Consider the following 260000-nt stretch of genomic DNA (forward strand, 5'->3'; position numbering starts at 1 on the left):
GCAAGGAGTCCAGGCTGTATAAGGATTCTCTTTCTCAAGGTCTTTCATAGCTTCAGAAACATGCAGCCATCTTGGAATGCCACCCACCGGAAGTCCACAACAATTATTTTAATAAATTACCGTTTCCTCTAAATATATAACTTGTATTAGGTATTGTTGGTATTATCACACAGGCTATCCTTCCAAATACAATAACTTTGTGTGCATCCTTGAAATTGCTTCAATATAATGAAATTGAACACAATACAAAATAAAGGAAACTCAAGTCTGGAAAATGTAACTTGTTAACTTAAAAACTAACATATTGAAATCAATTTTTACCTGAATATAATGTTGTTAAATGCCAATGTAAATATGTCCTTATTTTGTTTATAATAGTTCTTCCATCCTGATTTTTAGCATGTAGTTGCCAACATTGCACTCAACAGAACATTAAGAGTTCCCTATAACACAAGCTGCTGTATCACAGATTTGTGAATCTTTGCCCCCGTTTACATCGGTCTACAATTGAGTGCAATTGTGGCAGAACACGTCACGGCTAGGGGCAGGACCTAACAGGTATGTAAACCTGGGTGTACATGTCTTAGCCAATCTTTGAGAAAGCACCAGACATGAGCGAAATGCGTCAGATGACAGCTCCTAGCTAACCGCTACTCTGTGAGTTTATCCGTTTTTTTATGTATATCAATAATGATTTTTACTGAGGCTGTGCATGGCATGTTGCTTAAATAGACTTATGTCTTGCTACTGAAGTTTACTACCAAAGTTTATTACCTTGTTCAGGAGTTCCCCCTGTTTCTTTGTACTTTTTATACAACGCCGGCAAACCTCTTTACAGCAAATGTGGAAGCCATGGAGGTGGTTGTGGCTTGGAGGGACGAGATGCCTACTCCGCTAATACAAGGAAATATCTGCATTGATAAACTCCTACTGTACTGTGTATCCTGTACTGTGTATCCGGTGCCGTCCAGTGCACATCTTTTACACATGCTACTGAGATTAGCAAGAAAACTAAGCAACATTAAAAATAAAGTAAATTGTACATTTTCTGAATATTACATACTGTATTCAGCTGATTTAAAGGGACAGTCTACTCCAATGTTTTTATTGTTTAAAAAGATAATCCCTTTATTACCATTTCCCAGTTTTGCACAACCAACACGATTATATTTATATTATTTTTACCTCTGTGATTACCTTGTATCTAAGCCTCTGCAGACTGCCTCCTTATTTCAGTGCTATTTACAGACTTGCTTTTTAGCTAATTAGTGCTGACTCATGAATAACTCCACGGGAGTGAGCACAATATTTTCTATATGGCACACATAACCAAGCAATGCATTGATGTGAAAAACTATAAAAACAAATGCTGAGATAAAGGACCCTACAGCGGCTTAGAAACAGGAAGAAATTTAGAGATTTAAAAGTTATAAAGTATATTAATATAATATTGTTGGTTGTGCAAAGCTTGGGAATGGATAGTAAATGCGTTATCCATCTCTTTAAACAATAACAATTTTGGAGTAGACTGACCCTTTAAGTTTAATTTTGAAATATGAAATAGAAAATACCTATAAGTGAACTAAATATAATATTTGTAAATTGGTGCACACCCTTTTTAACTAAATCAAATTATATACTAAAAAATTGTAGAAATCAAAGCTATTCAAATGATTTCTCAAGAAAGGGAATTCAACATTCTTTTATGAAAAAAAATTGTGTGTCCTATGCTCTGACTGGATAATTGTTTGCTTTAAAGGGACAGTCTACACCAGAATTGTTATTGTTTTAAAAGATAGATAATCCCTTTTTTACCCATTCCCTAGTTTTGCATAACCAACACAGTTATATTTATATATTTTTTACCTCTGTGATTATCTTGTATCTAAGCCTCTGCAGACTGCCCCTTTATTTCAGTTCTTTGACAGACTTGCAGTTTAGCCAATCAGTGATGGCTCCCAGGTAACTTCACATGCACGAGCACAGTGTTATCTATATGAAAAACACGAACTAACACCCTCTACTGGTGAAAAACTTGTAAAATGCATTCTTAAGAGGCGGCCTTCAAGGTCTAAGAAATTAGCATATGAACCTCCTAGGTTAATCTTTCAACTAAGAATACCAAGAGAACAAAGAAAAATTGGTGATAAAAGTAAACTGGAAAATTGTTTAAAATTACATGCCCTATCTGAATCATGAAAGTTTTTTTTTGGACTAGACTGTCCCTTTAAAAGGCTGCAGCCTGAATAACTGTCTAATTATATGGATCCATACAGAATTGCAACAACAGAGTGCTGCTTTCTTAAAGCAATGAAATATTTATATGAATTGTGATTGATAAACTTTGTTTTGGGATAAACCCCATAAGAAAGATTTTTCTGATAGAGGTTTCTTATATATGCTATAGTGGAAGCTTCTTTGTTTTTAGTGGAATCATTTCTTGATTAAATGGGAATAGGTCTTGATATGCATTGAAAATTTGGAAATGTTATAAAATGGTTATGTAATAATTATTTCTTTCATGTAATTAGCAAGAGTCCATAAGCTAGTGACGTATGGGATATACATTCCTACCAGGAGGGGCAAAGTTTCCCAAACCTTAAAATGCCTATAAATACACCCCTCACCACACCCACAAATCAGTTTTACAAACTTTGCCTCCTATGGAGGTGGTGAAGTAAGTTTGTGCTAGATTCTACGTTGATATGCGCTCCGCAGCAGGTTGGAGCCCGGTTTTCCTCTCAGCGTGCAGTGAATGTCAGAGGGATGTGAGGAGAGTATTGCCTATTTGAATTCAATGATCTCCTTCTACGGGGTCTATTTCATAGGTTCTCTGTTATCGGTCGTAGAGATTCATCTCTTACCTCCCTTTTCAGATCGACGATATACTCTTATATATATACCATTACCTCTACTGATTTTCGTTTCAGTACTGGTTTGGCTTTCTACAACTTGTAGATGAGTGTCCTGGGGTAAGTAAGTCTTATTTTCTGTGACACTCTAAGCTATGGTTGGGCACTTTGTTTATAAAGTTCTAAATATATGTATTCAAACATTTATTTGCCTTGACTCAGGATGTTCAACGTTCCTTATTTCAGACAGTCAGTTTCATATTTGGGATAATGCATATGAATAAATCAATTTTTTCTTACCTTAAAATTTGACTTTTTTTCCCTGTGGGCTGTTAGGCTCGCGGGGGCTGAAAATGCTTCATTTTATTGCGTCATTCTTGGCGCTGACTTTTATTGCGCAAAAAAAATTTCTGTTTCCGGTGGCATACGTGTCGCCGGAAGTTGCGTCATTTTTGACGGGTTTTTGCGCCAAAAGTGTCTGCGTTCCGGATGTGGCGTCATTTTTGGCGCCAAAAGCATTTAGGCGCCAAATAATATGGGCGTCACTATTGTCTCCACATTATTTAAGTCTCATTATTTATTGCTTCTGGTTGCTAGAAGCTTGTTCACTGGCATTTTTTCCCATTCCTGAAAATGTAATTTAAGGAATTTGATCAATTTTGCTTTATATGTTGTTTTTTCTATTACATATTGCAAGATGTCCCACGTTGAAGCCGAGTCAGAAGATACTTCTGGAAAATTGCTGCCTGGTGCTGGATCTACCAAAGCTAAGTGTATCTGCTGTAAACTTATGGTATTTGTTCCTCCAGCTGTTGTTTGTACTGATTGTCATGACAAACTTGTTAATGCAGATAATATTTCCTTTAAGTACTGTTACATTACCTGTTGCTGTTCCGTCAATATCTAATGCTCAGAGTGTTCCTGATAACATAAGAGATTTTGTTTCTAAATCCATTAAGAAGGCTATGTCTGTTATTCCTCCTAGTAAACGTAAAAAGTCTTTTAAAACTTCTCATTTTTCAGATTAATTTTTAAATGAACATCATCATTCTGATTCTGATAATGGTTTTTCTGGTTCAGAGGATTCTGTCTCAGAGGTTGATGCTGATAAATCTTCATATTTATTTAAAATGGAATTCGTTCTTTACTTAAAGAAGTCCTAATTGCATTAGAAATAGAGGATTCTAGTCCTCTTGATACTAAATCTAAACGTTTGGATAAGGTTTTTAAATCTCCTGTAGTTATTCCAGAAGTTTTTCCTGTCCCTGATGCTATTTCTGAAGTAATTTCCAGGGAATGGAATAATTTGGGTAATTCATTTACTCCTTCTAAACGTTTTAAGCAATTATATCCTGTGCCATCTGACAGATTAGAGTTTTGGGACAAAATCCCTAAGGTTGATGGGGCTGTCTCTACTCTTGCTAAGCGTACTACTATTCCTACGGCAGATGGTACTTCCTTTAAGGATCCTTTAGATAGGAAAATTGAATCCTTTCTAAGAAAAGCTTACTTGTGTTCAGGTAATCTTCTTAGACCTGCTATATCTTTAGCGGATGTTGCTGCAGCTTCAACTTTTTGGTTAGAAGCTTTAGCGCAACAAGTAACAGATCATAATTCTCATAGCATTATTAATCTTCTTCAACATGCTAATAATTTTATTTGTGATGCCATCTTTGATATCATTAGAGTTGATGTCAGGTATATGTCTCTAGCTATTTTAGCTAGAAGAGCTTTATGGCTTAAAACTTGGAATGCTGATATGGCTTCTAAGTCTACTCTGCTTTCCCTTTCTTTCCAGGGTAATACATTATTTGGTTCTCAGTTAGATTCTATTATCTCAACTGTTACTGGAGGGAAAGGAACTTTTTTACCACAGGATAAAAAATCTAAAGGTAAATTTAGGTCTAATAATCGTTTTCGTTCCTTTCGTCACAACAAGGAACAAAAGCCTGATCCTTCATCCTCAGGAGCGGTATCAGTTTGGAAACCATCTCCAGTCTGGAATAAATCCAAGCCTTTTAGAAAACCAAAGCCAGCTCCTAAGTCCACATGAAGGTGCGGCCCTCATTCCAGCTCAGCTCCTGCAAAGAGATTTTTTCTTTTCCCGTGTCCCAGTAAACCCAGCGAAGGCTCAAGCATTTCTGAATTGTGTTTCAGATCTAGAGTTGGCTGGAGTAATTATGCCAGTTCCAGTTCTGGAACAGGGGCTGGGGTTTTATTCAAATCTCTTCATTGTACCAAAGAAGGAGAATTCCTTCAGACCAGTTCTGGATCTAAAAATATTGAATCGTTATGTAAGGATACCAACATTCAAAATGGTAACTGTAAGGACTATCCTGCCTTTTGTTCAGCAAGGGCATTATATGTCTACAATAGATTTACAGGATGCATATCTGCATATTCCGATTCATCCAGATCATTATCAGTTTCTGAGATTCTCTTTCCTAGACAAGCATTACCAGTTTGTGGCTCTACCGTTTGGCCTAGCAACAGCTCCAAGAATTTTTACAAAGGTTCTCGGTGCCCTTCTGTCTGTAATCAGAGAACAGGGTATTGTGGTATTTCCTTATTTGGACGATATCTTGGTACTTGCTCAGTCTTTACATTTAGCAGAATCTCATTCGAATCGACTTGTGTTGTTTCTTCAAGATCATGGTTGGAGGATCAATTTACCAAAAAGTTAATTGATTCCTCAGACAAGGGTAACCTTTTTAGGTTTCCAGATAGATTCAGTGTCCATGACTCTGTCTTTGACAGACAAGAGACGTCTAAAATTGATATCAGCTTGTCGAAACCTTCAGTCACAATCATTCCCTTCGGTAGCCTTATGCATGGAAATTCTAGGTCTTATGACTGCTGCATCGGACGCGATCCCCTTTGCTCGTTTTCACATGCGACCTCTGCAGCTCTGTATGCTGAACCAGTGGTGCAGGGATTACACAAAGATATCTCAATTAATATCTTGAAAACCGATTGTACGACACTCTCTGATAGATCACCATTGTTTAGTTCAGGGGGCTTCTTTTGTTCTTCCGACCTGGACTGTAATTTCAACAGATGCAAGTCTTACAGGTTGGGAAGCTGTGTGGGGGTCTCTGACAGCACAAGGGGTTTGGGAATCTCAGGAGGTGAGATTACCGATCAATATTTTGGAACTCCGTGCAATTTTCAGAGATCTTCAGTCTTGGCCTCTTCTAAAGAGAGAATCGTTCATTTGTTTTCAGAGAGACAATGTCACAACTGTGGCATACATCAATCATCAAGGAGGGACTCACAGTACACTGGCTATGAAAGAAGTATCTCGAATTCTGGTATGGGCGGAATCCAGCTCCTGTCTAGTTTCTGCGGTTCATATCCCAGGTATAGACAATTGGGAAGCGGATTATCTCAGTCGCCAAACGTTACATCCGGGTGAATGGTCTCTTCACCCAGAGGTATTTCTTCAGATAGTTCAAATGTGGGGACTTCCAGAAATAGATCTGATGGCCTCTCATCTAAACAAGAAACTTCCCAAGTATCTGTCCAGATCCAGGGATCCTCAAGCGGAAGCAGTGGATGCATTGTCACTTCCTTGGAAGTATCATCCTGCCTATATCTTTCCGCCTCTAGTTCTTCTTCCAAGAGTAATCTCCAAGATTCTGAAGGAATGCTCGTTTGTTCTGCTGGTAGCTCCAGCATGGCCTCACAGATTTTGGTATGCGGATCTTGTCCGGATGGCCTCTTGCCAACCGTGGACTCTTCCGTTAAGACCAGACCTTCTGTCGCAAGGTCCTTTTTTCCATCAGGATCTCAAATCCTTAAATTTAAAGGTGTGGAGATTGAACGCTTGATTCTTAGTCAAAGAGGTTTCTCTGACTCTGTGATTAATACTATGTTACAGGCTCGTAAATCCGTATCTAGGGAGATATATTATAGAGTCTGGAAGACTTATATTTCTTGGTGTCTTTCTCATCATTTTTCCTGGCATTCTTTTAGAATTCCGAGAATTTTACAGTTTTTTCAGGATGGTTTGGATAAAGGTTTGTCTGCAAATTCCTTGAAAGGACAAATCTCTGCTCTTTCTGTTCTTTTTCACAGAAAGATTGCTAATCTTCCTGATATTCATTGTTTTGTACAAGCTTTGGTTCGTATAAAACCTGTCATTAAGTCAATTTCTCCTCCTTGGAGTTTGAATTTGGTTCTGGGGGCTCTTCAAGCTCCTCCGTTTGAACCTATGCATTCATTGGACATTAAATTACTTTCTTGGAAAGTTTTGTTCCTTTTGGCCATCTCTTCTGCCAGAAGAGTTTCTGAATTATCTGCTCTTTCTTGTGAGTCTCCTTTTCTGATTTTTCACCAGGATAAGGCGGTGTTGCGAACTTCTTTTACATTTTTCCTAAGGTTGTGAATTCTAACAACATTAGTAGAGAAATAGTGGTTCCTTCTTTATGTCCTAATCCTAAGAATTCTAAGGAGAAATCATTGCGTTCTTTGGATGTAGTTAGAGCTTTGAAATATTATGTTGAAGCTACTAAGAATTTCAGAAAGACTTCTAGTCTATTTGTTTTCTTTTCCGGTTCTAGGAAAGGTCAGAAGGCCTCTGCCATTTCTTTGGCATCTTGGTTGAAATCTTTAATTCATCATGCTTATGTCGAGTCGGGTAAAACTCTGCCTCAAAGGATTACAGCTCATTCTACTAGGTCAGTTTCTACTTCCTGGGCGTTTAGGAATGAAGCTTCAGTTGATCAGATTTGCAAAGCAGCAACTTGGTCTTCTTTGCATACTTTTACTAAATTCTACCATTTTGATGTGTTTTCTTCTTCTGAAGCTGTTTTTGGTAGAAAAGTACTTCAGGCAGCTGTTTCAGTTTGAATCTTCTGCTTATATTTTCAGTTTTTTTCTTTATAAGATTTAAACTTTATTTTTGGGTGTGGATTTTTTTCAGCGGAATTGGCTGTCTTTATTTTATCCCTCCCTCTCTAGTGACACTTGCGTGGAAGATCCACATCTTGGGTAGTCATTATCCCATACGTCACTAGCTCATGGACTCTTGCTAATTACATGAAAGAAAACATAATTTATGTAAAAACTTACCTGATAAATTCATTTCTTTCATATTAGCAAGAGTCCATGAGGCCCACCCTTTTTTGTGGTGGTTTTGATTTTTTTGTATAAAGCACAATTATTCCAATTCCTTATATTTATGCTTCGCACTTTTTTCTTATCACCCCACTTCTTGGCTATTCGTTAAACTGATTTGTGGGTGTGGTGAGGGGTGTATTTATAGGCATTTTGAGGTTTGGGAAACTTTGCCCCTCCTGGTAGGAATGTATATCCCATACGTCACTAGCTCATGGACTCTTGCTAATATGAAAGAAATGAATTTATCAGGTAAGTTCTTACATAAATTATGTTTTTCTATTTTTTCCATAAAAGTGCTGAATTCCCTGTATTTTGAAAAATCATATGAAATGGTTTGATTTCTACTACTTTTTCCTATATAATTTGATTTAAGTTTAATTTTGACTTTACTGTCCCTTTAAAGGAACAGTAAACCCCAAAATGTTATTTTATGATTCAGATAGAACATACAATTTTAAACAACTTTCCCTATTTAATTCTATTATCAAATTTTCTTCATTCTCATGTTATTCATTGCTGAAGGGACAGCATTGCACTACTGACAGGAAGCTGAAAATATCTATTTAGCCAATCACAAGAGACAAATGTGTGCAGGCACCAATTAGCAGCAGCTCCCACTAGTGTATGATATGTGCATATTCATTTTTTAACAAGGGATACTAAGGGCTAGATTTATCAAAGCCATTCTCCTTTAATTCCGTCCAAAATAGCTCATACAAACTGATCGACATATTCATCAAAGCACTCTGCGCCTATAATTGCGCAAATCTGAAAGAAACTTTGCACTCAGCGTGCATTCGCCTAGGCGCACAGGCGCGTTCCTGAGTGCTACAATTTACATTAGTAATAGGCGTAATTTAACAGCCCGACCTACAAATACGCCTGGTTTCTTATTTATTATTGCTTTGCGCCGATAGGGAACTGCAATTTCGGCTTCAATTGCCTGTTGTATATTTCGCCATGCAGACTGAGGCGAACACCATTACAATACATGCTTTTACATCTTGTGGTGCAGTACTTTCTTCTTTTAACTAATTTTTCAAAGGCTCAGCGCCAAGAAGAGACTGTTATTGCCAGAAATGTGCGCTTCCACTGGCGCATATGGGTACCAACAGTTTATATATATATATATATATATATATATATATATATATATATATATATATATATATATATATATATATATATATATATTTTAATATATTTATTTTTGCAATCTTAAGTTATCAACATATATAAAAAACAGCACAGAAACATTATATAATATAAATATAAGCTAAATATTAACTTAAAAACACTTTTTTAATAATCAAAACATGGCGGCGTAAATATTTATAGGGATGTACTGTGATAAATTGGGAGTAAATAGGGAGTAAATTTCGTTTCCGACAGGCGAAATTTATCATTATTACGCCCCAGCTCGCCTGCACAAAGTTACCTCTATTTTTATGATAAATTCAGGCGCACATGTGCGCTTCCTTGGAGGCGAGCTTGGGCGCAGTCACAGGCGAAGCACATACAGAATTCGCCTAGCCTTTGATAAATCTAGCCCTAAGAGACCGAAGCACATTTGAAAATAGAAGTGAATTTAAAAGTGTCTTAAAATTACATGCTCTAACTCATGCAAGTTTAATTCTTTCCTATCCCTTTAAGGCTTACAGTGTGTCATGTCTTCTGTGAATTGTTTTCTAATAACTTTTTTAATTGTTTTCTAATAATTTAAAAGTACATTGAGACATTAAACTGTATAAATTTCAATTAAAAAAAATGGAACATCAAGGTGTTCTAAAACTTTTGACCGGTAGTGTAAGTTTATGAGAACCTCGCCACACACTGCAAGTGTTGCCACATCAAAGTCCTAACCTACCCATACCTTTTGCAACAGGAGCACTTCAAGCATTGTAAATTTAGTCAGATTTTAGTTACACAGATGCTTGAAAGGCAATAATCAAGGGTGATTATTATTTTTGTTTGCTATTTGTCCTTTGAAAGGCTATTTTAGTCTAAAAATTACATGCTCTAATGCAGGGCTTGACAAACCCAGGGACCAATTGGCTCATAGAATTTTACCCATTACTCCTAACTTTTTGGGCTGTTCTCCATTTATCTACACAAATACTACTGCCTGGCTTCTAAAATTATTTCTGGCTCCCAAATAAACTTATTTAATTATTTCTGAATCCTAACTTTTAAACAATTTTTCGACCCCTGCTCTAATTCACTAGAGCATGTAATTTTAAGAATAGCGACCCTGCACTTCTGTGTGTTTAACCCCCCACAAAGAAAGTGCGATGCGCTGAGGGTCTCGTGCAGAAATTGCCACTACGCTATTTGCACAACCCAGCTGTGTAACTAACACTGCTGATTGTATTGAAGACTAGAGCATGTAATTTTAAACACTATGGACCCTTTAAAGTGATTATTATATTAAACATACTTTTGTCACTGGCTTCCATAAAACATAACACACCTAAGGAAGATTCTGGAATATGCAAAAAAAAAAAAAAAAAAGGCTCTGGAGGACAAAGATAGAACGTCATACCCAGAGTGTGTTTGTAAACAGGAAATTGACTAAGTATATTTTTAATGCATGGCTTAATGTCATAGTTCCTATAATTTTACTTCTAGCTCCTTTCTGGATCTGTTCTTTACATATATCTTTATTATAGCAAACTTGTATTGCTCCTAAATTTAAAATAGATCTGGTACCACCTGTGTTCTTGTATTCTGAAAAATAATTTAGCATTCTCTTCCTTTCAAAAGAACAATTTTACTGGGTGATATCCAACCTACATTTTTAAACTTCACAATAAGCAGGTTCTTTTGACAACCAGAAATAAAAAATAAATAAATATATATATATATATATATATATATATATATATATATATATATATATATATATATATATATTTTTAAATAATTTGCATCACAAATATGTCTGCATACAAGATGGAAAAATAAACAAAATGGGATCTTTAGCACCATACTTACAAATGTAAACAGATATGGCTACATACTGTCACACAAAGGTCACATTACATTACAAGCAACATGTATCTTACTCAATACTGTGAAAAAAGCAGGAAGTATAACAAGTGCTCAAAGTCAGGTAATAGAAAGATTACTGTGTTTCCCTGACAGCAATACAAAATAATAACTTACTGCTTGACAGAAAAAAGTAACCAGTCACTTATTGAAAGTTTATATAAAACAAAGAATTCCACATGCACATTATAAAAAATAAAAAAAACACTGAAGTAGCCAACATCAGCCCTATCACACTACATTTGACTAATTACAGAGGCTGTTCTCATAACATTCCCTTCTTTTGTTTGATTAGAAGCCCCCAAAGCTAAAATATATACAATATATATATATATATATATATATATATATATATATATATATATATATATATATACACACACACATATACACACACACACACACACACATATATATATACATACATACACACACAGAATGGACATATAAAGAATAGGAAGAAACAATGATGCAGTGATTAACCCCTTGAAGAAAACAAAACACACTGAAACACAAATTCGGATACGATTGAAGTAGAGATAAGCAAATACGACACATTTAGCAGCAGAAAGTATATCAACTCTATACACACGCATTTATTTTGCTGACTCACGACTTTCCGGAGTGCCACTAATATCATCATATACACAGCACATATCAGTAAAATAATTATGTGCTGGAGCAAACGAAGGGTCTGCAATAGGCCAGATTTTCCCCACCCTCTTACCCTGCTATGAGTGATCTGGGGGCCCGGAGATAGCTGAGGATGTGCCGTGAGCCCTGCAGCATGGCCCGGCACCGCAAACAGGAGGAATAGGGGACGGCCGAACAACAACTAGAATAAGCAAAGCCCTCCTCTCTTCACCCGATCACAACCTATGGAACCGGTGAAAGCGCCGAGATCCCCGCCTCCAGTTACAGCTTGCAACAATTATAGAGGGTGTACAGCGATACCTTACCAGACTTGGTTTCCAGAGAGATCCCTTGTCTCTCGCTGTTATCCCCCACAACCGAAAAGGGGTATCAAGACAACAACCGGATTCCCCGGTGTTTCCCAACCAAGAGGCCCCGCTGGCTGACTAGTTCTGGGGGTATTGCGTTTTACCACATTCCCAGGCTTTAGGCCTCATAAGGCCTTATCGCTCTTATTCTCACCTAATTGTATAATTTAGTAAAGCAGAACTTTCGCCGGGTTGATTATATATTACAAATGAAATCTGTACGGACTTTTCCTCTTCAGAGCTCAGCACAAGCAGAGAGCAGGCAGGATACACAAGGACTAAGATTTAGCTCCGTCATATGTTGATTAGTCATATTTAGCTATCAGATTTGCTCGCACCTTACCTGTCACAAGGACCGATCTCCGCTGTGAAGCTGTTAAATATCCCCCGGGCAAGCAGACCTTTTCTATATTTATAGCGCTCTCTGAGCTCTGGTAAATAAACAGCAACAGGATTTGCATACTGTGCGTTTTAATATAAATGGTGATAAGTCTTATGCTCAACCAGGGACATGCAAAGAAAAAAATAAGCTGACATCATTCGCATCATCGCATATGATGTTTTCAGTAAAGGGAAACAAACTCATGTAACTGTTCCATCTTATCCATCGATAATAGTTTAAAAAAATCGTGTTTATTTGCAAAAAAAAAAAAACATGTAACAAATCATCCTGTCACCATGTTTGTTGTGAAATCATGCTAGTTCATATATCATGACAACTGCTGAAAGAAAACTTTTAGTTAAATCCAGCTCCATTCTTCAAAGAAAAGATAGATGTAGCTCTTCCTTAGCAAACTATACCTATTTTTCCCATGAACTTCAAGGAAAAAAACAAAATTATTGCATTCAGTAATTGAAGGCATAATTACTGACAACACTAGTGATCTTGCATATTATAGGGGTCTACCAACAAAGGTGCTAGACTTTAAAGGGACAGTACACTGTAAAATTGTTTTAATATTAATGTATTTTCAATGACTTGTAATACTAGCTGCAGAGTATAACATGTATGAGAAATTGCATTTTCAGGTTTATTTGTGTATATAAAGTAGCTGATTTTGTGCTTTTAAACAAAAGCCTATTACAGTGGTTGAGCTTTGGGTAATATTATATCTCATTATGTTATCACTTTGTGTACACACACTTGCTTTGTTATCTTATATTTGTCTGGAAAACTAAAGCTCAATACATAGAGAGAACATACTATCATGTACCCCACTGGGAGTGTAATTTCTTCTGCTGGCTGTGTTCACTTAGGCTATTCAATAGCTGAGACTCCAGTATCAAAACTTTCAGTATAGATTAGGAAACCACAAGCTAAATCAGCTATTTCAAAGGCCAAAATAGGGGTAATGGAGCTACTTGTAAACAATTTAATACTCTCCAGCTGCTAAAATGGATAATTGAGAACAATTTAAATGGGAGGACATTTTTTAGGTGAACTGTCCCTTTAAGAATGATGATTCATTTGCAAAGTTATCCTTTTTAATTGACTTACATACCTCTAGTTGGCTTTGTCAGAAAAAAACAGACTTACTAGCAAAATATAGAAAGAGGACTACTTACACTACAATGTCTTGTAAATGACTTGTCAAATCAAGGTGACAAGGCTAAACATAAAAATATTATCAGCCCAAGTAGACTTTTTTTAATTCTTTCCATTGGAGACATTATTTTGATTACAGCGGAACAGTAACAAACAAGTGAAACATACATTTCAAAGAGAGCACTTGTCAGAAATTAAATACCATGTGATCAGATACATTTTATAAGCACATATTAAAGCTCCTGTCAGGTGTGTGTGCTCCCAGAAGCAGAGGCAGCTCTTGCGTTAGTGAGGCCTTAGGCAAGGCTCAAATATGAGGCCCCTCCACAAAATGCAAAAATGAACCAAACAAACTAAATATGAATAGAGAGAGAGGAGGAGATAGGGAAAATGGAAAGGAGGGAGCAAACATGAAAGAAATTAGAGAGTGGAGGAAGTGGACAGAGAGAATGATAGAGAAGGAAAACAGACAGAAAATAGAGCAATTGAAGGGAGAAAAGATGAAAGGAGAAAAATAGAAGTTAAGTGAAAGAGGAGAGAAAGAGTAGAGAGAAAATGTAGAGTAAATAGAGAGGGTAAAGAAAAGAGGAAGCAAGATATGAGGTTGATTGGGGTAAGAAGAAGAATGAAAAGAGAGGATAAAGTATAGTGAAAGATAGATAGAGAAAATAAGTGTGACAGAGAATTTATAGGAAGAAGAGAAAGAAAATAGAGGCAAAAGTTAAGAGGAGGGAGAGAAAAAGCAGTGAGAGAAAGAAGATAGTAAAGAGAGAAAGAAAAAAAGGAAAGCAACAATGGGAAAGTGAAGAGGAAAATAATAAAGAGAAGAGTGAACAGAAAATATAAGCAGAGAGAGAAAGGAGGAGACAAAGGAAATATATTGTACAAACACAGAAAAAAACAGAGTGGAGAGAAAGAGGGGCCGAATTATAGTGTACAAACACAGAGAACAGAGTGGAGAGAAAGAGGGGCCGAATTATAGTGTACAAACACACAAAGAGAACAGAGTGGAGAGAAAGAGGGGCCGAATTATAGTGTACAAATACACAAAGAGAACAGAGTGGAGAGAAAGAGGGGCCGAATTATAGTGTACAAATACACAAAGAGAACAGAGTGGAGAGAAAGAGGGGCCGAATTATAGTGTACAAATACACAAAGAGAACAGAGTGGAGAGAAAGAGGGGCCGAATTATAGTGTACAAACACACAAAGAGAACAGAGTGGAGAGAAAGAGGGGCTGAATTATAGTGTACAAATACACAAAGAGAACAGAGTGGAGAGAAAGAGGGGCCGAATTATAGTGTACAAACACACAAAGAGAACAGAGTGGAGAGAAAGAGGGGCTGAATTATAGTGTACAAATACACAAAGAGAACAGAGTGGAGAGAAAGAGGGGCCGAATTATAGTGTACAAACACACAAAGAGAACAGAGTGGAGAGAAAGAGGGGCCGAATTATAGTGTACAAACACAGAAAGAGAACAGAGTGGAGAGAAAGAGGGGCCGAATTATAGTGTACAAACACACAAAGAGAACAGAGTGGAGAGAAAGAGGGGCTGAATTATAGTGTACAAACACACAAAGAGAACAGAGTGGAGAGAAAGAGGGGCTGAATTATAGTGTACAAACACACAAAGAGAACAGAGTGGAGAGAAAGAGGGGCCGAATTATAGTGTACAAACACACAAAGAGAACAGAGTGGAGAGAAAGAGGGGCCAAATTATAGTGTACAAACACACAAAGAGAACAGAGTGGAGAGAGAGGGGCCTTCAGGCTCGCTGGAAACAGTAGTTATGAAGCAGTGGTCTAAAGTCTGCTGCTCCATAACTTTTCCGCTGCCTCTGAGGCTACGGTCTTCAATTTGCCCGATCCTATACGATCGGGCTGATTGACACCCCCTGCTAGCGGCCGATTGGCCGCAAATCTGCAGGGGGCAGCATTGCACAAGCAGTTCACTAGAACTGCTTGTGCAATGATAAATGCCGACAGCGTATGCTTTCAGCATTTATCGATGTGCGGCGGACATGATACGCTACATCGTATTATGTCCGTCCTCACTTTAGTAAATCGACCCCAGAGAGTAAAGAGAGAGACAGAGAGATAGCGAATACAAAGAGTGAGAATATAGAGGTAGAGAGAAAAGAAGAAAACAAGGAAAAGGGTCAGAAAAAGAGAGAACAAAGTGATAGAGCAAGGAGAGAAAAGGATCATTATCAGCATTACAGGCAGGATTATCCTCTGGAGCTCCCTCAAACAGGCTATCCCATGTTCCCTGCTTCTCTTCAAGCAGTGTGTGGCTAATTCTCACATACTTAGGTTCTTCAGATGATCACGCTAATCTCTACTCTCCTCCTTTAAATAACACCTGCATATGTCTACGCACTGTGTGCGATTCATACGGTGAACCATAACTGCCCTGCATGGTACTTATGTTTTTAGACACTAAGGAGACAACAGGGGGGACATTTAGATATGCAGGATAGGAGGTTGAGTAATATAACCCCTCAGTACTGCATTTTGGAGCATGTAGTCCCCGGGTAAACAGTAGTAATTGTCAGAATGTTAGGCACTTCCTATGCTTCTATGTAAATTAGCCAACAGTGTTATTTCACCTATCCACATGCCATGCACTTGCCACACATAAAAAAATCCCCATATGGGGGGGCGTGTCCAAGTAGCGACTCTGAGCAGTCGCATTTTTCTAGTGCTCTGGGAGAAGAGCTTATAACCTGCCAGTTATTGCTTGATTTACACAGCATCAAGAGCTCACACGACTGGATTTGTGAATATAAAAGAACATTAACACTAAATATACCAGATTGCTGTATTAATGACCCCAGGGACGGAAAAGGACACCTGAGGCCTGTAGTGGCGGCACACTCACAGGCGGCGACTCTCCCCCGGATTCTCTGGGGTGTACGGCCAGAGCTGTTTGCATTACTGCTTATTGTCGACACACAAGATTGCTTGCAATTTCATACAACGTTGCTGTTGAAAGCGGAACCCTACGCAACACAATAGAAATTAGAAAGGACACCGATTCTCACAGCTGCCATGCGAGGTAATCCCCTTCCCGACAAATGGGACGTGTTTCTCATCAGACTAGAGGGACTATTTCAACCACTCATAGAGAAAGCGCTGTCTGAGAGTGAACTACAACTCCTTATAAACAGAATACCTATAGTTACAACTCCGGCGCAAACTACGCAGCAAACTATGGGCCAGAGATCCGAATCTCACACAAAGCCCATGAAAATTGTAACATTCAACACACAGATAAAAGGAGAGTCTCCACTGCGAGTTGATACCCTACTACCTATGCTCATACCAACTGAACAGAACAAGTGGGCAGACGGTGCTTACCAGAATACTCCTAACACAGAGTACCTTTCCCCAACGCAGAGAGATGTGCTGCAGCAGCGTAACCATGAAATTAAGATGGTGCCCGAAAAAATGGAAACATTAAAACACAGTATTAAAGGACACAAAGAAGGTGTGAGAGAAACATATTGCCATCACCTGAAGTTAGCACGCCTGCTTTACCTGAGCGGGCACAAGTTGGGGCCAGCGGAACTGTCTTGGGGCCTAGGGAGGAGCTCCGGGGGGACCGTGATCCCCGATGTCTCAAGTTCCCCACTTTTTGGCGATCCTCCAGAAATCTCCAAGACTTGGATCCCGCAAAGTGAGGTAGCGCACAGTGGACCCGGAGCCTGCTTCAAAAAAAAATCCTCAAAGATAATGGAGCAAGATCGAGCAGGACTAGCAGGAAAACGCTCCAGCCCAGCTTTGACTGCACCGGGTTCAAAATCTAAGACAGGACACCTATCGTGGGTGTCTGCTGTTACCTAGCAAAAACCATATTAGACATACAGAGCGGAGAACCCTAGGACTCTAGCTAAGTACCATAATCTTGCCATATTTTAAGTACAAAAAAAAAAAAAAGTTTTGTTCTGTCTTGGAATGTTGTTCCCTATGCACATAGGGTTTAAGAATTGTTCATGTGGCATTGTCTGTTAAATATTATTTACCTCAATTTTTATGTACATAAATTTATTATAGTACCATATGCACAATAGATGGGTAGAAAAAAGCAGAATCTCCAGTAGGGTGATTGCAACACACACATTTATCTTAACTGAAGTTCTCAACTAGCATGTATATACAGTCGTTTGGCGAAGTGCCCTCATCCTCCTTCAAACTATGTAAACAGATGTGTGCTCTGGGGGTTAGTGAGGGGGCCCTAAGTAAACACTACTGAAGCTATACAGAAGGTGGGACATTAGAACTCACGAAAATCCAAATCAGACGGTGGTGTAGACACATGAATGCTGTCTTGTCTGGCGGTCTGCGGCCGGGACTGTGAGATAGATACAGCACGTACAGTATACTGCACTTATGTCACTATTGCCAACTTTTGGTATATATATATAATTTATTAAGATAGCAATTCACCCATAGTTAACCACCCTTTTCCTTTTAGCTTATTTTTATAAATATGGTAAACCAACCTACACTCTCAAATTGAGCCCATAGATCAGCTTGCATAAATGGGAAGTCTGTCATTCCCAAGGGGTTATGTACTACTTTTCTAAAAATACAGCATGCGTAGTTTCTTATTTTATACTACTAAGTCACAACAGTGAGTTTTATTAATCTATATTACAATTGTTCAATGGTCAATAGACCGTGTTAAGACGTTATGTATATACACTATGTTCAGCTCTGGTCTTAGTATCTGGACCATAACTTGTTCATCTCACACCTAAAATGATCTCATCTATTTAAGATACTTTTTTGTTTTTTGTGTTATAACATCCCCTGGACTTTAAAGGGACAGTCAACACCAGAATTTTTGTTGTTTAAAAAGAAAGATAATCCCTTTATTACCCATTCCCCAGTTTTGCATAACCAACACAGTTATAATAATACACGTTTTACCTCTGTAATTATCTTGTATCTAAGCTTCTGCTGACTGCCCCCTTATTTCAGTTCTTTTGACAGACATGCAGTTTAGCCAATCAGTGCTCACTCCTAGGTCACTTTACGTGCATGAGCTCAATGTTATAATTGGAAGATATTATCTTGTACACTGTCTATAAATGTTGTATACTTTTTATCCTCAATAAAAAATATAAAAAAAAAAAAATCCTCATATGAAGATGGTGACACACTGTGAGGCCCCTGTGTAAGCGAGGCCTTAGGTGACCGCCTATTTGGCTTCATGCTAGAGCCGCCTATGCCCAGAAGTAACATCAACATGTTCATATCCATTAGCAGTCAAGGAATGTTGAATATGTATCTCATTTCTAATTCAAGAGGACCGAGTCACAATGTCATGTCAAACAGAACGTCTCCATTATAAAAGGACAAAAGAAAATAGAACAAGAAAATACTCATAATATAACATTCAACAAATTTAACAAACAAATAGTAACTTCTCTTAGGTCAAGATAAAGTAATAATGCTCCTGTTACAAAAATATACTGTCCATAAAATTAGTGAATAGGGGTTACCAGCCGACGGATGGGAAAAAAAAGAGACCTCCAATTCCCAGGGACTTCCCCACCACCCGCCCGCTCCCCCAAATATTATATATTCTCTAAGGTCGAGGCAGTGATTCTCTATCTGTATCATCCAGATTATCACATAAGAAATTCCATTCTCCCTATAGAGAGGCCAAAAGGATTTCTGTATGTGTAAAGGGTGACTTCATTTGTCTTTGCAGACCTTTGCAAACATTTCAATCTATGAGATACGTCAAATTTGGCATCATATTGTTCCACACATAATTGTCTTAATAACTTCTTTTTCAGATGGAGGATAGTTGACGTTTCACTAACTGTCCACAAATTAAGAATAAACTACCTAACGGCTAGATTACAAATGTTGTGGTACGGCTTTTAAATGCTAAAAAATAGCAATTCCAGTGTAATGGCCAGGAACGCATATTACGAGTTGTGTCGGCATAGCTGTAACGCAAGCATTTTAGCCTGTTTTTAAAAGCAGATATCTAGCTATTATGATAGTAATATCAATATACATTCCCTCTTTGTATTTTGCAATTTTTGGGAGCAAAAAAAATACATGTTCTGGTTCAATTTTAACGTCCTTTTTAATAATTTTAGATGTCAGCTTATTTTATTCCAAAATTGGACTATATATGGGCAGTCCCAAAAAAATGTAGTATATCTGCTTTGGCACCATTACATTAAATACATTTGTCGACCACTTTTTTACTCTATTTAGATAACACTGCTGGAGTCAAGTAGATTTGGTACAATATGTTTAAATGCGATTCTCAGAAATAACTATATTTAGCTATATTCTCCACTCTCGAAATACTTGACTGTATTCTTTCAGTGTTAATTCCTGCGAACCCTTTAATATGCCATTTTAATGCTATGTAGTGTAAATTATCTCTACCTTCTTTATCTATTAATGTAGAAAACCAATTCTTAATTGAATAGTTCCCCTTTTTATATCTATTCAGATTATCCATAATTAGTGACCAACTCCAGTCATCCTCATTTACTTGTCATAATTTATTCGCTAAACTCCTTAGTTGGAGGTAAGCGAACAAATCCTTTCTATGAAGACCAAATTCATTGCTAAGAACATCAAATGTTTTTATTATAAATCTATCATCAAAAATTTGAATGATATAAATCAGACCCTTTCTTTTCCATCTGGGGAATACTTCCGAGCTTAGCGCCTCGGTGAAAACCGGAAACCCAGTGATCGTAATAAATTTTGAAACTGAATAGTTCAGCCCAATTATTTTACAAATTTTTTGGCAGGCCTGTATAATCCCCTGCATCGAATACATCTTTTTTATTTCTATAGACATATGCTTCCTGTCTGTATGTAGATGGCCTTTGAGGGCAAACGGTTTCACCACGTCATACTCCAATATCCTAGGGGTATAATATTCGACATCTACTAACCATTCAACTGCAAGTTTCACTAGAAATGCAATATTATATTTCTCTAGATCTGGTAGTGCAAATCCGCCATATTTTTTTAACTTGAGAAAGTTTCTTCAAGGAATATTTCTTTCTCTTGTCTCCCCAAAACAGTGTTGCGGTACAGCTTTTAACGCAAAAAAAATGGCAATTCCAGCATGATGGCCAGGAACACATATTACGATTCGTGTCAGTATAGCTGTAACGCAAGTATTTTAGCCTGTAACGCAACGTCCATTCGGCACTCAAAAGAATGACGTTTCTGTGGGGGATTTTCATAGCGCCAGTATTACAGGTTGTTCGTTCAGGCTAAAAAGCATGCATTACAGCCTATACCGACACGATCCATATCGCCATCTGAGAGCAGTAGTTTTGGATTTTGCAAAACAAAAATGTTTCACAAAACTCATAACTAAAGTGTTACTAAGTACACTAACACCCATAAACTACCTATTAACCCCTTAACCGCCACCCCCCGCATTGCAAACACTATATTAAACCTATTAACCCCTAATCTGCTGCCCACCCACATCACGACTATTAAATAAACCTATTAACCCCTATTCTGCCGCCCACCCACATCGCCAACAGTATTCTAATATATTGACCCCTAAACCGCCGCTCCCCGACATCGCCAACACTATAATAAAGTTTTTAACCCTAAACCTCCGGCCTCCCACATCGCCGCCACTAAATAAACCTATTAACCCCTAAACCTCTGGCTCCCCACATCGCCGCCACTAAATAAACCTATTAACCTCTAAACCTCTGGCCCCCCACATCGCCAACGCTATAATAAAGTTTTAACCCCTAAACCTCCAGCCCCTCACATAGTAACTACAAAACTAAACTTATTAACCCTAGACTGTGGCCCCCCCCCTATTGCAAAACACTAAATTTAACTATTAACCCCTAAACCTAACACCCCCTAACTTTAACCCCTTAATGACAAGTGACGTACCAGGTACGTCCTGCAAAAACTTGCAGTTAGTGACAATGGACGTACCTGGTACGTCACTTGTCTAAGAGAGTGCTGGAAGCGATCGCAATCGCTTCCAGCAGCTCTCAGGGTATTGCAGTGATGCCTCGATATTGAGGCATCCTGCAATACCCTTAGAAAGCATCCGATGCAGAGAGAGCCACTCTGTGGCCCTCTCTGCACCGGTAGCGATGCGGCCGGTTCGTTGGTGGGTGGGAGCGCAACTGGGAGGCGGGTGGGCGGCCCATCGCTACCCGGCATCCGGCTCCTGTTAGTGCAATGTGCACGCCGGGTGCCGGGAGCGTGCGGGGGCGCGCGTGCGCGTGCGCGCGCACGCCCGCGATCACCTACCCACACTGACACCAATGAGTGGGAAGAGGGGGGGAAATATATATATATGAGGATCTGGGAGGGGGAGGGGGTTGGGGTATTGTGGGGGGCTGCTACACTACAGAAAAAAATAAATTAGTAATAAAAAATAATAATTAAAAACACTTTTTTGGGGGGCAAATTGGGTACTGGCAGACAGCTGCCAGTACCCAAGATGGCGGCAATTAGGTAGGGGAGAGGGTTAGATTGCTGGGGGGGGGGGATCATGGAGGTTGGGGCTAAGGCAGGAGTCCATCACAGCTAAAACATTTTATTTTTTTTTATTAAAAAAAATAAAAACTCCTTTTATTTAGTACTGGCAGACTTTCTGCCAGTACTTAAGATGGCGGGGACAATTGTGGGGTGGGGGAGGGAAGAGAACTGTTTGGGAGGGATCAGGGGGTGGGATGTGTCAGGTGGGAGGCTGATCTCTACCCTAAAGCTAAAATTAACCCTGCAAGCTCCCTACAAGCTACCTAATTTAACCCCTTAACTGCTGGGCATAATTTACGTGTGGTGCGCAGCAGCATTTAGCGGCCTTCTACTTACCAAAAAGCAACCACAAAGCCATATAAGTCTGCTATTTCTGAACAAAGGGGATCCCAAAGAAGCATTTACAACCATTTGTGCCTTAATTGCAGAAGCTGTTTGTAAATAATTTCAGTGGGAAACCTAAAGTTTGTGACAAAATTTGTGAAAAAGTGAACTTTTTTTTTTATTTGATGACATTTGGCGGTGAAATGGTGGCATGAAATATACCAAAATGGGCCTAGATCAATACTTTGGGTTGTCTTCTAAAAAAAAATATATACATGTCAAGGGATATTCAGGTATTCCTGACAGATATCAGGGTTCCAATGTAACTAGCGCTAATTTTGAAAAAAAGTTGTTTGGAAATAGCAAAGTGCTACTTGTATTTATGGCCCTATAACTTGCAAAAAAAGTAAAGAACATGTAAACATTGGGTATTTCTAAACTCAGGACAAAATTTAGAAACTATTTAGCATGGGTGTTTTTTGGTGATTGTAGATGTGTAACAGATTTTGGGGGTCAAAGTTAGAAAAAGTGTGTTTTTTTCAATTTTTTCCTCATATTTTATATTTTTTTTTATAGGAAATTATAAGATATGATGAAAATAATGGTATCCTTAGAAAGTCCATTTAATGGCGAGAAAAACGGTATATAATATGTGTGGGTACAGTAAATGAGTAAGAGGAAAATTACAGCTAAACACAAACACTGCAGAAATGTAAAAATAGCCATTGTCATTAAGGGTAAGAAAATTGAAAAATGGTCCGGTCATTAAGGGGTTAAATTAAAACTACAATATAACTATCTTTAAAAAATAAAAAACTTACCTGTGAAATAAAAATAAACCTAACATTAAACTATAAATTAACCTAACATGACGATTCTAACAAAATAAAAAAATGCTACCATTTAAAAACCTAAATTACAAATTTAAAAAAACACTACGAAAAAAATTAAAAAATCTAAAATTACAAAAAATAATAAACACTAAATTACAAAAAATAAAAAACACTAAGCTTGCAAAAACTAATAAACAAAATTATCAAAAATAAAAACAATTACACCTAATCTAATAGCTCTATATACATAAAAAAAGCCCCCCAAAAATAAAAACACCCCTAACCTACAATAAACTACCAATGTTTAAATCAGCCAATAGGCTTTCAGTAGCTCTCATCCTATTGGCTGTTTTGAACAACCAATAGGATTTCAGAAGCTCTAATCCTATTGGCTGATTTGAATTTGAAGAATCAAATCGGCCAATAGGAATGCAAGGTACACCATTTTGAAACCTTGCATTCAACTTCAGTGTACGGCTGTGACCTATGAAGAGGACGCTCCGCGCAGGATGTCTTCGGCTTCCAGGATAGCTCCGCTACGCCGGGATGAAGAAAGAAGACGTCCCTAAGATGGATGAAAGTGCCTCCGCCTGGATGAAGACTTCTCGCCGCCTGGATGGAGATGGATGTCCGGACTTCAGGAACCGTGAGTAGATATTCTGTGGTTAGTGTTAGGTTTTTTAAAAAAAAATTGGGTGGGTTTTTATTTAAGATTAGGGATAGGCACTTGGAAACATAACTTTTTTTCCCCCATAGACATCAATTAGGTTGCATTACGGAGATTTTTCATTTCACACTTCAGGTGTTAGTTTTTACTAACACTCTCTTCCCATTGATGTCTATGGGGGAAAGCGTGCACGGGCACGTCAAAGCAGCCCTTGGATTTTGTGCGGTATGGAGCTTAACGCCACCATATCGCACGCACAAGGAGGCTTTTCAGTAACTTGTAATGGCAGCACTATGGAGAGTGAAATAATGCAACTTTTTTGGCGTTAGTTTCGCACCCTGTTTAGCACAAAACTCGTAATCTAGGTGTATAAGAACAATTATGGTAAGTATAGAATTTAGTTTAGCCAATGTCTTGTCCTAGTCTTGAAAACAAATCTAAACCAATTTGGTATATAACTGTGTGTATATAAGCTCTGATGAACTGCCCCTGAGGCAGGAAACGTGTCAGCTGTATTTTCTGCTTAGCTGTGTCCTTTTTCTCGATTTTTAACCTGATGTAATAAATGGAACTTTTTAATTAATAAACCTCTCTCCTTGCTTATTCCGGTGAGATCGCTACAGTATTTTGGTGCCTTTGAAAACAAATCTGTAAGATCCCTAAAGCGACATTTATGGAAAATGATTTATACACAGAACAGTTCTGTAATTTGCACCAAAAATATTGATATTGGGAACATAGAATAAAATAATGTAAAAAGTCTGGATTTTCTAACCTACATTTAACAAAGGCATTGCTGCAATTAACTCGCCATTTAGAGAGTATAAAAAGGGTGTTATATAATTCCTATGGAGCATTCTCATTGTGATTCTCTGAGTGACATGGAAAGTGTTGACCTTCTACAAGTTCCATACTCTCCATTATGTGACGAGGCATCATGCCCCAGCAACGTCCACACCCCTTCCACCAGCCTTGTCTAAGCCTTCAGCTCCCCTTTGTGTAAAATTATCTTATAAAGCTCAGAAATAAAGAAAGCCCCCATTTTGAAGGCTATTTGGGATGTTACAAAAATGGAAGTGTTTGCAATTCTCTAAAGGATTTGACCTCATGTTCTAATTGATCCAGAATGTGCCCAAACGCTTTCAAACCATGTTGGCTCCAGATTCCAAAGGGACCCATATCTATACCTGCAGTAAAATATTTATTTCCCACTAAGGGAATAAATTTGGGTTATAGCTGTGTACGATCCATATACTTATGAGCTAAGCGCCAAGCCTTTAACGCATCTTAATAAAGGAAATGAGACTTGATATCCGTGGGTAAATTCCCGGAAGCTGCATAAGGAAGAAAAGAAGGTTCCCAATCTACCAGGACCTCTCCAGGCCAAGCAAACAAAAATAATTAGTTTCAAGTTGCCAGTCCAAGACAATATGCACCAGAGCTGCCCAGTTGAATAATTTGAAGTTTGGAAGGTCTAAACTCCCACTTGTATAAGAGGCGTAACGCTTTCTGAGTGCAATACACAGTTTCTTCCCTTTCCAAATAAAATGCATTGTCGCTCGATTTAGACACCCTCTTGGTGAAAAGAAAGGAGTAGATTTATCATGATGTGAATGCCCCTGCTTGTGGTGTGTGTTGTGGGTTTAATCTGGTGGAAGTGAGGTACCACCAAAAAGCTAATTTTATATAGTTTTCTTGCAAGTTAGTGCCCAGTGAGAAGGACGCTCCCCTTTAAATCTGATTCCCCTTTAACCACATAATGCAGCTTCAATGATCGATTTGAAGATTTAAGGATAGGCTATAAACCTGCAATGGCTCCCTTGACCCTCTTTATTGCTAAGCATAGGTCTAAGTATTTGTGAGGGCTAAGGTTGTGTGAAACTCAGAATGCAGGAACAGAAACACAGAACAGATTAAAATCTTTTTGAAAGCTTTACTGTTTGATAAATAAAAGGAACAGTAGGTAGTATGCAAGTCACTAAAGTCCTTTAACAGAAACAAAGTCAATGTTTGATTAGAGCAGTAAAAGGTGAGAGTAACACAGAATACCTATTAGGTACAGCAGGCACCGCTGATCTGAAGAAGGTAAGTTTGCTTAGTCTCAGGAACAAGGTAAGTGAGCAATAACTCAGCCCTGGGTGATGGGCTGGGTGAGCTTTTATAGGAACACCTGGGTCCTCCAGGTAGGAGTTCCTATTATCAGAGGATTGCCCTTTAAATCTAGGCAGCGTACGGCCGCACGCTCCTAGAGTGCTTTAGCCACATCTGCTACACAGACGGATCTCAGCATCCCTCTACGTTGTCCAGAAGGAGCGCAGCACCCTCAGTGTTTGCCGACACCAGTAAAGCTAAGGTAAAGCTAAGGACTCCGACAGTATGTTCGATTTATTTTGGTATTGTTTTGTATTTAATCTTAGATCGTAACTGGAAATATTGGAACCATGAGGAGGAAGGTTAAAGGTATAGTAAAGGCAATTTTTATCATTAGAATATCCTGTAGTCAAATCTATAATCATTAAATGCTCCAATACTGTGCTTTGCCACTTTTCTGCAGCTTTGCCAATATCCTGCCTGTAATATTGGCTCCTTTCCAAACCCACTGTGAGGCTAATTTGCATTAGCCAATCATGGTGGGCAACCTGAGTGCATGTACCAGCGCATGTGCTGAAAATGCCGAATCTGCTGCCTATGCGCATATTGAAAACATATACAACAGTATAACACTTCATTAAATATGAACATTGCATAAATATGCTTATATTTATATATATATATATATATATATATATATATATATATATATATATATACTGTATATATATATCTATATATGTATACACATGTATTTATGTGTTTATATGTGTATATATGTCTGAAAATACACATATAAATATATATGTAAACATTCACTGATAAGCCACATTAAAAAAACCCTGCCTAATATTGTGTAGGTCCCCCTCGTGCTGCCAAAACAGCTCTGATGCGTTGAGGCATGGACTCCACAAGACCTCTAAAAGTGTCCTGTGGTATCTGGCACCAAGATAATAGCAGCAGATCCTTTAAATCCTGCAGTGTGGGGCCTCCATGGATCGGATTTTCAACATATCCCACAGATGCTCAATCGGATTAAAATCTGGGAAATTTGGAGGCCAAGGCAACACCTTGAAATCTTTGTCATGTTCCTCAAACCATTCCTAAAACATTTTTTTTCAGTGTGGTGCATTATCCTGCTAAAAGAGGCCCCTGCCATCAGGGAACAATATTGCCATGAAGGGGTGTACGTGGTCTGCAACAATATCTAGGTAGGTGGTATATGTCAAAGTAACATCCATATGAATGCCAGGACCCAAGGTTTCCCAGCAGAACATTGCCCAGAGTATAACACTGACTCCGCTGCTCTGCCTTCTCCCCTTGGTGCATCTGATCAGGGGAATCAAGTAACTAATGTTGTTGCTCTGGATGTGTTTTCATTAAAGGGATATGAAACTCAATTTTTTTTTTCATGATTCGTATAGAGCATGTGATTTCAAGCAACTTTTTAATTTACTTTTTAATTTCAATTTTTCTTCATTGTCTTGGTTTTTTGTTGAAAAGCAGGGACATATGCATAGGAGCCGGACTATTTCTAAAGCACTATATGGCAGCAGTTTTGCAAGAACGTTAAAATGGAATGCTCTGACAAAATCACAAAATATTTTTTTTAGGTTTCATATCACTTTAAAGGGCCATGATACCCAAATGTTGAAACACTTGAAAGTGATGCAGCATAGCTGTAAAAAGCTGACTAGAAAATATGACATCTCTACATCATACATCTCTATGTAAAAAAAAAAAAAAGATATTTTACCTCAAAGTGTCCTAAGTATTAACACCCCATTGTAAAGGATTTCAAGCAGCAAATCAGTATTCCTGTCCTGGGTCCTCCAAGGGAGTGAGCCTCATGCACACTGCTGTTATTTCCCTATTCAGTTTAAGGAAGTTTACTATGAAATATCATGAGATCACAGTAAAAGAGTTCATGACCGCAGCACTGCTGATGCTGATTAGCTGCTGTTCATTTCTTCCTTCTTTTTATTTTACCTGCAGCTGGACAGTAACTGAAAGATAACTTTTTACACAGCACTTACTCTGGTTAGCTGAGGAAATTGTGAGGTAAAATATCTTCCTTTTTTACATAGAGATTCTCAGGTGATACTTTCCTGTCAGCTTTTTACAGTTATGCTGCATCACACTCAAGTGATTTAGCATATGAGTATTATGTTCCTTTAAGTGTGAATCAAGCAGTTAATGTGTCCTACATAAAAAAATAGTATTTGATAGCAACTTAAGTCTTATATTCTGGGGTCTTTTATTTTTTTGTGTCTATAAAAGCTTTAAGATGGTTTTAATATGGACTGTAACCCCTTCCATTTGAACTTAATCAATGATAAAATTAGTATTATGCCACAGTATAGTCTGAGCTAGGTCTGGTATGCCCATTCTATCTCCTTTATTATGTTTAAACATAGTTGCCCTTGGTCTTTTATTGTTCCAGATGAAAGATAAATTCTCTGTTGTATGTGTAATTCCTCCACTCTGACTGGAATTGGAAGGGATCTAAAAAGATATAATATCCTTGGTAAGATGGACATCTTGGAATCTACCACCCGTCCCAAAAAATAAATATTGGAGCTTATCTATTTAGCCATATCTTTTGCTAATTAAACTAGTAATCGGGTATTATGGTGAAATATTTATCCCAAGATATCAAATAGCTTTCCTTGCCCATGAGAAATTAACATTTCTAGTAGTTTTTTAAATGCTCTGTTAACCCCACAGCCAGAGCCTTGTGTTTACTACCATTAATCTAAGATCTCTCCTAAATTATTTAATATATCATAAACATTAGAGGGCTGATTTATCAAAGCGTCAATCTCTGTGCATTCGCTGGCATCAATACGCTCGCCAGAAATCGCTACCGCAAATCTACATACGACACCCTTATTTATTAAAAACTCTGTCAAAAACACGCGCGTCAAGTACGGAGCGATGAACATTGGATTGTTGATAAATAAGAGTCATTGATGTCGCGGATATTCTGTTTTTTTCCAACGTTATTTATACCATTTCATTACTGTCCATGAACAAGCACATTTCTCTGAAGCTAATCTTTTATTTTTCATCTGTTAATGTCAAAGAAATAGCTAGATTTATACCTGAACAAACAATAATATCTCTTAGATAGTTATTTTCTATGTATTTGTTATAAAAAAAAACTGATATGATATTTTCACATAAATTAATGTATATTTATATTTCTAGAAATCATGATATACATATTTCATGTTTTTTAATTTTTTTAAATTATTATTAATGCTATAATTTGTACATATATCTTTGCACATACTTGTGTGTGTGTGTGTGTATATATATATATATATATATATATATATATATATATATATATATATATATGTGTGTGTGTGTTATGTCAGAAATCTTTTGCAAACATATTTACATGTCCCTAAATTTCTTTTTTTTGTTCTAAACAATGTTGTCTTTCATATCTCTGTGTTTATTTATACTGCTATATGTATATAGTGTAAATATATTATTATTCTGAACAAGAATAAATGTGAATATAACATTAGAGTATCATATGTATTTATTTGCATTTAAAGGATATTTTAAGAGCTGGGTCAGTTTTCTCTCTGCACCTGTGCAACCCCTTCCTGATTGCAGTCTAGTTTTAAACACCAACCCTACACAGGTGTTATAAAATAGGCTGGCATTTAATATGACATTTCTTAATGAAAATTAAATTCAAGAGAAGGAAGAAGAATACTGAAAATAGCATGACAGTAAAAAGGTGATTTTAATTTCTGCTGTATCAGATTCATGAAAGTTTAATGTGAGGTAGACTATCCCTTTGAGCTATCAGTTTAAGATTATATTGAATCAAACATCATTCCATTTTAAAATCATTGTCAGAAATATTACACTGTGTGCCCTAATGTCATCATCAATGTTTAACTTTAATACTAATTTTACATATACATACTTTCAAATTATAATACACAATGTAACAAATCGCACTTACAAGTTCTGATGAGTGATCAATGACACAAGTATCGAGCAATTAGATTTGTTAGTAATAGTATAAAATGTATATATATTTAAATCAGATTGGCTGATGTCATAAATCATGTGATTATGCATATCCCAATCAAAAGTGTTGGAAAACTTCACTAGTTTGTGGGTTGTTTATGAGTTTGTGTCAAATTTGGTTTGAAAAGTATTGCGTCAAATTTGGTGCAAAGTGGAGAGTGGGAATTGTATTACATGCGATAAACACAGTGCAAATAGATTTATCCAAAAAAGGAAGTTAGCTATATTATGTAATGTATTTATTTCATTTGTATCCCTATATCTACTAGTGCACAAAATTTGAAGCAATAATATTGTGCCCTTGCTTTATACTGAGAGACAAATATGTAACATAATCCATAAGTACTTTTATTATGTAATATGCTTCATTCTCTTGCAGCATCGAAAATAACCTTCCTCATTTTCAGACTCCCATTGATTTCTATGGCATTCACGGCCTCTAGTGTGGCAGTTTGAACGATAGGTATGCTGTGTCGGAATTGACGCAAGCGTACCTATTGAATGTTTGATAAATTGGGAAGAGGGTCAAATAGAGTCGAATGTAAATTTTAAACATCTAGAATGACGCAAGCATCGATCTGCGTCGGATTGATATCGCTGGAGCGTATATTACGTCACACATTTCAACATTTGACGATCTTGACGCTTTGATAATTATGGCGGATTCCATCATATTATCAGTTGAAGCTTTGATAAATCGGCCCCTTGGGAAGGAAATAAATAGTTTGGTAATAGCAATTTTGTGCACATTCTCACCAATTTTTACAACAGGGACATCCATACTCTGTTTTATGGTTGCAGCTAGGGGTTTTGTCCATACTGTAAATATGATTGGGGATACAGGGTCACCCCTGTCATGTACCATTTCGGGATGATTGACACCCCCTGCTAGCGGCCGATTGGCTGCGAATGTGCAGGGGGCGGAATTGCACAAGCATTTCAACAGAAATGCTTGTGCAATGATAATTGCAAACAGCGTGTGCTGTCGGCATTTATCGATATTGGGCAGACATGATCTACCACATTATGTTATTGCTTCAACCATTTTACTGTGTCCACACAATCCCATATCACACATACTTGTCATCAGTTGAATTAGCACAATGTGGTTTTACTCTAGTGTCAGTAACACATTTGCCCATTCAACTAATAAGTAAAGTTAATAATAAGTAAGTAACGTCTTAGTGTGATTAGGTAGGACAAGGTATGTACTGGTAGAAGTACTAGTAGGTTTAGTAGGTTAGTTAATGTTTAGTACAAGTTTGTAAGAGTAGACTGATGATGAGATGAAGGACTAATGGTTTGTTATTGGTTATGGGTAATGTTAAGGTGGTTGAATGAACGATCAAGTAAGTATAGTAGCAAGAAATTAAAATAATGTAAGGATAGGAATAGGAAGGTTATGTTAATTTTGAAAATTAAGATGAAAAGGGATTAGTAGTAAAACATGCCTGGGCTTAAAGGGACAGTATACACCAATTTTCATATAACTGCATGTAATACACACTACTATAAAGAATAAGATGCACAGATACTGATATAAAATTCCAGTATAAAACTGTTTAAAAACTTACTTAGAAGCTTTCGGTTTAGCTCTGTTAAAAAGGCAGTTGGAAAGCCCAATGCAAGTAAAATTATTATGACGGGGGGAGAGAGCAGAGGGATAAGGGGGGGGAGAGCAGAGGGATAAGAGGGGGGAGAGCAGAGGGATAAAGGGGGGGGTATTGACACCTGCAAATGCATTATAGTTGACGCTTTGATACATATCCCCCTTTTGGATGGTTGCATCTGCAGTATTTAAAGGGACAGTCAACACTGAAAATAATTAGACATACTAGCATTCAGGTGAAACAGGAACTCTCTTTATTGTAAAACATACACTCCTTTTATACACACAACTCATCTTGATAAGACCCTGGACAATCCCACAATTCAGATCCGTGGCCGCGATGTTTGGCAAGCGTATTGACACCTGCGAATGCATTATAGTTGACGATTTGATACATATCCCCCTTTGGATGGTTGCGTCTGCAGTATTTAAAGGGACAGTCAACACTGAAAATAATTTTACCTAAAGAATTTAATTGCCCCCATACGAAACGAAGCGTATCACTGGAGATTTTAACTACCCTGATATAAACTGGGCCAATGAAACTAGTAATTCAGCTAAGGGGGATAGATTTTTAAATGTTCTCAGAGATAACTTCTTGTCACAATTAATAGAGGAGCCAACTAGGAGTAAAGCTATATTGGATTTAGTGCTATCAAACAATACAGATATAATATCAAACATAGAAGTTAAAGAACATTTCGGTAACAGTGATCATAACATGGTCACATTTGAAATCTATTTTCAAATGCAGTGTTTTAAAGGCTTAACTAAGACTTTTAATTTCAAGAAAGCAAAATTCAACGATTTAAGGAAATCATTAAATAATATAAATTGGAACAATGTATTTTCTAATAAAAATACAGAGAATAAATGGATAATATTTAAAAATGTGTTAAATAAATATACATATCAACACATACCATATGGTTATAAAAATAAAAATAAAAAAACAAAGCCGTTATGGCTAAATAAAAATGTGTTAAGAGAAATTAGGAAAAAACGTAGGGCATTTAAATTATTAAAAGAAAATAGTACAGACTCAGCATACAATATTTATAAGGAATGTAACAAAGCATGCAAAAAAGCAATCAAATTAGCCAAAATTGAAAATGAAAAATTAATTGCCAAGGATTCTAAGTCTAACCCTAAAAGGTTCTTTAAGTACATAAATAGCAAAAAATCTAAGAAGGATAATATAGGTACATTAAAATGCGTGGAGGGTAGCATGATAAATAATGACAGGGAGAAGGCTGAGGTACTAAACCAGTTTTTTTCTTCAGTATACACAAGAGAGGAACCATTGAATGCTACTTTGGAACAGAATAGAACATGCCAGTCCATACCACTAACTGGGTTTTGTTTAGAGGATATCAGGAAAAAAATGGAAAATATTAAGGTAAATAAAACTCCAGGCCCAGATGGAATACACCCAAGGGTGTTAAGGGAACTTAGCACTGTTATAGACAAACCTTTAATCTTAATTTTTCAAGACTCATTATCCTCAGGCATGGTACCCCAGGATTGGCGTAAAGCTGATGTGGTGCCACTCTTCAAAAAGGGAAGCAGGGATGATCCAGGAAGCTATAGACCAGTTAGTCTGACATCAATAGTGGGGAAGATATTTGAAGGGATTATAAGGGATTATATTGATGAGCATATTCGTGTAAACAAGATTATGAGTTCTAATCAGCATGGCTTTAGGAGAAATAGATCATGTCAAACTAATCTAATTAGATTCTACGAGGAAGTAAGTAAAAATATAGATAAAGGGGAATCAGTTGATGTGATATACTTAGATTTTGCAAAGGCATTTGATACAGTGTCACATGAGAGATTAATGCACAAAACTAAGGGACTGGGAATAGCTGAAAATGTTAGCTCATGGATAAATAACTGGATAAAAGATAGGGAGCAACGAGTAGTAGTAAATGGATCATACTCAGATTGGACAAAGGTAATCACTGGCTTCCCCTAGGGATCAGTACTGGGCCCTGTTCTTTTTAATATTTTTATAAATGACTTGGAGCAAGGATTAAATAGCGACATCTCTATTTTTGCAGATGATACTAAGTTAAGTAAGGTCATAAGGTCAGAGCAGGACGAACTCTCTTTACAAAGGGATTTGCTAAAATTAGAACTATGGGCAAGTGAATGGAAAATGAGATTTAATACGGAAAAATGCAAGGTTCTACATTTTGGAAGTAAAAATAAGCAGGCTACGTATTTTTTAAATGGGACAAGACTTAGCCAAACACAGGAGGAAAGGGATTTGGGAGTAGTAATAGATAACAAGCTAAAGATGGGTGCACAATGCAGGGCAGCGGCTTCAAAGGCTAATAAGATACTAGCATGTATTAAAAGAGGCATTGATTCAAGGGAGGAAAGCATAATTCTGTCATTATATAAAGCCCTGGTAAGACCTCACCTTGAGTTTGGAGTGCAGTTCTGGGGACCAATTGCTAAAAAAGATATTGCAGAACTAGAAAAAGTTCAGAGAAGGGCCACAAAGCTAATAAGGGGATTGGAGAAATTAACCTATGAGGAGAGGCTAGCCAAACTGGGTCTGTTTTCTTTAGAAAAAAGGCGCTTGAGAGGTGACATGATTACTTTATATAAATATATTCAAGGCCCATATACAGAGATGGCAGAAGCTCTGTTTATTCCAAGAAAATTGTTTCTGACAAGAGGTCATAATTTAAGGTTGGAGGAAAGGAGATTTAATCTCCTGCAACGGAAACGTTTTTTCACTGTAAGAGCAATTAAATTGTGGAACTCATTACCAAAGGAGGTAGTGAATGCCAATACCATAGATACATTTAAAAATAGTCTGGATAAATTTCTGTATATAAACAAAATTCATGGATATGATTGCTAGTATTAAATGGGTCACATTTTAATGGGGTTATTTAAGCTTAACTGGAGCTTTTTGTAAGTATTTTAGATTTGTATAGGTTGAACTCGATGGACTTCAGTCTTTTTTCAACCTTATCTACTATGTTACTATGTTACTATGTTACTGCTTCACAATTCAGACTCCATCTTCTGTAACTTATCCTGCAATTGAAAGTGTATTGTGACCGTTAAAATGGCCGTAAATCTCCTCCCCATCATTACTTCTCCAATCCTAGTATTCGATCACAGCCAATCAAATCCGTCTCCACTGTAAAATTGATGTGAACGCGTCCACCGATTGCGCATGTGCGTCCGTAAATGCGCATGCGCTTTTTCTCACAGGTGTGCTTCCTAAAACTTTCCCCTGCATTTTCTTTTTCAAGCAGTGAGTATAGCGATACTGTGCATGCGCATTCGACACTCACCGGCATAGTGAAGTCACGCTCAATATCGTGCACGAACTCAGGATGAAAAAAAATTATTTGAATGAAGGAAGAGAGGGGAAGGAGTTTGGAGGCCATTTGTATTTGAAAAAAGACGAATAACAGTGAGATGTTTCAACGGTAACACATAAGGATGGGTAAGCATAGCAGGCTGAGATTTAAATTATACATTAGTTTGTAATTGATTCAATGATTATTAGTGTTGACTTTCCCTTTAAAAAATAAAGAAAATGCCATTTACTTTATTTTCTTTAATTTTGCCGAAAACAAATTCACATCCCTAGTATCAACCAATAATGTATCTCTAACGATCGCTTCTGGTATCATGTACCAAGCACAATAATCTGATAAACATGACGTCTCCAAGTCACGCTGTGTCCGTCACTCAGAAATAAACTAAACTATTCCTATAAGTTTTAATTTTTGGCCTAAGAGGACAGATACGTGTACTTACTCCCCAAGAGGTGTGTGTGTCATTTGACGTATGACTTGGGCGGACTTGGACGTGATAGTGAATGTAAAATATAAATAATGACAAACAACAATAATCAGTATAAAAGGAATACTTGTGAAATGAAATAATTAAACATCTACAAAGATGCGTAAAAAATATGTGAAGCCCTACATGTGATAAAATAATGGATCAATGTGGTGGTGTGTGTGAAGTGATGTAGGGGAATCATTAAAGGGACACTCAAGTCAAAATAAACTTTTATGATTCAGAAAGAGCAGGCAGTTTTAAGACACTTTCCAATTTACTTCCATTATCAAATGTTTCAGGCTTTTTATATTCACACTTTCTGGGGAACAAGATCCTACTGAGCATGTGCACAAGCTCCCAGGGTATATGTATACTAGTTTGTGATTGGCTGATATCTGTCACATGAAAAACGGAGCCGGAAAATGTGAGAAAAAAATAAATATGTTAAAAAAAAATTAACTGCTTATTTGAAATTCAGAGTAAGAATAAGTGCTATTGAATTGTCTTTTTACTATGTACTTGTAAGTGAATGTAAGTTGACCAAAGTTGGTCCGGTCATAGGCAAGACTTTTGAAAATTAGACAGAGTTTCATTCATCAAATCGATAGTATTTAATTCAGTAATCAAATTTTTACCTTTTATTGATCACAATATTAGCGCCGTTCTTCCGCCCGCCATATTGTTATCGTGATTGACAGATGACGATTCTGCAATCCACAAATCAATGTTGCCCCCCCAGGAAGTCGTGCCCCTTTCCAGAAACGTCACAAATTTAATCTGCGCATGCGATAAAGCTGAAAAGGTTATGAGACGCGCATGCTCTATTGGCCGCATCACTTGTATAGTACTCAATTAATTTAGTCACTCATTGAATACTATTGGGGTCAATGAACAGAGAGCGGAGATTAGCGCATGTTTAAAACCACTGGTTATCAGGAGTGTGCTTTAGAGCTACTTATAGAGCGGGTGGGACCGTTCTACTCGTCACACACTGGAGAACCAGGAAGTATCGTTTGGGAGGAGTTGGCACAGAAACAGTACGAAATTTTAAATTTATATATAACATAAACCATCCTTGTGATCTTGTCAGGATGCCAGGAATCAGACTGAGACGAGAAGTGCAAAAATAATCCCACCTTTATTAATAGCAAAAAATAATAAAAAGTCCACAAGTCAAATAACAAGCCAGGAATCAAAACCAGAGCTGGTAGTCAGACGAGCCGAGTCAGGAGCCAAAGCGAATAGTCAGACGAGCCGAGTCAGGAGTCAAAGCGAGTAGTCAGATGAGCCACAATCAGGAACAAGGAGAACAACAGAGTCAGGAACAAGCCAGGGATCAGGAACCAGGAGGGACGTCAGACAGCCAGGTAAACACAGGAGCTCTCACAAACAGGTCTGAGACAACGCAAGGGCAAAGCATACTGAACAGAGGCCCTTTAAATAATAAGTGATGACATCACAATTCTGAGACTGCATCCTGTCTCACACGGATGATGTACACCAGTCTGGACATAAAAGGAAGTGCAGGAAATGAGCAGCATCACACAGTATGCACAAGAGTCAGCAAGAGAGGTGAGTAAAATTACTGCCAGCAGCACATGGCAAACAAAACAGGGAAAAATCCCTGACAGATCTAAAAAAATAACTTGCGACTACATTTAGGGACACTAAATATTTGTTTAGCGGTGTTCCAGTATTGATAACTTTACATTCACTCTAATTATGTAATTGCACTGCATTGAGTGGTCCTTTAAGTAATCAGAAATGACCAAAATGGGCGTTAGGTAATGACCTCCTCCCAAAAAAAGATAAGGAAGCAATGAGTGGTGTTGTATGAGTGGTATGTAAGAGGTGTATGAATACACAACCAAGCAAATTACAAAATAGAGTGATGAAAAAAATGAATAACATAATCATGAAAGGAACAAAAATGATAGGCCCATATGGGGCATGAGAATATAATAAAAGAGAAGTGTACTTGTGTAATAACGTTAATAAGTCATCTATAAAATAGTGAGTGATAGAAAAATGGGCTGAGTAATCTAGATGAGAATAGAGTGTGAATTAAAAAATAAATGATTCATACTAATCTTATTAAATCCCATAACAAAGGTATAGAAGTACTTTTTGTGGTTTCACATACAAGAAACTAAGAGTGATTATATTCATAATAACAATTAATTTGCTAAATGTTCATAGGAGAAAAAAAACATCCAGGGATTTTCTTGAAGACAGAAAGGCAATGACACCACACTTTCAGTCTAAAAGCCAACATACAGGAATTGCCTATAATTGTGAATTATTTAATGGCTTTTATATGTAAACATTCATTCAAACCTTCAGGAAGCAGAGAATGTAATTTGTAAATCCAATATGTTTTATCTGCGCCTTAACAACATGTGTGAATTATTTGCGTGTATTATTATTTGCGTGAATTATTTTGTGTATGAGATTTTGTGTGTGTGTATGAGATTTTGTGTGTGTGTATGAGATCATGGGGCATATTTAACATAGTGCGAGCGGACATGATACGATGTAGCGTATCATGTCCACTGCACATCAATAAATGCCGACAGCAAACGCTATCGGCATTTATCATTGCACCAGCAGTTCTTGTGAACTGCTGGTACAATGTTGCCCCCTGCAGATGCATAGCCAATCAGCTGCTAGCAGGGGGTGTCAATCAACCCGATCGTATTCGATCAGGTTGATTTCTGTCCGTGGCCTCAGAGTGGGCGGACAGGTTATCGGAGCTTGATAAATCGGCCCCTTTGTGTGTGTATGTAGGGGATTGTGTGTGTGTGTGTGTGTGTGTGTGTGTATGTAGGGGATTGTGTGTGTGTGTGTGTGTGTGTGTATGTAGGGGATTGTGTGTGTGTGTGTGTGTATGTAGGGGATTGTGTGTGTGTGTGTGTGTGTGTGTGTATGTAGGGGATTGTGTGTGTGTGTGTGTATGTAGGGGATTGTGTGTGTGTGTGTGTGTATGTAGGGGATTGTGTGTGTGTGTGTGTGTGTATATGTAGGGGATTGTGTGTGTGTGTGTATGTAGGGGATTGTGTGTGTGTGTGTGTGTGTATGTAGGGGATTGTGTGTGTGTGTGTGTATGTAGGGGATTGTGTGTGTGTGTGTATGTGTATTTTCTGCAATTTTAAGAAATACATTAGAAGCATTGCAAAGCACACAGTTTTAAAAAAAAAGTATTAACATCTATTGCAGTGGTGGTGGGGTGCTCATTTTGAACATTTTTCCAAAGGGGAAGCCCACTGTCTTAGACTTTGAAAACCTCTGATCTAAATTAATCTGACTTGTCTGAGAGTGGCAATAATGTCAGTCCAGCATAGAAAATAAATTGCCTCTGATCAATAAAAATGACTGAAGCATGATTTTAAAAATCCAGCAAATTTTACTAAAAAAGAATGTAGGGCCACTTCAGTGACTCAAAGAAATTCTCTTTTTTTATATAAAAAGAAAGAAGTGCTCAACCTGGGTACGAACAATAGCATAATAGCTTGTTCTATGGCCAGTTTCCACTCTAGCAGCAGCCTCTTTTTGCTCAACATGTACTTTTCACAGAGAAGAACTTTCCTGTTGTATATTAGTCTGATCATGACTAAACACTGCTGTCCAGTCACAAAATACCAGGCAATCCCCTCTTTGAATGAGAGAAATCATAAAACCCCAGATGTATATTTCGGCCTAGTGTGGACCTCGTCAGTGAGGTGCAGCCATATCCCTCTAGGCACACTAAGCAATGAGACCACATCTGGTTTCCCGCATCACCCTTAGGCAGTGGCGTCACTAGGGTTGGTGTCACCGGTGCGGTAACTCATGGTGTCACCCGCCCCCCCCCCCCCCCCCCACAGTAATGTTTTTTTTTTAGTAATGTTACTTGTAAATCATAACTCCCATATATATATATATATATGTCCCAAAAGAGTGCACTCTCACCATCTTTTTATCCATCAGGGTGCAGGCAAATTAAATGTACAAAATTTTCATATGTGCTTTATTTTGCACCATATATCAAACATGTTTGATATTTGTGCAAAATAAAACGCATTTGAAAATTTTCAGTGAGTGCACGCCTGTTATAGATATTGTATGTGTGTATATATGTGTGTGTGTGTATATATGTGTGTGTGTATGTATGTGTGTGTGTGTGTGTGTGTGTGTGTGTATATATATATATATATATATATATATATACACACAGTTTATCACAAAAGTGAGTATACCCCTCACATTTTTGTAAATATTTTATTATATCTTTTTAAGTGACAAAACTGAAGAAATTACACTTTGCTATAATGTAAAGTAGTGAGTGTACAGCCTGTATAACAGTGTACATTTGCTGTCCCGTCAAAATAACTCAACACACAGCCATTAAGGTCTAAACCGTTGGCAACAAAAGTGAGTACACCCCTAAGTGGAAAAGTCCAAATTGGGCCCAAAGTGTCAATATTTTGAGTGGCCACCATTATTTTCCAGCACTGCCTTAACCCTCTTGGGCATGGAGTTCACCAGAGCTTCACAGGTTGCCACTGGAGTCCTCTTCCACTCCTCCATGACAAAATCACGGAGCTGGTGGATGTTAGAGACCTTGCGCTCCCCCACCTTCCATTTGAGGATGCCCCACAGATGTTCAATAGGGCTTAGGTCTGGAGACATGCTTGGCCAGTCCATCACCTTTACCCTCAGCTTCTTTAGCAAGGCAGTGGTCATCTTGGAGGTGTGTTTGAGGTCATTATCATGTTGGAATACTGCCCTGAGGCCCAGTCTCCGAAGGGAGGGGATCAGGCTCTACTTCAGTATGTCACAGTACATGTTGGCATTCATGGTTGCTTCAATGAGCTGTAGCTCCCCAGTGCCCACACCATAACACTCCCACGAACATGCTTGACTGTAGGCAAGACACACTTGTCTTTGTACTTCTAACCTGGTTGTCGCCACACACGCTTGACACCATCTGAATAAGTTTATCTTGGTCTCATCGGACCACAGGACATGGTTCTAGTAATCCATGTCCTTAGTCTGCTTGTCTTCAGCAAACTGTTTGCGGGCTTTCTTGTGCATCATCTTTAGAAGAGGCTTCCTTCTGGGACGACAGTCATGCAGACCAATTTGATGCAGTGTGCAGTGTATGATCTGAGCACTGACAGGCTGACCCCCCACCCCTTCAACCTCTGCAGCAATGCTGGCAGCACTCATACATCTATTTCCCAAAGACAACCTCTGGCTATGACGCTGAGCACGTGCACTCAACTTCTTTGGTCGACCATGGCGAGGCCTGTTCTCAGTGGAACATGTCCTGTGAAACTGCTGTATGGTCTTGCCAACCGTGCTGCAGCTCAATTTCAGGGTCTTGTAAGTCTTCTTATAGCCTAGGCCATCTTTATGTAGAGCAACAATTCTTTTTTCAGATCCTCAGAGAGTTCTTTGCCATAAGGTGCCATGTTGAACTTCCAGTGACCAGTATGAGAAAGTGTGAAAGTGATAACACCAAATTTAACACACCTGCTCCCTATTCACACCTGAGACCTTGTAACACTAACGAGTCACATGACACCGGGGAAGGAAAATGACTAATTGGGCCCAATTTGGACATTTCCACTTAGGAATGTACTCACTTTTGTTTACTATATATATATATATATATATATATATATATATATATATATATATATATATATATATAGGACTGTATATTACATGTCATGTGAGCCCAGTCTCAGGTTCTTAATCCATTAGGTGCCCTGGGGGGAACAATTTCTATTTACTGATCCCTGATGTGCCAAGGAGAGGGGGCTGCAGTTCAGTTCCCTAACCCATAGGTGCCAAGGAGGCAATGTCTGGTAGGTACCAAAGGGGGGAACTTCAAGTCTTTAATCACTCAGACTGATGCCAGAGGGGTAACATCAAGTACTTAAGCCTTTTGGTGTTTAGGTGAAACTAACTGAAGAGTCTGCTTCTCCCCAGGACAGGACCCCCATACATCTACAGGTGTCTCATGTCCCTAGGGTCCTCATTCAAGTAGTGCAGGACCACGTACCCCCTCTGCGGATAAAGCTGAGATTTCCAAGGCAGTGACAATTTTTAAAACAATAAGGGCCAGAATTATAAAATATTTACATTTTTATATATAAAAAACACACCTGCTGACACACTCAGACATACAGACACTCTCACAACCTGACACACTCAGACATACAGACACTCTCGCAACCTGACACACTCAGACATTGACTTACACACACTCTCACAACCTGACACAACCAGACATACAGACACTGTTACACCCAGACATACAGAAACTGTCACCTCCTGATAAACTCTGATATACAGACAAACAATAGTTTGTTAATAGTGCTTGGGCACCTGTCAAGGATTTAAGGACAAGTTATGTTCGAAACACCAATAATAATGTATTTTATACCACACTCCTGGTTAATGCATATAACCACACTACTAAGGAAGTCAGGAGAGTCCCCCCAATTCAGGGATAAAAATGGCATTACAACAGTATCATTAGAAAAATCAATACCACAACTAAGCTTAGAAAAAAAACATACTAAGGCTAAGCCAGGGAGTGTGCTCTATGTCTATGCAACCTAACAGTCAGGATAAGTATAGACAGTTTCAGTCTTGTAAATAGGTCAGGGGAAACGGCTGGCGGAACACAGTTACAACCAGCAAATGAATAAGTCACAGGACTCCTACCTACCTGGTAATTCTCTTAATTCCCGGCCATTAGCAACAACATCCACTCCACCATGGCAGCCAACTCCCCGCCAACTTCCAAAAGGAAGAGCACCCACACTGCCGGTCCTGGGTGAGTTTCTCCAGGCAGGTAAACACTAAATAATCTTTGCAATTCGTTTCAGACTGAACACTGCTGTGGTAGTTTCTGCTCAATTTCCGTGTCCCAGCCAATCCAGAGCCGGCCCCTGACCATGTGATCCACAATATCCAAACGAATGCACAGAGAAATATAAAGTAAACCAATATTAAATTACCTTAGGGGAGAGCTGCGTTAATTCTAATCCTTCTTCATAGAACCCCAGGACTTTTAGCACAGGCGTTGGGCTGGGACGTGCTAAGCTTCCTATTAGCGCAGAGGATCCTAAGGCCTCCGCTAAAGGCAAAGGTATTTCAGTGCAGACACTAGGATCTGCCATACTAAGCCTCCTATTAACTTTTTCACCTTTAGCAAAGGAACAAAAACAAATATAAATGTTCCACGAATATTCAATATTTTGTTTAAATTGAGACAAATACCGAATAGCAAGGGAATTCAATATTTGTTACTAAAGATACAGCTGTACCAAAAATGTTTGCCCGTGCACAACTCTAGTGATAAGTGATATTTCTAGTTCAAAACCTGTTTTGTGTTTTTACATTGCTTAAAGGGCCATTATATTGAAAAAAATGACATGCTTATTTGTTAGAGCATGCAATTTTATTGCTCTCTACCCTGCAAATCATTAGTAAAGTACTGCTTGATGACCCAATCAGCAGTGCAAGTTGCACAACCCAGCTGGTCAACTAAAGCTGCATATTGGGTCAGTGGCAGTTTCCACTCAGAACAGGCTTTGCAGCTGCCATATAGTTCTTTAAAGGGACCCTGTACCCAAAAATGTAATTTCGTGATTCAGATTGAGCATGAAATTTTATGCAAATTTCGAATTTACTCCTATTATCAAATTTTCTTCATTCTCTTGGTATCTTTATTTGAAATGCAAGAATGTAAGTTTAGATGCCGGCCCGTTTTTGGTGAACAACCTGGGTTGTCCTTGCTGATTGGTGGATAAATTCATCCACCAATAAAAAAGTGCTGTCCAGAGTATTGAAACAAAAAAAAAGCTTAGATGCCTTCTTTTTCAAATAATGATAGCAAGAGAACGAAGAAAAATTGATAATATGAGTAAATTAGAAAGTTGCTTAAAATTGCATGCTCTTTCTGAATTACAAATGAACAAATTTGGGTTCAGTGTCCCTTTAACTTTGTGTATAACTATAACTTCTTTGCGAGGGTTAAACACATTGGGTTAGATTACAAATAGAGCGATGTTTATTGCTTCCGCTCGTGCATTAACTCCGCTAGAAGTAAGCTTTTTGCACGTGTCAGGTAGTGCGCGTATTACAAGTAAAAAGTTTTTCACACACACTAACTCGACTTGTGCAAAACGCCAAAGTTAGAATATTGCAACCGTTTTAACATATTCCCCCCCATAAAAGTCAATGGAGCGCAAAATGTGGAAAAAACCTAACATACTCGCGCGGAAACCCAATCGCATTTTCTCAATTTGCACTAACCCGACACATTCCAGTGTTCTTCACGTAGCATAATATATTCTGTTTATTCATTAATACATATATATATACAGTTGTACTCATAAGTTTACATACCCTGGCAGAATTTATGATTTCTTGGCCATTTTTCAGAGAATATGAATGATAACACAAAAACTTTTCTTTCATTCATGGTTAGTGTTTGGCTGAAGCCATTTATTATCAATCAACTGTGTTTACTCTTTTTAAACCATAATGACAACAGAAACTACCCTAATGACCCTGATCAAAAGTTTACATACCCTGGTGATTTTGGCCTGATAACATTCACACAAGTTGACACAAAGGGGTTTGAATGACTATTAAAGGTAACCATCCTCACCTGTGATCTGTTTGCTTGTAATTAGTGTGTGTGTATAAAAGGTCAATGAGTTGCTGGACTCCTGACAGACCCTTGCATCTTTCATCCAGTGCTGCACTGACGTTTCTGGATTCTGAGTCATGGGGAAAGCAAAAGAATTGTCAAAATATCTGCGGGAAAAGGTAGTTGAACTGTATAAAACAGGAAAGGGATATAAAAAGATATACAAGGAATTGAGAATGCCAATCAGCAATCAAACTCTAATCAAGAAGTGGAAAATGAGGGGTTCTGTTGAAACCAAACCACGGTCAGGTAGACCAACTAAAATTTCAGCCACAACTGCCAGGAAAATTGTTTGGAATGCAAAGAAAAACCCACAAATAACTTCAGGTGAAATACAGGACTCTCTGAAAACATGTGGTGTGGCTGTTTTAAGATGCACAATAAGGAGGCACTTGAAGAAAGATGGGCTGCATGGTCGAGTCACCAGAAGAAAGCCATTACTACGCAAATGCAGTGGCGTCACTAGGGGGTGCGGGGGGTGCGGGCCGCACCTGGGTGACACCCTCCAGGGGGTGACACCAAAAAAATTATTATTATTTTTTTTTTTTAATTTTATTGAAATTCAAAGAAATACAATGTTGAGATGCATAGATTTTTTTATTAGAGGGGCTGGTATTTGTGAACATTAGTGGGACTGGGGAAGTTGTAGACACACAATTGTTTTGCCCCTTGAGCCAGTGCTGCAATTTCAACAAATAGTTTTCCCGGCTGTTTTGCTTGTTTGTACTTTACTTCTCCCCTGCCCAATTTCTCTATGAATGTTGTGGGCATGCCGTGGGGCTTGCAAAGTTGCGCTGCTAGCCTAAACCTGCCTGCCTATCTGTGCTCACTGCTCAGTGACATGTGAAGCAGTCACTGCTGTGCTGTCTCTCTAAATGGGAACTGGGAAATCGTGAGGGGATGCCTGGCACCTGACCGCATGACTGTTTGACACTGTCTCTAAAGTGAAGGAGCCGCGTATGATGCCCACCAGACCTTTACGGTTACGGTACACTAAGTGCACACTGAACAGGTAGGAGGGCGGGCGGGGGTCTGGGGGTGGGCAGAGTGCAGAGGTGATTGGCCATAAGAAGCGGTAGGCACGCGGCCCGGGGCTGTGCACTGACAGACTTGGAACAGAGTCAGAGAGCAGAATTTTCATAGTTTGCGCACCTAAACCTTTTCTTCAGTGATTTATTTTAGAGTGCTCTGTTTATCTTTCATTTGATGCTCTGCTGAGCCAGGGAGCAGCTCTAGGCATGAGCTTTATAATTAATGCAGTGCAGTTTACATATTTTGTATGTGTGTGTCTGAGTTTTTGTGTGTGCGTGTGTCTCAGTGTTTTTGTGTGTGTGTGTGTCTCAGTGTTTTTGTGTGTGTGTTTTTATGTGTATGTCTGAGTGTGTTTCCGAGTGTTTGTGTGTGCATCTGAGTATGTTTTTAAATGTGTCTGAGTGTTTGTATGTGTGTGTGCCTGTGTTTTTCTGTGTGTCTGCTTTCTGGGGGGGTGACACCATAACTTACCGCACCGGGTGACACCAACCCTAGTGACGCCACTGCGCAAATGCCACAAAGTATCCCGCTTACAATACGCCAAACAGCACAGAGACAAGACTCAAACCTTCTGGCACAAAATCATTTGGAGTGATGAGACCAAAATTGAGCTTTTTGGCCACAAGCATAAATGCTATATTTGGAGAGGAGTCAAAAAGGCACCATTCCTACTGTGAAACACGAAGGTGGATTGCCGATGTTTTGGGGATGTGTGAGCTACAAAGGCACAGGAAATTTGGTCAGAATTGATGGCAAGATGAATGCAGTATGTTATAAAAAATACTGGAGGAAAATTTGCATTCATCACCGGGAAGCTGCGCATGGGACGTACATGGACATTTCAACATGACAATGATCCTAAGGCCAAGTCGACCTGTCATTGACTACAGCAGAATAGAGTGAAAGTTCTGGAGTGGCCATCTCATTCTCCTGACCTCAATATCATTGAGCCACTCTGGGGAGATCTCAAACGTGCAGTTCATGCAAGACAGCCCAAGAATTTACAGGTACTGGAGGCTTTTTGCTAAGAAGAATGGGCAGCTTTACCATCTGAGAAGATAAAGAGCCTCATCCACAAATACTACAAAAGACTTCAAGCTGTCATAGATGTTAAAGGGGGCAATACACGGTATTAAGAACTGGGGTATGTAAACTTTTGATCAGGGTCATTTGGGTAGTTTCTGTTGTCATTATGATTTAAAAAGCGTAAATACAGTTGATTGATAATAAATGGCTTCAGCCAAACACTAACCATGAGTAAAAGAAAAGTTTTTGTGTTATCATTCATATTCTCTGAAAAATGGCCAAAAAACATAAATTCTGCCAGGGTATGTAAACTTATGAGCACAACTGTATATATATATATACACAATGTAAAGTAGTGAGTGTACAGCCTGTATAACAGTGTAAATTTTCTTTTCCTTCAAAATGACTCAACACACAGCCATTAATGTCTAAACCGTTGGCAACAAAAGTGAGTGGAAATGTCCTAAGAGGAAATGTCCAAACTGGGCCCAATTAGCCATTCCCCCCCCCCCCCCCGGTGTCATGATGTGTCTCATTAGTGTTACAAGGTCTCAGGTGGGAATAGGGAGCAGGTGTGTTAAATTTGGTGTTATCGCTCTCACACTCTCTCATACTGGTCACTGTAAGTTCAACATGGCACCTCATAGCAAAGAACTCTCTGAGGATCTGAAAAAAAGAATTGTTGCTTTACATAAAGATGGCCTAGGCTAAAAGAAGATTACCAAGACCCTGAAACTGAGCTGCAGCACGGTGGGCAAGACCATACAGCGGTTTGCCAGGACATGTTCCACTCAGAACAGGCCTCGCCATGGTCGACCAAAGAAGTTGAGTGCACGTGCTCAGTGTCATATCCAGAGGTTGTCTTTGGGAAATAGACGTATGAGTGCTGCCAGCATTGCTGCAGAGGTTAAAGGGGCGGGGGGTCAGCCTGTCAGTACGCAGACCATACGCCGCACACTGCATTAAATTGGTCTGCATGGCTGTCGTCTCAGAAGGAAGCCTCTTCTAAAGATGATAAACAAGAAAGCCTGCAAACAGTTTGCTGAAGACAAGCAGACTAAGGACATGGATTACTGGAACCATGCCCTGTGGTCCGATGAGACCAAGATAAACTTATATGGTTCAGATGGTGTCACGCGTGTGTGGCAGCAACCACGTGAGGAGTACAAAGACAAGTGTGTCTTGCCTACAGTCAAGCATGGCGGTGGGAGTGTCATAGTTTGGGCCTGCATGAGTGCTGTCGGCACTGGGGAGCTACAGTTCATTGAGGGAACCATGAATGCCAACTTGTACTGTGACATAATGAAGCAGAGCATGATCCCCTCCCTTTGGAGACTGGGCCGCAGGGCAGTATTCTACGATGATAACGAGCCCAAACACACCTCCAAGACGACCACTGACTTGCTAAAGAAGCTGAGGGTAAAGGTGATGGACTGGCCAAGCATGTCTCCAGACCTAAACCCTATTGAGCATCTGTGGGGCATCCTCAAACGGAATGTGGGGGAGCGCAAGGTCTCTAACATCCACCAGCTCTGTGATGTCGTCATGGAGTAGTGGAAGAGGACTCCAGTGGCAACCTGTGAAGCTCTGGTGAACTCCATGGCCAAGAAGGCTAAGGCAGTGCTGGAAAATAATGGTGGCCATACAAAATATTGACACTTTGGGCCCAATTTGGACATTTCCACTTAGGGGTGTACTCACTTTTGTTGCCAACGGTTAAGACATTAATGGCTGTGTGTTGAGTTATTTTGAGGGGACAGAAAATGTACACTGTTATACAGGCTGTATACTCACTTCTTTACATTGTAGCAAAGTGTAATTTTTCCAGTGTTGCAGACATCCCAACTCTCCCGGAAGTTCCGGGAGTCTCCCGCGTTGTAATAGCGGCTTCCTGATGCCCGCAAATTAAATGAAATACCCCGGAAACTCCTTTCATCACACTAAAACGTCAAACATGGCACAGGCAGCATGTACAGGCCAAACATTGTGTAAGCATAAGCATAAATTATTATGCTAACTCTACAATAAAGGCATTCATTCATCCTGGCTTGACACTTCCTATTGGCAAAAGACGTTTAGGTAATTCAACTGACAACCAATCACAGAAAGCAAGGGGTGTGACCCCGTGCACGTTTTACCAGGTAACTCTATGCATGGTGTTTAAGCTTGCACATATGCCCTGAATGATAACGGTAAGCATCTGTAGGCGTGGTCTTTCACAAAGTGCCCGGTTGGGTGAGCCTGAGTATGGCTCTCGCTGTTTGATTTGGTGGATGCAGTGTTTGTGTGCTATTCATATCTGGATAAGCGGTGACCCGGGGAAAGGTGAGTGTGTGCAGCGCATCTTACAGATGACAGAACTAAATTTATAAATAGTCTACCTTACAGTAACGTGTGTGTATAATGTTATATAGGGGCTTACTCTATTTAGTTTAGTCAAGCCAAAAAAAAAATAAAGTGCAGGTTGGGATGCCTGGTGTTGTCACATGGAAAAATATAATAAAATATTTACAAAAATGTGAGGGGTGTAATCACTTTTGTGAGATACTGTATCTATACCTTTAAATATAGTTTTCATACATGTAAAACTACACTCAGGAAAGAAGCCCAAACTATAACAGTAAAATTATGAAAAAAAAATTACTTCTATAAAAAAATATTATGGCACCAAACGTATTAAAATGTTTGTATACTTATTTTATTATTTTTAATATTTTACAAGGCAATAATCTTAGTTGACACCAGTAAAATTGTGATCACAATATTATTTCTGATAACAGGGTGCATATATTATACATAACATTTTCTGCAAATAAAAAGCTATAAAGTAACATAAGAAAACAGTTCAAACTATGAATGCTCTCTCCGTATATTATACATATAAAGCTGTCAAGTGACGTTTCTCCAGCCTCGTTTCCGCCTTGCTATATGAGCTAGGCATTTACAGTAACACCCTCTAAGCAGCCCTGAGCAAGATAACTTTTAAATATGGTCACGTGGTAGGTGCGCTCTACCCAATCCGTATCAGGCAGAATGTTTTGATTGGTCAGAAGCGCGATTTTCAAATATCTTAACTCCAAAAACCCCTCTGGTTTTTGTTTTAACGCTTTGTCAGTCAGAGAACTTGGCTCAATATTACAAGAGGGACAGCGGTGAAAGGAGGAAATATTTATTTTTATCGAAAGGTAAGAACCGGTGTTTTTTCATTCAATACTGTAAAATGACGGTTAAATGCGGATTTTAATCACGGTTATTGAGACCCATGCGTTACGTAGATAATAAATTTAGTGCACGCTCTACAGACTGACACCGAGTCTGTATGTAATTATACTCTATGCACAAGTATACAGAAACCGTATAGTAAAACTAGGCCCTCGTGTGTTCTTTCCTTATATACAGATTGTGTGTTGCTGTCGGTTTAAAGTTTTGTTGATATCTGCATAGATTTCAATATCTTTGTTGTAAGCTGCGTTCTGATCGGTATAATGCTATACAAAAAAACTTATGGCTGTGAATTAAACCCCATCATTCTAGATAAGATATATGAACCACTCAAATTCCTATCCCAGTGTGCGAATATTCTTTAAAATATGAAAGCAGACCCCACAGCTTTTGGTATTTTGTTCAGTTATTGACCCCCCCGTTTTGACTGTTCTTTAAAGACCTTATTGCCTAGAACTTGACTTTGCATTATGGTGAAAAAGTCATTGAGTTACTGTATATACAGCAGAGAGGACCAGCTGTCAGCCCATAAGCCACATGTAGCCCTCTGTGCTAGTTTTTGCTGCCCCATAAAAAAAAGTAGTACTGATAATTTGTGCTATAGTTTTTATTGTGGTCACAGGAAAGAGCAGATAAAAATGTGCTATTGGGTCCCCTGTAACATGAGATAAAACTGTCAGTCTGGTACTGGACATTCTTGGGAAATATATTATTTGTGTATTTAATATCTATTAATATACAGTTTTTAACACTTCTAAAATATTGATCTGCTACCCCTATGTGTTTTTAGGAAGTTGGTCCTCCCTGATTTACAGTAACTGAGACATTTCTTCAAACTCAAGTCTTGTTTGCTATTGTTGTGCAAATATTCATTATATAAAATCATTTCTTCACTCCTAGAAACTTTATACAGTATATTGGTGGCTCATAAGTATTCTAGATGACACCTACATTTAAAAATAAAGGGCCATAATCCAGAAAAGCATGCAATTTTAACACTATTCATCCAATAGTACTATGTGTTTAACCCCTGAGCGGAGGCTGTCACTGATCCAATTCACAGTGCTAATCACACGGCTCTGATGTTCAGCTAGCGCTTATGATTGGATCAGTGGTGGTTTCCGCTCAGTACCAGCAGTGCCTTACAGGTTCTGAACGGCACTTCTACTGTGTGTTTAACTCATTTGCTGGAGTTATACACACAGTAGTGTAGGGTCCATATGTTCTCTAACAAATTAAAGCATGTAACTCTTTGATTATTATGGCAGAACGCTATTTGTCAATTAGGTGATGTTAGCCAATAGCATGCTAGCCATACAGCATAATGCCAACTGGGGAGCATGACTATTGGCTAAGAGGTGGAAACGTCCCCTCTTTAAAATAAAAAAATAAATAAAGTGTTCTGCTGGGGGGGAGGGGGGCGACGACATGTTGTGCTGAGACAGTCAGCACAACATACGCTACAGACATATAAAGGAACTTTCAGCATGAAGTATTTTATACTTCATGACTGAAAGTCCCCTTTATTTGTAGCATTGGTAAATCCTAGGATTTACCATCACTTTAAGTATAATTTAAACAATTTATATAAAAAACTTTTTTTTTTTCTTTCTTTTCAAGGTATGTTTTTCACCAGGTCAAAAAAAGGATTTGCTCTGCTTTATTGCAGAAGGATGCAAAATATTGAAGCCAAAAAGGAATGCTATATTTTTTTATCTAAATGATTATTGTAAAGTATTCCATAGTATGCTTTAGGGGAGGGAACTTCAATCTTTTTTTTTTTCTCAAGACCCAGTGCCACGAAACCACATACCTTTGCAACCATAATTTTATGCTTGGTCTGAAAATTTCTGAACTAATATACAAGATAGCTGCAATTTCTGTGACTAAAAGTGTACTTTATTCCTGATTGTAGTCAAACTTGAACGTGTTTTAAAAGGTGATAACACATATACTCTCACTCTTGCTACATGCACATGGTGTTGCAACCCAGTAATGTGTCCTGACCTGTGGTTTGAAAAACCCTGCTTTAGAGAGTTAACCTACTGTGTGTGGCACATGCCGGTTGTCTTCTAAATATTGTACGTAAGACTTGCTGTCCGTGAAGCAAGATTAACAGTATATCCTTGTTTTTAGTGTTTGATAATGAGCAATCTATACCGTTTCTTTACTGCTGCACATACTACAAAATACTATTACAGTAGACCATTGAGGAATTTATAAATTACTCAACAAGGCAGCTACAGTTGCACCTATTAAATGGTTACACACTGTTATGTGTAGCATTTTTGTATATAACTTGCAGATATTTTTTTCAATATTATGATTGGAACATTTAAATTTTTCTAAGGGCTATAATAGTTGAACAATTACATGCTCTAATTTGTTAGGGCATGTCATTTTAAGACTATCAATCTTACACTAATCTGTGTTTAAGCACACAGTAGAAGTGCCTGGAGCACTGCTGATTCTGAGTGGAACCCGCCACTCATCTAATCAGCATCACTAGTCTCATGACTTAGATGAGCAACTAGCTCTGCTGATTGTGTTAGTGCTGGTTTATGCTTACGACCTGCAGTGCACTGCGAGTCCCGAGCCACACCTCTTTATGGGGGTTAAACACACAGCAGTGCAGGGTTGATCGTCTTAAAGGGACATTATACACTAGATTTTTCTTTGCATAAATGTTTTGTAGATGATCCATTTACATAGCCCATACAGGAGTGTGTGTTTTTTTTTTTTTTTTCTTGGTAAAAAAATTATAGTTTTGCTTATTTTTAAATAACAACATTGTGCTGATTTTCAGACTCCCAACCAAGCCCCAAAGTTTTAGAAGTAGACTGTCTACCTACTCCAACTTGCTCCTGTTTGTGTAAAGGGTCTTTTCATATGCAGGGGAGGGGGTGTCTGCTCTTTTTGCTTTCCCTGTACAGGGAGAGGGTAATCGTTTTTGCAGTACAAGTTAGGTGCATAAATATTACCTTTTGTTTGTGGTCAATCAGTAGCCTAATAACGGGTTAACCAGGGGCTAATGCTTTTTCTATGGGCTTGACGCTGGCAGCACAGTATTTATTCGCTTTGACAACTGTTGTGTGATTATGTGAAGGGGCACATTGGTGATTCGTGGTACTATTATGAGAACTGACCTGTTTTATTTCCCATGCGGTGCTTGCTATAACCAGGGATGTTAGTTTCGCCCACGAGGGGCGGGGCTCGATATTCGTGCGCTCAGTCGCGCATTTTGTTTCCGGATCTGGTCTTGGAGCTGTATCTAGGCTCCGGTGTGGCCTAAGTCGCTTGTGCTTAAAAACTCAAACGACTTTAGGAGCGCAGTCCACGACTATTCTGTGTTTCGGTTTGGAGCAGGTAGGCGCCACAGCAGAGCTGTGGCGAGGTGCAAGGGGCCAATTTAGTCTTAAATTACTTAATATTTGACAGTATACGTTCGTTATATTTTTTAGGTTGTTTTTCACAATTGTCTGTAGACCAGATAGAGGCGTTTTTACGTTGTGTAAAAGACCTCTCCACTATCGGAGTAATTCGTCCCGTTCCAAAACAGGGGCAGGGATTTTACTCAAATCTTTTTGTGGTTCCCAAAAAAGAGGGAACGTTCCGACCCATTTTAGATCTCAAGAGTCTAAACAAATTTCTCAGAGTTCCATCCTTCAAGATGGAGACCATTCGGACATTTCTTCCGTTGATCCAGGAGGGTCAATATATGACTACCATGGACTTAAAGGATGCATATCTTCATATTCCTATCCACAGAGATAGGACAAACATTTTCAGTTTGTGGCACTTCCCTTCGGGCTGGCCACGGCACCCAGGATCTTTACGAAGGTTCTAGGGGCTCTGCTAGCGGTTCTCAGGCCGCGGGGCATTGCAGCGGCGCCTTATCTAGACGATATTCTGATCCAGGCGGTGTCATATCAACTGACAAAATCTCATACCGACTTGGTTCTATCCTGTTACGGTTGCCTCCAGGCTGGCTGGAGGTTGGACCGTAGAAAAGGATGCTCCTAGCGCTCACCAAAGGAGCAGCAGCACCGTAGACACTATAACTACTGCGTAGCCACCATACGTAATGCAGACTCTACGAACCACCGCTGCTGGGCTGGTATCTCGCCATCTGCTCCGCGCCCTGGACCTACGACCAGGCTCCAGTAGGTGAACCTCTTCCTTCTTTAGAGCGAAGCAGGATCAGGAACAAGAGCTCTTACAGGAGCTCAGTAGCTAAGGGAGTATGAAGAGCATAGCAATCCCTGTAGTGAGTATAGCTGTCCCCTACAAACATGAGTCAAATCTGCAAGTTAGAGGGTCAGAATAGGTCTGATGTGCTGGAACACACAGCCTGCTTTTTATTGAGGTTACATGCAAAAAAAGACACTCTCAGGGGGAGGCATAAAATCCCCAATCACACATTTGATACATTTAGATAGAGAGGCGACGCCCTTTGACAGGCCATAGTAGAATTACATTTCTTCAGCAGATAACAAGTTACACACAATAAAACAATGCAGTCCACCTTATCACTAGCAGTCTGATTAGACAATGGGAAAGTTTATCACTAAACTTAATTAGAGCTGATCCCAGCAAACTTGTATTTAGAATTGAACAAAATTAACTCTTAATGGCACACAATGAAAACCAATGCCTTTGCAATAGTGCTCCCCCTCTGTGGAACACTCTGCCTGTGTGGCACTTGGTTCAGTAAGCCCTATCCACTGAACCAAGTGGGAGAAAGCCAGGGACAAGTCATTTCACAGGTCTGGGGACATAGTCTTAAAGGGGCATTGTTCACCAAAGTCACAATATGTCCCCAGACGGTTCTCAAAGGGCCACACACACCCAACAAAAGTTAACATGTTTTCAGGGGCACAATCTTCCAGGGGCCATAGTCATGAGGAAGGAGGCTGGAAAATAGGCTTCTCCACGATCCATGGAAGCAGGGCAACTTTTTTCATTTAAAGGGCCAGTTACAAATAGCAGTTTGTAACATATCTCCCCTTTTGGAGGGAGACTAACCAGGCACCTGACCTTCTGTCGGTCAGTGCCTAAGTTAGTCTCGCAACCCACCCACAAATAAACATTAGCAGCAAAGTAGCCCCCCCACAATAAGTATTACTGGCCTGTAGGTTCCAGGTTGTAGGATGAAAGTGTAGCATCCTCGGCCTTCCTGGCGCAGCTGGGCAAATAGCTGATGGTACTTGGGGGGGGCAGAGGCCAGCAGCACTCTGCCCTGGTGCCAGCGCTTCTGCTGGGGTGAGGGGTTTGCAGGCCAGTCCTGTAACAAGGGGGTCTGTAGGGCAGAGGCCAGCAGTGCTCTGTCCTGATGCCAGTTCTTCTGCTGGGGGAATTGAGGCATAGTCCTGCCCGGTGGCAAAGGGAACGTGGGGGTTAACATCTCCACTGTTAACTGGAGCAAGAAAGGAAAAGAATACACTTGGAAGCACTCACAGGTCACTTATTGAGTCATTTTAATAACGAGAGATCAAAAAATGAAATCCAAGAATGGAAGAGACATACACTTGACTATAATTAAAATTTAACTTTTATTGGGGTTCGAAAATAAAATAGGAAAAAACTTTAAAAACACACTTATGTACCGATTGTAGTCTATTTGGCTATGTCGTGTCACTGTACAGAATACTTGAATTACTTCTGCAAATACTCCTATATATAATATATAATTTGGGTTGCAGTTAATTAACCTGCTAACTATTCGCTGTTGTCTGTGTATACTATACTTATGTATACCTTAAATTGAGTGTAAGTGTTACCGGTTAAGTTGGATATATTACCAGGTTTAACCACCTACAGAGAAAGAGCAGTTATAAAAATATAGTCTTTCTTCGCTCGATTGTCTGAGAGGTTGATTGTATCTCTCTTCCCACATATGTATGTGTTTCAGTCTGAGTATTAAATAATGAAACAGTGTCTCAACTACACTGTTGTATAATAATAATGCACAAGACTGTTTATGTATTAGTGTGTGCTGATGTCACACCCACAAGCATATCAAACATAAACTAAATATTTGTTCCCACGCGTATACCTATTTCAGTCAAATTATTAAATATTGATGCAGTGTTTCAAATACACTGTTAAGTATTAGTGGTTCGCAAGACTGTTTGTGTATTGGCGTGTACTGGTGTCACTCTTACATGCATAACACAATCCAAATATTTCTCATTTGCTCTGTTATATATTAATAATTCAGCAGAGTGTTTTAGCATTAGACTGTGCCTGTATTCGCTGCTTATAGTGTGTAATAAACTTGTATATATCTCAATTTAAGCAATATAATTTGTCGTTAAATTAGGTATATTACCAGCTTCAACCCTCTTATAAATTATACAAGGCAGTTTATCAGTGTACTGTGTTTATTCAGTTGTCTGAAAGGTTAACTGTGTCTCAGTTTTTACACTCTTATACAAATTTCGGTCTAGAGAGTTTTAATAAAAATCACAGTAGCTTATGTCCTGTCATGTAATAGTGATTCACAGGATCTTATTTGCCTGCTCAATTTTGTAAGAGGTTAGCTGTGTCTATCTTTTTACACACACTTGTGTCTAATAGTTTCAATCTTAAATAATGTTGCAACGACCTAACTGCACATTCGTGACTGTTTATGCATTAGCGTATACTGACATTTGCGGCTATTTTTCTAAAAAATTGATATGCTTATATAAATCACAGTTTGGTACATACATGTAATCCGTGATATTAGGTATACTGACTAAATTTACAGCTGTAACCGTTAACTGTCTGGGAGAGTAATATGCTCTCCAGCGTTCTCGGGTGCTAGGTTAATTAGTACAACATGATTGTCAGTGACACTTGGCTAGCCGGATCAAATGTAAATATTGAACCATTCCTAGCTCTCAGTAGACTTCGAATAAATTGAGTGAAAAAGACTACAGTAATTGAATCGGTAGCTTAAGGCTTGCTAAAAACACAGGAGCTCCAAAGGACCTTTGAAAAAGCCACGTTACGTGGCGAAACATGTCAGGGACGTTAGGGCAATGGTGAGGAGTCCTAGGAGCTCCTGTGTTTTTAGCAAGCCTTAAGCTACCGATTCAATTACTGTAGTCTTTTTCACTCAATTTATTCGAAGTCTACTGAGAGCTAGGAATGGTTCAATATTTACATTTGATCCGGCTAGCCAAGTGTCACTGACAATCATGTTGTACTAATTAACCTAGCACCCGAGAACGCTGGAGAGCATATTACTCTCCCAGACAGTTAACGGTTACAGCTGTAAATTTAGTCAGTATACCTAATATCACGGATTACATGTATGTACCAAACTGTGATTTATATAAGCATATCAATTTTTTAGAAAAATAGCCGCAAATGTCAGTATACGCTAATGCATAAACAGTCACGAATGTGCAGTTAGGTCGTTGCAACATTATTTAAGATTGAAACTATTAGACACAAGTGTGTGTAAAAAGATAGACACAGCTAACCTCTTACAAAATTGAGCAGGCAAATAAGATCCTGTGAATCACTATTACATGACAGGACATAAGCTACTGTGATTTTTATTAAAACTCTCTAGACCGAAATTTGTATAAGAGTGTAAAAACTGAGACACAGTTAACCTTTCAGACAACTGAATAAACACAGTACACTGATAAACTGCCTTGTATAATTTATAAGAGGGTTGAAGCTGGTAATATACCTAATTTAACGACAAATTATATTGCTTAAATTGAGATATATACAAGTTTATTACACACTATAAGCAGCGAATACAGGCACAGTCTAATGCTAAAACACTCTGCTGAATTATTAATATATAACAGAGCAAATGAGAAATATTTGGATTGTGTTATGCATGTAAGAGTGACACCAGTACACGCCAATACACAAACAGTCTTGCGAACCACTAATACTTAACAGTGTATTTGAAACACTGCATCAATATTTAATAATTTGACTGAAATAGGTATACGCGTGGGAACAAATATTTAGTTTATGTTTGATATGCTTGTGGGTGTGACATCAGCACACACTAATACATAAACAGTCTTGTGCATTATTATTATACAACAGTGTAGTTGAGACACTGTTTCATTATTTAATACTCAGACTGAAACACATACATATGTGGGAAGAGAGATACAATCAACCTCTCAGACAATCGAGCGAAGAAAGACTATATTTTTATAACTGCTCTTTCTCTGTAGGTGGTTAAACCTGGTAATATATCCAACTTAACCGGTAACACTTACACTCAATTTAAGGTATACATAAGTATAGTATACACAGACAACAGCGAATAGTTAGCAGGTTAATTAACTGCAACCCAAATTATATATTATATATAGGAGTATTTGCAGAAGTAATTCAAGTATTCTGTACAGTGACACGACATAGCCAAATAGACTACAATCGGTACATAAGTGTGTTTTTAAAGTTTTTTCCTATTTTATTTTCGAACCCCAATAAAAGTTAAATTTTAATTATAGTCAAGTGTATGTCTCTTCCATTCTTGGATTTCATTTTTTGATCTCTCGTTATTAAAATGACTCAATAAGTGACCTGTGAGTGCTTCCAAGTGTATTCTTTTCCTTTCTTGCTCCAGAAATCAGTATTATACACATAGCACCAAATCTAGCCACACAGTTGGCTGACAACACAAAGGCCCCACTAGTTGGCCAGACATTTAAATAAAACAGGTCCTATTTATACCTGTAGTGCCATTGGTAATCCCTTTTTTCACAATCTCCACTGTTAACCCTGGGCCCAAGTTAGGAGTTAGCTGGGGAGGGGGAAATTGGCTTACCTCCTCCTCCTGATACTCCGGCGGCCGCTGGGAAGGGAGGTCGATGCTCTCCGCTTCCTGTGGAACATGATGCGGCTGGGGAGAGAGACCGGTTGTCTCCTCTCCCTGGAAGGCACACTCCGGCTGGGGAGGGAGGTCGATGCTCTCCCCTCCCTGTAGCTGGGTCTGTTGCTGGGGATCTGGGCCGCCTGCCCAGCATCCCTGTAGGGCCGGTAGAGAGACTGCGGTCCCATCTCCACCTGCCTGCTGGGGGTCCTCCCAGGACCAGTCTATGAGGCCTGCTGCCTCGGGTATCTCTGGTTGGGGTTGGGGAAGGAGACCGGTTGTCTCTTCCCTCTGCACGGTATACTGCCGCTGGGGAGGGAGGTCGCTGCTCTCCTCTCCCTGTGGAACATGCTGCGGCTGGGGAGAGAGACCAGGTGTCCATACCCTCAAACTCCACAGTTGGCGCTCAAAGGCTCGTGCCGCTTCGTTCTCCGTATCCAATTCCCGGATGATGCGACTGACTACCTCCTGCGCAGGTTCTGGACCATATCGGACTAGCCGGCTCTTTACCTCTGGAACGAAATCCGCGCCCTCATAGCGACGGATCCGGTTGAGGTGCTCTTCACAGGGTTCTGACCAGTATCTTGTCAGCTCCATGCTGCTGTAGGTAGGGACGCTGCGCAGTGGCTAGCGTTGCCCTCAATAACTCTCCTACGATACCAGTGCTGTTGGGGTGCTGCTCCTTGCGCTAGGATGCCATCCCACCGCTGCCGCCAAATGTTACGGTTGCCTCCAGGCTGGCTGGAGGTTGGACCGTAGAAAAGGATTCTCCTAGCGCTCACTAAAGGAGCAGCAGCACCGTAGACACTATAACTACTGCGTAGCCACCATACGTAATGCAGACTCTACGAACCACCGCTGCTGGGCTGGTATCTCGCCATCTGCTCTGCGCCCTGGACCTACGACCAGGCTCCAGTAGGTGAACCTCTTCCTTCTTTAGAGCGAAGCAGGATCAGGAACAAGAGCTCTTACAGGAGCTCAGTAGCTAAGGGAGTATGAAGAGCATAGCAATCCCTGTAGTGAGTATAGCTGTCCCCTACAAACATGAGTCAAAGCTGCAAGTTAGAGGGTCAGAATAGGTCTGATGTGCTGGAACACACAGCCTGCTTTTTATTGAGGTTACATGCAAAAAAAGACTCTCAGGGGGGAGGCATAAAATCCCCAATCACACATTTGATACATTTAGATAGAGAGGCGACGCCCTTTGACAGGCCATAGTAGAATTACATTTCTTCAGCAGATAACAAGTTACACACAATAAAACAATGCAGTCCACCTTATCATTAGCAGTCTGATTAGACAATGGGAAAGTTTATCACTAAACTTAATTAGAGCTGATCCCAGCAAACTTGTATTTAGAATTGAACAAAATTAACTCTTAATGGCACACAATGAAAACCAATGCCTTTGCAATAGTGCTCCCCCTCTGTGGAACACTCTGCCTGTGTGGCACTTGGTTCAGTAAGCCCTATCCACTGAACCAAGTGGGAGAAAGCCAGGGACAAGTCATTTCACAGGTCTGGGGACATAGTCTTAAAGGGGCATTGTTCACCAAAGTCACAATATGTCCCCAGACGGTTCTCAAAGGGCCACACACACCCAACAAAAGTTAACATGTTTTCAGGGGCACAATCTTCCAGGGGCCATAGTCATGAGGAAGGAGGCTGGAAAATAGGCTTCTCCACGATCCATGGAAGCAGGGCAACTTTTCATTTAAAGGGCCAGTTACAAATAGCAGTTTGTAACATATCCTTTCTAAGGACTCACGGGTGGAAGGTGAATCTTGAAAAAAGTTAACTAATTCCACAGATGAGGGTTCCTTTCCTGGGAACTCTAATAGACTCTATGTCTATGAAAATCTTCTTGACGGAAGTCAGAAAGTTAAAGATTCTGAATACATGCCGATCCCTTCAGTCCAATCCTCAGCCATCAGTGGCTCAGTGCATGGAGGTAATTGGATTGATGGTGGCGGCAATGGACATCATTCAGTTTGCTCGTTTTCATCTCAGACCTCCTACAGCTGAGCATGCTCAGTCAGTGGAATGGCGATTATGCAAATTTGTCTCCTCAGATAGATCTGGAGACAAGAGACTCTCTTCTTTGGTGGTTGTCGCAGGATCATCTGTCCCAAGGGACGTGCTTCTGCAGACCCTCGTGGGTGATAGTGACAACAGACGCCAGTCTCCTAGGATGGGGAGCAGTCTGGAATTCCCTGAAGGCTCAGGGTGTGTGGACTCTGTCGGAGTCTCAACTTACAACAAATATTCTAGAGTTGAGGGCAATCTTCAACGCGCTTCATCCGTTTTTCAGTCGGACAACATCACGACTGTGGCTTATATCAATAATCAGGGAGGAGCAAGGAGTTCTTTGGCGACGTTTCATCCGGGGGAATGGGAACTCCATCCGGAGGTCTTTGCCACTCTGATTCTCAGATGGGGCAGACCAGAGCTGGATCTTATGGCATCTCGTCAGAATGGCAAGCTCCTGAGATACGAATCCAGGTCCAGGGACCCTCAGGCCGAACTGATGGATGCCTTGTCAGTGCCTTGGTCGTTCAACCTAGCTTATGTGTTTCCACCGTTTGCTCTTCTTCCCCGGGTGATTGCTCGGATCAAGCAGGAGAGGGCTTCAGTGATTCTCATCGCTCCTGTGTGGCCTCGCAGGACTTGGTATGCCGATCTAGTGGACATGTCCTCTCTGCCACCGTGGAAGCTTCCATTGAGGCAGGACCTTCTCATTCAGGGACCCTTCCATCATCCGAAACTAATTTCTCTACAGCTGACTGCTTGGAGATTGAACGCTTGATTTTATCTAACCGAGGGTTTTCTGATCTGGTCATTGATACCTTGATTCAGGCACGTAAGCCTGTTACTAGAAAGATTTACCATAAGATATAGCGTAAATATCTTTATTGGTGCGAATCCAAGAGTTACTCATGGAGTAAGATTCCTAGGATTTTGTCCTTTCTCCAAGTCGGATTGGAAAAGGGGTTATCAGCAAGTTCCTTAAAGGGACAGATTTCTGCTTTATCTATTTTGCTGCACAAACGTCTGGCAGATATTCCGTATGTTCAATCCTTTTGTCAGGCTCTGACTAGGATCAGGCCTGTGTTTAGACCTGTTAGACCTCCTTGGAGTTTGAATTTAGTTCTTAAGGTTCTTCAAGGGGTTCCGTTTGAACCTATGCATTCCATAGTTATTAAGTTATCTTGGAAGGTTTTATTTTTGGTTGCTATTTCTTCTGCTCGCAGAGTTTCTGAGCTTTTGGCTCTACAATGTGATTCTCCTTGCCTTATTTTTCATTCTGATAAGGTAGTGTTGCGTACCAAACCTGGTTTTCTTCCTAAGGTTGTTTCCAACAAAATATTAATCAGGAAATTATTGTTCCTTCATTGTGTCCCAATCCTCCTAAGAAGGAGCGTCTGTTACATAACTTGGATGTGGTCCGTGCCCTGAAGTTTTACTTGCAGGCGACTAAAGTATTTTGTCAATCATCTTTTTTTTTTATTGTTTTTTCCGGAAAACGTACGGGCCAGAAAGCTACGGCTACCTCCCTTTCTTTTTGGCTGAAGAGTATTATCCGTTTTGCATATGAGACTGCTGGACAGCAGCTTCCTGAAAGAATTACGGCTCATTCTACTAGGGTTGTGGCTTCCTCATGGGCATTTAAAAATGATGATTCTGTTGAACAGATTTGAAAGGCTGCAACTTGGTCGTCTCTTCACACTTTTTCCAAATTTAACAAATTTGATACTTTTGCCTCGTCTTAGGCTGTTTTTGGGAGAACGGTTCTTCAAGCAGTGGTGCCTTCTGTTTAGGTTCCTGTCTTGTCACTCCCTTTCATCCGTGTCCTATAGCTTTCGTATTGTGTCCCATAAGTAAGGATGAAATCCGTGGACTCTTCATATCTTGTAAAAGAAAAGGAAATTTATGCTTACCTGATACATTTATTTCTTTTAAGATATGACGAGTCCACGGCCCACCCTGTCATTTTCTAAGACGGGTCTTTGTTTTGTTAATCTTCAGTCACCTCTGCACCGTGGCTTTTCTTTCTCTTCCTAACTTCGGTCGAATGACTTGGAGTGGGAGGGAAGGGAGGAACTATATATACAGCTCTACTATGGTGCTCTTTGCCTCCTCCTGCTGACCAGGAGGCGATATCCCATAAGTAAGGATGAAATCCGTGGACTCGTCATATCGTAAAATAAATAAATTTATCAGGTAAGCATAAATTTCCTTTTTTCTTTCTGACAAATGTAAATGTTAGTTACATTTCTTTCATGTAATTGGCATGAGTCCATGAGCTAGTGACGTATGGGATATACAATCCTACCAGGAGGGGCAAAGTTTCCCAAACCTCAAAATGCCTATAAATACACCCCTCACCACACCCACAATTCAGTTTTACAAATTTTGCCTCCTGTGGAGGTGGTGAAGTAAGTTTGTGCTAAGATTCCTACGTTGATATGCGCTTCTCAGCATTGTTGAAGCCCGATTCCTCTCAGAGTACAGCGAATGTCAGAGGGACGTGAAGGGAGTATCACCTATTGAATACAATGATTTCCCTAACGGGGGTCTATTTCATAGGTTCTCTGTTATCGGTCGTAGAGATTCATTTCCTACCTCCCTTTTCAGATCGACGATATACTCTCAATTTACCATTACCTCTACTAATAACTGTTTTAGTACTGGTTTGGCTATCTGCTACATGTGGATGGGTGTCTTGGTAAGTATGTTTTTTATTACTTAAGACACTCTCTGCTATGGTTTGGCACTTTATGCATTTATATAAAGTTCTAAATATATGTATTGTACTTATATTTGCCATGAGTCAGGTTCATGTATTTCCTTCTGCAGACTGTCGGTTTCATATTTGGGGAATATAAACATATTTTTTTTTTATTTTATTTTATTTTATTTTTTTTTTAAAGAAATTTGTTTCTTACCTGGGGTTTAGTTTTTTTTTTTTTTTTTCAATTGACTACTTCTTGCAAATTGCGGGCGGTATTAGGCCCGCGGGTGCGTCAAATGCTAAACTTTATTGCGTCATTCTTGGCGCGAAAATATTATTGGTGCGAAAAAATACGTCTGACGCAACTTCGTCATTTCCGGCGTCTTACTTGACGCCGAGACCTTTCACACGGTTGCGTCATTAGTGACGCGAGTGTGTCATTTCCGGTTATTTTTTGCGCCAAAAACGTTTTCATTATTTCAATACCCCATTGATGTTTGCCTCTTGCCTTTTTCTCTATCAGAGGGCTATGCTATTTGCATTTTTTTCTCATTCCTGAAACTGTCATATAAGGAAATAGATAATTTTGCTTTATATGTTGTTTTTTCTCTTACATTTTACAAGATGTCTCAATCTGATCCTGCCTCAGAAGGTTCTGCTGGAACACTGCTACCTGACATCGGTTCTACCAAAGCTAAGTGCATTTGTTGCAAAATTGTAGAAATTATTTTGCCGAATGTCATTTGTAATAGTTGTCTTGATAAACTTTTACATGCAGATAGTGTATCCATCAGTAATATTACATTGCCAGTTGCAGTTCCTTCAACTTCTAATGTGCATGATATACCTGTAAATTTTAAAGAATTTGTTTCTGATTCTATCCTGAAGGCTTTGTTCTCATTTCCACCTTCTAATAAACGTAAAAGGTCTTTTAAAACTTCTTATTTATTTAATGAAATTTCAAATGACCAACAACATAACAATTTATCCTCTTCTGATGAGGATCTATCTGATACAGAAGATCCTTCCTCGGACATTGACACTGACAAATCTACTTATTTATTTAAAATAGAGTATATGCGTTCTTTATTAAAAGAAGTGTTAATTACTTTGGATATTGAGGTAACCAGTCCTCTTGACGTTCAGTCTAATAAACGTTTAAATGCTGTTTTTAAACCTCCTGTGGTTTCTCCAGGGGTTTTTCCTATTCCTGAGGCTATTTCTGATATGATTTCTAAGGAATGGAATAAGCCAGGTACTTCTTTTATTCCTTCTTCAAGGTTTAAAAAGTTGTATCCTTTACCAGCAAAATCTATAGAGTTTTGGGAAAAAATCCCCAAAGTTGATGGGGCTATTTCTACTCTTGCTAAACGTACCACTATTCCTATGGAAGATAGTACTTCCTTTAAGGATCCTTTAGATAGGAAGCTTGAATCTTATCTAAGGAAGGCCTATTTATATTCAGGTCATCTTCTCAGACCTGCAATTTTCTTTGGCTGATGTTGCGGCTGCATCAACTTTCTGGTTGGAGAATTTAGCGCAACAGGATTTGGATTCTGACTTATCTAGCATTATTCGCTTACTGCAATATGCTAATAATTTTATTTGTGATGCCATTTTTGATATTATCAAAATTGATGTTAGATCCATGTCCTTAGCTATATTAGCTAGAAGAGCTTTGTGGCTTAAATCTTGGAATGCTGATATGACATCTAAATTTAGAAGATTACTATCTCTTTCTTTCCCAGGCAATAATTTATTTGGTTCTTAATTGGATTCTATTTCAATTCTATTTCAACTGGGGGAAAGGGAGTTTTTCTGCCTCAGGATAAAAAACCTAAGGGTAAATCTAAGGCTTCTAACCGTTTTCGTTCCTTTCGTCAGAATAAGTAACAAAAACTCAATCCTCCCCCCAAGGAATCTGCTTCCAATTGGAAGCCTTCCTCAAATTGGAATAAATCCAAGCCATTTAGGAAACCAAAGTCAGCCCCTAAGTCCGCATGAAGGTGCGGCCCTCATTCCAGCTCAGCTGGTAGGGGGCAGATTAAGGTTTTTCAAGGATATTTGGATAAAATCTGTCCAAAATCAATGGATTCAGAGCATTGTCTCTCAAGGGTATCGAATAGGATTCAGAGTAAGACCTCCTGTGAGAAGATTTTTTTTCCCACGTATCCCAGCAAATCCAGTAAAAGTCAGGCTTTCCTGAAGTGTGTTTCATACCTGGAGTCTTCAGGGGTAATCATGCCAGTTCCTCTTCAGGAACAAGGTTTGGGGTTTTATTCAAATCTATTCATTGTCCCAAAAAGGAAAATTTATTTTGACCAGTTCTGGATCTGAAAATTTAGAATCGTTATTTAAGAGTACCAACTATCAAGATGGTGACTATAAGGACTATTCTGCCTTTTTGTTCAGCGAGGACATTATATGTCCACAATAGAGTTGCAGGATGCATACCTTCATATTCCGATTCATCCAGAACATTATCAGTTTCTGAGATTCTCTTTTCTAGACAAGCATTACCAATTTGTTGCTCTTCCATTTGGCCTAGCAACAGCTCCAAGAATCTTTTCAAAGGTTCTGGGTGCCCTACTCTCTGTAATCAGAGAACAGGGTATTGCAGTGTTTCCTTATTTGGACGAAATCTTGGTACTAGCTCAGTCTTTACGTATTGCAGAATCTCACACGAATCAACTAGTGGTGGTGGTGTTGTTGTTGTTTCTTCGGAAACATGGTTGGAGGATCAATTTACCAAAAAGTTTCTTGATTGCTCAGACAAGGGTCACCTTTTTAGGCTTCCAGATAGATTCAGTGTCCATGACTCTGTCTTTAACAGACAAGAGACGTTTAAAATTGGTTGCAGCCTGCCGGCACTTTCAGTCTCAGTCATTCCCTTCAGTGGCTATGTGCATGGAAGTTTTAGGTCTCATGACTGCAGCATCGGACGCAATCTCCTTTGCTAGTTTTCACATGAGACCTCTACAGCTTTGTATGCTGAACCAATGGTGCAGGGATTATACTAAGATATCACAATTAATATCCTTAAATCCCAATGTACGACACTCTCTGATGTGGTGGATAGATCACCATTGTTTAGTTCAAGGGGCTTCTTTTGTTCGGCCAACCTGGACTGTGATCATAACAAATGCAAGTGTTTCAGGTTGGGGAGCTGTTTGGGGATCTCTGACAGCACAAGGGGTTTGGAAATATCAAGAGGCGAGATAACCAATAAATATTTTAGAACTTCGTGCAATTGTCAGAGCTCTTCAGTTTTGGCCTCTGTTAAAGAGAGAACCGTTCATTTGTTTTTTAGACAGACAATATCACAACAGTGGCATATGTCAATCATCAGGGTGGGACTCACAGTCCCCAAGCTATGAAAGAAGTATCTCGGATACTTGCTTGGGCGGAATCCAGCTCCTGTCTAATCTCTGCGGTGCATTTGGCAGGTGTAGACAATTGGGAGGCGGATTATCTCAGCCGCCAGACTTTACATCCAGGGGAGTGGTCTCTCCATCCAGATGTGTTTTCTCAGATTGTTCAGTTGTGGGGTCTTCCAGAGAGAGATCTCGTGGCCTCTCATCTAAACAAGAAACTTCCCAGATACCTGTCTAGGTCCAGGGATGTTCAGGCGGAAGCAGTGGGTGCGCTGACACTTCCTTGGTGTTCTCATCCTGCTTACATTTTCCTGCCTCTAGTTCTTCTTCCAAGAGTAATCTCCAAAATCATTATGGAACAATCGTTTGTGTTGCTGGTGGCTCCAGCATGGCCACACAGGTTTTGGTATGCAGATCTGGTTCGGATGTCCAGTTGCCCGCCTTGGCCACTTCCGTTATGGCCAGACCTACTATCTCAAGGTCCGTTTTTCCATCAGGATCTCAAATCATTAAATTTGAATGTATGGAAATTGAACGCTTAGTACTAAGTCATAGAGTTTTCTCTGACTCAGTGATTAATACTATGTTACAAGCTCGTAAATCTGTCTCTAGGAAGATTTATTATAGAGTTTGGAAGACTTACATTTCATGGTGTTCTTCTCATAAATTCTACTGGCATTCTTTTAAAATTCCTAGAATTTTACAGTTTCTTCAGGATGGTTTGGATAAGGGTTTGTCTGCAAGTTCCTTGAAAGGTCAAATCTCCGCTCTTTCTGTTTTATTTCACTGAAAGATTGCCATACTTCCTGATATACACTGTTTTGTACAGGCTTTAGTTCGTATTAAGCCTGTCATTAAATCAATTTCTCCTCCTTGGAGTCTTAATTTGGTTCTGAAGGCTTTACAGGCTCCTCCATTTGAACCTATGCATTCTTTGGACATTAAACTACTTTCTTGGAAAGTGTTGCTCCTTTTGGCCATCTCTTCTGCTAGAAGAGTTTCTGAGCTATCTGCTCTTTCTTGTGAGTCTCCTTTTCTGATTTTTCATCAGGATAAGGCAGTTTTGCGGACTTCTTTTCAATTTTTACTTAAGGTTGTGAATTCTAACAACATTAATAGAGAAATTGTTGTCCCTTCCTTATGTCCTAATCCTAAGAATTCTTTGGAGAGATCCTTGCATTCTTTGGATATGGTAAGAGCTTTGAAATATTATGTGGAAGCTACTAAAGATTTTAGGAAGACTTCCAGTCTATTTGTTTTATTTTCTGGTCCTAGGAAAGGTCAGAAGGCTTCTGCTATTTCCTTGGCTTCTTGGTTGAAACCTTTGATTCATCAAGCTTATTTTGAGTCGGGTCAGGCCCCGCCACAGAGAATTACAGCTCATTCTACTAGATCAGTCTCCACTTCGTGGGCTTTTAAGAATGAAGCTTCAGTTGATCAGATTTGCAAAGCGGCAACTTGGTCCTCTTTGCATACATTTACTAAATTCTACCGTTTTGATGTATTTGCTTCTTCGGAAGCAGTTTTTGGTAGAAAAGTTCTTCAGGCAGCTGTTTCAGTTTGATTCTTCTGCTTTTGATTTAAGTTTTTTTCTTTCAATTATGAAAATAAACTTATTCTTTTTTTGGGTTGTGGATTAATTTTTTTCTGCGGAAAATGGCTGTTTTTATTTTATTCCCTCCCTCTCTAGTGACTATTGAGTGGAGATCCACATCTTGGGTATTGCTATCCCATACGTCACTAGCTTATGTTTTCTTTCATGTAATTGGCAAGAGTCCATAATTTATGTAAGAACCTACCTGATAAATTTCTTTCATATTGGCAAGAGTCCATGAGGCCCACCCTTTTTATGATGGTTATGATTTTTTGTATAAAGCACAATTATTTCCAAATTTCTTTTGTTGACGCTTTCTACTCCTTTGTTTATCACCCCACTGCTTGGCTATTCGTTAAACTGAATTGTGGGTGTGGTGAGGGGTGTATTTATAGGCATTTTGAGGTTTGGGAAACTTTGCCCCTCCTGGTAGGATTGTATATTCCATACGTCACTAGCTCATGGACTCTTGCCAGTATGAAAGAAATGAATTTATCAGGTAAGTTCTTACATAAATTATGTTTTTCCTTCCTTATGCATCATGTGACAGCCATCAGCCAATCTCAAATTTCATATGAGTTTATCCTGTGAATCTTACACATGCTCAGTATGACCTGGTGCCTCAGTGTGCATATACAAAAACTGCTCATTTAGATAATTAAAGTTAATTTGAAAGTTGTTTAAAAATCTATCTAAATCATTAAAAGTTTAATTTGAAAGTTGTCTCTCTCCCTTTTTTTAAAATGACTGCTCAAATTTTTTTTTAATGTTCAAAATTTAGGAACCAGGTATTTATCTAGGCATTTATTATGTGTGTGTGTGTGTGTGTGTGTATGTAGATTGAAGTAAATTGGAAAGTTGTTTAAAAATGTATGCTCTTTCTGAATCGTGGAAAAAAAATAAAGAAATTGTGGTTTATGTCCCTTTTTGAATGAGCCACTCTTTTTATCCCATTAAGGATGACTATTTTGGGTTGCTAACATTCCAATATTTCCTAATGATGTTTAAACCATTTGGTTTTTTGTGTGAGGAATTATGTATCTACTGTATATATCTATATAGATATGTCCTTGGACTAGCAATATAATCTACACAGCTCTCAAACGTAATTTTTTTTTTTTTTTTTTTTAGGTCACCTTTAAATGACGACAATGTCTTCCCAGCCTTTGATCACAGCCAACAAAAAAGAAGAGAAAGGGAAAAATATCCAGGTGGTTGTAAGATGTCGGTATGTATTGAGTAACCTCACCTTGAAGGAATCTGAGATATTGAAAACCAATTCCTCTTCTTTCTCCCTTTTTTTTTTTTTTTTTTTAAATAAATCTTACTTATATTTTATCCTTAAAGGTTAATTGTATAAGTGGTTTGCCATTAATGTGTTCCCAAATGATTTGTTATAGCAGCTGCAGAGTATGTACTTTTATCCCTTTTTTAAATGGCCAATTAAAGGGACAAAAGTGTGTGTGTATTTGTATGTATATTTGACACACACACACACACACACACAATGAATGTTCTAAATTGTAATTTGTTAGCTGAATTTCTATCCTTTGCTGTGGTCAATTAGATAGATATATATATATATATATATATATATATATATATATATATATATATATATATATATATATATATATATATATATATATATATATATATATATATATATATATATATATATATATATATATATATATATATATATATATATATATATATATATATATATATATATATACAAATACAAAATTGGGTTTTTTAGCACACCTTACAAAAAGTTTAAATCAACATCTGGGAGTGCTGCCAATATGACCCAGTAATTACACAAACAAAGAGGTATCAGCGCACATCCATTTTCAAAAGCACAACATATTTTTTACTGCTGCAAAAAAATTGCCTGCATATACATCAAGAGACAACTATCTTTTTTTAAATAATATTGGGAACTTAGTCACACAATATGGCCATATTTTGCTTAGCCAGTCACCGCTTACAAGGTGCCCCAATTCGACTGGTCCTACTCTAAATCCTTTTGCCACAGAGGGCTGAAACATTCCTGCTTTTACTCTTCATAATAGAATGAGACTCCCTGGCTTTTTATTCACAACTCTTTAACACTGTAATGAGCACACCTGAACTTGGGTGGGGTGCTTAAACCAATGGGAGATGGTCAGTCTCCCTGGTAATTTTAAATACAAATACAAAATTGGGTTTTTTTAGCACACCTTACAAAAAGTTTAAATCAACATCTGGGAGTGCTGCCAATATGACCCAGTAATTACACAAACAAAGAGGTATCAGCGCACATCCATTTTCAAAAGCACAACATATTTTTTACTGCTGCAAAAAAATTGCCTGCATATACATCAAGAGACAACTATCTTTTTTTAAATAATATTGGGAACTTAGTCACACAATATGGCCATATTTTGCTTAGCCAGTCACCGCTTACAAGGTGCCCCAATTCGACTGGTCCTACTCTAAATCCTTTTGCCACAGAGGGCTGAAACATTCCTGCTTTTACTCTTCATAATAGAATGAGACTCCCTGGCTTTTTATTCACAACTCTTTAACACTGTAATGAGCACACCTGAACTTGGGTGGGGTGCTTAAACCAATGGGAGATGGTCAGTCTCCCTGGTAATTTTAAATACAAATACAAAATTGGGTTTTTTAGCACACCTTACAAAAAGTTTAAATCAACATCTGGGAGTGCTGCCAATATGACCCAGTAATTACACAAACAAAGAGGTATCAGCGCACATCCATTTTCAAAAGCACAACATATTTTTTACTGCTGCAAAAAAATTGCCTGCATATACATCAAGAGACAACTATCTTTTTTTAAATAATATTGGGAACTTAGTCACACAATATGGCCATATTTTGCTTAGCCAGTCACCGCTTACAAGGTGCCCCAATTCGACTGGTCCTACTCTAAATCCTTTTGCCACAGAGGGCTGAAACATTCCTGCTTTTACTCTTCATAATAGAATGAGACTCCCTGGCTTTTTATTCACAACTCTTTAACACTGTAATGAGCACACCTGAACTTGGGTGGGGTGCTTAAACCAATGGGAGATGGTCAGTCTCCCTGGTAATTTTAAATACAAATACAAAATTGGGTTTTTTAGCACACCTTACAAAAAGTTTAAATCAACATCTGGGAGTGCTGCCAATATGACCCAGTAATTACACAAACAAAGAGGTATCAGCGCACATCCATTTTCAAAAGCACAACATATTTTTTACTGCTGCAAAAAAATTGCCTGCATATACATCAAGAGACAACTATCTTTTTTTAAATAATATTGGGAACTTAGTCACACAATATGGCCATATTTTGCTTAGCCAGTCACCGCTTACAAGGTGCCCCAATTCGACTGGTCCTACTCTAAATCCTTATATTCTTATATATTCTTATATATTCTTATTATAATATTCTATCCACCAATCACTGTGCAGCATTTAGGAGTGTCATGGTTCTGAATTCCATGGAACCCACTGTAGCGTCTAGGGAAGTAGCAAAACGACACTTTCCAGAATTAATTTTGGGAAGATACAGGCACATTGACTAATGAGTTAATGTATAATTAAACCCTTTTGGGGAGATAGCTTTTTGAGTTTAATGTCCATTTAGATCAATTGCAGACAATTTGATGTAAATTATGGAGGCCAGAAGTTTATTTGTAGAACAATCCCAAAAAATAGAGGGTTTCCCAGGCTTTAAGAGATGATATAGGTGGCATGAGCGCCGTATTGGTCGCTCCTTTCAAACTAATTATTTTTAGCTCCAAGCATATAATATGTTAAGTGTTTTCAAGAGATCACCACAGTATGAGTACTAAAAAAACAACCATTATTTAAAAAGAAGTTAAAACCAGGGCAACCGCTCAAGTGAACAAGTGCTCTACATCCTGACCAATTTTCTGTCCTCAGAACATACTCCTAGACCATCATGCTTGACAAACTCATGCACCAGCACACCAGTGAATCATTAACAGCTGTACCTGGCACCTTGATTTGCACTTTAAAGTGTGTGTTGTTCATTAGATGGGGTGGTAAAATGCCCAGGCTGCAGTTATCAATCTTTGGGCGGATGAGGCGCTCATGTCTTTGAGGCCTCCGGAGCAGTATTGGCTGCCATAATTTAAGGTTACCCAAGTGATCGCTCTTGCAACTCCACCCCTGCTCTCACACAAGCTATTGTAAGAGAGCAGCACTTGTCGGTCATCCTGAATAATTGGGTCCGGGTTGTCGGACATCTGCAACCTCTGAGATTATAGATGCAGTAAGAAGCAGCGGTCAAACAGATGGTGCTTATCTTTTGGTTGCAATTTTGCATGAGGTAGCCTGCACCAAAATGGCTCTGTAGCTTCATAAATGGGAGGTCTACTGCATCTTCTCTTGGCTGTGTCTGAGGACCTAACTAACCCATCATGCTGCTGTACATGGTTGAGCTCTAGAAGCAGGTAGACCTATCCAAGAGTATCTGAGAACTGGATTTATTTTCTTATCTGCTGAGGAAAACCCTGTTAGATAATTTAGCATTGTCATGTTCCCCTCAGCCATTGTTTGCACTGTTCAGTGTTTGGACACTTTATTGTCTTTTTTTAGATCTCTCCCTAATTGCATATGAGGGATTTAATTGGAAGATGAGATTTCAGTATGGAGGTGACGATTACTTTATAGAAACTAAAAGTTTACACTTATTTCTTAAATGTTTTAAAAATACATCTGTGTATTATTCTCAGTCTAATCTTTACTTTTACATCCTTCTAGCTAGAAGTCTAATGTCCCTTTTTTTATAAACATGATTTCCAAGCATACAGGGTGACAAAGTGGTGCAGGATTGTTTTGCTAGAGTGTGGCATATATTTGATTTGATGCTTTAAATTTAGGACCTGCGTATCCTCTGTGGTAGCAGTTTACAGGTTAGAAAATCTCGCAAAACATGGTTTCTGCTCACTATCACCTGATTGCTTCAGAAAATAAATTAACTCATCTGTGCGTGTGGCTGTAATGACCTTCCTGATTTTTCAACTAGTAAATAGTTTCATAATATTTGATTATAACATTGCCATTTTAGGCTTGTGGTGAAATCTGCATATTAACAAACATGACGTGAATAAGACACAGACATATGACTTAAAGGCAATGCATAAACATAGAAGGGAAAGCGTTTATAATTAAAATATGCATGGGTGAATTTCAATTTTAATTATACGTATTTTTGCCATATACTTCTGTTAGTAACAATTTTTACTAGAAGCATTTCTGCTGTTTTATCTGCGGCATACTCACATATGCTATGAGGGCTCGTGCACCAGTATTCAAACGCCTTCTCAGAGAGTCAGCAGTGACTTATATGACACAAATTAAGATGTGATTCTGTTTTGCTGTACTTGTAAATGTTTTGTCATGATAATGGAGAATTTGGATTTTCAAAGCTTAGGTGATACTATATATTTTTTTTACATTCTACAGACCGTTCAATCAATTGGAAAGGAAGGCAAGCTCAACCTCCGTACTGGAATGTGATAACCAAAGGAGAGAGGTTGCTGTGCGCACTGGAGGAATAAATGATAAACTGGGAAAGAAAAACTATACATTTGACATGGTAAAAAGCAATTTTATAGGGCAAGTAATAATACAATAGGCACACAAACATTTAATATCCATGTAAATGTCCTTAAAGGGATATTAAACACTAAATACATGTTATAAGCCTTGTATTGAATCATTTTCCCACCTCCCTCTAGTCATAGGTGCTGCAATGTTTAAAGGGACATAAAATACACATTTTTTCATTTATGATTCAGATAGAGCATACAATTTTAAACAATGTTCCAATTTACTTCTATTAAATTTGTTTTCTTAGTATCCTTTGTTAAAAAAAAAAGAATACTTGGGTAGGCTCAGAAGCTGCCTATTGGTACCTGCACATTGTATGCCTTGTGTTATTGGCTCACTCATGTACATTGCTGTTTTTCAACAAAGGGCAGCAAGAGAATAAAGCAGTTTAGACAATCATAGTAAACTGGAAAGTAGTGTAAAATTGTGTTCTTTATCTGAATCGTGAAATAGTAAACATTTGGGTTTCATGTCCCTTGTTAAATAGAGCTTTCATTGCATTCCAGGGCTGACCTTATTGCACATGAGCAGGAACCCTCCTTCGGGTACCTGCAGTCTAGGTTTTGAAAAGTCAGCACCCATAATTAGTGGATAGTGTTTGAAATGTGTTTAACTTACCTCCTAAAATTCTTTCTTTTATGTTTTTTGTTTTTTTTTAAGGTTTTTGGCCCTTCTGCCAAACAAATTGAAGTGTACAGAAGTGTTGTGTGTCCAATATTGGATGAAGTTATCATGGGATATAACTGTACAGTGTTTGCGTGAGTAATATCTGGATTTAAATATCACTTTAATTTAAAATTTGTCCTTTCAGATCTTTGTTTTGAAAGTTGTAAGTATCGTTGCTAGAAAATTTGTTTTTCATTTTAAAGGTATGGGCAAACTGGCACAGGAAAAACCTTTACCATGGAAGGAGAAAGATCAGCTGATGGAGAGTTTACCTGGGAGGAGGTGTGTGTGTTTATTTTTTAGACATTGTAATGTAGAATTCTGTTTTACATAAAGAACACTACATAAGGAACATAAAGATTTCTCAAGATAAAATTTGTGTTTCTAAAGATTTTTTTTTTTTAAGGGCCTTGCCATACCGATGAGACTTCTTATAATATCTCTCCTTAGCTGCAAGGTTTTGAATATCAGGCCCTATTTAAGACACACGTGATGCACAGCAGTGTTAAAGTACCTCTTGAGAGCTTCAGAGCGTTCAACAGTTACAGCATGTCATTTTGGCAGTATTAACGCTGCTTTGGATCAGACCATGACATTGAGCTAGAATGTGATTTTAACCCCCAATGTGACTACTGCTCTCCCTAACCCATCGGAAGTTCTGTGTACAGTATGGGCTAGAATATTTTGCAGCTAACAGTGGACCAGTGAATAACAGGAATGATCATAACCAAGTGAGCTTGAGTCCTATCATTAAATTGATACAAGTTATTGCAGATATGGCCACACACTTGTTTTGCGATAGTAGTCTTTGGCAGGGTTCCCTCTAAGGCCAGTTTTGTGTGCAGCCCAGCAGTGGTATATAGTCTCTACGCTAATGGGTATAGGCTCTTATAGCTAATGGAAGCTTCCTCTGGGTATTTTTAGGGAAAAAGATTTAGAGAAAAAGAACGCTAAAAAAAGCTAATAATATATCCTAATATTGTGTAAAGAAGATGAATGTTACACAAATACTTTTCTCATATATATATTATTTATTTCTCCACATGAACTCTTAAGATAAACTTTTAAGATTGACCTTTTTAATATGAATCTTTTATGAATGTCTCAAGACAAATATTGCATTTTACCATTACTTTGGATTTGTTCCCTGCTTTACTTTTTATCTTCTTAGCTTGAAGTTGATGTCTGAACTATAATGAAATTTTAATTTTTGATTTTTATATTTTAAAAGGAAAAGCATTGCTTATGAAGTTTGTATAAGTACTTAAAGAACATAAAAGGTTGGCCAACCTACTACAATCATTGTGTTTATTAACAATCAATTAATTTGATATATATATATTAATCAGTATGTTTGAGAAAAGTATTTGTACAACATTTATCTTCTTTACACAATATTAGGATATATTATTGAATGTAAAAAAGTCAATAGATGCCAGTAATAATAAAATTATCTTCTATTTTAAAACCCATCGTATCACACGAAAAATGTCTATTTTATTAGCGCTCTTTTTCTATAATAAGGAAACCTTACCTTGCTGTCTGCATTATGTAGTGTTTGCTAATTGTTGTGCCTCTCACAAAACTGACCTTAGAGGGAACACTGGTGTTTGGTACAGCCCTTGTCATGTTAATATTCTGTTGTTGCAGGATCCCCTAGCTGGTATAATTCCTAGAACTCTCCATCAGATATTTGAAAAACTTTCAGACAGTGGTACAGAATTTTCAGTAAAAGTCTCTTTGCTGGAAATCTACAATGAGGAGTTATTTGATCTGCTGAGCCCTTCTTCCGATGTCAGTGAGAGGCTTCAGATGTTTGATGATCCTAGAAACAAGGTACGTTTTCTTATAATTTCTAAAGCATTATTTGATTCAGGGCACTTTAGTTTGTTATTCCTCAGACACCATTTCAAGCGGTTATCTCCTCTGAGAAAGGGACATGAAACCCCTTTGTAGTGTGTGTTGCATAAAAACAAATTATTTTTTTAAGTGGAGTAATGCAACCCAAAAAACTAATTCATCATTTAGATATAACATACAATTTTAAACAACTTTTCAGTTTACTTCTATTCTTCCTTCTCTTGTTATCATTTGCTGAAGGAGCAGCAATGCACTACTGGTTGCTAACTGAACATATGGACATGGGTGAGCCAATGACAATCGGTATGTGGGTGTGTAAATACATACATCTAGAACCTAGGTCCTTTTTAAAACAATAAAAATTCTGGTGTAGACTGTCCCTTTAACCCCTTAAGGACAAGGCCATTTTTCAATTTCTTACCCTTAAAGGGACACAAAACCCGAAATGGTTTTTGTCATGATTCAGGTAGAGAATACAATTTTAAACATTCCAATTTGCTTCATTCTTTAGATATCCTTTGTTGAAGATATAGTAATGCACATGGGTGAGCCAATCGCACAAAGCATCTATGTGCAGCAACCAATTAGCAACTACTGATGCTATCTAGATATGCTTTTCAGCAAAGGATATCAAGATAACGAAGCAAATTAGATAATAGAAGTAAATTAGAAAGTTGTTTAAAATTACATGCTCTTTCTGAAGTGTATTTTTTATATTTTTGCTGTTTATTTAGCTGTAATTTTCCTCTTACTCATTTACTGTACCCACGCATATTATATACAGTTTTTCTCGCCATTAAATTGACTTTTTAAAGATACCATTATTTTCATCATATCTTTATAATTTACTAATTTTTTTAATAAAATATGATGGGAAAAAATGGGAAAAAACACTTTTACTAACTTTGACCCTCAAAATCTGTTACACATCTACAACCACCAAAAACAACCACGCTAAATAGTTTCTAAATTTAATTTTTTTTTTTTTTTTAAAGGGACAGTCAGCACCCAAAAAACACTTACTTTGTAATAGTTTCCACTCAATTAGTCTATCCATTGTTATTCACAGGAGTAGTCCACACAGAATAGCTACTTTTTTTTTTTTTTTTTTGTAAAAGTTTAATGCAGTTTTGAAAAAAAACATGGATCCCAAACGCCTACATCTGTCACTTTGATCCTGATTTTCTCCGCAAATCTCCTGAGTGTCGGCCACAACGACGACTCCTTGTTCACAGTCAATTGTGCATGCGCAGTTTGTTCAAATCGTCGCTTTGTCTTTTTATGCACGGAACTATGGAAAGGTTCTCATTGTATGACAAAAAGCGAAGAGAATGCGCATGCGTTAAGCTAAAAGCTCGGCCTCCTGATGTCATTAGCTTTGCCAGGCATGAGAGCATTTAAAAAAAAAAAAAAAAAGCGAAAGAAGCTATGGTGAAGAAGACGATGAGGAGGAGTTTGGGATCCATGTTTTTTTCAAAACGGCACTAAACTTTTACAAAAAAGTAACTATTCCATGTGGACTACGCCTGTGAATAACGATGTATAGACTAATCGGGTGGCAACTACTATAATAAAGTGTATTTTGGGTGTTGACTGTCCCTTTAACTGTGTCCTTCCTTATTTGCTTCAGTCTCTTATCAGCTGTTACCTTACTGTTACTATGGAGCAAGCTAGTGCATCTCATGCCTCTGGCCTGTCAGCTGATCCTTTAGAAGGACTCTCTGAAAAGTTAACCCCTTCCAGCTTGTGTGTTTAATTTTGTAAGGATTCTCAGGTATCCCTGCTCAGCTATGTAAACTGTGCTGAGTCTGTTTCTAATAATAAGCAGGTTTTTGCTATGCTGCCTTCATTTCAGAGTGTTCCAGGGTCTCTGGCTTATCATGGTTACACCCAGGAGGGTTCTTCTGAACCTTCTCAAAAATGTAAGGAATATATTCTCTGCTATTAATTAAGTCTTAGCTGTTATTCCTCCTGCTGTTAAGGGCAGGTACATGCAAGGATTGCAGGGTGATCCTCGTTTGGCTAATCAGGGGCTTCCTTTAGGAGCAGCCCATTTCGCTTCCCCATAACTGATAGGCGTGCTTATGATTCTGAGGATTCATCCTTCAAGAATAGACTGCAAATCTTAGGACTTTGCTATGACCTTTAAAGGGATACTGAACCCAATTTTTTTTTCTTTCATGATTCAGACAGAGCATGCAACTTTCTATTTTACTCCTGTTACCAATTTTTCTTCATTCTCTTGGTAGCTTTTTTTAAAAAACAATGTAAGCTTATAAACCCGCCCATTTTTGGTTCAGCACCCTGGATAGCGCTTGCTAATTGGCTACATTTAGCCATCAGTCAGCTAGCACTACCCAGGTGCTGAAACAAAGATACGGATATTTTCAATAGGAAATAGTGGTTTCTTTTTGTCTTGCTCCTGAAAACTTAGATGTTAAACCTCTCATGGTTTATGGAAGCTGCAAAGGATTTTTTTTGTCAATTTTTCTGGGACTCGCAAAGGTCTGAAAGCTATGTCGGTTACTTTTAGCTGCTTGACTTAGTGATGGTAAATCTAAACGTTTAAACGCTAGGATTTACCATCACTACAAATTTGTAGTTTGTCATCAGTTATTAAAAAAAAAAAAAAAAAAAGTAGCTCCGACCGCCCACAGCACATTGCTTTTTACCAATAAGGTGATGTTTCCACCTCTAAACCAATAGTCATGCTAGGATGTCAGATGACGCTCACAGCTATTGGTTTAGAGGTTGAAACGTCAACTCATTAAAGAAGAGTGCTGTGCTGTGGGCTGCTGGAGCTGCATAGTAAATCCTATGTTTCTCCAACATAGGTGTGTCCGGTCCACGGCGTCATCCTTACTTGTGGGATATTCTCTTCCCCAACAGGAAATGGCAAAGAGCCCAGCAAAGCTGGTCACATGATCCCTCCCAGGCTCCGCCTACCCCAGTCATTCTCTTTGCCGTTGTACAGGCAACATCTCCACGGAGATGGCTTAGAGTTTTTTAGTGTTTAACTGTAGTTTTTCATTATTCAATCAAGAGTTTGTTATTTTCAAATAGTGCTGGTACGTACTATTTACTCAGAAACAGAAAAGAGATGAAGAATTCTGTTTGTATGAGGAAAATGATTTTAGCAACCGTAACTAAAATCCATGGCTGTTCCACACAGGACTGTTGAGAGCAATTAACTTCAGTTGGGGGAACAGTTTGCAGTCCCTTGCTGCTTGAGGTATGACACATTCTAACAAGACGATGTAATGCTGGAAGCTGTCATTTTCCCTATGGGATCCGGTAAGCCATGTTTATTACGATTGTAAATAAGGGCTTCACAAGGGCTTATTTAAACTGTAGACTTTTTCTGGGCTAAATCGATTGATTATTAACACATATTTAGCCTTGAGGAATCATTTTATCTGGGTATTTTGATATAATAATATCGGCAGGCACTGTTTTAGACACCTTATTCTTTAGGGGCTTTCCCAAAGCATAGGCAGAGTCTCATTTTCGCGCCGGTGTTGCGCACTTGTTTTTGAGAGGCATGGCATGCAGTCGCATGTGAGAGGAGCTCTGATACTTATAAAAGACTTCTGAAGGCGTCATTTGGTATCGTATTCCCCTTTGGGTTTGGTTGGGTCTCAGCAAAGCAGATACCAGGGACTGTAAAGGGGTTTAAAGCTTAAAACGGCTCCGGTTCCGTTATTTTAAGGGTTAAAGCTTCCAAAATTGGTGTGCAATATTTTCAAGGCTTTAAGACGCTGTGGTGAAAATTTGGTGAATTTTGAACAATTCCTTCATGTTTTTTCGCAATTGCAGTAATAAAGTGTGTTCAGTTTAAAATTTAAAGTGACAGTAACGGTTTTATTTTTAAAACGTTTTTTTGTACTTTCTGATCAAGTTTATGCCTGTTTAACATGTCTGAACTACCAGATAGACTGTGTTCTGAATGTGGGGAAGCCAGAATTCCTATTCATTTAAATAAATGTGATTTATGTGATAATGACAATGATGCCCAAGATGATTCCTCAAGTGAGGGGAGTAAGCATGGTACTGCATCATTCCCTCCTTCGTCTACACGAGTCTTGCCCACTCAGGAGGCCCCTAGTACATCTAGCGCGCCAATACTCCTTACTATGCAACAATTAACGGCTGTAATGGATAATTCTGTCAAAAACATTTTAGCCAAAATTAACCCTAGTCAGCGTAAGCGTGGCTGCTCTGTTTTAGTTACTGAAGAGCATGACGACGCTGATATTAATATCTCTGAAGGGCCCCTAACCCAATCTGAGGGGGCCAGGGAGGTTTTGTCTGAGGGAGAAATTACTGATTTAGGGAACATTTCTCAGCAGGCTGAATCTGATGTGATTACATTTAAATTTAAATTGGAACATCTCCGCATTTTGCTTAAGGAGGTATTATCCACTCTGGATGATTGTGAAAATTTAGTCATCCCAGAGAAACTATGTAAAATGGACAAGTTCCTAGAGGTGCCGGGGCTCCCAGAAGCTTTTCCTATACCCAAGCGGGTGGCGGACATTGTTAATAAAGAATGGGAAAGGCCCGGTATTCCTTTCGTCCCTCCCCCCATATTTAAAAAAATTGTTTCCTATGGTCGACCCCAGAAAGGACTTATGGCAGTCAGTCCCCAAGGTCGAGGGAGCGGTTTCTACTTTAAAACAAACGCACCACTATTCCCATAGAGGATAGTTGTGCTTTCAAAGATCCTATGGATAAAAAATTAGAAGGTTTGCTTAAAAAGATGTTTGTTCAGCAGGGTTACCTTCTACAACCCATTTCATGCATTGTCCCTGTCACTACTGCCGCATATTTCTGGTTTGATGAACTGCTTAAGGTGCTCGATAGTGACTCTCCTCCTTATGAGGAGATTATGGACAGAATCAATGCTCTCAAATTGGCTAATTCTTTCACTCTAGACGCCTCTTTGCAATTGGCTAAGTTAGCGGCTAAGAACTCTGGGTTTGCTATTGTGGCGCGCAGAGCGCTTTGGTTGAAATCTTGGTCGGCTGATGCGTCTTCCAAGAACAAGCTACTAAACATTCCTTTCAAGGGGAAAACGCTGTTTGGTCCTGACTTGAAAGAGATTATCTCTGATATCTCTGGGGGTAAGGGCCACGCCCTTCCTCAGGATCGGCCCTTCAAGGCAAAAAATAGACCTAATTTTCGTCCCTTTCGTAAAAACGGACCAGCCCAAGGTGCTACGTCCTCTAAGCAAGAGGGTAATACTTCTCAGGCCAAGCCAGCTTGGAGACCAATGCAAGGCTGGAACAAGGGAAAGCAGGCCTAGAAACCTGCCACTGCTACCAAGACAGCATGAAATATTGGCCCCCGATCCGGGACCGGATCTGGTGGGGGGCAGACTCTCTCTCTTCGCTCAGGCTTGGGCAAGAGATGTTCTGGATCCTTGGGCGCTAGAAATAGTCTCCCAGGGTTATCTTCTGGAATTCAAGGGACTTCCCCCAAGGGGGAGGTTCCACAGGTCGCAGTTGTCTTCAGACCACATAAAAAGACAGGCGTTCTTACATTGTGTAGAAGACCTGTTAAAAATGGGAGTGATTCATCCTGTTCCATAAGAGAACAAGGGATGGGGTTCTACTCCAATCTGTTCATAGTTCCCAAAAAAGAGGGAACGTTCAGACCAATCCTAGATCTCAAGATCTTAAACAAATTTCTCAAGGTCCCATCGTTCAAGATGGAAACCATTCGAACTATCCTTCCTTCCATCCAGGAAGGTCAATTCATGACCACGGTGGATTTAAAGGATGCGTATCTACATATTCCTATCCACAAGGAACATCATCGGTTCCTAAGGTTTGCATTCCTGGACAAACATTACCAGTTCGTGGCGCTTCCTTTCGGATTAGCCACTGCTCCAAGGATTTTCACAAAGGTACTAGGGTCCCTTCTAGCGGTGCTAAGACCAAGGGGCATTGCAGTAGTACCTTACCTGGACGACATTCTGATTCAAGCGTCGTCCCTTCCCTCAAGCAAAGGCTCACACGGACATTGTCCTGGCCTTTCTCAGATCTCACGGCTGGAAAGTGAACGTGGAAAAGAGTTCTCTATCCCCGTCAACAAGGGTTCCCTTCTTGGGAACAATTATAGACTCCTTAGAAATGAGGATCTTTCTAACAGAGGACCAGAAAAACAAAGCTTCTGGACTCTTGTCGGATACTTCATTCCGTTCCTCTTCCTTCCATAGCTCAGTGCATGGAAGTGATCGGGTTGATGGTGGCGGCGATGGACATAGTTCCTTTTGCGCGCATTCATCTAAGACCATTACAACTGTGCATGCTCAGTCAGTGGAATGGGGACTATACAGACTTGTCTCCGAAGATACAAGTAAATCAGAGAACCAGAGACTCACTCCGTTGGTGGCTGTCCCTGGACAATCTGTCTCAAGGGATGATGTTCCACAGACCAGAGTGGGTCATTGTCACGACCGACGCCAGTCTGATAGGCTGGGGCGCGGTCTGGGGATCCCTGAAAGCTCAGGGTCTTTGGTCTCGGGAAGAATCTCTTCTACCGATAAATATTCTGGAACTGAGAGCGATATTCAATGCTCTCCAGGCCTGGCCCCAGCTTGCGAGGACCAGGTTCATACGGTTTCAATCAGACAACATGACGACTGTTGCGTACATCAACCATCAGGGGGGAACAAGGAGTTCCCTAGCGATGGAAGAAGTAACCAAAATTATTCTTTGGGCGGAGTCTCACTCCTGCCACCTGTCTGCTATCCACATCCCAGGAGTGGAAAATTGGGAAGCGGATTTTCTGAGTCGGCAGACATTGCATCCGGGGGAGTGGGAACTCCATCCGGAAATCTTTGCCCAAGTCACTCACCTGTGGGGCATTCCAGACATGGATCTGATGGCCTCTCGTCAGAACTTCAAAGTTCCTTGCTACGGGGCCAGATCCAGGGATCCCAAGGCGGCTCTAGTGGATGCACTAGTAGCACCTTGGACCTTCAAACTAGCTTATGTGTTCCCGCCATTTCCTCTCATCCCCAGGCTGATAGCCAGGATCAAGCAGGAGAGGGCGTCGGTGATCTTGATAGCTCCTGCGTGGCCACGCAGGACTTGGTATGCAGATCTGGTGAATATGTCATCGGCTCCACCTTGGAAGCTACCTTTGAGACGAGACCTTCTTGTTCAGGGTCCGTTCGAACATCCGAATCTGGTTTCACTCCAGCTGACTGCTTGGAGATTGAACGCTTGATTTTATCAAAGCGAGGATTCTCAGATTCTGTTATCGATACTCTTGTTCAGGCCAGAAAGCCTGTGACTAGAAAGATTTACCATAAAATTTGGAAAAAATATATCTGTTGGTGTGAATCTAAAGGATTCCCTTGGGACAAGGTTAAGATTCCTAGGATTCTATCCTTCCTTCAAGAAGGATTGGAAAAAGGATTATCTGCAAGTTCCCTGAAGGGACAGATTTCTGCCTTGTCGGTATTACTTCACAAAAAGCTGGCAGCTGTGCCAGATGTTCAAGCCTTTGTTCAGGCTCTGGTTAGAATCAAGCCTGTTTACAAACCTTTGACTCCTCCTTGGAGTCTCAATTTAGTTCTTTCAGTTCTTCAGGGGGTTCCGTTTGAACCCTTACATTCCGTTGATATTAAGTTATTATCTTGGAAAGTTTTGTTTTTAGTTGCGATTTCTTCTGCTAGAAGAGTCTCAGAATTATCTGCTCTGCAGTGTTCTCCTCCTTATCTGGTGTTCCATGCAGATAAGGTGGTTTTACGTACTAAACCTGGTTTTCTTCCAAAAGTTGTTTCTAACAAAAACATTAACCAGGAGATTATCGTACCTTCTCTGTGTCCAAAACCAGTTTCAAAGAAGGAACGTTTGTTGCACAATTTGGATGTTGTTCGCGCTCTAAAATTCTATTTAGATGCTACAAAGGATTTTAGACAAACATCTTCCTTGTTTGTTGTTTATTCAGGTAAAAGGAGAGGTCAAAAAGCAACTTCTACCTCTCTCTCTTTTTGGATTAAAAGCATCATCAGATTGGCTTACGAGACTGCCGGACGGCAGCCTCCCGAAAGAATCACAGCTCATTCCACTAGGGCTGTGGCTTCCACATGGGCCTTCAAGAACGAGGCTTCTGTTGATCAGATATGTAGGGCAGCGACTTGGTCTTCACTGCACACTTTTACCAAATTTTACAAGTTTGATACTTTTGCTTCTTCTGAGGCTATTTTTGGGAGAAAGGTTTTGCAAGCCGTGGTGCCTTCCATTTAGGTGACCTGATTTGCTCCCTCCCTTCATCCGTGTCCTAAAGCTTTGGTATTGGTTCCCACAAGTAAGGATGACGCCGTGGACCGGACACACCAATGTTGGAGAAAACAGAAATTATGTTTACCTGATAAATTTCTTTCTCCAACGGTGTGTCCGGTCCACGGCCCGCCCTGGTTTTTTTAATCAGGTCTGATATTTTATTTTCTTTAACTACAGTCACCACGGTACCATATGGTTTCTCCTATGCAAATATTCCTCCTTAACGTCGGTCGAATGACTGGGGTAGGCGGAGCCTGGGAGGGATCATGTGACCAGCTTTGCTGGGCTCTTTGCCATTTCCTGTTGGGGAAGAGAATATCCCACAAGTAAGGATGACGCCGTGGACCGGACACACCGTTGGAGAAAGAAATTTATCAGGTAAACATAAATTCTGTTTTTTCTTTTTTTTAATGCTCAGATTTACCATCACTTAAGACTTTAATTTGTAAGGCGCATGTGTGTTGCTTCTTCTGAAGGTTGCTTTTGTCAGGAAAGTTCTGCTGGCTGTAGTATCTTATCAGTAATGTCCCTGCCTTTTGTTTGTATGCTTACCTGATTAAATTAATGTCCTTCATGATGATGAGACTCCATGAACTTGCCCTTTTTTTTTTTTTTTTTTTTTTTTTTTAATATAATTGACGTCCCCAGTTTTTCTTCTTTTGGTATCAGGGATGTAAGCTTAGGAGCCAGTCCATTTCTAGGGCACTATATGGCAGCAGTTTTACAAGAATGTTATCAGTTTGCAAGAGCACTAGTTGGCAGCACTATTTCCTGCCATGTAGTGCTTCAGATGCCTACCTAGGTATCTCTTCAACAAAGAATATTGTGGGAATGGGGCAAATGTTACAATAGAAGTAAATTGGTAACTTTTTTTAATAATGGTATGTTCTGAATCACAAAAAATTATAAATAAATGAGTTTCATATCAGTTTAATGATCTGGTATATTGGTATGCGTTTAACGCCACCTATTAATCGGGAGGGTAATTCATGTATGTGTGTATCTCTCTCCTCAGTAGAGAATATACTGGACTGAAAGCAATGCAAACTTTATGTATGACTTATTTTGCATGTAGACCTTTAGTAATGTTTTAAATTGAACATTTTCAGTCCCTTCAGTAGCAGCAACCCCCCCTCCCCCCATTTATAAATAATTTCTCTGCCTTATAAAATTTGTATTTCTTGCTCTAGTTCAATTCCAGTAAGCCCATATCTTTAATTAAATGTTACATAGGACAGTAGTTTTATTGTTGTACATGCTATATTGATCATGAGATTGTGAGTAATCTTTCTCTTTCGCTATTTCTCATTCTCAGCGAGGTGTGATCATTAAGGGATTAGAGGAAATAACTGTACATAACAAGTATGAAGTTTATCAAATCTTGGAAAGAGGTGCAGCGAAGAGGACAACCGCTTCTACCCTTATGAACACATACTCCAGGTCTGCTTATCATTTTCTATTCGAACATGTTATGGTACAATGTGGCTTATCTCATTTTGATTAAATTGTGACTCCTCATTCTATAATTTCTAGGATTCCAGTAATGGAAGAACTTTTCTTAATTTCAAGAATTTAGATTACATTTTTTTTTTTTTACTTTAGTGATAGCGCACTATGTATGTATGTTGAGAACTTCAGGGCTGTCAGGTTTAGTTAAAATAAACTTTTTGTCATTAATGGTGATAACTGGCATGCATTCCATGTACACTCTTGGGCAAAAGTTTTTTTTTAAACATCCATACTTTACAGAAAAGAAACTATAAATTGTGATTTTCCTTTTTAATATAAGGAGAGTCCACAATATCATTCCTTACTGTTGGGGAAATACTGAACCTGGCCACCAGAGGAGGCAAAGATACCCCAGCCAAAGGCTTAAATGCCTTTCCCACTTCCCCCATCCCCCAGTCATTTATTATTTGCCTTTCATCACAGATCCGTCTAAAACCGTTACAACTGTGCATGCTGAGGCAGTGGAACAGCGATCATTCGGATCTGTTTCAACAGTTTTCTCAGGACAACCGGTCGAGAGAATCGCTCTCTTGGTGGCTCTGTCCAGATCATCTGTTGAGTGACATCCTTCTTAAGACCATCCTGGGAGATTGTGACTACGGACGCATGTCTATCAGGATGGGGAGCTGTTTGGGGTGGCAAAAAGCCACAGTGCCTGTGGACTCTGGATGAATGCTCTCTCCCGATCAACATTCTTGAACTTCGGGCAATCTTCAACGCTCTGAAGGCTTGGCCCCTTCTGTGTTCGTCCGTTTATCAGATTCCAATCAGACAATATTACCTCGGTGGCTTACATCAACCATCGGGGGTAACGAGAAGCTCCCTAACAATGAGGGAAGTATCTCGGATTCTGGAGTGGGCAGAGGCCCACAGCTGTTTGCTGTCAGCGATCCACATTCCGAGTGTGGACAACTGGGAAGCTGATTTTCTCAGCAGACAATCCTTTCAATTTGGGAAACCGGTCTCTCAACCCTGAAGTGTTTGCTGAGATATGCAACAGGTGGAGGATGCCACAGAGGGATTTCATGGCGTCCTGTCTCAATACCAAGCAAGCCAGTTATGGGTCGAGGTCCAGGGATCCTCAGCCGGAGCTAATAGATGCTTTAGCAGTGCTTTGGAGGTTGTCTCATTTTACCTTTTCCCGCCGTTACCACTCCTTCCTCATGTAGTAGCCCGCATCAGTGATACTGATTGCTCTATAGTGGCCGCAAAGGATGTTGTTTGCGGATATGGTGGGGATGTCTATCTCCTCCGTGGAAGTTACCTTGTCGCAGGGATCTGGTGGAACCAAGGTCCTTTTTGTTCACCAAAATCTAGATTCCCTGAGGCTGACTGTGAGGACATCGAATGCTTAGTCCTAGCCAAGAGAGGTTTCTCTGAGAGGATTATTGATACTCTCATTCACGCTCGTAAACCGGTTATTCTGGTGTGAAGAGCGTGGATTTTCTGGCATAAAGTTAAGGTTCCCGGGATCCTATCTGTTCTCCAGGATGGACTGGAGAAGGGCCTTTCTGCCAGTTCCCTGAGGGGACAGATTTCGGTCCTGTCTGTTTTAATGCACAAGAGGCTCGTGGAACTTCCAGATGTACAGTCCTTTTGTTAAGGCTCTGACTAGGATCAGACCTGTGTTTAGATCTAATGCTCCTCCTTGGAGTCTAAATCATGTTCTTAAGGTTTTGCAACGAGCTCCGTTTGAGCCTATGCATGAACTTGACATTTAAATTGTTGTCCTGGAAAGTTCTTTTTCTACTGGCTATTGCTTCTGGGCGCAGAGTATCTGAGATTGCTGCCTTGCAATGTGAGCCTCCTTATCTGGTGGTCCATTCTGATAAGGCTGTCCTACGTGCTAAGTTAGGTCTTCTTCCTAAGATCGTGTCAGACCGCAACATCAATCAAGAGATTTTTTTTTTTTCCTTCCTTGTGCTCCTATCATTCTTCAAAGGAATGTTTGCTTCATAATTTGGATGTAGTTCGCGCCTTGAAGTTCTATATTCAGGCTGCTAAGGATTTTAGACAAATTCTGCCTTGATTGTTGTCTATTCCGGGAAGCGTAAGGGTCAGAAGGTCTCTTCGACTTCCTTATCTTTTTGGTTAAGCATGTTATCCGCTTAGCTTATGAGACAAAGGGACATAAACCTCCTCAGAGGATTACGGCTCATTCTACTAGAGCAGTGGTTCCTCTTGGGCTTTTAAGAACGAGGCCTCTATTGATCAGATTTGTAAGGCAGCTACCTGGTCCTCCTTACATACGTTTTCAAAATTTTACAAGTTTGATGCTTTCTTTTTAAAGACACGATGAGTCCACGAATCATCTTCATTACTTATGGGATATTCACCTCCTGGTCAGCAGGAGGCGGCAAAGAGCACCACAGCTCCTCCCTTCCCTCCCACTCCAGTCATTCTCTTTGCCTACGTTAGTGGTAGGAAGAGGTAAAGTTAGGTGTTAGAAAAGATTCTTCAATCAAGAGTTTATTATTTTTAAAGTAGTACAAGATTGTGCTGCTTTGTTCTAGGGTGTAGCCGTAGTCTATATCAGTCTCTTCAGTAGAGCTTTTGGTGGCTTTAAAGCAATGGGAACTTGTGGGACACAATTCTCACTGCGCCTCCCATACATTTATGCTGCCCTTATCCTGATGGCCTAAGCAATCTTACTCAGGCTTTATCATTTTCCACAGGGCTATGGGAGGGAAAGGACCTCTTAAACCTGCTGGACTGTCTTGCTGTCGGACAGCATTAAGCTAAGTGCTGACTTTTTTTTAAGCTGGGAGGAACACAAAACTCAGAGGAAAGTGGGCACTTTAATTATATACTTAAACATTTAAGGCTCAGTCACAGGGCTCTTTTATGTTGGGACATCATGCTCTCTGTGTATGGAGAGTCTTGGGACAGCATATGTACTGGGGCTGGTAGCTAAGCTTGTATTTCATTACGGTTAATTTCCCTAACAGTTTATTTTCTCTGTGAAGCCGCTCGGGTTGCGTGTTTTAGTAACGCCTATGATGGGCGGGGCTATCGTTTTTGCGTGCTTTCTGTGAGCTGAGCAATATTCAGACGTGTCTGGTGTGAGGGTCGCTCTATAACCGCATGGTTTTTAACTATATAGAGCAAGCGGTTTTAGTGTTATTGGAGCCCCTATCATCCGGATCGTTAAAGGGACACTGAACACAATTCTTTTTCTTTTGTGATTCAGATAGAGCATGCAACTTTCTAATTTACTCCTATTATCTTTTCTTCGTTCTCTTGCTTTTGCTATGTGAAAAAGAAGGCATCTAAGCTTTTTTTGGGGGGTTCAGAACTCTGGACAGCACTTTTCTTCTGTTATGTGTGATCAGTCCACGGGTCATCATTACTTCTGGGATATAACTCCTCCCCAACAGGAAATGCAAGAGGATTCACCCAGCAGAGCTGCATATAGCTCCTCCCCTCTACGTCAGTCCCAGTCATTCTCTTGCACCCAACGACTAGATAGGATGTGTGAGAGGACTATGGTGATTATACTTAGTTTTTATGACTTCAATCAAAAGTTTGTTATTTTAAAATAGCACCGGAGCGTGTTATTACTTCTCTGGCAGAGTTTGAGGAAGAATCTGTCAGAGTTTTTTACTATGATTTTAACCGGAGTAGTTAAGATCATATTGCTGTTCTCGGCCATCTGAGGGAGGTAAAGGCTTCAGATCAGGGGACAGCGGGCAGATGAATCTGCATTGAGGTATGTAGCAGTTTTTATTTCTGAATGGAATTGATGAGAAAATCCTGCATACCGTTAAAATGACATGTATGTATACACTTCAGTATTCTGGGGATGGTATTTCACCGGAACTACTCTGTTAAAGGTCACTAATCCTTTTTAATAACTATTTATCATGTTAAACGTTTTTGCTGGAATGTAGAATCGTTTACATTGCTGAGGTACTGTGTGAATAAATATTTGGGCATTATTTTCCACTTGGCAGTTTTTTTGCTTTAATTGTGACAGTTTCGTTTCTCTTCACTGCTGTGTGGGAGAGGGAGGGGCCGTTTTTGGCGCTCTTTGCTACGCATCAAAAAATACCAGTCAGTTACTTTTATATTTCCTGCATGATCCGGTTCATATTTGATAGATCTCAGGGGTCTTCAAACTTCTTTGAAGGGAGGTAAATTCTCTCAGCAGAGCTGTGAGAATTCTTATAGTGACTGTGAATAAAAACGTTGCTTTGTATTTTTTATGTCAAATTTAATTATTGTTATTTTACTAATGGGAACAAACCTTTGCTAAAAGTTTTGTTGTTTTAAAGTTTGATGCTATAACTGTTTTTCAGTTCATTATTTCAACTGTCATTTAATCGTTAGTACCTCTTTGAGGCACAGTACGTTTTTTGCTAAAAAAGATTATAACCAAGTTGTAAGTTTTTTTGCTAGTGTGTTAAACATGTCTGACTCAGAGGAAGATATCTGTGTCATTTGTTCCAATGCCAAGGTGGAGCCCAATAGAAATTTATGTACTAACTGTATTGATGCTACTTTAAATAAAAGTCAATCTGTACAATGTGAACAAATTTCACCAAACAGCGAGGGGAGAGTTATGCCGACTAACTCGCCTCACGCGGCAGTACCTGCATCTCCCGCCCGGGAGGTGCGTGATATTTTGGCGCCTAGTACATCTGGGCGGCCATTACAGATAACATTACAAGATATGGCTACTGTTATGACTGAAGTTTTGTCTAAATTACCAGAACTAAGAGGCAAGCGTGATCACTCTGGGGTGAGAACAGAGTGCGCTGACAATGCTAGGGCCATGTCTGATACTGCGTCACAGCTTGCAGAGCATGAGGACGGAGAGCTTCATTCTGTGGGTGACGGTTCTGATCCAAACAGATTGGACTCAGATATTTCAAATTTTAAATTTAAATTGGAGAACCTCCGTGTATTACTAGGGGAGGTCTTAGCAGCTCTCAACGATTGTAACACCGTTGCAATACCAGAGAAACTGTGTAGGTTGGATAAATACTTTGCGGTACCGGCGAGTACTGACGTTTTTCCTATACCTAAGAGACTAACTGAAATTGTTACTAAGGAGTGGGATAGACCCGGTGTGCCGTTCTCACCCCCTCCAATATTTAGAAAGATGTTTCCAATAGACGCCACCACTCGGGACTTATGGCAAACGGTCCCCAAGGTGGAGGGAGCAGTTTCTACTTTAGCTAAGCGTACCACTATCCCGGTGGAGGATAGCTGTGCTTTCTCAGATCCAATGGATAAAAAATTAGAGGGTTACCTTAAGAAAATGTTTGTTCAACAAGGTTTTATATTACAACCCCTTGCATGTATCGCGCCGATTACGGCTGCGGCAGCATTTTGGATTGAGTCGCTTGAAGAGAACCTTAGTTCATCTACGCTAGACGACATTACGGACAGGCTTAGAGTCCTTAAACTAGCTAATTCCTTCATTTCAGAGGCCGTAGTACATTTAACCAAACTTACGGCTAAGAACTCAGGATTCGCCATACAGGCACGTAGGGCGCTGTGGCTAAAATCCTGGTCAGCTGATGTTACTTCTAAGTCCAAATTACTTAATATACCTTTCAAGGGGCAGTCTTTATTTGGGCCCGGTTTGAAAGAGATTATCGCTGACATTACAGGAGGTAAGGGCCACGCCCTACCTCAAGACAAAGCCAAAGCTAAGGCTAGACAGTCTAATTTTCGTCCCTTTCGGAACTTCAAAACAGGAGCAGCATCAACCTCCACTGCACCAAAACAGGAAGGAGCTGTTGCTCGTTACAGGCAAGGCTGGAAGCCTAACCAGTCCTGGAACAAGAGCAAGCAGGCCAGGAAACCTGCTGCTGCCCCCAAAGACAGCATGAACCGAGAGCCCCCGATCCGGGACCGGATCTAGTGGGGGGCAGACTCTCTCTCTTCGCCCAGGCCTGGGCAAGAGATGTTCAGGATCCCTGGGCACTAGAGATCATATCTCAGGGATACCTTCTAGACTTCAAATTATCTCCCCCAAGAGGGAGATTTCATCTGTCAAGGTTGTCAACAAACCAGATAAAGAAAGAAGCGTTTCTACGCTGCGTACAAGATCTGTTAATAATGGGAGTGATCCATCCGGTTCCGCGGTCGGAACAAGGACAAGGGTTCTATTCAAACCTGTTTGTGGTTCCCAAAAAAGAGGGAACTTTCAGGCCAATCTTAGATTTAAAGATTCTAAACAAATTCCTAAGAGTTCCATCGTTCAAAATGGAAACTATTCGGACAATCTTACCCATGATCCAAGAGGGTCAGTACATGACCACAGTGGATTTAAAGGATGCTTACCTTCACATACCGATCCACAAAGATCATCACCGGTATCTAAGGTTTGCCTTCTTAGACAGGCACTACCAGTTTGTAGCTCTTCCATTCGGATTGGCTACGGCTCCAAGAATCTTCACAAAGGTTCTGGGTGCCCTTCTGGCGGTACTAAGACCGCGAGGGATTTCGGTAGCTCCATACCTAGACGACATTCTAATTCAAGCTTCAAGCTTTCAAACTGCCAAGTCTCATACAGAGTTAGTTCTGGCATTTCTAAGGTCGCATGGATGGAAAGTGAACGAAAAGAAGAGTTCTCTTTTTCCTCTCACAAGAGTTCCATTCTTGGGGACTCTTATAGATTCTGTAGAAATGAAGATTTACCTGACAGAGGACAGGTTAACAAAGCTTCAAAATGCATGCCGTGTCCTTCATTCCATTCAACTCCCGTCAGTAGCTCAATGCATGGAGGTGATCGGCTTAATGGTAGCGGCAATGGACATAGTACCTTTTGCACGCCTACACCTCAGACCTCTGCAATTATGCATGCTAAGTCAGTGGAATGGGGATTACTCAGATTTGTCCCCTACTCTGAATCTGAATCAAGAGACCAGAAATTCTCTTCTATGGTGGCTTCATCGGCCACACCTGTCCAGGGGGATGCCATTCAGCAGGCCAGACTGGACAATTGTAACAACAGACGCCAGCCTACTAGGTTGGGGCGCTGTCTGGAATTCTCTGAAGGCTCAGGGACTATGGAATCAGGAGGAGAGTCTCCTTCCAATAAACATTCTGGAATTGAGGGCAGTTCTCAATGCCCTTCTAGCTTGGCCCCAATTAACAACTCGGGGGTTCATCAGGTTTCAGTCGGACAACATCACGACTGTAGCTTACATCAACCATCAGGGAGGGACAAGAAGCTCCCTAGCAATGGTGGAAGTATCAAAGATAATTCGCTGGGCAGAGTCTCACTCTTGCCACCTGTCAGCAATCCACATCCCGGGAGTGGAGAACTGGGAGGCGGATTTCTTGAGTCGCCAGACTTTTCATCCGGGGGAGTGGGAACTTCATCCGGAGGTCTTTGCCCAAATACTTCAACGTTGGGGCAAACCAGAGATAGATCTCATGGCGTCTCGCCAGAACGCCAAACTTCCTCGCTACGGGTCCAGATCCAGGGATCCGGGAGCGGTTCTGATAGATGCTTTGACAGCACCTTGGAACTTCGGGATGGCTTATGTGTTTCCACCCTTTCCGCTGCTTCCTCGATTGATTGCCAAAATCAAGCAGGAGAGAGCATCAGTGATTCTAATAGCGCCTGCATGGCCACGCAGGACTTGGTATGCAGATCTAGTGGACATGTCATCCTGTCCGCCTTGGTCTCTACCTCTAAGACAGGACCTTCTGATACAGGGTCCATTCAAACATCAAAATCTAACTTCTCTGAAGCTGACTGCTTGGAAATTGAACGTTTGATTTTATCAAAACGTGGTTTTTCTGAGTCGGTTATTGATACCCTGATACAGGCTAGGAAGCCTGTTACCAGAAAGATTTACCATAAAATATGGCGTAAATACCTATACTGGTGCGAATCCAAACATTACTCCTGGAGTAAGGTTAGGATCTCTAGAATATTGTCTTTTCTACAAGAAGGGTTAGAAAAGGGTTTATCAGCTAGTTCATTAAAGGGACAGATTTCAGCTCTGTCCATCTTGTTACACAGGCGTCTGTCAGAAAATCCAGACGTCCAGGCTTTTTGTCAGGCTTTAGCTAGGATCAAGCCTGTGTTTAAAGCTGTTGCTCCGCCATGGAGTTTAAACTTAGTTCTTAACGTTTTACAGGGTGTTCCATTTGAACCCCTTCATTCCATTGATATAAAATTGTTATCTTGGAAAGTTCTGTTTTTAATGGCTATTTCCTCGGCTCGAAGAGTCTCTGAGTTATCAGCCTTACATTGTGATTCTCCTTATCTGATTTTTCACTCAGACAAGGTAGTTCTGCGTACTAAACCTGGGTTCTTACCTAAGGTGGTCACTAACAGGAATATCAATCAAGAGATTGTTGTTCCATCCTTGTGTCCAAATCCTTCTTCAAAGAAGGAACGTCTTCTACACAATCTGGATGTAGTTCGTGCCCTCAAGTTCTACTTGCAGGCAACTAAAGATTTTCGCCAAACTTCTTCCCTGTTTGTCGTTTATTCTGGACAGAGGAGAGGTCAAAAAGCTTCTGCTACCTCTCTCTCTTTTTGGCTTCGTAGCATAATACGTTTAGCCTATGAGACTGCTGGTCAGCAGCCTCCTGAAAGAATTACAGCTCACTCCACTAGAGCTGTGGCTTCCACTTGGGCCTTTAAGAATGAGGCCTCTGTTGAACAGATTTGCAAGGCTGCAACTTGGTCTTCGCTTCATACTTTTTCCAAATTTTACAAATTTGACACTTTTGCTTCTTCGGAGGCTATTTTTGGGAGAAAGGTTCTTCAGGCAGTGGTTCCTTCTGTATAATGAGCCTGCCTATCCCTCCCGTCATCCGTGTACTTTTGCTTTGGTATTGGTATCCCAGAAGTAATGATGACCCGTGGACTGATCACACATAACAGAAGAAAACATAATTTATGCTTACCTGATAAATTCCTTTCTTCTGTTGTGTGATCAGTCCACGGCCCGCCCTGTTTTTAAGGCAGGTAAATATCTTTTAAATTATACTCCAGTCACCACTTCACCCTTGGTTACTCCTTTCTCGTTGATTCTTGGTCGAATGACTGGGACTGACGTAGAGGGGAGGAGCTATATGCAGCTCTGCTGGGTGAATCCTCTTGCATTTCCTGTTGGGGAGGAGTTATATCCCAGAAGTAATGATGACCCGTGGACTGATCACACAACAGAAGAAAGGAATTTATCAGGTAAGCATAAATTATGTTTTTTATTGGTGGATGAATATATCCACCAATCGGCAAGAACAACCCAGGTTGTTCACCAAATATGGGCCGGCATCTAAACTTACATTCTTTCACCTCAAATAAAGATACCAAGAGAATGACGAAAATTTGATAATAGGAGTAAATTAGAAAGTTGCTTAAAGGGACAGTCTAGGCCAAAATAAGCTTTCATGATTCAGATAGAGCATGTAATTTTAAACAATTTTCCAATTTACTTTTATTACCAATTTTGCTTTGTTCTCTTGATATTCTTAGTTGAAAGCTTAACCTAGGAGGTTCATATGCTAATTTCTTAGACCTTGAAGCCCACCTCTTTCATATTGCATTTTAACAGTTTTTCACCACTAGAGGGTGTTAGTTCACGTATTTCATATAGATAACTTCTCGTGCACGAGCACAGTGTTATCTGGGAGCAGGCACTGATTGGCTAGACTGCAAGTCTGTCAAAAGAACCGAAAAAGGGGCAGTTTGCAGAGGCTTAGACACAAGATAATCACAGAGGTTAAAAGTATATTATTATAACTGTGTTGGTTATGCAAAACTGGGAAATGGGTAATAAAGGGATTATCTATCTTTTAAAACAATAAAAATTCTGGTGTAGACTGTCCCTTTAAAATTGCATGCTCTATCTGAATCACAAAAGAAAAAATTTGGGTTCAGTGTCCCTTTAAGAATATTGCAGTGACCCCGGTTGGCAGGTAGGCACCTCAGCAGAGTTGCTGAGGTGTTTGGGTGTCTGATTTTTCTTTAACGGGGTATGTGTTTGTTGTTTTTTTTGTTTGTTTTTTCGCTGCAAAAAAAAATAAAAAAGTAGTTATCTTTTTAAAATTTAGACACAGATAACAGTAAAGGTTTAAGTGATCAAATGTTTTTTTTGGAGATATAAAGTAATTTATCTAATAATTTTTTGGAACACTTTTTTTCTAAATGTAGTAAAAAAAAGTTTCATTGTATATTTTAAAGAGACAGTAACAATTTAGTATTACATTTTTTTTATTTTTATTTTACATTGTCAGCTTATTGTGTTTCAGTATGGACTTAGGAGCCGTGCAGAATGTTACTTGCTCCATGTGTTTAAATGCAAATGTGGAACCACCAATCCCTTTTTGTCCCTAGTATTGAGAGGGCATTATGTTAGAAGTAAAGATTTTGCATGAGCTGCGCTTATGTCTTCTACAATTTCCGATGCGTTGTCTGCTTTTCCTATGCTACAAGGCAAACGTAAGAGGAAAGACAACCATGCGATCAATGGTGGCAATCTCGGATGTACCCTCCCAGGGAACTGAGATGGAGGGTATTGAGGTTCCATTGGAAGGCGAAATTTCAGACTCGGAAAGTTCATTGCCTTTGACTGATTAAGAGGTTGTATCTTTCAGGTTTAAACTAGAACACCTCCGCCTGTTACTCAGGGAGGTTTTGGTTACTTTCGTTTAGACGACTGATTCCACAGTAGTGGTCGCTCCTGTGAAGTCGAGTAAATTGGACAGATATTTTGAAGTTCCTTCTTACTCAGACGTTTTTCCAGTGCCGAAGCGAGCTTCAGAGAATGTGTCTAAGGAATGAGAGAGACCAGGTATTCCCTTTTTTTTTTTTCTTTTCACTGTACTTTTTCCTGTAAATAACCTGTATTTGTTTTATTTGTAATTCTGCATAAAGTTCAGAATTCTTTACTGTGGTGAATGTAAATTTTGATGCTAAAGTGCCTGGTTTTTAAAAATTTGATTAAAAACAGGGGCACTTTATCAAAATTTACATTTCACTCGTTTTGTGAAAAAATACTTGCCTTTTAATCTTGACAGCCGCTCCAGCTTCCTCCGCCCGTCGCAAAGCCTCTTCCTGGGTGTAAAATGAGGAATCCGGCTTCCTCCAATCACAGCGTTGAATCAGATACTGATTCCCCCGGGGAGGAAGCCGTGATTGGAGGATGACTCATCCGTTTCTGATGTGAAATAAATGTGATAACAAAAATCATAAAAGGAAAACCAAATAAAGTTCTGAATAAAGGATATGTCTGTGTCCTCTGGATGAGTTTTTCAGCTTGTTAGCATTCCTCAGTGAGATCCCATAAAAAAGGAAACAGAAAATTGCAACATAGTGTGAATCTGTAATGGCACTTTGAGGAAGTAGTTGTTTTGTAACAAATGACTACTCACATTTGTTGGAGCTTTCCACTAAGCTCAAGGATATGCGCACTCCCACTTTATACTGATGGGAAAACAGTACACTAGGCAAAACTTGGATACAAATTTATTTTAAAATATATAAAAGCGTCACATAAGCCTTGATAACACCACAATGTAAGGGTACAAAAGCAGATATGCTGTAATAAATGCTTCAAATCGCCAAACTTGCAAAGAGGTAAATGGATCAGCAGGAGTGTGACCGCCGAAACCAAAACCTCTTTAGTAGCAAGACAGTAGCGCTAAGCCCCCAGGTGTCCTGGCTAGTGTAGAGACGTGATAAAACTCAATATAGAACAGTTCAGTTCCGACGTACGTTTCGCAGGTATGCTTTGTCAAGGATTGTACTTCTTTTAAGAATCCTATGGACAAAAAAATGGAGTCCATTCACAGAAAGGCTTTTCATCAAGCAGATTTTTTCCTCAGGCCAGATGTTAGTATAGCCTGTGTTGCAGCAGCCTCTACTCTTTGGTGTGACAGATTTCAGATGACACTCTGGATGATAATTTCCAACATTGTCTAGATCTTATTAGGTCAGCCAATGCATTCATCTGTGATGCAATCATTTGACATCAGGATTAACGCCAAGAACATGTTTTTTTAGCTGTTCTTACAAGAAGGGCTTTGTGGCTGAAATCATTGTCGGCTGACATGGTTTCTAAGACCAGACTTTTGACTCTTCCTTTTCATGGAAATAGTTTTTGGTCCTGGTCTCAATGCAATTATTTCTACCGTGACTGGAGGTAAAGGAGTCTTTCTCCCTTAGGACAAAAAAGTCCAAGGGTAAAAGAAGGGCTCCTAATGCTTTTATTTCCTTTTTTTCAATCTAGGAACCAAATATCCTCATCCTAAAATAATGACTCTTCCAGAACTTCCTGGACGTCCTCTTTCACTTGGAACAAGTCCAAACTGTCAAAAAAAGCCCTCCTTTTCTACCAAGTCAAAATGAAGGTACGGTCCTCGATCTGGATCCTCTTCTGGTAGGTGGCAGATTATGCCTTTTTTCAGAAAGACTGGGCTCAATCAGTTTGAGATTGCTGGGTTTTAAACAATATTTCCCAGGGATACAGAATAGGCTTCATATTAAGGCCCCCCCCTCCCCAAGAAAAGTTTCTTCTATCCAATATTTCAAAGAACCCTGTAAAGGCACAAGTCTCATATTTCAGTGTGTTTAGGATCTAGAAATGATGAGGTAATAATTTGAAGGACCAGTAAATACAGTTGATTTGCATAATCAACAAATGCATGATAAAGACAATGCAATAGCACTTAGTCCGAACTTCAAATCATGTATCACGTGACAGCCATCAGCCAATCACAAATGTATATTCTGTGAATTCTTCACATGCTGGAATGTAAATATAAAGACACATTTTGTTAATGGAAGCAAACTGGAAAGTTGTTTAAAATTGCAAGCTCTATTTGAATCGTGAAATTTAATTTTGACTTGAATGTCCCTTTTTTAAGTCACTATGCCAAAACAAGTACCAGGTTAAAGGGATACTAAACCCACATTTTTTTTCATTCATGATTCAGATAGAGCATGCAATTTTAAACAACTTTCTAATTTACTCCTATGTGTGCAGTGTCCCTATTCAAGATCTAAAAACCTTGAACAACATTTTAAGGATTCCAACTTTCAAAATGGAAACTATCTGTGCTATCCTTCCTTGTTCAACAAGGCAAATACATGTCCACCATAGATTTGAAGGATACTTGCTCTTCGTGGATAGAGATATAAAGGCATTATTATCTCAGATTTGTTTTTCTGGACAAACTTTTTCAGTAGTGGCTCTGTTTGTTCTGGCTACAGCTCCCACAATGTTCACAAAAGTTCTGGGAACCCTTTTGCCTGTATTTAGAGCTCAGGATATTTTTCTTGCTCTACACTTGGACAGTATCTTGGTTCTGGCTCCATCTTTACCTTTTTAACAATTTTTCATACCAACAATCCTTTTGTTTCTTCAACAACATGGTTGGAATATCAATCCTGGGAGTTCTCATAGACTCTACATAGACTATCTTTAAAGGGACATTAAACACTAAATACAAATTTATAGCCAAGGGTGTTACCATTTTGAAATCTACCTTTCACATAATTCCAGTGCTGATGTGTTTGCACATGTGCAGGAACGCTCCTTTAGATACTTGCAGTGTTATCTGTTTGTGATGGCAGCATTCATAATTAGAGGTCCCTTTAACAGATCAGAGGAAGCTAAAGTTACAGACAACTTGTGCAAAACTCCAGTCACTGTCCACCCCTACAATAGCTCTCTGTATGGAGGTGCTAGGTCTGATGATTGCAGCACAAGATACCATTCCATTTGCTAGTTTTCACATGAGACCTCTTCAACTTTGCATGCTGAGTCAATGGTGCAAGGATTTACATGCAACTTTCCCAAAGCATCTTTTTTGAATCCTGTAACAGGGCAATCTATCGTGGTGGATAGATCATCAGTTCATTTCTCTGGGGGCTTCTTTTCTGTCCAACTTAGACAATAAACAAAAGTGCAAGTTTCTCAGATTGGGGTGCAGTATGGAGGTCCAGGAGAGCTCTGGGGGTTCCAGGTAAGGTTACCAATAAATGTATTAGAACTACGTGCAATCTTTGGGGCTCTTCAGAACTGGCCTCTTCTGAAGGAGTAGACTTATCTGCATTTTCAATCAGACAATGTCACAGCGGTGGCATAGCAATCGTCAAGGGGGAACGCACCTTTCCCTAGCACTGAGAGGTTTCTCAATTTTTTTTTTAAATTGGGCAGAAAACCTATTTCTGCCTCATATCTGCACATTATATTCCAGACATGAACAACTGGGAAGCATTTTGTTTAAATAAGAAGCCATCAGCGCTATCTGACTCTGATGGCTTCATATGGTGGCTCTCGCCACCTTATGAAAGCCCCCCTTTTTTTTTTTCTCTCTCCCCCTCATGGTAATGAGACCCAACATCGCTGCCCAATTAATATAATTTTCTTTTTTCTTGAGGCGGTTCCAGTTTTGCACCCCCATTTGTCTGCTGCCCTTTCTGACCTTTACTACCTTTCTACTTCTCCTTGCTTGGCTATACGTAAGACTGGCTTGAGTGGGTGGGAGGGATTGAGTACTCCTGGAGTTTTTGGAAATCTTTGCCGCCTCCTAGTGGCCAGGAGTTGAATGCCAAAAGTAATGATCTTGTGGACTTTCACCACCATGAAATTAATTTACAAGGTAAGCATAGATTTTGTTTTCAAGATAGAGCATGCAGTTTTAAACAACCTTCTAATTTAATTCTATTTTTACACTTTATTTGTTGTTTTGGTTTCCTTTGTTGAAAAGCAGGAGGTAAGCTCAAGAGTATGCTTGTGTCTGCAGGAATTTTACAAGAATGGTATTACATTAGCAAGAGCACTAGATGGCAGCCATTTTTTTGCCATCTAGTTCTCTAGACATGTGCACACTAACTACCTATGTATCTCTTCAAACAAGAATACCATGAGAATTTAGCAAATTTCATAATAGAAGTATATTGGAGACTTTTTCAAACTGTGTGAATTTCTCTGAATCCCGAAAGAAAATAATTTGTTTCATGTCCTTTTAATTTAGTATCTGTTTCTTTGTCATCTATTAGAAATAATGTTTGACCTTAAAAACTTCTTTTTTTTTTTTTTTAACGCCACAACTGTCCAATTGTTATCTTGCTTTAAAAAGTTGCAAGAACGTGAATGACTAATTTCTTACAGAATTAGTTGAAATTTGTAGTTCATTTTACAAACCAGTAGGAAAACGTTTGCACTTGTTAAGTGATTACATTTTTTTTTTTTTTATAATTTAATTTTATACAAGGTTGGCTTGGTGTATGGTATAATCCTTCATTCTAATTACTTTTTTTTTTCTCTTCTTTAAATCCGACCACCACTGTAGTCGATCACATTCTGTTTTTTCTGTCACAATTCATATGAAAGAAACTACAATGGATGGGGAAGAACTTGTTAAGATTGGGAAACTGAATTTGGTAAGTTTCTTTGCATCATTAAATATTCATTTTAATGTAACCTGTTCACTAAGTGTAAATTTATATGTATTAAAGGGGCAATAACGTCAGAATTTAAATTTCCCTGCTTCAGCATGCAGTTTTAGGATAGATACTAACTTCCATTATCCGATTGTGCAGTCTTTTTTATTTGCACACTTTCTGAGGCACCAGCTACTTCTGAACATGTGAAGGAGTTCAGTGTTTATGTGTGAGTCTTTGATTAGCTGATGGCTGTCACATGATACAGGGCGCCAGCAAATTCAAGGAAATTTGTTTGAATTTTGTTTGAATTTTTAATGAGCAATAGATTTTTATTTTCTCAGTAAGTGCTGTTGCATGGTCTCTTTATTATGCATATGTTGATTATGCAATTTTACTATATTTCATGGTCCGTGTGTATATGTGTGTATGTATATAATATATATTTGTATGTGTGTGTATGTATATGTATGTATGTGTACATGTGTACAATGGTATTGTGCAAACATTTTTATTATTTAAAAAAAAAAAAAAAAATTCAATTTTTTTTGCATAATCTTAGTTGCAGTAGATCATCAGATTAAAGCAGCTGGTGCTGTGCAACTGACCACCTAATTGATAATGAGATTTGTTGACAACTTTTTTTATGATCAAACTTACCGATTAGTTGTTGCAGCACTAATATGTGTGTGTGTGTATATGTGTGTGTATGTATGTATGTATGTACGCACGAGCAGTGTATATAAATATCAATTTTATTTTTTACAAATCATGTGTAGAAACAAAGTTGAATGTTAGTGAATGTCCTAAATAGTGACATGAGTAATTTTTTATTTTGTAATAATCTACATGGGTTATTAACACGTTCTACATATGTCTGTCATCTTGTGAAATTGGGGTCTCTTGGTACTAAATTCTAGAGTGTACATACTGTAATCTCTAAATATATATATGTAAAATATTAAAGAAACAAAATCTGTTAATCATGGTTCCTAGGTTGTCTCATACCATGGGCTAAACACATTTATATATAACTAGTTGATAAGCCTGCCCAGAGGGCAGTATATGTATTACAAATGCAACCCCCCAAGGTATAAAAAATAGAAATACAGAAAAAATAAACACATTGACCAAAATAAAAAAAATTAAACCTAATCCCTATAAAAATAAGAGCCCCCCCTACTCTAATTCTAAACTACAATAGGGCATTCAGCTCTTTTGAGATTTGCCCAAAAAAAGAAACTAATGTAAACCCCCTATCCCCACCCCCTCCGAAACACTAAAGCCCCAAATAGGTACTCACGGTTTCAGAAGTCTGGCGGAGAAGGTAGTCTTCCAGGCGGGTACATCATCTTCATCCACAGCAAAGACGGAGCAGAGGTCCGGAGCAGTCTTCCCAGATGTGGCGGTCGTCGTCCTCGGTATACTGAATATTGAATGCAAGGTACTGCAATCAATTTGGGGTACCGTGCATTCCTATTGGTGTAATTTTTCAAAACAGCCAATAGGATTAGAGCTACTAAAATCCTATTGGCTGTTCAAATAAGCCAATAAGATTTCAGTAGCTCTCATCCTATTGGCCGATTTTGAAAATTTCAGCCAATAGGAATTCAAGGTACCTCAATAAATATGGGGTACCTTGAATTATTCTTCAGTGGACAATCGCTTGAAGAGGAACCTCTACGCCGAGGAGCGCCACTTCTGGGAAGACCGCTCCGGACCTCCGCGCCGCCTTTGCTGTGGATGAAGATGATGGACCCGTCTGGAAGATGACCTTCTCCGCCAGCCTTCTGAAATCGTGAGTACCTATTTGGGGCTTTAGTGTTTATAGATTATTTTTTTTTTAACTTTTTTTGGGCACTTTGAAAAAAGAGCTCAATGCCCTTTTTAAGGGCAATGCCCATACAAATGCCCTTTTCAGGGCAATGGGTAGATGAGGTTTATTAGTGTAAGTTTTTATTTTGGGGGCGTTTGGTGGTTGGGGGGTTTTACTGTTAGGGGGGCACTTGGTTTATTTTTAATGTAAAAGAGCTGTTTAACTTGGGGCAATGCCCTACTAAAAGCCCTTTTAAGGGCTATTGGTAGTTTAGCATTAGATTAGGGGGTATTTTTATTTTGGGGGGGGGGGCTTTTTTATTTTCATAAGAATAAGGTTTAATTCTTTTATTTTGGATAATGTTATTTTTTTTGTAATGTTAGCATTTGTATTTTTTGTAATTAGATTAATCTAATGTAATTTTTTTTTTTTTTTTTTATTGTAATGTAGTTTATTTTTATTGTAATTAAGGGGTTAATATAGGGGGTGTTAGGTTAGGGGGCTTAGTCATTAAATTAGTTTTTTGCGTTGTGGGGGTTGGCGGTGTAGGCGTTAATATGTAAATTAGGTTTAATGCGTTGTGGGGGTTGGCGATTTAGGGGTTAATAGATGTGTTTGGTAGTTTGCAATGTCGGGGTTTGCGGATTTAGGGGTTAATAATTTTATTTGGCAGTTGTTTTTTTTCTTAATACTTCGTTCAGGCGTTTTTTTTTTTTTTTTTTAAATACTTATTGCGTGCGGTTAGTTTTTTTTTTTTTTTCATACTATTTTTTTTGTAATGCTCAGTTTGCCTTCGCTGCACCCCGGTGGATTATTTTGGCTTCGCGTGCAGCCAATATTTTGTTGGCTGCCTTGCACTGGCAACATTCCTTTGAGGATGCGTGCGCAACTGCTGACGGCGACTGACATTACAAACACAATTATAGTATAGATGTAATACTATTTAGGATACGTTACTATTTTAACACCAACAGTAAAGAAACCCAACTTAACATTTTTGTTTTAAAATGTCATACTTTGAATTGCTTTATGAATTGCCTTTTTTATTTTATATATTGTTTTATTATTTTATCATCATAATTGGTGGTTTTATTTATTTTAAGGTGGATCTGGCAGGAAGTGAAAACATTGGTCGCTCTGGTGCAGTGGACAAAAGAGCCCGGGAAGCTGGGAATATCAACCAGTCTCTTCTGACTTTGGGCCGGGTGATTACTGCTCTTGTTGAGAGAGCACCACACATTCCATACAGAGAATCTAAACTCACAAGGATCCTGCAAGATTCTCTTGGAGGAAGAACAAAAACTTCTATAATTGCCACGGTTTCCCCTGCATCTATTAACCTGGAGGTTAGTGAATTTTATGGGGGTGGAATGAAGTTGTTGAGTATTGTGTCAAAGGGACATAAAATTAAGTTTGTAGTGTAAATAAAATCTGTATTGGCTGGTAATATATGGTTACAAACAATAGAAAGCACTTACTTTTGAAAAAGGTTCTTTGTGCCAAAAAAATTAAATGGTTTTCTTTTTTGAAGCTCTTTGACAGCACTCTAGATAATCCATTCCCTTTTTTTATATTTTATGTGAAATTTCCTACAGTACCATTATCCTGCATATTTATGCTGTTCAGGCTCTTGCAAGTAGACACATTTGTTCAATTAAATTATCAAGCATTACCTTTATAGTGTACAAAATTTTAAATGGGTCTATCCATGGGGAGTGCTGGTGCATATCCTTAACTCAGAATTATAACTGAGCCAAAATAGAAAAATGGCTTAAAGGGACACTACACTATATTTTTCTTTTTAAAGACACGAGTCCACGGATCATCTTCTTTACTTATGGGATATTCACCTCCTGGTCAGCAGGAGGAGGCAAAGAGCACCACAGCAGAGCTGTTAAATAGCTCCTCCCTTCCCTCCCACTCCAGTCATTCTCTTTGCCTACGTTAGTGATGGGAAGAGGTAAAGTGAGGTGTTAGATTAGATTCTTATATCAAGAGTTTTTTTTTATTTTTAAAGTAGTACAAGATTGTGCTGCTTTGTTCTAGGGTGTAGCCGTAGTCCAGATCAGACTCTTCAGTAGAGCTTTTGGTGGCTTTAAAGCGATGGGAACTGGTGGGACATAAATTCTCACTGCGCCTCCCATATATTTATGCTGCCCTAATCCTGATAGCCTAAGCAATTGTTAACTCAGGCTTCGTCATCTTCCACAGGGCTATGAGAGGGAGAGGACCTCTTAAACCTGCTGGACTGTCTTGCTGTCGGACAGCATTAAGGTAAGTTCTGACTTTTCTTTTTATTCTGGAGAGAAACAAACAGAAAGAAAAAGACAGAGAAAAGTGGGCACTTTAAATTAATTCACATAAGGCTCAGTAGCATGGGTTGCTTTATGTTGGGACATTAACTCTTTGTTAGAGTTTTATTGGAGACAGCACAAGTACAGGAGCACTGGGGCTGGGAGATAAGCTGTATATTTGTTAAGGTGGTTGTTTGTTACGGCTTGTTTTTTCTATGTAGCCGGTTGAGGTATGTTTAGTGACGCCCACGATGGGCGGGGCTACTGTTTTTGCGTGTGTCTCTGACCTGCTCAACACTCAGCCTTGTCTTGTGCATAGAGGACCGACTGAGCTACGTCGCACTTGAACCGCTTGGTTTTTGCAAAAATTAAGCAAGCGGTTGGTGCACTATACAGCCCTTTGTATCCGGATCTCTTCAGAATAGCAGGGAGTTCGGTTGTCAGGTAGGCGCCTCAGCAGAGCTACTGAGGTGTAAGGTGGGGGGGTCTGAACTTTATTCATTTTCCTGTAAATACTTTTCAGTATTTCTTTCTACTTGTTAACAGTAAAATAGTGGACGTTTTTAAAATTTAAAGCTACAGTAGCGTTTATTTTATAAAGATACTTAGAAGTTTGATTTGGGAGACGTTGTTTTTTTTTTTTCTTCTTCCTGCAAGTAAGAAAGTTTCTTTTTAAAGTGACAGTAACGTTTTTTTTGTTAATTTTTTTTTGTGTGAAAGGTTTTTTTTATTTTTTATTTCACTGTCATTTTATTGTAATCGGTATGGACATTTTAGCCGTGGAAAATGTTACGTGCTCCATGTGTTTGGATGCCAATGTGGAACCACCAATTCCTTTTTGTCCCTCGTATTGAGAGGGCTTTAAGTTATAGAGAAAAAAAATTTCATGATCAAGATTTTTCTAAAGAGGATGCTTCTTAGGAGTCTACTGACAAGAATCAGAGTATGCCGCAGCTTTCTCCCCAAGTGTCTCAAACTTTAATGCCCGCTCAAGCAGTGCCCTGTACTTCTACTCTAGCTCCTGCTGGAGTTACTTTAAAAGACATAGCTGCGCTTATGTCTTCCACAATTTCTGATGCGTAGTCTGCTTTTACTATGCTACAAGGCAAACGTAAGAAGAAAGACAACCATGTGGTCAGTGAGGTTTCTGATGCCATGGTGGCAATCTCGGATGTACCCTCCCAGGGAACTGAGATGGAGGGTATAGAGGTTCTATCAGAAGGCGAAATTTCAGATTCAGGTTCATTGCCTTTGACTGATTAAGAGGTTGTATCTTTCAGGTTTAAACTAGAAAACCTCCGCCTGTTACTCAGGGAGGTTTTGGTTACTTTAGTTTAGACGAATGTGATTCCACAGTAGTGGTCGCTCCTGCAAAGTTGAGTAAATTGGACAGATATTTCGAAGTTCCTTCTTACTCAGATGTTTTCCCGGTGCCTAAGTGAGCTTCGGAGAGTGTTTCTAAGGAATGGGAGAGACCAGGTATTCCCTTCTCTCCTTCTCCTATTTTCAAAAAGATGTTTCCTATAGCTGACGCTGTCAGGGAAGCTTGGCAAACAGTTCCTAAGGTGGAAGGGGCTATTTCCACCTTAGCCAAGCGAACTACTATTCCCATTGAGGATAGTTGTGCATTTAAAGACCCCATGGACAAGAAGTTGGAGTGTCTACTTAAGAAGATTTATGTTCACCAAGGTCTGCTATTGCAGCCAGCTGTGTGCATTGCTACTGTCACTAGTGCGGCAGCTTATTGGTTTGAAGCTCTGTCTGAGTCTTTCAAGTCTGAGACTTCCTTAGAGGAGATCCAAGATAGGATTAAAGCTCTGAAGTTAGCTAATGCTTTTATTACGGATGCTTCCCTGCAAATTACTAAATTGACAGCCAAGAGTTCGGGGTTCTCCATCCTAGCCTGCAGATCCTTATGGTTAAAGCCTTGGTCTGCGGACGTGTCATTTAAGTCTAAGCTTCTAGAGATTCCTTACAAGGGGAAGACCTTGTTTGGACCTGGCCTGACGGAAATTATCTCTGATATCACGGGGGGTAAGGGTCATCTCCTTCTTCAGGATAAGAGAAACAAGCAAAAAGGACGAAAGAGTAATTTCCGTTCCTTTCAAAATTTCAAGGGAAATTCTTTCTCTTCCTCCTCTAAACCAGAACAATCTAAGCCTACTTGGAGACCCAACCAGTCTTGGAACAAGGGTAAATGATCCAAAAAGCCTGCTGTGTAATCCAAGACAGCATGAAGGGCATGCCCCCGATCCGGGACCGGATCTGGTAGGGGGCAGATTGTCTTTCTTCGTTCAGGCTTGCATTCCAGACGTTCAGGATCCCTGGGCTATAGAAATAGTGTCTCAGGGATACAAACTGGAATTCAAAAATTTTCCTCCCCCGAGGAAGATTTCTTCTTTCAAGATTATCTGCAAACCAGATAATAAAAAAAAAGGCGTCCTTACATTGTGTAAGAGACCTCTCTTCCCTGGGCGTGATTATTCCCGTTCCATTACAGGGGCAGGGTTTTTATTCAAATCTGTTTGTAGTTCCCAAAAAGGAGGGAACCTTCAGAGCTATCTTAGACCTCAAGAGTCTAAACAAGTTTCTCAGAGTTCCATCATTCAAGATGGAAACTATTTGTACCATTTTTCCTTTGATCCAGGAGGTTCAATTTATGACAGTGGATTTAAAGGATGCATATCTTCACGTTCCGATCCACAGAGATCACAGGTTCCTGAGGTTTGCCTTTCTGGACAAACACTTTCAGTTTGTGGCTCTTCCTTTCGGTTTGGCCACAGATCCCAGAATTTTCACAAAGGTTCTGGGGTCTCTGCTGGCGGTTGTAAGACGGAGGGGCATTGCATTGGCACCTTATCTGGACGATATTCTAATCCAGGCGCCATCTTGTCAAGAAGCAAGATCTCATACTGACGTTGTACTATCCTTCCTGAGAACTCGCGGGTGGAAGGTAAATCTGTAAAAGAGTTCCTTAATCCCGAAGACAAGGGTGACTTTCTTGGGAACTCTAATAGATTCTATATCTATGTGGATTTTTCTGACAGAGGTCAGGAAATCAAAGATTCTATATACCTGTCAAACCCTTCAGTCCACTCCTCGGCCGTCAGTGGCTCAGTGCATGGAAGTAATCGGACTGATGGTGGCAGCAATGGACATCATCCTGTTTGCTCGGTTCCACCTCAGGCCTCTGCAGTTAAACATGCTCAGGCAGTGGAATGGAGATTATGCAGACTTGTCTCCTCGAATATCTCTGGAACAGGAAACGAGGGACTCTCTTCTATGGTGGTTGTCTCTGGATCATCTATCCCAGGGAACCTGCTTTCGGAGACTCCTGGGTGATTTTGACAACAGATGCCAGCCTTCTAGGGTGGGGAGCTGTCTGGGTTTCCCTAAAGTCTCTGATTATGGACTCAGATGGAGTCTGTTCTTCCTATAAACATTCTGGAACTAAGAGCGATCTTCAGTGCTCTTCTAGCCTGACCTCAGTTTGCTTCGGCTCATTTTATCAGATTCCAGTCGGACAACATAACGTCAGTGGTCTACATCAATCATCAGGGAGGAACGAGGAGTTCCTTAGTGATGACCAAGGTAGCCAAGATAATCCGGTGGGTGGAGGCCCATTCTTGCCATCTGTCAGCGATACACATTCCAGGAGTGGACAACTTGGAGGTGGACTTTCTGAGCAGACAGACTTTTCATCTGGGAGAGTGGGAACTCCATCCAGAAGTGTTCTCCAACCTGATTCTCAAATGGGGTCGGCCGGAGTTGTATCTCATGGCATCTCGTCAGAATGCCAAGCTCCCGAGATACGGGTCGAGGTCCAGGGATCCCCAGGGGGAACTAATAGATGCTCTGGCGGTTCCTTTGTCCTTCAATCTTGCATACCTAGTTTATTTTATTTTTTATGTTATTGCATATTGTGTATTTTATTTAATTATATCTTAACCTCACTGGATTAAGTAGCTAGCATTTTTATATCCATTTGCACTCACTCACTACTTGATTGTATCTATACAATTATTTTGCTACCCCCCTTTTTTTGCACTGCAGTGCATTTTTCTATTTTTTGGAACACTATTTTTGTAACACTAATTTTGAACACTATTGTTTGTATTATTGTTTATTAGTTTTTTGCTTGATGCACTTGCTACAGTTGCACTTAGGCTAATTCTGTTTTATCAGTATACACTCTTATTCTGGTGTACCACTCACACTGATCACCTGTTATTACCTCTGTTTTTATTGTAATTATCAGCTTTGGCCCTTTGAGCCGCTTCTGTAAGATATTCCTGTATTTGTAATTTTATTTATATGTGCTTTTTACATTTTTTATATATAGTCTTTTATTACTGATGCTTTTTAACATGGTTCATTAAATAATCTTCTTTTATCTCTCTGTGAGTATATTTATCCCTTGGCCTCTTGTTGGCGCTGTATTCACTTCTTACTACTTTTGCATACCTAGTCCCTCCGTTTGTGTTTCTTCCACGGGTCATTGCTCGAATCAAACAGGAGAAGGCATCGGTGATCCTCATTGCCCCTGCTTGGCCTCGCAGGATTTGGTATGCAGATCTGGTGGACATGTCATCTCTGCCACCTTGGAGACTTCTATTGAGGGAGGACCTTCTAATTCAAGGACCCTTCCTTCACCCAAATCTAGTTTCTCTGAAGCTGACTGCTTGGAGATTGAAGCTTAATCTTATCCAAGCAGGGTTTTTCTGATTCGGTCATAGACCATGATTCAGGCTCGTAAGCCTGTATCTAGAAAGATTTACCATAAGATATGGCGTATATAGCTGTATTGGTGCAAATCCAAGGGCTACTCATGGAGTAGAGTTAGGATTCCCAGAATTTTATCTTTTATCCAAGAAGGTTTGGAGAAGGGTTTATCGACAAGTTCCCTAAAGGGTCAGATCTCTGCCTTATCTATTTTGCTACATAAATGTCTGGCAGTTGTCCCAGATGTACAATCTTTTTGTCAGGCCTTGGTTAGGATCAGGCCTGTGTTCAAACCAGTTACTCCTCCATGGAGTTTGAATTTAGTTCTCAAGGTTCTTCAAGGGGCTCAGTTTGAGCCTATACATTCCTTAGATATTAAGTTATCTTGGAAAGTTTTATTTCTTGTTGCTATTTCTTCAGCTCGTAGAGTGTCTGAGCTCTCGGTGTTGCAATACACTTCGCCTTATCTTATTTTTCATTCAGATAAGGTAGTTTTACGTACTAAATTAGGTTTTCTTCCTAAGGTTGTTTCAATAGGAACATTAATCAGGAGATTGTTGTTCCTTCCTTGTATCCTAATCCTTCTCAGAAGGAACGTCTTCTGCACAATTTGGACGTAGTTTGTGCTTTGAAATTTTATTTACAAGTGACTAAGGACTTTCGTCAGTCTACTTTGTTTGTAATTTTTTCTGGAAAACGTAAGGGTCAGAAAGCTATGGCTACCTCTTTCTTTTTGGCTGAAGAGTATCATCCGTTTTGCATATGAGACTGCTGGACAGCAGCCTCCCGACAGGGTTACGGCTCATTCCACTAGGGCTGTTGCTTCCTCATGGGCATTCAAAAATGAAGCTTCTGTAGAACAGATTTGCACGGCTGCAATTTGATCCTCTCTTCACACTTTTTCTGAATTTTATAAATTTGATACCTTTGCCTAGGCTGAGGCTGCTTTTGGGAGAAAGGTTCTTCAAGCAGTGGTGCCTTCCGTTTAGGTTCCCTGTCTTGTCCCTCCCGTATCATCTGTGTCCTCTAGCTTGGGTATTGTATCCCATAAGTAATGAAGATGATCCGTGGACTCATCATGTCTTTAAAAATAAACAAATTTATCAGGGAAGCATACATTTTCTTTTCTGACACGATGAGTCCACGGCCCGCCCTGTTCTTTTAAGGCAGGTTGTTATTTTTTGTAAACTTCAGACACCTCTGCACCTTGGCTTTTCCTTTCTCTTCCTAACTTCGGTCGAATGACTGGAGTGGGAGGGAAGGGAGGAGCTGTGGTGCTCTTTGCCGCCTCCTGCTCACCAGGAGGTGAATATCCCATAAGTAATGAAGATGATCTGTGGACTCAGTGTCTAAAAAGAAACAAATTTATCAGGTAAGCATACATTTTCTTTTCTTTGCATAAATGTTTTGTAGATTAGCCATTTTATATATCCGATCTAGGAGTGTTTTTGTAACAGAGTATAGGTTTGCTTATTAAAAATAACGTGCTGATTTTCCTAACCAAGCCCCAAGGTATCCGAGGTAGACCAAAGTCTACAAACTCCTGCTTGCTAATGTTTGTTATGGACCTTTTCATATGCAGGGAAGGGGGAGGGTCTGCCCTTCCTGCTTTCTCGGCCCCTTTCAGTGGGTGTCCAGCTTAACCTTTTCAACCGTGCTAAACTGGGAGTTTGTAACAGTTTTTTTTTTTTTTTTTAAAAGGTTTCATACTGGATTTTTAGATCAGTATCTTGCATATTCTTCTCTATAGTAGTGTCTATTACATGCAGTTATGACTATTGGTGTATGCTGTCTGTTTGAGGAAATACAAATTGGCAATACAAACGCATGTGATATCTCAACTAAAGGAATGAAATTGTTCAAAAGTAACCAGTTTATAAAAAAAAATGCCATCAAATTTTAAAAAGTTGTGGTCTCCTTTAGTTGAAAACAGGTAAAAAAAATGTGTTTGTTTTTTTAGCAAAGTGCTTAAGTATCAAGTGAAGAAACTGAATACTTTTCTTCACTATACATTTAACCAAACATTTTTCAATGCAGCCCCCTGAATATGTAATCTTTTATAATAAATGTAAGCCAAACGTACATTAAAGAAAAACACAATTTATGCTTACCTAATAAATTTCTTTCTTTCCGGGCATGGAGAGTCCACTACGTCATTCCAGTTACTAGTGGGATATTCAACTCCTGGCCAGCCGGAGGAGGCAAAGAGCACCCCAGCAAAACTGTTAAGCGTAACTTCCCTTACCCATAATCCCCTGTCATTCAACCGAAGGAAAATGAAGAAACACAAGGGTACAGAGACAGAGGTGCCTGAGGTTTACTCAAAAGAAACAAAAAACCTGCCGAATTTTAATTAAGAGGGCGGGGTCGTGGACTTCATGCCCGGAAAGAAATGTATCAGGTTAGCATGAATTTTGTTTTCTTTCCTTTTGCATGGAGAGTCCACGACTTCATTCCAATTACTAGTGAGAACCAATACCCAAGCTAGAGTACACAAAATGAAAAGGGAGGGAGAACAAGGCAGGATGACCTAAACCGAAGGCACCACCGCTTTGAAGAACCTTTCTCCCAAAAGAGGCCTCAGCCGAGGCAAAAGTATCAAATTTGTAGAATTTGGGAAAAGTATGCAGAGAGGACCATGTTGCCGCCTTGCAAATCTGTTCCACAGAAGCTTCATTTTTTAAAGCCCAAGATGAGGAGACAGCCCTAGTGGAATGAGCCGTAATTCTCTCAGGAGGCTGCTATCCAGCTTTCTCATAAGCAAAACGAATTATACTTTTAACCAGAGGGAAAGAGTAGAAGCAGTGGCCTTCTGACCCTTACGCTTTCCATAAAAAAACAACAAACAAGGCAGAAGATTGCCGAAAGTCTTTAGTAGCTTGTAGGTAAAAAAATTTAGAGCACGCACAACATGCAAGTTATGCAAAAGACATTCCTTTAGAAAAGGAGGATTAGGACAAAAAGAGAGAACAACAATTTCCTGATTAATGTTACAATCCAACCCCACCTTAGGGAGAAACTCCAATTTAGTACGAAGGACTGCATTATCTGCATGAAAGATAAAGTACGGGGAATCGCACTGCAGAGCTGAAAGCTCAAACTCTGCGAGCGGAAGAAATAGCGAGTAGAAACAAAACCTTCCAAGACAACATGCATCGGCTCAAATGAAACCTGCTGCAAAACTTTAAGAACTAGGTTAAGGCTCCAAGGAGGAGCACCAGGTTTAAACATATGCCTGATTCTGACCAGGGCCTGAACAAAAGCTTGAATATCTGGTTAATCTACCAGACTTTTGTGCAGAAATCTGACCCTTCTACTGACTATCAAACCTTTCTCCAGGCCATCCTGAAGAAAAGATTAAAATTTGGGGAATCCTCACCCGGTGCCAGGAGAAACCCTTAGATTTGCACAAAAAAATTATTTCTGGCATACTTTATGGTAAATCCTGCAAGTAACAGGTTTACGAGCCTGAAGCATAGTATCAGTGACAGCTTCTGAAAAACCACGTCTAGACCAGACTAGGCGTTCAATCTCCAAGCAGTCAGCTTCAGAGAATCTAGATTTGGATGGAGGAATGGACCCTGAATTAGAAGGTCCTTCCTCAGAAGTAACCTCCAAGGTGGAAGAGATGACATGCGAACCAGATCCTGCAAGGCCAGGCAGGAGCTATTAGAATCACATAAGCTGTTTGGAAGGAAAGCAAACGGAGGAAACGTGTATGCTAGACCGAAATTCCAACTAACTGCCAGAGCATATATCAGAGTGGCCTGAGGATCTCATGATCTTGATCCGTACTTTGGAAGCTTGGCCTTTTGACAAGACGCCATCAGATCCAACTCCAGGACCCCTTACCTGAGGGTTATCTGAGAAAACCGTTCCGGATGGAGAGCCCACTCCTTCGGGATATGTCTGTCTGCTCAGAAAATCCGACTCCCAATCCGACTCCTGGAATGTGGATGGCGGATAGGAGACAATCGTGAGCTTCTGCCCACTGCAGAATGCGAGTCACCTCCTTCATGGCCAAGGAACTCAAGAGTCCCTCCTTGGTGGTTGATATAAGCCATTGAGGCGATATTGTCCGACTTGAATCTGATAAACTGGACTAAAGATAATTAAGGCCAAGCTGTCAAGGCATTGAAGATCGCTCTCAACTCCAAGAAATTTATGGGAAGAGAAGACTCTTCCCAAGAACACAAGCTCTGAGCTTTTAGAGAACCCCAAACAGCTCCCCAGCCTAACAGGCTGGTGTCCGTTGTCACAATCACCCAGGAAGATCTCAGGAAGCAAGTCCCCCGAGACAGATGTTCCTGTGAAATCCACTACGAGAGAGTCTCTTGTTAGGGGGTCCAGATCTATCCTCTGCAAGAGATCTGAATGGTCTCTGTTCCACTGACTGAGCATGCTTAGCTGCAGAGGTAATGATGTCCATGGAAGCGACCATCAAACCAATTACCTCCATGCATTGAGCCACTGATAGACGAATAGCAGACTGGAAAAACTGGAGTGTCTGGAGAAAAAAGGCATGAATTAAAGTTTTCATGGACAGGGAATCCGATTCCCTTTCCATCTGTGGGTATGTAGAAGACATCTCTGTTTGAGATTTTGCTAGATGAAAAGATGACACCTGAACCAAGATGTCATCTAGGTAGGGCACCACAGCAATTCCTTTGGATCTGACCACTGCCAAAAGAGCCTCCATAACCTTTGTGAATATTCTGGAAGCTGTGGCAAGACCAAAAGGAAGTGCAAAGAATTGGAAATGTTTGTCCAGAAAGGCAAACCTTAGAAACTGGTGATGATCCCTGTGAATAGGAACATGAAGATATGTGTCCTTCAGGTCTATGGTTGTCATGAACTGATCTTCATGAACCAAGGGAAGGATGGAACCCGTAGGAATTTGTTGAGGCACTTTAGGTCTAGGATTGGACAGAAGGTTCCCTCCTTTTTGGGAGCCACAAAGAGATTTGAGTAGAATCCTAGTCCCTCTTCTCTCACAGGAACTGGAACAATTACTCCCAGAAAGGATCGCTCTGGCTTGGAAGAAGGGGAAGACTTCTGTCCTGTCCTTTTTTTTTTTTTTTTTAAGTTGCGAAAGAAGTGAAAATTAGAATTCTGACTACCTTTAGGTCTATTTTTCTTGTCCTGAGGTAGGAAAGATCCCTCTCCACACGTACTTTAAGCAATGATTTCTGCCAGACCAGGCCCAAACAGGGTTTTACCCTTTTATAATGTAAAGCCAAAAGCTTGGCCTTTGAAGATACATCAGCCGACCAGGATTTTAACCACAGAGCTCTGCGAGCTAGAACAGTGAAGCTAGACATCTTAGCTGCCAGTCTAATTACCTTCATGTTTGCATTTAAGATAGTTATTGACCAGTTTAATAGCTTTGATACTATCTTGGATCTCCTGTATTGTTGTCACTTCTGATATCAAATCAAACAGGGCATTGCACCAATAAAATGCTGCTCCCCCAATTGTAGCAATACTTGCCACGGGTTGCCACTGTAAACCTTGATGGATGTACATCATTTTAAGTAAACCTCTAGCTTCTTATCCATGGGATCCTTAAAGGAACAACTATCCTCTCTATAGGAATTGGTGGTTCTTTCAGCAAGAGTAGAGAGAGCTCATATTACTTTAGGCACAGTGCGCCATGAGTCACGAATGGAGTCAGCAACAGGAAACACTTTTTTAAAAACAGGGGAAGGAGAAAAGGGAACCCCTGGCTTATTCCATTCCTGAGCTATAATTTCAGACATCTTGTCTGGAACAGAAAAAAACATCCACAGAAGAGAGAGAATCATAAACTCTATTAAGTTTAGTAGACTTTTTAGGGTTGACAGCAACCGAAGGTTCAGAGTCATCCAAAGTAGCTAGAGCCTCCTTCAGAAGCAACCTCAGATGTTCACGCTTAAATCTGAAATTTCACTTATTCAGAAGATTTTTCCCCCCCATTGTTTGTCTGATGATGATACTTCAGTAGCTTCTGAAGGTGAGATTTCAGACATTTGGGAAAGGTTGACAAGCGCGGATTTAGCGTCAGAAACCTTACTAGCAAACAAAAGTTAAGATTTCCTCTTACGCTTAACCGAAGTAGGGAAATCGGATAAAGTGGCAGATACTGCAGAAGTTATCTGTGCAGCAAAATCCCCATGTAAATAAACACCCCCAGGAGGTTGAGAGGAAACAGAAGGCGCAGCATGAGAAACAATTGAGGCTTGGGATATTTGTGGAGAAAGCTGAGGCATGTCATGCACAGCATTATCCTTAGACACTTGACGCAGAAGGGAGTAACTTGTCTTTTTATATTTTAAAGTTTTAGATAAGCACGAGGAACAAAATTGCATAGGCAGGACAATTTGGGCCTCTAAACATAGCAAGCATTTATCCATAAAAATTAACTAATCCTGTTTTGAGTCCATAGCTACAGAAATCAGATCCCACTTAGAATTTAAATTGTACCAATTTAGTTTACTTTTATTACATAAACAAGACTAAAAATACTGAGGGCAAAAGAAACTATCACCCTAAAAAACAACCTTAGACAATCGGCTCTGTTGCCTGTGGCTCCTACCGTGATGGGATTAATACCCCACTATAGCTAGAGGAAGCGAGAAACTCTGCCGCGATCTTCTCCTCTGGGCAGATTATCCGTTCGTCAAGAACAAGTTACAAGCCAACACTGTTAAGCTCACTAAGCTCTGCTCCGATACAGCGGAAGGTGCGAAGTCACGTGAGCGGCCGAAAAAGAAACTCTGCCACATAACAAGCGCACGAAAAATACAAACGGCCTTGATAAAGTAAAAAGTCTATTAGACATTAAAATACTTCTTAGCCCCTAAATCTCTTTGAAGTTAAAGGGACATTCCGGTCAAAATTTAAACGCACATCGATGAATTACATCTTTGAATAGAAAGGGTACATGTATTGTCAAAAATGCTTCTAATAAGTTATCGCTGTTTTAGTGTTAACATTTTTCTCTGCACGTTCCTAATAGATGTATATTACAAAAATGCTTCTTTTTAAAAATCAAATGCATCGATGCAAATTACAATTTTGGCTGGAATGACCCTTTAAGCTAAGCAAAAATAAGGGGAAGGTAAAAGTCCCTTAACAAAACCCCTCTGCCAAGTTTAGTGTGTCTTGCTGTCTCAACATATAAAGTGCCAGTAAAGCTGCCCATAATATGTACCCTTATCAATAAGGATAACTAAGTCCCAAAATATAGATCCATTTGAGGGATAACCTTAAAAGTGCTGTCCTTCAGTACCTATAGGGCAAAGGCACTTACCTGTGGATCCAGCTGCAGGGCAGATAACAGCTACTTAGGTGTGACCGGTACTCCACTCCCTGTCAGGGACCTGTAGTAAAAGAAAGAACCGAGTAAGCAATCCTGGCTTTCTGCAAATGGGTAGCAAAGTGTTAGAAGTAAAGCAAAGACTACCTCGCCGCCTTATAACTTTTAAAGCCACCACTACTCTTACTAAAGAGATTGACGTGGACACAGCTAGCAGGGAAAAGTACCCATTAAAAGGATTAAAATCTTCAGACACCGACTTTGCATATCCTCCATTGACAAAGGCAATGAGAATGACTGGGGATTATGGGTAAAGGAAGTTATACTTAACAGCTTTGCTGGGGTGCTCTTTGTCTCCTCCTACTGGTCAGGAGTTGAATAGCCCACTAGTAATTGGAATGACGTTGTGGACTCTCCATGCCATAGGACAGAATACATTTTGATGTGTATGGATGAGCAGCATTTTTTTTTACACGGGGTGAAGTCCTGTAATTTGAAATCCAAACTAGAATTGCAGGATTTATTTTGTAATACCTGCTAATCCTCATCGGCTGAATAGGACAACTCCTGTATCTCTTGGTGGAGAGGAACATGCATTTAAAGGGGTGTTAAATCCTAGCTTTTGTGAAACACTTGGATTTACCATTGGAACAAATTAAGGGGACTTTCATTCATTAAGTATAAAATACATGCTTAAAATTCCTTTATTTGTTTCAAGCGCTCGCTGCACTGAGCACCTCAGACAGCCTACAGCAGAACGCTAATTTGCTGAGAGATGTTTCCACCTCTTAGCGAATAGCCATGGGGGCTCTCTGGCTTGGCGGCAGTTGGAGCCAACGGCTATTTGCTAAGAGGTGGAAACAGCGCCTCTCGGCAAAATACTGTTCTGCCGCTAAATATAGACCATATTATAAAATATCCAATTTTGAATGAAACTCATTGTCTATAATGTTCCTCTAATATAATAAAGATGCTGACAGCTGCTATAGCTTTACACATTTATTAATAACATATATTCCTAAATTATTCTTATGTTCTCCGTTTGCATGTTTATCTACAGGAAACTGTGAGCACTTTAGAATATGCCCACAGAGCAAAGAATATTATGAACAAACCTGAAGTTAATCAGAAACTTACCAAACGGGCCCTTATTAAGGTAAATTTGATGTTTAAGTTATTAGACACTCAAGCTGGTAAAATGTTCATTTTGTTTTCTACAACCTTGTGCTATATACATCATATTATAGTTCAATTTAAGTTAGCTCATTCAAATGTTTAACAGTCATGTTTTCTTGTCTTTTTTTTCCTCAAATTTGCTTTGTTCTCCTATCCTTAGTTGAAGACTAAACCTATTTAGCTCATAGGAGCTCAGGAGTGTGCACGTGTCTTTAGTATAGCATTCTTTTGCAGCAGTGTTTAACATTACTAAACAAATTGTTGCAAAGTTGTGCAGTGTCCTGAGCTATGAGCCTTCCTTTGCTTACGCTTCAAGAAAGGATACAGGGAGAAAAAGTTAATTTGATAATGAAAGTAAATTGGAAAGTTTGTTTAAAACTACATGAGAGTTTAATTTCTTCTGTTATGTGTGATCAGTCCACGGGTCATCATTACTTCTGGGATATAACTCCTCCCCAACAGGAAATGCAAGAGGATTCACCCAGCAGAGCTGCATATAGCTCCTCCCCTCTACGTCAGTCCCAGTCATTCTCTTGCACCCAACGACTAGATAGGATGTGTGAGAGGACTATGGTGATTATACTTAGTTTTTATGACTTCAATCAAAAGTTTGTTATTTTAAAATAGCACCGGAGCGTGTTATTACTTCTCTGGCAGAGTTTGAGGAAGAATCTGTCAGAGTTTTTTTACTATGATTTTAACCGGAGTAGTTAAGATCATATTGCTGTTCTCGGCCATCTGAGGGAGGTAAAGGCTTCAGATCAGGGGACAGCGGGCAGATGAATCTGCATTGAGGTATGTAGCAGTTTTTATTTTCTGAATGGAATTGATGAGAAAATCCTGCCATACCGTTAAAATGACATGTATGTATACACTTCAGTATTCTGGGGATGGTATTTCACCGGAACTACTCTGTTAAAGGTCACTAATCCTTTTTAATAACTATTTATCATGTTAAACGTTTTTGCTGGAATGTAGAATCGTTTACATTGCTGAGGTACTGTGTGAATAAATATTTGGGCATTATTTTCCACTTGGCAGTTTTTTTTTTTTTTTTTTTTGCTTTAATTGTGACAGTTTCGTTTCTCTTCACTGCTGTGTGGGAGAGGGAGGGGCCGTTTTTGGCGCTCTTTGCTACGCATCAAAAAATACCAGTCAGTTACTTTTATATTTCCTGCATGATCCGGTTCATCTCTGATAGATCTCAGGGGTCTTCAAACTTCTTTGAAGGGAGGTAAATTCTCTCAGCAGAGCTGTGAGAATTCTTATAGTGACTGTGAATAAAAACGTTGCTTTGTATTTTTTATGTCAAATTTAATTATTGTTATTTTACTAATGGGAACAAACCTTTGCTAAAAGTTTTGTTGTTTTAAAGTTTGATGCGATAACTGTTTTTCAGTTCACTATTTCAACTGTCATTTAATCGTTAGTACCTCTTTGAGGCACAGTACGTTTTTTGCTAAAAAAGATTATAACAAACTTACGGCTAAAAACTCAGGATTCGCCATACAGGCACGTAGGGCGCTGTGGCTAAAATCCTGGTCAGCTGATGTTACTTCTAAGTCCAAATTACTTAATATACCTTTCAAGGGGCAGTCTTTATTTGGGCCCGGTTTGAAAGAGATTATCGCTGACATTACAGGAGGTAAGGGCCACGCCCTACCTCAAGACAAAGCCAAAGCTAAGGCTAGACAGTCTAATTTTCGTCCCTTTCGGAACTTTAAAACAGGAGCAGCATCAACCTCCACTGCACCAAAACAGGAAGGAGCTGTTGCTCGTTACAGGCAAGGCTGGAAGCCTAACCAGTCCTGGAACAAGAGCAAGCAGGCCAGGAAACCTGCTGCTGCCCCAAAGACAGCATGAACCGAGAGCCCCCGATCCGGGACCGGATCTAGTGGGGGGCAGACTCTCTCTCTTCGCCCAGGCCTGGGCAAGAGATGTTCAGGATCCCTGGGCACTAGAGATCATATCTCAGGGATACCTTCTAGACTTCAAATTATCTCCCCCAAGAGGGAGATTTCATCTGTCAAGGTTGTCAACAAACCAGATAAAGAAAGAAGCGTTTCTACGCTGCGTACAGGATCTGTTAATAATGGGAGTGATCCATCCGGTTCCGCGGTCGGAACAAGGACAAGGGTTCTACTCAAACCTGTTTGTGGTTCCCAAAAAAGAGGGAACTTTCAGGCCAATCTTAGATTTAAAGATTCTAAACAAATTCCTAAGAGTTCCATCGTTCAAAATGGAAACTATTCGGACAATCTTACCCATGATCCAAGAGGGTCAGTACATGACCACAGTGGATTTAAAGGATGCTTACCTTCACATACCGATCCACAAAGATCATCACCGGTATCTAAGGTTTGCCTTCTTAGACAGGCACTACCAGTTTGTAGCTCTTCCATTCGGATTGGCTACGGCTCCAAGAATCTTCACAAAGGTTCTGGGTGCCCTTCTGGCGGTACTAAGACCGCGAGGGATTTCGGTAGCTCCATACCTAGACGACATTCTAATACAAGCTTCAAGCTTTCAAATTGACAAGTCTCATACAGAGTTAGTTCTGGCATTTCTAAGGTCGCATGGATGGAAAGTGAACGAAAAGAAGAGTTCTCTTTTTCCTCTCACAAGAGTTCCATTCTTGGGGACTCTTATAGATTCTGTAGAAATGAAGATTTACCTGACAGAGGACAGGTTAACAAAGCTTCAAAATGCATGCCGTGTCCTTCATTCCATTCAACACCCGTCAGTAGCTCAATGCATGGAGGTGATCGGCTTAATGGTAGCGGCAATGGACATAGTACCTTTTGCACGCCTACACCTCAGACCTCTGCAATTATGCATGCTAAGTCAGTGGAATGGGGATTACTCAGATTTGTCCCCTACTCTGAATCTGAATCAAGAGACCAGAAATTCTCTTCTATGGTGGCTTCATCGGCCACACCTGTCCAGGGGGATGCCATTCAGCAGGCCAGACTGGACAATTGTAACAACAGACGCCAGCCTACTAGGTTGGGGCGCTGTCTGGAATTCTCTGAAGGCTCAGGGACTATGGAATCAGGAGGAGAGTCTCCTTCCAATAAACATTCTGGAATTGAGGGCAGTTCTCAATGCCCTTCTAGCTTGGCCCCAATTAACAACTCGGGGGTTCATCAGGTTTCAGTCGGACAACATCACGACTGTAGCTTACATCAACCATCAGGGAGGGACAAGAAGCTCCCTAGCAATGGTGGAAGTATCAAAGATAATTCGCTGGGCAGAGTCTCACTCTTGCCACCTGTCAGCAATCCACATCCCGGGAGTGGAGAACTGGGAGGCGGATTTCTTGAGTCGCCAGACTTTTCATCCGGGGGAGTGGGAACTTCATCCGGAGGTCTTTGCCCAAATACTTCGACGTTGGGGCAAACCAGAGATAGATCTCATGGCGTCTCGCCAGAACGCCAAACTTCCTCGCTACGGGTCCAGATCCAGGGATCCGGGAGCGGTTCTGATAGATGCCTTGACAGCACCTTGGAACTTCGGGATGGCTTATGTGTTTCCACCCTTTCCGCTGCTTCCTCGATTGATTGCCAAAATCAAGCAGGAGAGAGCATCAGTGATTCTAATAGCGCCTGCATGGCCACGCAGGACTTGGTATGCAGATCTAGTGGACATGTCATCCTGTCCGCCTTGGTCTCTACCTCTAAGACAGGACCTTCTGATACAGGGTCCATTCAAACATCAAAATCTAACTTCTCTGAAGCTGACTGCTTGGAAATTGAACGTTTGATTTTATCAAAACGTGGTTTTTCTGAGTCGGTTATTGATACCCTGATACAGGCTAGGAAGCCTGTTACCAGAAAGATTTACCATAAAATATGGCGTAAATACCTATACTGGTGCGAATCCAAACATTACTCCTGGAGTAAGGTTAGGATCTCTAGGATATTGTCTTTTCTACAAGAAGGATTAGAAAAGGGTTTATCAGCTAGTTCATTAAAGGGACAGATTTCAGCTCTGTCCATCTTGTTACACAGGCGTCTGTCAGAAAATCCAGACGTCCAGGCTTTTTGTCAGGCTTTAGCTAGGATCAAGCCTGTGTTTAAAGCTGTTGCTCCGCCATGGAGTTTAAACTTAGTTCTTAACGTTTTACAGGGTGTTCCATTTGAACCCCTTCATTCCATTGATATAAAATTGTTATCTTGGAAAGTTCTGTTTTTAATGGCTATTTCCTCGGCTCGAAGAGTCTCTGAGTTATCAGCCTTACATTGTGATTCTCCTTATCTGATTTTTCACTCAGACAAGGTAGTTCTGCGTACTAAACCTGGGTTCTTACCTAAGGTGGTCTCTAACAGGAATATCAATCAAGAGATTGTTGTTCCATCCTTGTGTCCAAATCCTTCTTCAAAGAAGGAACGTCTTCTACACAATCTGGATGTAGTTCGTGCCCTCAAGTTCTACTTGCAGGCAACTAAAGATTTTCGCCAAACTTCTTCCCTGTTTGTCGTTTATTCTGGACAGAGGAGAGGTCAAAAAGCTTCTGCTACCTCTCTCTCTTTTTGGCTTCGTAGCATAATACGTTTAGCCTATGAGACTGCTGGTCAGCAGCCTCCTGAAAGAATTACAGCTCACTCCACTAGAGCTGTGGCTTCCACTTGGGCCTTTAAGAATGAGGCCTCTGTTGAACAGATTTGCAAGGCTGCAACTTGGTCTTCGCTTCATACTTTTTCCAAATTTTACAAATTTGACACTTTTGCTTCTTCGGAGGCTATTTTTGGGAGAAAGGTTCTTCAGGCAGTGGTTCCTTCTATATAATGAGCCTGCCTATCCCTCCCGTCATCCGTGTACTTTTGCTTTGGTATTGGTATCCCAGAAGTAATGATGACCCGTGGACTGATCACACATAACAGAAGAAAACATAATTTATGCTTACCTGATAAATTCCTTTCTTCTGTTGTGTGATCAGTCCACGGCCCGCCCTGTTTTAAGGCAGGTAAATATCTTTTAAATTATACTCCAGTCACCACTTCACCCTTGGTTACTCCTTTCTCGTTGATTCTTGGTCGAATGACTGGGACTGACGTAGAGGGGAGGAGCTATATGCAGCTCTGCTGGGTGAATCCTCTTGCATTTCCTGTTGGGGAGGAGTTATATCCCAGAAGTAATGATGACCCGTGGACTGATCACACAACAGAAGAAAGGAATTTATCAGGTAAGCATAAATTATGTTTTTGGCTCTACAATCCCTTTAATAAACAATGTGCTGCATTTTTTGTTTTGCCTTTTATGTTTTACAATGTTGTGAGCTCAATCCTACTTTTGCTCTTGACTAAGGTTTGATTTGTTATTCCTACCCACATAGCCAATGTTTTAACAGTTAACTGGAAAGGCAACTTCGTTGTATAAAACCAAAAACACAAGCGCAGACTCCTCCAAGTGTAGTATCTAAAATCAGCATCTTAAAGTTAAATAATAAGTAACACACAAGGTATGAAATAGGCGCAGCAATCGATTATCTCCCAACAGTCACAGGTAATGTAATACAGTACCACGCTCAGAGGCTGCCCACAAAATTCAATTCAGCCCTGGACTTACCAGGTACTTCCCACAGTGTGCAATAACACTAAACCGGAACGCTATGACATTTGTAGTGAAAGCAATTGGTTCTTTCTGAGGCAGCAGGGCTGAATTGAGAAAGTAAGGTGTTCCCTTCAAAACGCGTAAGGCATTGCCCAGTATACAGAGCTGCAACATGGACTCTGTCTCCAGAGCCGGCTAACGGCGATGCCAAAGTTTGGAGTGGTTTGCATCTGTGTTGTGGTAACAATTGAAGTACCCAGTTTTACCCTTTAGAAAGACTGTGGTTGTTGCGATCAGACTGATCTTGGTCACAGGTAATGTTACCTTATGACACTACCTGTGACTGTTGGGAGAGGTTTGCTGTCCCTATTTCATACCTCATGTGTTGAGGTTATATTGAGTGACTGTGCTACTTTTTATAAACATTAAAGATTGTGATTTTAGATACTTATAGGAGTCTGTGGTGTGTTTTTTTTTTTTTTTTTTTTTTTTTTTTTATTGCAACCAGTATCTGAATCATGATTGTTTAAAGGGACACTAAACTGCTTGTTGGAATTACAATAGTGCAGTAATTACTTACTTGCCTGTAACTCTTAAGAGAACATCTGTGTGTCTCATATCACTTTAAAGAGACTGTTGCTTACATAGAACTCCTACAAAGTGATTCCCTTTTGCTTTTATAGAACACATAAGAGCATTTTCTTTCATTCTAATACAAATTGCTTGATCTGGCAATATGCCCCATCAGTACATCTGTTTTATCTCTTGCAGGAATACACTGAAGAGATTGAGCGGCTGAAAAGAGATCTTGCTGCAGCTAGAGAAAAGAATGGCGTCTTCCTGTCTGTTGAAAACTATGAGTGAGTCTCTCTTTTCATAGATATTTATGCATCAAGTAATCATTTGTACCTTCCATTACTCAACATTCTGTTTTTTTTTTCCCCAGGCAAATGCAGGGAAAAATTATGTGCCAAGAAGAGCAAATTGCTGAGTTTACGGATAAGATTGCAGCTATGGAAGAAGAGCTGAAGCGGGTAAGGGTTCCTAGCTGACCCTGGGTACACACTTGTGTTTGCAGTATCCCTCTTGTTTCTAATAGATCTGTATGATAAGCATGAGGTTTTCTAAGCCTTTTTAATTCAATAGATCACAGAATTGTTCACAGACCGTAAGAAAGAGCTGGAAGAATGCACCACCGTACTGCAGTGTAAGGAGAAGGAGTTAGAGGAAACACAGAAGAACCTGCACGAATCAAAGGTGCAGCTAGCTGAGGAGGCATTTGTAGTGTCTGTCTTAGAAACAACAGAGAAGAAGTTGCACAACACCGCCAGCAAGGTAACCCCATATTGACTGGAGCCTTGTAATATACGTGTGTGTGTGTTTATATAGGTATGTTTATGTATGTGTGTATATGGGTATATGTATGTATAGCGGTATAGGTATATAAATGTGTGTGTTTATAATATAAAAAGGTGCAACCCATGCTCCTTCTCTCATTGGTAGGTAAAGCAGGGCTTAAGTGTTTAAAGGGACGGTAATGTAAAACTTAAACTTTCAGGATTTGGATAGAGCACTGGTTTTCAAACCTGTCCTCAGGCTTCCCCAACAGTCCAGGTTTTCCGGATTACCTTGGGTGAGAGCAGATAAAATAACCATGTTTACTAATTGGCTGATTATTTCACCTGTGCTTCAGATGTCCTCAAAATGTGTCCTGTTAGGGAGGTCTGAGGACAGGTTTAAAAACCAGTGAGAGAGCATGACATTTTAAACAACTTTCCAATTAACTTCTGAACTCAAATGTGCTTACTTCTCTTGGTATCTTTTATTGAAGAGTAAAACTAGGTAGGTTCATGGCGTGTGCACATGTCTTGTACTAAAGACACATGCACACTCCTGAGCTCTTATGAGCCTACCTAGTTTTACTCTCCATCAAAAGATACCCAGCAAAAAAAGCAGATTTGATCAAATACATTTGAAAGCTGTTTAAAATTGCACGCTCTATTTGAATCAGGAAAGGTTGTTTTTTTGTGTTTTGTTTTTTAATTTTGACTTTACTGTCCCTTTTAAGTTTTTTGCATGGGCTGAACACACAGCTTGAATTAGTAATGCAAACGTTATATGCTTTGAGTTAGAATGAGAAGGTTGCATTGTGCAGTTTTGAAAATGAACCAAAATAAATGTCTATCTTTTACCTTGCAAATGATTGAATTAATATTAAAGTGATGGTAAATGATATGTTTATGCAAAGAGAATATTGATTGTATAATACTAACCCGATCCAGACAATAAATATAGATATCTAGATAAACTTTTTTCTTTTACAAGATATGACGAGTCCACAGATTTCATTTTTACTTATGGGATATCGCCTCCTGGTCAGCAGGAGGAGGCAAAGAGCTCCACAGCAGAGCTGCATAAATAGCTCCTCCCTTCCCCCCCCCAACCCAGTAATTCTCTTTGCCTGTGTTAGTGATAGGAGTGAGGTAAAGTGAGGTGTTAGTTTAGATTCTACAATCAAGAGTTTTTTTTATTTTTAAATTGTACCAAAGTGTGCTATTTTACACAGAGCAGCTTCTGGATAGTCTTTTCTTTCATGTAATTAGCAAGAGTCCATGAGCTAGTGACGTATGGGATATACATTCCTACCAGGAGGGGCAAAGTTTCCCAAACCTTAAAATGCCTATAAATACACCCCTCACCACACCCACAATTCAGTTTTACAAACTTTGCCTCCGATGGAGGTGGTGAAGTAAGTTTGTGCTAGATTCTACGTTGATATGCGCTCCGCAGCAAGTTGGAGCCCGGTTTTCCTCTCAGCGTGCAGTGAATGTCAGAGGGATGTGAGGAGAGTATTGCCTATTTGAATGCAGTGATCTCCTTCTAAGGGGTCTATTTCATAGGTTCTCTGTTATCGGTCGTAGAGATTCATCTCTTACCTCCCTTTTCAGATCGACGATATACTCTTATATATACCATTACCTCTGCTGATTCTCGTTTCAGTACTGGTTTGGCTATCTGCTATATGTAGATGAGTGTCCTGGGGTAAGTAAGTCTTATTTTCTGTGACACTCCTAGCTATGGTTGGGCACTTTGTTTATAAAGTTCTAAATATATGTATTCAAACATTTATTTGCCTTGACTCAGAATGTTCAACTTTCCTTATTTTTCAGACAGTCAGTTTCATATTTGGGATAATGCATTTTAATTTAACATTTTTTACCTTAAAATTTGACTTTTTCCCTGTGGGCTGTTAGGCTCGCGGGGGCTGAAAATGCTTCATTTTATTGCGTCATTCTTGGCGCGGACTTTTTTGGCGCAAAAATTCTATTTCCGTTTCCGGCGTCATACGTGTCGCCGGAAGTTGCGTCATTCTTTGACGTTATTTTGCGCCAAAGATGTCGGCGTTCCGGATGTGGCGTCATTTTTGGCGCCAAAAAGCATTTAGGCGCCAAATAATGTGGGCGTCTTATTTGGCGCGAAAAAATATGGGCGTCACTTTTGTCTCCACATTATTTAAGTCTCATTTTTTATTGCTTCTGGTTGCTAGAAGCTTGTTCTTTGGCATTTTTTCCCATTCCTGAAACTGTCATTTAAGGAATTTGATCAATTTTGCTTTATATGTTGTTTTTTTCTTTTACATATTGCAAGATGTTCCACGTTGCAACTGAGTCAGAAGTTACTTCAGGAAAGTCACTGCACAGTGCTGGAGCTACCAAGCTAAGTGTATCTGCTATAAACTTTTGGTATCTGTTTCTCCAGCTGTTATTTGTATTGCATGTCATGTCAAACTTATTAATGCAGATAAAATTTCCTTTAGTACTGTTACATTACCTGTTGCTGTTCCGTCAACATCTAATTTTCAGAGTGTTCCTGATAACATAAGAGATTTTATTTTTTAAATCCATTAAGAAGGCTATGTCTGTTATTTCTCCTTCTAGTATACATAAAAGTCTTTTAAAACTTCTCTTTTTTCAGATGAATTTTTAAATGAACATCATCATTCTGATACTGATAATGGTTCTTCTGGTTCAGAGGTTTCTGTCTCAGAGGTTGATGCTGATAAATCTTTGTATTTGTTCAAGATGGAATTTATTCGTTCTTTACTTAAAGAAGTGTTATTTGCATTAGAAATAGAGGATTCTGGTCCTCTTGATTCTAAATGTAAACGTTTAAATAAGGTTTTTAAATCTCCTGTAGTTATTCCAGAAGTGTTTTATCTCCCTGATGCTATTTCTGAAGTAATTTCCAGGGAATGGAATAATTTGGGTAATTTATTTACTCCTTCTAGACGTTTAAGCAAATTATATCCTGTGCCATCTGACAGATTAGAGTTTTTTGAGACAAAAATCCCTAAGGTTATGGGGCTATCTCTACTCCTGCTAATGTACTACTATTCCTACGGCAGATAGTACTTCATTTAAGGATCCTTTAGATAGGAAAATTGAATCCTTTCTAAGAAAAGCTTAATTATGTTCAGGTAATCTTCTTAGACCTGCTATATTTTTAGCGGATGTTGCTGCAGCTTCAACTTTTTGATTAGAAGCTTTAGAGCAACAAGTAACAGATCATAATTTTATAGCATTATTATTATTCTATAACATGCTAATAATTTTATTGGTGATACCATCTTTTTTAGAGTTGATGTCAGGTATATGTCTCTAGCTATTTTAGCTAGAGAAGCTTTATGGATTAAACTTGGAATGCTGACATGTCTTCTAAGTCATCTTTGCTTTCCCTTTCTTTCCAGGGTAAATAATCATTTTAGTTCCTTTCCTTACAAGGAACAAAAGCCTGATCCTTCATCCTCAGGAGCGGTATCAGTTTGGAAACTATTTCCAGTTTGGAATATATCCAAGCCTTATAGAAACCTATAGCCAGCTCCTAAGTACCTATGAAGGTGCGGCCCTTATTCCAGCTCAGCTGGTATGGGGCAGATTACGTTTTCTTCAAAGAAATTTGGATCAATTCCGTTCTTAATCTCTGGTTTCAGAAACATTGTTTCAGAAAGGTACAGAATTGGCTTCAAGTTAAGGCCTCCTGCTAAGAGATTCTTTTCTTTCCCGTGTCCCAGTTAACACAGCAAAGGCTCAGCATTTCTGTAATGTGTTTCAGATCTAGAGTTGGCTGGAGTATTTATGCCAGTTCCAGTTCTGGAACAGGGGCTGGGGTTTTATTTTATCTCTTCATTTGTACCAAAGAAGGTCAATTCCTTCAGACCAGTTCCGGATCTGTCATTATTGAATCGTTATGTTAGGATACCAACATTCAAGATGGTTACTGTAGGACTATCCTGCCTTTTGTTTAGCAAGGGCATTATATGTCTACAATAGATTTACAGGATGTGTATCTGCATATTCCGATTCATCCAGATCACTTTTAGTGTCTGAGATTCTCTTTTTAGACAAGCATTACCAGTTTTGTGGCTCTACCGTTTGGCCTAGCCTCAGTTCCAAGAATTTTTTTCAAAGGTTCTCGGTGCCCCTTTTTTCTGTAATCAGAGAATAGGGTTTTGGTATTTCCTTATTTGGACGATATCTTGGTACTTGCTCAGTCTTCTCATTTTCGTAGAATCTCATACGAATCGACTTGTGTTGTTTCTTCAATTTCATGGTTGGAGGATCAATTTACCATTCAGTTCATTGATTCCTCAGACAAGGGTAACCTTTTTAGGTTTCTAGATAAATTCAGTGTCTATGACTCTGTCCTTGTCAGACAAGAGAAGTTTAACATTGATATCAGCTTGTCAAAACCTTCAGTCACAATCATTCCCTTTGGTAGCCTTATGCATGGAAATGTTGGGTCTTAGGACTGCCGCATCAGATGCGATCTCCTTTGCTCGTTTTCACATGCGACCTCTTCAGCTCTGTATGCTGACCCAATGGTGCAGGGATTACTCAAAGATATCTCAATTAATATCTTTAAACCGATTTTACAACACTCTCTGACATGGTGGACAGATCACCATCGTTTAGTTCAGGGGGCTTCTTTGTTCTTCCGACCTGGACTATAATCTCAACAGATGCAAGTCTTACAGGTTGGGGAGCTGTGTGGGGGTATCTGACGGCACAAGGGGTTTGGGAATCTCAGGAGGTGAGATTTCCGATCAATATTTTGGAACTCCGTGCAATTTTCAGAGCTCTTCAGTCTTGGCCTCTTCTCAAGAGAGAGTTGTTCATTTGTTTTCAGATAGACAATGTCACAACTGTGGCATACATCAATCATCAAGGAGGGACTCACAGTCCTCTGGCTATGAAAGAAGTATCTCGAATTTTGGTTTGGGTGGAATCCAGCTCCTGTCTAATCTCTGCGGTTCATATCCCAGGTATGGACAATTGGAAAGCGGATTATCTCAGTCGCCAAACGTTGCATCCGGGCGAATGGTCTCTTCACCCAGAGGTATTTCTTCAGATTGTTCAAATGTGGGAACTTCCAGAAATAGATCTGATGGCTTCTCATCTAATCAAGAAACTTCCCAGGTATCTGTCCAGATCCCGGGATCCTCAGGCGGAGGCAGTGGATGCATTATCACTTCCTTGGAAGTATCATCCTGCCTATATCTTTCCGCCTCTAGTTCTTCTTCCAAGAGTAATCTCCAAGATTCTGAAGGAATGCTCGTTTGTTCTGCTGGTAGCTCCGGCATGGCCTCACAGGTTTTGGTATGCGGATCTTGTCCGGATGGCCTCTTGCCAACCGTGGACTCTTCCGTTAAGACCAGACCTTTTGTCTCAAGGTCCTTTTTTCCATCAGGATCTGAAATCCTTAAATTTAAAGGTATGGAGATTGAACGCTTGATTCTTGGTCAAAGAGGTTTCTCTGACTCTGTGATTAATACTATGTTACAGGCTCGTAAAACTGTATCCAGAGAGATATATTATAGAGTCTGGAAGACTTATATTTCTTGGTGTCTTTCTCATCATTTTTCTTGGCATTCTTTTAGAATACCGAGAATATTACAGTTTCTTCAGGATGGTTTAGATAAGGGTTTGTCCGCAAGTTCCTTGAAAGGTCAAATCTCTGCTCTTTCTGTTCTTTTTCACAGACAGATTGCTATTCTTCCTGATATTCATTGTTTTGTACAAGCTTTGGTTCGTATAAAGCCTGTCATTAAGTCAATTTCTCCTCCTTGGAGTTTGAATTTGGTTCTGGGGGCTCTTCAAGCTCCTCCATTTGAACCTATGCATTCATTGGATATTAAATTACTTTCTTGGAAAGTTTTGTTCCTTTTGGCCATCTCTTCTGCCAGAAGAGTTTCTGAATTATCTGCTCTTTCTTGTGAGTCTCCTTTTCTGATTTTTCATCAGGATAAGGCGGTGTTGCGAACTTCTTTTGAATTTTTACCTAAGTTGTGAATTCCAACAACATTAGTAGAGACATTGTGGTTCCTTCATTATGTCTTAATCCTAAGAATTCTAAGGAGAAATCGTTGCATTCTTTGGATGTTATTAGAGCTTTGAAATATTATGTTGAAGCTACTAAGTCTTTCCGAAAGACTTCAAGTTTATTTGTTATCTTTTCCGGTTTTAGAAAGGCCAGAAAACTTCTGCCATTTCTTTGGCATCTTGGTTGAAATCTTTAATTCATCTTGCCTATGTTGAGTCGGGTAAGACTCCGCCTCATAGGATTACAGCTCATTCTACTAGGTCAGTTTCTACTTCCTGGGCGTTTAGGAATGAAGCTTCGGTTGATCAGATTTGTAAAGCGGCAACTTGGTCCTCTTTGCATACTTTTACCAAATTCTACCATTTTGTTGTATTTTCTTCTTCTGAAGCAGTTTTTGGTAGAAAAGTACTTCAGGCAGCGTTTTCAGTTTGAATCTTCTGCTTATGTTTTTTCATTAAACTTTATTTTGGGTGTGGATTATTTTCAGCAGGAATTGGCTGTCTTTATTTTATCCCTCCCTCTCTAGTGACTCTTGTGTGGAAAGATCCACATCTTGGGTAGTCATTATCCCATACGTCACTAGCTCATGGACTCTTGCTAATTACATGAAAGAAAACATAATTTATGTAAGAACTTACCTGATAAATTCATTTCTTTCATATTAGCAAGAGTCCATGAGGCCCGCCCTTTTTTTGTGGTGGTTATGATTTTTTTGTATAAAGCACAATTATTCCAATTCCTTATTTTATATGCTTTCGCACTTTTTTCTTATCACCCCACTTCTTGGCTATTCGTTAAACTGAATTGTGGGTGTGGTGAGGGGTGTATTTATAGGCATTTTAAGGTTTGGGAAACTTTGCCCCTCCTGGTAGGAATGTATATCCCATACGTCACTAGCTCATGGACTCTTGCTAATATGAAAGAAATGAATTTATCAGGTAAGTTCTTACATAAATTATGTTTTTGGACTATAGGAACTGGTGGATTTTTGTCTCCACTGCGTCTCTCATGACTGTGCTGCTTTTCTCCAACATTGCATACCAAGTCCTGCGCAGCCACGCAGGAGCTATCAGAATCACCGAGGCCTTCTCCTGTTTGATCCTGGCTACCACATACTCTTAACCATCTCCGTGGAGATGCTACTTGTTCAGAGCGGCAAAGAGAATGACTGGGGGGGCGGAGCCTGAGGAGGGGCAATATGGACAGCTTTTGCTGTGCTCTTTGCCATTTCCTGTTGGGGAAGAGAATATTCCCACAAGTAATGGATGACGCCGTGGACCGGACACACCGTTGGAGAAAGTAATTTATCAGGTAAGCATAAATTCTGTTTTTCTGTATATGGTCTTTAAAGTTGTGACTAAGACCTTTCTGCCTTCACAGGACCTCAGGAGGAAGAGTGGACCACTTGACACTGTGAAATTGTCATGCTGTTCCTCAGCATGGCGGTAAGTGCAGTTTTTTTATTCTGGGGCGCTCCATTATCTTAGAACTGTACTTGCACTGTTATGTTGGTAGACGTTGGGGCTTCCCTTTAACAGGGGGTGTAATTCTCAGACATTCTGACATACTAGTAGTCTAGAAGCGCTGGGACATATGTAGAACGTCGACATTGCTTTATTTAACCAGACTTTACAGCGCAGTTCCGGTTAACATCTCCTCACGGCCCCTACGTTTGCTTGTGGTGATATTTTAGCTGCGCTGTGTTTGAGAAGTTAAGTGGGGTCATGTGGAGGCAGGCAGGAGCCGCTGCGGTGAGGTGACTGTGTAATTTTTCAAAGGTGTTTTTTTTTTTCAGGCACTTGTGCAGGGAGTGTGCTATATGCTTTTTGCCATTTATTTAAAGGTTTAATTCAGACAGCCTTCCTTAAATATACAGTACTCCACAATTTTTTATTACTAGACTGTTTATTTGCAAGACATCTTATCAGTGATTGTGACCAAGATTGCATTTGTTTAGGTTATCATGGATGACCTTGAACAAAGTACATGCCCTATGTGTTTGTATGCCATTGTGGAAACCCCCCCAGTTACACTTTGTCCCCCATGTATTTAGAGGGCTTTACAGTGTAAAGAGCAAATTTTCTTTAATAAGGATATGTCTAATGAATGTCCTCAGACTGAGGTTGAGGGTATGCCGCTTCTTTCTCCCCAAGCATCACAGCCTTTTACGCCCGCATAAGCGACGCCATGTTCTTCAACGGCGTCTGCGTCATTTACTCTGCAGGATATGGCTGCAGTCATGTCATCCACTCTAACAGAAGTTTTATCTAAGTTGCCAGTGCTACAAGGCAAACACAGCAGGACAGAGGCCCACATGGTCCCTGCAACTTCTGATGCTTTAATAGCTATCTCCGATATACCTTCCCAGGGCTCTGAATTGGGGGGTAGGGAGGCCCTGTCTGAGGGGGTACTGTCTGATTCAGGTAGTGCATTACCCCAGACAGATTCGGATGTCATGTCCTTCAGATTTAAACTTGAACACCTTTTGCCTTTTGCTACGAGAGGTTTTTGTGACTCTGGACGACTGTGACTCTATTGTGGTTGAGAAATTGAGTAAGATGGACAAATACTTAGAGGTCCCTTCTTATTCCGATGTGTTTCCGGTTCCTAAGAGAATTTCGGAAATTATTTCAAGGGAATGGGAGAGACCGGGTATTCCGTTCTCTCCTTCCCCTAATTTTAGGAAAATGTACCCTATAGCTGACACCATTCGGGATTCTTGGCAGGCGGTCCCTAAGGTGGAGGGAGCTATTTCTACCCTGGCTGAAAGCACAACTGTCCTCAATAGGGATAGTCGTACGCTTAAAGACCCTATGGATAAAAAGTTGGAGGGTCTTCTAAAGAAACTATATATTCATCAAGGGTTTCTATTACAACCAACGGCCTGCATTGTAACAGTCACAACTGCAGCTGCCTTTTGGTTTGACACTCCCTTAAGACTGAGACTCCTTTAGAAGAAATAATAGAATTAAGGCCCTTAAGCTGGCTAATTCATTTATTACGGATGCCGCCTTTCAGATTGCCAAATTGGCGGCTAAGAATTCATGTTTTTCCATTATAGCGCGCAGAGCCTTATGGTTAAAATCTTGGTCTGAGGATGTGTCCTCTAAATCAAAGCTGTTGGCGATTCCATTCAAGGGTAAGACCCTTTTTGGGCCTGACTTGAAGGAGATCATTTCTGACATTACAGGAGGTAAGGGTCACCTCCTTCCTCAGGACAAAACAGCTAAACAAAGGGGACAACAGAATAATTTTCGTTCCTTTTGAAACTTCAAGGGAATCCCCTCTTCCTCTTCTGTTAAACAGGAAAGGAATTTATTCTCAAGCCAAACCCACCTGGAAACCTAACCAGGGTTGGAACAAGGGTAAACAACGCAAGAAACCTGCCGCTGCTACCAAGACAGCATGAAGGGGCGGCCCCCGATCCGGGACCGGATCTAATAGGGGGCAGACTTTGTCTCTTTGTCCAGGCTTGGATGAGAGACGTTCAGGATCCCTGGACACTAGAAATCGTGTCTCAAGGGTATCAGTTGGAGTTCAAAAATTCCTTCCCAAGGGGAAGGTTTCTTCTTTCACGATTGTCTGTAGACCAGATAAAGAGAGGCGTTCTTACGTTGTGTAGAAGACTTCTCCACCATGGGAGTAATTTGTCCCGTTCCAATACAGGAACAGGGGCAGGGGTTTTACTCAAATCTTTTTGTGGTTCCCAAAAAAGAAGGAACGTTCCGACCCATTTTAGATCTCAAGAGTCTGAACAAGTTTCTCAGAGTACCATCCTTCAAGATGGAGACTATTCGGACAATTCTTCCATTGATCCAGGAGGGTCAATATGACTACCGTGGACTTAAAGGATGCATATCTTCATATTCCTATCCACAAAGATCACCAGTTCCTAAGGTTTGCCTTCCTGGACAAACATTTTCTGTTCGTGGCTCTTCCTTTCGGGCTGGCCACGGCACCCAGGATCTTCACGAAGGTTCTAGGGCCTTTGCTAGCGGTTCTCAGACCACGGGGCATTGCAGTGGCGCCTTATATGGACGATATTCTGATCCAGGCGTCTTATCAGCTGACAGTCTCATACCGATATGGTTCTGTCCTTTCTAAGGACTCACGGGTGGAAGGTGAATCTAGACAAGGGTCCCTTTCCTGGGAACTCTAATAGATTCCATATACATGAAAATCTTCCTGACGGATGTCATAAAGTTAAAGATTCTGAATACATGCCGAGCCCTTTAGTCTATTCCTCAGCCATCAGTGGCTCAGTGCATGGAGGTAATTGGACTGATGGTGGCGGCAATGGACATCATTCCGTTTGCTTGTTTTCATTGCAGACCTCTACAACTGAGCATGCTCAGGCAGTGGAATGGAGATTATGCAAATTTGTCTCCTCGGATAGATCTGTATCAAGAGATAAGAGACTCTCTCTTCTTTGGTGGTTGTCACAGGATCATCTGTCACAAGGGACGTGCTTCCGCAGACCCTCCTGGGTGATAGTGACAACGGACGCCAGTCTTCTAGGATGGGGTGCAGTCTTGAATTCCCTGAAGGCTCAAGGTGTGTGGACTCGGTCGGAGTCTCTACTTCCAATCAATATTCTGGAGTTGAGGGCAATATTCAATGCTCTTCAGGCTTGGCCTCAGTTGGCTTCGGCAAAGTTCATCCATTTTCAGTCAGACAACATCACGACTGTGGCTTACATCAATCATCTGGGAGGCACAAGGAGTTCCTTGGCGATGACAGAAGAATCCAAGATAATTCGGTGGGCGGAAGCTCACTCTTGTTATCTGTCAGCAATCTACATCCCAGGAGTAGACAACTGGGAAGCAGATTTTTTGAGCAGACAGACGTTTCATCCGGGGGAGTGGGAACTCTTCCCGGAGGTATTTGCCGCCCTGATTCTCAGATGGGGCGCACCGGAGCTGGATCTTATGGCATCTCGTCAGAATGCCTAGCTCCCGAGATACGGATCCAGGTCCAGGGATCCTCAGGCCGAACTGATAGATGTCTTGGAAGTACCTTGGTCGTTCAACCTAGCTTATGTGTTTCCACCGTTTGCTCTCCTTCCCCGGGTGATTGCTCGGATCAAACAGGAGAGGGCTTCGGTGATTCTCATCGCTCCTGCGTGGCCTCGCAGGACTTGGTATGCCGATCTGGTGGACATGTCCTGTCTGCCACCGTGGAAGCTTCTATTGAGGCAGGACCTTCTCATTCAGGGACCCTTCCATCATCCGAATCTAATTTCTCTGCAGCTGACTGCTTAGAGATTGATTGCTTGATTTTATCTAAGTGAGGGTTCTCTGATCCGGTCATTGATACCTTGATTCAGGCACGTAGGCCTGTTACTAGAAAAATTTACCATAAGATATGGCGTAAATATCTTTATTGGTGTGAATCCAAGGGCTACTCATGGAGTAAGTTAGGTTAGGATTTCCAGGATTTTAGCTTTTTTCCATGAAGGATTGGAGAAAGGGTTGTCAACTAGTTCCTTAAAGGGACAGCTTTCTGCTTTGTCTATTTTGTTACACAAGCGTCTGGCAGATGTTCCAGATGTTCAATCTTTTTGTCAGGCTCTGACTAGAATCAGGCCTGTATTTAGACCAATTTCTCCTCCTTGGAGTTTGAATTTAGTTCTTCAATGGGTTCCGTTTGAACCTATGCATTCCATAGACATTAAATTTGTTATCTTGGAAAGTCTTGTCTTTGGTTGCTATTTCTTCTGCTCGCAGAGTTTCGGAGCTTTCAGCGTTACAATGTGATTCTCCTTATCTTATTTTCCATTCTTAAAAGGTGGTGTTACGTACTAAACCTGATTTTCTTCCTAAGGTTGTTTCTAACAAGAATATTGATCAGGAAATTGTTGTTCCTTCCTTGTGTCCTAACCCTTCTTCTAAGAAGGAACGTATGTTACATAATTTGGACATAGTCCGTGCCTTGAAGTTCTACTTGCAGGCGACTAAGGATTTTCGTCAAACATCTTCATTATTTGTTGTTTTTGCTGGGAAACGTAGGTGGTCAGAAAGCTACGGCTACCTCTTTCTTTTTGGCTGAAGAGTATCATCCGTGTTGCATATGAGACTGCTGGACAGCAGCCTCCAGAACGAATTACGGCTCATTCTTCTAGAGCTGTGGCTTCCTCATGGGCATTTAAAAATGATGCTTCGGTTGAACAGATTTGCAAGGCTGCAACTTGGTCGTCTCTTCACACTTTTTTTCCAAATTTTCCAAATTTTGATACTTTTGCCTCGTCTGAGGCTGTTTTTGGGAGAAAGGTTCTTCAAGCAGTGGTACCTTCCATTTAGGTTCCTGTCTTGTCCCTCCCTTTCATCCGTGTCCTATAGCTTTGGTATTGTATCCCATAAGTAAGGATGAAATCCGTGGACTCGTCATATCTTGTAAAAGAAAACAAAATGTATGCTTACCTGATAAATTTATTTCTTTTAAGATATGACAAGTCCACGGCCCACCCTGTAGTTTTTTTCTAAAGACAGGATTTATTTTTGTTAAACTTGTCACCTCTGCTCCTTGGCTTTTCCTTACTCTTAACTTCGGTTGAATGACTGGGTTGGGGGGGAAGGGAGTAGCTATTTATGCAGCTCTGCTGTGGAGCTCTTTGCCTCCTCCTGCTGACCAGGAGGCGATATCCCATAAGTAAGGATGAAATCTGTGGACTAGTCATATCGTAAAATAAATAAATTTATCAGGTAAGCATAAATTCTATTTTTTTTTATATATATTTAAATTGCTTTAATTTTAAAAAATGATTTTAAATGTTGTCCAACATGACTTTTCCTGATCCTTTCCCTCTGCCCCTTCTATTTTTTGTTCTGCGTTGCAATGATGTATAGAGGTCCCACCTGCTCTATGCGTATTACTTTACACTTCCTCCCGAGTGGCAGTAAAACTTTGCATGTGCATACCTTCAGAATAAATCTTACTATGATAACAAATGAATATGAAGAGTCCCAGCTAAACAATAGCTGGCATGTATCCAGGTAAACAGTTTATCGGAACATAAGTTACACTTTACTATGTACTGCACAACTTGTGCACATGCCCGGTGTTTAACACTAATATTGTTTGCCCTCTAAAGCGCATGTGCGTTATCCCTGCTGACCGACTGCATCATTTTCATTGTTTTCAGTTTTTAGATGCCGAAAAAAAGAAAAGAAAATGGTAGCAAACTGGGCAGACAGTTGATTGCGAGTGACATAAGCAGATGGCCTTAATTATGATATACTTAGATACTTCAGATTTTTTTTTTTTTTTTTTTTTAAATTTCTATGTGGGACTCTCTGACTCTGTCTAAACTCTGACTTTACAATCACTTTAATGCATCACTTCCATTAACTTTTAGCCTTTTAGTGCTCAGTTTATTGTTATTGCCAACCTGAAGGATTCATTTACTTTTTATTTATTTCTGTTAGTTACTAAGCACCATTCAAGAGACCACAAAAGACGTGTCTGGTCTGCATGAAAAGTTAGATCGCAAGAGGTCTCTTGAGCAGTACAATGCAGAAGTACAAGAATCCTTTGCAGGCCAAATGGATAAAATGTTCAACAACATTAACAAGTCTGTGAATGAATATGAAGAAAAGCAGCAGGGAATGCTTGACTTATACAGAACGTCTTTCAGTAAGAGCATTTTGTTCTATTTATTTCTTTTTGCTGAAACCAAGTTCATGAAATACATTGGCTTTAGGTGTCAGGGGTGCATAGCATTTGTTAGGAATATATTGGAACTTGCTTCGACAGCCATTTGCATGTTTCTTATTAACCATCTTATTACTGGAGATTAATTGCTGCCATCCATATAAAAAATAAATCTTCATTACTGTAGGAATTATTGTTACTACACTGAGAGTGAGGCAAAACTAAAGATAATAATACAAAAAATAAAAATATGTGTGAATCATTTTCATTATTATTTTAGGTGATCTTCTGTCTGCCAGTTCTTCTTCATTAAAAGCCACTGCTACCACTGTTGAAACATCCTTTGCGTCTGTTAAGGAGACTGTTGGCAGAGAAGTTACTCGAACTGTTGGTGAAATATTAAAGCAAGAATCTTTGTCTACCCAGGTTAAAGTTGATCTGCAAAAGTTGATGGTGGGTACTTTGCCATTTAACATCTATGACCATATACTTATTTGTAGACTGTAAGTAAACCATAATCTGTATCTTGGTTAATTATGAAGTAAAGGTGTCAGTCGGAACGGTAGATATGGATATTACGTTTTTAATTAGACATTCCCAAGCATAATAGGTCACATTTATAATTATATATATATATATATATATATATATATATATATATATATATATATATATATATATATATATATTGCTCAACTAGGCGGTTAATGTCCTTGACACACATTTAATATAAATATATATATATTTATATATATATATATATATATTTTTTTTTTTATTAATGTGTGTCAAGGACATTAACCGCCTAGTTGAGCAATCGGTGAAAGGGTTTTCTAGTAATATAATTATTTTTTTTATATGTAGGGTGTTTGCACCAGTTTATAATATGTGGCATGAAGGTAGCCAGCTTATAGTTAAATATGGTTAGGCACCCCAACGCCAACTCTTTCCTTAGTACTATGTAGTATGTGTCTAGCCACTTTGTGATTTGCCCTGCCAAAAGTTGTTAATAGTAATTTTTAATATTTTAAGAAATGTCAAAGCTAAAGGAATGGGAAGGTCTGAAACATATCTAGAATTTGTAGAAGGGCCATCATGTTAAATGACTGTATCCTTTCCGAACTATGAGAGGTTTCTGGTGCTACATTTGCAAGTCATGTTGAATTGTTTGAATGCAAGTGTTTGAAGTTTGTTGACATTTTTAAATGGGAAACAGTTTCGTAATTTCTGAAAATCCTGCGCAAGAATTTTAAAATCTGATTTAGTGTAGCTAATTTTATAATTGGGGTGTACGTAAACATCTATAACCTGAGTAACAACCTCATCTAGGGAGCGGAGAGAAGGCTGTTAAAAGTATGTCAAACGCTTGTCCAAACATGAGAGAAACCTTTTAAAATGTTAATTTAACTTTAACTTGGCTCTCGGCCATCTTAAACATTGGAATGTATCAGCTGCGTACCAATGAACAAGGGAATGTCTTAAAGTACCACTAAACACCATAGAATAGCATAATCAATACATGCATGATTAAAATTCAAACTAAGTGTTTTTGCTTTTTGTTTAATTGGTAGATTTCTTTCTTACAGTTTTTAGTTCTATTTTCATCCCACTGCATTATGTGGCAGCCATCCGCTAATCACAGTGCAGATACATATACTGTGAATTTTTGCACATGCTCAGTAGGAGCTGGTGCCTCTTGAAATAAAGATTGTGTACATTTAGATAATGGAAGTGAATTGGAACATTGTTTAAAGTCAAAATTAAACTTTCATGTTTCAGATAGAGCATGACATTTTTAAACCACTTTCTTATTTACAATTACCTAATTTGCTTTGTTCTCTTGATACCCTTTGTTGAAATGCAATGGTGGCTGCACATATAGGCCTCTTGTCGTTGCCTCACTTATACGTTCAGCTTGCTTCCAGTAGTGCATTGATGCTCCTTTATCAAAGGATACCAAGAATGAAGCAATTTTGATTATTGAAGTACATTGAACAGTTCTTCAAAAAAAAAAATTCTGTTTCATGCCTCTTTAAGGGAAATAACTGACTCCCTGTTTGCTTGTTGACTACTTGTGTAACGTGTCATTTTTCCCAACAGGCGGAGCACAGGTCTGCTTTGAACAAAGCTTTGAAAGATGATCTAATGCCCATTGTGACATCTGTTTTGGACTTAAATTCTCGCTTAAGCTGCTCTTTGCAGAATTTTTCACTTGTTGCTGACAAGGTTATCACACTTTTATACTTTTATTTACTACTTACTATAGCATCCTATTCCTTATGCAATTAATACAAATATTTATTTTATTTATTTTTTAAATTGTATTCAGTCCATTTCACCCATCGTTTCAACCTTCAAATGCTCCTTCCTCCGCTAAGTGGGTATCAGTTTTAAGTTGTTTTATTCACCTAGACAGCAGGGGTCAGCAACCTTGGCTCTCAATGTTTTAGAACTACATTTCTTTTACAAGATATGACAAGTCCACGGATTTCATCCTTACTTATGGGATATCGCCTCCTGGTCAGCAGGAGGAGGCAAAGAGCACCACAGCAGAGCTGTATATATAACTCCTCCCTTCCCTCCCACCCCAGTCATTCTCTCTGCCTGTGTTAGTGATAGGAAGAGGTAAAGGGAGGTGTTAGTTTAGAATCTTCAATCAAGAGTTTATTATTTTTTAAAGTAGTGCCGCTGAGTGCTACTTTGTGCTGGGCTGTAGCCTAGACCAGTTCAGTCTCTTCTATACAAAAAGAGAAGCATTAAGTGGCTTGAAGCAATAGGAACTGGTGGGACAAAATTCTCACTGCGCCTCCTATACATATTTGCTGCCCCAATCTAGATAGCCTAAAAACTCTTAACTCAGGCTGACCTTTGTCCACAGGGCTATGAGAGGGAGAGGACCTCTGCATACCTGCTGGACTGCCATGCTGTCGCACAGCTTCCCAGGTAAGTGCTAACTTTTTATTCTGGCTGGATCTCAGAGAAATGGAGCACTTATTTATGTGGTCAGGATCCTACATGTGAACGGTGGGACTGCAAATTCTTAGCGGGGGCTAGCAATTCCGGTAGTTAACGTTCCTGGACAGTCATATATGCAGGAGCTGAGTAATGGAGTCCGCATGAGAACAGGACTCTTACTGTAATGGGACACGTCACCTCTCCTAGTAGGAGAGGTTTATGACAGTATTTCTGCTGACACGGTAGTTAATGTCAGTTTGACGTTTCTATACGTCCAGGAGCTGGCTCCATTAAGGTTAATGTTATGTGAGGCTATAACGTTTATTGGCATGGTGTATGGGTCACATCGGTTTGTTTTTGTTCCAGCCATGCATATTGGGCTTTCCTATATGGTACAGCTTGAGCCCCCGATCTGTATTTTACACATTTTCACCAGCTCCCGGTAGCCTATCTAGAATGGCGGCTGGGAGATTGTTTGCTATTCACGCCCATGATGGGCGGAGTTGTTAGTTTATGCCGCTTTCGGGCGCTTCCTCTGTTCCCAGGGCATATTCAGACATATGCCGGGAGTTGAAGAGTCTTCCCGCCCACGATAGGCGGCGTTGCGAAGTGCGCCACTTTCAAGGACGCTTTCTCTGTCTTCTAGACTAGTAACAGGAGTTAGTGTCTTAACGCCCACGAGGGGCAGAGCTCTGTGACGCCTGTTTGTATACCGGGGACAGAACCTCTCACACAGTCCAGTGTGGCTATCCTTTGCAGAAGGGTTTAACACGCTGTGAGAGTGCGGTTGAACTGCTTTTATATGTCTCGTTATTTCTCAGTTGTGTATGGAGAGAGATGCTTTCACAGATAGAAATAAGGGGTTAATATTAGGATATTTGCCTTTGGTTACTTCAACATGATTTCTGAGAGTACACAGGAGATTTCTTGTTAATCAATACAACCCATGCATGTTGAAGAAAAGTTACTGTTTATTATTTAAAGAGACTACCGTTTTTTTATGTTATCTTTATTGCATAAATTCAGCTGTTTGTTATTTCCTCCTTTGTGTCTATAGGATGGAACAACTACACAAAAAGGGACAGATTCTTTCAAGATTTAAAGAGACAGTACAGTTTTTTATGTTATTTTTATTACTTAAATTCAGCTGTTTATTTGTTCTTTCCTCCTGTGTGTCTATAGGATGGAACAACTGCACAAAAAGGGACAGTTTTTCTTTCAAGATTTAAAGAGACAGTACAGTTTTTTTATGTTATTTTTATTACATAAATTCAGCTGTTTATTTGTTCTTTCCTCCTGTGTGTCTATAGGATGGAACAACTGCACAAAAAGACAGTTTCTTTCGAGAATTAAAGAGACACTAATGTCTTATGTGAAAGTTTTTTATCAAGGAATTTCTGTTTCTTTGTTCATTCATCCCTTGGAATTTGGGATGCAACAAAAGTGTACATAATGAAACTGTTTTCATTTTTTGTTTGTACCTACTCGCTCTAAGGAAATGGCTATTAGAAACAGGTTGATCATGGTCAAGTTATGCCATTCTTTTCTCGAATAAGTGTTCCTTGGAAATCTATGACCCACATCAGTGCCCTGCGCTTCCTTTACACTCCGTGCAGAGTTATGGTATTTCCACGAGGTGAGAATCATTCCTAGAGGAAGTTTGTCAGTAATTTCTATTTCCAATGCTTCCTCCATATTATGAAGGAGGGAGATGCTTTGGGTTTTTCCGAATTCTTGGAGATGTCCCTGATAGCTGACGCTGTTAGGGACTCCGGACGGCTCCTAAGGTGGACCATTTTGGCTAAGCAATCTACTATTCCTGTTGAGGATAGTTGGGCCTTCTAAGACCCTATGAACAAGCGGTTGGAGGGTCTGCTTTTTAAGGTTTGCCATCGCATCTGGCTGCGTGAACACCTGTGCGGCAGTACATTGATATAAAGGGCATCCAGATGCATTTTCTCAATGAGAGGTATTCTTACATTGTGAATGAGCTCTCTTTTCTTTGGGATTCCTGTGTTCCGTTCCTTCACAGGAACAGGGACTGTATCAGGTCTGTTTGTAGTTCTTAGGAAAAAGGGAACTTTCAGACCTATTGTCAGGATTCCATTTCATGTTTTACTTCTCTCACTTCTCATCACATGGTTCTCTCACTTTCATGTTACTTAAGGCTCCACCTGTCAGCAAACAGGTGCTTAGTTATTTTCATTAGCAGGAGTAACAGCTTACACACAGTCTCTGAGCTGCATTGTTTTTCTCAAACCAACTGCTTTCACAAAGGACTGTTTGCTTGGATTACTCTGGACTATTTTCTACAAGGATTACATCCCCTGAAATATCCTGTTTGCATCCTTGGACTTACAGCTAAGTTACCTCTTAATTTTATTCCTTGCATACTATTTGAGAACTTAACTGCTGAATTCAGTGACGTGCAGTGACGTCAGAGGCTGGTGAGGCAGTGGCTAGGATACGCCTTCATTCTTTAGATATCCTTTGTTGAAGAAATAGCAATGCACATGGGTGAGCCAATCACATGTGGTATCTATGTGCAGCCACCAATCAGCAGCTACTGAGCATATTTAGATATGATTTTCAACAAAGGATATCAAAAGAATGAAAAAAAAATAGATATTAGATGTAAATTGGAAAGTTATTTAAATTTGCATATGGGATTGATATGGGTTTCTTGTCCCTTTTTAAATGGTTTCTTGGAAAACTGGTCAACTTAGTAAACATCTGATTTTAGTCTAAAAGGATTGTAACAGAAACTCTTGCCAGATAACACAAGGCTTGCTCTGATTATGAGATCTAGAAATCCATGCCCATTAAAATATGTTTAAAACATACTTTTTACTTTAATGCTGCAAATTATGCTTATAGATTCTTTCATTATGCAGTAAATATAAAAATGTCTTGATCCAGTGGCGGTTGGTGAAATCTAAAGATGGTGGGGCGCTTGGCCACACCATCAGGTGGCACTATCAATTCATTAATTAAATAAAAGGTAGACCGAAACAGAGAAGCATTCGGGGGGAGAGGGAGAGACAGACGGGGGAGAGAGACACAATCACACACAGAGGGGTTAGAGAGAGAAAGAGAGACACAATCACACACAGAGGGGTTAGAGAGAGAAAGAGAGACACAATCACACACAGAGGGGTTAGAGAGAGAAAGAGAGAGAGACACAATCACACACAGAGAGGTTAGAGAGAGAGAGAAAGAGAGAGAGACACAATCACACACAGAGGGTTAGAGAGAGAGAGACACACACAATCACACACAGAGGGTTAGAGAGAGAGAAATAAAGAGAGAGAGAGAAAATCACACACAGAGGGTTAGAGAGAGAGAAAGAGAGAGAGACACAATGATTCAATCACATACAGAGGGTTAGAGAGAGACACAATCACACACAGAGGGTTAGAGAGAGAGAGAAAGAGAGACACAATCACACACAGAGGGTTAGAGAGAGAAAGAGAGAGACACAATCGCACACAGAGGGTTAGAGAGAGCGCGAGAGACACAATCACACACAGAGGGTTAGAGAGAGCGAGAGACACAATCACACACAGAGGGTTAGAGAGAGAGAGAGAAAGAGAGAGACACAATCACACACACAGGGTTAGAGAGAGACACAATCACACACACAGGGTTAGAGAGAGAGACACAATCACACACACAGGGTTAGAGAGAGACACAATCACACACACAGGGTTAGAGAGAGAGACACAATCACACACAGAGGGTTAGAGAGAGACACAATCACACACAGAGGGTTAGAGAGAGACACAATCACACACAGAGGGTTAGAGAGAGCGCGAGAGACACAATCACACACAGAGGGTTAGAGAGAGAGCGAGAAAGAGAGAGACACAATCACACACACAGGGTTAGAGAGAGACACAATCACACACAGAGGGTTAGAGAGAGAGAGACACAATCACACACAGAGGGTTAGAGAGAGAAAGAAAGAGAGAGAGAGAGAGACACAATCACATACAGAGGGTTAGAGAGACACAATCACACACAGAGGGTTAGAGAGAGCGCGAGAGACACAATCACACACAGAGGGTTAGAGAGAGAGCGAGAGACACAATCACACACAGAGGGTTAGAGAGAGAGAAAGAGAGAGACACAATCACACAGAGGGTTAGAGAGAGACACAATCACACACAGAGGGTTAGAGAGAGAGAGAGACACAATCACACACAGAGGTTTAGAGAGAAAGAAAGAGAGAGACACAATCACACACAGAGGTTTAGAGAGAGAGAAAGAAAGAGAGACACACAATCACACACAGAGGGTTAGAGAGAGAGCGAGAGACACAATCACACACAGAGGGTTAGAGAGAGAGAAAGAGAGACACAATCACACAGAGGGTTAGAGAGAGACACAATCACACACAGAGGGTTAGAGAGAAAGAGAGAGAGAGACACAATCACACACAGAGGTTTAGAGAGAGAGAAAGAAAGAGACACACAATCACACACAGAGGGTTAGAGAGAGAGAGAGAGAGAGACACAATCACACAGAGGGTTAGAGAGAGAGCGAGAGACACAATCACACACAGAGGGTTAGAGAGAGAGAAAGAGAGAGACACAATCACACAGAGGGTTAGAGAGAGACACAATCACACACAGAGGGTTAGAGAGAAAGAGAGAGAGAGACACAATCACACACAGAGGTTTAGAGAGAGAGAAAGAAAGAGACACACAATCACACACAGAGGGTTAGAGAGAGAGAGAGAGAGACACAATCACACAGAGGGTTAGAGAGAGACACAATCACACACAGAGGGTTAGAGATAGAGAGAGAGAGACACAATCACACACAGAGGGTTAGAGAGAGACACAATCACACACAGAGGGTTAGAGAGAGAGAAAGAGAGAGAGAGACACAATCACACACAGAGGGTTAGAGAGAGAAAGAAAGAGAGAGAGAGAGACACACAATCACACACAGAGGGTTAGAGATAGAGAGAGAGAGACACAATCACACACAGAGGGTTAGAGATAGATAGAGAGAGAGAGACACACAATCACACACAGAGGGTTAGAGATAGAGAGAGACAATCACACACAGAGGGTTAGAGAGAAAGAGAGAGAGAGACACAATCACACACAGAGGGTTAGAGAGAGACACAATCACACACAGAGGGTTAGAGACACAATCACACACAGAGGGTTAGAGAGAGACACAAACACACACAGAGGGTTAGAGAGAGAGACAATCACACACAGAGGGTTAGAGAGAGACACAATCACACACAGAGGGTTAGAGAGACACATAAGGGATGAGAGAGTCTGAGGGGGAGGAAGAGAGACAGAGAGAGAAAGAGACCATGGGGGAGAACAACACATAAGGAGAGAGATGGATAGAGAGAGAGACACACACACACATACAAGGGGGAGGGGAGAGGGACCACTGCATTTTTAAGTAATAAAACAGCAAAGCTACAGAGACTAAGTGAGACTATATAACTAAATGAGACCATACATTAGTGTGCAGTACAGAGGCAAGCTGCTAAGTTAGTGGGTGTAAAGTTTGAGTAAACAAAATACAAAAACGATCCTTTGCTGTAAAAGAGTAAAAAAAACACTAAACCACATTCATTGAATTATCATTTTCACTAACAGAATCCTTTGCAGTAAAATCTTACTTTAATAAGATGGGGCTGAAACAGTGCTCTCTGTGCCTCTCTCTCTTCCTGCTCTGTAAGGATTCAGGAAGTGACAGTGGCACATTCCACTGCACTTAGAGGGGAAGAACAGAACTCTCTTTTTCACTTTAGCAAAGCTAGCAGGTTCACAGGACAGCAACAAAATAAATGAAAGTTGTTTTTTTCCGTTTTTGTTTTATTTTATATCATTTAACATCCAGCCCCAACCCTAAGTTCCATTTACTAATGCCTCTCACTGGATTGGTTCAGCCCAAATAGGACTGCCTCAAATAAGCAGTTAATGGGCCATGCAATGATCTTAACCACTTTCATCCAGTAGATGGCGCAGCATGTTGTGTAATGGTGGGCAGACCTGCTTGTGCCTCTTCATTGCACAACATATAGCTGTGAGAAAAAAAAATGCTGGGGAAAAAAAATACAATTTTCTTCTGTTATGTGTGATCAGTCCACGGGTCATCATTACTTCTGGGATATAACTCCTCCCCAACAGGAAATGCAAGAGGATTCACCCAGCAGAGCTGCATATAGCTCCTCCCCTCTACGTCAGTCCCAGTCATTCTCTTGCACCCAACGACTAGATAGGATGTGTGAGAGGACTATGGTGATTATACTTAGTTTTTATGACTTCAATCAAAAGTTTGTTATTTTACAATAGCACCGGAGCGTGTTATTACTTCTCTGGCAGAGTTTGAGGAAGAATCTGCCAGAGTTTTTTACTATGATTTTAACCGGAGTAGTTAAGATCATATTGCTGTTCTCGGCCATCTGAGGGAGGTAAAGGCTTCAGATCAGGGGACAGCGGGCAGATGAATCTGCATTGAGGTATGTAGCAGTTTTTATTTTCTGAATGGAATTGATGAGAAAATCCTGCCATACCGTTAAAATGACATGTATGTATACACTTCAGTATTCTGGGGATGGTATTTCACCGGAACTACTCTGCTAAAGGTCACTAATACTTTTAATAACTATTTATCATGTTAAACGTTTTTGCTGGAATGTAGAATCGTTTACATTGCTGAGGTACTGTGTGAATAGATATTTGGGCATTATTTTCCACTTGGCAGTTTTTTGCTTGTAATTGTGACAGTTTCGTTTCTCTTCACTGCTGTGTGGGAGAGGGAGGGGCCGTTTTTGGCGCTCTTTACTACGCATCAAAAAATTCCAGTCAGTCACTTTTATTTTTCCTGCATGATCCGGTTCATCTCTGACAGATCTCAGGGGTCTTCAAACTTCTTTGAAGGGAGGTAACTTCTCTCAGCAGAGCTGTGAGAATTCTTATAGTGACTGTGCATAAAAACGTTGCTTTGTACTTTTTATGTCAAATTTAATTATTGTTATTTTACTAATGGGAACAAACCTTTGCTAAGAGTTGTGTTGTTTTAAAGTTTGATGCTATAACTGTTTTTCAGTTCATTATTCAACTGTTATTTAATCGTTTAGTACCTCTTTGAGGCACAGTATTTTTTTGCTAAAAAAGATTATAACCAAGTTGTAAGTTTTTTGCTAGTGTGTTAAACATGTCTGACTCAGAGGAAGATATCTGTGTCATTTGTTCCAATGCCAAGGTGGAGCCCAATAGAAATTTATGTACTAACTGTATTGATGCTACTTTAAATAAAAGTCAATCTGTACAATGTGAACAAATTTCACCAAACAGCGAGGGGAGAGTTATGCCGACTAACTCGCCTCACGCGGCAGTACCTGCATCTCCCGCCCGGGAGGTGCGTGATATTATGGCGCCTAGTACATCTGGGCGGCCATTACAGATAACATTACAAGATATGGCTACTGTTATGACTGAAGTTTTGTCTAAATTACCAGAACTAAGAGGCAAGCGTGATCACTCTGGGGTGAGAACAGAGTGCGCTGACAATGCTAGGGCCATGTCTGATACTGCGTCACAGCTCGCAGAGCATGAGGACGGAGAGCTTCATTCTGTGGGTGACGGTTCTGATCCAAACAAATTGGACTCAGATATTTCAAATTTTAAATTTAAATTGGAGAACCTCCGTGTATTACTAGGGGAGGTCTTAGCAGCTCTTAACGATTGTAACACCGTTGCAATACCAGAGAAACTGTGTAGGTTGGATAAATACTTTGCGGTACCGGCGAGTACTGACGTTTTTCCTATACCTAAGAGACTAACTGAAATTGTTACTAAGGAGTGGGATAGACCCGGTGTGCCGTTCTCACCCCCTCCAATATTTAGAAAGATGTTTCCAATAGACGCCACCACACGGGACTTATGGCAAACGGTCCCTAAGGTGGAGGGAGCAGTTTCTACTTTAGCTAAGCGTACCACTATCCCGGTGGAGGATAGCTGTGCTTTTTCAGATCCAATGGATAAAAAGTTAGAGGGTTACCTTAAGAAAATGTTTGTTCAACAAGGTTTTATATTACAACCCCTTGCATGTATCGCGCCGATTACGGCTGCGGCAGCATTTTGGATTGAGTCGCTGGAAGAGAACCTTAGTTCATCTACGCTAGACGACATTACGGACAGGCTTAGAGTCCTTAAACTAGCTAATTCCTTCATTTCGGAGGCCGTAGTACATTTAACTAAACTCACGGCTAAGAACTCAGGATTCGCCATACAGGCACGTAGGGCGCTGTGGCTAAAATCCTGGTCAGCTGATGTGACTTCTAAGTCCAAATTACTTAATATACCTTTCAAGGGGCAGTCTTTATTTGGGCCCGGTTTGAAAGAAATTATCGCTGACATTACAGGTGGTAAGGGCCACGCCCTACCTCAAGACAAAGCCAAAGCTAAGGCTAGACAGTCTAATTTTCGTCCCTTTCGGAATTTCAAAACAGGAGCAGCATCAACCTCCACTGCACCAAAACAGGAAGGAGCTGTTGCTCGTTACAGGCAAGGCTGGAAGCCTAACCAGTCCTGGAACAAGAGCAAGCAGGCCAGGAAACCTGCTGCTGCCCCAAAGACAGCATGAACCGAGAGCCCCCGATCCGGGACCGGATCTAGTGGGGGGCAGACTCTCTCTCTTTGCCCAGGCCTGGGCAAGAGATGTTCAGGATCCCTGGGCTCTAGAGATCATATCTCAGGGATACCTTCTAGACTTCAAATTATCTCCCCCAAGAGGGAGATTTCATCTGTCAAGGTTGTCAACAAACCAGATAAAGAAAGAAGCGTTTCTACGCTGCGTACAAGATCTGTTATTAATGGGAGTGATCCATCCGGTTCCACGGTCGGAACAAGGACAAGGGTTCTACTCAAACCTGTTTGTGGTTCCCAAAAAAGAGGGAACTTTCAGGCCAATCTTAGATTTAAAGATTCTAAACAAATTCCTAAGAGTTCCATCGTTCAAAATGGAAACTATTCGGACAATCTTACCCATGATCCAAGAGGGTCAGTACATGACCACAGTGGATTTAAAGGATGCTTACCTTCACATACCGATCCACAAAGATCATCACCGGTACCTAAGGTTTGCCTTCTTAGACAGGCACTACCAGTTTGTAGCTCTTCCATTCGGACTGGCTACGGCTCCAAGAATCTTCACAAAGGTTCTGGGTGCCCTTCTAGCGGTACTAAGACCGCGAGGGATTTCGGTAGCTCCGTACCTAGACGACATTCTAATACAAGCTTCAAGCTTTCAAACTGCCAAGTCTCATACAGAGTTAGTTCTGGCATTTCTAAGGTCGCATGGATGGAAGGTGAACGAAAAGAAGAGTTCTCTTTTTCCTCTCACAAGAGTTCCATTCTTGGGGACTCTTATAGATTCTGTAGAAATGAAGATTTACCTGACAGAAGACAGGTTAACAAAGCTTCAAAATGCATGCCGCGTCCTTCATTCCATTCAACACCCGTCAGTAGCTCAATGCATGGAGGTGATCGGCTTAATGGTAGCGGCAATGGACATAGTACCTTTTGCACGTCTACACCTCAGACCGCTGCAATTATGCATGCTAAGTCAGTGGAATGGAGATTACTCAGATTTGTCCCCTACTCTGAATCTGAATCAAGAGACCAGAAATTCTCTTCTATGGTGGCTTCATCGGCCACACCTGTCCAGGGGGATGCCATTCAGCAGGCCAGACTGGACAATTGTAACAACAGACGCCAGCCTACTAGGTTGGGGCGCTGTCTGGAATTCTCTGAAGGCTCAGGGACTATGGAATCAGGAGGAGAGTCTCCTTCCAATAAACATTCTGGAATTGAGAGCAGTTCTCAATGCCCTTCTGGCTTGGCCCCAGTTAACAACTCGGGGGTTCATCAGGTTTCAGTCGGACAACATCACGACTGTAGCTTACATCAACCATCAGGGAGGGACAAGAAGCTCCCTAGCAATGATGGAAGTATCAAAGATAATTCGCTGGGCAGAGTCTCACTCTTGCCACCTGTCAGCAATCCACATCCCGGGAGTGGAGAACTGGGAGGCGGATTTCTTGAGTCGCCAGACTTTTCATCCGGGGGAGTGGGAACTTCATCCGGAGATCTTTGCCCAAATACTTCGACGTTGGGGCAAACCAGAGATAGATCTCATGGCGTCTCGCCAGAACGCCAAACTTCCTCGCTACGGGTCCAGATCCAGGGATCCGGGAGCAGTTCTGATAGATGCTTTGACAGCACCTTGGAACTTCAGGATGGCTTATGTGTTTCCACCCTTCCCGCTGCTTCCTCGATTGATTGCCAAAATCAAACAGGAGAGAGCATCAGTAATTCTAATAGCACCTGCATGGCCACGCAGGACTTGGTATGCAGATCTGGTGGACATGTCATCCTGTCCGCCTTGGTCTCTACCTCTAAGACGGGACCTTCTGATACAGGGTCCATTCAAACATCAAAATCTAACTTCTCTGAAGCTGACTGCTTGGAAATTGAACGCTTGATTTTATCAAAACGTGGTTTTTCTGAGTCGGTTATTGATACCCTGATTCAGGCTAGGAAGCCTGTTACCAGAAGGATTTACCATAAAATATGGCGGAAATACCTATACTGGTGCGAATCCAAAGGTTACTCCTGGAGTAAGGTTAGGATCGCTAGGATATTGTCTTTTCTACAAGAAGGTTTAGAAAAGGGTTTATCAGCTAGTTCATTAAAGGGACAGATTTCAGCTCTGTCCATCTTGTTACACAGACGTCTGTCAGAAAATCCAGACGTCCAGTCCTTTTGTCAGGCTTTAGCTAGGATCAAGCCTGTATTTAAAGCTGTTGCTCCACCATGGAGTTTAAACTTAGTTCTTAACGTTTTACAGGGTGTTCCGTTTGAACCCCTTCATTCCATTGATATAAAAATGTTATCTTGGAAAGTTCTGTTTTTAATGGCTATTTCCTCGGCTCGAAGAGTCTCTGAGTTATCAGCCTTACATTGTGATTCCCCTTATCTGATTTTTCACTCAGACAAGGTAGTTCTGCGTACTAAACCTGGGTTCTTACCTAAGGTAGTCACTAACAGGAACATCAATCAAGAGATTGTTGTACCATCCTTGTGTCCAAATCCTTCTTCAAAGAAGGAACGTCTTCTACACAATCTGGATGTAGTTCGTGCCCTCAAGTTCTACTTGCAGGCAACTAAAGATTTTCGCCAAACTTCTTCCTTGTTTGTCGTTTACTCTGGACAGAGGAGAGGTCAAAAAGCTTCTGCTACCTCTCTCTCTTTTTGGCTTCGTAGCATAATACGTTTAGCCTATGAGACTGCTGGACAGCAGCCTCCTGAAAGAATTACAGCTCACTCCACTAGAGCTGTGGCTTCCACTTGGGCCTTTAAGAATGAGGCCTCTGTTGAACAGATTTGCAAGGCTGCAACTTGGTCTTCGCTTCATACTTTTTCCAAATTTTACAAATTTGACACTTTTGCTTCTTCGGAGGCTATTTTTGGGAGAAAGGTTCTTCAGGCAGTGGTTCCTTCTATATAATGAGCCTGCCTATCCCTCCCGTCATCCGTGTACTTTTGCTTTGGTATTGGTATCCCAGAAGTAATGATGACCCGTGGACTGATCACACATAACAGAAGAAAACATAATTTATGCTTACCTGATAAATTCCTTTCTTCTGTTGTGTGATCAGTCCACGGCCCGCCCTGTTTTAAGGCAGGTAGATATCTTTTAAATTATACTCCAGTCACCACTTCACCCTTGGTTACTCCTTTCTCGTTGATTCTTGGTCGAATGACTGGGACTGACGTAGAGGGGAGGAGCTATATGCAGCTCTGCTGGGTGAATCCTCTTGCATTTCCTGTTGGGGAGGAGTTATATCCCAGAAGTAATGATGACCCGTGGACTGATCACACAACAGAAGAAAGGAATTTATCAGGTAAGCATAAATTATGTTTTTTTTTTTTTTTTTTTAAAGTCAATAAAAAAAATATATATTTTTGCCCATATGAGAGGTGAAGCACTGCCTCACCTGCCTCTAGTGACTGCACATCACTGGCTGAATTGTTATTGTACACTTACAGCATCACTCTTAATTTAACTGGAGCTGACAGGCACTGCAGTTTTCTAAATTACTCTGCACACTATTTCATACTGGGGAATCACTGTCTCCTTTCTCACTTCATAATATATATGCTGCTTTAAGAACAAGACTTTGAGCTCTAAGTTTACAAGCTTGAACTGAAGAGGATTTAACTATTTCAAAATAAAAACTGTTACTTGGTTTTGCAACTGCAAGTCTGGGCGTCTTGCCAAATTCCTCTCTTACTCTGCAGCAGCTGCTCTCAATAAACACAGTTACAAAGCAGCAGCTACAAGACAACTGAAGCATTCTCTGTGACTTGTTAAAAGTATATCTCTTGCAAAACAAGCTTACTTCTTACAAGGATTAACAAACTCTCTCCTGCATTACATGTTTTTATTTAATGTAAGCTTAAAAAAGAATTTTGTTCTCTCAAGTTCTTTAAATTAGAAGCATATTTTTCTTCTATCATTTTTTCATTATTTTTTCCATATTGTGCCAGTCTAGCAGTATTGGAAATATTGTGCTTAGAAGGATTCATGTTGTGATAGTACTAACAGCATTGAACCTCTTACTTAATAATTCACCAATTCATCTGATTCTAGTCGGACAACATCACGACTCTAGCTTACATCTATCATCAGAGAGGAACAAGGAGTTCCTTGAAGATGACAGAAGTAGCCAAGATATTTCAGTGGGGGGAGGCTCACTCTTATCTGTCTGCAATCTACATCCCAGGAGTGGACAACTGGGAATCGGATTTTTTGAGCAGACAGACGTTTCATCCGGGGGAATGGGAACTCCATCCGGAGGTCTTTGCCACACTGATTCTCGGATGGGGCAGACCGGAGCTGGATCTTATCGCATCTCGTCAGAATGCCAAGCTCCCGAGATATGGATCCTGATCCAGGGATCCTCAGGCTGAACTGATAGATGCCTTGGCAGTGCCTTGGTCGTTCAACCTAGCTTATGTGTTTCCATTGTTTGCTCTCCTTCCCCGGGTGATTGCTCGGATCAAACATTAGAGTGCTTCGGTGATTCTCATCGCTCCTGCGTGGCCTCGCAGGACTTGGTATGCCGATCTGGTGGACATGTCCTCTATGCCACCGTGGAAGCTTCCATTGAGGCAGGAACTTCTCATTCAGGGACCCTTCCATCATCCGAATCTAATTTCTCTGCAGCTGACTGCTTGGAGATTGAACGCTTGATTTTATCTAAGCGAGGGTTCTTTGATTCGGTTCTTGATACCATGATCCAGGCACCTAAGCCTGTTACTAGAAAGATTTACCATAAGATATGGTGTAAATATCTTTAATAGTGCGAATCCAAGGGCTACTCATTGAGTAAGATAGGATTCCTAGGATTTTATGTTTTCTCCAAGAAGGATTGGAGAAAGGGTTGACAGCAAGTTTCTTAAAGGGACAGATTTCTGCTTTATCTGTTTTGCTACACAAACGTCTGGCAGATATTCCGGATGTTCAATCCTTTTGTCAGGCTCGGACTAGGATCAGGCCTGTGTTTAGACCTATTGCTCCTCCTTGGAGTTTGAATTTAGTTCTTAAGGATCTTCAAGGGGTTCCGTTTGAACCTATGCATTCAATAGATATTAAATTGTTATCTTGGAAAGTTTTACCGTATTGCTCCGCATATAGGCCACACTTTTTTCCCTTGATTTCTACCTTTAAAGTTGCAGTGCGGCCTAATATGCGGGGCGCGGCCTATAATCGGTATTTTTTGTGTTTTTTTTTTTTTTTTGGCCTAATATTGCCAATTATAGTAAATACCGGGTAAGGAATGTAACGGTAACAGACCAAGCCCCTATGAAATGAGCATTTCTATAATCATCCTATAATCACCCTCCTTGTACCGGTACTTGTATCAACTACGGACTCTGCATGCCTTTCTGTTCAGCACACAGCTCCTACTGTGATGACATCATCATCTACAGCCACATCTGCCGCTCCGTCCCTGCAGACTGCAACGCCTGTGAAAGAAGCATTTAGCAACGTCTTTGGTTCACTCCTAGAAGGCTGATAATGCTTAGTCGCAGGTATTGGTAACATTAGCAGTCTTCTAGGAGTGAACTAAAGACGTTGCTAAATGCTTCTTTCACAGGCGTTGCAGTCTGCAGGGACGGAGTGGCAGATGTGGCTGTAGATGATGTCATCACAGTAGGAGCTGTGTGCTGTACGGAAAGGCATGTAGGGTCCGTAGTTGATAAAAGTACCGGTACAAGGAGGATGATTATAGGGTGATTATAGGAATGTGCAGAAAGGCAGTATGCAAGGTATGCTAAGGTATGGTAACTAAGGATGTTAAGAAGGAGGTCCTTATAAGGAGAGGGGGCCTTATGGGTATTGTAGTGTGGGTAGGGAGGAAGTGGGCAGAGCACAGGATGTCCCATGTTAGTCAGTTTTGCCTCTGATATTGGTAAGAGACTTTTTTTTCCCCCCCCCTCACATCATACCTGATAAAAAATACTGTACTATTAGGGTAAATAAAAAATTGTAGCTTTAATACTGGTCTGTTAAAATAAAACAAAGGAAAGATGCTGAACTCCTTAGTATGGTCATTTCAAATGTGAAAAAGCCTTTATTTAGCCATTATAGCTTTAATGCCTGAATAATGTTTTTTTTTCACATTTGAAATTAGGTACCATACTAAGGAGTGCAGCATCTTTCCTTTGTTTTATTCTATACTCTTGGGGAAGTGGAAAAGGACCCCCCTGTTCTATTAATGTGTGTATTTTCTTTAAAATTTTAATTTCTTTAAAATGGCACCAAACTTTAAGGGTGCGGCCTATATTCAGGTGCGGCCTATATGCGAAACAATACGGTATTTTTGGTTGCTATTTCTTCTGCTCGCAGAGTTTCTGAGCTTTGGGCATTACAATGTTATTCTCCTTACCTTATTTTTCATTCCGATAAGGTAGTGTTACGTACCAAACCTGGTTTTCTTCCTAAGGTTGTTTCCAACAAAAATATTAATCAGGAAATTATTGTTCCTTCATTGTGTCCTAATCCTCCTCCTAAGAAGGAGCGTCTGTTACATAACTTGGACGTGGTCCGTGCCCTGAAGTTTTACTTGCAGGCGACTAAAGAATTTCTTCAATCATCTTCATTATTTGTTGTTTTTTCTGGTAAACGTAGGGGCCAGAAAGCTACGGCTACATCTTTCTTTTTGGCTGAAGAGTATCATCCGTTTAGCATATGAGACTGCTGGACAGCAGCCTCCTGAAAGAATTACGGCTCATTCTACTAGGGCTGTGGCTTCCTCATGGGCATTTAAAAATGATTCTTCTGTTGTCTCTTCACACTTTTGCCAAATTTTTACAATTTTGATACTTTTGCCTCGTCTGAGGCTGTTTTTGGGAGAACGGTTCTTCAAGCAGTGGTGCCTTCCGTTTAGGTTCTGGTCTTGTCCCTCCCTTTCATCTGTGTCCTATAGCTTTGGTATTGTATCCCATAAGTAAGAATGAAATCTGTGGACTTGCCATATCTTGTAAAAGAAAAGGAAATGTATGCTTGCCTGATAAATGTATTTCTTTTACGATATGACGAGTCCACGGCCCACCCTGTCTTTTTCTAAGACAGGTCTTTATTTTGTTAATCTTCAGTCACCTCTGCACCTTGGCTTTTCCTTTCTCTTCCTAACTTCGGTCGAATGACTGGAGTGGGAGGGAAGGGAGGAGCTATATATACAGCTCTGCTGTGGTGCTCTTTGCCTCCTCCTGCTGATCAGGAGGTGATATCCCATAGGTAAGGATGAAATCCGTGGACTCGTCATATCGTAAAAGAAATAAATTTATCAGGTAAGCATAAATTTCCTTTTCCCATGATGCTTAGGCAGCTTAAAGACACTTAAGCATCATGGGAAATGTAGTTCTAAAACATCTGGACAGCCAAGGTTGCTGTTGTCCTAGAGCTATGTTGGGTGGCTGAAATGTGCTCCTTAAAGGGACACTGAACCCAAATGTTTTCTTTTGTGATTCAGATAGAGCATTCAACTTTCTAATTTACTCCTCTTATCAATTTTTCTTCATTCTCTTGGTATCTTTATTTGAAAAGCAAGAATGTCAGTTTAGATGCCGGCCCATTTTTGGTGATCCTGGGTTGTCCTTGCTGATTGGACAGCACCAATAAGCAAGTGCTGTCCATGGTACTGAACTAAAAATGTGCTTGCTCCTTGGCTTAGATGACTTCTTTTTCAAATAAAAATAGCAAGAGAATGAAGAAAAATTGATAATAGGAGTAAATTAGAAAGTTGCTTAAAATTGCATGCTCTTTCTGAATCATGAAAGAAAAATTTTGGGTTCGGTGTCCCTTTAATTGCCTCTTTTTAGTTTTATAGTGGAGCTAATGGTTAAAGTGAATGTGAAGTTGAATGAATGAGTGCCCGGTTTTTAAAAATACTATTAAAAACATGGGCACTTTCATTCATTAAACTTTACATTGAAGCTTTTTTTTGTTAATACTTCCCTTTTTCTTTAGCAAAACCAGACCGGCGACCATCCACCCGCACCTCCTCTGTACTTAGCATATTGATGACTAATCCAGCTTTCTCTAATCGTTGCATGGCCTTACGAGCTGGATGCCTTGGGGTGCTCGCAATGATTGGAGGAGGTCGGTTTCGTCATTGTTGTGCTTAGTACAGCAGGAGCTGCGGGCGGAGGGTCGCTGGTCTGGTTTTCCTATAGAAAAAGGGTAAGTAATTTTTATTAAAACGCTTCAATGTAAAGTTTAATGAATGAAATTTAGTAGGTTGTCAAGAGATTTTTATTTTTTTTAATCTGTGTATCTTTTTTTTACTTTAAATTATTTTAGATTGAATCCCATAAAGAAGAATTGAATTCTTTTTTCGCTGGGCACTCCATGATGTTACATCAGCTACGTTTGGATTCTAAAAATGCTCTAACAAGCATGTCTCTGGAGTATGAGAAAATTAAAGAAGACCTAATAACGGCTCAAACTGCTAATGCACAGGTAATCACTTACTGATCACTGGGCATATTATCTCTAGATGATCTTAGGACTACAGAGTTCAAACATTCTAAAGTTAGACTTGAATCTATGTGGAATTAAGATTGGGGTTTCTCAGCAGAACTGCTTAAAGGACCACTCAATACAATACCGTTGTGTAATTAACAAGTACATATTAAAAGATAAGGCAATAACACTTATTCTAAATTTCAAATAAGCAGTAGATTTTTTTCTTTTTCTTTCTGACACTTATTTTTCTCTCCCATTTTCTGGTCCCTGCATCATATGAAACATTAGCCAATCACAGACTAGTATACTTATACCCTGTCAGCTTGTGCACATGCTCAGTAGGATCTTGTTCCCAGAAATTGTGCATAAAATAGAAGTAAATTGGAAATTGTCTTAAAACTGCATGCTCTATCTGAATCATAAACTTATTTCTTTCCAAAATAAAGAGTCCACATATCCATTCAAATTCAACTCCTGGCCACCAGGAGAAGGCAAAGAACACCCCAGTAGAGCTTTAAAGGGACATTATACACTAGATTTTTCTTTGCAAAAAAGTTTTGTAGATGATCCATTTATATAACCTATACAGCCATTTTTTTAAAAAAAATTTAAATGTCAAAGTTTTGCTTATTTCTTTAAGACACGAGTCCACGGATCATCTTAATTACTAATGGGATATTCACCTCCTGGTCAGCAGGAGGAGGCAAAGAGCACCACAGCGGAGCTGTTAAATAGCTCCTCCCTTCCCTCCCACTTAAGTCATTCTCTTTGTGATAGGAAGAGGTAAAGTGAGGTGTTAGATTAGATTCTTCAATCAAGAGTTTTTTTATTTTTAAAGTAGTGCCAGAGTGTGCTGCTTTGTTCTTGGGTGTAGCCGTAGTCCATATCAGTCTCTACAGTAGAGCTTTTGGTGGCTTTAGAGCAATGGGAACTGGTGGGACATAATTCTCACTGTACTTCCCATATATTGTTGCTGCCCTGCCTCTGGAAAACCTGAGAGATTCTAACTCAGGACTTTCTCTTCATTATCAGGTCCATGGGAGGAATAGGACCTCTTAAACCTGGAGTATGCATTCCATAGATATCTTGGAAAGTTTTTTTCTTTCTACTTTCTTCTGCTTAGAGAGTTCTGGACTCTCGGCTTGGCAGTGTGGTTCTCCTTATCTCTTATGTCTAACAGATAAGGCAATTCTCCGTACCAACTTTGGTTTTCTTTCTAGGTTCCTTTTCGGACAGAAGTTTTTATTCAGGAAATTGTTGTTCTTTTTCCCTCTCCTATTCCTTCTTTTCATGAAAATAGTCTGTTGCACATCCTAGATGTTGTGCGGGCCCAAACATTTTATTTCAATCTCAGGACTTTTGTTGGTTTTCTGCATTGTTTTAGTTTTTCTGGATAAACATAAATGCCGGAAAGCTTCTTCCACTTTTCTTCTCTGGTTGCGAAGTGTTAATCGTAGGGCTAATAAGTCTGCTGGACAGCAGCCTCCTCAGAGTATTTCAGCTCCCTCCACTGGGGCGGTGTCATCTTCTTGGGCCTTCAAAAATGAGGCCTCTGTGGAACAGTTTTTTCTAAATTCTATTAATTTGATAATTGCCTTGGCTGTGGTTTCTTTGGGAGAGGTATTTCACGCAGTAGTGCCTTCTGTTTAGATTACCTGTCTTGTCTCTCGCGTATCATCGGTGTCCTCTAGCTTGGGTATTGATTCCCAACAGTAATTGCTGATGATCCGTGGACTCTCCATGTCATTAGAAAGAAAACTACATTTATGCTTACCTGATAAATTTATTTCTTGACACAGTGAGTCCATGGCCTTCCCTGTTTTCAGGTTTGTGGGAAGGGAAGTGATACTAAACGGCTCTTCTGTGATGCGCTTTGCCTCCTCCTGCTGGCCAGGAGTGATATTCCCAACAGTAATTGATGATGATCCGTGGACTCAGTGTCTAGAAAGAATGAAATTTATCAGGTAAGCAAACATTTTTGTTTTTTCAAAAGGTTGTGCCCTCAGTTTAGGTCTGCCTGTTTTGTTTCTCCCTCCCTTCCATTCTGTGTCCTCTAGCTTGGGAATTGATTCCCACTAGTAATTAGAATGGATTTGTGGACTCTCCATGCAATTGGAAAGAAAACAACACAATTTATGCTTACCTGAAAAAAATATTTTCTTTCCTGGCATGGAGGTTCCACGACCCGCCCTTGTCTAATTTCAAGGCGGCTTCTTTTTATTTTCTAAACTTCAGGCACCTCTAAACCCCTGGTGTCCTCTTCTCTTTCCGTATTCCCTCAGCTGAATGACTGGGGATTATGGGAAGTAAGAGGATACTTAAACCTTTACTGCGGTGTTCTTTGCCTCCTCCTGGTGGCCAGGAGTTGAATTTCCCACTAGTAATTCGAATGGATTAATGGACTCTCCATGCCAGGAAAGAAAAGAGTTTATCAGGTATGCATGAATTTAGATTTTGACTTTAGTGTCACTTTAAGTAGATTTTAGCATGGACGGGTCAGAATTACCTTTTATGTATTTACTATAGTTACTGCTTATACTTTAAAAATTCATTGTGATACATATAAACCTCTTTTATGCATTATTAAAATGTGTATTGAATCCTTTTTTTTTTTATTAATTAATTATTTTTATAAAAAGGTTGCGCTTTTGTCTCTAGGGTATGAATCATCTCATCACTTCACTTCAAAACCAATTGAACGTCCTAGCAATGGAGACAAATCAAAACTTTTCTGGGCTTTTGGCAAAGCAAGAAAATTTAAAGAAATCTAATAGCTGCTTTCAAGAAGATATAGATGGGTAAGATGTATAGTAATAAAAAAATATATATAACACTCAACAGAGGCCCTTTTTCTTCTTTTTCCCCCTATTACGTAACTTTGATACATTGTAAAATCTAGTATATAACTATGGAATTAGTATAAAACAAAGTCTTGTGTATAGCTTACTTTAAATGTTTGTATGATATGCTTTATTTTGTCTGGATTTGATTTTTGTTCACCCTTCCCCCGCACCTTTGAAAGGCAGCAGTATTTTCTCATGCAGCGTTTCCAACCTTTTTACAGGTTACGTAAGTATTTTGGCCTCTGTGTGTTGCTCTGTATCTCTGCGCCATGCATTCTGTCTTCCAAATGAGAAGCATGCATACATGTGTATTCTCCCATCACTGGCTGTATGTTCATTTGGAGCAAAATGGGGATGTAGTCACTTGTGTATATCAATTGGAAATCCCACAGCAAATACATAAATCACCATCCAGGATAACCAGAATAAAAGTATCCCAAGAAAACTTGGAATCAAATTTATTAAAAAGTGTGTATACACTGTAAAAACAAAGCTGGAAGCATTTTGCAAGTTAGAACTCTGATTGTGTGGCCAGAGGAGAGCTAGCTGGGGAGCTCTTGAGGACCCAGACTGCCCTATATTGCACTTTGAGATTAGTGCTTAAAATGTGTGAGTAGCCCATATCAGGGGGACCTGTGTGAAGGGACCTGTATACTGAAGTTACTGTGCCATTGGACCGCCTTCTTTTTTATTCTTCATTCCATATACTGAAAGTGTTGATGACCTACAAAGAAGTGCATATATACATCAATAGATTAGACATTTTCTGAAAAAGAAAAAAAAAAGATTGGCTTAATTTTTTGAAGATGCCAAAGCAATATCAATATATAGTTAGCTGCCAAATTTTCTGTTCTGGAGATAACCTATTTTAGATCAGTGTTTTTCAATTGAAGTCCTCAGTACACAAACACTCCAGATTTTTAGGATTACCTTAGGTGTGTGCCGGTTAATAACAATGAATACTGATCAGCTGATCATTTCACCTTTACTCTAGTTCAGATATTCTGAAAACCTGACCTGTTAAGTGTTTGAGGGCTAAAATTGAGAAACACTGCTTTGGACATTAAAATGGAACATTGCAGAAGAAACATGATCTAAACATTATTGTATCTAATACTATTCCACTTTAATCAGATATGTTTTGCTTTGGTACTATTTTTAGTGCATGGTGAAAGAATGTAAAAAATGTGGGGTTTTTTAAAAAAAAAAATCATATGTTTGAGTCTTTACTTTCCTTCTTAGCCCATTTGTAAATCTTTTCTTGCTACACCTTTTAGATTTGTATACCTTTTTGTTCTCTCAGACTTTCTTCAGATCTCATCTTGGCTACATCATCCCATCAGAAATTTGTGAGTCAGTCTCAGGACATGGCTACGGAGGTCAGGGATCTCACTGGCTCCAATCTGAGCACCCTGGAGGAGTCCACCAGGCAGTGTGGGCATCTTAGCAGCACCATTAATGCCATCTCTCAGAATACAGAAGAGTGGTGTGAAAATGCCAGTGTCCAGGTTGGCTCCTTTGCAGATCAGAATATGTGCTATCTACAAGCTACTAAAGCACAGCTCCAGGACCTACAGAAGGTAAGAAGGCAACTGCAAATGACCCATTGTGTGAATACCTCTTTCCTCCTATGTATAGTATCATCCATTATGAATCAACCTCCCAATGAACAAACAGTTTATATTTTGTTTCATCCAATCACAGAATGTAGAAGACTGTTGTGGCTCATCGGTGACTGAGATTACTGAACATGTGAACCATCAGTGTCTAGCTGAGGAGAAGGCTCTGGGCATCCTATTAGAGCAGGTCAACGATGACAAGCTAATGCTTGTAGACCAAAAGTTAGAACTTCAAAAGCATGCTCAGATGGCTCTCAATAAAGTGTACTCCTATCTTATGGAAGAGCTCAAACATGACATCCCAACTGGTGAGAATATAAAACTTGTCATGTTGACTTTTACACAGCACCTCATTTACATCTTAAAATATGAGAAACAAAGGGTATATTGTGGATCCAACAATAATCCAAAATACATCAAATCCTATTCTGTTTTTGTGGAACGTCAGTTAAGGGGTTGGTTGATCTTTGCTTCTCATCCAATAATCTTACAGGGGCGCTATCTTTTAAAGCAGAGGTAGATAAATATATATAAAAATGTAGACTCAATCCTTAATATTAAGGAGGTAGCTGCACAACTTAATGGGACCAAAATGTTAGCAGCCTTTGCTCCCAGGATTTATTAAGCCATGTCTTAAAGGGACATATTAAATATCATCTGATTAGTTTTTTGGCAATCTACTTCTGTGTAGCTGTGGTGTCCTATGTATTTTAGTGTTTGGGATGTGCTACACATTTGCTGACCATGTACTTTCAGCACCAATAACATCGCACAGCACTCTGTGCAACCTATGGCAGGATTTTTACTGTTTCGCACTGACTCTGGCAGTGTTAACATTTTTAATTTAAGCAGTTTTGTAAATGGGAACCTTGAAAAAATCCTTCTTGTATTTTGAAATGAGTTGTTTAGAAGAATACCTTAGTTGTGTAAGGGTGTTTTTTTTTTTTTTTTTTTTTTTCCCCCCCCTTTTAACCTCTTTCCTAAATTCAGTGGAATAAATTGTGTATTACAGGCAGGACTCCTCAGAGGAGGGATTTTAATTATCCATCTTTGCTAATGAAGACAAAGTCCCGAGAATTGCTACTGAAGCAATTCAGGCAACAGCAAGAGGATCTCATGGCTCTCATTGCTAGCACCGATTGTATGGTAGAGGAGCCTGTTGACCAGGTAAATAATGGAGTAGCTGCAAGGGATTTGTATTGGATATTCAGATTCATGCAAACAAAAAAACTCTAAAATTTTCTTCAACCGTTCCATATTAAAGGGACAGTAAGCACCTTGAGCTATTAATATAAAATGTTTTAGTTATGAGAAATTAAAGGGACACTCAATCAAAATTAAACTTTCATTATTCAGATAGAGCATGCTATTTTAAACAATTTTCCAAATTACTTACATTAACAAAATGTGCACAGTCTTTTTATATTTAAACTTTTTGAGTCACCAGCTCCTACTGAGCATGTGCAAGAATAAGCGTGTATGCATTTGTGAATGGCTGTTGGCTATCACATGGTACGTGTATGCATTTGTGATTGGCTGATGTCTGTCACATGGTACAGGGGGAGTGGAAAAAGACAACTTTTATAATGGTCAGAAAAAAAATCTACTCATTTGAAGTTTAGACTAAGTGCTATTGTATTGTCTTGTTATCTTGCATTTGTTGATTATGCAAATCTAGAGTGTTGACTGGTCCTTTAAACCATTTTGCAATATACTTTTATTATTTGTTGTCCCCTTTTAATGTAATTTAGTTCTGCAAATAGAGCATTTTCTAATTCTTAGAACTTGAAATCCACCGTGCTGACTTATCAAGGCCTGACCTGCTACATATCTTTCCCTAATTGGCTTTAACTAATAACTGCAAATCATTTAATTTCTCTTGTTAAGTGTATCCAGTCCACGGATCATCCATTACTTGTGGGATATTCTCCTTCCCAACAGGAAGTTGCAAGAGGATCACCCACAGCAGAGCTGCTATATAGCTCCTCCCCTCACTGCCATATCCAGTCATTCTCTTGCAACTCTCAACAAAGATGGACGTAGTAAGAGAGTGGTGTATTATAGTTAGTTTTTTAACTTCAATCAAAAGTTTATTTTTAAATGGTACCGGAGTGTACTGTTTATCTCAGGCAGTATTTAGAAGAAGAATCTGCCTGCATTTTCTATGATCTTAGCAGAAGTAACTAAGATCCATGGCTGTTCTCACATATTCTGAGGAGTGAGGTAACTTCAGAGAGGGAATGGCGTGCAGGTTTTCCTGCAATAAGGTATGTGCAGTTAATATATTTCTAGGGATGGAATTTGCTAGAAAAATGCTGCTGATACCGGATTAATGTAAGTTAAGCCTTAAATGCAGTGATAGCGACTGGTATCAGGCTTATTAACAGAGATACATACTCTTATAAAAGTGATATATAAAACGTTTGCTGGCATGTTTAATCGTTTTTATATATGTTTGGTGACAAAACTTATTGGGGCCTAGTTTTTTTCCACATGGCTGGTTTAATTTTTGCCTAGAAACATGCTTTCCACTGTTGCAATATGAGTGGGAAGGGCCTATTTTAGTGCTTTTCTGTGCAGCTAAAAATACTGACAGAGACATTCAGCTTCCCTCTGCATGATACAGGACATCTCTGAAGGGCTCAAAAGGCTTCAAAGTCGTGTTTGAGGAGGGTAACAATCACAGTAGACTGTGGCAGTTGTTGTGACTGTTTAAAAAACGTTTTTGTCATTTATTATTCTGTTTTTGTTATTAAGGGTTTAATCATCCATTTGCAAGTGGGTGCAATGTTCTGCTGACTTGTTACATACACTGTAAAAATTTTGTTAGTGTAACGGCCTTTTTTCACTGTTATTTCAAATTTTGTCAATTTGTTTCTCTTAAAGGCACAGTAAAAATTTTTATATTGCTTGATAACTTGCTTTAAAGTGTTTTCCAAGCTTGCTAGTCTCATTGCTAGTCTGTACAAACATGTCAAACAGAGGATACTTGTTCATTATGTTTAAAAGCCATGGTGGAGCCCCATAGGAGAATGTGTACTAAATGTATTGATTTCACCTTAAACAGTAAAGATCAGTCTTTATCTATAAAAGAATTGTCACCAGAGGGGTCTGTCGAGGGGGAAGTTATGCCGACTAACTCTCCCCACGTGTCGGACCCTTCGCCTCCCGCTCAAGGGACGCACGCTAATATGGCGCAAAGTACATCAGGGACGCCCATAGCGATTACTTTGCAGGACATGGCTGCAATCATGAATTATACCCTGTCAGAGGTATTATCCAGATTGCCTGAATTAAGAGGCAAGCGAGATAGCTCTGGGGTTAGACAAGATACAGAGCGCGTAGATGCTGTAAGAGCCATGTCTGATACTGCGTCACAATATGCAGAACCTGAGGACGGAGAGCTTCAGTCTGTGGGTGACGTCTCTGATTCGGGGAGACCTGATTCAGAGATTTATAATTTAAAATTTAAGCTTGAGAACCTCCGTGTATTGCTTGGGGAGGTATTAGCTGCTCTGAATGACTGTGACACAATTGCAGTGCCAGAGAAATTGTGTAGGCTGGATAAATACTATGCAGTGCCGGTGTGCACTGATGTTTTTCCAATACCTAAAAGGCTTACAGAAATTATTAGTAAGGAATGGGATAGGCCCGGTGTGCCCTTTTCCCCACCTCCTATATTTAGAAAAATGTTTCCAATAGATGCCACTACACGGGACTTATGGCAGACTGTCCCTAAGGTGGAGGGAGCAGTTTCTACTTTATCAAAGCGTACCACTATCCCGGTTGAGGACAGTTGTGCTTTTTCAGATCCAATGGATAAAAAATTAGAGGGTTACCTTAAGAAAATGTTTATTCAACAAGGTTTTATTTTACAGCCCCTTGCATGCATTGCGCCTGTCACTGCTGCGGCGGCATTCTGGTTTGAGGCCATCCATACAGCTCCATTGACTGAAATTGTTGACAAGCTTAGAACTCTTAAGCTAGCTAACTCATTTGTTTCTGATGCCATTGTTCATTTGACTAAACTAACGGCTAAGAATTCCGGATTCGCCATCCAGGCGCGTAGGGCTCTATGGCTCAAATCCTGGTCAGCTGATGTGACTTCAAAGTCAAAATTACTCAACATTCCTTTCAAGGGGCAGACCTTATTCGGGCCTGGTTTGAAAGAAATTATTGCTGACATTACTGGAGGTAGGGGTCATACCCTTCCTCAGGACAGGGCCAAATCAAAGGCCAAACAGTCTAATTTTCGTGCCTTTCGAAATTTCAAGGCAGGTGCAGCATCAACTTCCTCTGCTTCAAAACAAGAGGGAACTTTTGCTCAATCCAAGCAGGCCTGGAAACCTAACCAGTCCTGGAACAAGGGCAAGCAGGCCAGAAAGCCTGCTGCTGCCTCTAAGACAGCAGGAAGGAGCGGCCCCCTATCCGACAACGGATCTAGTGGGGGGCAGACTCTCTCTCTTCGCCCAGGCGTGGGCAAGAGATGTTCAGGATCCCTGGGCGTTGGAGATCATATCTCAGGGATATCTTCTGGACTTCAAAGCTTCTCCTCCACAAGGGAGATTTCACCTTTCAAGATTATCTGCAAACCAGATAAAGAAAGAGCCATTCCTAAGCTGCGTACAAGATCTCCTTGTAATGGGAGTGATCCATCCAGTTCCGCGGACGGAACAAGGACAGGGGTTTTATTCAAATCTGTTTGTGGTTCCCAAAAAAGAGGGAACCTTCAGACCAATTTTGGATTTAAAGATCCTAAACAAATTCCTCAGTTCCGTCATTCAAGATGGAAACTATTCGAAACATTTTACCCATGATCCAAGAGGGTCAGTACATGACCACAGTAAACTTAAAGGATGCCTACCTTCACATTCCGATTCACAAGAATCATCATCAGTTCCTGAGGTTTGCCTTTCTAGACAGGCATTACCAATTTGTAGCTCTTCCATTCGCGTTGGCTACAGCCCCAAGAATTTTTACAAAGGTTCTGGGCTCACTTCTGGCGGTCCTTAGACTGCGAGGCATAGCGGTGGCTCCTTACCTGGACGATATCCTGATACAGGCGTCAAGCTTTCAAATTGCCAAATCTCATACAGAGATAGTTCTGGCATTCCTGAGGTCGCATGGGGGGAAAGTGAACGAAGAAAAGAGTAATCTATCTCCTCTCACGAGGGTTTCCTTCCTAGGGACTCTAATAGATTCTGTAGAAATGAAAATTTACCTGACGGAGTCCAGGTTATCAAAACTTCTAAATGCTTGCCGTGTTCTTCACTCCATTCCGCGCCCCACGGTGGCTCAGTGCATGGAAGTAATCGGCTTAATGGTAGCGGCGATGGACATAGTGCCATTCGCGTGCCTGCATCTCAGACCGCTGCAATTATGCATGCTCAGTCAGTGGAATGGGGATTACAGATTTGTCCCCTCTACTAAATCTGGATCAGGAAACCAGAGATTCTCTTCTCTGGTGGTTATCTCGGGCCCATCTGTCCAAGGGTATGACCTTTCGCAGACCAGATTGGACAATTGTAACAACAGATCCCAGCCTTCTAGGTTGGGGTGCAGTCTGGAACTCCCAAAGAAACTCCTCCCAATAAATATTCTGGAGTTAAGAGCGATATTCAATGCTCTTCTGGCTTGGCCTCAGCTAGCAACACTGAGGTTCATCAGATTTCAGTCGGACAACATCACGACTGTGGCTTACATCAACCATCAAGGGGGAACCAGGAGTTCCCTAGCGATGTCAGAAGTCTCCAAGATAATTCGCTGGGCAGAGACTCATTCTTGCCACCTTTCAGCGATCCATATCCCAGGTGTAGAGAACTGGGAGGCGGATTTTCTAAGTCGTCAGACTTTTCATCCGGGGGAATGGGAACTCCATCCGGAGGTGTTTGCTCAATTGGTTCTCCGTTGGGGCAAACCAGAATTGGATCTCATGGCGTCTCGCCAGAACGCCAAGTTTCCTTGTTATGGATCCAGGTCCAGGGGCCCAGAAGCGGCACTGATAGATGCTCTAGTAGCGCCTTGGTTCTTCAACCTGGCTTATGTGTTTCCACCGTTTCCTCTGCTCCCTCGTCTGATTGCCAAAATCAAACAGGAAAGAGCATCGGTGATATTGATGGCGCCTGCGTGGCCACGCAGGACCTGGTATGCAGACCTAGTGGACATGTCATCCTTACCACCATGGACTCTGCCTCTGAGACAAGACCTTCTAATACAATGTCCTTTCTCTGAGACTGACTGCATGGAGATTGAACGCTTGATCCTATCAAAGCGTGGCTTCTCCGAGTCAGTAATTGATACCTTTAATACAGGCACGAAAGCCTGTCACCAGGAAAATTTACCACAAGATATGGCGTAAATATCTTCATTGTTGTGAATCCAAGAATTACTCATGGAGTAGGGTTAGGATTCCTAGGATATTGTCCTTCCTCCAAGAGGGTTTGGACAAAGGATTATCAGCTAGTTCTTTAAAGGGACAGATTTCTGCTCTGTCTATTCTTTTACACAAGCGTCTGGCAGAAGTTCCAGACGTTCAGGCATTTTGTCAGGCTTTAGTTAGAATTAAACCTGTTGCTCCTCCATGGAGCTTAAACTTGGTTCTTAAAGTTCTTCAAGGGGTTTCCGTTTGAACCCCTTCATTCTATTGATATCAAACTTCTTTCATGGAAAGTTCTTTTTTCTGATGGCTATTTCCTCGGCTCGAAGAGTCTCGGAGTTATCTGCCTTACATTGTGATTCACCTTATCTGATCTTTCATTCAGATACAGTTGTTCTGCGTACAAAACCTGGGTTTTTACCTAAGGTGGTTTCTAACAAGAATATCAATCAAGAGATTGTTGTTCCATCATTATGTCCTAATCCTTCTTCAAAGAAGGAACGTCTTTTGCATAATCTAGACGTAGTCCGTGCCTTGAAGTTTTACTTACAGGCTACTAAAGATTTTCGCCAAACATCTAACCTCTTTGTTGTTTACTCTGGACAGAGGAGAGGTCAGAAGGCCTCGGCGACCTCTCTTTCTTTTTGGCTTCGGAGTATAATCCGTTTAGCCTATGAGACTGCTGGACAGATTACAGCTCATTCTACTAGAGCTGTGGCTTCTACCTGGGCCTTTAAAAATGAGGCCTCTGTTGAACAGATTTGCAAGGCTGCAACCTGGTCTTCCCTTCATATTTTTTCCAAATTTGATACTTTTGCTTCTTCGGAGGCTGTTTTTGGGAGACAGGTTCTACAGGCAGTGGTTCCTTCCGTTTAAGTTCCTGCCTTGTCCCTCCCATCATCCGTGTACTTTAGCTTTGGTATTGGTATCCCACAAGTAATGGATGATCCGTGGACTGGATACACTTAACAAGAGAAAACATAATTTATGCTTACCTGATAAATTTATTTCTCTTGTAGTGTATCCAGTCCACGGCCCGCCCTGTCCTTTTCAGGCAGGTCTCAATTTTAATTGAACTACAGTCACCACTGCACCCTATGGTTTCTCCTTTCTCGTCTTGTTTCGGTCGAATGACTGGATATGGCAGTGAGGGGAGGAGCTATATAGCAGCTCTGCTGTGGGTGATCCTCTTGCAACTTCCTGTTGGGAAGGAGAATATCCCACAAGTAATGGATGATCTGTGGACTGGATACACTACAAGAGAAATAAATTTATCAGGTAAGCATAAATTATGTTTTTATACTAACAAGCAACACAACAGAAATGTCTTGTAGTTACATGGTATTTAATGTTCTTTTAAATGTTTTAGTTGATTATTTTTGCATAATTTTTTTTTTATGTTTATATATATTTCCTCAGTCCTCTAAATAGTGACTAAAAATCTAAGCCCGGTCTTCACATTATAGATTTGTTATTAAATTGCAATGGACCTGTTCAGTGTGCCTAGTTAATAAAAACATTTATTTTCAGCTCTTGATTTTACTAGTGTAAAAATAAAAAAATACACTGCTGTATTTTTTTTTTTATTTTTTTTTTTTACTATTATGATTATTATTATGGTTTTTACATGGATATTCTAGTGTTAATGTTTTTCTGTTTGTCTGTATAATGTCTTTGTATGCATTTGCTTCAATGAGGTCTTGGTTTACTTGTCTGTTTTGTAAACTACTTTATTTTCTCCAACATAGGTGTGTCCGGTCCACGGCGTCATCCTTACTTGTGGGATATTCTCTTCCCCAACAGGAAATGGCAAAGAGCCCAGCAAAGCTGGTCACATGATCCCTCCTAGGCTCCGCCTTCCCCAGTCATTCTCTTTGCCGTTGTACAGGCAACATCTCCACGGAGATGGCTTAGAGTTTTTTGGTGTTTAAATGTAGTTTTTATTCTTCAATCAAGAGTTTGTTATTTTAAAATAGTGCTGGTATGTACTATTTACTCTGAAACAGAAAAGAGATGAAGATTTCTGTTTGTAAGAGGAAAATGATTTTAGCAACCGTTACTAAAATCGATGGCTGTTTCCACACGGGACTGTTGAGAGGAATTAACTTCAGTTGGGGGAAACAGTGAGCAGACTTTTGCTGCTTGAGGTATGACACATTTCTAACAAGACTTGGTAATGCTGGAAGCTGTCATTTTCCCTATGGGATCCGGTAAGCCATTTTTATTAAATAAGAATAAAGGGCTTCACAAGGGCTTTAAAGACTGGTAGACATTTTTCTGGGCTAAAACGATTGATTTATAAGCATTTTTAATAGTTTATAGCTTTGAGGAGTTATTTTATTCTTGGGAATTATGTTAAATAACCGGCAGGCACTGTATTGGACACCTTTTTCACTGAGGGCCTTCTCTAATCATAGGCAGAGCCTCATTTTCGCGCCACTAATGCGCAGTTGTTTTTGGGAAGCAAGGCATGCAGATGCATGTGTGAGGAGCTCAGATACATAGAAAAAGCTTACTGAAGGCGTCATTTGGTATCGTATTCCCCTCTGGGCTTGGTTGGGTCTCAGCAAAGCAGATACCAGGGACTGTATAGGGGTTAAATATAAAAACGGCTCCGGTTCCGTTATTTTATGAGTTAAAGCTTTCAAATTTGGTGTGCAATACTTTTAAGGCTTTAAGACACTGTGGTGAAATTTTGGTGAATTTTGAACAATTCCTTCATACTTTTTCACATATTCAGTAATAAAGTGTGTTAAGTTTAAAATTTAAAGTGACAGTAACGGTTTTATTTTAAAACGTTTTTTGTACTTTGTTATCAAGTTTATGCCTGTTTAACATGTCTGAACTATCAGATAGACTATGTTCTGTATGTGAGGAAGCCAAGGTTCCTTCTCATTTAAATAGATGTGATTTATGTGACACAAAATTTAGAGAAAATGATGCCCAAGATGATTCCTCAAGTGAGGGGAGTAAGCATGGTACTGCATCATCCCCTCCTTCGTCTACGCCAGTCTTGCCCACACAGGAGGCCCCTAGTACATCTAGTGCGCCAATACTCCTTACTATGCAACAATTAACGGCTGTAATGGATAATTCTATCAAAAACATTTTAGCCAAAATGCCCACTTATCAGCGAAAGCGCGACTGCTCTGTTTTAGAAAATAGAGCATGAGGACGCTGATGATAATGGTTCTGACATGCCCCTACACCAGTCTGAGGGGGCCAGGGAGGTTTTGTCTGAGGGAGAAATTTCAGATTCAGGGAAAATTTCTCAACAAGCTGAACCTGATGTGATTACATTCAAATTTAAATTGGAACATCTCCGCGCTCTGCTTAAGGAGGTGTTGTCTACTCTGGATGATTGTGACAATTTGGTAATTCCAGAGAAATTATGTAAGATGGACAAATTCCTAGAGGTCCCGGGGCCCCCCGAAGCTTTTCCTATACCCAAGCGGGTGGCGGACATTGTAAACAAAGAATGGGAAAGGCCCGGCATACCTTTTGTCCCTCCCCCTATATTTAAGAAATTGTTTCCTATGGTCGACCCCAGAAAGGACTTATGGCAGTCAGTCCCCAAGGTCGAGGGGGCGGTTTCTACTCTAAACAAACGCACTACTATCCCTATAGAAGATAGTTGTGCTTTCAAAGATCCTATGGATAAAAAATTAGAGGGTTTGCTTAAAAAGATGTTTTTCTTTCATGTAATTAACAAGAGTCCATGAGCTAGTGACGTATGGGATATACATTCCTACCAGGAGGGGCAAAGTTTCCCAAACCTTAAAATGCCTATAAATACACCCCTCACCACACCCACAAATCAGTTTTACAAACTTTGCCTCCAAGGGAGGTGGTGAAGTAAGTTTGTGCTAGATTCTACGTTGATATGCGCTCCGCAGCAAGTTGGAGCCCGGTTTTCCTCTCAGCGTGCAGTGAATGTCAGAGGGATGTGAAGAGAGTATTGCCTATTGAATGCAGTGATCTCCTTCTACGGGGTCTATTTCATAAGGTTCTCTGTTATCGGTCGTAGAGATTCATCTCTTACCTCCCTTTTCAGATCGACGATATACTCTTATATTTACCATTTCCTCTACTGATTCTCGTTTCAGTATTGGTTTGGCTTTCTACAAACATGTAGATGAGTGTCCTGGGGTAAGTAAGTCTTATTTTCTGTGACACTCTAAGCTATGGTTGGGCACTTTATTTATAAAGTTCTAAATATATGTATTCAAACATTTATTTGCCTTGACTCAGAATGTTCAACTTTCCTTATTTCCAGACAGTCAGTTTCATATTTGGGATTATGCATTGAATTATCATATTTTTTCTTACCTCAAAAATTTGACTTTTTTCCCTGTGGGCTGTTAGGCTCGCGGGGGCTGAAAATGCTTCATTTTATTGCGTCATTCTTGGCGCGGACTTTTTTGGCGCAAGAATTCTTTTCCGTTTCCGGCGTCATACGTGTCGCCGGAAGTTGCGTCATTTTTTGACGTTATTTTGCGTCAAAGATGTCGGCGTTCCGGATGTGGCGTCATTTTTGGCGCCAAAAGCATTTAGGCGCCAAATAATGTGGGCGTCTTTTTTGGCGCTAAAAAATATGGGCGTCATTTTTGTCTCCACATTATTTAAGTCTCATTATTTATTGCTTCTGGTTGCTAGAAGCTTGTTCACTGGCATTTTTTCCCATTCCTGAAACTGTCATTTAAGGAATTTGATCAATTTTGCTTTATATGTTGTTTTTTTCTTTTACATATTGCAAGATGTTCCACGTTGCAACTGAGTCAGAAGATACTACAGGAAAATCACTGCACAGTGCTGGAGCTACCAAGCTAAGTCTGCTATAAACTTTTGGTATCTGTTTCTCCAACATAGGTGTGTCCGGTCCACGGCGTCATCCTTACTTGTGGGATATTCTCTTCCCCAACAGGAAATGGCAAAGAGCCCAGCAAAGCTGGTCACATGATCCCTCCCAGGCTCCGCCTACCCCAGTCATTCTCTTTGCCGTTGTACAGGCAACATCTCCACGGAGATGGCTTAGAGTTTTTTAGTGTTTAACTGTAGTTTTTATTATTCAATCAAGAGTTTGTTATTTTGAAATAGTGCTGGTATGTACTATTTACTCAGAAACAGAAAAGAGATGAAGATTTCTGTTTGTATGAGGAAAATGATTTTAGCAACCGTAACTAAAATCCATGGCTGTTCCACACAGGACTGTTGAGAGCAATTAACTTCAGTTGGGGGAACAGTGTGCAGTCTCTTGCTGCTTGAGGTATGACACATTCTAACAAGACGATGTAATGCTGGAAGCTGTCATTTTCCCTATGGGATCCGGTAAGCCATGTTTATTACGATCGTAAATAAGGGCTTCACAAGGGCTTATTAAGACTGTAGACTTTTTCTGGGCTAAATCGATTCATTATTAACACATATTTAGCCTTGAGGAATCATTTTATCTGGGTATTTTGATATAATAATATCGGCAGGCACTGTATTAGACACCTTATTCCTTAGGGGCTTTCCCAAAGCATAAGCAGAGCCTCATTTTCGCGCCGGTGTGGCGCACTTGTTTTTGAGAGGCATGGCATGCAGTCGCATGTGAGAGGAGCTTTGATACTTAGAAAAGACTTTCTGAAGGCGTCATTTGGTATCGTATTCCCCTTTGGGCTTGGTTGGGTCTCAGCAAAGCAGATACCAGGGACTGTAAAGGGGTTAAAGTTTAAAACGGCTCCGGTTCCGTTATTTTAAGGGTTAAAGCTTCCAAATTTGGTGTGCAATACTTTTAAGGCTTTAAGACACTGTGGTGAAAATTTGATAAATTTTGAACAATTCCTTCATGTTTTTTCGCAATTGCAGTAATAAAGTGTGTTCAGTTTAAAATTTAAAGTGACAGTAATGGTTTTATTTTAAAACGTTTTTGTACTTTGTTATCAAGTTTATGCCTGTTTAACATGTCTGAACTACCAGATAGACTGTGTTCTGAATGTGGGGAAAACAGAATTCCTATTCATTTAAATAAATGTGATTTATGTGATAATGACAATGATGCCCAAGATGATTCCTCAAGTGAGGGGAGTAAGCATGGTACTGCATCATTCCCTCCTTCGTCTACACGAGTCTTGCCCACTCAGGAGGCCCCTAGTACATCTAGCGCGCCAATACTCCTTACTATGCAACAATTAACGGCTGTAATGGATAATTCTGTCAAAAACATTTTAGCCAAAATAAACACTTGTCAGCGTAAGCGCGGCTGCTCTGTTTTAGATACTGAAGAGCATGACGACGCTGATATTAATATCTCTGAAGGGCCCCTAACCCAGTCTGATGGGGCCAGGGAGGTTTTGTCTGAGGGAGAAATTACTGATTCAGGGAACATTTCTCAACAGGCTGAACCTGATGTGATTGCATTTAAATTTAAGTTGGAACATCTCCGCATTCTGCTTAAGGAGGTATTATCCACTCTGGATGATTGTGACAAGTTGGTCATCCCAGAGAAACTATGTAAAATGGACAAGTTCCTAGAGGTGCCGGGGCTCCCAGAAGCTTTTCCTATACCCAAGCGGGTGGCGGACATTGTTAATAAAGAATGGGAGAGGCCAGGTATTCCTTTCGTCCCTCCCCCCATATTTAAAAAATTGTTTCCTATGGTCGACCCCAGAAAGGACTTATGGCAGACAGTCCCCAAGGTCGAGGGAGCGGTTTCCACTTTAAACAAACGCACCACTATACCCATAGAGGATAGTTGTGCTTTCAAAGATCCTATGGATAAAAAATTAGAAGGTTTGCTTAAAAAGATGTTTGTTCAGCAGGGTTACCTTCTACAACCAATTTCATGCATTGTCCCTGTCGCTACAGCCGCATGTTTCTGGTTCGATGAGCTGATAAAGGCGGTCGATAGTGATTCTCCTCCTTATGAGGAGATTATGGACAGAATCAATGCTCTCAAATTGGCTAATTCTTTCACCCTCGACGCCACTTTGCAATTGGCTAGGTTAGCGGCTAAGAATTCTGGGTTTGCTATTGTGGCGCGCAGAGCGCTTTGGTTGAAATCTTGGTCGGCTGATGCGTCTTCCAAGAACAAGCTACTTAACATTCCTTTCAAGGGGAAAACGCTGTTTGGCCCTGACTTGAAAGAGATTATCTCTGATATCACTGGGGGTAAGGGCCACGCCCTTCCTCAGGATCGGCCTTTCAAGGCAAAAAATAAACCTAATTTTCGTCCCTTTCGTAGAAACGGACCAGCCCAAGGTGCTACGTCCTCTAAGCAAGAGGGTAATACTTCTCAAGCCAAGCCAGCTTGGAGACCACTGCAAGGCTGGAACAAAGGAAAGCAGGCCAAGAAACCTGCCGCTGCTACCAAGACTGCATGAAATGTTGGCCCCCGATCCGGGACCGGATCTGGTGGGGGGCAGACTCTCTCTCTTCGCTCAGGCTTGGGCAAGAGATGTTCTGGATCCTTGGGCGCTAGAAATAGTCTCCCAAGGTTATCTTCTGGAATTCAAGGGACTTCCCCCAAGGGGGAGGTTCCACAGGTCTCAGTTGTCTTCAGACCACATAAAAAGACAGGCATTCTTACATTGTGTAGAAGACCTGTTAAAAATGGGAGTGATTCATCCTGTTCCATTAAGAGAACAAGGGATGGGGTTCTACTCCAATCTGTTCATAGTTCCCAAAAAAGAGGGAACGTTCAGACCAATCTTAGATCTCAAGATCTTAAACAAGTTTCTCAAGGTTCCATCGTTCAAGATGGAAACCATTCGAACTATTCTTCCTTCCATCCAGGAAGGTCAATTCATGACCACGGTGGATTTAAAGGATGCGTATCTACATATTCCTATCCACAAGGAACATCATCGGTTCCTAAGGTTCGCATTCCTGGACAAACATTACCAGTTCGTGGCGCTTCCTTTCGGATTAGCCACTGCTCCAAGGATTTTCACAAAGGTACTAGGGTCCCTTCTAGCTGTGCTAAGACCAAGGGGCATTGCTGTAGTACCTTACTTGGACGACATTTTGATTCAAGCGTCGTCCCTTCCTCAAGCAAAGGCTCACACGGACATCGTCCTGGCCTTTCTCAGATCTCACGGATGGAAAGTGAACGTGGGAAAGAGTTCTCTATCCCCGTCAACAAGGGTTCCCTTCTTGGGAACAATTATAGACTCCTTAGAAATGAGGATTTTTCGAACAGAGGCCAGAAAAACAAAACTTCTAGACTCTTGTCGGATACTTCATTCCGTTCCTCTTCCTTCCATAGCTCAGTGCATGGAAGTGATCGGGTTGATGGTAGCGGCAATGGACATAGTTCCTTTTGCGCGCATTCATCTAAGACCATTACAACTGTGCATGCTCAGTCAGTGGAATGGGGACTATACAGACTTGTCTCCGAAGATACAGGTAAATCAGAGGACCAGAGACTCACTCCGTTGGTGGCTGTCCCTGGACAACCTGTCACAAGGGATGACATTCCGCAGACCAGAGTGGGTCATTGTCACGACCGACGCCAGTCTGATGGGCTGGGGCGCGGTCTGGGGATCCCTGAAAGCTCAGGGTCTTTGGTCTCGGGAAGAATCTCTTCTACCGATAAATTCTGGAACTGAGAGCGATATTCAATGCTCTCAAGGCTTGGCCTCAGCTAGCGAGGGCCAAGTTCATACGGTTTCAATCAGACAACATGACAACTGTTGCGTACATCAACCATCAGGGGGGAACAAGGAGTTCCCTAGCGATGGAAGAAGTGACCAAAATCATTCTATGGGCGGAGTCTCACTCCTGCCACCTGTCTGCTATCCACATCCCAGGAGTGGAAAATTGGGAAGCGGATTTTCTGAGTCGTCAGACATTGCATCCGGGGGAGTGGGAACTCCATCCGGAAATCTTTGCCCAAGTCACTCAGCTGTGGGGCATTCCAGACATGGATCTGATGGCCTCTCGTCAGAACTTCAAAGTTCCTTGCTACGGGTCCAGATCCAGGGATCCCAAGGCGGCTCTAGTGGATGCACTAGTAGCACCTTGGACCTTCAAACTAGCTTATGTGTTCCCGCCCTTTCCTCTCATCCCCAGGCTGGTAGCCAGGATCAATCAGGAGAGGGCGTCGGTGATCTTGATAGCTCCTGCGTGGCCACGCAGGACTTGGTATGCAGATCTGGTGACTATGTCATCGGCTCCACCTTGGAAGCTACCTTTGAGACGAGACCTTCTTGTTCAGGGTCCGTTCGAACATCCGAATCTGGTTTCACTCCAGCTGACTGCTTGGAGATTGAACGCTTGATTTTATCGAAGCGAGGGTTCTCAGATTCTGTTATCGATACTCTTGTTCAGGCCAGAAAGCCTGTAACTAGAAAGATTTACCACAAAATTTGGAAAAAATATATCTGTTGGTGTGAATCTAAAGGATTCCCTTGGGACAAGGTTAAGATTCCTAGGATCCTATCCTTCCTTCAAGAAGGATTGGAAAAAGGATTATCTGCAAGTTCCCTGAAGGGACAGATTTCTGCCTTGTCGGTGTTACTTCACAAAAAACTGGCTGCTGTGCCAGATGTTCAAGCTTTTGTTCAGGCTCTGGTTAGAATTAAGCCTGTTTACAAACCTTTGACTCCTCCTTGGAGTCTCAATTTAGTTCTTTCAGTTCTTCAGGGGGTTCCGTTTGAACCCTTGCATTCCGTTGATATTAAATTATTATCTTGGAAAGTTTTGTTTTTAGTTGCAATTTCTTCTGCCAGAAGAGTTTCAGAATTATCTGCTCTGCAGTGTTCTCCTCCTTATCTGGTGTTCCATGCAGATAAGGTGGTTTTACGTACTAAACCTGGTTTTCTTCCAAAAGTTGTTTCTAACAAAAACATTAACCAGGAGATTATCGTACCTTCTCTGTGTCCGAAACCAGTTTCAAAGAAGGAACGTTTGTTGCACAATTTGGATGTTGTTCGCGCTCTAAAATTCTATTTAGATGCTACAAAGGATTTTAGACAAACATCTTCCTTGTTTGTTGTTTATTCCGGTAAAAGGAGAGGTCAAAAAGCAACTTCTACCTCTCTCTCTTTTTGGATTAAAAGCATCATCAGATTGGCTTACGAGACTGCCGGACGGCAGCCTCCCGAAAGAATCACAGCTCATTCCACTAGGGCTGTGGCTTCCACATGGGCCTTCAAGAACGAGGCTTCTGTTGATCAGATATGTAGGGCAGCGACTTGGTCTTCACTGCACACTTTTACCAAATTTTACAAGTTTGATACTTTTGCTTCTTCTGAGGCTATTTTTGGGAGAAAGGTTTTGCAAGCCGTGGTGCCTTCCATTTAGGTGACCTGATTTGCTCCCTCCCTTCATCCGTGTCCTAAAGCTTTGGTATTGGTTCCCACAAGTAAGGATGACGCCGTGGACCGGGCACACCGATGTTGGAGAAAACAGAATTTATGTTTACCTGATAAATTACTTTCTCCAACGGTGTGTCCGGTCCACGGCCCGCCCTGGTTTTTTAATCAGGTCTGATAATTTATTTTCTTTAACTACAGTCACCACGGTACCATATGGTTTCTCCTATGCAAATATTCCTCCTTAACGTCGGTCGAATGACTGGGGTAGGCGGAGCCTGGGAGGGATCATGTGACCAGCTTTGCTGGGCTCTTTGCCATTTCCTGTTGGGGAAGAGAATATCCCACAAGTAAGGATGACGCCGTGGACCGGACACACCGTTGGAGAAAGTAATTTATCAGGTAAACATAAATTCTGTTTTTCTCCAGCTGTTATTTGTATTGCATGTCATGTCAAACTTATTAATGCAGATAAAATTTCCTTTAGTACTGTTACATTACCTGTTGCTGTCCGTCAACATCTAATTTTCAGAGTGTTCCTGATAACATAAGAGATTTTATTTTTTAAATCCATTAAGAAGGCTATGTCTGTTATTTCTCCTTCTAGTATACATAAAAGTCTTTTAAAACTTCTCTTTTTTTCAGATGAATTTTTAAATGAACATCATCATTCTGATACTGATAATGGTTCTTCTGGTTCAGAGGTTTCTGTCTCAGAGGTTGATGCTGATAAATCTTTGTATTTGTTCAAGATGGAATTTATTCGTTCTTTTCTTAAAGAAGTGTTATTTGCATTAGAAATAGAGGATTCTGGTCCTCTTGATACTAAATGTAAACGTTTAAATAAGGTTTTTAAATCTCCTGTAGTTATTCCAGAAGTGTTTTATCTCCCTGATGCTATTTCTGTAGTAATTTCCAGGGAATGGAATAATTTGGGTAATTTATTTACTCCTTCTAGACGTTTAAGCAAATTATATCCTGTGCCATCTGACAGATTAGAGTTTTTTGGGACAAAAATCCCTAAGGTTATGGGGCTGTCTCTTCTCCTGCTAATGTACTACTATTCCTATGGCAGATAGTACTTCATTTAAGGATCCTTTAGATAGGAAAATTTAATCTTTTCTAAGAAAAGCTTACTTATGTTCAGGTAATCTTCTTAGACCTGCTATATTTTTAGCGGATGTTGCTGCAGCTTCAACTTTTTGGTTAGAAGCTTTAGCGCAACAAGTAACAGATCATAATTTTATAGCATTATTATTATTTTATAACATGCTAATAATTTTATTGGTGATACCATCTTTTGATATCATTAGAGTTGATGTCAGGTATATGTCTCTAGCTATTTTAGCTAGAAAAGCTTTATGGATTAAACTTGGAATACTGACATGTCTTCTAAATCAACTTTGCTTTCCCTTTCTTTCCAGGGTAAATAATCATTTCGTTCCTTTCCTCACAACAAGGAACAAAAGCCTGATCCTTCATCCTCAGGAGCGGTATCAGTTTGGAAACTATTTCCAGTTTGGAATATATCCAAGCCTTATAGAAACCTATAGCCAGCTCCTAAGTACCTATGAAGGTGCGGCCCTTATTCCAGCTCTGCTGGTATGGGGCAGATTACGTTTTCTTCAAAGAATTTGGATCAATTCCGTTCTTAATCTCTGGTTTCAGAAACATTGTTTCAGAAAGGTACAGAATTGGCTTCAAGTTAAGGCCTCCTGCTAAGAGATTCTTTTCTTTCCCGTGTCCCAGTTGACACAGCAAGGCTCAGCATTTCTGAAATGTGTTTCAGATCTAGAGTTGGCTGGAGTATTTATGCCAGTTCCAGTTCTGGAACAGGGGCTGGGGTTTTATTTTATCTCTTCATTGTACCAAAGAAGGTCAATTCCTTCAGACCAGTTCTGGATCTATCATTATTGAATCGTTATGTTAGGATACCAACATTCAAGATGGTTACTGTAGGACTATCCTGCCTTTTGTTTAGCAAGGGCATTATATGTCTACAATAGATTTACAGGATGTGTATCTGCATATTCCGATTCATCCAGATCACTTTTAGTGTCTGAGATTCTCTTTTTAGACAAGCATTACCAGTTTTGTGGCTCTACTGTTTGGCCTAGCCTCAGTTCCAAGAATTTTTTTCAAAGGTTCTCGGTGCCCTTCTTTCTGTAATCAGAGAATAGGGTTTTGGTATTTCCTTATTTGGACGATATCTTGGTACTTGCTCAGTCTTCTCATTTTCGAAGAATCTCATACGAATCGACTTGCGTTGTTTTTTCAAGTTCATGGTTGGAGGATCAATTTACCAATCAGTTCATTGATTCCTCAGACAAGGGTAACCTTTTTAGGTTTCTAGATAAATTCAGTGTCTATGACTCTGTCCTTGTCAGACAAGAGAAGTTTAACATTGATATCAGCTTGTCAAAACCTTCAGTCACAATCATTCCCTTTGGTAGCCTTATGCATGGAAATGTTGGGTCTTAGGACTGCCGCATCAGATGCGATCTCCTTTGCTCGTTTTCACATGCGACCTCTTCAGCTCTGTATGCTGAACCAATGGTGCAGGGATTACTCAAGATATCTCAATTAATATCTTTAAACCGATTTTACGACACTCTCTGACATGGTGGACAGATCACCATCGTTTAGTTCAGGGGGCTTCTTTGTTCTTCCGACCTGGACTATAATCTCAACAGATACAAGTCTTACAGGTTGGGGAGCTGTGTGGGGGTATCTGACGGCACAAGGGGTTTGGGAATCTCAGGAGGTGAGATTTCCGATCAATATTTTGGAACTCCGTGCAATTGTCAGAGCTCTTCAGTCTTGGCCTCTTCTGAGGAGAGAGTTGTTCATTGTTTTCAGATAAGACAATGTCACAACTGTGGCATACATCAATCATCAAGGAGGGACTCACAGTCCTCTGGCTATGAAAGAAGTATCTCGAATTTTGGTTTGGGCGGAATCCAGCTCCTGTCTAATCTCTGCGGTTTATATCCCAGGTATGGACAATTGGAAAGCGGATTATCTCAGTCGCCAAACGTTGCATCCGGGCGAATGGTCTCTTCACCCAGAGGTATTTCTTCAGATTGTTCAAATGTGGGAACTTCCAGAAATAGATCTGATGGCTTCTCATCTAAACAAGAAACTTCCCAGGTATCTGTCCAGATCCCGGGATCCTCAGGCGGAGGCAGTGGATGCATTTTTACTTCCTTGGAAGTATCATCCTGCCTATATCTTCCGCCTCTAGTTCTTCTTCCAAGAGTAATCTCCAAGATTCTGAAGGAATGCTCGTTTGTTCTGCTGGTAGCTCCGGCATGGCCTCACAGGTTTTGGTATGCGGATCTTGTCCGGATGGCCTCTTGCCAACCGTGGACTCTTCCGTTAAGACCAGACCTTTTGTCTCAAGGTCCTTTTTTCCATCAGGATCTGAAATCCTTAAATTTAAAGGTATGGAGATTGAACGCTTGATTCTTGGTCAAAGAGGTTTCTCTGACTCTGTGATTAATACTAAGTTACAGGCTCGTAAATCTGTATCCAGAGAGATATATTATAGAGTCTGGAAGACTTATATTTCTTGGTGTCTTTCTCATCATTTTTCTTGGCATTCTTTTAGAATACCGAGAATATTACAATTTCTTCAGGATGGTTTAGATAAGGGTTTGTCCGCAAGTTCCTTGAAAGGTCAAATCTCTGCTCTTTTTGTTCTTTTTCACAGAAAGATTGCTATTCTTCCTGATATTCATTGTTTGTTTTGTACAAGCTTTGGTTCGTATAAAGCCTGTCATTAAGTCAATTTCTCCTCCTTGGAGTTTGAATTTGGTTCTGGGGGCTCTTCAAGCTCCTCCATTTGAACCTATGCATTCATTGGATATTAAATTACTTTCTTGGAAAGTTTTGTTCCTTTTGGCCATCTCTTCTGCCAGAAGAGTTTCTGAATTATCTGCTCTTTCTTGTGAGTCTCCTTTTCTGATTCTTCATCAGGATAAGGCGGTGTTGCGAACTTCTTTTGAATTTTTACCTAAAGTTGTGAATTCCAACAACATTAGTAGAGAAATTGTGGTTCCTTCATTATGTCCTAATCCTAAGAATTCTAAGGAGAAATCGTTGCATTCTTTGGATGTTGTTAGAGCTTTGAAATATTATGTTGAAGCTACGAAATCTTTCTGTAAGACTTCTAGTCTCTTTGTTATCTTTTCCGGTTCTAGGAAAGGCCGGAAAGCTTCTGCCATTTCTTTGGCATCTTGGTTGAAATCTTTAATTCATCTTGCCTATGTTGAGTCGGGTAAAATTCCGCCTCAGAGAATTACAGCTCATTCTACTAGGTCAGTATCTACTTCCTGGGCGTTTAGGAATGAAGCTTCGGTTGACCAGATCTGCAAAGCAGCAACTTGGTCCTCTTTGCATACTTTTACTAAATTCTACCATTTTGATGTATTTTCTTCTTCTGAAGCAGTTTTTGGTAGAAAAGTTCTTCAGGCAGCGGTTTCAGTTTGAATCTTCTGCTTATGTTTTTTGTTAAACTTTATTTTGGGTGTGGATTATTTTCAGCAGGAATTGGCTGTCTTTATTTTATCCCTCCCTCTCTAGTGACTCTTGTGTGGAAAGATCCACATCTTGGGTAGTCATTATCCCATACGTCACTAGCTCATGGACTCTTGTTAATTACATGAAAGAAAACATAATTTATGTAAGAACTTACCTGATAAATTCATTTCTTTCATATTAACAAGAGTCCATGAGGCCCACCCTTTTTTGTGGTGGTTATGATTTTTTTGTATAAAGCACAATTATTCCAATTCCTTATTTTATATGCTTCGCACTTTTTTTCTTATCACCCCACTTCTTGGCTATTCGTTAAACTGATTTGTGGGTGTGGTGAGGGGTGTATTTATAGGCATTTTAAGGTTTGGGAAACTTTGCCCCTCCTGGTAGGAATGTATATCCCATACGTCACTAGCTCATGGACTCTTGTTAATATGAAAGAAATGAATTTATCAGGTAAGTTCTTACATAAATTATGTTGTTCAGCAAGGTTACCTTCTACAACCAATTTCATGCATTGTTCCTGTCACTACAGCAGCGTGTTTCTGGTTCGATGAACTAGAAAAGTCGCTCAATAAAGATTCTTCTTATGAGGAGATTATGGACAGAATTCATGCTCTTAAATTGGCTAACTCTTTCACTTTAGACGCCACTTTGCAATTGGCTAGATTAGCGGCGAAAAATTCGGGGTTTGCTATTGTGGCGCGCAGAGCGCTTTGGCTAAAATCTTGGTCAGCGGATGTGTCTTCCAAGAACAAATTGCTTAACATACCTTTCAAGGGGAAAACGCTGTTTGGCCCTGACTTGAAAGAGATTATTTCAGATATCACTGGGGGTAAGGGCCACGCCCTTCCTCAGGATAGGTCTTTTAAGGCTAAAAATAAACCAAATTTTCGTCCCTTTCGCAGAAACGGACCAGCCCCAAGTTCTACATCCTCTAAGCAAGAGGGTAATACTTCTCAAACCAAGCCAGCCTGGAGGCCAATGCAAGGCTGGAACAAAGGTAAGCAGGCCAAGAAACCTGCCACTGCTACCAAGACAGCATGAGATGTTGGCCCCCGATCCGGGACCGGATCTGGTGGGGGGCAGACTTTCTCTCTTCGCTCAGGCTTGGGCAAGAGATGTTCTGGATCCTTGGGCGCTAGAAATAGTCTCCCAAGGTTATCTTCTGGAATTCAAGGAGCTACCCCCAAGGGGGAGGTTCCACAGGTCTCAATTGTCTTCAGACCACATAAAAAGACAGGCATTCTTACATTGTGTAGAAGACCTGTTAAAAATGGGAGTGATTCATCCTGTTCCATTAGGAGAACAAGGGATGGGATTCTACTCCAATCTGTTCATAGTTCCCAAAAAAGAGGGAACATTCAGACCAATCTTAGATCTCAAGATCCTAAACAAATTTCTCAGGGTTCCATCGTTCAAAATGGAAACCATTCGGACAATTCTTCCTACCATCCAGGAAGGTCAATTCATGACCACGGTGGATTTAAAGGATGCGTATCTACATATTCCTATCCACAAGGAACATCATCGGTTCCTAAGGTTCGCCTTTCTGGACAAGCATTACCAGTTTGTGGCACTTCCATTCGGATTAGCCACTGCTCCAAGAATTTTCACAAAGGTACTAGGGTCCCTTCTAGCGGTACTAAGACCAAGGGGCATTGCAGTAGTACCTTACTTGGACGACATACTGATTCAAGCGTCGTCTCTACCACAAGCAAAGGCTCATACGGACATTGTCCTGGCCTTTCTCAGATCTCACGGGTGGAAAGTGAACGTAGAAAAAAGTTCTCTATCTCCGTCAACAAGAGTTCCCTTCTTGGGAACAATAATAGACTCCTTAGAAATGAGGATTTTTCTGACAGAGGCCAGAAAATCAAAACTTCTAAGCTCTTGTCAAGTACTTCATTCTGTTCTTCTTCCTTCCATAGCGCAGTGCATGGAAGTAATAGGTTTGATGGTCGCGGCAATGGACATAGTTCCTTTTGCGCGAATTCATCTAAGACCATTTCAACTGTGCATGCTCAGTCAGTGGAATGGGGATTATACAGACTTGTCTCAGACGATACAAGTAGATCAGAGGACCAGAGATTCACTCCGTTGGTGGCTGACCCTGGACAACCTGTCACAAGGGATGAGCTTCCGCAGACCAGAGTGGGTCATTGTCACGACCGACGCCAGTCTGGTGGGCTGGGGCGCGGTCTGGGAACCCCTGAAAGCTCAGGGTCTTTGGTCTCGGGAAGAATCTCTTCTCCCGATAAATATTCTGGAACTGAGAGCGATATTCAATGCTCTCAAGGCTTGGCCTCAGCTAGCAAAGGCCAAATTCATACGGTTTCAATCAGACAACATGACGACTGTTGCGTATATCAACCATCAGGGGGGAACAAGGAGTTCCCGGGCGATGGAAGAAGTGACCAAAATAATTCAATGGGCGGAGACTCACTCCTGCCACTTGTCTGCAATCCACATCCCAGGAGTGGAAAATTGGGAAGCGGATTTTCTGAGTCGTCAGACATTTCATCCGGGGGAGTGGGAACTCCATCCGGAAATCTTTGCCCAAATAATTCAATTGTGGGGCATTCCAGACATGGATCTGATGGCGTCTCGTCAGAACTTCAAGGTTCCTTGCTATGGGTCCAGATCCAGGGATCCCAAGGCGACTCTAGTGGATGCACTAGTAGCACCTTGGAGCTTCAACCTAGCTTATGTGTTCCCACCGTTTCCTCTCATTCCCAGGCTGGTAGCCAGGATCAAACAGGAGAGGGTATCGGTGATCTTGATAGCTCCTGCGTGGCCACGCAGGACTTGGTATGCAGATCTGGTGAATATGTCATCGGCTCCACCATGGAAGCTACCTTTGAGACAGGACCTTCTTGTTCAAGGTCCGTTCGAACATCCGAATCTGGCCTCACTCCAACTGACTGCTTGGAGATTGAACGCTTGATTTTAGCAAAGCGAGGGTTCTCAGATTCTGTCATTGATACTCTTGTTCAGGCCAGAAAGCCTGTAACTAGAAAAATCTACCATAAAATATGGAAAAAATATATCTGTTGGTGTGAATCTAAAGGATTCCCATGGAACAAGATAAAAATTCCTAAGATTCTATCCTTTCTTCAAGAAGGTTTAGAGAAAGGATTATCTGCAAGTTCTTTGAAGGGACAGATTTCTGCTTTATCTGTTTTACTTCACAAAAAGCTGGCGGCTGTGCCAGATGTTCAAGCTTTTGTTCAGGCTCTGGTTAGAATCAAGCCTGTTTACAAACCTTTGACTCCTCCTAGGAGCTTACCTGTGTCTGACGATAAGCCTGCTCCTAATAAATACCTTATTTCATCTACCTTGAAGACTCTGCATTCCTTTTTCCTCTTTTCATCGTCTTAATTTAGTTCTTTCAGTTCTTCAGGGGGTTCAGTTTGAACCCCTACATTCCGTTGATATCAAGTTATTATCTTGGAAAGTTTTGTTTTTGGTTGCAATTTCTTCTGCTAGAAGAGTTTCGGAGTTATCTGCTCTGCAGTGTTCTCCTCCTTATCTGGTGTTCCATGCAGATAAGGTGGTTTTGCGTACTAAACCTGGTTTTCTTCCGAAAGTTGTTTCTAACAAAAACATTAACCAGGAGATAGTCGTGCCTTCTTTGTGTCCGAATCCAATTTCAAAGAAGGAACGTTTGTTGCACAATTTGGATGTAGTTCGTGCTCTAAAATTCTATTTAGAGGCTACAAAGGATTTCAGACAAACATCTTCCTTGTTTGTTGTTTATTCTGGTAAAAGAAGAGGTCAAAAAGCAACTTCTACCTCTCTCTCTTTTTGGCTTAAAAGCATCATCAGATTGGCTTATGAGACTGCCGGACGGCAGCCTCCTGAAAGAATCACAGCTCATTCCACTAGGGCCGTGGCTTCCACATGGGCCTTCAAGAACGAGGCTTCTGTTGATCAGATATGTAGGGCAGCGACTTGGTCTTCACTGCACACTTTTACTAAATTTTACAAATTTGATACTTTTGCTTCTTCTGAGGCTATTTTTGGGAGAAAGGTTTTGCAAGCCGTGGTGCCTTCCATCTAGGTGACCTGATTTGCTCCCTCCCATCATCCGTGTCCTAAAGCTTTGGTATTGGTTCCCACAAGTAAGGATTACGCCGTGGACCGGACACACCTATGTTGGAGAAAACAGAATTTATGTTTACCTGATAAATTACTTTCTCCAACGGTGTGTCCGGTCCACGGCCCGCCCTGGTTTTTTAATCAGGTCTGATGATTTATTTTCTCTAACTACAGTCACCACGGTATCATATGATTTCTCCTATGCAAATATTCCTCCTTTACGTCGGTCGAATGACTGGGGAAGGCGGAGCCTAGGAGGGATCATGTGACCAGCTTTGCTGGGCTCTTTGCCATTTCCTGTTGGGGAAGAGAATATCCCACAAGTAAGGATGACGCCGTGGACCGGACACACCGTTGGAGAAAGTAATTTATCAGGAAAACATAAATTCTGTTTTTCACTGTGGCTTCATCTCTGGAATTTAAAAAGAGCTACATAACAAATGCCTCTTGTGTTTTTTTTAAATGTTTTTTTAATTTTTACAAAATTACCCTTTTTTGCTCTAGGATTCGCTGGAAGACGAGCCAGTTATCAGCTGTGACAGCATTATCAGTGAAGCGCCATGTATAGATCTCAATGTTACCTGCCAAGATAATGGTGGCGTTCCCTTTTTCCAGGTAATGGTTTTTAGATGTCGGCATGGCATTTAAATAGGACAAATTGGTAACTGTAAACGGCAGCATAATATCAGCAGCCCTGTTCTTTTAATCCAGGGATGGACGATTGGTGGAGCAAGCGCCACATACCATTGGTATTGGATATTTTTAGTACATATTTGTATTTAAAGGGACAGTCTACACCAGAATTTTTGTTTTAAAAGATAGATAATCCCTTTATTACCCATTCCCCAGTTTTGCATAACCAACACAGTTATAATAATATACTTTTAACCTCTGTGATTATCTTGTATCTAAGCCTCTGCAATCTGCCCCTTTATTTCAATTCTTTTGACAGACTTGCAGTCTAGCCAATCAGTGCCTGCTCCCAGATAACTTCATGTGCACGAGCAGTGTTATCTATATGAAATACGTGAACTAACACCCTCTAGGGGTGAAAAACTGTTAAAATGCATTCTGAAAAGAGGTGACCTTCAAGGTCTAAGAAATTAGCATATGAACCTCCTAGGTTAAGCTTTCAACTAATAATACCAAGAGAACAAAGCAAAATTGGTGATAAAAGTAAACTGGAAAATTGTTTAAAATTACATGCTCTATCTGTATCATGAGTTTATTTTGGCCTAGACTGTCCCTTTAATTGTGATAAATGTTTATGCTGCCCTGAAAGGGACAGTAAGGTCAAACTTGAACTTTCATTATGCAGACAGAGCATGACATTTTTAACAACTTTCCAATTTACTTCTATTACCTAATTTACTGCATTCTCTTGGGATCCTTTGTTGAAGGGCATATCTAGGTAGACTCAGGAGAAGTGATGCACTCCAGGGTGCTAGCAGCTGATTTGTGGCTGCACACATACCTTGTGTCATTAGCTCACTAGTTGTGTTCATATGGTGCCCAATAGTGCATTTCTGCTCCTTCACCAAAGGATACCATGAGCAAATTAGATAATAGAAGTAAATATGGAAGTTCTTTAAAAATTTATTCTATATCTGAATCAGGGAATAAATGGCTTTCATGTTCCTTTTTAAAGCTTCTAAAATATTGTTCTGCCGCCTTGATGTGTTCGTAAGTTGACGTTGTTGCTTTAAATTGGTACTCAAAGGTTAGGAGATACTGCAGTGTGCGATCCACTCAAGTTACAGCAGCAGGTTTTGCTTTCTATGGGAACTGGTTTATCATAAACAATATTATGTTTTCCTCTTAAGGACATGACAGGTCCACGGATCATCTTCATTACTTATGGGATATTCACCTCCTGGTCTGCAGGAGGCGGCAAAGAGCACCACAGCAAAGCTGTTAAATAGCTCATCCCTTCCCCACCAACCCAGTCATTCTCTTTGCCTGTGTTAGTGATAGGAGATGGCAAAGTGAGGTGTTAGAAAAGATTCTTCAATCAAGAGTTTATTTTTTTAAGTAGTGCCAGAGAGTGCTACTTTGACCTGGGGTGTAGCCTATACCTGATCAGTCTCTACAGCAGGGCTTGTTGTGGCTTTAAAGCATTAGGAACTGGTGGGAGATAATTCTCACTGCTCCTCCTAAACATGTTGCTGCCCCATTATAGATAGCCTAAGCGCATGGTAACTCAGGCTGATCTGCTTCCACAGGGCTATGGGCGGGAGAAAAGCACCTCTTACACCTGATGGACTGTCCTGCTGTCGGGCAGCATTGAGGTAAGTGCTATTTTATTCATTCTGGGCAGGATAGCAGAGTGATTATGGCACTTAACTTTTAACACTTGTTACAAGCTGCAGCGCAGCTCTGGGACGATACACCCCTTCTTTCTCTTAAAAAAGGCTTTTGTGAGGAGACGGCTTACACTTTATTAGGGGATATAGCGTACTTCATCCCTGACGTTTTTTTGAGGCAATTAAGATGACACCCATGATGGGCGGCTCCTATTTATGCGCTTTTATTTCCTGACTACAGCCCATGTAGAGTTAGAGATCGCATGGGACTCTATTACCGCATGTCTGGTGATTGGAAAAATTAGACAGGCGGTTGTAGCGCTTACTGCAGAAGCAGTTCCTGTTTTCTTCTCCTGCTTACATCTGGCATCAGAGTCCGTTTTTTCTGTGAGAAGATAGACGGTTGTTGGTGGGCAGGTAGGCACCTCAGCAGACTGCTGAGGTGTAAAGTTGTCTGGAATTATGTTTTTGATGTACAAATAATGTAATCTAGCAGACAAAAAGATTAACGTTTAAAATTTAATGGCATAGGTTCGTTATTTCTAATAACGTTTAATTCCTTATATCTCACAGTAGTGTATGTAAGTTTTATTGTTGAATTTTTTTTCTGTGATTTGAGATGGACATAGGAGCTAATCAATCTGGTATTTGCTCTATGTGCTTGAATGCTCAGGGGAGGTAAGGGTTTGAACCACCTACTCCTTTTTGTCCCTCTTGTGTTGAGAGGACCTTGAGTTTCAAAGAAAAGATGTTTCATGAGTAAACCTCTTCTAAGGCGGGTTTTTTCTCAGGGGTCTCAGGAGGAGATTCAGAGTGCGCCACAGCTGTCTCCCCAAGAGTCCCAGGAATTACCGCCCGCTCAAGCAGTGCCCTGTACTCCTGTTCTAGCTTCGGCTGGAATCACTTTAAATGGACATAGCTAGGGTTATGTCTTCCACTATTTCTGACGCATTATCTGCCCTTCCTATGTTACAAGGCAAGCGTTAATGAGAGAGCAACCTTGGGGTCAGTGAGGTTGCTGACGCAATGGTATCATTTTCGGATATACCCTCTCAGGGACCCGAGTTAGAGGGTTCAGAATTTTTATTAGAGGGTGAAGTTTCGGATTCTGAAAGTTCAGCACCTTTAACAGATCAGAGGTGGTTTCTTTCAGGTTTAAGTTAGAACACCTCTGTCTGTTACTCAGGGAGGTATTAGCAACTTTAGATGATTGTGACATTACAGTAGTAGTGGCTCCTGAGAAGTTGTGCAAAATGGATAGATATTTTGAAGTTCCTTCGTATACAGATATTTTTCCAGTACCTAAGAAGACTTTGGAGATTATTTCTAAGGAATGGGATAGACCAGGTATTCCTTTTTCTCTATCCCCTGTTTTCAAGAAGAGGCTTCCTGTAGCGGATGCTATAAAGGAAACTTGGCAGACGGTCCCTAAAGTGGAAGGAGCTGTTTCCACTCTGGCCAAATGTACGACTATTCCTATTGAGGATAGCTGTGCTTTTAAGGATCCTATGGAGAACGGAAACCTCTTTTGAGGAAATCCAAGTTAAGATTAAGGCGCTGAAACTATGCCTTTATTACTGATACTACTTTGCAAATTCCTAAATTGGCAGCAAAGAGTTCGGGGTTTTCTATTTTAGCCCTCAGAGCTTTTTGGTTAAAGCGGATGTACCCTCCAAATCTAAGCTTCTGGCAATTCCTTACAAGGGAAAGACCTTGTTTGGACCTTGCCTGAAGGAAATTATTTCCGATATTTCTGGAGGTAAGGGTCATCTCCTTCCTCAAGATAAGAGAAACCAGCTAAAGGGACGACAAAGTAATTTTCGTTCCTTTCGAAACTTTAAGGGAAATTCTTTAGTTTCCTCCCCCAGACAGGACGGAAACTATTTCCAACCCAAGCCTACTTGGAGACCCAACCAGTCATAGAAGACAATCTAAGAAGCCGGCTGCTGAATCTAGGACAGCATGAAGGGTATGCCCCCAATACAGGACTGGATCTGGTAGGGGGCAGATTTTCCTTTTTCGTTCAGGCTTGGGTAAGATATACAGGATCCCTGGGTTATAGAGCTTGTGTCCCGGGGATACAGACTGGAATTCAAAGGTTGTCCTCCTTGAGGAAGGTTTCTCCTTTCAAGGTTGTCTGCAAACCAGATAAAAAGAGAGGCGTTCTTATGTTGTGTAAGAGACCTCTCCTCCATGGGAGTAATTATCCCAGTTCCTATTCAGGAACAAGGACAAGGTTTTTGTTCCAATCTGTAGTTCCCAAAAAGGAGGGAACTTTCAGACCAATCCTAGATCTCAAGAGTCTAAACTAGTGTGAATAGTCTCCATCTTGAATGATGGGACTCTGAGAAACTTTTCTGCCGTTGATCCAGGAGGGTCAATTCATGACAACGGTGGACTTGAAGGATGCATAGTTTCATGTTCCTATCCACAGGGAACATCACAAGTTTCTAAGATTTGCCTTTCTAGACATACACTTCCAGTTTGTGTCTCTTTCTTTCGGTTTGGCCACGGCGCCCATAATTTTCACAAAGGTTCTGGGGTCTCTGTTGGCGGTCCTGAGACCAGGGGGCATTGCGGTAGCATCATACCTAGACGATATTCTAATCCAGGCGCCGTCTTGTCATCAAGCAAAGTCTCATATCGACATTGTCATTTCCTTACTGAGGGCTCACGGGTGGAATGTAAATCTGGAAAAGAGTTCTTTAGTTCCAAGGACAAGGGTGTCCTCCTTGGGAACTCGAGATTTTGTTCTAATGAAGATTTTTTTTGACAGAAGTTAGGAAATCAAGGATTATAAATACCTGTTGAATACGCCAATCCACTCTGAGGCCGTCAGTGGCTCAGTGTATGGAGGTAATCGGACTGATGGTGGCGGCGATGGACATCATCCCGTTTGCTTGGTTCCATCTCAGACCTCTGCAGCTGAACATGCTCAGACAGTGGAATGGAGATTATGCGGACTTGTCTCCTCAAATAATCATGGAAAAGGAGACGAGGGACTCTCTTCAATGGTGGTTGTCTCTGGATCATCTATCTCAGGGAATCTGCTTTCGCAGACCGCCCTCAGTGATTGTGACAACAGACAGTCTTTTAGGATGGTGAACCGTCTGGGGTTTTTTAAAGGCTCAGGGAGTGTGGACTCGTTCGGAGTCTCTCCTTCCTATCAATATTCTGGAATTGAGAGCAATTTTCAATGCTCTTCTGGCCCGGCCTCGGCCCAGTTCATCAGATTCCAGTCGGACAATGTAACGACTGTAGCTTACATCAATCAGAGAGGAACAAGGAGTTCCTTGGCGATGTCCGAAGTGACCAAGATAATTCAGTGGGCAGACTCTCGCTCTTGTCACCTGTCAGCAATCCACATCCCAGGGGTGGACAACTGGGAGGCGGATTTTCTGAGCAGACAGGCTTTCTATCCAGGCGAGTGGGAACTTCATCCGGAAGTGTTCTCAAGTCTGATCCTCAAATGGGGTCAACCGGAGTTGGATATCTTGGCAGAATGCCAAGCTCCCGAGGTACGAGTCGAGGTCCAGGGATCCGCAGGCGGAATTGATAGATGCTCTGACGGTTCCTTGGTCCTTCAAGTTTGCATACCTGTTTCCTCTGTTTGCGCTTCTTCCTCGGGTCATTGCTCGAATCCAACAGGAGAGGGTCCAGTGATCCTCATTGCTCCCTCCTGGCCTCGCAGGACTTGGTATGCGGGCCTGGTAGACATGTTGTGTCTGCCACCCTGGAGACTTCCGTTGAGGAAGGACCTTCTCATTCAAGTTCCCTTTCTTCACCCAAATCTAGTTTCTCTGAAGCTGACTGCTTTGAGATTGAACGTTTAATTTTGTCAAAAGTTTTTCTGATGCTGTTATAGAGACCTTGGTTCAGGCTCGTAAGCCGGTAACTAGAAAGATTTACCATAAGATGTAGTAAATATCTTTATTGGTGTGAATCTAGGGGCTTCTCATGGAGTAGCTAGGATTCCGAGAATTTTAGCCTTTCTTCAAGAGGGTTTGGAGAAAGGTTTGTCAACAAGTTCCTTAAAGGGTCAGATTTCGGCCTTGGCTATTTTGTTACATAAACGTCTGGCAGATGTTCCAGATGTTTAGTCTTTCTGTTACGCTCTGGTCAGGGTCAGGCCTGTGTTTAAGCCTATTACTCCTCCATGGAGTCTTAATTTGGTTCTCAATGTTCTTCAAGGGGTTCTGTTTGAACCTATGCATTCCTTAGATATTAAGTTACTATCTTCTATCTATTGGGTTCTTGTAAAGCGCTGCTATTCACCCGTAAGGGTCTCAAGGCGCTGAGGGTTGCAGTTCAGTCGAAGAGCCAGGTCTTGAGGTCCTTTCTGAACTTAGTTAGGGCGGTAGCTTGTCTAAGGTGCAGCGGGAGGGTGTTCCAAGTCTTGGCAGCCAGGTGAGAGAAGGATCTGCCTCCCGCTGTGGTTTTCCTGATGCGGGGGATGACAGCGAGGGCTTGGTCGGCATATCGAAGTTGTCTGGCAGGGGTGTAGAAGGTAACGCGGTGGTTCAAGTATTCGGGACCGATGTTGTGGAGGACCTTGAATGCGTGGGTGAGATGCTTGAAGGTTATTCTTTTGTTGATGGGGAGCCAGTGCAGGTCCCGCAGGTATTTGGTGATGTGGCATTGATGAGGGATGTCAAGGATTAGTCTGGCCGAGGAGTTCTGGATGCGCTGTAGTCTCTTTTGGAGCTTGATGGTGGTGCCGACGTAGAGTGCGTTACCATAGTCCAGTCGGCTGCTGAAGAGGGCGTGAGTGACAGTCTTCCTGGTCTCGGTTGTGATCCATTTGAAGATCTTTCGCAGCAGGTGAAGTGTGTGGAAGCATGCAGAAGAGACGGCGTTGATTTTACTGGTCCATGGAGAGCGATGAGTCCAGGATGACGCCTAGATTTTGTGCATGGTCGGTGGGGGTTGGAGGGTGTCCGAGGGCTGTGGGCCACCAGGAGTTATTCCATGCGGATGTGGTGGGACCAAGGAGGAGGACTTCGTGCTTGTCTGCGTTCAGCTTTAGGCAGTTGTAGTTCATCCAGGTGGCGTCTGCTGTCAGCCCTTCGTGGACGTTTCTCTTGGCGGTGGGGTCACTGGTGAGTGAGATGATTAGCTGGGTATCGTCGGTGTAGGAGACGATGTTGAGGTTGTGTCGTCGGGCGATGGCGGAGAGATGGGCCATGTATAGGGTGGGGCTCAGAGAAGAGCCTTGGGGTACACCGCAGCTGATTTCTGTGGGCTTGGAGGTGAAGGGTGGGAGTCTAACTTTCTGGGTTCTGCCGGTGAGGAAGGAGGTGATCCATTCCAGGGCTTTGTCGCATATGCTGGCATCGTGTAGTCGGTTGCGGAGGGTGAGGTGGGAGACGGTGTCGAATGCTGCTGAGAGGTATAGGAGAATGAGGGTGGCGGTCTCTCCTCGGTCGAGTAGGGCGAGGATATCGTCTGTGGCGGCGAGGAGGGCAGTCTCGGTGCTGTGGTTGCTCCTGAAACCGGATTGGGAGGGGTCCAGGGTGTGGTTGGTTTCAATGTAGTCAACGAGTTGCGCGTTGATGGACTTCTCGATGACTTTGGCCGCAAAGGGGAGCAAATAGATTGGGCGGTAGTTCTTCGGATCATTGGGGTCAGCCGTGGGTTTTTTCAGTAGGGGTTTTAATTCTGCATGCTTCCAGTCATCCGGGAAGGTGCCTGTTTCGATGGAGCAGTTGATGGTGCTGCAGAGCTCGGGGGCGATGGTGTCAACCGCTTTGTTGAAAATGTGATGCGGGCATGGGTCCGAGGGTGCTCCGGAGTGGATCGATCTCATGATCCTGATGGTGTCCTCTGTGGTGAGGGGGCTCCAGATGGTCAGTGGGGGGTAGACGGTGGTGTATTTGGGTGAGGTATCGGTGGGCGGTGGTGGGTGAGTTCTGGGGCACGATGCTGTCATAGATGTCGACAATCTTGCGGTGGAAGTACATTGCGAGGTTATCGCAGAGGTCCTGGGAGGGCGGGATGTCGTTGGTGTTGCTGTTGGGATTGGAGAATTCCTTGATTACTGTGAACAGCTCCTTGCTGTTGTGGACGTTGGCATTGATTCTATCTTGGATGGCTGTCTTCTTGGTGGTTTTGATGAGGTGGTGGTGGGTAGTGATGGCTTCTTTGTAGGCTGTTTTATTTGAGGGGGTCTTGCTGGATCTCCAGGTCCTTTCCAATTGCCTGCAGTGGCGTTTGGAGTCCTGGAGAGCAGGGGTGAACCAACTAGCCTTGTTGGTGGGTTGGCGGTTGGACGGTTTCTTGAGAGGGGCGAGGGTGTTGGCGCAGTCTGTGAGCCAGTGGTGGAGGTTGCGGGCGGAGGAGTTGGCATCTGTGGAGGTGGCTGGGGGGCACTTGTTCAGGGTGGAGTACAGTTGGTCTTCGGTGATGTTGTTCCAGTTTCTGCGGGGTGGGTGGTGCTGCTGGAGGTGTGCGGTGGGTTTGTTGAAGGAAAAATTTATGCAATGGTGGTCGGTCCAATGGAGTTAGGTGATGTGGTTGACTGAGATGTGGTTTCCTGCAGAGAAGATAGGGTCGAGTGTGTGTCCGGCTAAGTGGGTTGGGGAAGTTACGAGTTGTTTAGACCGATGGTTCCAAGGTTTTCTAAGAGGTTGGCAGTGTTGTGGTCATTGGGGTTGTCTAGGTGGAAGTTGAGGTCACAGAGGAGGATGTAGTCTGTTGAGGGGAGGGCGTGGGGTGCGATGAGGTCGGTGATGGAGTCACAGAAGGCAGGACGAGGTCCGGGAGGTCTGTAGATGAGGGTGCCACGGAGGGTAGTGTTGGGACTGACCTGGATCTTGAAGTGTAGGTGTTCCAAGCCTGGTGAGTGGTAGTCGGAGCTGGTTGTGACGTGGAGGGAGTGTTTGTGGAGGATGGCGATGCCTCCTCCCGGACGGTTGCTGCGTTCCTGGGAGATTTTGTATCCGTCGGGGATGGCGATGTCCGGCATTGATGTGGGGTTCAGCCAGGTTTCAGTAAGGAAGGCAACGTCCGGGGAGGTGGAGTTGAGCAGGTTCCAGATTTTGACTGCGTGCTTGCGGACGAAGCAGGTGTTGAGGAGGATGCAGTTGAGGTGGTTGCGGTTGTTTTTGCATGAGGTGACTGGCAGGTTAGTGGTTCGGAGGGAGGAGAAGGCGTGAGAGGTGACTGGCAGGTTAGTGATTCGGAGGGAGGAGAAGGCGCAGTTGCGGCAGGTGAAGGTTCTGATGGTGTTAGTCAGGGATGCGTGGTAGCAGGCAGATGATCTACCGGTGTTGAGATGGAGTAGGGGGCTGGTGTCGTAGTGGCGGTGGTTGTGGGAGCCAGGGTTAGTGCCGCTGGATGCGGTCCAGGCGTGGACGGGTGCAGACGGACTTGCCTTTGGCGCGCTTGCGCCGCAACTTCCATTAAATAGGTGGTGGGAGGGCTGGGAGGCGGGGTGCAGGGCAGTGGCTATAGAAAGAAAGTTAAACAAAGGGAGTTACCTGTGCTGTGCTGGTAGGCGGGGGGAGGGCAGTGGCTGTGGCATGGGAGAGACAAGCATGAAGGAAAGCAGGCTGGAAGTGGCTGCAGTCTCAGAGTAAGGCAGCAGCAAGTTTTGTTTCTTCTCTTCGCAGAGTGTCCGAACTCTGCAGTTCTCTTCCCCTTATTTTATTTTTCATGCTGATAAGGTAGTTTTGCGTATTAACTTAGGTTTTCTTCCTAAGGTAGTTTCTGATCAAAACATTAATTAGGGAATTGTGGTACCTTCTTTATGTCCTTATCCTTCTCAGAACGAACGTCTTCTGCACAATCTTGATGTGGTTCGTGTTTTAAGGTTTTATTTGCAGACAACGAAGGATTTTCGGCAGTCGTCTTCTTTGTTTGTTTTCTCTGGAAAACGAAAGGGTCAGAAGGCTACGGCTACTTAATTTTCTCTTTGGCTGAAGAGTATCATTCGCTTTGCTTATGAGACCGATGGGAAGGAGCCTCCTGAGAGGATTACGGCTCATTCTACTAGGGCCGTGGCTTCTTCATGGGCATTCAAGAATGACGCATCTGTTGAACAGATTTGTAAGGCTGCTACATGGTCCTCTCTGCACATTTTTTCTAAATTCTATAAATTTGATACTTTTGCCTCAGCTGAGGCGGCTTTTGGGAGAATGGTTCTTCAAGCAGTAGTGCCTTCTGTTTAGGTATCCTGTTTTGTCCCTCCCGTATCATCTGTGTCTAAGCTTGGGTATTGTATCCCATAAGTAATGAAGATGATCTGTGGACTCGTCATGTCCTTAAGAGGAAAAAAAAATTTATGCTTATCTGATAAATTTGTTTCCTCTTGGACATGACGAGTCCACGGCCTGCCCTGTTTTCTCCTACATTGGTGTGTCCGGTCCACGGCTTCATCCTTACTTGTGGGATATTCTCATTCCCTACAGGAAGTGGCAAAGAGAGCACAACAGCAGAGCTGTCCATATAGCTCCCACTCTAGCTCCGCCCCCCAGTCATTCTCTTTGCCGCTCTGTACAAGTAGCATCTCCACGGGGGTGGTAAAGAGTATGTGGTGTTAGTTGTAGTTTTTTTATTTCTTCTATCAAGAGTTTGTTATTTTAAAATAGTGCCAGTTTGTACTATTTACTCTGCAACAGAAAATGAAGAAGATTTCTGTTAAAGAGGAGTATGAGACTCTGTATAAAATGATGGCTTATATTTAGGGCTCTATGCTGGTTGACACTATTGTGGGCTTTAAAATCGATTGCTTTTTAGCATGTTTTTCACTATAAATAAGGTGTTTTTTCAGACTTTAAAACACTTTTGGGGTTTAATTTCGGCCTGGCACTTATTTGGACACCTAAATCTAGTCAGAAAGGCCCCTCCACTCTGGAATGAAGAGGGAGGAGGCCTCATTTTCAGGCCTCAACTGCGCAGTTGATTTTGCCTAGGCAGTCCATGCAGCTTCATGTGGGGCATCAGAAGGATTCCAGAGAGGCTTATTTCCTACTAAAATAATCCCTAAGCAAGGTAAAGACTAAAGGGGAAGCTGTAGCATAGTACTGTAGTGTGTTAACTGGTTAATAAATGTTATTAGCTCCGGTTTGGGCATTAAGGGGTTAATTGGTCTGAAAATTTGTGTGCAATCTTTTCAAAGCATTAAGGCTCTGTGGTGAAAATTTCATTAAAATCGGATGTATATTTCATGTTTTTTTTGATGTGTCAGTAATAATGTGTGCTCTTTTATTATTTAAAGAGGCAGTAACGTTTTTGTCAAAAATAATTTTTATTGCATTGTATTTCTGTTTAAGCCTGTCAAACATGTCTGAATCTTCAGATAGACTATGTTCTGTATGTCCAAAGGCCAAGGCGGTTCCCCCATTAAATTTATGTGTGCAGTGTGCCATAGCGTGCAACTAGCTTAAGGACAGTACAATCACACTTAAAAATATAGCCCAAGATGATTCTTTAGCTGAAGGTAGTGAAGATAGCTTGCTTTCCTCTCCTTCGGTGTCAACACCAGCTATGCCCGCGCAGGCGATGCCCAGTACATCTAGCGCACCAATTGCGATTACTATGCAACATTTAGCATTTTTTTATCCGAACTACCAGCCTTTCCTAGGAAGCGTGATTGCTCAGTTTTAAACACAGACAATGAGCAAGCAGACGCAGAGGATAATTTATCTGTAGTGCCCTCACATCAAGCTGACTTGGCGGTGAGGGAGGGCCTGTCTGAGGGAGAAATTTCTGAAGGAAAAGTTTCTCAGCAGGCAGAGCCTGATACTATAACATTTAAATTTAAGCTAGAACACCTCCGCACCCAACTTAAGGAGGTCCTAGCTGCACTTGATGATTGTGATCCTTTGGTGATCCCATAAAAATTGTGTAAAATGGACAATTTCCTAGAGGTCCCAGTACACACTGATGCGTTTCCGATACCTAAGATGGCGGATATAGTGACTAAGGAGTGGGAGAAGCCAGGTGTTCCTTTTGTTCCCCCTCCTATATTTAAGAAAATGTTCCCCATTGTTGACCCCAGAAGGGACGCATGGCAGACGGTCCCTAAGGTAGAGGGGGCAGTTTCAACGTTAGCTAAGCGCACAACTATTCCAATAGAGGACAATTGCTCTTTCATAGATCCTATGAATAAAAAATTAGAAGGGTTGCTTAATAAAAATTTTGTTCAGCAAGGTTTCCTTCTTCAACCAATTTCGTGCATTATTCCTGTCACCACGGCGGCGTCTTTTTGGTTTGATGAACTAGAAAATTCGCTCCAGAAGGAGACTCCATATGATGAAGTCATGGACAGAATTCACGCACTGAAGTTGGCTAATTCCTTTATTTTAGATGCTGCTTTTCAATTAGCTAAATTAGCTGCGAAAAATTCAGGTTTTGCAATAGTGGCGCGCAGGGTGCTTTGGCTAAAATCTTGGTCGGCGGATGTGTCGTCCAAAACAAAATTGCTTACTATTCCTTTCAAGGGTAAGACCCTATTCGGGCCAGAATTGAAAGAGATTATTTCAGACATCACTGGGGGAAAGGGCCATGCCCTTCCACAGGATAGACCTTTCAAAGCAAAAAATAAGTCTAATTTTCATTCCTTTCACAATTTCAGGAACGGACTGGCTCCTAGCTCTACAGCCTCTAGACAAGAGGGTAACACTTCCCAGCCCAAACCAGCATGGAAACCATTGCAAGGCTGGAACAAGGGGAAACAGGCCAAGAAGCCTGCTGCTGCTACCAAATCAGCATGAAAGGATAGCCCCCGATCCGGGACCGGATCTGGTAGGGGGCAGACTCTCTTCAGGCTTGGGCAAGAGATGTCCTAGACCCCTGGGCTTTAGAGATTGTCTCTCAGGGGTATCTCCTAGAATTCAAGGACCTTCCTCCAAAGGGAAGGTTTCACATGTCTCGCTTATCTTTAGACCAGACAAAGAGACGGGCATTCTTACATTGCGTAGAAGACCTTTTAAAAAGTGATACACCCAGTTCCAAAAGCAGAACAAGGACTGGGTTTTTACTCAAACCTGTTTGTAGTTCCCAAAAAGGAGGGAACGTTCAGGCCATTTCTGGACTTAAAGATCCTAAACATATTCCTCAGAGTTCCATCATTCAAAATGGAAACAATTCGAACAATTTTACCAATGATCCAGGAGGGTCAATACATGAACCGTGGACCTAAAGGATGCATACCTGCATATTCCGATCCACAAAGTTCACCATCAGTTCCTAAGGTTCGCCTTCCTGGACAAGCATTATCATTTTGTGGCTCTTCCCTTCGGATTGGCCACTGCTCCAAGAATTTTTACAAAGGTGTTAGGATCCCTTCTAGCAGTGCTAAGGCCAAGGGACATTGCGGTAGCACCTTACCTAGACGACATCTTAATTCAGGCGTTGTCCTTCCACAAAGCGAAGGCTCATACGGATATTGTTCTAGCCTTCCCAAGGTCTCACGGGTGGAAGGTGAACGTAGAAAAAAGTTCTCTGTCCCCAGTCACTAGGGTTTCCTTCCTGGGAACAATAATAGACTGGGTAGAAATGAAAATCTTTCTGACGGAGGTCAGGAAGTCAAAACTTTCAAATGCTTGTCGAGTTCTTCATGCCATTCCTCAGCCTTCTGTGGCTCAGTGCATGGAGGTAATCGGTCTAATGGTTGCGGCAATGGACATAGTCCCTTTTGCCAGAATTCATCTAAAGACCATTGCAACTGTGCATGCTCAAGCAGTGGAATGGGGATTATGCAGATTTGTCTCCCCAGATACAAATGGACCAGGAAACCAGAGACTCGCTCCTCTGGTGGTTGTCTCAGGAAATGAGTTTCCGCAGACCAGAGTGGATCATTGTCACGACCGACGCCAGTCTCTTAGGATGGGGCGTGGTCTGGGACTCCCTGAAAGCTCAGGGTCTATGGTCTCGGGAAGTATCTCTTCTCCCGATAAACATTTGGGAACTGAGAGCGATATTTAATGCGCTCCTGGCTTGGCCTCAACTAGCGGAGGCCAAATTCATAAGATTCAGTCGGACATCATGACGACTGTAGCGTACATCAATCATCAAGGAGGAACAAAGAGTTTCCTGGCGATGAGAGAAGTATCCAAGATCATCAAATGGGCGGAGGATCACTCCTGCCATCTATCTGCAATTCACATCCCAGGAGTAGACAACTGGGAGGCGGATTATCTGAGTCGTCAGACTTTCCATCCGGGGGTGTGGGAACTTCACCCGGAGGTTTTTGCCCAGTTAACTCAACTATGGGGCATTCCAGATCTGGATCTGATGGCGTCGCGTCAGAACTCCAAGGTCCCACGCTACGGGTCCAGGGATCCCAAGGCGACATTGGTAGATGCCTTAGTGGCGCCTTGGTCGTTCCATCTATTCTCCTCCCCAGGCTAGTAGCCAGGATCAAACAGGAGAAGGCTTTGATTTGGTATGCAGACCTGGTGAATATATCATCGGCTCCACCATGGAAGCTACCTTTGAGACAGGACCTTCTAGTACAAGGTCCATTCGAACATCTAAACCTAGTTTCTCTGCAACTGACTACTTGGAGATTGAACGCTTGATTCTATCTAAGCGTGGGTTTTCGGAATCAGTTATAGATACTCTGATTCAGGCTAGAAAGCCTGTAACCAGGAGAATTTACCATAAGATATGGCAGAAATATCTCTATTGGTGTGAATCCAAGGGTTACTCATGGAGTAAAATTAGGATTCCAAGGATTATTTCCTTTCTCCAAGAGGGATTGGAGAAAGGTCTGTTAGTTCTTAAAAGGACAGATATCTACTCTGTCTGTCTTGTTGCACAAACGTCTGGCAGCCGTGCCAGATGTTCAGGCGTTCGTACAGGCGTTGGTCAGAATCAAGCCTGTCTACAGACCTGTGACTCCTCCATGGAGTCTAAATTTAGTTCTTTCAGTTCTTCATGGGGTTCCGTTTGAACCTTTACTTTCCATAGATATTAATTTACTATCTTGAAAATTTTTTTGTTTTTGGTTGCTATTTCTTCTGCTAGAAGAGTTTCTGAATTGTCTGCTTTGCAGTGTAATTCACCCTATCTGGTGTTTCATACAGATAAGGTAGTTTTACGTACCAAGCCTGGTTTTCTTCCAATAGGAATATTAACCAGAAAATAGTTGTTCCTTCTCTGTGTCCTAATCCAGTTTCTAAAAAGGAACGTTTGTTACACAATCTAGATGTGGTTCGTGCTTTAAAATTCTATCTAGAAGCAACAAAGGATTTCAGACAGACATCTTCTTTGTTTGTCATCTATTCTGGTAAGAGAAGAGGTCAGAAAGCTACTGCTACCTCTCTTTCCTTCTGGCTAAAAAAAGCATCATCCGATTGGCTTATGAGACTGCTGGACGGCAGCCTCCTGAACGAATGGGCTTTCAAGAACGAGGCTTCTGTTGAACAGATCCGTAAGGCAGTGACTTGGTCTTCACTGCATACTTTTGCCAAATTTTCCAAATTCGATACTTATGCTTCTTCGGAGGCTATTTTTGGGAGAAAGGTTTTACAAGCAGTGGTGCCTTCCGTTTAGGTTACCTGACTTGCTCCCTCCCTTCATCCGTGTCCTAAAGCTTTGGTATTGGTTCCCACAAGTAAGGATGAAGCCGTAGACCGGACACACCAATGTAGGAGAAAACAGAATTTATGTTTACCGGATAAATTTCTTTCTCCTACGGTGTGTCCGGTCCACGGCCCGCCCTGGCTTTTAGTCAGGTTTAAAATTTTTGTTTTTGTACACTACAGTCACCACTGCACCCTATGGTTCTCCTTTTTCTCCTGACCGTCGGTCGAATGACTGGGGGGCGGAGCTAGAGGGGGAGCTATATGGACAGCTCTGCTATTGTGCTCTCTTTGCCACTTCCTGTAGGGAATGAGAATATCCCACAAGTAAGGATGAAGCCGTGGACCGGACACACCGTAGGAGAAAGAAATTTATCAGGTTAACATAAATTCTGTTTTTTTCAGACAGGATGTTGTTTTTCTAAACTTCAGACACCTCTGCACCTTTAGTTTTTCCTTTCTCTTACTAACTTCGGTCGAATGACTGGGTTGGTGGGGAAGGGAGGAGCTATTTAACAGCTTTGCTGTGGTGCTCTTTGCCGCCTCCTGCAGACCAGGAGGTGAATATCCCATAAGTAATGAAGATGATCCGTGGACTCGTTATGTCCAAGAGGAAACTTACTAGGTAAGCATAAATGTTCTTATCGTCACTATTATATGCAGGTGGAAAAAATGCTGCAGTTCTATTGTGTAGTGACAACTAAGCTGATGTAAATGACTTCACAAAATTACTCTTATTGTATCCATCCCTACCTCAAACGCACAATCTTTTCCCCTATAACTGCCTCAAATACTTATAGGGTGGCTGCTGAAAAATTGATAATAGGAGTAAATTAAAAAGCTGCTTAAAATTGCGTGCTCTATCTGAATAATGAAAGAAACAATTTGGGCTTAGTATCCCTTTAATAGCTGTCATCATAATAAAATCAGCCTGTGTAGTCTCTATTCTAGGCCATTATCTTGAATTGTTTGTTAAATTGCATTTATTGTAAAGTAAAAAGCATGCATTATCATCAAGTCTGCAGTTCCAATTCTGAAAAATGGAAAAACCCCAATTTTAAGAGTTCAATTACATGAAATTTACATGAAATTATATATAATATTTACATGAAATTATATATAATATTAAAAAAAATGTGTGTATGTGTATATATATCTATATATATCTATATCTATATATCTATATCTATCTATATCTCCTTCCATGCAACTATAGCACTAAACAAGGCTAGTGGACTTCTGCCTCTGAAGTCCACTAGCCTTGTTTAGTGCTATAGTTGCATGGAAGGAGATATAGATAAATATAGAAATCTATGGGGCTTATAAAATTCAAAAGGATGGGAGTGGTGAATGTTTAATTATACATGGCAAAAAAATAAAAAATGTATTTTCGTTGTTGATTTTGCTCCCTTTTCTTGTAATTGAACTCTTAAAATTGGGGGTTTTCCATTTTTCAGAATTGGAACTGCAGACTTGATGATAATGCATGCTGTTTACTTTACAATAAATGCAATTTAACAAACAATTCAAGATAATGGCCTAGAATAGAGACTACACAGGCTGATTTTATTATGACAGCTATATTAAAGGGATACTAAGCCCAAATTTTTTCTTTCATTATTCAGATAGAGCACGCAATTTTAAGCAGCTTTTTAATTTACTCCTATTATCAATTTTTCTTTATTTGAAAAAGAAGGCATCTAAGCTAAGTAGCCAGCCAATTTTTGGTTTAGAACCCTGGACATCATTTAGCGACCAATCGGTAAGCGCAACCCAGTTTGTGAACCAAAAATGGGCCGGCTTCTAAACTTTCTTGCTTTTCAAATAAAGATAGCAAGGGAATGAAGAAAAATTGATAATAGGAGTAAATTAGAAAGTTGTTTAAAATTGCATGCTCTATCTGAATCATGAAAGATAAAATGTGGGTTCAGTGTCCCGTTAATAAACAGAAGCTCAGTGAAGAATAATATGCACAGATACCTGTCTAAAAATCCAGTCTAAAATCATTTAAAAACTTACTTAGAAGCTCCCAGTTTAGCTCTGTTAAAAATGTAGCTGGAACACCCACTACAAGTGGGAAATAAGACACCCCCCCTCCCTTTGCGTATAAAAAGACCCTTTACACAAACAGGCAAGCTGGGGGTAGGTATACATCAGTATTCACCTAAAACTTTGGGGCTTGGTTAGGAGTTGGTTATATCAGAGCAATGTTATTTAAAAATAAGCAAATCTGTAAAAAAAAAAAAAAAAAAAAAAAAAAAAACCACTATGGGCTATATAAATGGATCCTCTACAAAACAGTTATGCAAAGAAAAATCTAGTGTATAATGTCCCTTTTTTAAGTATGAAAATCGCGGGCTTTTTAATTCTGTTCCATACATAAAACTGCTACAAAATCACTGGTTGCACACTGACTCATTTTACTGCTTTCCTTAGCAGAGAAGGAAACTGAGATTTACAATATGGTAATGTCTATTACTTTATGAACACTAAAAAATTTAAACAGTGACACATTCTTTGTCCCTTTAAATCATTTCTTCCTAAGATATGGTGAGTCCACAGGTTCATCTAATTACTGTTGGGAATATCACTCCTGGCCAGCAGGAGGAGGCAAAGAGCACCACAGCATAGCTATTAAGTATCACTCCCCTACCAAGAACCCTCAGTCATTCTTTGCTTTCGGTGCATGGAAGAGGTGAAGTTTAGGTGTCTGAAGAATTTTTTATTTTTATTTTTTTTAAATCTTTATATTTACCATTGAAACAGAGGAATATCTGTGAAACACAAAGTTTTAACATTTAGATGCGTACATAAAAGGATTGCACAATTTCCAACGTGTAGACCAAAATAAATAGAAATAAACAAAATTACAATGCCACCCACTTGTTGGATGAAGATGTCAGATAGGTCAGCAGTACCGCTGAATACATAGCAACATGGTCTATAACGCTAAGCATTTTAGTTTTCCTTTATTACAACAATTTCTCCAACATTGGTGTGTCCGGTCCACGGTGTCATCCTTACTTGTGGGATATTCTCTTCCCCAACAGGAAATGGCAAAGAGTCCCAGCAAAGCTGGTCACATGATCCCTCCTAGGCTCCGCCCACCCCAGTCATTCTCTTTGCCGTTGCACAGGCAACATCTCCACGGAGATGGTTAAGAGTTTTTTGGTGTTTAAATGTAGTTTTTATTCTTCTATCAAGTGTTTGTTATTTTAAAATAGTGCTGGTATGTACTATTTACTCTGAAACAGAAAAGGATGAAGATTTCTGTTTGTAAGAGGAAGATGATTTTAGCAGACAGTAACTAAAATCGATAGAAAAGGATGAAGATTTCTGTTTGTAAGAGGAAGATGATTTTAGCAGACAGTAACTAAAATCGATTGCTGTTTCCACACAGGACTGTTGAGATGAAGTAACTTCAGTTGGGGGAAACAGTTAGCAGACTTTTCTGCTTAAGGTATGACTAGCCATATTTCTAACAAGACCATGTAATGCTGGAAGGCTGTCATTTCCCCTCATGGGGACCGGTAAGCCATTTTCTTAGTCAAACATAAAAGAATAAAGGGCTTAAAAAGTGGTAGACATTTTTATGGGCTAAAACGATTGCTTTATTGGGGCATATTATGCAGATTCTAGCTAATAATTGGCATTATAATCTTGGGGAACGTTTAAAAAAACGGCAGGCACTGTGTTGGACACCTTTTTTAGTCTGGGGGCCTTTCTAGTTATAGACTGAGCCTCATTTTCGCGCCATTACTGCGCAGTTGTTTTCTCCTGTTAAGTGTAGTCAGTCCACGGGTCATTATTACTTATGGGATATTAACTCCTCCCCAACAGGAAGTGCAAGAGGATCACCCAAGCAGAGCTGCTATATAGCTCCTCCCCTCTACGTCACACCCAGTCATTCTCTTGCACCCAACTAATAGATAGGATGTGTGAGAGGACTGTGGTGATTAAACTTAGTTTTTTATATCTTCAATCAAAAGTTTATTTTAAACGACACTGGAGTGTGTTGTTTCCTTCTCAGGCAGAATTTGAAGAAGAATCTACCTGAGTTTTTGTATATGATCTTAGCGGACGTAACTAAGATCCGTTTGCTGTTCTCGGCCATTCTGAGGAGTAAGGTAACTTCAGATCAGGGGACAGCGGGCAGGTTCACCTGCAAAGAGGTATGTTGCAGTATATTATTTTCTAAGGAATGGAATTGACTGAGAAAATACTGCTAATACCGATATAATGTAAGTACAGCCTTAAATGCAGTTGTAGCAACTGGTATCAGGCTGATATGTATATATGTTTACACTTAAGTATTTCTGGGGAATGGCACTTCACTGGGAAAATACTCTATGCATATAACTTTTAGCCTAACTTGCAGTGTGAGCGACTAGCAGCAGGCTTTTTAATGACATTTCATATATTAGATTTTAAACGTTTACTGGCATGTTAAATCGTTTAATTATCTGAGGTACTTGGTGAAAATTGTTTTGGGCTTTATTTTCCACATGGCTGTCGTTTGTTTTAAATTAAAACAGTTTACTGAGCTTCCCTCACTGTTGTAGTGTGAGTGGGAGGGGCCTATTTTGGCGCTTTTACTACGCATCAGAAATTCAGTCACAGTCTGTCTTTTTCTCCCTGCATGATCCAGGAAGTCTCCACAGAGCTCAGGGGTCTTCAAAACTAGTTTTGAGGGAGGTAATCACTCACAGCAGACCTGTGAGACTGTGCTTGACTGTGATAAAAACGCTTATATTGTCAATTGTTATACGTTTTTTTCTGATATTAAGGGTTAATCATCCATTGCTAATGAGTGCAATCCTTTGCTAAATTTGGTTTCTATAACTAATCCGGTTCATTGTTATTCAACTGTGTTAGTTTTTTTGTGTGCTTCTTAAAGGCACAGTAACGTTTTTACATATTGCTTGTAAATTTAGTTGAAAAGTATTTCCAAGCTTGCTAGTCTAATTGCTAGTTTGTTTAAACATGTCTGACACAGAGGAATCTCTTTGTGCAATATGTTCAAAAGCCAAGGTGGAGCCCAATAGAAATTTATGTACTAATTGCATTGATGCTACTTTAAATAAAAGTCAATCTGTACATGTTAAGCAACATTCACCAGACAACGAGGGGGAAGTTATGCCGACTAACTTGCCTCACGTGTCAGTACCTGCATCTCCCGCTCAGGAGGTGCGTGATATTGTAACGCCAAGTACATCAGGGCGGCCATTACAAATCACTTTACAAGACATGGCTAATGTTATGACTGAAGTTTTGTCTAAATTGCCAGAACTTAGAGGTAAACGAGATCACTCTGGGATGAGAACAGAGTATACTGATAATGCTAGGGCCATGTCTGATACTGCGTCACTATTTGCAGAGCATGAGGACGGAGAGCTTCATTCTGCGGGTGACGGATCTGATCCAAATAAATTGGATTCAGACATTTCAAATTTTAAGTTTAAGCTGGAAAACCTCCATGTATTGCTAGGGGAGGTGTTAGCGGCTCTGAATGATTGTAACACAGTTGCAATCCCAGAGAAAATGTGTAGGTTGGATAAATATTTTGCGGTACCGACAAGTACTGACGTTTTTCCTATACCTAAGAGACTTACTGAAATTATTACTAAGGAGTGGGACAGACCCGGTGTGCCTTTCTCACCCCCTCCTATATTCAGAAAAATGTTTCCAATAGACGCCACCACACGGGACTTATGGCAAACGGTCCCTAAGGTGGAGGGAGCAGTTTCTACTTTAGCTAAGCGTACCACTATCCCGGTGGAGGATAGCTGTGCCTTTTCAGATCCAATGGATAAAAAGTTAGAGGGTTACCTTAAGAAAATGTTTGTTCAACAAGGTTTTATATTACAACCCCTTGCATGCATTGCGCCTGTCACGGCTGCGGCAGCATTTTGGTTTGAGTCTCTGGAAGAGACCCTTGACTCAGCGACATTAGATGAGATTTCACTTAAGCTTAAAACCCTTAAGCTAGCTAATTCATTTTTCTCCAACATAGGTGTGTCCGGTCCACGGCGTCATCCTTACTTGTGGGATATTCTCTTCCCCAACAGGAAATGGCAAAGAGCCCAGCAAAGCTGGTCACATGATCCCTCCTAGGCTCCGCCTACCCCAGTCATTCTCTTTGCCGTTGTACAGGCAACATCTCCACGGAGATGGCTTAGAGTTTTTTAGTGTTTAACTGTAGTTTTTATTATTCAATCAAGAGTTTGTTATTTTGAAATAGTGCTGGTATGTACTATTTACTCAGAAACAGAAAAGAGATGAAGATTTCTGTTTGTATGAGGAAAATGATTTTAGCAACCGTCACTAAAATCCATGGCTGTTCCACACAGGACTGTTGAGAGCAATTAACTTCAGTTGGGGGAACAGTGAGCAGTCTCTTGCTGCTTGAGGTATGACACATTCTAACAAGACGATGTAATGCTGGAAGCTGTCATTTTCCCTCTGGGATCCGGTAAGCCATGTTTATTACGATTGTAAATAAGGGCTTCAAAAAGGGCTTATTAAGACTGTAGACTTTTTTTGGGCTAAATCGATTGATTATTAACACATATTTAGCCTTGAGGAATCATTTTATCTGGGTATTTTGATATAATAATATCGGCAGGCACTGTTTTAGACTCCTTATTCTTTAGGGGCTTTCCCAAAGCATAGGCAGAGCCTCATTTTCGCGCCGGTGTTGCGCACTTGTTTTTGAGAGGCATGGCATGCAGTCGCATGTGAGAGGAGCTCTGATACTTAGAAAAGACTTTCTGAAGGCGTCATTTGGTATCGTATTCCCCTTGGGGCTTGGTTGGGTCTCAGCAAAGCAGATACCAGGGACTGTAAAGGGGTTAAAGTTCAAAACGGCTCCGGTTCCGTTATTTTAAGGGTTAAAGCTTCCAAATTTGATGTGCAATACTTTTAAGGCTTTAAGACACTGTGGTGAAAATTTGGTGAATTTTGAACAATTCCTTCATGTTTTTTCGCATTTGCAGTAATAAAGTGTGCTCAGTTTAAAATTTAAAGTGACAGTAACGGTTTTATTTTAAAACGTTTTTTGTACTTGTTATCAAGTTTATGCCTGTTTAACATGTCTGAACTACCAGATAGACTGTGTTCTGAATGTGGGGAAGCCAGAATTCCTATTCATTTAAATAAATGTGATTTATGTGACAATGACAATGATGCCCAAGATGATTCCTCAAGTGAGGGGAGTAAGCATGGTACTGCATCATTCCCTCCTTCGTCTACACGAGTCTTGCCCACTCAGGAGGCCCCTAGTACATCTAGCGCGCCAATACTCCTTACTATGCAACAATTAACGGCTGTAATGGATAATTCTGTCAAAAACATTTTAGCCAAAATGAACACTTATCAGCGTAAGCGCGACTGCTCTGTTTTAGATACTGAAGAGCATGACGACGCTGATATTAATATTTCTGAAGGGCCCCTAACTCAGTCTGATGGGGCCAGGGAGGTTTTGTCTGAGGGAGAAATTACTGATTCAGGGAACATTTCTCAACAAGCTGAACCTGATGTGATTGCATTTAAATTTAAGTTGGAACATCTCCGCATTCTGCTTAAGGAGGTATTATCCACTCTGGATGATTGTGACAAGTTGGTCATCCCAGAGAAACTATGTAAAATGGACAAGTTCCTAGAGGTGCCGGGGCTCCCAGAAGCTTTTCCTATACCCAAGCGGGTGGCGGACATTGTTAATAAAGAATGGGAAAGGCCCGGTATTCCTTTCGTCCCTCCCCCCATATTTAAAAAATTGTTTCCTATGGTCGACCCCAGAAAGGACTTATGGCAGACAGTCCCCAAGGTCGAGGGAGCGGTTTCCACTTTAAACAAACGCACCACTATACCCATAGAGGATAGTTGTGCTTTCAAAGATCCTATGGATAAAAAATTAGAAGGTTTGCTTAAAAAGATGTTTGTTCAGCAGGGTTACCTTCTACAACCAATTTCAGGCATTGTCCCTGTCGCTACAGCCGCATGTTTCTGGTTCGATGAGCTGATAAAGGCGGTCGACAGTGATTCTCCTCCTTATGAGGAGATTATGGACAGAATCAATGCTCTCAAATTGGCTAATTCTTTCACCCTAGACGCCACTTTGCAATTGGCTAGGTTAGCGGCTAAGAATTCTGGGTTTGCTATTGTGGCGCGCAGAGCGCTTTGGTTGAAATCTTGGTCGGCTGATGCGTCTTCCAAGAACAAGCTACTTAACATTCCTTTCAAGGGGAAAACGCTGTTTGGCCCTGACTTGAAAGAGATTATCTCGGATATCACTGGGGGTAAGGGCCACGCCCTTCCTCAGGATCGGCCTTTCAAGGCAAAAAATAAACCTAATTTTCGTCCCTTTCGCAGAAACGGACCAGCCCAAAGTGCTACGTCCTCTAAGCAAGAGGGTAATACTTCTCAAGCCAAGCCAGCTTGGAGACCAATGCAAGGCTGGAACAAGGGAAAGCAGGCCAAGAAACCTGCCACTGCTACCAAGACAGCATGAAATGTTGGCCCCCGATCCGGGACCGGATCTGGTGGGGGGCAGACTCTCTCTCTTCGCTCAGGCTTGGGCAAGAGATGTTCTGGATCCTTGGGCGCTAGAAATAGTCTCCCAAGGTTATCTTCTGGAATTCAAGGGACTTCCCCCAAGGGGGAGGTTCCACAGGTCTCAGTTGTCCTCAGACCACATAAAAAGACAGGCATTCTTACATTGTGTAGAAGACCTGTTAAAAATGGGAGTGATTCATCCCGTTCCATTAAGAGAACAAGGGATGGGGTTCTACTCCAATCTGTTTATAGTTCCCAAAAAAGAGGGAACGTTCAGACCAATCTTAGATCTCAAGATCTTAAACAAGTTTCTCAAGGTTCCATCGTTCAAGATGGAAACCATTCGAACTATTCTTCCTTCCATCCAGGAAGGTCAATTCATGACCACGGTGGATTTAAAGGATGCGTATCTACATATTCCTATCCACAAGGAACATCATCGGTTCCTGAGGTTCGCATTCCTGGACAAACATTACCAGTTCGTGGTGCTTCCTTTCGGATTAGCCACTGCTCCAAGGATTTTCACAAAGGTACTAGGGTCCCTTCTAGCTGTGCTAAGACCAAGGGGCATTGCTGTAGTACCTTACTTGGACGACATTCTGATTCAAGCGTCGTCCCTTCCTCAAGCAAAGGCTCACACGGACATTGTCCTGGCCTTTCTCAGATCTCACGGATGGAAAGTGAACGTGGAAAAGAGTTCTCTATCTCCGTCAACAAGGGTTCCCTTCTTGGGAACAATAATAGACTCCTTAGAAATGAGGATTTTTCTGACAGAGGCCAGAAAAACAAAACTTCTAGACTCTTGTCGGATACTTCATTCCGTTCCTCTTCCTTCCATAGCTCAGTGCATGGAAGTGATCGGGTTGATGGTAGCGGCAATGGACATAGTTCCTTTTGCACGCATTCATCTAAGACCATTACAACTGTGCATGCTCAGTCAGTGGAATGGGGACTATACAGACTTGTCTCCGAAGATACAAGTAAATCAGAGGACCAGAGACTCACTCCGTTGGTGGCTGTCCCTGGACAACCTGTCACGAGGGATGACATTCCGCAGACCAGAGTGGGTCATTGTCACGACCGACGCCAGTCTGATGGGCTGGGGCGCGGTCTGGGGATCCCTGAAAGCTCAGGGTCTTTGGTCTCGGGAAGAATCTCTTCTACCGATAAATATTCTGGAACTGAGAGCGATATTCAATGCTCTCAAGGCTTGGCCTCAGCTAGCGAGGGCCAAGTTCATACGGTTTCAATCAGACAACATGACAACTGTTGCGTACATCAACCATCAGGGGGGAACAAGGAGTTCCCTGGCGATGGAAGAAGTGACCAAAATCATTCTATGGGCGGAGTCTCACTCCTGCCACCTGTCTGCTATCCACATCCCAGGAGTGGAAAATTGGGAAGCGGATTTTCTGAGTCGTCAGACATTGCATCCGGGGGAGTGGGAACTCCATCCGGAAATCTTTGCCCAAGTCACTCAGCTGTGGGGCATTCCAGACATGGATCTGATGGCCTCTCGTCAGAACTTCAAAGTTCCTTGCTACGGGTCCAGATCCAGGGATCCCAAGGCGGCTCTAGTGGATGCATTAGTAGCACCTTGGACCTTCAAACTAGCTTATGTGTTCCCGCCGTTTCCTCTCATCCCCAGGCTGGTAGCCAGGATCAATCAGGAGAGGGCGTCGGTGATCTTGATAGCTCCTGCGTGGCCACGCAGGACTTGGTACGCAGATCTGGTGAATATGTCATCGGCTCCTCCTTGGAAGCTACCTTTGAGACGAGACCTTCTTGTTCAGGGTCCGTTCGAACACCCGAATCTGGTTTCACTCCAGCTGACTGCTTGGAGATTGAACGCTTGATCTTATCGAAGCGAGGATTCTCAGATTCTGTTATCGATACTCTTGTTCAGGCCAGAAAGCCTGTAACTAGAAAGATTTACCACAAAATTTGGAAAAAATATATCTGTTGGTGTGAATCTAAAGGATTCCCTTGGGACAAGGTTAAGATTCCTAGGATTCTATCCTTCCTTCAAGAAGGATTGGAAAAAGGATTATCTGCAAGTTCCCTGAAGGGACAGATTTCTGCCTTGTCTGTGTTACTTCACAAAAAGCTGGCCGCTGTGCCAGATGTTCAAGCCTTTGTTCAGGCTCTGGTTAGAATTAAGCCTGTTTACAAACCTTTGACTCCTCCTTGGAGTCTCAATTTAGTTCTTTCAGTTCTTCAGGGGGTTCCGTTTGAACCCTTGCATTCCGTTGATATTAAGTTATTATCTTGGAAAGTTTTGTTTTTAGTTGCAATTTCTTCTGCTAGAAGAGTTTCAGAATTATCTGCTCTGCAGTGTTCTCCTCCTTATCTGGTGTTCCATGCAGATAAGGTGGTTTTACGTACTAAACCTGGTTTTCTTCCAAAAGTTGTTTCTAACAAAAACATTAACCAGGAGATTATCGTACCTTCTCTGTGTCCGAAACCAGTTTCAAAGAAGGAACGTTTGTTACACAATTTGGATGTTGTTCGCGCTCTAAAATTCTATTTAGATGCTACAAAGGATTTTAGACAAACATCTTCCTTGTTTGTTGTTTATTCCGGTAAAAGGAGAGGTCAAAAAGCAACTTCTACCTCTCTCTCTTTTTGGATTAAAAGCATCATCAGATTGGCTTACGAGACTGCCGGACGGCAGCCTCCCGAAAGAATCACAGCTCATTCCACTAGGGCTGTGGCTTCCACATGGGCCTTCAAGAACGAGGCTTCTGTTGATCAGATATGTAGGGCAGCGACTTGGTCTTCACTGCACACTTTTACCAAATTTTACAAGTTTGATACTTTTGCTTCTTCTGAGGCTATTTTTGGGAGAAAGGTTTTGCAAGCCGTGGTGCCTTCCATTTAGGTGACCTGATTTGCTCCCTCCCTTCATCCGTGTCCTAAAGCTTTGGTATTGGTTCCCACAAGTAAGGATGACGCCGTGGACCGGACACACCTATGTTGGAGAAAACAGAATTTATGTTTACCTGATAAATTACTTTCTCCAACGGTGTGTCCGGTCCACGGCCCGCCCGGGTTTTTTTAATCAGGTCTGATAATTTATTTTCTTTAACTACAGTCACCACGGTACCATATGGTTTCTCCTATGCAAATATTCCTCCTTAACGTCGGTCGAATGACTGGGGTAGGCGGAGCCTAGGAGGGATCATGTGACCAGCTTTGCTGGGCTCTTTGCCATTTCCTGTTGGGGAAGAGAATATCCCACAAGTAAGGATGACGCCGTGGACCGGACACACCGTTGGAGAAAGTAATTTATCAGGTAAACATAAATTCTGTTATTTCTGATGCCGTAGTACATTTAACTAAACTTACGGCTAAGAATTCCGGATTCGCCATTCAGGCACGCAGAGCGCTGTGGCTAAAATCCTGGTGAGCTGATGTAACTTCTAAATCGAAACTACTTAACATACCTTTCAAGGGGCAGACTTTATTCGGGCCCGGTTTGAAAGAAATTATCGCTGATATTACGGGAGGTAAAGGCCATGCCCTGCCTCAAGACAGAGCCAAACCCAGGGCTAGACAGTCTAATTTCTTTCATGTAATTAACAAGAGTCCATGAGCTAGTGACGTATGGGATATACATTCCTACCAGGAGGGGCAAAGTTTCCCAAACCTCAAAATGCCTATAAATACACCCCTCACCACACCCACAAATCAGTTTTACAAACTTTGCCTCCAAGGGAGGTGGTGAAGTAAGTTTGTGCTAGATTCTACGTTGATTACTCCTTCTAGACGTTTAAGCAAATTATATCCTGTGCCATCTGACAGATTAGAGTTTTTTGGGACAAAAATCCCTAAGGTTATGGGGCTGTCTCTACTCCTGCTAATGTACTACTATTCCTATGGCAGATAGTACTTCATTTAAGGATCCTTTAGATAGGAAAATTGAATCTTTTCTAAGAAAAGCTTACTTATGTTCAGGTAATCTTCTTAGACCTGCTATATTTTTAGCGGATCTTGCTGCAGCTTCAACTTTTTGGTTAGAAGCTTTAGCGCAACAAGTAACAGATCATAATTTTATAGCATTATTATTATTCTATAACATGCTAATAATTTTATTGGTGATACCATCTTTTGATATCATTAGAGTTGATGTCAGGTATATGTCTCTAGCTATTTTAGCTAGAAAAGCTTTATGGATTAAACTTGGAATGCTGACATGTCTTCTAAGTCAACTTTGCTTTCCCTTTCTTTCCAGGGTAAATAATCATTTCGTTCCTTTCTCAACAAGGAACAAAAGCCTGATCCTTCATCCTCAGGAACGGTATCAGTTTGGAAACTATTTCCAGTTTGGAATATATCCAAGCCTTATAGAAACCTATAGCCAGCTCCTAAGTATCTATGAAGGTGCGGCCCTTATTCCAGCTCAGCTGGTATGGGGCAGATTACGTTTTCTTCAAGAAATTTGGATCAATTCCGTTCTTAATCTCTGGTTTCAGAAACATTGTTTCAGAAAGGTACAGAATTGGCTTCAAGTTAAGGCCTCCTGCTAAGAGATTCTTTTCTTTCCCGTGTCCCAGTTGACACAGCAAGGCTCAGCATTTCTGAAATGTGTTTCAGATCTAGAGTTGGCTGGAGTATTTATGCCAGTTCCAGTTCTGGAACAGGGGCTGGGGTTTTATTTTATCTCTTCATTGTACCAAAGAAGGTCAATTCCTTCAGACCAGTTCTGGATCTATCATTATTGAATCGTTATGTTAGGATACCAACATTCAAGATAGTTACTGTAGGACTATCCTGCCTTTTGTTTAGCAAGGGCATTATATGTCTACAATAGATTTACAGGATGTGTATCTGCATATTCCGATTCATCCAGATCACTTTTAGTGTCTGAGATTCTCTTTTTAGACAAGCATTACCAGTTTTGTGGCTCTACTGTTTGGCCTAGCCTCAGTTCCAAGAATTTTTTTCAAAGGTTCTCGGTGCCCTTCTTTCTGTAATCAGAGAATAGGGTTTTGGTATTTCCTTATTTGGACGATATCTTGGTACTTGCTCAGTCTTCTCATTTTCGAAGAATCTCATACGAATCGACTTGTGTTGTTTCTTCAAGTTCATGGTTGGAGGATCAATTTACCAATCAGTTCATTGATTCCTCAGACAAGGGTAACCTTTTTAGGTTTCTAGATAAATTCAGTGTCTATGACTCTGTCCTTGTCAGACAAGAGAAGTTTAACATTGATATCAGCTTGTCAAAACCTTCAGTCACAATCATTCCCTTTGGTAGCCTTATGCATGGAAATGTTGGGTCTTAGGACTGCCGCATCAGATGCGATCTCCTTTGCTCGTTTTCACATGCGACCTCTTCAGCTCTGTATGCTGAACCAATGGTGCAGGGATTACTCAAAGATATCTCAATTAATATCTTTAAACCGATTTTACGACACTCTCTGACATGGTGGACAGATCACCATCGTTTAGTTCAGGGGGCTTCTTTGTTCTTCCGACCTGGACTATAATCTCAACAGATACAAGTCTTACAGGTTGGGGAGCTGTGTGGGGTATCTGACGGCACAAGGGGTTTGGGAATCTCAGGAGGTGAGATTTCCGATCAATATTTTGGAACTCCGTGCAATTTTCAGAGCTCTTCAGTCTTGGCCTCTTCTGAAGAGAGAGTTGTTCATTGTTTTCAGATAAGACAATGTCACAACTGTGGCATACATCAATCATCAAGGAGGGACTCACAGTCCTCTGGCTATGAAAGAAGTATCTCGAATTTTGGTTTGGGCGGAATCCAGCTCCTGTCTAATCTCTGCGGTTTTTATCCCAGGTATGGACAATTGGAAAGCGGATTATCTCAGTCGCCAAACGTTGCATCCGGGCGAATGGTCTCTTCACCCAGAGGTATTTCTTCAGATTGTTCAAATGTGGGAACTTCCAGAAATAGATCTGATGGCTTCTCATCTAAACAAGAAATTTCCCAGGTATCTGTCCAGATCCCGGGATCCTCAGGCGGAGGCAGTGGATGCATTTTCACTTCCTTGGAAGTATCATCCTGCCTATATCTTTCCGCCTCTAGTTCTTCTTCCAAGAGTAATCTCCAAGATTCTGAAGGAATGCTCGTTTGTTCTGCTGGTAGCTCCGGCATGGCCTCACAGGTTTTGGTATGCGGATCCTGTCCGGATGGCCTCTTGCCAACCGTGGACTCTTCCGTTAAGACCAGACCTTTTGTCTCAAGGTCCTTAAATTTAAAGGTATGGAGATTGAACGCTTGATTCTTGGTCAAAGAGGTTTCTCTGACTCTGTGATTAATACTATGTTACAGGCTCGTAAATCTGTATCCAGAGAGATATATTATAGAGTCTGGAAGACTTATATTTCTTGGTGTCTTTCTCATCATTTTTCTTGGCATTCTTTTAGAATACCGAGAATATTACAATTTCTTCAGGATGGTTTAGATAAGGGTTTGTCCGCAAGTTCCTTGAAAGGTCAAATCTCTGCTCTTTCTGTTCTTTTTCACAGAAAGATTGCTATTCTTCCTGATATTCATTGTTTTGTACAAGCTTTGGTTCGTATAAAGCCTGTCATTAAGTCAATTTCTCCTCCTTGGAGTTTGAATTTGGTTCTGGGGGCTCTTCAAGCTCCTCCATTTGAACCTATGCATTCATTGGATATTAAATTACTTTCTTGGAAAGTTTTGTTCCTTTTGGCCATCTCTTCTGCCAGAAGAGTTTCTGAATTATCTGCTCTTTCTTGTGAGTCTCCTTTTCTGATTCTTCATCAGGATAAGGCGGTGTTGCGAACTTCTTTTGAATTTTTACCTAAAGTTGTGAATGCCAACAACATTGGTAGAGAAATTGTGGTTCCTTCATTATGTCCTAATCCTAAGAATTCTAAGGAGAAATCGTTGCATTCTTTGGATGTTGTTAGAGCTTTGAAATATTATGTTGAAGCTACGAAATCTTTCTGTAAGACTTCTAGTCTATTTGTTATCTTTTCCGGTTCTAGGAAAGGCCAGAAAGCTTCTGCCATTTCTTTGGCATCTTGGTTGAAATCTTTAATTCATCTTGCCTATGTTGAGTCGGGTAAAATTCCGCCTCAGAGAATTACAGCTCATTCTACTAGGTCAGTATCTACTTCCTGGGCGTTTAGGAATGAAGCTTCGGTTGACCAGATCTGCAAAGCAGCAACTTGGTCCTCTTTGCATACTTTTACTAAATTCTACCATTTTGATGTATTTTCTTCTTCTGAAGCAGTTTTTGGTAGAAAAGTTCTTCAGGCAGCGGTTTCAGTTTGAATCTTCTGCTTATGTTTTTTGTTAAACTTTATTTTGGGTGTGGATTATTTTCAGCAGGAATTGGCTGTCTTTATTTTATCCCTCCCTCTCTAGTGACTCTTGTGTGGAAAGATCCACATCTTGGGTAGTCATTATCCCATACGTCACTAGCTCATGGACTCTTGTTAATTACATGAAAGAAAACATAATTTATGTAAGAACTTACCTGATAAATTCATTTCTTTCATATTAACAAGAGTCCATGAGGCCCACCCTTTTTTGTGGTGGTTATGATTTTTTTGTATAAAGCACAATTATTCCAATTCCTTATTTTATATGCTTCGCACTTTTTTTCTTATCACCCCACTTCTTGGCTATTCGTTAAACTGATTTGTGGGTGTGGTGAGGGGTGTATTTATAGGCATTTTGAGGTTTGGGAAACTTTGCCCCTCCTGGTAGGAATGTATATCCCATACGTCACTAGCTCATGGACTCTTGTTAATATGAAAGAAATGAATTTATCAGGTAAGTTCTTACATAAATTATGTTTTTCGTGCCTTTCGTAACTTCAAGGCAGGAGCAGCTTCAACTTCCTCTGCTCCAAAACAGGAAGGAGCTGTTGCTCGCTACAGACAAGGCTGGAAACCTAACCAGGCCTGGAACAAGGGCAAGCAGGCCAGAAAGCCTGCTGCTGCCCCTAAGACAGCATGAAGTGAGGGCCCCCGATCCGGTAACGGATCTAGTGGGGGTCAGACTCTCTCTCTTCGCCCAGGCTTGGGCAAGAGATGTCCAGGATCCCTGGGCGTTGGAGATCATATCTCAGGGATATCTTCTGGACTTCAAAGCTTCTCCTCCACAAGGGAGATTTCACCTTTCAAGGTTGTCAACAAACCAGATAAAGAAAGAGGCGTTTCTACGCTGTGTACAAGACCTTTTACTAATGGGAGTGATCCATCCAGTTCCGCGGTCGGAACACGGACAAGGGTTTTACTCAAATCTGTTTGTGGTTCCCAAAAAAGAGGGAACCTTCAGACCAATATTGGATTTAAAGATCCTAAACAAATTCATAAGAGTTCCATCATTCAAGATGGAAACTATTCGGACAATCTTACCCATGATCCAAAGAGGTCAGTACATGACCACAGTGGATTTAAAGGATGCTTACCTTCACATACCGATTCACAGAGAACATTACCGGTATCTAAGGTTTGCCTTCCTAGACAAGCATTACCAGTTTGTAGCTCTTCCCTTCGGGTTGGCTACGGCTCCAAGAATCTTTACAAAGGTTCTGGGCTCTCTTCTGGCGGTACTAAGACCGCGAGGAATTTCGGTAGCTCCGTACCTAGACGACATTCTGATACAAGCGTCAAGCTTTCAAACTGCCAAGTCTCATACAGAGTTAGTACTGGCATTTCTAAGATCGCATGGGTGGAAAGTAAACGAGGAGAAGAGTTCTCTCTTACCACTCACAAGAGTTCCCTTCTTGGGGACTCTTATAGATTCTGTAGAAATGAAAATTTACCTGACAGAGGACAGGTTAACAAAGCTTCTAAATGCTTGCCGTGCCCTTCATTCCATTCAACACCCGTCAGTGGCTCAATGCATGGAGGTAATCGGCTTAATGGTAGCGGCAATGGACATAGTTCCTTTTGCACGCCTGCACCTCAGACCGCTGCAATTGTGCATGCTAAGTCAGTGGAATGGGGATTACTCAGATTTGTCCCCTACGCTGAATCTGGATCAGGAGACCAGAGATTCTCTTCTATGGTGGCTTTCTCAGCCACATCTGTCCAGGGGGATGCCCTTCAGCAGGCCAGACTGGACAATTGTAACTACAGACGCCAGCCTACTAGGTTGGGGCGCTGTCTGGAATTCCCTGAAGGCTCAGGGATCATGGACTCAAGAGGAGAGTCTCCTTCCAATAAACATTCTGGAATTGAGAGCAGTTCTCAATGCCCTTCTGGCTTGGCCTCAGTTAGCAACTCTGAGGTTTATCAGGTTTCAGTCGGACAACATCACGACTGTGGCTTACATCAACCATCAGGGAGGGACAAGAAGTTCCTTAGCGATGATGGAAGTATCAAAGATAATTCGCTGGGCAGAGTCTCACTCTTGCCACCTGTCAGCGATCCACATCCCAGGAGTGGACAACTGGGAGGCGGATTTCCTAAGTCGCCAGACTTTTCATCCGGGGGAGTGGGAACTTCATCCGGAGGTCTTTGCCCAAATACTTCGACGTTGGGGCAAACCAGATATGGATCTCATGGCGTCTCGCCGGAACGCCAAGCTTCCTCGTTACGGGTCCAGGTCCAGGGACCCGGGAGCGGTCCTGATAGATGCCTTGACAGCACCTTGGACCTTCAGGATGGCTTATGTGTTTCCACCCTTCCCGATGCTTCCTCGTTTGCTTGCCAGGATCAAACAGGAGAAAGCATCAGTGATTCTAATAGCGCCTGCGTGGCCACGCAGGACCTGGTATGCAGATCTAGTGGACATGTCATCCTGTCCACCTTGGTCTCTGCCTCTGAGACAGGACCTTCTAATTCAGGGTCCTTTCAAACCTCAAAACCTAATTTCTCTGAAGCTGACTGCATGGAAATTGAACGCTTAATTTTATCAAAGCGTGGATTTTCGGAGTCAGTAATTGATACCTTAATACAGGCTAGGAAACCTGTTACCAGGAAAATTTACCATAAGATATGGCGTAAATACTTACACTGGTGCGAATCCAAGGGTTACTCATGGAGTAAGGTTAGGATTCCTAGGATATTGTCTTTTCTACAAGAAGGTTTAGAAAAGGGTTTATCTGCTAGTTCGTTAAAGGGACAGATCTCAGCTCTGTCCATCCTTTTACACAAGCGTCTGTCAGAAGTTCCAGACGTTCAGGCTTTTTGTCAGGCTTTGGCCAGGATTAAGCCTGTGTTTAAAACTGTTGCTCCGCCGTGGAGCTTAAACTTAGTTCTTAACGTTTTACAGGGTGTTCCGTTTGAACCCCTTCACTCCATTGATATCAAGCTGTTATCTTGGAAAGTTCTGTTTTTAATGGCTATTTCCTCGGCTCGTAGAGTCTCTGAGTTATCAGCCTTACATTGTGATTCTCCGTATCTGATTTTTCATTCAGATAAGGTAGTTCTGCGTACTAAACCTGGGTTCTTACCTAAGGTAGTCACTAACAAGAATATCAATCAAGAGATTGTTGTTCCATCATTGTGTCCTAACCCTTCTTCAAAGAAGGAACGACTTCTGCACAATCTAGATGTAGTCCGTGCCCTGAAATTTTATTTACAGGCAACTAAAGATTTTCGACAAACTTCTTCCCTGTTTGTCGTTTATTCTGGACAGAGGAGAGGTCAAAAAGCATCTGCTACCTCTCTATCCTTTTGGCTTCGTAGCATAATACGCTTAGCCTATGAGACTGCTGGACAGCAACCTCCTGAAAGGATTACAGCTCATTCTACTAGAGCTGTGGCTTCCACTTGGGCCTTTAAGAACGAGGCCTCTGTTGAACAGATTTGCAAGGCTGCAACTTGGTCTTCTCTTCATACTTTTTCCAAATTTTACAAATTTGACACTTTTGCTTCTTCGGAGGCTGTTTTTGGGAGAAAGGTTCTTCAGGCAGTGGTTCCTTCCGTATAGAGATCCTGCCTGTCCCTCCCGTCATCCGTGTACTTAGCTTTGGTATTGGTATCCCATAAGTAATGATGACCCGTGGACTGACTACACTTAACAGGAGAAAACATAATTTATGCTTACCTGATAAATTCCTTTCTCCTGTAGTGTAGTCAGTCCACGGCCCGCCCTGATTTTTAAGGCAGGTCTAAATTTTTAAATTATACTCCAGTCACCACTGCACCCTATAGTTTCTCCTTTCTCGTTTGGTTCTCGGTCGAATGACTGGGTGTGACGTAGAGGGGAGGAGCTATATAGCAGCTCTGCTTGGGTGATCCTCTTGCACTTCCTGTTGGGGAGGAGTTAATATCCCATAAGTAATGATGACCCGTGGACTGACTACACTACAGGAGAAAGGAATTTATCAGGTAAGCATAAATTATGTTTTTGGAGAGCAGGGAATGCAGATGCATGTGTGAGGATCTAAGAATCACTAAAAAAGCTTCTAGAAGGCGTCATTTGGTATCGTATTCCCCTCTGGGCTTGGTTGGGTCTCAGCAAAGCATATAGCTGGGACTGTATAGGGGTTAAATTTGAAAACTGCTCCGGTTCCGTTAATTTAAGGGTTAAAGCTCTGAAATTTGGTGTGCAATACTTTTAATGCTTTAAGACACTGGTGAAATTTTGGTGATTTTGAACAATTCCTTCATACTTTTTCACATATTCAGTAATAAAGTGTTTTCAGTTTGAAATTTAAAGTGACAGTAACGGTTTTATTTTAAAACGTTTTTTGTGCTTTGTTGACAAGTTTAAGCCTGTTTAACATGTCTGTACCATCAGATAAGCTATGTTCTATATGTATGAAAGCCAATGTGTCTCCCCATTTAAATTTATGTGATAATTGTGCCATAGTGTCCAAACAAAGTAAGGACAGTAATGCCACAGATAATGATATTGCCCAAGATGATTCCTCAAATGAAGGGAGTAAACATGATACTACATCATCCCCTACTGTGTCTACACCAGTTATGCCCACACAGGAGGCCCCTAGTACATCTAGTGCGCCAATACTTATTACCATGCAACAATTAACGGCTGTAATGGATAACTCCATAGCAAATCTTTTATGCAAAATGCCTACTTATCAGAGAAAGCGCGATTGCTCTGTTTTAAACACTGAAGAGCAAGAGGACGCTGATAACTGTTCTGACATACCCTCACACCAATCTCAAGGGGCCATGAGGGAGGTTTTGTCCGATGGAGAAATCTCAGATTCAGGAAAAATTTCTCATCAAGCTGAACCTGATGTTGTGACATTTAAATTTAAATTAGAACATCTCCGCGCACTGCTTAAGGAGGTGTTATCTACTCTGGATGATTGTGACAATTTGGTCATTCCAGAGAAATTATGTAAGATGGACAAGTTCCTAGAGGTTCCGGTGCCCCCCGACGCTTTTCCTATACCCAAGCGGGTGGCGGACATAGTAAATAAAGAGTGGGAAAGGCCCGGCATACCTTTTGTTCCCCCCCCTATATTTAAGAAATTATTCAACGACCCCAGAAAAGACTTATGGCAGACAGTCCCCAAGGTCGAGGGGGCGGTTTCTACTCTAAACAACTACTATTCCTATCGAAGATAGTTGTGCTTTCAAAGATCCTATGGATAAAAAATTAGAGGGTTTGCTTAAAAAGATTTTTGTACAGCAAGGTTACCTTCTACAACCAATTTCATGCATTGTTCCTGTCACTACGGCAGCGTGTTTCTGGTTCGAGGAACTAGAAAAGTCGCTCAGTAAAGAATCTTCGTATGAGGAGGTTATGGACAGAGTTCAAGCACTTAAATTGGCTAACTCTTTTGTTTTAGATGCCGCTTTGCAATTAGCTAGATTAGCGGCGAAAAATTCAGGGTTTGCTATCGTGGCGCGCAGAGCGCTTTGGCTAAAGTCTTGGTCAGCGGATGTGTCTTCCAAGACAAAATTGCTTAACATTCCTTTCAAAGGTAAAACATTATTTGGACCTGATTTGAAAGAGATTATTTCAGACATCACTGGGGGAAAGGGCCACGCCCTCCCACAGGATAGGTCTTTTAAGGCTAAAAATAAGCCTAATTTTCGTCCCTTTCGCAGAAACGGACCAGCCTCTAATTCTGCATCCTCTAAGCAAGAGGGTAATACTTCACAACCCAAACCAGCCTGGAAACCAATGCAAGGCTGGAACAAGGGTAAGCAGGCCAAGAAGCCTACCACTGCTACCAAAACAGCATGAAGGGATAGCCCCCGATCCGGGACCGGATCTAGTGGGGGGCAGACTTTCTCTCTTTGCTCAGGCTTGGGCAAGAGATGTTCAGGATCCTTGGGCGCTAGAAATAGTTTCTCAAGGTTATCTCCTAGAATTCAAGGAACTACCCCCAAGGGGAAGGTTCCACAGGTCTCAATTATCTTCAAACCAAATAAAGAGACAGGCATTCTTACATTGTGTAGAAGACCTGTTAAAGATGGGAGTGATACATCCAGTTCCCATAACAGAACAAGGAATGGGATTTTATTCCAATCTGTTCATAGTTCCCAAAAAAGAGGGAACATTCAGACCAATTTTGGATCTAAAGATCCTAAAAAAAATTCTCAGGGTACCATCGTTCAAAATGGAAACTATTCGAACGATCCTACCTACTATCCAGGGAAATAAATTTATGACTACCGTGGATTTAAAGGATGCGTACCTACATATTCCTATCCACAAGGAACATCATCAGTTCCTAAGGTTCGCTTTTCTGGACAAGCATTACCAGTTTGTGGCACTTCCATTCGGATTAGCCACTGCTCCAAGGATTTTCACAAAGGTACTAGGGTCCCTTCTAGCGGTTCTAAGACCAAGGGGCATTGCAGTAGTACCTTACTTGGACGACATCCTGATTCAAGCGTTGTCCCTGTCAAAAGCAAAGGCTCATACGGACATCGTCCTAGCCTTTCTCAGATCTCACGGATGGAAGGTGAACAAAGAAAAAAGTTCTCTGTCCCCGTCAACAAGAGTTCCCTTCTTGGGAACAATAATAGATTCCTTAGAAATGAGGATTTTTCTGACAGAGGTCAGAAAATCAAAACTTCTAAGCTCTTGTCAAGTACTTCATTCTGTTCCTCGTCCTTCCATAGCGCAGTGCATGGAAGTAATAGGATTGATGGTTGCAACAATGGACATAGTTCCTTTTGCACGAATTCATCTAAGACCATTACAACTGTGCATGCTCAGACAGTGGAATGGGGATTATACAGACTTGTCTCCGATGATTCAAGTAGATCAAAAGACCAGAGATTCACTCCGTTGGTGGCTGACCCTGGACAATCTGTCAAAGGGAATGAGCTTCCGCAGACCAGAGTGGGTCATTGTCACGACCGACGCCAGTCTAGTGGGCTGGGGCGCGGTCTGGGAATCCCTGAAAGCTCAGGGTCTATGGTCTCGGGAAGAGTCTCTTCTCCCGATAAACATTCTGGAACTGAGAGCGATATTCAATGCTCTCAGAGCTTGGCCTCAACTAGCAAAGGCCAAATTCATAAGGTTTCAATCAGACAACATGACGACCGTTGCATATATCAATCATCAGGGGGGAACAAGGAGTTCCCTGGCGATGAAAGAAGTGACCAAGATAATTCAATGGGCGGAGGATCACTCCTGCCACTTGTCTGCGATCCACATCCCAGGAGTAGAAAATTGGGAAGCAGATTTTCTGAGTCGTCAGACATTCCATCCGGGGGAGTGGGAACTCCATCCGGAAATCTTTGCCCAAATAATTCAATTGTGGGGCATTCCAGACATGGATCTGATGGCGTCTCGTCAGAACTTCAAGGTTCCTTGCTACGGGTCCAGATCCAGAGATCCCAAGGCGACTCTAGTAGATGCACTAGTAGCACCTTGGACCTTCAACCTAGCTTATGTATTCCCACCGTTTCCTCTCATTCCCAGGCTGGTAGCCAGGATCAATCAGGAGAGGGCCTCGGTGATCTTGATAGCTCCTGCGTGGCCACGCAGGACTTGGTATGCAGACCTGGTGAATATGTCATCGGCTCCACCATGGAAGCTACCTTTGAGACAGGACCTTCTTGTTCAGGGTCCATTCGAACATCCGAATCTGGTTTCCCTCCAACTGACGGCTTGGAGATTGAACGCTTGATTTTATCAAAGCGTGGGTTTTCAGATTCTGTAATAGATACTCTGATTCAGGCTAGAAAGCCTGTAACTAGAAAAATTTACCATAAAATATGGAGAAAATATATCTGTTGGTGTGAATCTAAAGGATTCCCATGGAACAAGATAAAAATTCCTAAGATTCTATCCTTTCTACAAGAAGGTTTGGAGAAAGGATTATCTGCAAGTTCTCTAAAGGGACAGATCTCTGCTTTATCTGTTTTACTTCACAAAAGACTGGCAGCCGTGCCAGATGTTCAAGCATTTGTTCAGGCTCTGGTTAGGATCAAGCCTGTTTACAGACCTTTGACTCCTCCCTGGAGTCTAAATCTAGTTCTTTCAGTTCTTCAAGGGGTTCCGTTTGAACCTTTACATTCCATAGATATTAAGTTACTATCTTGGAAAGTTTTGTTTTTAGTTGCAATTTCTTCTGCTAGAAGAGTTTCAGAGTTATCTGCTCTGCAGTGTTCTCCGCCCTATCTGGTGTTCCATGCAGATAAGGTGGTTTTGCGTACTAAGCCTGGTTTTCTTCCGAAAGTTGTTTCCAACAAAAATATTAACCAGGAGATAGTTGTACCTTCTTTGTGTCCGAATCCAGTTTCAAAGAAGGAATGTTTGTTACACAATTTGGACGTAGTCCGTGCTCTAAAATTCTATTTAGAGGCTACTAAAGATTTCAGACAAACATCTTCCTTGTTTGTTGTTTATTCTGGTAAAAGGAGAGGTCAAAAAGCGACTTCTACCTCTCTTTCCTTTTGGCTTAAAAGCATTATCCGATTGGCTTATGAGACTGCCGGACGGCAGCCTCCTGAAAGAATCACAGCTCACTCCACTAGGGCTGTGGCTTCCACATGGGCCTTCAAGAACGAGGCTTCTGTTGACCAGATATGTAAGGCAGCGACTTGGTCTTCACTGCACACTTTTGCCAAATTTTACAAATTTGATACTTTTGCTTCTTCGGAGGCTATTTTTGGGAGAAAGGTTTTGCAAGCTGTGGTGCCTTCCGTTTAGGTAACCTGATTTGCTCCCTCCCTTCATCCGTGTCCTAAAGCTTTGGTATAGGTTCCCACAAGTAAGGATGACGCCGTGGACCGGACACACCAATGTTGGAGAAAACAGAATTTATGCTTACCTGATAAATTACTTTCTCCAACGGTCCGGTCCACGGCCCGCCCTGGTTTTTTAATCAGGTCTGATGAATTATTTTCTCTAACTACAGTCACCACGGTATCATATGGTTTCTCCTATATATATTTCCTCCTGTCCGTCGGTCGAATGACTGGGGTGGGCGGAGCCTAGGAGGGATCATGTGACCAGCTTTGCTGGGACTCTTTGCCATTTCCTGTTGGGGAAGAGAATATCCCACAAGTAAGGATGACGCCGTGGACCGGACACACCGTTGGAGAAAGTAATTTATCAGGTAAGCATAAATTCTGTTTTTCCTACTTTCTTAAAATCGGGGACAGACCAACTCACAAACAGCTAAACAAAACATTGGAGAAAAAATTAAGATCAAAGCAAAGGAACTTCCTCAAACCGCACTCTCCCCGCTCCCTCCCCCCCCACTCACCCCCCCTAGATTGAAGTTCTGTTTTCTAAACCGAAATTTCACCTCTAAGATAAGCTTCCTGCACGTAGATAGAGTTCCGAAATAGATAAATATACTGTTTTTGTACGTTAACCGGAAGACTTTGAATAAAGTTACCCCATTTTTTAAAAAAACCTACGTATCTCCTGTTCTGAGCCAATACCAGTTTTGTATGCATGTTATTAATAAATTGCAAATTTGCTCTAGGGAAATTACATCTATGGCAATAAAAACTTGATTTTTTTTTCCAAATGCTTAACACGTATGGTATTATATATGTACGATTAATCAGTTGTAGTTGCGCTTCTCTCCAGGAAAGCAAGGGTGTAGCACGCCAAGCACTCGCAATACTTTGCCTTATGGCATTATTGTTAATCCCTGGAATGTCTACCGCCCATCTGCGAACCAAGGAATCAAGATTGGATTCCCCCTCTCTTAGCAACAGTAACCTATACCATTGAGAAATAGAGTGCACACCAGCCTGGAAGAGGGAGATCCCTGACAATAAGCCATCCCAGTTTTTTTTTTTTTTTTACAAAAGATAAGTCTTTTCTTGTGTTTAAAAAGTGTCTAACCTGCAAATAGCCGAAAAAAATCTTTATTGACCACCTTAAATTGGACTTTAATATCATCAAATGAATGAACATTGGCTAGTTAAGTCTATACATTGCTAAAAATATTCTAGTCCTTTCGATTTCCAAGTTCTGAACACTTTTCAACTCATTCCTTCTGGGAACACAGGGTTACCTATAATAGGTAAATATTTAGAATAGTTGAAATCAACTTGTAATGCTTTACAAACTCTTTGCCAGGCTAGGATAGGATTTTTAAAGGTAACCATCTTCTTCATTAGCTCCGGCAGGGAGGAGAGCTCTAAGTGGATTGCTGTTTTAGGAGACAGTGGTGCAAAAAGTTCCTGCTTGAGATCCTTCAATTGGAAATGGCCAAAATCCAGCAACCGTGCGGGATAATTTTAATTAAGCAGGCCCAATTATATTTTTATATTTTATCTTTGGCTTCGGTGCATGGAAGAGGTGAAGTTTAGGTGTCTGAAGAATTATTTCACTTCAATCAAGAGTTTGTTATTTTGAAAGCCAGAGTAGTTGACTTTCCCTTTTTATAAGGGTTGGGTCTAGCTGTACTCCACCTAAGACTCTTCAGCAGAGCAGTGGTGGCTTTAAAGCAGTAAGGAACTTGTAAGGTGTGCCTTGCTGCGTTTTCCTAACATATTTGCTGCCCATGGTATAGAAAGCCAGAGTGGTTGACTCTGTTCTTTCTCCTTCTACAGGTCTCTGTGAGGAAATATGTCCTCTCATATCTTGTAAGCTGTCCTGCTGGTGGACAGCCAGATTGGAGGTAAGTGTCTTTTATCTTCTAGGGTTGGAGATGGGCACTTAAGGAATTAAATAAATTGGCTGCAGCTTTATGGGATTAATATATCCTTTAGTCACGGATATTTGCAGGCAGGACGCAGGCACGTGTGTGTGTATAGAGACAATTGAATTAAGGATACTCCTTTTATTTTATCGTAATTTTAATTTTGAGGTTCAGCTGGCAAGCATTCTTTTTTAGCATGCTTGTGTTTTTTTGTGTCATGTCTTCACTTTGTAGTAAAACAGTGTGCAGTGTTTATGGCAGTATAGTCTCCCCTGTGGCAGCAGTACGCTGTACAATAAGAGACTTCTTTTACACATGTAGTATGAACACCTCTGTGTAAAGCATCCTTTTTGTTCCTCTTTGAACTTGTTTTTTTTTTTGTGACAGTCTTCTGCCTTTTCTGAATTGTAAGGCGGGAAGGACGCTGCAGTATTGTAAAAGTTTTTGTTCCACTGTCAGGCGGTGGCTCTTTTCATTGGGGATATTATTGATTTGTTTGGGCTGCGACTACAAGGGGTATGCAAACTGTGATTACATTTTTATTGAAAATCTGTATGTGATTTTTAGCTTCTGCCATTACTAGTGGCGGGAAGAGACGCAGTGTTTTCTGAGGGGAAAAGCAGAAGCACACGCTTGTATGCAGCTCTGTTTCCTTTCTGCGGGTCACATGACCTGATTCTCCGCTTTAGCTTAGTTTTGCACAGAGTCTGTTGTACACTTGCGGAGGGGAGTCTCTATGTTAATTCAGCTCTGATCAGCAGGAGATATGCAGTGATCCTCTGCAAAGTTAATGTTAAAATGCAAGGATTTTTTTCAGTTCAATCTAATATCTTCAGTTAGGCTGAAGGGTTTTTGCATACTTGCCAGTCAGCAATCATATCAGAGTTTTAATGTTCAAGTACATATCATATATTAACATTTTTCATGTTCATTTTTCAATGCTAAATAAAGTCACATATTGCAATGTTTAAATAAGTTATATTTCTCATTTTACATGCTGCATTAAGAAATTATATGTTTATTATTATATTTAGTATTGAGCACAAATGGTTGCCTTATATGCAATACAGTGTTGCTTGCTTAGCTACATCTTTTTCGTCTAGAGATAGGTTGTTGTCCGCTGAACCCTATATGTCTCAGGTTGATGCTGTTCAGGCAATGCCACAGCCTCCTCCTTAGACGTCCCAAGCCCCAATGGCGTCACATGCAGTGCCCTGCGGTTTCTCTCAATCTCCTGGAGGAGATATTCTGCTCAGATATCTTCTGCGGTATCTGTGGCATTCTTTGTTTTTCCTATTGGAAAATCGCAAGAGGAAAATTAGAGATTCAGATTGTAAGGTTTCTGTACCACCTGTGGCTACTCTGGTTGCCTCCCTCATAGGGGAGAAAGGTTTTCGAATGAGGAGGTTATGTCGATAGCCTCAGAGGGTGAAATCTCAGATTCCGACAGTATAATTCCTTTATCTGATGCTGACGTAGTATCCTTCTTCAGATTTAAGCTTAAACACCTTTGTGTATGGTTATAGGATGTTTTGGCTGCTTGGAGCGACTCAGATACGTCTGTTGTCAATCCCTTAAGAATCTTTAGTAACTTTAATAAATGCTAAGATTCCTCGATTGAAGTTTTTCCTGTTCCAGACCGTGTTAGATTTTTCACAGGAATGGGAGAAGTCAGGGATTCCTTTTTTCCTGTCTTCTGTCTTTAAAAGGATTTTTCCTGTCACTGTCTCTAGTAAATATCATGATGCACGATGCCTACAGTAGTAGGGCGTTCTACTCTGGCTAAGAGAACTGTGATTCCTAGATAGAATAGCTATTCTTTCAGGATCAATGGAACAGTTGCAGGAATAGCACATGGCAAAAGCAACAGCCCAGGGAGCTGAGGGCCCAGGTTTAATCCCAGGGTGTGGCAGTACCCCCTCCTCAAAGACCTCTCAGAGGGCCACCAGGCTTATAAAAGCTGAGGGCTTACATGGTTGCCACTGTCAAGTGCGGCATCTTATGGATGCAACGCCTTGTTTGATCCAATTTGTTAGGGTCTCCTTTAGAGGAGATCTAGAGCAGGATGAAGGGTCGTAAGATAGCCAATTCATTTTTTTTTTCTTACTATAATCTTGGTCAGTTGATATTTCCTCTGAGTCCAATCTTTGAGCGCTTCCTTACAAGGGTAAGACCTTGTTTGGTCCTGATCTGACAGGAATATTTGATATTACGGGTGGAAAAGGGTCTTTTCTACCACAAAACAAGATGAATAGACCAAAAGGAGTTTGCCCCCAATCAGGGATCTGCCCAGGTAGGGGGCTGAAATTTTCTGTTTGTCTTCAAACATGGATACGAGATGTCAGGGTTTCTACATATAATTCTTTCCTTCCTCCCAGAGGCAGGTTTCTCCTCTCAATTTTATCTGCAGTCCAGATAACCGTGAGGGAACAGGGTCCAGGATTCTATTCTTTCCTGTTCGTGGTTCCTGAAAAGAGGGAAGTTTTCGTCCTATAATAGATCTCAGGTTTTCTCAGGGTACCGTCCTTCAAAATGGAAACTAACGGTTTCAATCTTCCTTTGGTCCTAGAGGGTCAGTTCATGTGACCATAGACCTGGAGATTGTGTATTTTCAAGTTCCTGAGTTTTGCCTTCTGTCAAACACTTTCAGTTTTGTGGCTCTTTCCTTTGGCCTTGCCACGGCTCCCAGTGGGGGCCATCTTGTCAGTTATCAGGTTTCGGAGAATTGTTGTGGTAACCTCCCTGGACGACATAATGGTTCAGGCGCCATTTTTTTCAACAAGCAAACTCTCATTCAGAGATTTGGTTGTCTTTTCTTCATTCCCTTGGATGGGAAGTGAATGTGAAAATGACCAGCTACTGGGGTAGTTTCTTAGGGATAATATTAGTTTCCATATCTCTGAAAATATTTTTGACAGAGGTCAGAAAATCAAGGATTATTCCTCTTGCCTCTTTCTACACTTTGTTTGACCTCTCAGGGGCTCTATGTATGGAGGTAATTGGTCTGATGGTTACTTCATTGAACTTCATCCCTTGCTCGATTTTATCTGGGAGTCTGCTGTTATGCATGCTCAGATAGTGGGACGGGGATAATGTGGTGCTGTCTCTGTCGACATTAAATTCCTTCCTGTGGTGATTATTGCAGGAGCATCTGTCTCTGGACATATTCTTCTGGAGATTTTCCTGAGTAATGTTACCACGGACGCCAGCCTGTTGGGTTGGTGACTATGGACTTGGGTAGGAGTCTGCTATCCATAATCATCTTGGAGTCTTCGATGTTCTGATTGTTTGGCCTCAGTTGTCCACTAATCATTCTTGCCCGCAGAGCTCTGTGGTTAAAATCTTGGCAGTCTGATGTTTCTTCAAAGGCCAAGCTTTTGGCTTTACCTTATAAGGGAAAAACTCTGTTTGGACCTGGTCTGGAAGAGATCATTTTCAGAGATTACGCGTGGAAAGGGATATTTCCTACCTCAGGACAAGAAGAATAGACCTAGGGGTCGTCAGACTTCTAATTTTCATTCCTTTCGCAACTTTAAGGGACAGAAGTTGTCCTCCTTCCAAACCTGACCATTCCAGGTCCACTTGGAAATCCAGCCAGCCCTGGAACAAGGGAAAACAAAACAAAAAGCCTTCCGCTCACTCTAAATCAGCATAAAAGGTTGGTCCCCGATCTGAGTTTGAATCTACAGGTTCTCTTTTTCGACAGGCTTGGATACGCAATGTCGCAGATCCTTGGGCTGTGGACATAGTATCCCAGGGTTACAAAATAGGTTTCAAGTCTTACCCTCCAAGGGGCAGATTTCTCCTGTCAAGATTATCCTCAAACCAGGTAAAGAAGGAGGCCTTCTTAAATTGCGTAAAGGAACGAATGAAATCTATTTGTGGTTCCCAAAAAGGTGGGAACTCTTCGTCCTATCCTAGATCTCAAGTTCCTCAGGGTTCCGTCTTTCAAGATGGAAATTATTCGTTCCATTGGTCCAGGAAGGTCAGTTCATGACGACCATAGACCTGAAGGACGCGTACTTAAATGTTCCCAGTCACAGGGATCATCACCAGTTTCTCAGATTTGCCTTTCTGGACAAGCATTTCCATTTAAAGGGGAGGAGAGTCCACGGCTTCATTAATTAATATTGGGAATTAAGAACCTGGCCACCAGGAGGAGGCAAAGACACCCCAGCCATAGGCTTAAATACCTCCCCCACTTCCCTCATCCCCCAGTCATTCTTTGCCTTTCGTCATAGATGGCAGAGGAGTGCCGGATTTTCGGAGTAGACTCTGGAGTTTTAAGTAGTCCTGTCAGCCTCTCGGTGAGAGCCTGGGCGAAAGTTAGAGTCCGGAGATACAGGGAGAGTCTTTCTGCGAAACCATCCCGACTCATATTAACAGCTCCATAAGCAATCAGCGTTGATGAGTTTCGCTGCATGCTTTCTTCACTAAAGTCCATGTCAGGAGCGAGGCTACTAACATGTAACACTTGAAGGGCTGTGTTCCTGTTCCACGGCGTAGATTCTGGTAAGATCGTTTCATTTTTTATTAATAATAACATAGAAGACAGGGTCACAGTGTGGCGCCTTTTTATCTTTACAGAATCAAGAGTTAATATTCCTGGAAGGGAGATTATTGAACAGGGGGGGGGGGGGTGTATACATGATATTGTTTGTGTCATTGCTGAGTTATGTGCGAGATGAGGCTCTGGCAATGTGTGGAACTTTCAGGTTACTTGCGAAAGATTTGCACGGCCATTTTATGGCGTGTTTTTCCCTAGTGCAGGGGCGGTCCTGCCAGGCATCCCATATGACTGGGTGTGGCTATCCTCCTTGTTGATCTGTGGTGCAGGAGACGTAGCAGTTTCTGTAGTCCGGGTCCTAGGAGGTGGTGAGTGCCCCGGCCATTAGTGGTATAAAGGTGCCTTTTTAATAAATAAAGTTAGTCTAACCAAGCGCGCAAGCGATGGAGGACTCTGACGCGTTGGAAGGCTCTCCTTCCTTAATAAAGTCTCTTTCCTGTGTTCATTGTGAGGAGGTTCTGGTAGATCAACCTGCTCAACTGTGTTCCACATGCCTTGATAAAGTTACAACATCTAAATGTAAACGGATGTCTAGTACTTACTGAGCCGTCGACCTCTGAGGGTTCTTCGTCCCGGGAGGTGTATTCCCTACATTCTTCTCGGATTGCACATGCAGTGCCCGGGGTCCAACCGTTTCTCCTTCGGGAGAGATTAGTTGGCTATCAGACTTTGCGGACTGGAATCGGCGGTTTTGAAGGTGATCCATGCCTTACCACGTTCTGGTAAGCGTAGGGTTTATCATAGCGGCCCGGCCCAGGGTTTGTCCTCACCGATGGGAGATCCAGAGGTGCAATATGATGACGAGGCCCACTCTGACTCCTCGGTGGACAACTGGGAAGCGGACTTTCTCAGCAGACAATTTTTCCGTCCGGGAGAATGGTCTCTTCACCCCAAGGTATTTGCGGAGATTTGTCTCAGATGGGGAGTGCCAGAGAGAGATCTCATGGGTCCAGACTCAATTGCAAGCTACTTCGATACGGGTCTAGATCCAGGGATCCCCAGGCAGAGCTGATAGATGCCTTAGTGGTTCCTTGGAGATATAACCTAGCTTACATTTTTCCACCGTTACCACTTCTACCTCGCGTATTGGCACGCATCAAACAGGAGCGGGCCCCGGCCATTCTGATCGCTCGTTGGTGGCTGCGGAGGACGGGGTTTTTCGGATCTGGTGGGGATGTCATCCTCTCCGCCGTGGAGATTACCTTGTCGCAGGGTTCTGCTGTCACAGGGCCCCTTTCAGCATCAAAATCTAGATTCTCTGAGGCTGACTGCATGGAGATTGAACGCCTAGTCTTAGCCAAGAGAGGCTTTTCTGAGAGTGTGATTGATACTCTAATTCAGGCAAGGAAGCCAGTCACTCGTCGCATCTTCCATAAGGTGTGGAGGACTTGCTGGTCCTGGTGTGAGAAGCATGGATATCTTTGGCATAAGGTGAAGACATCCAGGATGCTGTCTTTTTCTGAAAGATGGTTTGGAGAAGGGTCTTGCCGCTAGTTCCTTAAAGGGACAGATTTCTGCATTATCAGTTTTGTTGCATAGGAGACTTGCTGAGCTCCCTGACATTCAATCTTTTGTTCAGGCTCTATCTAGAATCAGGCCTGTATTTAGACAGTCGGCTCCGCTTTGGAGCTTAAACTTAGTCCTTAAGGTTTTGCAGAGGGTTCAGTTTGAACCTATGCGTTCCATTGACATTAAGATTCTGTCCTGGAAGGTTCTCTTCCTGTTGGCTATTGCATCAGCATGCAGAGTATCTTAGCTGGCTGCCTTGCAATGGGATCCTCCTTATCTGGTGTTTCATGCGGATATGGCTGTACTTCGCAATGGGTTGGGGTTTCTCCCCACGGTGGTGTATAACCGTGACATTAAGCTGGAAATAGATGTTCCTTCTTTGTGTCCTAACCCTTCTTCAAAGGAGAGGTTACTTCATAACCTGGATGTGGTTTGTGCCTTGAAGTTCTATCTTCAGGTTATAAAGGATTTCAGACAGTTTACATCTTTTTGTGGTGTATTCTGGGAAGTGGAAGGGGCAAAGGGCCTCTGCTATTTCTTTGTCTTTTTGGTTGAAGAGCTTGATTCGCTTGGCTTAAGAATAACGACTCATTCAACTAGAGCTGTAGCTTCGTCTTGGGCCTTCAAGAATGAGGCCTCTATGAAGAAAATTTGTAAGGTGGCTACCTGGTCCTCCTTACACACTTTTACAAAGTTTTACAAATTTGAAGCATTGCTTCTGCGGAAGCTGTTTTTGGGAGGAAGGTTTTACAGGCTGTGGTGCCCTCAGATTAGGGTCCGCCTTTTACCCTTCTGGTTTCATTCAGTGTCCTCTAGAGCTTGGATATATGTTCCCAATAGTAATGAATGAAGCCATGGACTCTCCTCCCCTTTAGATGGAAAACATAAATTATGCTCACCAGATAATTTCATTTCCATCGAGTTGAGGAGAATCCACGGCTCCCGCCTGTATCTCTTTTGTGCGGCCTTAAATTTATTAATCTTCTGGCAACTTTTTTTACCCTGATATTTCTCCTACTGTTCCTGGTTCCCTCGGCAGAATGACTGGGTGATGAGGGAAGTGGGGAAGGTATTTAAGCCTTTGGCTGGGGTGACTTTGCCTACTCCTGGTGGCCAGGTTCTTAATTCCCAATGGTAATGAATGAAGCCGTGGACTCTCCTCCCCTCGATGGAAATGAAATTATCAGGTAAGCATAATTTATGTTTTCCACTTTATTGCCCTTCCATTTTGTCTTGCAACGGCTTCTAGAATATTCACAAAGGTCCTGGGAGCCCTATGGGCAGTGATCAGATCCCAGGGAATTTCAGAGGCGCCTTATCTAGACGACATCTTGGTTCAGGCGTCATATTTTCGACTAGCAAAATCTCATACAGATAGGTTGTCTTTTCTACGTTCCCACGTGTGGAAAGTGAATCTGGAAAAGAGTTCTCTAGTTCTGTCTACAAGAGTGTGTTTCCTAGGAACAATCATAGAATCCTTGTCCATGAAGATTTTCCTGACGGATATCAGAAAATCCAAACTTCTTGCTGCTTGCCTTTCTCTCCAGTCTGCCTCTCATCCAACAGTGGCTCAATGCATGGAGGTGATTGGTCTGATGGTGGCTTCCATGGACATCATTCCTTATGCTAGTTTCCATCTGCGACTGCTGCAACTTGCATGCTCCGTCAATGGAACAGAGACCATTCAAATTTATCGGAGTCTGGACACCCTAACAAGAGACTCTCTCTTGTGGTGGATTTCACAGGAACATCCGTCTCTGGGCACTTGCTTCCTGGGAGATTGTGACTACGGACATCAGGCTGGGGAGCGGTTTGGGGTTCTCTGAAGGCTCAGGGCCTGTAGTCTTGGGAAGAGTCTTCTCTTCCCATAAACATCTTGGAGTTTAGGGCAATCTTCAATGCCCTGTCAGCGTGACCTCAATTATCTTTAGTCCGGTTTAACAGATTCCAGTCGGACATCACCTCCGTGGCTTACATCAACCACCACGGAGAGACTCGGAGTTCCTTGGCCATGAAGGAGGTGACTCGCATTCTGCAGTGGGTGGAAGCTCACAATTGTCTCCTATCTGCCATCCACATTCCAGGAGTGGACAATTGGGATTTGGGAGGCAGATTTTCTGAGCAGACAGACCTTTTATCCCGGAGAGTGGGCTCTCCTTCTGGAATTGTTCTCTCAGATAAGCCTCAGGTGGTGGTGGAGGGGGGATTCCAGAGAGTTGGAGATGATGGCGTCCCGACAAAATGCCAAGGTTCCAAAGTACGGTTCACGGTCAAGAGATCCTCAGGCCGTTCTGATAGATGCTCTAGCAGTTCCTTGGATGTTCGCTCTAGCATATCTGTTTCCTCAGTTTGCTCTCCTTCCACGAGTCATTGCTTGTATCAAACAGTTCTGTCTAGACGTGGTTTTTCTGAAGCGGTCATTGATACTATGCTTCAGGCTCGCAAACCTGTTACTCGCAAGATTTACCATAACGTATGGCATAAATATCTTTATTGGTGCGAATCTAATGGTTTATCCTTGAGCCGGGTAAGGATTCCCCGTATTTTCTTTTCTTCAGGATGGCCTGGAGAAAGGTTTGTCAGTCAGTACTCTGAAGGGTCAGATTTCTGCATTAACTATCCTTTTGCACAAACATCTGGCAGACTTACCAGATGTTCAAGCTTTTGTACAGGCCCTGGTCAGAATCAGGCCTGTGTTTAAACCTGTTGCTCCTCCTTGGAGCCTTAATCTAGTTCTTAATGTTTTGCAGCAGGCTCCATTTGAGCCGATGCATGTTGTTAATATCAAATTGTTATCTTGGATGGTTTTGATTCACCTTGCTATTTCTTCCGCTCGCAGAATTTGGAAATTGTAGTTCTTTTTGTCCTAATCCTCCTCCTCACAAGGAACGTCTTTTGCATAACTTGGATGTTGTGGTGCTCTAAAGTTTTACCTTCAAGCTACTAAAGATTTTAGGCAATCTTCTGCCCTGTTTGTTGTTTTCTCTGGATAGGGTAAAGTTCAGAAGGCCACTTCTACTACTCTCTCCCTCTGGTTAAGAAGTATGATTCTTCTGGCTTATAAGACTGCTGGACAGCAGCCTCCTGAGAGAATTACGGCTCATTCCACTAGGGCTGTCTACTCTTCTTGGGCTTTCAAAAATGAAGCTTCTGTGGAACAGATTTGCCAGGTGGCAACATGGTCCTCTTTGCATACTTTTTCAAATTCTACAAATTTGATACTTTTGCCTCGGCTGAGGTTTCTTTTGGGAGAAAGGTTCTTCAAGCGGTAGTGCCTTCTGTTTAGGTCCTGCAGCCTTTTTTTCTCCCTCCCTGTTCATTCCTTGTCCTCTAGCTTGGGTATTGGTTCCCACTAGTAATTGGAATGAAGTTGTGGACTCTCCATGCCATAGGAAAGAAAACAATGTATGCTAACCTGATACATTTCTTTCCGAACATGGACAGTCCACGACCCTGCTTTCTTTAATTATAATTTGGCAGTTTTTTGAGTAAACCTCAGGCACCTTTTACCCTTCTGTGTTTCTTCTTTTTCCATTTTCCTTTGGCCGAATGACTGGGGATTTTGGGTAAATGAAGTTACACTTAAAAGCTTTGCTGGAGTGCTCTTTGCCGCCTCCTGCTGGGCAGGAGTTGAATTTTCCACTGGTAATTGGAATGACTTTGGGGACTCTTCATGTCCGGAAAGAAATTTATCAGGTAAGCATAAATTTTGTTTTATCAAGGGAAAAACGTTGCACATCCTTTGTGTAACACTGTCTTAAAGGGGTATGAAACCATTTTTTTTCCTTTCATGATTCTGATAAAACATGCATCATTTTTTTGGTGTTTTCATATCCTTTTCATTTCCACAAGAAATTAATGCAAAGTTAATGAATGAGCTGCACCTACCACACCTCTAAGTTAAAGGGACAGTTTACTAAAAAAAATGTTCCAAGTGATCCACTTTACCTGCTGGAGTGTATTAAATTGTTTACAAGTATTTCCTCTACCCTTATATTGGCATTTTAAATAGTTTATTTAGCCTGTGGTATCCCCACCTATTCTGAAAGTTTCTGGTCTTAGGGCCAAGCTATAGATAAGCTGTGTAAATACAGCCAGCACAAGAAATTACACTCCCAGTGGGGTATAGAAGAGAAAAATGTAATAAATAATACATTTTCCATTGTTCTCTCCAAGTATATTGGTTTATGGACAGATATAAGATAAAGAAGCAGGTATATGTACACAATGTGATAAAGTAATGATCTGATTATACCTACAAGCTCAACCCATTTTATTAGGTTGTGACTTCAAAACACAAAACCAGTTAATTCATATACACAAATAAGCCTTATAAAGCAAATCCCATCTACTAATGCCAGCTGCAGCTCTAAGCGGGACTTCAAATGTGTTTAACTCCAATACTTCAAAAATTCAAAACTTACAGGCTGTGATGGACTAGAGCAGTAGAGTGTCACTGTAATATGATAGTCCTGTAAATATGTCTTACAAAATGGATAAATGTCTTTTTTAATTTTAATTTTTAATTTTATTTTTTTAGCAAAAAAAACGAAGCAGAAAAGAAAAAGAAAACAATTCAAATTCAACAATTTTGGAGCGTTCTAAACTTATGGAAGAAGCAGAGCAATCTTTTGCCAGGTCTAAGCTTCCACTGAGAGTACAGAACTAAACTTTTTTGTTTGTTTGTCTTTATATTGTACTGTATCCTATTTTTGTCATCATTCAGGAACCTTTCTTTATGTATCTTTAAATGTTACCTATGCAGATACTTATTTGTTTTAAATGTTTGAGATTATATATATTTTTTTTTCATTTTAAATGTAATGTCTTTTTGGTAAAATGTTGGCAACTCTTTGTACATAATGTGTATGTATACGTGTACAAAACAATAAAACTATGTAATCGGCATGACAGAAATAATTGGTTAATTAACATGGACGGAACTGTCATGTTTTATTTTATTTTTTAAATATAAGAATAATCGTATAAGTTGAATCAGACGGTAAATAACATTTTTTTCTGATACTGTTTAAGTAATAAACATTTTAGTGTTTTGTATTTTGTTGTTGGAATCTATTCAGTATGTCACATGATAGGGGGGGGGGGGGGGATGTGTGTCCGGATGCTTTATCAGCATATTGGCTTTTATAAATGCATTTATAGTTGGACTTTAAAGGGACACTGCAGTGGGAAAATTACATGCTCTTTCCAGGGTGAGTAGTAAGCTAACAAAAAGAAAAATACAAATTCCTATCTCTTACTCTGCAATTGTGTGTGTGCGCGCGTGCGTATGTATGTATGTGTGTGTGCGTATGTATATATAGTGTGTGCGTATGTATGTGTGTATATATATATATATATGTGTGTATATATATAATGCAAATGTCAGGGTTTTGTGGGAAACGGCCGAAAACTTGTATTTTCAACATACTGCGAATGCCTACAGTTATTTCTCTTGTGTGTGTAAGTGCCTTTGTGTGTGAGAAAAGAAAACTTTTGTTTCATGTCCCTCCCTTTAACTAAAATAGATACTCTGTGATGCACTGCTTTTATTTACACTCTTATACATATCAGTCCATAAAGATGAGATAAACCAATGTGATATCAACTATAAGCAGAGTGTGGGTCTGATCCATCTAAGCCCCTCTCTAGGAAATCTGTGTAAAGGCCCAGGGATGTGTACACTTCACAGTAGGTCATTTTTCAGTAAGTCTGTGCATTTGCAGATTAGTGTCCTAATGCAGAAGAAGTAAATTGAAAACTTTTTTAAAAATTGTATGCTCTGTCTAAATCACGAAAGAAAAAGTTTGGGTTTCGTGTCCCTTTAGGTGCAGGAGGGTGCAATTAGCAACCAAAGTGAACCACACCCGTCCCCACCAGGATGATGGCATTTGGTTGTCATATGCACTAATTGCATTTTGTGGATGGTGACCATATGCACTTAAGGGGTTAAACACTAAAAGAGCTGTATATAAAATTGTTTCAAAAGCATAAAAAAAAACTTTAGAATAGTTAGAAACAAGAGTTACATTATTTTGCAATCCAGAGATATACCCCTTCAAAAGCTCTTAAGTATTGATTATTTCTCCTGTTAAGTGTAGTCAGTCCACGGGTCATCATTACTTATGGGATATTAACTCCTCCCCAACAGGAAGTGCAAGAGGATCACCCAAGCAGAGCTGCTATATAGCTCCTCCCCTCTACGTCACACCCAGTCATTCTCTTGCACCCAACTAATAGATAGGATGTGTGAGAGGACTGTGGTGATTAAACTTAGTTTTTTATATCTTCAATCAAAAGTTTGTTATTTTAAACGACACCGGAGTGTGTTGTTTCCTTCTCAGGCAGAATTTGAAGAAGAATCTACCTGAGTTTTTCTATATGATCTTAGCGGACGTAACTAAGATCCGTTTGCTGTTCTCGGCCATTCTGAGGAGTAAGGTAACTTCAGATCAGGGGACAGCGGGCAGGTTCACCTGCAAAGAGGTATGTTGCAGTATATTATTTTCTAAGGAATGGAATTGACTGTGAAAATACTGCTAATACCGATATAATGTAAGTACAGCCTTAAATGCAGTAGTAGCAACTGGTATCAGGCTGATATGTATATATGTTTACACTTAAGTATTTCTGGGGAATGGCACTTCACTGGGAAAATACTGTATGCATATAACTTTTAGCCTAACTTGCAGTGTGAGCGACTAGCAGCAGGCTTTTTAATGACATTTCATATATTAGATTTTAAACGTTTACTGGCATGTTAAATCGTTTATTTATCTGAGGTACTTGGTGAAAATTGTTTTGGGCTTTATTTTCCACATGGCTGTCGTTTGTTTTAAATTAAAACAGTTTACTGAGCTTCCCTCACTGTTGTAGTGTGAGTGTGAGGGGCCTATTTTGGCGCTTTTACTACGCATCAGAAATTCAGTCACAGTCTGTCTTTTTCTCCCTGCATGATCCAGGACGTCTCCACAGAGCTCAGGGGTCTTCAAAACTAGTTTTGAGGGAGGTAATCACTCACAGCAGACCTGTGAGACTGTGCTTGACTGTGATAAAAACGCTTATTTCTCCAACATAGGTGTGTCCGGTCCACGGCGTCATCCTTACTTGTGGGATATTCTCTTCCCCAACAGGAAATGGCAAAGAGCCCAGCAAAGCTGGTCACATGATCCCTCCTAGGCTCCGCCTTCCCCAGTCATTCTCTTTGCCGTTGCACAGGCAACATCTCCACGGAGATGGCTCAGTTTTTTGGTGTTTAAATGTAGTTTTTATTCTTCAATCAAGAGTTTGTTATTTTAAAATAGTGCTGGTATGTACTATTTACTCTGAAACAGAAAAGAGATGAAGATTTCTGTTTGTAAGAGGAAAATGATTTTAGCAACCGTTACTAAAATCGATGGCTGTTTCCACACAGGACTGTTGAGAGGAATTAACTTCAGTTGGGGGAAACAGTGAGCAGACTTTTGCTGCTTGAGGTATGACACATTTCTAACAAGACTTGGTAATGCTGGAAGCTGTCATTTTCCCTATGGGATCCGGTAAGCCATTTTTATTAAATAAGAATAAAGGGCTTCACAAGGGCTTTAAAGACTGGTAGACATTTTCTCCAACATAGGTGTGTCCGGTCCACGGCGTCATCCTTACTTGTGGGATATTCTCTTCCCCAACAGGAAATGGCAAAGAGCCCAGCAAAGCTGGTCACATGATCCCTCCTAGGCTCCGCCTTCCCCAGTCATTCTCTTTGCCGTTGTACAGGCAACATCTCCACGGAGATGGCTCAGTTTTTTGGTGTTTAAATGTAGTTTTTATTCTTCAATCAAGAGTTTGTTATTTTAAAATAGTGCTGGTATGTACTATTTACTCTGAAACAGAAAAGAGATGAAGATTTCTGTTTGTAAGAGGAAAATGATTTTAGCAACCGTTACTAAAATCGATGGCTGTTTCCACACAGGACTGTTGAGAGGAATTAACTTCAGTTGGGGGAAACAGTGAGCAGACTTTTGCTGCTTGAGGTATGACACATTTCTAACAAGACTTGGTAATGCTGGAAGCTGTCATTTTCCCTATGGGATCCGGTAAGCCATTTTTATTAAATAAGAATAAAGGGCTTCACAAGGGCTTTAAAGACTGGTAGACATTTTCTCCAACATAGGTGTGTCCGGTCCACGGCGTCATCCTTACTTGTGGGATATTCTCTTCCCCAACAGGAAATGGCAAAGAGCCCAGCAAAGCTGGTCACATGATCCCTCCTAGGCTCCGCCTTCCCCAGTCATTCTCTTTGCCGTTGTACAGGCAACATCTCCACGGAGATGGCTTAGAGTTTTTTGGTGTTTAACTGTAGTTTTTATTATTCAATCAAGAGTTTGTTATTTTAAAATAGTGCTGGTATGTACTATTTACTCTGAAACAGAAAAGAGATGAAGATTTCTGTTTGTAAGAGGAAAATGATTTTAGCAACCGTTACTAAAATCGATGGCTGTTTCCACACAGGACTGTTGAGAGGAATTAACTTCAGTTGGGGGAAACAGTGAGCAGACTTTTGCTGCTTGAGGTATGACACATTTCTAACAAGACTTGGTAATGCTGGAAGCTGTCATTTTCCCTATGGGATCCGGTAAGCCATTTTTATTACATAAGAAAAAAAGGGCTTCACAAGGGCTTTTAAGACTGTAGACATTTTCTGGGCTAAAACGATTGATATATAAGCATATTTTATACTTCATAGCTTTGAGGAATTATTTTATTCTTGGGAATTATGTAAAATAACCGGCAGGCACTGTATTGGACACCTTATTCTCTAGGGGCTTTCCCTAATCATAGGCAGAGCCTCATTTTCGCGCCTCTATTGCGCACTTGTTTTTGGGAAGCATGACATGCAGATGCATGTGTGAGGAGCTCTGATACATAGAAAAGACTTTCTGAAGGCGTCATTTGGTATCGTATTCCCCTTTGGGCTTGGTTGGGTCTCAGCAAAGCAGATACCAGGGACTGTAAAGGGGTTAAATATAAAAACGGCTCCGGTTCCGTTATTTTAAGAGTTAAAGCTTTCAAATTTGGTGTGCAATGCTTTTAAGGCTTTAAGACACTGTGGTGAAATTTTGGTGAATTTTGAACAATTCCTTCATACTTTTTCACATTTGCAGTAATAAAGTGTGTTCAGTTTAAAATTTAAAGTGACAGTAACGGTTTTATTTTAAAACGTTTTTTGTACTTTGTTATCAAGTTTATGCCTGTTTAACATGTCTGAACTACCAGATAGACTGTGTTCTGTATGTGGGGAAGCCAAGGTTCCTTCTCATTTAAATAGATGTGATTTATGTGACACAAAATTTAGAGAAAATGATGCCCAAGATGATTCCTCAAGTGAGGGGAGTAAGCATGGTACTGCATCATCCCCTCCTTCGTCTACACCAGTCTTGCCCACACAAGAGGCCCCTAGTACATCTAGTGCGCCAATACTCCTTACTATGCAACAATTAACGGCTGTAATGGATAATTCTATCAAAAACATTTTAGCCAAAATGCCCACTTATCAGCGAAAGCGCGACTGCTCTGTTTTAGAAAATACTGAAGAGCATGAGGACGCTGATGATATTGGTTCTGAAGGGCCCCTACACCAGTCTGAGGGGGCCAGGGAGGTTTTGTCTGAGGGAGAAATTTCAGATTCAGGGAAAATTTCTCAACAAGCTGAACCTGATGTGATTACATTTAAATTTAAATTGGAACATCTCCGCGCCCTGCTTAAGGAGGTGTTATCTACTCTGGATGATTGTGAGAATTTGGTCATTCCAGAGAAATTATGTAAAATGGACAAGTTCCTAGAGGTCCCGGGGCCCCCCGAAGCTTTTCCTATACCCAAGCGGGTGGCGGACATTGTAAATAAAGAATGGGAAAGGCCCGGCATACCTTTCGTCCCTCCCCCTATATTTAAGAAATTGTTTCCTATGGTCGACCCCAGAAAGGACTTATGGCAGACAGTCCCCAAGGTCGAGGGGGCGGTTTCTACTCTAAACAAACGCACCACTATACCCATAGAAGATAGTTGTGCTTTCAAAGATCCTATGGATAAAAAATTAGAGGGTTTGCTTAAAAAGATGTTTGTTCAGCAAGGTTACCTTCTACAACCAATTTCATGCATTGTTCCTGTCACTACAGCCGCGTGTTTCTGGTTCGATGAACTAGAAAAGGCGCTCAATAAAGATTCTTCTTATGAGGAGATTTTGGACAGAATTCATGCGCTCAAATTGGCTAACTCTTTCACCCTAGACGCCACTTTGCAATTGGCTAGATTAGCGGCGAAAAATTCTGGGTTTGCTATTGTGGCGCGCAGAGCGCTTTGGCTAAAATCTTGGTCAGCGGATGCGTCTTCCAAGAACAAATTGCTTAACATTCCTTTCAAGGGGAAAACGCTGTTTGGCCCTGACTTGAAAGAGATTATTTCTGATATCACTGGGGGCAAGGGCCACGCCCTTCCTCAGGATAGGTCTTTCAAGGCCAAAAATAAACCTAATTTTCGTCCCTTTCGCAGAAACGGACCAGCCCCAAGTGCTACGTCCTCTAAGCAAGAGGGTAATACTTCTCAAGCCAAGCCAGCCTGGAGGCCAATGCAAGGCTGGAACAAAGGTAAGCAGGCCAAGAAACCTGCCACTGCTACCAAGACAGCATGAGATGTTGGCCCCCGATCCGGGACCGGATCTGGTGGGGGGCAGACTCTCTCTCTTCGCTCAGGCTTGGGCAAGAGATGTGCTGGATCCTTGGGCGCTAGAAATAGTCTCCCAAGGTTATCTTCTGGAATTCAAGGGGCTTCCCCCAAGGGGGAGGTTCCACAGGTCTCAATTGTCTTCAGACCACATAAAAAAACAGGCATTCTTACATTGTGTAGAAGACCTGTTAAAAATGGGAGTGATTCATCCTGTTCCATTAGGAGAACAAGGGATGGGGTTCTACTCCAATCTGTTCATAGTTCCCAAAAAAGAGGGAACATTCAGACCAATCTTAGATCTCAAGATCCTAAACAAGTTTCTCAAGGTTCCATCGTTCAAAATGGAAACCATTCGAACAATTCTTCCTTCCATCCAGGAAGGTCAATTCATGACCACGGTGGATTTAAAGGATGCGTATCTACATATTCCTATCCACAAGGAACATCATCGGTTCCTAAGGTTCGCATTTCTGGACAAGCATTACCAGTTTGTGGCACTTCCGTTCGGATTAGCCACTGCTCCAAGAATTTTCACAAAGGTACTAGGGTCCCTTCTAGCGGTGCTAAGACCAAGGGGCATTGCAGTAGTACCTTACTTGGACGACATACTGATTCAAGCCTCGTCCCTTCCACAAGCAAAGGCTCACACGGACATTGTCCTGGCCTTTCTCAGATCTCACGGGTGGAAAGTGAACGTAGAAAAAAGTTCTCTATCTCCATCAACAAGGGTTCCCTTCTTGGGAACAGTAATAGACTCCTTAGAAATGAGGATCTTTCTGACAGAGGCCAGAAAATCAAAACTTCTAAACTCTTGTCAAATACTTCATTCTGTTCCTCTTCCTTCCATAGCGCAGTGCATGGAAGTAATAGGTTTGATGGTAGCGGCAATGGACATAGTTCCTTTTGCGCGAATTCATCTAAGACCATTACAACTGTGCATGCTCAGTCAGTGGAATGGGGACTATACAGACTTGTCTCCGACGATACAAGTAGATCAGAGGACCAGAGATTCACTCCGTTGGTGGCTGTCCCTGGACAACCTGTCACAGGGGATGAGCTTCCGCAGACCAGAGTGGGTCATTGTCACGACCGACGCCAGTCTGGTGGGCTGGGGCGCGGTCTGGGGACCCCTGAAAGCTCAGGGTCTTTGGTCTCGGGAAGAATCTCTTCTACCGATAAATATTCTGGAACTGAGAGCGATATTCAATGCTCTCAAGGCTTGGCCTCAGCTAGCAAAGGCCAAATTCATACGGTTTCAATCAGACAACATGACTGTTGCGTACATCAACCATCAGGGGGGAACAAGGAGTTCCCTGGCAATGGAAGAAGTGACCAAAATCATTCAATGGGCGGAGGCTCACTCCTGCCACTTGTCTGCAATCCACATCCCAGGAGTGGAAAATTGGGAAGCGGATTTTCTGAGTCGTCAGACATTTCATCCGGGGGAGTGGGAACTCCATCCGGAAATCTTTGCCCAAATTACTCAATTGTGGGGCATTCCAGACATGGATCTGATGGCCTCTCGTCAGAACTTCAAGGTTCCTTGCTACGGGTCCAGATCCAGGGATCCCAAGGCGACTCTAGTAGATGCACTAGTAGCGCCTTGGACCTTCAAACTAGCTTATGTATTCCCGCCGTTTCCTCTCATCCCCAGGCTGGTAGCCAGGATCAATCAGGAGAGGGCATCGGTGATCTTGATAGCTCCTGCGTGGCCACGCAGGACTTGGTATGCAGACCTGGTGAATATGTCATCGGCTCCACCATGGAAGCTACCTTTGAGACGAGACCTTCTTGTTCAAGGTCCGTTCGAACATCCGAATCTGGTCTCACTCCAACTGACTGCTTGGAGATTGAACGCTTGATCTTATCAAAGCGAGGGTTCTCAGATTCTGTCATTGATACTCTTGTTCAGGCTAGAAAGCCTGTAACTAGAAAAATCTACCACAAAATATGGAAAAAATATATCTGTTGGTGTGAATCTAAAGGATTCCCTTGGGACAAGATAAAAATTCCTAAGATTCTATCCTTTCTTCAAGAAGGTTTGGAGAAAGGATTATCTGCAAGTTCTCTGAAGGGACAGATTTCTGCCTTGTCTGTGTTACTTCACAAAAAGCTGGCAGCTGTGCCAGATGTTCAAGCCTTTGTTCAGGCTCTGGTTAGAATCAAGCCTGTTTACAAACCTTTGACTCCTCCTTGGAGTCTCAATTTAGTTCTTTCAGTTCTTCAGGGGGTTCCGTTTGAACCCTTACATTCCGTTGATATTAAGTTATTATCTTGGAAAGTTTTGTTTTTGGTTGCAATTTCTTCTGCTAGAAGAGTTTCAGAATTATCTGCTCTGCAGTGTTCTCCTCCTTATCTGGTGTTCCATGCAGATAAGGTGGTTTTGCGTACTAAACCTGGTTTTCTTCCGAAAGTTGTTTCTAACAAAAATATTAACCAGGAGATAGTCGTGCCTTCTTTGTGTCCGAATCCAGTTTCAAAGAAGGAACGTTTGTTGCACAATTTGGATGTAGTTCGTGCTCTAAAATTCTATTTAGATGCTACAAAGGATTTTAGACAAACATCTTCCTTGTTTGTTGTTTATTCTGGTAAAAGGAGAGGTCAAAAAGCAACTTCTACCTCTCTCTCTTTTTGGCTTAAAAGCATCATCAGATTGGCTTACGAGACTGCCGGACGGCAGCCTCCTGAAAGAATCACAGCTCATTCCACTAGGGCTGTGGCTTCCACATGGGCCTTCAAGAACGAGGCTTCTGTTGATCAGATATGTAAGGCAGCGACTTGGTCTTCACTGCACACTTTTACTAAATTTTACAAATTTGATACTTTTGCTTCTTCTGCGGCTATTTTTGGGAGAAAGGTTTTGCAAACCGTGGTGCCTTCCATCTAGGTGACCTGATTTGCTCCCTCCCTTCATCCGTGTCCTAAAGCTTTGGTATTGGTTCCCACAAGTAAGGATGACGCCGTGGACCGGACACACCTATGTTGGAGAAAACAGAATTTATGTTTACCTGATAAATTTCTTTCTCCAACGGTGTGTCCGGTCCACGGCCCGCCCTGGTTTTTTAATCAGGTCTGATAATTTATTTTCTTTAACTACAGTCACCACGGTATCATATGATTTCTCCTATGCAAATATTCCTCCTTTACGTCGGTCGAATGACTGGGGAAGGCGGAGCCTAGGAGGGATCATGTGACCAGCTTTGCTGGGCTCTTTGCCATTTCCTGTTGGGGAAGAGAATATCCCACAAGTAAGGATGACGCCGTGGACCGGACACACCGTTGGAGAAAGAAATTTATCAGGTAAACATAAATTCTGTTTTTCTGGGCTAAAACGATTGATTTATAAGCATTTTTAATAGTTTATAGCTTTGAGGAGTTATTTTATTCTTGGGAATTATGTTAAATAACCGGCAGGCACTGTATTGGACACCTTTTTCACTGGGGGCCTTCTCTAATCATAGGCAGAGCCTCATTTTCGCGCCACTAATGCGCAGTTGTTTTTGGGAAGCAAGGCATGCAGATGCATGTGTGAGGAGCTCAGATACATAGAAAAAGCTTACTGAAGGCGTCATTTGGTATCGTATTCCCCTCTGGGCTTGGTTGGGTCTCAGCAAAGCAGATACCAGGGACTGTATAGGGGTTAAATATAAAAACGGCTCCGGTTCCGTTATTTTAAGAGTTAAAGCTTTCAAATTTGGTGTGCAATACTTTTAAGGCTTTAAGACACTGTGGTGAAATTTTGGTGAATTTTGAACAATTCCTTCATACTTTTTCACATATTCAGTAATAAAGTGTGTTCAGTTTAAAATTTAAAGTGACAGTAACGGTTTTATTTTAAAACGTTTTTTGTACTTTGTTATCAAGTTTATGCCTGTTTAACATGTCTGAACTATCAGATAGACTATGTTCTGTATGTGAGGAAGCCAAGGTTCCTTCTCATTTAAATAGATGTGATGTATGTGACAAACAATTTAGAGAAAATGATGCCCAAGATGATTCCTCAAGTGAGGGGAGTAAGCATGGTACTGCATCATCCCCTCCTTCGTCTACGCCAGTCTTGCCCACACAGGAGGCCCCTAGTACATCTAGTGCGCCAATACTCCTTACTATGCAACAATTAACGGCTGTAATGGATAATTCTATCAAAAACATTTTAGCCAAAATGCCCACTTATCAGCGAAAGCGCGACTGCTCTGTTTTAGAAAATACTGAAGAGCATGAGGACGCTGATGATAATGGTTCTGACATGCCCCTACACCAGTCTGAGGGGGCCAGGGAGGTTTTGTCTGAGGGAGAAATTTCAGATTCAGGGAAAATTTCTCAACAAGCTGAACCTGATGTGATTACATTCAAATTTAAATTGGAACATCTCCGCGCTCTGCTTAAGGAGGTGTTGTCTTCTCTGGATGATTGTGACAATTTGGTAATTCCAGAGAAATTATGTAAGATGGACAAGTTCCTAGAGGTCCCGGGGCCCCCCGAAGCTTTTCCTATACCCAAGCGGGTGGCGGACATTGTAAACAAAGAATGGGAAAGGCCCGGCATACCTTTTGTCCCTCCCCCTATATTTAAGAAATTGTTTCCTATGGTCGACCCCAGAAAGGACTTATGGCAGACAGTCCCCAAGGTCGAGGGGGCGGTTTCTACTCTAAACAAACGCACTACTATCCCTATAGAAGATAGTTGTGCTTTCAAAGATCCTATGGATAAAAAATTAGAGGGTTTGCTTAAAAAGATGTTTGTTCAGCAAGGTTACCTTCTACAACCAATTTCATGCATTGTTCCTGTCACTACAGCAGCGTGTTTCTGGTTCGATGAACTAGAAAAGTCGCTCGATAAAGATTCTTCTTATGAGGAGATTATGGACAGAGTTCACGCTCTTAAATTGGCTAACTTTTACTTTAGACGCCACTTTGCAATTAGCTAGATTAGCGGCGAAAAATTCAGGGTTTGCTATTGTGGCGCGCAGAGCGCTTTGGCTAAAATCTTGGTCAGCGGATGCGTCTTCCAAGAACAAATTGCTTAGCATACCTTTCAAGGGGAAAACGCTGTTTGGCCCTGACTTGAAAGAGATTATTTCAGATATCACTGGGGGTAAGGGCCACGCCCTTCCTCAGGATAGGTCTTTTAAGGCTAAAAATAAACCAAATTTTCGTCCCTTTCGCAGAAACGGACCAGCCTCAAGTTCTACATCCTCTAAGCAAGAGGGTAATACTTCTCAAACCAAGCCAGCCTGGAGGCCAATGCAAGGCTGGAACAAAGGTAAGCAGGCCAAGAAACCTGCCACTGCTACCAAGACAGCATGAGATGTTGGCCCCCGATCCGGGACCGGATCTGGTGGGGGGCAGACTCTCTCTCTTCGCTCAGGCTTGGGCAAGAGATGTTCTGGATCCTTGGGCGCTAGAAATAGTCTCCCAAGGTTATCTTCTGGAATTCAAGGAGCTACCCCCAAGGGGGAGGTTCCACAGGTCTCAATTGTCTTCAGACCACATAAAAAGACAGGCATTCTTACATTGTGTAGAAGACCTGTTAAAAATGGGAGTGATTCATCTGGTTCCATTAGGAGAACAAGGGATGGGATTCTACTCCAATCTGTTCATAGTTCCCAAAAAAGAGGGAACATTCAGACCAATCTTAGATCTCAAGATCCTAAACAAATTTCTCAAGGTTCCATCGTTCAAAATGGAAACCATTCGGACAATTCTTCCTACCATCCAGGAAGGTCAATTCATGACCACGGTGGATTTAAAGGATGTGTATCTACATATTCCTATCCACAAGGAACATCATCGGTTCCTAAGGTTCGCCTTTCTGGACAAGCATTACCAGTTTGTGGCACTTCCATTCGGATTAGCCACTGCTCCAAGAATTTTCACAAAGGTACTAGGGTCCCTTCTAGCGGTGCTAAGACCAAGGGGCATTGCAGTAGTACCTTACTTGGACGACATACTGATTCAAGCGTCGTCTCTACCACAAGCAAAGGCTCATACGGACATTGTCCTGGCCTTTCTCAGATCTCACGGGTGGAAAGTGAACGTAGAAAAAAGTTCTCTATCTCCGTCAACAAGAGTTCCCTTCTTGGGAACAATAATAGACTCCTTAGAAATGAGGATTTTTCTGACAGAGGCCAGAAAATCAAAACTTCTAAGCTCTTGTCAAGTACTTCATTCTGTTCTTCTTCCTTCCATAGCGCAGTGCATGGAAGTAATAGGTTTGATGGTCGCGGCAATGGACATAGTTCCTTTTGCGCAAATTCATCTAAGACCATTACAACTGTGCATGCTCAGTCAGTGGAATGGGGATTATACAGACTTGTCTCCGACGATACAAGTAGATCAGAGGACCAGAGATTCACTCCGTTGGTGGCTGACCCTGGACAACCTGTCACAAGGGATGAGCTTCCGCAGACCAGAGTGGGTCATTGTCACGACCGACGCCAGTCTGGTGGGCTGGGGCGCGGTCTGGGAACCCCTGAAAGCTCAGGGTCTTTGGTCTCGGGAAGAATCTCTTCTCCCGATAAATATTCTGGAACTGAGAGCGATATTCAATGCTCTCAAGGCTTGGCCTCAGCTAGCAAAGGCCAAATTCATACGGTTTCAATCAGACAACATGACGACTGTTGCGTATATCAACCATCAGGGGGGAACAAGGAGTTCCCTGGCGATGGAAGAAGTGACCAAAATAATTCAATGGCGGAGACTCACTCCTGCCACTTGTCTGCAATCCACATCCCAGGAGTGGAAAATTGGGAAGCGGATTTTCTGAGTCGTCAGACATTTCATCCGGGGGAGTGGGAACTCCATCCGGAAATCTTTGCCCAAATAATTCAATTGTGGGGCATTCCAGACATGGATCTGATGGCGTCTCGTCAGAACTTCAAGGTTCCTTGCTACGGGTCCAGATCCAGGGATCCCAAGGCGACTCTAGTGGATGCACTAGTAGCACCTTGGAGCTTCAACCTAGCTTATGTGTTCCCACCGTTTCCTCTCATTCCCAGGCTGGTAGCCAGGATCAAACAGGAGAGGGTATCGGTGATCTTGATAGCTCCTGCGTGGCCACGCAGGACTTGGTATGCAGATCTGGTGAATATGTCATCGGCTCCACCATGGAAGCTACCTTTGAGACAGGACCTTCTTGTTCAAGGTCCGTTCGAACATCCGAATCTGGCCTCACTCCAACTGACTGCTTGGAGATTGAACGCTTGATTTTATCAAAGCGAGGGTTCTCAGATTCTGTCATTGATACTCTTGTTCAGGCCAGAAAGCCTGTAACTAGAAAAATCTACCATAAAATATGGAAAAAATATATCTGTTGGTGTGAATCTAAAGGATTCCCATGGAACAAGATAAAAATTCCTAAGATTCTATCCTTTCTTCAAGAAGGTTTGGAGAAAGGATTATCTGCAAGTTCTTTGAAGGGACAGATTTCTGCTTTATCTGTTTTACTTCACAAAAAGCTGGCGGCTGTGCCAGATGTTCAAGCTTTTGTTCAGGCTCTGGTTAGAATCAAGCCTGTTTACAAACCTTTGACTCCTCCTTGGAGTCTCAATTTAGTTCTTTCAGTTCTTCAGGGAGTTCCGTTTGAACCCCTACATTCCGTTGATATCAAGTTATTATCTTGGAAAGTTTTGTTTTTGGTTGCAATTTCTTCTGCTAGAAGAGTTTCAGTTATCTGCTCTGCAGTGTTCTCCTCCTTATCTGGTGTTCCATGCAGATAAGGTGGTTTTGCGTACTAAACCTGGTTTTCTTCCGAAAGTTGTTTCTAACAAAAATATTAACCAGGAGATAGTCGTGCCTTCTTTGTGTCCGAATCCAGTTTCAAAGAAGGAACGTTTGTTGCACAATTTGGATGTAGTTCGTGCTCTAAAATTCTATTTAGAGGCTACAAAGGATTTCAGACAAACATCTTCCTTGTTTGTTGTTTATTCTGGTAAAAGGAGAGGTAAAAAAGCAACTTCTACCTCTCTCTTTTTGGCTTAAAAGCATCATCAGATTGGCTTATGAGACTGCCGGACGGCAGCCTCCTGAAAGAATCACAGCTCATTCCACTAGGGCCGTGGCTTCCACATGGGCCTTAAAGAACGAGGCTTCTGTTGATCAGATATGTAAGGCAGCGACTTGGTCTTCACTGCACACTTTTACCAAATTTTACAAATTTGATACTTTTGCTTCTTCTGAGGCTATTTTTGGGAGAAAGGTTTTGCAAGCCGTGGTGCCTTCCATCTAGGTGACCTGATTTGCTCCCTCCCATCATCCGTGTCCTAAAGCTTTGGTATTGGTTCCCACAAGTAAGGATGACGCCGTGGACCGGACACACCTATGTTGGAGAAAACAGAATTTATGTTTACCTGATAAATTACTTTCTCCAACGGTGTGTCCGGTCCACGGCCCGCCCTGGTTTTTTAATCAGGTCTGATGATTTATTTTCTCTAACTACAGTCACCACGGTATCATATGATTTCTCCTATGCAAATATTCCTCCTTTACGTCGGTCGAATGACTGGGGAAGGCGGAGCCTAGGAGGGATCATGTGACCAGCTTTGCTGGGCTCTTTGCCATTTCCTGTTGGGGAAGAGAATATCCCACAAGTAAGGATGACGCCGTGGACCGGACACACCGTTGGAGAAAGTAATTTATCAGGTAAACATAAATTCTGTTTTCTCCAACATAGGTGTGTCCGGTCCACGGCGTCATCCTTACTTGTGGGATATTCTCTTCCCCAACAGGAAATGGCAAAGAGCCCAGCAAAGCTGGTCACATGATCCCTCCTAGGCTCCGCCTACCCCAGTCATTCTCTTTGCCGTTGTACAGGCAACATCTCCACGGAGATGGCTTAGAGTTTTTTAGTGTTTAACTGTAGTTTTTATTATTCAATCAAGAGTTTGTTATTTTAAAATAGTGCTGGTATGTACTATTTACTCTGAAACAGAAAAGAGATGAAGATTTCTGTTTGTATGAGGAAAATGATTTTAGCAACCGTTACTAAAATCCATGGCTGTTCCACACAGGACTGTTGAGAGGAATTAACTTCAGTTGGGGGAACAGTGAGCAGTCTTTTGCTGCTTGAGGTATGACACATTCTAACAAGACGATGTAATGCTGGAAGCTGTCATTTTCCCTATGGGATCCGGTAAGCCATTTTTATTCAGACAGTAAATAAGGGCTTCACAAGGGCTTATTATGACTGTAGACATTTTCTGGGCTAAATCGATTCATATATTACACATTTTTAGCCTTGAGGAATCATTTAATCTGGGTATTTTTGTTAAATAATATCGGCAGGCACTGTTTTAGACACCTTATTCTCTAGGGGCTTTCCCTAATCATAGGCAGAGCCTCATTTTCGCGCCGGTATTGCGCACTTGTTTTTGAGAAGCATGACATGCAGTCGCATGTGTGAGGAGCTCTGATACATAGAAAAGACTTTCTGAAGGCGTCATTTGGTATCGTATTCCCCTTTGGGCTTGGTTGGGTCTCAGCAAAGCAGATACCACGGACTGTAAAGGGGTTAAAGTTAAAAACGGCTCCGGTTCCGTTATTTTAAGGGTTAAAGCTTCCAAATTTGGTGTGCAATACTTTTAAGGCTTTAAGACACTGTGGTGAAATTTTGGTGAATTTTGAACAATTCCTTCATACTTTTTCGCAATTGCAGTAATAAAGTGTGTTCAGTTTAAAATTTAAAGTGACAGTAACGGTTTTATTTCTTTCATGTAATTAACAAGAGTCCATGAGCTAGTGACGTATGGGATATACATTCCTACCAGGAGGGGCAAAGTTTCCCAAACCTTAAAATGCCTATAAATACACCCCTCACCACACCCACAAATCAGTTTTACAAACTTTGCCTCCAAGGGAGGTGGTGAAGTAAGTTTGTGCTAGATTCTACGTTGATATGCGCTCCGCAGCAAGTTGGAGCCCGGTTTTCCTCTCAGCGTGCAGTGAATGTCAGAGGGATGTGAGGAGAGTATTGCCTATTGAATGCAGTGATCTCCTTCTACGGGGTCTATTTCATAAGGTTCTCTGTTATCGGTCGTAGAGATTCATCTCTTACCTCCCTTTTCAGATCGACGATATACTCTTATATTTACCATTTCCTCTACTGATTCTCGTTTCAGTACTGGTTTGGCTTTCTACAAACATGTAGATGAGTGTCCTGGGGTAAGTAAGTCTTATTTTCTGTGACACTCTAAGCTATGGTTGGGCACTTTATTTATAAAGTTCTAAATATATGTATTCAAACATTTATTTGCCTTGTCTCAGAATGTTCAACTTTCCTTATTTCCAGACAGTCAGTTTCATATTTGGGATTATGCTTTAAATTATCATATTTTGTCTTACCTCAAAAATTTGACTTTTTTCCCTGTGGGCTGTTAGGCTCGCGGGGGCTGAAAATGCTTCATTTTATTGCGTCATTTTTGGCGCGGATTTTTTTGGCGCAAAAATTCATTTCCGTTTCCGGCGTCATACGTGTCGCCGGAAGTTGCGTCATTTTTTGACGTTATTTTGCGCCAAAAATGTCGGCGTTCCGGATGTGGCGTCATTTTTGGCGCCAAAAGCATTTAGGCGCCAAATAATGTGGGCGTCTTATTTGGCGCCAAAAAATATGGGCGTCGCTTTTGTCTCCACATTATTTCAGTCTCATTTTCATTTGCTTCTGGTTGCTAGAAGCTTGATGTTTGGCATTTTTTTTCCCATTCCTGAAACTGTCTTATAAGGAATTTGATTTATTTTGCTTTATATGTTGTTTTTTCTCTTACATATTGCAAGATGTCTCACGTTGCATCTGAGCCAGAAGATACTACAGGAAAACCACTGCCTGCTGGATCTACCAAAGCTAAGTGTATCTGCTGTAAACTTTTGGTAGCTATTTCTCCAGCTGTTGTTTGTAATAATTGTCATGACAAACTTGTTAAAGCAGATAATATTTCCTTTAGTGATGTACCATTGCCTGTTGCAGTTCCCTCAACATCTAAGGTGCAGAATGTTCCTGATAACATAAGAGATTTTGTTTCTGAATCCATAAAGAAGGCTTTGTCTGTTATTTCTCCTTCTAGTAAACGTAAAAAGTCTTTTAAATCTTCTCTCTCTACAGATGAATTTTTAAATGAACACCATCATTCTGATTCTTTGGACTCTTCTAGTTCAGAGGATTCTGTCTCAGAGATTGATGCTGATAAATCTTCATATTTATTTAAGATGGAATTTATTCGCTCTTTACTTAAAGAAGTACTAATTGCTTTAGAAATAGAGGATTCTAGTCCTCTTGATACTAATTCTATACGTTTGGATAAGGTTTTTAAAGCTCCTGCGGTTATTTCAGAAGTCTTTCCTGTTCCTAATGCTATTTCTGCAGTAATTGCTAAGGAATGGGATAAATTGGGTAATTCATTTACTCCTTCTAAACGTTTTAAGCAATTATATCCTGTTCCGCCTGACAGGTTAGAATTTTGGGACAAAATCCCTAAAGTTGATGGGGCTATTTCTACCCTTGCTAAACGTACTACCATTCCTACGTCAGATGGTACCTCGTTTAAGGATCCTTTAGATAGAAAAATTGAATCTTTTCTAAGAAAAGCTTATCTATGTTCAGGTAATCTTCTTAGACCTGCTATATCATTGGCTGATGTTGCTGCAGCTTCAACTTTTTGGTTGGAAACTCTAGCGCAACAAGTAACAAATCGTGATTCTCATGATATTATTATTCTTCTCCAGCATGCTAATAATTTCATCTGTGATGCCATTTTTGATATTATTAGAGTTGATGTTAGATTTATGTCTCTATA

At 41.0% G+C, this 260000-nt stretch overlaps 2 protein-coding genes across 2 annotated transcripts in view; one reads left to right on the forward strand and one right to left on the reverse strand.

Moving 5' to 3' along the window:
• The window catches only part of IDE (insulin degrading enzyme), a 352051-nt gene extending 340154 nt beyond the window's left edge, over positions 1-11897 (reverse strand). Inside the window, exon 1 of the mRNA XM_053692939.1 lies at positions 11749-11897. Coding sequence (XP_053548914.1) covers positions 11749-11810 — 62 coding nt within the window. The 5' untranslated portion in view covers positions 11811-11897. The remainder of the gene's footprint in view (positions 1-11748) is intronic.
• Positions 11898-49302: 37405 nt separating this feature from the next.
• KIF11 (kinesin family member 11) lies at positions 49303-242574 on the forward strand. The gene is made up of 23 exons (XM_053692415.1): positions 49303-49444; positions 69151-69247; positions 73507-73639; positions 74314-74411; positions 74523-74601; positions 75970-76155; positions 85792-85916; positions 101265-101355; positions 104275-104517; positions 118545-118640; positions 124985-125073; positions 125160-125247; positions 125360-125548; positions 139018-139225; positions 139524-139696; positions 141344-141469; positions 159113-159271; positions 161936-162075; positions 163424-163700; positions 163825-164047; positions 164752-164906; positions 189558-189668; positions 242057-242574. Exons 2-23 carry the CDS (start codon positions 69162-69164, stop codon positions 242183-242185), a joined length of 3204 nt encoding a protein of 1067 aa, XP_053548390.1. The 5' UTR covers positions 49303-49444; positions 69151-69161; the 3' UTR covers positions 242186-242574.
• The last annotated feature ends 17426 nt before the right edge of the window (positions 242575-260000 follow it).

The sequence above is a fragment of the Bombina bombina genome, chromosome 9, assembly GCF_027579735.1.
Source record: "Bombina bombina isolate aBomBom1 chromosome 9, aBomBom1.pri, whole genome shotgun sequence".
Classification (NCBI taxonomy): domain Eukaryota; kingdom Metazoa; phylum Chordata; class Amphibia; order Anura; family Bombinatoridae; genus Bombina; species Bombina bombina.

Excerpts from the sequence above, each read along its gene's own strand:
- KIF11 (XM_053692415.1), top strand. The coding sequence starts at position 69,162 with ATGACGACAATGTCTTCCCAGCCTTTGATCACAGCCAACAAAAAAGAA. Across the intron at positions 74,412-74,522 it reads TATAACTGTACAGTGTTTGC|GTATGGGCAAACTGGCACAG; the intron begins GTGAGTAATATC and ends TTCATTTTAAAG. Across the intron at positions 162,076-163,423 it reads TTTCAAGAAGATATAGATGG|ACTTTCTTCAGATCTCATCT; the intron begins GTAAGATGTATA and ends TTGTTCTCTCAG.